Source organism: Podarcis cretensis, assembly GCF_951804945.1.
Source record: "Podarcis cretensis genome assembly, chromosome: 11".
Classification (NCBI taxonomy): Eukaryota; Metazoa; Chordata; class Lepidosauria; order Squamata; family Lacertidae; genus Podarcis; species Podarcis cretensis.
In genome coordinates, this window is record NC_137180.1 from 36,561,287 (window position 1) to 36,786,394 (window position 225,108).

At 41.8% G+C, this 225,108-nt stretch overlaps 4 protein-coding genes and 2 long non-coding RNA genes across 15 annotated transcripts; 3 read left to right on the forward strand and 3 right to left on the reverse strand.

The window, feature by feature from the left end:
- Nucleotides 1-11,116: 11,116 nt before the first annotated feature.
- Nucleotides 11,117-62,279, reverse strand: CERT1 (ceramide transporter 1). Of its 3 annotated transcripts, none has more exons than XM_079995548.1 (18): nt 62,048-62,279; nt 53,311-53,445; nt 41,398-41,514; nt 33,585-33,692; nt 33,209-33,347; nt 31,855-31,938; nt 28,423-28,580; nt 27,507-27,599; nt 25,731-25,817; nt 25,117-25,209; nt 24,506-24,583; nt 20,530-20,625; nt 19,599-19,731; nt 19,426-19,496; nt 17,744-17,872; nt 17,365-17,494; nt 14,928-15,064; nt 11,117-14,164 (listed from the first exon to the last, which is right to left on the reverse strand). In XM_079995548.1, exons 1-17 carry the CDS (start codon nt 62,141-62,143, stop codon nt 14,937-14,939), a joined length of 1,875 nt encoding a protein of 624 aa, XP_079851674.1. In that variant the 5' UTR covers nt 62,144-62,279; the 3' UTR covers nt 11,117-14,164; nt 14,928-14,936. The 3 variants fall into 3 exon arrangements, with proteins under 3 accessions (XP_079851674.1, XP_079851675.1, XP_079851676.1); XM_079995549.1 differs by having other exon boundaries at nt 11,117-14,236; XM_079995550.1 differs by lacking the exon at nt 24,506-24,583.
- Nucleotides 20,959-21,779, reverse strand: LOC307226953. The gene is made up of 2 exons (XR_013843735.1): nt 21,545-21,779; nt 20,959-21,170 (listed from the first exon to the last, which is right to left on the reverse strand). It is a non-coding gene; the product is annotated as an uncharacterized lncRNA (long non-coding RNA).
- LOC307226909 lies at nt 31,945-39,782 on the forward strand. The gene is made up of 3 exons (XR_013843684.1): nt 31,945-33,020; nt 38,096-38,152; nt 39,698-39,782. It is a non-coding gene; the product is annotated as an uncharacterized lncRNA (long non-coding RNA).
- Nucleotides 62,280-62,673: 394 nt separating the features above from the next.
- POLK (DNA polymerase kappa) lies at nt 62,674-94,315 on the forward strand. Of its 3 annotated transcripts, none has more exons than XM_079995443.1 (15): nt 62,674-62,829; nt 72,249-72,418; nt 73,183-73,302; nt 75,181-75,333; nt 76,699-76,830; nt 78,115-78,268; nt 80,114-80,236; nt 81,695-81,819; nt 86,786-86,952; nt 87,917-87,949; nt 89,113-89,206; nt 90,028-90,199; nt 91,454-92,326; nt 92,768-92,819; nt 93,130-94,315. In XM_079995443.1, exons 2-15 carry the CDS (start codon nt 72,284-72,286, stop codon nt 93,212-93,214), a joined length of 2,418 nt encoding a protein of 805 aa, XP_079851569.1. In that variant the 5' UTR covers nt 62,674-62,829; nt 72,249-72,283; the 3' UTR covers nt 93,215-94,315. The 3 variants fall into 3 exon arrangements, with proteins under 3 accessions (XP_079851569.1, XP_079851571.1, XP_079851570.1); XM_079995445.1 differs by having other exon boundaries at nt 76,699-76,818; XM_079995444.1 differs by lacking the exon at nt 62,674-62,829 and adding an exon at nt 66,213-66,235.
- A 1,895-nt stretch (nt 94,316-96,210) lies between these two features.
- Nucleotides 96,211-130,748, forward strand: ANKDD1B (ankyrin repeat and death domain containing 1B). 2 transcript variants are annotated; one of them, XM_079995588.1, is made up of 15 exons: nt 96,211-97,032; nt 101,200-101,303; nt 103,602-103,700; nt 104,743-104,841; nt 104,936-105,040; nt 106,193-106,291; nt 107,414-107,512; nt 107,937-108,035; nt 109,628-109,726; nt 113,132-113,230; nt 114,829-114,927; nt 119,876-119,971; nt 126,408-126,606; nt 128,633-128,764; nt 130,613-130,748. In XM_079995588.1, exons 1-15 carry the CDS (start codon nt 96,849-96,851, stop codon nt 130,669-130,671), a joined length of 1,671 nt encoding a protein of 556 aa, XP_079851714.1. In that variant the 5' UTR covers nt 96,211-96,848; the 3' UTR covers nt 130,672-130,748. The 2 variants fall into 2 exon arrangements, with proteins under 2 accessions (XP_079851714.1, XP_079851715.1); XM_079995589.1 differs by lacking the exon at nt 96,211-97,032 and adding an exon at nt 97,541-97,712.
- POC5 (POC5 centriolar protein) lies at nt 123,848-158,740 on the reverse strand. Of its 5 annotated transcripts, none has more exons than XM_079995575.1 (14): nt 158,288-158,609; nt 156,173-156,273; nt 152,638-152,740; nt 149,136-149,246; nt 148,212-148,408; nt 145,876-146,052; nt 143,940-144,056; nt 143,140-143,319; nt 142,106-142,268; nt 137,990-138,198; nt 137,243-137,356; nt 136,405-136,581; nt 132,765-132,899; nt 123,848-123,877 (listed from the first exon to the last, which is right to left on the reverse strand). In XM_079995575.1, exons 2-14 carry the CDS (start codon nt 156,254-156,256, stop codon nt 123,863-123,865), a joined length of 1,782 nt encoding a protein of 593 aa, XP_079851701.1. In that variant the 5' UTR covers nt 156,257-156,273; nt 158,288-158,609; the 3' UTR covers nt 123,848-123,862. The 5 variants fall into 5 exon arrangements, with proteins under 5 accessions (XP_079851701.1, XP_079851699.1, XP_079851700.1 ...); XM_079995573.1 differs by lacking the exons at nt 123,848-123,877; nt 158,288-158,609 and adding exons at nt 130,445-130,810; nt 158,624-158,740; XM_079995574.1 differs by lacking the exons at nt 123,848-123,877; nt 158,288-158,609 and adding exons at nt 130,445-130,810; nt 158,649-158,667.
- Nucleotides 158,741-225,108: the final 66,368 nt, after the last annotated feature.

Below are 225,108 nucleotides of genomic sequence, written 5' to 3' on the forward strand. Positions count from 1 at the left end.
ATTCTCTGAGATGATCCATTAGCATTGGATTTATGATGAATTTACCTTTCTTTGAACAGATAGATAGATAACCTCCCAGCCCTGACTCTCACATTTCCTTGACAATATTGCTCATATTTTACAAGGATACAATCTAGTCATCCTTATTTGAGGAAAAAATAATGGGTTTTCTACCTAGGTGGCCATGTAATATTCAGCGTCAGAAAAATGATCTCAATAATCTAGTGCTTTAGTCTAGGCAGGCGTTCTGATGAAACTCAGGTAACCTGTTTTGTATTTCATAAACTTAAACCATTTTATCTGAAGCTTTATCTCTTTTACGTAGAAAGAAGAGACAGCATGTTGGTTTTATCAGTGTGTATATCACATAGGCGTGTATAGGTTCTGTGTCCTTCCCAAATTACAAAGCCAGTGTGGTGTGGTGTAATGTAATGGCTACAGAATCAGACTAAGATTTGGGAGACCAAGGTTCAGATCTCCATTTGGCCTTGAAGCTTGCTGGGTGACCTTAATCCAGTTAAGGACTCTCAGCCTAATCTGCCTCACAATGTTGTTGGGATTAGATGAGGAAACCAGGCACTCCACCTTGAAATCATTGGAGAGATAATGCAATGAATAATTTTTAAAAAGTGAATAAGAGTGCCTCAGGAAAGGTTTTAATGTGGCTGAGTTTTCTGACCTGCAAACAAGGTGATTTGAGTTGAATCACAGATTACCTGGGATGCGGGTGGCACTGTGGGTTAAACCACAGAGCCTAGGACTTGCCAATCAGAAGGTTGGTGGTTCAAATCCCCGTGACGGGGTGAGCTCCCGTTGCTCGGTCCCTGCTCCTGCCAACCTAGCAGTTCAAAAGCACGAAGTGCAAGTAGATAAATAGGTACTGCTCTGGCGGGAAGGTAAACGGTGTTTCCGTGTGCTGCTCTGTTCGCCAGAAACGGCTTAGCCATGGTGGCCACATGACCTGGAAGCTGTACGCCGGCTCCCTTGGCCAATAAAGCAAGATGAGCGCCGCAAGCCCAGAGTTGGTCACGACTGGACCTAGTGGTCAGGGGTACCTTTACCTTACAGATTACCTAAAGTTCTCACTGTGGACTTGGGGCCCTCAAAATGTGAGTGTGCGTGTGTGTTTAGAGTGAAATGAAGCTGACCAAGGAAACCCTTTGAACTTTAGTGTGTAGGGCATGATCTTTCAATTCAGTTCAGTGTTTCTCAAGTAGTGGGCCTTGGACCTCACTGTCACAGCCAGTGCCTTTTCCCTTGCTGAAGCTGCCAAAGCCTTTTGAGTGGACAAGGCCAGGAGCAGCAGTTCCTTGTCTGCTGAGTAAGAGGGGTTGGGGAGACAGATAAATTTGGGTTTGGGGTGAAAAGGAGGAAGGCTGGAAAGTGGTGGAAGGACCAAAAGGGGTGTTGAAGAAAATGGGAAGGTGAGATAAAAGGTGAATATATATTATATTGCTGTTTTATTTATTAATTGGTTAATAAACTGGAACAGAAAGGAAGGGGATGAGATAGGAAGAAACACAAACTACAAGGTGTATTTTTAAGCTAGAGTTTGAGACATTTCAGTGAGTCCCTTTAAGGTGCTTTGCTGTTTTCAGGCTGCACCCAGGCCTCTTGGGAAGGCCTGAGACGCATAATGGCTGATCCACCATCTTTGCAAATACAACAACCAGCTTTTACTCAGTTCTGCCTCCAATCTTAGGTGATATGCGCAGGTTCCCTTGTTAGGTGGAGAACAGGAATAAAAGAAACTAGGTAGTCCATATATAAACATTTGTTGTTGTTTAGTCGTTTAGTTGTGTCCGACTCTTTGTGACCCCATAGACCAGAGCACGCCAGGTAGAGATTAACTTAACTGACTACCCTAGCCTGTTTCTGTGTCTCCTCCGAATTGCCTTCTCCTACCCACTGGCGTAGGGATATGGGGATATGGGGGGGTGGAAGGGCACCCTGCTCCGGGTGTCATGCCTAAGGAGAGTGACAAGATCATGGCAGATCTACTCAAGTAGCAGTCTTCTCACCCCCTGGCGGATTTCCAACATGTCAGTCTGTTTGGGGGGGGCCACACGAGGCTTATGGGCAGCAGCCCCATGGGAGGGTCTCCCCGCCCCTGCCGCACCGGGTACCAGAGGAACTAGCTACGCCCCTGCTCCTACCTCCCCCAAGGGCTGCTGAGACAGAACTGTTGTCATAATGGCACATGGGGTACAGAACGAAGACTCACCCCTTAAGGTCTTGAATGCCAAAGTTAACAGCTAAAATAAGATAACTTAATGATTATTGCTTTAGGGAATAATGGAAGCTTTTTTTAGACTATTTAAAGAAATATTATAGTATGATGAATTCGTGATCAGGAATTGAACTATGAGGAACAGAAGAAATTAGAGATTATTGTATTATGATATAAAAGAGGGAAGGTAGGGTGCAGCAAAGGGATGGAATAAAAAACACCATGGGAAATGGGATGGGAAGTTGGCAAAACAAAAGGGGGGGAGATGTATTGGAATGCCTATGTGAACTTTTTGGAAATCTCTTTTTAAAAAAGAGCAAAGGACTGAGCAGTAACTAAAGGCTGGTTCCGCTGCGGAAGAAAGTGCATGGTTGGTTGCGTAATACAAAACACAGGGTAACTCCCAACATGAGTCTGTAATATAAATACAGGACAACTTGTACTATATAGAAATAAGGTTGAGGAGTTTGACATAATTTGGAAACTTAGGCTCAAGGGCAGCTCACTTAATCTCTGATAAATTGCTGTACGTGTCCCTTCCTACTCAAAGTATTTCATTTCCATGAAGGATTAGCACTCCCTCTCGCCTAAGGCAATTGTACCAGCTCTGCTCCCTTCAAAGCAAGATGAATCATGATGTTTGTAAAGATTATGTCTAATTTTGACAATTCTTTGATCATCTTACCATTTTTCACCCTTTCAAATAAGAGGAATTCAAGCATCAGGATTCTTGTTTCCCAAAAGTAACAACTTTTCTTGGCACTTTGAGAGGTGCAGACCTCATCTTGACTAGAACAGGAGCAGATTAATGTTCAGGCTTTCCAAAATAAGGTGTGCAGCAATTCCCCACACTCGCTTGTCGTGTCATCAGCTGTTTTCCTAGAAATAGGAAGCTTGTCGTGTCATCAGCTGTTTTCCCTTACTCGTGGAAGTATGTGAAATGGATATCCATAGAATAAGAGCACTGTCTTTCCTGTCAACAGTAACCCTGACATGACTGTCCTTTCTAAGCAAGACCATCCTTCTTATTCTCCTTGCGTCCGTTTAGTAAGGTTTTTAGAGCCCCCCCCCCATAATATTCAATGGAATGCTCACATCGAGAATAGAGTGTTTGTCTTTAAAAGTGAGAGGAACAACATAAATAAAACAAAACAAAAATTCACATAAAAAAAGTTCTAGGACTTAATAATAATTTTAAAAAGGAAAAAGTCCAATATGGTTGTGTGATATGCAGAACCAATTCTGTTCTATAATAAGGTTAATGAGTTTGACGTAACTTGGAAATAGGCTCAAGGGCAGCTCATTTATTCTCTGCATGTTCCTTCCTACCCAAAAATTCCATTTCCATGAAAGATTAGCAGCCTCTCTCATCTAAGGCAATTGTACTGATGTTTGTAAAGGTTATTTCTAATTTTGAGAATTCTTTGATCTTACCCTTTCAGGTAAGAGAAATTCATAAAATCAGGATGAGTGTTCTCTACCCATAGTCACCCTGACATGACCATCCTTTACCAGCAGAACCATCCTGGTTATTCTCCTTGCATCTGTTAGTAAGGCTTTTAGAGGGGTTTGATCATGTTGTTCTTTGGAAGGCTCGTGTTTAGAATGTCATCAGTGGAACGCTCCTTCTGACTGGGAGTTTTCCAGTGAGTGGTGTTGCAGCTTGTCTTCCCTCTGGGGTGGAGGATATAAACATCAAAACATTGCAGAATGCTCCTTCTCTCACCGAACTTAGCGAGGGGGCACGTTCTGTTGCACCACTTTGACACTTGTCTTCCCCTCTGCTGAGGCGGGCGAGGCGAGCACCAAAGCATTGTGGAACGCTGCCCTTTTTGCTGAGTTCATGCAATAAAAGTGGGGTGTGGGAGGCAGTGGGCAAGTGCCCATTCCCATTTAGCCTCAGGTGGCAAAATGGGATGGGCCACCCTTGACTGGGAGCATATACATCATTTATTTTAAAACTCAATACAATAGTACCTTGGGTTAAGAACTTAATTCGTTCCGGAGGTCCGTTCTTAACCTGAAACTGTTTTAACCTCAAGCACCACTTTAGCTAATGGGGCCTCCCGCTGCTGCCACGCCGCTGCCGTGCGATTTCTGTTCTCATCCTGAAGCAAAGTTCTTAACCTGAGGTACTATTTCTAGGTTAGCGGAGTCTGTAACCTGAAGCGTCTGTAACCTGTAATGGTTGTAAGGGGTTACTTGTGCGTAAATTGCCTTCAGTTTAGTCAGTTTGTTTGCTCAACCATATTCAGGGTTAGAGCTCGCCCTCCGTGACCTGTTAGTCACTTGCAGAATCCATCAGTGGGCGTTTCTTGAACCTCTTCCAGCATAAAAGATGTTTGACCCCAAGTCTCCTCCTATGTTTTCTGCGCGGAACGCGTCTGCGCAAGTGAGGGGAAGGCAGGGGCGTGCCAGCGTTCTCCCCACTAGATTCGGGTGAAGGGTCTTGGAGCCCTGTCACCAATTCCTCCATCTCCCTCTCATCTCTATTGGTGTTACGCTGAATTCCTTCCCCCCCCCCCGGCTGATCCCCTCTCCGGCATCGCCCTGGAGCCCTGCCTCCGCCTCTCGCTCTGCTCGCTCTGATGTCAGTTCCCTGACAGTAACCCAAGGTACTACTGTAGCTGCCTTAGACGGCTGAAGGATGTTTCCTCCATTCACCCTACATTACAAGTAGCTTGTGGTCTGGTTCCTAGGGCCTTTGACATGGTGCTGATGGTTTCATATGGTAGCAGATCAGTTCATAAGAAGACCACAGTCACCTGTGACAAGAACATAAGGGCATACGGAGAGCCTGCAGGGTCAGGCCAAAGGCCCATCTAGTCCAGCATCCTGTTCTCACAGTGACCAGGCAGATGTCTGTGGAAAATCCACAAGCAGAATTTGAGCACAATAGCACCCTCCCTTCCTGTGGTTTCCAGCAACTGGTATTCAGAAGCATTGATTGAGGGTGAGAGAACGGATGTAGTCTGTATTCATGAGGCCTGTTGGGCAAGTTGGGTTGAGTGAATCTGACTCACTTTTACTCACCCAGGTACCTGGCACAGCATTAACTTCCCTTTGGAGGGGTGGGAAGTCACTGTAGTCCATAAAATTCCAACTTGCCCACCAGGAAATCTCTCTATTCTTGGGTGAGCCTTAAACACTTGGACCTTGTGTTGGGCCAGTGGGCAGACTGAGGGTGCTGTTGGTGTACTGCCCATCTTTGCGGGATGGGGGTGGCGCTGTGGTCTAAACCACTGAGCCTCTTGGGCTTGCTGATCAGAAGGTCGGCGGTTTGAATCTGTGTGACGGGGTGAGCTCCCATTGCTCCTCAGCTTCTGCCAACCTAGCAGTTCAAAAGTATGCCAGTGCAAGTAGATAAATAGGTACCACTGTGACGGGATAGTAAATGGCATTTCCGTGGTTTCTGTCACGGTGTTTCGTTGCGCCAGAAGCTGTTTAGTCATGCTGGCCACATGACCCGGAAAGCTGTCTGTGGACAAATGCCGGCTCCCTCAGCCTGAAGCGTACCGCAACCCCATAGTCGTCTTTGACTGGACTTAACAGTCATGGGGTGCTTTACCTCTTTTTTACCTTACTGCCCAACAGCATACATGACTGAGCTGGCAAAGGTGATATTGTTTGGGTGTGATGTTGAAGAACCTCAGGGCACTGGTACTTAGAGATTTCACTATCCATGCTGAGGCTACCTTGACTGGGCCAGCTCAGAACTTCATGGTCTCCATGGCAACCATGGAGCTGCCTCAAGTTGTCTGCAGGTCAGGTCAGACCTAGGGGAAGGCCGCAGCTCAGTGAGAGAGCATCTGCCTTCTGACACAGAAGGTCTCGAGTCCAAGTCCTGGCATCTCCAGGTGGGGCTAGGAATGTCCCCTGCCTAAAACCCTGGAAAGCTGCTGCCAGAAGTGCAATTCTGAGCTCAATGGGCCAATGGTTTACCTCACTATTAGGCAGCTTCCTAGGTCTATTTTCTTAAGCTCCCTGAAGGAAGTGTGGGGAAAATGTACTAGAGTGTTGCTAGAGTTGTTACAACAACAAAAGCAGCAGACCCTGCTTGGGATGGTCATGGGTTAGCAGGCCCTTGATCCCTAGTAAGGGACTGATTGCTCCCTAGGCAGTCCATTGGGGCTAGGGGTTATCCTTTGATTTTGCCCTAGGTGTTGGAGACAGTTTTTGGGGATCATGAAAGGGCAGCAAATTATGAGTTACTGAATTTGGTCTTGCATTTTTACTGCCAGGGGAGAGGTGAGGAATTTTCTGCCACGGGTGCTAAAATAACTTGAAGAGTGTTAAATACCGGTACTTGTCTATGCTGAATTAATGGTGGGCTGTGTGTGTGTGTGTGTGTGTGTGTGTGTGTGTGTGTGTGTACACATGTCATTTGCTGCTCTACCTCAGGCAGAAAATTCACCCGCCAGTTGTCTAAATAATCCTCACATTGGTCCATGCAGAGAAGGATGGAATATTTGTATTGGCTCAAATCTGCAACAGGATGGGATTTTTTTTTGGGGGGGGAGAGGTGAACATACCAACGAAACAACTTTATTGCATATATTTTTTTTCTAATGCTCCAGCTGGAGCCACTGCAAAAGAAACTCGCACCTTAATATTATGTGAACAAGTCCAGTTGCTTTAAAAGCAACAAAACACGAAGCAAAGAAAGCTCAGCAAAATGTACCCTGTATCTTATCGTACAGTGAAATTTTCAGACCAACCCAAGCCCCTGTCTCTGCAGTAACCATGGCATAGTCTCACCAGTGCCAGGAGAGCCAATCAGCTGCCTTTTCATCACATCACACCAGCTCAGGCACAAGCTGCTCCACTTCACTGGACGCTCAGGCAGCTCCTGATTTCTAGGGCCAATGCTCATTGAGTTCCCTGCTACAGACCATGAACTGCAGATGAGAGAGACAGCTGAAGAATCGCTGACTCCTTGGCTGGCTCTGATAAGAAAGTGTAGAAGCACCTTAAGTCACAGTAGCAGTGCAATCCTATGCATGCCTACTCAGGCAAGGGTGTAAAAGGATTGCAACCAGAGAGTACATTTTAGACTTGCCTGCCCCCTTGTGCACACTTCTGGAGCTTTATATACTTAAGAATGTAGTGGGGCTGTTTATGGTTAGTTATTATTACTTCTTAAATTTGTATACTTCGTAACAGAAAAATGTAAAATGAGAATCCAAAGTAGGTAATAAAACAAAAGCAAATCAATCGTTTGCTTTTGCAGGACGTAAAAGTGCAGTTGAAAGGCAAACTTGCTGAACAGGAAAAGGCAGGAGTCCTGAGCGTATTGTTATAGAAGTTTGTGGTATTATAGTCCTAAGACAGAGATGGGGGTTCACAATTGTTTCGGGTGGTTAAAATTAAGTTTTAGGCTCTCAGTAGAAACAAAGGATTTAAATGTAACTAGTTTGGAAATCTGGGCCTAATAACCATTAATATGCACAATACATGAAAATCATGTTGCCATAAATTAAATAAAAAGGTAAAGGGACCCCTGACCATTAGGTCCAGTTGTGACCGACTCTGGGGTTGCGGTGCTCATCTCGCTTTATTGGCCGAGGGAGCCGGCGTACAGCTTCCGGGTCATGTGGCCAGCAAGACTAAGCCGCTTCTGGCAAACCAGAGCAGTGCACAGAAACGCCATTTACCTTCCCGCTGGAGCGGTACCTATTTATCTACTTGCAACTTGACGTGCTTTCAAACTGCTAGATTGGCAGGAGCTGGGACCGAGCAATGGGAGCTCACCCCGTCGCGGGGATTTGAACCACCAACCTTCTGATCGGCAAGTCCTAGGCTCTGTGGTTTAACCCACAGCGCCAGTCTAGCTTTTTTTGTATTATTCTACCTTGGGGAAGGGCTGTAGCTCAGAGACAGAGCATTAGGTTTGCACACAGAAAGTCCCAGGTTCAGTCCCCAACATCTCTAGCTGGGCTGGAGGAGAATCCTGTTTGAAATCCTGGAGTGCCGCTCTGGATCAGAGCAGATAATACTGAGCTGACTTAGCAGCATGAGGCAATTTTCCTCCATTCCTAGCTACCAGTTCCTCCTGTTTCGCTTTTTTTATGGAGAAGGTCTCAAACTGTAATTATTTAAACATATTTTTGCAGCATACTGGAGAGAGTGCAAGGTAATGGACACGATTTTCCATATGTGGTGGACATGTGAATTAGTGCATTTTGCAAAAGGGTATTTACAGAAATAAGCAAAATTACGAATCAGGATGTACAATGCAACCCATGCCTAGGTTTATTAACATTTAAAAATATATTCAGCTTAAATTATTGCACAAGGAACTTATCACTTTTCTTCCTGTAGCAGCACAATTTCTCACACCAAAAAATAAATAAAAATGGAAAAGACTTGGTCATCTACATATGACATAGTGGAAACAGAGGTATATTTCACATTATCTGTGAAACAAAGAGAATACACACCCTGAATTGATGCAACTGATATGGACAATTCTGCTAAAACATGGCACCCCTTTATAAAGTATTCAGATGATCTGATGTCTGGCACCCACACATACAGATTTATGGGAAATCTGTTACATTAGTTTTCTTTTCTAGGGGAGGGGTAGAAGGTGGGGAACCAATTGTTTTGAGAATGTTGTGCTTATGATTATATTGTTTCTTGAAAAAGTAATAAAATAAAATAAAATATTTTCAGGCTGTCCTTCACCACAAGTAATCCCAGGACAGGCTAAAAAGCTCAATTTTTAAAAACAGCACAATAATTTAAAAACGAGCCCTTTAAACATCCACAGGCTTTCAGATGGGAGTTCCTTGAAGACAAAGACAAATTTTTACTTGGACGACAGTGCAATGCTAAGCACATGTACTCAGATGTAAATCCCTGTGTTCAGAGGGACTGAAAAGTTCAGTCCAAAAGCTCACAGGTTTTCAGTCCAAAAGATCCTCTTTACATTTCAATCTTTGTGTCTGGTTTTTGTGCCACCTGTTGGTATCAAGTGGTATATACATTAATACATAATAATTAAAATAATGTGCTGGAGGCAACCAGAGATTTGAAGATGACCTTTGGCAATTTCCTTCCCATTTCTGTGTGCCTTGGCATGTTTATTAGATGGTGGTGGCAAAGGCAAGCAGCAGCAGTGTGCTCTGGTGAGCACTGGGCAGCTAGGAGCCGCAATTTAAATTTCTCCACAATATGCTGGAGTAACTCAGGCCCATTGTGGGCAAATTGAAAGTAGTGGCTAGACCTGGAAATGACCAGTCCTGGATTCCACCCCCTCCCAGTTTTCTTTAGCTAATTTGCACCCCTTTGTAGATAAAGCAGACCTCGTCAGAGTTACTCATTCTCTAGTTATAGATTGTCTTTAGGGTTGCCATGTGTCTGGGTTTTCCCAGACACGTCCGGGAATTGGGCATCAAAAAGGTGTCCAGGGGGATTTTAGCTAAATCGGCAAAATGTCCAGAAAACCCGGATGTATGGCAAGGGGTAGTGGTTTTTGTTTTTAAATTGTACAACAATCCCCCCCAAAAATATTTTGGAAATATGGCAACCTTAGCTAGATTACTGCAATGTAATCTAAGTGCAGCTACCATTGAAGATGGTTCAAAAGCTACTGGTGTGGGTCAAATATATCAGTCATACTGGTTACCAATGCATTTCTGGGCCCAAAGGTTTGAAACCTGACTGCCTGAACCCATACAAAAATCCCACTTGGTTACAGAGGCCCTGCTTGAAGGTCTACGATTAAGGCTGGTCATAACAGTCACAAGACAGGGCCTTTTCAGTGGTGGCCCAGTCACTGTGCAACTTGTTCTTATATGGCATACATTTGGCTGCCTTTAGTCACTTTTAAATGGGCCTGAAAAAAACTCAGTTTTCAATTGCTGATGTTGGTCTAGAGTTGTTGTTTTTTTTAAAATGTGTATTTTAAGGAAATGCTAATTCATCTTCCGATATAGTCCTCTGAATATATCTCATCCAGTTTTATGTGGAACACTTGAAGTCTGTTTTGAAGAAGAACCTCAAAGAAATGAATAATGTTCTTTATTAAGGAAGAACCCTGTAGCTGAAAGTTTGCAGTCCCTATCATGTTAGATCAAAGCAGCACACACAAAGCTGTCTTGTACCAGATCAGACTATTTATTCATTTAGCTAGTAATCTAGTCTGAACCTGGGACCTTGTGCATACAAGACATGTGCTCTATGACTGAACTACAGACCTCTCCCCATCCCTCAACTTTATTCTTTCCAATAGGTTGTAAATGCCACCCACTACCAGCAACCAGCTATCAACTACCTGTGTGAAGGCAGGAGGTATGGAACATATCTCTGTGGTAGAGGAAGTGGCTTTTGGTTGTGTTGTCTAGTTCACGCTGAGGATTTGCAGAGCCATTCTAAAACTGGAAGTGGCAATAAACTGCCATCTCATTGGTGTGAATTGGCTCAAAATCAATAGTACCAAAGTGTGTGGTCATGAAATAAATGTTCTTAGCCTTATCTTCAGAATATATGTCAGATCAAGGGATACTTTTCAGTCTCTCTCTATAAAGATGCAAAAAAAAGGGTTCATTTCAACACATGCCCCCTCCCAACCATGTGACTCTCATTGTACACATGCTCCATGTACCCAATATCTGGTTGGATTGTGTATGCACTTGTTGATCACTCATACTAAAATCTCACCATATTCAGAGTTTGCCACTGCATGTGGAGTGTCAACTGAGCTCTATGGAAGTTGCTAACTTTATTTGTCAACCTAAACTCTATACCACCGTCATCAGTGCAGAGAGACAAATAGTTACTGATGTATATCAAGCTATTTTTAGATCCATTCATTATATTTTTAAAAACAAAACCATTTCACTTGAGCACTTCCAAGTATTAAAAATAACTACAAAACAGAAATTTGTTTGTAATATCTTTTAATACTTTTCACTTTTAAATACTGGTTTTTAAATTTGTGATTGTAACATGGAAGAGCCAACTCAGTTTAGCTGTTGTTGTTTTTTTAAGGTTAACAGAATCATAAAGCTATCATAGAACAGTCACACTCTACACACTCAAGATACTCTTTAAAATGATTCATGTTTTGAGTATGTAGATGAACAGTGGCAACTCAAATACAGCTTCATATACAACAGTGGACAGAAAGATCAGTGAAAAGTTTGACTTGACAATTTGATTAAGGAGAACCAGTACAACTTTATTATGAGCCAGCTCAGCCCAATAAGATAAATGTTAACTTCTTTTAAGGTCAAATAACGCACCCACCCACCCCAATAAATTTGTAAGATTTAGACAGAGTGGAAAAGAAAATATTAAAAGGGTCTAAAAATCAGGGAGAAATGAGCAGTGCTTGTTTCCTGATCTTCTTTTCCATCTTCTAGCCCATCCATCGCAACAGCTAAATACATGGAGCGAGGTCCATCATTTAACAGAAATCAATTTATGTGGTGGCAAAGTCAGGCTTTCAGTACAACAAACAGGCACTGAGCAGGCAGAGCCACCTTTGAGGAAGGCTCCACATACATAGAGGGCAACTGTATTGTCAAGTTCGTGCAGAAGTCAAGGAAAAGGGACTGAAGCGTGTGTTCACCAGCTATTGCCAATGACAAAGGAGGTTATGGATAGGCAGAATGAGGGTTTTGATGGAATGACTCATTTGGAAGGGTCAGAGATGGGGAAGAAAAGAGTTCTCTGCTGGGGGAAAGGTTCTTTGCATGGGCTGACTGAGCCTGTCAGTTTCTTAGGAGAACTTCTATATCATCATTGGGGTTTTTTAAAAATCTCTTGCCATATATCCCAGGAAGCCTCCAGTTATCAGTTGGGCAGGGCTAGCTCTAATAAAGTGATTCCGCTTGTCTAAAAGTAAAATGTATTCTTTACAAATAGTATATTTAGTGTAATTTTTATTTACAGAATTGCAAAATACATCACATTTAGTGCAAATGCAACTAATGATATTAAGATTTATATACTGCTTTGTAAACTTTCCATCTCTTTGTATAATAAAGCTATCCAATTAAATTAGAGTTACTTGCATGTCTTCCATGATCATTACCAGAAATGGCAAATTGTTAAATCTGCATTTGGGGTCTAAGCATTGTTGAAGTTCCCATCAGTGGCTATGGTGAATGAACAATTTTATCCTTCAGTTGATTGTAAAAAGATTAAACGTATCTGAGGTATAAGAAACTGTATATAAAATGCTTACTGGTGATATAGTAAACAGATCAAATTTCTCAACTTACTTGCCTTACTGGCATTACCCCATAGGCACTTCTCTTCTACATTTTCAAATCATGATCAGAATTATTCTGTAATAAGGCATATTCCATGCACATTATTTAGAGAAAGGCAAATAAAGGAGACTAAAAAACATGGAATCTGTGTGCATGTGTATAAATCAACCATAGTGTGTCTACCTTAGCATATCTACGACACACCAGCCATAATCAAGAAAACTTGCTTCCAACCTCAACGATTTTCATCAGCTGTATCTTCATTAAAAAGTACTGTCTTTGTTTTCAGGCATCAGTTACTCTATACGAAATAAGACTTTCTGCTTTCTTTTCAAAAATATATCCAAATCTCGTCTCTCTCTCTTTATATATACACAAGTTGATCTAACAGCTAAAAAAACAAAACAAATCCTCTGAATGATCTCCATTTAAAAGCACAACCACCAAGTGAGACATTTCCTCAAAAGGACGACCAGTCTTTTGTCACAGTTCTTTTTTCATGTTATTTGTTGGCATCACAGACAGGCATATCCTTGAAAGTTAAGTTCTCACAGCAACTAAGGGGAACTTTGCTTTTTTGCTTTTATGGATTTTTACATTTTACAATGCAGATGGGGGGGGAGGAAATATTACATGTGTGAAAGGTTGTATGTATGAACTTCATAACACAGCTTTATTGAACAGAAAACAAACAAACATGCAGGACCAGAAAACAGCATATTTGCTCTTTCTTTGTGACTGGGAATGTTATATTATGTATTCCAATTTACTTTAATAAATATTACACAGTGTTAACTTCTTGCAGCTTCAGGAAATCAGATTGCAAGAAAGCAAGGCCATCACACACAACCTGGGCAAGACACTTCTCTAGCTTTTTCGGGTGCTCACACCTTCTTGTTCACGTACTCTACCTATTTAGAAATTCTGGATCATGTTCAATAACTAAATTTCTGTAGCACATTTTACACAACTAAAAAATACAATAGAAATATAAAGATATCTGGGGGAGGGGAAAATAAAGCTTTTCACACTTACTCCATCAGAACCCTGAAGATCTTCATAGGAGCAAGACCATAGAAAAGGCAGTCATAAGGATCTCGACAACCCTCTCATATTAAGAGATGTCTTACATAACAATATGATTTATCATAGAAACCAGCAGCAATGAACTATGATTATACAAAGCAAACAAAAAATCCCCCCCGAAAGACACAGAGTTTACTGAAAACCTGAAGGAAAAAAAGTTACAACACACAGGTTTTTGTGTATATAAAGCACATACAGTATGTTATATGTGCATTTGTCCTTTGTGCTTTTTTTAGACATACACAAAATGGAAGCTGTGCAAGTGTCTTATGATGAAGATCCACAGTAAACAAAAGCTTTTCAAATTATTCAAAAGTTAAAGCAATAAACCAAGTTGGTGACCCAAAAGCTGTATTTTTCTTCTCTAAAGCAAGCAAATAAAGTAGAGCCACATACATGTATCAACACATGTATTTTGTGTTTTGTTTATAATTACACACCAATTCAGCAAGGTGAGCTAGCAAAAGACAGTGAAAGATCAGCGTCATGGCATTGCAGTATTTCTTCAGTTGAGTACAGAATCCAGGACTTGGGTCATAAGACTGTAGATCCTACGTTCCAGCTTGGAGCATTCATTTTGGTTCATTTCTCCATGTGGAATGTTCACACAGCCTTGTTCCGATCACTGGGGATGGAGGAGGGAGGGGAATGGATGAAAGCTTCAGTTCTGATTACCACCAACAAAGCTAAGACGGTGCTATGAAACATGAAAATGTGGAAAGCACAATGATGTCTTTATTATATATTCCCCATTCATGGTTTCATTTGACAGTTCAGAAGGAAGAGAGTCTGTTGAGTATTATATAACAATAAGTGACACCCACAGAAAAGATAGAGGGGGGGCCTTAATTTGAGGGCTTAATAATGAAAGCACCACCTGCCATTTTATTTATTGTTCCTTCTGCATTTACTAGCAGACAGATTGCCAGCAAGGTTACGTTACCCATTCCTACTGTTTCCTAGCTACATGATTTCTTAACTGATCATTCTAGGCAGCTGAAGAAACCCACCCCACAGCCTTATAAGGGGCAAAAACAAATATGTGCCCCTAATGTTTCTTTTATATGAAACACAAGGAATCAAACTATACCAAACTTCAGATATGCTTCAAGGCAGCAACACTGCAATTTCAGTTTTCACAGTATCTCAGTGACAAAAGCAATCCCCCCAAAGTATAATGTTGATTCTCAAATTTTACCCTGCAACAAATAAACATCTTCCTTGCCTCCCACTACAGGAAGATTTCAAACTTACTGCACCATTTTAAAATTAAGCTCCAAATAATATTGTATTCCCAGAATCTCAGTATCTCTTAATTATGCAATGGCTGTCTCTAATGGCAATAATGTTGCAGCAAATGTTAATTTTGACTTAACATACTGCATTACCTGTTAACACTAGAACAAAATAGGCTTTCCTGACGTTTTCTCTTGCACATACGATGTGAACCGCTTCAAGAATTTTGGGTACTCTCGCTTTGCTACTGCCCGTAACACAGATGCTGGTGCCCAACCTCCAGGGTTCACTACAAATAAAGATGAGAGTGATGTATACACTGAAAAGTGACATCACATATATAAAAATGCAACTAGAACAATATACCAGTTTTTATGCAGAACACATGATTTTATTAAGAAGGCCTGCTTTTCATCAGTTTGCCTCAGTCTTTGGGCATATCTGAATACTGCACTTGAACTTATAGGCACAGAGGTTGAGAGCAGCAATTAACAAAAACAACAACCCAGCAAAGTTTTCTTCTGACACCTGATGAAAGTGGCAGATGTCTTAGTCCCTGGTTGGGTTTGCACAGAACCGCGTCCAAATGTAGAGTTTATTAGCTATGTGAAGCAAAGATTTCCCTTGCATAGGGTTGATCCACTCTGTCTTGTGTACTCTGCAGGGGGCGGGGGGAATCTAAGGAAGCAACAATGTGGGGTTTCAGGGGTCCTTGAGCAAAAACTACCCTTGATGCCTGAGTAGCTTCACCTTTAGGTGGTGCAGGACCAGAAGAAAGTGTTTTTGTGGCCTTAGCCAAAAGGGCACGAAAATATTATAAGAAGAAAAGTCAGTCTTGAGATGTGGATCCTCCTCCAGCAATTACTCATCCTCCCATACTTCAGATTCAATGGACACTTCAGACCTGATCAGAGAGCCCTTGTATGGCTAAAACGTGTGTGTGTGTGTGTGTGTGTGTGTGTGAGAGAGAGAGAGAGAGAGAGAGAGAGAGAAATAGCATGAAATTATGTGAGTGTGTGCTGCATACATTCATGTGAGAGTATGTGTCCTGTATGTATGTGTGGTTTGTGTAGGGAGCTGGACATATATTTGCAGCTAGATGAGGTGTGGAAGTGAGAGCTGGACCATAAAGAAGGCTGATCGCCAAAGAATTGATGCTTTTGAATTATGGTTCTGGAGGAGCCTCTTGAGAGTCCCATGGACTGCAAGAAGATCAAACCTATCCATTCTTAAGGAAATCAGCCCTGAGTGCTCACTGGAAGGACAGATCCTGAAGCTGAGGCTCCACTACTTTGGCCACCTCATGAGAAGAGAAGGCTCCCTGGAAAAGACCCTGATGTTGGGAAAGATGGAGGGCACAAGGAGAAGAGGACGACAGAGGACGAGATGGTTGGGCAGTGTTCTCGAAGCTACCAGCATGAGTTTGACCAAACTGCGGGAGGCAGTGGAAGACAGGAGTGCCTGGTGTGCTCTGGTCCATGGGGTCACGAAGAGTCGGACACGACTAAACGACTAAACAACAACAACAACAGATGAAGTGTAACTGGTGCCCACAATTCATTACATGTGTTCGGAGGTCCAAAAGGGTTCATGATCCCTGGCTGCAGCATGAGAAGCAATATCAATGTAAGAACAAAATATTGCATGGTGGAGCAAAGGCAACTATGTACAAATATAAGAGCAGCAAAAAATTAAAAAAACCTAGACAGAAATACATGTATCATTTTTTGTAAATTTAAAGTATAGTATTTATAGGGAAAAGAGGTTAAATATATGTATGACATTTGGTAGCGACTAGGCTATGAAACCTAAGAGCTACTTCATCCATTGCACCCAAGATATTAAGTGCAAAAAAAGTAAAGTGTAAATGCATCGAACACACCTATCAGAGAGAAGATCTGAATGTGGCTTCACTGTTCATTGTCTGAAACCTAGTCTTGTTGATATGTGAAGTGGACAGAAGGCATTTAGTCAAGTGTACTTACTGGTCCTCAATGGGTGGGTTGAAACCCACTAGTGGATGGTGGCCTGATCCAAGGTGGGTTGCAACAGGAGCACTACCACCATGCAAATATAAGGTAAAAGATTAATGGCCTCCAAATGCATGTGAGTCCTATGTCTGAAAAGGTTGAAAATACCTGTTCTAGTGTCTCGCCTGCCTGCCTTATCTCAAAATAAGGAAGTGGACATTTAAAATTTCAGTACCACTTGGATTTAACTTCAGTTTCAACTAGGGTTGCCATACGTCTGGGAAAATCCGGATCGATGGCAGCCCATGACGGCAGTGCCTTTTTTGCCGATTTCCCATAAAAATAGCTCAAAAATGGCATGGTTGTTCAACAACTTTTGGCAAAACTAAGAAAAGCTCACCCCCCCCCCAAAAGCGCTCAACCCTAGTTTCAACAGTCCTTAAAAAAAACCTTTGACTAGATTGGCTCAAAGTTGCCTCATTTATATAAACGAAATAGCGTTCCTATTTTTAAGTTCCCAGTTTATTATATAGTGCCTACAACTAGGTGCTTTATTAAGAAAAGGAGTGGGGCTTTTGCATAAACTCAGTTTGCAACGAAATGTGTAGACATGCCTTACCATTTGCTACATAGGTAATCTTGCATAGGATGTTGTCTCTGCTTATCTCCTTGTTCCCTTCTGGTGGGCTTACCAGCGTCTGACATATCATAGCAACATTTATTTTGGCACGAACACATCGATTGTTCAACTGTCAAGAAATACAAACATTTAAGACTGTTATATTGCTAAAATACGAATTAGGATGAAATATTACAACAAACACAGTCCCTCCATTTTCACTACAATTCATTCAGTCTGCATTTTTAATTATCCTTTCTCTTAGCTCCCTTTTGCCCGTACACTGTTAAAAAAAAAAAGCATTCTATGGTAATCTGGAGAGAAGCCTGATTACATGGTTAAAGCAAGAAACACCCTCAGAACTGGAATATACACTTACAGGAGCACTATCATGATCCACAGAGAAGTTGCAGACAATCCATGTTTCACTGTCATTTTCATTGAAAGCTGGTATTTTTCTAATAGCAGACAAATACAGCACATCACGTTGAGAAGCAGGCCACACTCTCTAGAAGAAAAGAAAATTGTAAGCATATTTATAGTACTTCAGAGCACTTAAATCACTCCACACACATTACCTTATTGCAATCTTACAACAACCCTATAACAATTCTCAGAGCGGTAAGCAGTGTTAGCCTGTTGCAGCAAACACAACTAACATTTATTTATTATGACATGAGCTTTGATAGGTCTGATTTACACATCATGTTAATGGAATCATGGGTTATGGCAAATGTTCAAGCTCCTTTGCTTCTTTCTCCCTGTTCTGTAATCTTACTGAAGACTTGCCAAGCTTGTGCTCTATCACTGGACTATTGTCTCTCTCCTAAGTATGACACACCATTATTGAAGATCAAAAGGAAAACAGATTTAAATACCTAAAGGGAGCCAATCTAACCATTCTTGGGAGGGAATTCCACAATATGGCAGCAGCTGCCGGACAAAAGGTTCTCTCTTGTGTCTAATGCTGATTGGACCAAGAGAAGTTGCTCAGCCAAGGATCTTAGCATCTGAGCAGGTTTGCATTGGGAGATATGAGATTCCAGGTATCCTGGGCCCAAGCCAGATATAGAGCTTTATAGGGCATAACCATCACTTTGAATTGTGTCTGGAAATGAACCGGTAGCCAGTGAAGTTGCTTTATCAGGGAAGTAACATGTTAACTGGCCCCAGTCATCAGTCTGGTCAGAGCATTTTGGACTAGTTGAAGCTGCTAAACACTTTTCAAAGGCAGCCACATGTACAGTGTGTTACAGTGGTCCAACTGGGGTGTAACTGAGGCATGTGTGCATCACTGTGGCAAGATCTGACATTTCAATAAACGGGTACAGTTGGCACATGGACACTCTCATCCTGTCCAGTTCCCAGCATAGATCATCCACCAAGGTGACCAAAGCTGTCTCCTTTCTATAATGAGGCCTAAAGCCTGACTGGAATGGAGCTAGAGAATTGGTTTCATCCTGGAGCTGAGAGGCTGCCACACGCCCTAACACCTTGCTAAGGAATGCAAGATTGGTGACTGGTTGACAATTATACCGTGGGATTCAGAGAGAGTTGTTGGTATTTTTTGAAAAAGAAGAGGTCTAACCAATGCCTCTTTCAGGCATGGTGGGACTCTGTCTTGATTTAAACAGGCATTCACCCCCCGCCCTTATCCACACCACCAGTCCCCCTCACAACTTCTTTTATAAGCCAGGACAGGCAAGGGTCAGAAACACATGCGATAGGCCTCAGCTCTCCACAACTTCAGGTTCTGCAAGTTGAAAGGTGTCCATTGTGACTGGACAAATGGGGGCCAAAGGAAAGGGAATAAAAAAAAAATCCTTGCCACTAAGGAGCAACAGCAGACACAGAATTTTTCACTGTCTGATCTGGCCTGCTATGAAGAGTTCGGCAATGCTTCAGTAGGCTAAACCACACCAGAAAGGACTGATTTTTTAAAAAACAGCTAGACTGCTTGTTTCCTTTCTTTATAGCGTACATCATTCTTCATAGCATACATGGTACTGTGCAGTCCTATGAAAAAGCTACCATGTATAAATGCAAAGCCTTAAGCCTTACCTTATGCGTCTGGTAGATTATGATGGCATTATCTGCTAAAGTTTCTACTACATGGAAATTCTCAATGGTTGCTGGAAAGGAAGGAAAAATATAATCAAAACAAACAATTAAACAAACAGCTAAGATTTCTGTACGCTATCCAGATCAACAGACGCACTAGCAGGGTGACTTACTTTCCCAATCGTTACGAACATCAACGTTCCAGAAGTAGTGGCAGACCTCATGCCCTGTGACGCCTTTGACTGCATGTGTGGCCTTCAAAGGATCGAGAACAATGCCGTTTTCTTCCACTTCCCTCCTGTACACCTTTGAATAAATGTAAAATGTTTGAGAACATTTGCTTGGTTTCATCCTGGAAACTAAAGGCAGCGATATGAATAATTTTATGTCCAGGAAGGGTCTGAATTATTTAAATATAAATATCCTGTAATGCTACCTCTAAATATTAATATTAAAAAAGGAACCTGAAGCACAACACAGTGGAGCCTTCCAACCTGCCACCCTCCAGATGTTTAAGACTACATCAGTCCTAGCCAGCACAGCTGTGGAGAGGCAGAACACCAAAAAGAATCAGCAGGATGCCTGTGCTCAAATCCAAACCCTGCTTTCAAATTAGCAGGCAGCCTAAGGCATGTTAGCAAACAGGAAGGCAGTAAGACATACACAAGAGTACTGGGATCCGGTATTATTTGAAATATTCAGTTGAAAATAAAGACTTTGATTACATGTATGGAGGGGGAATCCAAATGAAGAATGAAATGGTGGTGAGTAGACAACTTTCTCAAAAAGGAACAAAACTTGTAACCTGTCATTTGCAGAAATATCTAGTTCACATACTGTTTGCTGTTAAGGAACTGTACCAACTGTAGCCATCTTATAACATTATCTTTACTAATTTTTTTCCCCTATACTGCACTTTGATACAAGAAAAATTTCAATCTACTGCATCACCAACTGTAGCCATCTTATAACGTTATCTTTACTTAATTTTTTCCCCTATACTGCACTTTGATACAAGAAAAAATTCAATCTACTGCATTAGTGCAATAAAACAAATGTTAGTTTACATTTCCAAAATATAAAGCGTTGCAATGTTCTACAAACCTTCATTTCACCTTCTTCAACCACCAGCTGCCAATTAGCATCTCCCCCCACATCCTGTAATGAATAGGTCATGTGGTTCTGCACCATTTCTTCCACCTTCAGAAGAAAAAGAAGAAAAAGAAAAAGCACATTTATGAAAAAATATCAGTCACTGTGGGGATTTGTGGGGGGTACTCAATGAGGCATCAATAGCTGAACGTCTGAAAGAGATGGATTTGGACCAAGGAACTTCTGAAAGCAAGCAAGCACATGCCACAAAGGATTCAGACAAAGGTGGATCTCCTTCCAAAAGTAAGATATGAAGATTTATTTATATCTCACTGTTTCACCTAATGATCTTAGAGTGGGTTACACTTGGGCAAGATATAAGGCAGTAACAGAACAGAAGCAAGCAATACAAAAAAATACAAAAAAATTACAAAAAATACAAAAAAAATCATTACCAGCTATCTCCCTCAATCTGAAATGTATAAAATCACCACTGTTAAGGAAAGGCACATTAACCACCTCCCAGTGTCTATACCTGTCTAATCTCAGGGGGGAGGGCATTCCAGAACTGGGGCGTCACTACTGAGAAGGCCCTGCTACAGATACCAGCCAATCAGACCTACACCAGTGATGGGGCTTCTAATAAGGATTCCCTAACAGATTTGATGCTTTTGAATTATGGTGCTGGAGGAGACTCTTGAGAGTCCCATGGACTGAAAGAAGATCAAACGTATCCATTCTTAAGGAAATCAGCCCTGAGTGCTCACTGGAAGGACAGATCCTGAAGCTGAGGCTCCACTACTTTGGCCACCTCATGAGAAGAGAAGACTCCCTGGAGAAGACCCTGATGTTGGGAAAGATGGAGGGCACAAGGAGAAGGGGACGACAGAGGACAAGATGGTTGGATAGCGTATTCGAAGCTACAAACATGAGTCTGACCAAACTGCGGGAGGCAGTGGAAGATAGGAGTGCCTGGTGTGCTCTGGTCCATGGGGTCACGAAGAGTTGGACACGACTAAACGACAACAACAACAGATTTGAATAAACAGGCTGGCTAGTATTGGGATGGACACTCTTTCAGGTAGTTGGGGCCCAAAGCAGCTAGGTTTTTATATGTCAAAGTCAACACCTTAAATTGGGTTCAGTGAGATAAAGGCATCAAATGCAGATGCTTTAGAATTGTTGCTCACAGGCCACATTGACACCTGTGCAGCTGCAGTCCCTGGAGCATCTTTATTGTTGTTAGCTGCCCTGAGCCCGGCTTCGGCTGGGGAGGGCGGGATATAAATAAAAAATTATTATTATTATTATTGTTGTTGTTGTTGTTGTTGTTGTTGTTATTAGACAGACCCAGACAGAGCATAGTGAATTTCTATCTCATACTTCTTGTTCTCTCTTTTAGAGTGCCCTGTTTCATACATAAAGCTAACTCATTGTCCCCCAGATTTATGAAACTAGATTCTGTAAGCCAACAACAAACAATTGTTTCAGATTCTAGTCAGCTGGCAGTAAATAAGCTAAGCCACTGGGTCTGGATGATCACACAAAGCATTATGTGCAAACCAAGCCAGTCAGTAGTAATGACTCCTAGCCAGGGAGGTTCTCAGCCAGCCCAGTTTGAGTGCAGTGCGTGCCCAACTTCCGGCACAACAATGAAAACTCAATTTTGAAGCCCCTACAAATTATGCAGGTTGAACAAATATGAATTATGCAAGTTGAATTCTTTTTCATGCAGAATTCATTCACAATGTTTACTATTTTGCATTTTTTAAATTTTTATTTTTGCTGGGCAAAAATTCATGCAGAATACTGAATCCCTTTCTACAAATACCACCACTCTGGTTTGTGAGATCCTTTGCAGGCATCTTCCACATGATTTCAAATATATCCTTGTGGCTGTAAGGGTTAAACATTTTTTTTAAACAATCAGCCAAGATTCCTGTGAATTATGTGCCTTTTCTGGGCTCATCCAGAATCACAAAAAAGGACACAGCATTGTCCACAGCAGTATTCAAAACTCTTTAGCACCCTGGTCAGTAACCATATATTCTACTAGTTAACCATCACATATCTTTAGCCTGATTTGGGGAAGATGAAGTTTGCTTCGTCAGGCAGAAGTAAAATGAATAAATAATGGAAGGGGGCCACCCACTTCCTAGAGAGCTTTTCACTCCTGCCTTTCCCACCAGGTAGAGAAGTATCACAACCAGTGACTGCATGATGACTGTAATAAATTTATGCTGGGTTGTATATTACTTGTCTATATAGTGACAGCTATATAGAGACAACTAAACTTCCATGATACTCTTTCTGGAATGTCAATCTAGTCTTGAAAGCAGATACTAGTCTACTTCTAAATTTTATCCTTTGCTGCATAGCACCTAGAAATTTAGAGGTCACATTCACCAGTTATGTCAAGTGTGACAGCAATAATTCTAGAGACACAGTAAGTAAGAAACAAAGGTAGCTCTGCCTATTGAAACAGCCATCAAATTCCAACAATTTATTATTATGTGCAACAGACCAAGCAGAATGACTTTTCCTTACCTCTGCACACTTCAAATGTCCCTCTCAAACTAGTGCATGTTCGTGTGAAGATATCACTACATCACACCGCTTTAAGATATTTTCAATATATTAAGCAGTATAAAATTTAAATAATCTAATCTAATCACTATGTAGCTTACACATTGCATTAACATCTACAAACTGAAGATGTCAAGCAAGATAAAGCAGCCAACTCCCAAAATGACAAAGTCTGAAAACAAGGGTTCACAGAGCGAGGTATGTGCATTTTTTCAGTCCAATTTAACAGTATGTAAGCAATGTGATCCTCCATTCACACACGTAACAGATATTCTGGATCAGTGTTTCTCAAACACTAGTTTGGGCCACTTTGTGGTGGGCTTCAGTGTCTAGTGCCTCTGGCTGTATAAGTGGAAGTCCAATGGATAGCGCTGTTTTAGTCTACACAGAACACCCAAAATACTTTCCATAGGCATTGGTCTAAGAAGGTACATCATCAACAGTTAACAGAGATTTGGTTTGGTTTCCCATATGGCTTGGTTTCTAATATGGAACATGTGGTGCATAATTCTCAATTGAATTCTAACTACAAACCAACAGGCTATCTAAAAAGAACAGTGAAAGATCTTCAGACATAGAATTTAATAAACATTTTACAGCCGTATTCCTTTCTAACTGATCGGAGAAGTCTTCTGCAATTTGGAGCACCTAAAGAAAACTCATTTGCAAGGAAAAGAGCAAGGTTGGACAAGACAGAGGAAGTCAGTGTCTTTAAGCCTGCTACAAATATAGTTTGTGTTGATATCCCATTTTAAAGTCAACTGAGCACTAGTATATCTCCAACATGAGGTACTACTTAAGAGATTGAAAATATTCAGTGTTCTGATGTTTCCAAACAAGGGAGAAGATACTAACTGCAGACCTCCCATGGTAAATTTCATTAGGACAGTTTAGGCTTAAGTTTAACTAAATTTACGAATTTAACAATTAGGATTTTCTGAGCACAGATGCTTGGGAAAAGTGGTGCTGTTTAACTTAGAAGCACTGAATTGTTGCAAATGGAGAATTTAAATACATTTGGGAACATCTTTGGTTTATATACAACAGAAGCTATTTTGAAACCAAATTCCTCTGCATCCTACACAGACCAGGTGTCCTGCTGCTTTAATGGTAAGTTATTCATATCCAGAAAGCAGGATATGAAAAAGCTAACATGTTTAATTTATGTTCCATAAATTAATACTGCTTTGTTTTCCAGAAGAGGACCTTGGCATGGAGTGCTAAGTGTAGAAACAATGAAACAATATAAAGTTTTGGAATATGCACTTCCTTTTTATGGGTTCATTTGCAACTTGTTTAAAACAAGTACAAATGGGCAATATAACAGGGGAAACAGAGGCAATAAAGAAGATGAAATACAGCATAAAGATATGTAAAGCCACTCTGTGTAATCATACAGTACCTGGCAGCTGAATCTGTGAACATCATCAGAGGCACTGACTAGATCAATGGAAGACATGGAGGAAGAGCGACTATAGGGCTAACAGGGACAGACAAAGAAAAAACCAAGTAATCAGAACAAAAGCACAACAGAGCATTCAGTACCAACTTCCAAGCACAGGATAATGAAGAAAAGGAAGAACAAAAGCATCGTAAGCAGGGAGTACAGCAGCAAATGCTGACTTCATGCACCTATTATGTATTATGCTCCCAACACTGCCCTGTACATAATTCTCTCTCCCTGATGCTAAATGATGATGGTTAGATTTGATGCACAATAAATTTTCACTGGCTCAAAATGCACCATCATCAACAGGGTGCAAAATAAGGGCTTGTGGAAATCTGAAAAAAGAAACTTTCTCCCCAAGTTGTGAATTTTTAAAGCTTAATTTCTAAGCACAAAAGTTTAACAGAAGTGTTTCAAGGTCAAGCCAGCTTCCTTCCCCAAAGTTAAAAGCAATCTCAAGGACCTATTAGGAACAGCAATGGATTACATCACAAGCATTTAATTCTAGTTACATTGAAATACAACAAAATGATTTCCCATCAAGGAGAGCCTTGGAAGCATCTTACCTTTGGGACAAATCTGTGAGTCCCCACACCAGAAAATGCATCACCAGGTGGCAATGCTGATGGCCAGTGTAATCTGACCTTTTCACTCTGGGACTAAAATAACAAGGTATAATTGTTAGTTTGTCATTTTGGACGTATCGTGAACAATTACCACAGAAATGCTAAAAATAATTATCTATCTATGGCAGGCACGACAAGGCACTCCAGCCCGTAAGTTAAGAATGCAAAGCCTTAAAGATAATGGCCGTGCTGCAAACAGACAGCAATTGTCTCTTGTCTGTAATATTAACAAAACAGAAAAGTTACAATGCAGGGAGCTTAGCAAACTGACCTAAGTTCACTCTGCTCATAATAAAAGTATTGCAGCACATTCACATGTATAGCACTCTGCCAAGCTACAGCAGAATACTACTCTGAATATTTGCACTGAACACATATTTTTACATAATAAAGTGAGGTTCTAAAATAAATGAACTGAAATGTTATATTGGCTGCATGAACCCACAGACAAGGTTATACTTCTGACAAGAGCTTAATATGTGACCTTAAAGGGGCTTAATTAAACTCCACTGTGGCATACATGCTCTTCACTTAATTAGAAAAACATCCATTACCTGTTCTTCGATTTTGTCTTGCCTATCAAGAGCAGCTTCTACAGCATCAAAGAATTCTTCTTCATTAATCAGACTGTTGGGACCTTCCTATAACAAACACGAGTAAAGGTTGATAGCAGGTACAAAATGACATTTTTTAATAAACCAAATGCACTCCAAGTTCTTCATTAAGGGGAAAATATTTCATTAAAAATGCTTATGTAAAAAGCTGTTTAGGCAATTAAAAATAAGAATAAAGCAATTGGGTCAATTTTCTACAGATCTGTTTAAATTTTAAGCATAAAAGGTAATGATATATAGTATAGACCTTTTACGTATTTATAATAAGGTGGCGAGAACATGGGATTCTATTACTGTCTTCCCATATTAAGGTAGTAGTTCAAGCTGCTTGTTAAGCAAGAGAGCTACCATACAGGGATCACAAGACTAGATCTAGGTGAGCACTGACAATCACAATTTTAAGAGGACACAGACCTAAGAGTAAAGGACAAGGACCAGAAAACATCAAGGATACTGGAAGGGAGAAAATGCCACTAAGCAAGCAAATACCAAATGCAAACTGGTGGTGATGTGTTAGAAATACTGAAGTCCAGAACTTTTGTTTCTCAGCTGGCATTATTTGATATCAATTCACGCTGTGCATCTTGTATAGACAAGTGTCACAGGAGTTAATGCTAAAATCTCCACTACTGAAATAAATGGTTCTTAAAGAGCTCAGCCTTGACTGGATTGCCCCAAGGGCACTTTGAGGGGCCATATCTCATTTCTGAGCAATGTCCTCCTACTCCCACAAAGTTTTGGAGTGCCTGTATCTGCTGCAGTCTCTGCTACCATCTTTAGTCACATAACTGCTGGGGAACAAAGTTCATAAAGCAGCATGAAGCAGTTGGGCTAGTTTTGCATCTCTTACTCCCCATGCATTTTTATACAATATATGTCTGGCACTACCCACACTCTGGAGTTTGACACACACATTCCCCAGTCCTCTTTCTTACATAGCAGCATAATAAACTGAAGGAGTTGCAGTACCAAGAGCAAATCTGAATAATGCTTAAGCACATACATGGAAAGCTGGGCTGTTCATAAGAGTACATGTCCTAAGTAATGAGAACAGAATCCTGATTTAAGATGGACAATCCTAAGCTCTCTTACTATTCTAGCTAAGGGTTTATATTCAAGATTTTAGTTGGAAAAACCTTCACACTATAACAAAGGTTCTTCAAACTCTCTGGAGTCGACTTTTTAGTCGTATTTGTTACCACCACATGACTGGGAAGTATTGGTTCATCTGCATAGTATAAATGAATAACTACAATGCTTTCAACTGCCGCCACTTCTTTCAAACAAGCTTTTTAGTTTATACATGTCTCATAAAATGGACAGCTGGGGTCTTTTGCATTCCACATTCTTTCAAACTGGGTCCATAATCTGGAAAAGCTACAAATGTTTCAGTCTCCTTATATTTAATGAGACTTAGCATGAGATATAGAACAATGGATACGCCCTTACGATTATTCACCGATTAAAAAGTAAGGGAAAGGTTTTAGCAAGAAGTGTATTTAAGCTACTGTGCTTTCAAATCTACTAAGTCACAACCCTTTCTTGATGCGCAGGAAGTCTGCACTGAAGCCTTGCTTCCAGGTATTCATGGTCCAGGGTAAATATTGAAAGAAGATAAATATTTGAACTTCATTGCCTGGTATTCTAAGATTTCCCTCAGGACTACCTTATGCTTATGACCTAGGGACAGAGCTACCACGTATCACCAGTTCCTACCTCATAATCTGGCCCACCGAAATGAGACTTTTTTTTAAGTTCTGTCATAGCATTTTTGTAGGCTTCTTCTATTCTCCTCCTTTTTTCAATTTCCTGTAAGAATACACACAAGGGCAAAAGTTTATTTCTAATTTCATATTAGAACAAGAATTGAACACTGTGATAGCATCTTCATAATTTGCTATATTGCATCACAAGATGCAGAGGCATAACAAACTGTTGCGTTATTGCAAATGATAAGAGGAATAGACAACAAAAAAAGTTCTCAAGATGAAAGCTATTGGAGCAACTGGAATTTTAGCCTTTAACTAAAATATAGCAATTGAAAACAAAACAGATTTTGAGAGGCTACCTTGATGAACTTCCACCCGGAAACCTATGTCTCCACTGTGGAAGGATGTGTGGATCCAGAATTCGCCTCCACAGTCACTTACGGACTCATTGTTAATAACTGTGTTTATGGAAGACAATCTTACTCGGCTACGAGTGATCGCCAAAGAAGAAGACTCTCACCCCAGGACATAGAGTTAAAACATACTGCAGAGTTATGTAGCGCTACTCACAAACAAGCAATATGGCTAACACAGGGCATGAGGAAAATTAGCACAAATATTAATATTTTTTTTTAAAAAAAAGCTTAATCCTGTTTAAAGCTTCTTAAACACCAAATTGTAAGAAGCACACTTCAAACATACAACACTAACAGATTGCAATCAGGTCTGCGGATGGGGAACCAACAAGCAACATGTGATATTTGCTAAATAACATGCCTACAATAGATGGAAGTGCTGGCATTTTAAACCATTATGTCGAAAACAACCTTAAGGTACATAACTGCATGTAAACACAAGTTACCACCCTTAATTTACCTGAAGCCAAAGCCATGCCATTTAACCAAAAGGCAGTGAAATCTTACCTTATCCAATCTTTTCTGCCAGCTTTCTTCACGTTTTACCATTAGCTCAATGCAATGGGAAAGCGTAGCAAGGATTCCAGCAGTTGTTGCCTTGAAAGTTATAGCTTCCCCTTTAAAGTCAATGCCATTTATTCCTTTGGGCGTTACATGTGGAAATACTAAAACAAACAGATTAGAGATTTATCAGTACAAACCGTGCTTTGCTCAAATGCATGTTACCTCATAAAGCATTTACTGCATGCTTGGCTTGTGCACAGTTTAAACCATTAGAGTTCATCTATTTGGAAAGCACAGAGGAAACTCAACAGGAGATATGTCCTTCTTCAGCTACATCTTTAGTGTACTGTATTCTCTCAGTTCTTCTGTGCCGTATAGCAGCATTGAAAGGAAAAAAAGCCATGTGGGTGGCAGAAGTGGTAATACTCTTGTAACAATACCACCAATTTGACAGCTTGATTAAAACAGAACTACCTTAAAGCCTAGCAGATGTAGCATTTAAAAACCAATAATTAACGTGAACTCGAATCTTGTCATGAACTGTGAAAAATGCCCTCAGAAAAAGTGTTCAGGTTTCTAATGATGTCCTCTGAAGTGGAAGGACACTTTCTGAATATACCTCAACAAATGAATTCTCCTTAGTTACAGTGATTTTGAATACCGCATCAGCCATCTGTTGCTAAGCTTGTTTAAATAAAAAAAGTGATCTATTTAAAAGTATACGAGAGAGAATGTTATAAAAATACATCAACATATATTAACAGTGGCAAAACATATTGTTCAGTCATGTGTTGACACACTAAGACTGGAGCTGGCTGCTTGCTAGGAGCCTGCATTTAGGAATGGCATGGTCCAATATATGGCGTACTCACGAGCATCTACCACATCCAAATCAGATGTACAATCTAAATCAGTAATTTAATTGGTAACTGAAGCTAGCCCCTTTCAGGGCTGGAGTTCAGCATTTAAAAGGGTTGCGCCAAAGGCTTCACATACATTTGCAGTGATTACCAGAGCTACTTGGTTGTTGCCAGCATTATCAGAAACAGTGGGGAGGCGGGGAGTGGAGGCTGAAAGATAAGGTCATCTAGCAAGTTTATGGCTGAGACAAGGTCTGAAGCAGAGATTTTTCCAGCCCATGCTCTAAGAGCTATCATAGGGTGAACTGCTAATGGCAGCTTATGAAATTTAGTAGATAGACCTTGGGTCAAAAGAATCTACTCCGATAAAAGCTGACGCATTAAGCCTTTCCCCTGCCCAGGGATCAAGGTAACATTCCAGACTTGCCATTACTTGACAAAGAGAAGTGGTGGCATTGACAATTTCAGCTCAGTCTGTTCTATTCAAGGAATGTACATGAAACAGCCAAAATGTCCGCTCCCCTACTGTCACTTTTGAAGTCATCTTAAGTGATCAAAACCATTTTAAAAATGAAAAGAGATACAAAAAAAGCATAATCTTTCAGAGGATGCTGCTTCAAGTCCTCTTGCAGCTTATATTTTTTCAGACACATTACTGAAAGTTTTTGCGTTATACAAGAGGCTTAAATAAATATTACCAACCAGAAATAATAATAATAATAATAATAATAATAATAATAATAATAATAAAGCTACAGAAAGTGCCACACAAGAAGAATCAAGACGACTATGCACAGAATGGTCGTGTCTTCATAATCACTCAATCTTCCAAAGCTAAAGTGAAGGATAGCAGTTCACAAACCTCATCATTCCAACCCCCCCTCCCCCACTAGTCAAGTACACTTCTACAGCTCTGGATATATTTTTTTTAAATGGGAAAGAGATTAAAAATTAGTCATTACTCTGTTTTTTTATTTATCTATTTAATTATGTGTACACAGAAGTAATATTAGTTTTTTCTGTGACCATATGCTGGTAAAATTTGTCCTGGGTCGCAAGATCCCTTTGTGCCCACATACAGAACGGGTTCCCTGCCCTTTGGTATTTCTCCTGTTTAGCTGTGATTCCTGTATTGTGGGGGGTTGGACTAGATGACCCTCTGGTCCCCTTCCAACTCTACAGTTCTGGGATTCTATGTGAAGTTGCCTCTGAAAAACCACTGAACAGGGAAGCCATGGCAAAGTGGCAGCTCCATGGTAACATTCTGCATCAGAGTCTTCATATGAAGATCCATGAAGGGCAGGCATGTTTTGGGACTACAGCTCCCATCATCCCTAGCTAACAGGACCAGGATGATGCGAGTTGTAGTCCCAAAACATTTGGACGGCTGAGTTTGCCTATGCCTGATGAAGAGGGACTCCAGAGAAATTGCTCTCCAGGTATAAATTTAGAAAACCTGTTTTCAGCTTGGCTCCAGTGAAAACCTGCAGCCCAACACCTGGTTGGCCTCCAATCCCATAATCACAGACTACTGGAATGCTGGCTTGGTCTGATGGGAGTTAAAGCCCATCAGCATCTGAAGGGCCACACTTCCCTCATCTGTACAATTCCGTGGGCAGCCTAGCTCTTGCCCCTCTTTTAGAACAGAAGACAGTAGCTCAGTTGGTTAGAGCATGGTGCTGATAATGCCAAGGTTGTAGGTTTGATTCCCACATGGGACAGCTGCATGTTTCTGCATTACAGGGGGGTTGGATCCTCAGGGTCCCTTCCAACCCTACAATTATCGGATTCTATACATGTTTGCATAAATTCTCAACACATCATCTTACGGTGGAAGTAGTAAAATAAAGGTTTCTATGTCTTTTCAGGCAAGGAAACACAACCAAGTACAAGATCAATAGTCAGAAAGAAAGCAAACCAACCCCCCCCCCCGAACACGTGGCTGAGTGGTTTAAAATACCTGTGTCATATTTCATGACAAGATGTACGTGTAGTTTACAATGCTAATGAAAAGAAAAAAGGAGAGTTCAAAGTGACAGCTGAAGATGCCCACCTAAACATAATTGTGCATAATCAGCTGGGATGAGGTAGCTTTTATTTAAATCTGATCACATGGGAATTAGTCACTATCTATTTTCAAATTAAAGAGATTCAGCCAATGGGGAGGTATTTCAAGTTAGAAATAAAACTTTGTTATTGTTAACTAGTTTTATAGAGAAGATCCTTTCCCCGCAGTTCCGTAGAAGGCTAACCTAGGAGATGCAATAATTCTCAGCGACTGAAGGTTGGTTAAACTACAAATCAGTACATATAATTTATTAGTGAAACACATAATTTATTACCAGAGCACATTTATTGAAACCCTGAAGAATTTTTGAACTCTGTAGCGGCAATATGTGCCAACTTATCTGGGTGTAAGTGCCAGTGAACTTACTAAGATTTACTTCTAAGAAGACATGCATAGGGTTCCATTGTAAGTCTCTGAAGAACGGTTATTTTGTGGCTAATTAGCTTCAGGATCACTGTTCTTACATCTTTAGAACATTTTGACAACCATACATTTAAGCGTACTCACATTTTTCCTTACTTCCATTACTATTGTGCAAAAAATCCCCATCAGAGCGTGTTGTAGGGAAATCATCTTCATCATCTTCTACCACTACAACAAAGAGAAGCACTGATTACTACTGGGCCTTGGAGGAAACTGAAAGAGCAGTAGAAAAATAATTTGCCAGTGCAGTCGTATCTGGAGAGTCAACAAGACATACTCTACTACTACTCTTACGTGTGTGTAATTTCAGTGTATAATTTCAGTGTACACTGCAACATGGTCATAAATTATTATTTTTTTATCATGTACAAGCAACAGAAAGTTAAGGCTAGCAGGGATCCAAATGCTGGGGGTAGTGGTGGTTCAGCCACGCTGAGGGCTATTCTGACACACCTGTTCAGCAAAACAATTGAGGTGATATTTCATCATGTGCTCTGTGACATCACTCAAAGTAACTTTGTAGCTTTGGATTCTTGATGGAAACAAAAGAACCCTTGGCTACCCTCGTTGCTACATTTCTATTAAATTTTGCTGTGAAATATGAAAACACAGAGTGAACATTTGGCCAGGTACAGCAAAATGTGCATCAAAGCAAGTAGTGACATTTCCTTCCAACTTGAGACATTTTAGCACTGCTTTCACTAAAGTGGCATCTAATCCACACTTACTGGCAGCCCTGTTTAGGGAAGCTTTTCATGTTTAACAGACTATTGTATTTTAATATTTTGTTGGAAGCCACCCAGAGTGGCTGGGGAAACCCAGCCAGATGGGCGGGGTATAAACAATAAATTATTACTATTATTACTACTACTACTACTACTTTGGAGCAAGCCTGCCCGACAAAGGGTCTCACTTCAGAGCAGCAATGCACAAGTTTCTGCTTTCGTGAATATGACTGTATTAGCATTTTACTGCAGGGTTACTTCTGAATGTAACCCTATTATGATGGAATGTGAATAGTCACAGGGAACTTGTATTACATCAGTGTAGGAAGGCCTTACATCCTGCACCAGTAACCCAAGTCCATTATGTATGTGCACGCAGCATAAATGCTCATCTACAAATGACTCTGCGGTAACCCTATGCATCCCATGTATGACTGGTAAAGTGAAAGAGCAATTATTAAAAACACACATATCAACAGCATTAGAGGAAGAGAAGATGGGGATCTGAAGAGAGCAGAAGGAAGTGTATGGGAAGCAAGTATACAATTATCTCTAATGAAGGAGGTTGGGCAGTGCTGTGCTAGACAGCTGAAAGACTTGTCAATTTTTTTAAACCAAAGTTACAAATATGACAGTTTGTAATGCTTGTTACTTTCCTATCAGACCCTAGAATGCGATGCCTTTTGTTTAAATAACTAACTTAAGCTGAATACCTTTATCTCTCTGAAGTTCATCCTTGGAGACAGCGTCAGCACAGGCATCAAAGTATTTCTGTAGCGTATCAACCTGTCTACACAATATGTCTCTGAAGGTTTCCATTTCAGCAAGCTTCTCACGCAAACTGTGGCCCTTCTGAAAACCCAGAAGTTAAAACCATTCAGCTGTTATTTATTTTTATTTACTATATTACTTTCTATATCAAAAGAAATACCAAGGCAGTTCACAAGGCAATAATGTAACAACAACAAAAATCAATAAAAAGTTAAGTAGACAAAAATACATCATTATGAGGTTATCACAGGAGATGCATGCAACTTGGGGTATGGATGAGGAATCATTTCTAAGACCTTTACGTTCTTTGTCACTAACCTTGAATGAGGAGGTCGATGTTGCCGAATACCCACTCGCTCCAGACACAAGGGAGACCATAGAGCCATGGCGCCGTAAGCTCGTCTCTGATCCATAGCCAGATTCAGTCTGAAGAAAGAGGAACACATACATTAATTATGAAATGTAAAGAGGCAAATCCCCATCAAAGAGATTTTTCAAAAATGATATTCTTTAAACAGGATTGTGCTTAGAGAAATGCAGCCAAGTTAATATATACTACTACAACTTCAAGCATGCAAGACTTGATTTGGTGTAGTAGAAAAAGGAGAGCCGAAGAGGACGAAAGAGTGGAGGTGATCCAGTATATGTATCAATATATGGCATGATGTGCCAAGACCTCATGTAAATTCAACACAAGAGTAAGCGTATTTCATTGGAGCAGCCTATTAAGAAGTCTTCTGTTCCCTACCTGTATCTTGTGGATCCCCAGGATTTTAACTAGTCACTGTCATTAAGAGTTTGCCAGAAGTCAAGAGTATGCATACATCTATTAACCCTCCCTGACCTTCCAAAACAGTAAAATACTCAATACACAAATAGTAAAATACATTAAAATACATTTTAAAGAAACAAGAGTTCACAGATAAAAATGCCTACCACAGATGAAGTTTAGCAGGGAAGAACCTGCCAGAATGAAAATGTCTTTGTCAGCATGAGAGACAGCCAGAGAAGGGATTATTTGCTTTACAAAGACAGGGCAGAGTATTGCTACAGTCACTGAAAAGGCCTTAACTCTTGTGGACATCAATCATGCTCCCACCTTTGACTTTGATTTGTGTCCAGAAGCAAATTAGAAGTTAATGCAGACACTGTAGGATAAGAGTAACATGATCCCATGGGTGTGTGCCCAATAACATCCTTGCTGCTGCATTATGAACCAAATGCAGCTTCCCAAAACTTTTCAGTGATAACCCAGTGCAGAGTGCACTGCAGTAATTCATTCTTGATGTGCAACTGAGGTGTGTGTCATTGTAGTCAGGTTTTGCTAATTGTACTTAAGACTTACAATATGTGCACTCCTTGTACAATTTTATCTGCTACAACAACTACGGACAAGAGAGTAATGTGCAGTGTCAACATCTGCATATTTTGAGACTATTAATGACAATTACAAAAACAATTATTTTTAGTTACCACGGTGGGGTAGGGGGATGATAAAGCTAAATATGGGGGGGAAATTGCAGTGTGGCTTCAGAAAAGGAAGGAATATTAATAGTGCATAGAGATATATGTGTAGAAGTTAGTGGCACATGCAAAAAGCATAAGAAGAAAAACAAAGCAAGCATCATGCAAAGCCCCACCATTCTATGACTGCAGCATCTAAGGCGGAGCAGTTCAATGCTGAACTTTTTATGTCTTGCAGAGCAGATCATTAGTAATTCACTGTAGGAATAACTCCGTTATAATCAAGATGAAAAATGTTGATAAAAGCGTCTTCCACCCTAAGTATGAATAATCCACGTTGCTAAAACAGAGGCCGCCAAAGTCTACTCAACAGAAAAGCTGACAGTCACTACCTTGAAATTAAAGGAATTGCTCATTCTTATTGTAGCAATCAATGCACAATATTAAACCCTAACGCCAATTACCATGCTGAACATCCAGAAGCCATTTTGTCAAATATCCATGCATGGGTGTAGCCTCAGAACTAACAAAGCACACTGCAACATCTTCACCAGATTTTTGCATCTCTGAATAGACTCCATTATTCCTTTCAGAAAGCTCTTTCATAGGTTGACAGTCGAGGAGGGGAACGCCACATGATCCTAAAGCCTTGTGTAATATTCTGTTGGTGCAGGCAGTAGCAGCAAAGCACACCATCAGTGAAACAGCATCCAGCAACACAATAGCTTAAGTATTCAGTCACATCAGACCTTCACTGCTGACTCAATCATCCGACAGGGATTTCCTTAAGTGGGTCAGTAATGCTTCAGAGAGAAAAAGCACAGACTCATAGGAAGCATCACTGGTCCCACGCCCTGATTTCTCATATTTAGATAAATTTACTTTAACCCCTCATGAAGCTTAATGTATTCACCCACTGACTTCTTTTTAGCCTGGCCTACATATTGCATAACAGCTACACACAAATAGCTATTCTTCTCCAATTAGAAACCCACACCTAGGAACTGGGAAGTAGCAGGATAAAACACTACAGATGCTTGACACTAATTCTATGCAACACTCTTTACATGTGAAATACCACTTTGCTCGACCTGTACTTTATTAATCAAGTTATAAAAGGAGATAGAAAGTTAAGCAGCATCAAAGTGAAATAATATATTGAAGTAGGTAAGAGGAAGATATATGTGAATGAAAACAGAATAAAAACAGGCAGGCATAGGAAAATAAGACTGGTGAAAGCTGTTATTCTCACAGAATGCACACACATATCACCAAAGACACTGCTGAATGATTTAAAGGAGAGGTGCTTTAAAACACAAGTTCACCAATAGTATTTCATACACCTAGAATCTGATGGAACTCAGAACAAGAGGGTGAAGAGGAATTGGGCAAAATGTTAGACAACATAAAGGGGTAGTTCACTAGGGGGAACTGTTCCACCCAAAATGGCAGAGACAGGAATCGAACAGAGGACATCCTTTGGCACTGCTCAAGAAGGGTGAGAAGAAGGCTGAGAAGGGACTGATGGCACTAAAGAGCAGCCATACTCCTTAGAACAAATCCACAAACAGATCTCAATGGGATGTTGAGGAGACACATATGGGTGAGGAAGCTGGTAGTAAATGGAAACTGTTCAAAGAATTGTAAAGAAAAAATTCATTTCATAACCACAAAAACTGGGCACCTGCTTTCTCAAAAGAGGCATGGGGAATACTTTGAAATAAATGTATTTTGTTGTTCACATATGACCACATTCAGATAGAGTTTTGACATACGGCTGGTACAATTATCAAATACCAAGGCTGCAGGAATACTTTATGAGACCAGATTAGAAACAGTTTCTTAAGCAAACTGGATGGATATATCAGGAAAATGTCTTTAGGTTTAATGATAAGATACTGGCTTCAGGAAAGCAATTCACCTACACATGATCTAACTATGCATATCTACATGTGAGCACATATCCACATGAATCACATGAGACTTCTGAATTTCATGTGGCCAGGGCAACCCAGCCAGATGGGCAGAGTATAAATAATAAAATTACTGTTATTATTTTCTTTCCTCATATTGAAACAGAAAATCATAACTATTCCATTTAGATGAAGTGACTACACCAGATTACAAACTAAAATCTTGGGAAGAAAATAATGACTAAGAATGACATATCATGAACAATAGTGGCCACTAGATGGAAGCAATAAAAAGAAGATGAAGACTTTGCTTAAGGTTACTATTGGTCAAAGTCCAACAGTAACCTTTATCATGCTTTTATTATATTCCGGTTACTCTACATTTAAAAATGTTTTCAAAACAGCCTAATTTTAAATGATTAAAGGTTCATACATGTCTGGCTTTAGCTGAAAAAGCCTGTACAGCTTCAGGTTTCTTAAATTAAAATCAAGGTTAGATTTTATTTTTATAGAGAGTTCAGACCTAGCTACTTCAGAGTAAAACCTGAATACAAGGCAGACCTCAGGGTTCTGGACACATTGTAAAAGATAATGCTTAACCCCCTCCTGCCAATTCTATTGTTCTGAAACACTCGCTATTGAATTTATTGCATCTCTTTATGGAATATAATAAGGGCACACTCATTATTTGTGTTGTGACAACTGCACCATACAGTTTTTCACCAGGCACAGAATTCTGCATCCTAAATCTCAGCTTGCTCTACATATAAACAAAGCTTGCATAAAAGTTTGCTTTTAAAAATTGCTATGGATCAAATAGTAAGAGGAGCCCTGCTGGATCAAACCAAAAGTCCAGCAAGTCCAGCATCCCCTTTCGGACAGTAGCCAGCTGCCTATGGAAAGCCCCAAAGCAGTGGCTGGTGGAAAATGTATTCCAACAACCTTGAAGGCACCAGTTGCCTACCCCAGATTTAGTCTTGAAAGTTGTACTGCCTAGCAAAGTATCAGATCCCAGAGTCAGAAGCAAATGGGCTTCTATACCCTCCGTGGCACTTTGCCCCATACAAGCATAGGTAATAGGAATATAGGCAGCTGCTTACACCAAGTGAGACTATTGGGGCCAGATAGACTGGAAATGCTTCTCCAGCATTTCAGACAGGGAGCAAAACTGGCACATTTTGGTTTGCAATCAAAACATGTGCTCTACTACTAAGCTCTGTACTGAAATAGGCATATGAAAATAAGTTTGCTTGCTTACTTGTTTTTTAACAAGAGTTGCATATAGCCATACATTTTCAGATATCTAAAAAACTTGAATAGTGTATAAAGAAATAGAACAGACTATCTTTAAGCCGACATAGAACAATCACCTTAAATCAATATATAAATGTGAAAGTAGAAAAGGTATATGTAACTTAAATATAATTATGTATAAATAGATATGTTTTACAGCAGGAAGAAATTTCTACATTGATCAATTTTTCCAGGCTGCATCAGGATTTTATACAGGTACTAAATGGGAATCAATGTTTAATTCAATTTTTTTCTCTGTCTTCTATCTCTCCAAAGTACGTATTCTTTCAGAATCTCTGCTATATCCCAAATTCTAGCTAGCTATTGCCAAGCTGTGGTGGTGAAGCTCACCTCCATTTCTGAGTTGCTAGAATTCTAGATACACTTGGAAGATTCTGTATTAACTCTAATTGCCATCCACACAACCTAGTAGTATTGTCAAAGGCTCTAAAGGTATAATCTGATTAATCATGAAGGATATCATATATTACATTTCTTCTTGCAGAGCAATCTAATTTCAGGTAGTCACATCAGATAGGTTTGAAATTAGCCCTTTGTGTTTTCTATCTCCATTGTCTACACGCATTTTACTTGAAACCTTTTGGGGAATCTTAGCAGAAAAGCAGCCAATAAAATAAAATAAAGTGCTTGATTTTCTAAGTGCTGCTTTGTGGATTTACTTTTTTAAAAAATGATATGAGAGAGCAAAGTACAGTACACAAAGTCCTGAATACAGTATTTCTAGAAAGTTATCTGCCTCAACTCAAAGTCCAAGGAGAAGCAAAGATAGTATCTCACTGGTCTGACTCCTTCAACATAGCTAAGATTTCAGCCCATGTTACAGGGCTCAATTGCAAAAACACATTTATTTCAACATCAGTTAGGAATTTCTCTACTGGACCAGTAGAGAAAAGTAGTTCTTCAATCACATAATAAAGGGTTAATGTCGCTTGCCCACTAGTTACCAAACAGTTAGGGCAGAAGTCTTTGGGCTGTAACCTCATGGGATAGTTAAGCTAATACATTCAATTTTTGATTGAATGTATGTGGAGTTCAAAACACCCATTTGAGAGAACAGATACTCATTTGAAAGCCCATGGAATAGTGAAGCAGTTTAGAATGGGGACAAGGATGACCACTTTCTCTGTATTATGTTGCTTCCTTGTGTTATATTCCCACATCCAAAGCAACTTTATTTTTATTTTAAAAAGTGCAATGAGATTCTGGCATATGATATGTAGTTTGCCCCCTCAGGAAAATGCAGGTGTGCTTGCTGGAGGTGCCCAACTCTGGTGTTTGGGCCCTGGATATCCTGTGCCTTTCCCTGTTTTAAACATAACTGAAAACTTGTTTTAAGCTTTGCTTATAGGATAGTTGGGCACACTGCAAAGTACAATGCCAAAAAGACTATAACAACTCACCACCTTAATTTAACTGGAGCCATTTTAGTGCTGTGTGAGCTATTTTGGTAGTGTTTTTTTGGCTCGCTACATAAATTCATATATGCTTAATTCTTTGATATAATGCTTGACCAGTTTTGAGTTTTCTCCTCGCTGCATTTTCCTGGCCCTGCACCCTGATTTTGTTCAACATTTTATTTTATTGAATTTCATATACTTTATTTAAGATTCAACAATAACAATAAAAACCACAGTAACTACATCAGTTTGTTATAATTGCCCATCTTTAACAATAATTGACAAGTTACTGAATATCACTTTAACTTACTCAAATTTTCATATTTAACTTTTATCTCTTTAGCTCTTTCTTAGCAGATCAAAAGGAAAAGGACCAAAGAAAAAGGGTATGGAGGGGAAAAAAGAAATAGAAGAAAAGAAAAAGAAAAAGAAAAGAAAAAGGGTAAAAGAAAAAAAAGAAAAAAAAAAGAAAAAAGGGTTAAAGGAAGGGTTTAAAGAGAAAAAAAATAAACACATTTGACTTCTGATTAGACTCATTGTATTATTGTTTCTGCTTGGGACGCAGGTGGCGCTGTGGGTTAAAGCCTCAGCGTCTAGGACTTGCCGATCGAAAGGTCGGCGGTTCGAATCCCTGCGGCGGGGTGCGCTCCCGCTGCTCGGTCCCAGCGCCTGCCAACCTAGCAGTTCGAAAGCACCTCCGGGTGCAAGTAGATAAATAGGGACCGCTTACCAGCGGGAAGGTAAACAGCGTTTCCGTGTGCAGCTCTGGCTCGCCAGATGCAGCTTTGTCACGCTGGCCACGTGACCCGGAAGTGTCTCCGGACAGCGCTGGCCCCTGGCCTCTTAAGTGAGATGGGCGCACAACCCCAGAGTCTGTCAAGACTGGCCCGTACGGGCAGGGGTACCTTTACCTTTACCTTTATTATTGTTTCTATTATTTTTTCACACACAGTTCTGGATTATTGTATTACTTCCTTTGTTTTCATCAGATACCAAAAACACTATGATTTTGTTTTACATTTTAAACATCCAACACCATTAATCATGTTGACTGAGGGTGATGGGAGTTGAAGTCTACCATCTGAAGGGCCACAGGCATATCCCAACCACACCGGCAGCCTGGTCACATGCATTTCCCCCCATTTCTCCAAGTTCAGTTGCTGAGGCTCTTTTAGAGGTTGCTATGTGAGTTTTTGGCTTTCTTGACTTTATAGCCTTTTGAAATAATGTATTTAGTGTTTCCATTCTATTGTATATTATTTAACATTGGCTTGAGTGCAAAATATGCATCCTATAAATGTTCTGAATAAAGAAAAGCACATTTGATTTTCCAGGAAAGATGTTTAATGGAAAATTTGCTCCTTCTGTAACTTCATAATACCCTTTGAAAAATCAACAGCTGGTTGCTTATACTGCCACATGAGCACCAGATCAGTTATTCAGACCCAAATCAGAATATTAAATGTTTTAACCGCGTGACTTTAATTTGATTAGGAACTTTATCTTTATGCCTAACCACTATACAAGAACACAAAAAACTAAATCACAGTTCAGTTTTAGTTTCAAAAACCTTTGAAAACTAACATCACATCCAGTCATTATCTTCAAGATCAATCCAACAGCATCTTTTACCATTGTATTTTTAACAACCACTACAAGTTCTTCCTACTTTAATCCTTGTAACAATCTATTTTTAAACTTTACCATTAGCATATGATAGCTTGCTCAAAATGGTTTAAACTCTTATTTGCTGGATATAACTGATGTTGCTTATTTTCTGTATTGCCACGCATTGATTCCAAGTATCACCAAGCCTTTCATTACTGCTACATTTGTCAAGTGCAAAGTCTTACATAATTGTCATTTCACTCATTATACCCATTCTTATATCGCAGGTTACAATACTTAAATACGATTTTCAGTTCTTGAGGACATCAGCATCTGTTTTGCCATAGAAATGTCACTGAAGTGTTTAAGCAAAGCCCCTGGAGGCTTATCCATAACCACACACCATTATTAACTGCTAAGGAACAGAAACCATACCTTGTGCTGTTCAATTGCATCTATCCATTGTTGTCTATGATCTGGATCCTGAGCCCGTAGATACCAAACGCTATCATTCACGCTAATATCAAATCTGCACTCATCAAAATCATGGGGCTGTGGAATGAAAAATGGAAGGTCATTATAACAATAAGAATTATACATAAAGAAGGTAACTTGTGGCACCCTGTCGTTTGCCATGTTTCGGGGGGACGGACCTCATTGTTTCCCAACCAAGTTCATACCTGCTTAGTTTTGGGAATGCTGCCGCTCCAGATACAGTGGTGCCCCGCAAGACGAACGCCTCGCAAGACGGAAAACCCGCTAGACGAAAGGGTTTTCCGTTTTGGAGGCGCTTCGCAAAACGAATTTCCCTATGGGCTTGCTTCGCAAGACGAAATGTCTTGCGAGTTTTCCCGACTTTTTTTCCTCCCCCCCTTTTTCTAAGCCGCTAAGCCGCTTATCAGCTGATCCGCTAAGCCGATAAGCCGCTAAAAGCCGCTAAAAGCCGCTAAAAGCCGCTAAAAGCCGCTAATCCGTCAATGGGCTTGCTTCGCAAGACGAAAAAACCGCTAGACGAAGAGAATCGCGGAACGGATTATTTCCGTCTTGCGAGGCACCACTGTACTCCCAGACCATTCACTGGGCCCAAATCATGTTAGTTAAACCTGATTTCACCAGCTTCATTTTCTTTGACAGTCTTAACAGTCCTTTAACAAGCTACCATATAACAAATTAGACCATCAGTTTATCTACCCCTGTACTGACTACTGTGACATGCAGTGGCTTTCTACAATCTCAGATAAGGTCTTTTCCATAATTTGCTACTTTAACCTTTAAAAACAAAACAAAATATGACACAGGTATTTTCATTTATTCATATTTATATCCAGCCTTTATCACAGATACCACAGCAGATGACAATTCACATTTAAAGACCCAATAAAAGTTAATCATTTTGTTTCATATCAGTTGCTATATTCAGCCAAACTGAGATAATCATGACTATTAATGCTGCACTGTCAGGATCCAACCAAGAAAAATCAGAATATAGTACCTTTATGAAATAGAAAGGTTAATGAAGCAAACTCTGAACATTAATGAAGATCTACAAAATAAGTTAACTGCATTAGTAGAATTACTACTGAAAATGCAGTAAAAATTATTGACACATTTAATATCCTGTATTTTTGAATGAGACACCAATCTCTAAGGCAGCAACAATTCAATAAAAATCAGAATACAATTAAAAACCAGTGCATAGAAACATACAACACCAAACCAATGAAAGCAGCAGAAACCAATTACATTAGATGTTTCCCTTTAAAATGGTATTTCTTGATTATGATGAAAGCAGATGGACTTCAGCATACAGCAGATTCACGCGGAACACTCCTTCAGCCCCAAAGCTTAAAATGATCCCTTCAGACCATCATGGGAAGGGAAGTATTAAATCAGTGGTATGCAACTTTTCATTAGAGCAGACCCTTGTGTTCTCCAGATGTTTTGAACTCCAATTCCCATCAGCCCCAGCCAGCATCACCAGGGTCAGGGGATGATTTGAGTTGCTATATGAAATATATGGAGAGGACCAGGCAATGGGAAGGCTGCACTAGAGTGAGCAGGAACATAATAATTATGCCTTGCAGTGATGTTTGTTCTGATGATTATTTAATTTCTATACTGTTTAATGTATTAACTATATCTCTTAACTGAAGCAACAACAGATATCTTAAACAAAAATAGTTACCGTATTTTTCGCTCTATAAGACGCACCAGACTACAAGACTCACCTAGTTTTTGGAGGAGGAAAACAAGAAATTTTTTTTTCTGAATCTCAGAAGCCAGAACAGCAAGAGGGATCGCTGCGCAGTGAAAGCAGCAATCCCTCTTGCTGTTGTGGCTTCTGGGATAGCTGTGCAGCCTACATTCGCTCCATAAGACGCACAAACATTTCCCCTTACTTTTTAGGAGGGAAAAAGTGAGTCTTATAGAGCAAAAAATACGGTACATATAAAAATGTTACATTAACACAAAGTTACTACTATATATAAATCAGTATTAATTGACTTTTCCTTCTGACACACCCTCACTCTCAGCCTCCAGGTTCTCACTCAGGGTCCAGACCCTTGAGGGTAAGCAGCAGTAGCATGATTAATTATAGCTAGCGTATTATACAAATTGGCATGCCACACAATACAAAAGATTCATGTTTCATGTACGAGCCAATGGTGCAACAGCCCCCTCCCACCTCCTTTTACATAATTGCATCACACGTCAGTTGTGATCAGTTTGTGGACCAGGAAAGAATGTCCTCCTCAATGGTAGTTTCTCTATAAGGTTATTTCCCATATTTCACCTAACCCACTACTTCCTTAAGAGCTTTTACTTATACGTGCCCTGAAGTCCATGATTATTCAAGACTCACCAGTGAAGATTTCTATAAAAAAAAACAACTTGTGAGGAGGGGGAACAACCCAGTATAATTAGATACAGTAGCACTGTGGTAAGAGAGGTACAGAGGACACCAGATCTCAGAAGATTGCATAGTAGCAGCACAGATTGCTCCTGATTCATGAAAACCTCAGGAAGTGTTGTAAGCCAGGAGAGGTTCTCAGATGCAGACTTTCATGCAAGCTTAAATGTGGCTGCTTGGAAGATGACACTCACATGCCATAGTTCGCATTTCCATACAATTGGCCAATACTTATTTTGAAAGATGAAGCCTCAGCACTACAAAATCTCTTGTATGTTTGTCAGAGATGAAATGCCATCCCAACTACTTTGCAAACTGTCTACTTGCCTGAGCACCATAATATGGAAGCCAGAAGCCGAGTGATATTCCAATTCCCCTTCCATGAAAAGAAAATCTGAAAGCATTTTTGGCAGTTCACTTACAAATCATTATTGGAATGAAGTCTCATTCAAACCTCATGAAACTAATAATGCAGTTGTTTCTTTGACAGGTTCATAACAATGAGCACTGCTTATTTAGAATTTCAACATCACAATAGACATTTGCCACAGGTCATGTAACAGAATGAGGAACAGCCTCAGAGTTGAAGATTCTGCCTTCCCTCAACTGAAGGAGAATTGAAGTGAATCATTAATAGATTTATTAATGTAATTTTTACAATGGAACTTTCACAAGGGAACAGGGTTAGTGATTGCTTCCAACTAGGGATGGCTAGGATTGTGCTGTATGACTATCTTTACCCAAATCTTTGGCTGCAAAGACTTGTCTATCTGTAGACTGCTCTAGGCCTTCCAGGATGCCTCTCTAAAGGACGAGTTGTTAGTTTGCAAAAGCAGGATGTATCTTTGTAAATCTTAATCTAGACAAACAGAGGAGAGGGAGCATTTAGATCAACAAATAATTTGAAACTGCCTGTGAATGACTATCAAAGCCAAGCAGAAAACAAAATATCAGTGCACCACATGGCATTATTTTTTACAAGCTCAACTTGCAATAAAGCCTACCATTACATGCTACTTGTAATTCACAATTTAGCATCAGCCCTATTTGAAGGGCCAGTGAACTTGCTAATTCATGCAGCCTTTCTTCCTCCTTTTCCAGAAGTTAAAGTATGTTTATGACACCACTGTCAGTTACTGCAGAATCATGACTAGACTACAAGAAACACCCAGCTCAAGTCGCCAGTAGGGCTGGGCGATACCAGCTTTTCAACATCGCAGTGTATCACTAGCCAAACATTGCGGTTTGGCGATATATCACAATGTTGAAAAAACCAAAATGCATTGGTCTCTGCCCACAAGACACTGGGTGAAACTGCCCCAGCTCTGGTGGTTTCACTCAGGCACTTGTGGGCTGGTACAATGAAGCTTGTTTGCACTGCTCAGCTGCGGATCAGGAACATTCCCCTTCCCCAGCTGAGACAGCCTCGGTGCTAACTATTGGTTGCGGGGAGCAGCAACCACGCTCCCCTCAGCTGAGCAGTTTCACTGAGCCCCCACCCTGCCACTGGCTGGCCTGGGGCTCTTTTAGCTGCTCGACTGAGGTAAGGGCAGCTGCCCACTCCTCAGCTGAGCAGTTTAAAGATGCAGAGGGAGGAACAAGTTGTATTGGAGCCTTGCTGATACAGCTTGTTTCTACCTTTGCATTGTATGAGGGCAGAGTGGGATGGCGGTTTCACTCAGCGATATATGGCTGGTGAAACCGTCGCCGCTACTGAGTCCCTCTGCTAGCAGTGCCCGCTGGAGGAAGGAACTCTAGCCAACGCTGCGAACATAGGGACTCAGGAGCAGTGGCTGTTTCCCCAGCAATATACCACTGAGTGAAGCTGTCTTCATGGCCTGCTCCTCATACCGGTCCTGGGTGATATACTGATATACTGCCCAGGCTTATTGCCCAGTGGAGTATTATTGCTCAAACTTCCTAGTTTGAGAGGCAACTGTCTGTTAAATTCACCAGTTGAAGGCTCTGAGACCATGTCCTACCCAAGGGATATATAATTCCATCACTTTTTGTCTAGCAGTCCTGCCACTTCCGATATTGTATTCTTTGGAAGCTAGTAGCTTTGTATGGTGGATTACCAATGCTGTTGGGAAATGATTCTGCCAGGCAGATTAATCACTGATTTCCTGTTCAACCAGCAATAAACACAGCAGGCATACTGTCAAAATTTTACTTCATATTCAAACACAATCACTGCTGCTCTTCAGAGCTTATTTTACAGACCCCTGCACATAGCTTAGTTGTTTAACTTTACTTTTCTGTCTGAAAAATGGTCCCCAAAAAATACCCTTTCTTCTTTCTATCTTTTAAAAAGGTCTGTTTCAGAGTCTGGAAACCCTATAGGTGACAGAATATTTAAGAGTCTATAAAACACAGCTCCATCTACATTAAATATTAAAAATAGATGATACAAAGTTAGTCAGGTCTAGGAACACAAAATATATTAGTAAAACTAATATTTTACAACTGGATTTTAGACTTTGGCTGCATTCACATGTCATGCAGAGCCATTTTATAAAAGACAAAGGTGTGTGATTCAATTTGTTAAGAAGTTGCATGGAGTTGTACCCAATGTTAGTCATGCTCAGAGTAGACCAAATGAAATTAGTTCTTCTGAGCATCTGACCTAGCGGAGTGTGTAGAAAAATGGATGAATGCAGAACCTTTTCTTCTTTCCTCTTTCCTCCTCTCCTCAAGCTTCATCTGCTCCAGAGAAATTGGCCCTTTTGCACCTCTGCTCAGTGACCAGTTGGCCTCTGCTGTTTAGGAAGCACATATTTTCCTCATGTTAGTGTTCTTTTTCTTTCTTTCTCTTTTCCTTCCATAGAGCTCTGGCACTTGAGCAAACTCAAGAAGGCACTACAAGTCTTGGATTGAAATTAACGCGTTAATTTTGTTTCCTGAATTTCCATATTGAGAACTATTTTAGCTGGCAACACTGCTTGGTATTTAATGTGCTCCCTAGGTGGTTGTTTTTTTGTAACTAGTAGAGATTTAGGGTTGTTTTCAATATTAGTTCCTTTGAATAGTTATTAAAGCTTACTACCAATATAACCAATAAGGACGCAGGTGGCGCTGTGGGTTAAAGCCTCAGCGCCTAGGGCTTGCCGATCGAAAGGTCGGCGGTTCGAATCCCTGCGGCGGGGTGCGCTCCCGCTGCTCGGTCCCAGCGCCTGCCAACCTAGCAGTTCGAAAGCACCTCCGGGTGCAAGTAGATAAATAGGGACCGCTTACCAGCGGGAAGGTAAACGGCGTTTCCGTGTGCGGCTCTGGCTCTGGCCAGAGCAGCGATGTCACGCTGGCCACGTGACCCGGAAGTGTCTCCGGACAGCGCTGGCCCCTGGCCTCTTAAGTGAGATGGGCGCACAACCCCAGAGTCTGTCAAGACTGGCCCGTACGGGCAGGGGTACCTTTACCTTACCTTTACCAATATAACCAATTCATAAACACCCCACCTTTTGTAATTGGACCTAAACTAAAGTACCTAATGAACTGCACCTAATTTCCTCTTCCTTTAGTATTTAAATATTTAATGGATGCACAAAGCACACCACAGGTTATAAAAGTTCAATTTTTGCTAATACTCTTATTAGCTCTATTAATCAGGTCAAACACACTACAGGAACAAAGAAATTCAAAGGATAAAAATTAATTATGAACTAAGAACCTTATTAATATCACAATCACGGCTTTCACGAGGTACATACAGCTCATTTGGGTGACACGGGATGACATTTCATTGCTATTATTTTCAGTTCATTACAATGTCTATCACTGCAACTATTGGTCACATTTACATGCAACATTTCTTAAACACAGCGTAAAGTGACATACATTGAGGTTCCGAGGTGTCCCATCCAAGCACTGATAAGATGCAAACCTAGTTAGCTACAGAAAATACTGCTGAGCAACTTGGCGCCATGGCGTTGCTTGCACCCCCACCGGTTGCCATGGCCATAGCCTCCCCACACCATGGAGGAGATTTTGCACTGATTCCATAATTCTGGCCCACTTATAACCACATAGGTATATGCAATACTGAGAAGCATTCTTAACAACATTGCTTTCTTTATCAGATATACAAACAAAGATCTCAATTCTGAGTGGCAGTCCTTACGTAGCAAAAGCAGACCCATGCATGCACAAGAGGGAGATATCAGTAGGGGGACTCAAACAGCCCACTAAGAATGCTCAGTGTGCATTGAATCCTGGCTTGAACAACAGCATTCCACACCACAACATTTTGTTGTGTGTGACACTTGTAGCAAGTTTTAGATAGCTTCCAGTCTACTTAATGATCAGATAATCTTGCACTAAAGTCCAGTGCATTGGCCAAAATGTTGTCATTCTTCCAATAAAGTTTTCAGTTTGCTTATTGGAATCCCTTCTTCATTCAAAACATTGGTCAGAGATCCAGAGAGGTTTCTTTACAAATAACTTATTACAAACTCCGTGTTTGTTGCTGCTTCAGTCAATTTCCCTTTCCAACCACAGCCCCTAGGTGCAATATTGCTCTGGAGAGTCCCCTAAGTTGTAAGGGCAGCTTTTGTGAGATGCATGAGCAGGAAGCGATTGGCTGTAAAGTCCTGGTGCAGACAAAGAAGACAGTCTATATCTTCTTTGTACCATGGAATGGTCAAAAGACTGAACTTTGCATCAGAAGGTACCTGGTTCAAATCTTGTCTCTACCATGAACTTCTAGGTGACCTTACTAAAGCTCCCCCACCCCCAACCTCAGACACTGCCACCTGCAATACGACTTAAATATGACCTGGCTTACAGAAGGGGTGGGAAAACATTTGGCTCCATGGACCAGGTTCTTATTAGGTTTAGACAAAACCTGACAGGTGGGTAGGGCTATCCACTTATCAATCACCTGAGGTCACTATGGCAGCACTTCAAAGCTCTTTGCTAAAACAGAAGACAAAAGCTCAATTTAAGTAGGCAGTTAAAGGCAAACCCCTTCCTGATGACAAGCGGTGTGTACTGAACACCTTGCTAAAACGAAGGGTTGCCCCTCCATTTTAGTATAGGTTTCAATGCAAACCCCTGTCATCAAGAAGGGGACTTGTATTGAATCCTGTCCAACTGAGCAGAATGTAAGTCTCCTCTCAACAGCTGATGAGCGGGAGATTAAATCCTGCTGCCATGACTACACATGCCAGTTCCCTGAGGAATTGAAACTCCCACCCCAGCTAATTGGAGTGCTGTCAGCTGATGGACAAGTGGGTGTGCTTAAAAAAAGAAACCAGCCTCAAGGACAAAACTAGAACCCACAGCAAACCAAGATTGGCCCATGGGCCAGAGGTTCCCTACCACTGCCTCACAGCACTGTTGTAAGAACTGCAGCTACATAATGTATGTGAGACATTTTGAGCACTTGAAGGCATTATACAATTGTTAAGTATTATCATAGTTGTTTTGAAGTATGTGATTTTTCTTATTCCAATAAGCCTTAAATACTGAACCTTGCACCTTCCCATTCTCATTCTGCACATGTGACTAAAAAACAGTTGTAACATTAAACAACAAATACTCAGCGAGGCAACATTTTGCAACCATGGATTTATTTTTCAATGCTTCCTATCAATATGTTATTTTGGTTTTTTTAAATAAAACAACAACTACTACTGGAAGAAAACATTTTTTGGCTGTATTGCAATGGCAAACATACAAAGGACTCCCCCCACCCTTCTATTTTACAACCCAGCAACCATTTTCACTCAACCCAAGCAAATTTTTGTAAAAACACCACAGTGCTTTTAGGGCCAAATGCAGCTGTAACACTGTGCTTGTGTCAGGAGTTTCAAAGTGAGGTTTCCACAGTGTTGTTTGCCACGGAGAGTGAGCCTTGTACTCAATCTGGAAATGACAGAGTGGGTGGAAACCACCCTGGCAATTGTGCAATGATCCCTGCCCCTCCCTGGCTCCAAAGTGGGGAGGAAGGATGGAGGTGATTTGTCTACTATAATCAGAATGCCTTGACCATGAAGGCCTAACCAACTGGAAAGATTTCCAGAGATGAAAGGGAAACAGAGAGGGGGAGTCTCCTTGGTGCCTCTCAGTTAAGGTGACTGGAGTATCATGACCAAGCGGCAGCCTGATTGGCAACTGCTGCACAAAATAAGGAATGGGAGATTGGATGCTTCTTGACTAAGGTGTCTGTAAATGCAACAGCCAGACAGGGAGGAATGCTATTTGTGGGGGATGGGGAGGCACTAGATTCATGCTCCAAGGTGTGCATCACCTGACCCTTCTCCCCTTTTAAATAAACTTTCCCCCCAAATCTTAATTTACAGGGCAACTGAAGGCACTCCAACCTATAGCAATCTATGGTATATCCCAATATCCTCCCAATACTCAAGAAAGTTTTTCAGGGGCTGCATTGAGTAGGAGGGATCAGTAATAAATAGGTGTCCTGCCTTTCACAAGTGGAGACGCTTCTACTAGTGCCAAGTCACCACTGGGGACAATCTTAATTGGGCTGTTACACTCTGCTTTGTACCATTCACTCATGAGCAGGAGGGTCCCTATTTTCACATTTGAAATGTTAGAGGGCATATCACTGCCAACAGGTTATCTTCAGAGATTCAGTTGCCACACGAAGTTGGTTTGCATTTGGCATCTACATCTTAGTAGAACAGATGCAGTTTAAAAGGGTATTTTTCTTTTTTTTTGGGGGGGGGAGGTGAGTTTAAAATTATAAATTACATTTTTGCTTTAAAAACTTTCAAAGCAATTGCTTCACAGCTATTTCCCCAGCCTATAAAGGAAGCAAACCTGTGTCTCTGCTGTAAAGAAATGTGCAGTGCAACATCTACTGTGTTTATACAGAAGATTTACTGCTTCCACTACACTTCCTCTCAGGTTCCACAGCAATTCCTAAACAATAGTTGCCAAGCCTTCTCTAAATAATCAGAAAACAATCAGGTCAAGGAAAGAGAATCAGAAACCGTACATCTGTTCACAATTGTGAACAACTGTTGTGAAGGGGCATGTTCCACCAGTGAGGTAGTTTCACAACTTGCTTCAATGTTACAGGGATTGGAGCATTTTTAAGTAATAATCTAAGAAGATGAGGGCTTCTGATTTTTAAAAGATGTAGTTGCAATGTTACCAGATTATATGTTCTTGCAAAATCATAAAATTTGGTAGTGTGTACTTAACGAAAATACAACAGCAAACACTGCTATATGCGACTATGGCTCAATACTAACCAATTTATGACACAAATATTACATTTTATTATAAACAGCAGATAAAGATCTGTGAAAAAAATTCTTTCAGAATCAGGAAGAGGGATGGTGTAACTCTAGCATATAAATCTGAGGTCTTTAAAATGTAATCTTAACCTAAAACATTTTCTTCATGTCTGGACAGTGAATCTGCAGCAATATGGTTTTCTAAATCCTATGCTACAATAATTTTCTCACTTAACATTCTAAATGACAAATCTGAACAGTACAGATTGGTATCATATACAGTTGTTATGGTACTAATGGAGGAACAGCTGAAGCTAATTATTAACTAGCAGTGCATATAATCAAATATGGGATCCACCTGCTTTCAAAGACATAGAAACCAAAGAGATAAACTGACAAGAACCTCTTTATTGGGTTTTTGTCCTAAACGATATGTGGGAACAGGGTGCACAACCAATGCAGGATTGAACCCTGCCCTCCTGCCCATCAGCTGAAGTCATTAGTTATATCATCTATATAATCCCAGGGATTATTCAGGAAAGAAGAGGGTTACTATTAAACTGCTTTAAATTACTGCCATGCTACAGGAAGCTGTTGTTGCAACTTTACACTACCTACCGAATATATTTTAGGACACAAACTCCATGACTGTTTTTGCAAAATCATAAAATTTGGTAGTGTGTAGTTAATGAAACCACAACAGCAAACACTGTTATATCAAGTGACTACGGTTCAATACTAACCAACTTTGAGACATTGCCCATCTCTCAACCATGCGAAATCATAATTATGTTGTTTCATGGCCACCCACCTGCCAATTTAGGCTGGTCACAGTAAGGATCTGGTCTGTGGAGTTTAAAAATGTTCCCCACCCCTGATGTAAAAGAAGACCCCAATAAATGGGGCAACAAGACATTTTTAAAGTGTTTTTGTTAACACAAATATTTACAAATTAATGAATGGCAAAATCTTCTTAGAAAACATCTTTCCCACTTTTAAAAGAGAGAAGCTGCTGTTTCAAAAGTGGCTTGTCTCCTTGGCAGCAGAAACACTGCACTAAAAAACAAACAAGCTCCAGCTGTACATGTGGTTCTTACACATGCGATTCAGGTCTCTTGAGCCTGGCCTGGACAAGGCTTTTTTTTTTTTTTTTTAAGCCCCATGATACACTTTAAGAAACATGTGATGAAGCCACCTGAAGACTGACTCACACATTAATACCAAGAGTACGAGAGCTGCTAGAGCATGGGGGCTTCCATGCAGATCTGCTGATGAATCAGGAAACAGTCATGTGGTCACTTGATATGCTGGTCTTAATATGGTTTCAGAATTATTGCAATATTGCTCTTAGGTGTGTACACTGGTCACAAGATTCAGTTCAGACCATAATTTGGTGCTCTAGAAAACAGTGCATTAGCATCCAAGGCACTATATTGCCTAATTCACTTTGCAGTCCAACCAGGTCTACTTTGTTCTCCCCACCCTTCACTATTGGAAATGGGGGGTGGGGAGGTGGAGTTTAGCATTTCTCCCTCCAAGATAAATGGATGAATTCTGAAAGCATACTAGCCCCAACAGAATGGATAAAGCTTGCCAAATAATAGGCAAATATGTCCAGGGGCTTTTGTGCTAGACATATTTAAATTTGATTTGGGAGTCACAAATAACTAAAATGGATTTATTTTGGGGGTAATATCATTCCCACTGATTGTAAGCTTGAACTGTCAGTGGTGTCTGCTCTCTCTTCCTCATCAACCCACCCCAGTATTATTCCTTGTATGGTAAGCTTAAAGATGCTACTTTAATTTTTGACAGATACAGGTAAGCAGAAATTGTTCTGGTGTCTGGATTGCTGAGGCACCGTAAAGTGCTTCAGTGTCCCTGCTTTTGTCTCTTGCTTCCTCATATACTTCCCATTTCAATTCTAACAGATCCCAAAAACCCTATGAGGCACCCCACTTAGAATTGGGATTCACCTGAATCCAAGGCACACGCTTGATTGCTGTGCATCTCAGAATTTTATACTGTAAAAAAAATTATTGCAAAGATTTTCTATTCTTCCTATAGCTAACTAAAAAATATTGACAGCTCTTATGCAAGTATTTCTAAACCATATTGCTCTGACAGAAGATTACACTAAAAATTATTCTTTTTTTACCATATTCGCTTGTATTTATTATTGTCTGGAAATGTACATAAAGCACGGGCACAAAGAAACTTTAAAACAACACTTACTGTAATGACAGCCTTACTCAAACAGATTGAGCCTCTGCAGCCATACTCAGTTTCATCTTCAGACTTGTAGTAACTTAGAGTATTGTTCTTCAAGACCACCCACCGGTCCTGCCACCCATGGATGTAGTTGGTCCACTAAAGAAAACAAACACATACATTTTTTAATCAAACAAAGCTCCATACCATTTGTGCATAATTTTCTTACGAGTGAAACCCAACCAAGTCATACTCAGAAAATAGACCCAGCGAAATCAAAGTTACTTAAATTCATGGACTTCAATAGCTATACATACTCTAAGTATGACTAACATCAAACACCACCCATAGTTTTTCCAAATCTTGTTTTAAAAATTTCCCCCATTAAAATAAACGAACTGTTACAACACAGAGTAAAAAATGGTTCTGATGCAGACAATCTGAAAATGAAATGCCAATTCCTTAGAAAATAAGTGTCCAAAATAAACAAGATCAGATGTAGTAAGGACAATCATAACAATACCATTTCAGAAGCAGCAGATCTGCCACAATTCACAATAAACATTAGGTGGTTATGTCTTATCACCAACTATAAACTCTATATATGGTTTGTATTCCTGTAAATCTGGGCTGCCTTTTAAGAATAGGCTAGTCTACAGTCCTCATCATGAAGAAACTGATTGTTCTGAATAAATATGTCGCAGGCTCAGATACAAAAACTGGACACAGATTTTAAATGTTTATGTCCGCTAGCCTAGACTTAACTATTTTTTTCCACACATATATTAGACTCCTTCCTCTCTCATCTCTTTGTCAAAACAGTCATCACTGTGAAATGAGAGTAGCACAATAAAACAGTACATATAACTAAAATGTACACTGATGCACATAGTTTATTCAGAAGAGCTATCGTGTTTCACCTGGGCAGAAAGCTCAATGAGTAGATCACTATGTGATCTCCATGTACTTGAAAGGAACATTTAATAAATACAAAACTCCACAATAAACAAAAGTATAAAAAAATGACATTTGAATATACATTTAATATTTGGCATTAACACCCCGTCAGCATTGTGCAATGGATTTTGGGTTCCTACAATAAATACTACTGGTGATACTTCATTAACATCTATGAAAACAGATTCATACAATCAATCATAAGTACAGAAGGATTCACTAGCTTCATCAGACTTTAGCTTCAGGCGATCTGTAACCTCTGCAAGGGTAGAGCACCAAATCTGAGTATGGCCCACAGAATGATGAGTACTAATGGTTTCCTGAAATGACTTAGGAAAGGGATATTGCTGGTGAAACTGCCAGCACTGGCTTCCACTGGGAACGAGGTGAGGTGGAATAGCACTACCTCAAGAGCTGTCTACTTTTTCTTGGGTGGTTCCCTGCATGTATATAAATATATTCATCTGTAAGTTAAGTTTTTTCCCCACATCCAAAACCTGACAAGCATCTGTTAGCTTCCAGACAGAATGCTGTTGAGGTGCTAGTTTGGCATGGGGTGTATTTACAATGGGGGTGGGGAGGTAATTAGCCAGCTCAAACACCTATCAGCTTAGAAAAAGCATTCTGGAAGCAGGTGTTGTGATGTGTTCTTCAAAAAAATAAAAAGCCCTTTATTCCCTAGACTACACAGTGGTGTTTGAGGTGAAAAGAAAATGAATAAAGTTGATTTTTCCATTTACTACTCTCCAGAATTCTCATCCAAGCTTAATAGCTAAAAAATGCCTGTGTTTTTTAATGTTAGATTGCTTTCACAGGAAGCAATTCATAAATGGAATGAAATAAATGCTTTTATTTATCTTTTTCTAGTACCTGCCACCCAATTCTTTAGCACAGTAGATACTGCCTCAAAGATGGATCAGAAAGAAAGAGGGTTCATTCTTTACCATCCTCCTGATCCCTGCCTAAAGACTAAAAAGAACAGGAGCTGAGTATACTGCAACATTTTGCTGCAGATAATACTTGTATCAAAATAGGAATCTACAGATACTAGCTGCTTGAGTTCTAAAATACCTGGCATACAGTAGTGGGGTATGGGGAAAAGCTGACCAAAAATATTCCTGGCTTTTAAAACTGCCAATTCATTCCTATGTGCTTGATATCCCTAGGTTTTAGTTCTATATAAAATATTTTATTTAAACAATCTGCTTTTCTGTCCAACAGATGCCGAAGGCAGTTAACATTTAAACTAAGCACAATTTAAGAAACATAATGTTAAAAGCCAACTGAATACTAAAACATAAACACAGCAGTAGATAAAATGTACATAAAAACTAACCAGATTAATGCCTGCCAAAATAAATATAAAGTTCTATAAACTTTCACTGGTTCAACACTGAACCTTAGAGGTCCTTTTCAGAGGTCAAACAATGAACTCCAACTTTTATGTTAAATTAAGGAAGAATAATCAAGCACAAATAGTCACATATAAGCTTCATGGGTTAGCACTTTAGTTTTTGAACCAAAGAGACTGAACTGAAGTAAGCAACCATTTTTGTGAATTCTAAGCAGACACCCAAATAAGACACCCATCTGAGAATTCAATAGCTAATTCAACTGAAGTACCAGAGGACTGCAAGTTAATTGACAGCAAGCTGAGGAAAATATTTTAGATCTACAACAGGCAGTCCTATTTAGGTATGGGGTACTGTCAGAATTCTTAGGGACCACTAGCAGTCAGTTTTAAGGGCCTGGGCAACACTCAATGCCTTGTGCTTTTCCATCTAACAAGGGTTCTTCTTTTGTTTTATAAAAGGGCAGAGTTTCAGAAATCATTTTGAAGTAAAACCTTGACTTAGCATTGGAATAAAACCAGGAAAGGAGCAATGTGACCACAAGTTTCTCTTTGGAATCCCACACAATCCTGGCAAGTCATAGTTTGTCTTACCATGATTTCTGAACCAGGCCATTGTGTCCTCATAGGATTGTCATAGTGAATGAAAATGGTAATTACAGAAGCATGCCTTTGTGCCTGTATAGTTGCATTTTTAAACAATTCAAATTGGCAAGTACAATATGTTAATCATTAGAAACAAACACAAAGTTTTATACATACTGTACACTCGAAATAAAAAGTATTCATTTCTTATTTTTTTAAAAAGTTTTCATTTCTTTTAACTTAAGTAAACATTATAATTGAGAAAAGCCACTAGGATTTATTTCCAATAATACAATAATCAGTTCCACACATTTCACTGCTCAAAAGGCAAACAGAACTACTCATCACAGCATAAAAAACAACATGAATAGACAAAGCCATAGTGCAATTCTTGGAATACAGAGTTCAATTCTTGCCATCTGCAGTCAAGCAAGAGCAGGTACAAAGAGCAACCAAGATTTAGGCATATTTGAAAGGAACCCCTATCAGTAGGCCAATGCAATTATTAGAATCATCTAAAGTGTCACAAAGTATTGAGGAGAGTTTTGATATTTCATTACTTTGTGACATCTGAGATAGCCCTAATAAGTCACCAATTTATTATGAATAAAATTCAATGGTATTCATCTACTGGCAGAATGGACACTGATGGTGGAATAGATTTCCTCTTCCAATCATCTGGAATAGATTGTGTGGGTGTACAGTCGTTACAGAGGAAGGAGGTGTCAGCTTAAGAGTCAATGGATAGCAATTGTATAAGACGCCCCCTATTTTGGGGGACTCAGATTTGAGAAAGTGGGGGAAGATGTATGCGTGTAAAACACGTCCTCTGATTTTTGACATTATTTTTAGGGGAAAAACCTAGTCTTATACACGGAAAAATACGGTAATTGGTCAGTGAATTTACTGCAGCATAACATGAATTATACTTTTTATATAGACAGATGTTTGCAGATAGTAATGATGTGAGTGAGACAGCAGATTTGCCACTACAATTGGTGGCATTCAAGTCAGAGTTGACTAACTGAGATAAATGTTTTCATTGTTTTCAGTAGGTCTACTTGTAGTATGCCTACTGTTTGGTATTATCCTTTTCTGCAGTTGATTTTGTTTTAAAAGTACATTGTTACCTAAATTTTATTTGCAACATCATGAATGGATACAGCATCAAAACAGGCAATTTCAAAGCTGCAACTAACCTTTTCAGACTACTATCCCTTAGACACCGAGCCAACTATACAATCTAAGCATGCTAAATTAGCATGCTAACAAGCTGATATAGGGTAAACAATTTTTCCACTCAAACTTTTCCAGAAAATCCATACCACTGTCCCAGATTAAATTCATCAAAATGTAAAGATGCCCTGGTTAGACTCATAGAATTGCCGAGTTGGAAGGACCACAAGGATCACCTAGTCCAAACCCCTGCAATGCAGGAATCTTTTGCCCTTGGGACTTGAACCCATGTCCTTGAGATTAAGTCTCTCATGCTCTACCAACTCAGCTGGAACTCTTCAAATTATTCTTAACTTGTAACAAAATACTAGGAATAACCCAAAGAGAATTAGTTACTTCAGGTAACTAAGTAAACATAATATAAAAATATTAAATAAAAGAAACTTAAATAGCAATAAAGTTTCCACCACTGATAAGCAAGGTCATAATAGAGCATTCACTGGTTAACCCTTCCTTAATGGATCACCTACAATCTAGTTTTAATTAATATTCAGTAGAAGTACTGAACTGAGGAGTTCACTTTTAATGCTATTTGTATCTTAATAATATAATCCATATCTTAAAATATATATGCAATGGGCAATAACCTTCTAGAGCGGCATTTGATCAAGAGTGAAAGAAATTTTTGCAAGTTCTTCCAGCTGCAGTCCCCTGAACTTTTCATGTCATCTTCCACATTCTTCTGAAGGGTCCTCCAAACTTCTGGAACTTATTTTTGCGAGGTTCAGGGGCTGCAGCAGGAGGAGGGGATCAGCAAAAATAATCTCCCATTCCCTTATGTTAATGACATCTCTTAGATCAAAAGCCATTCCGCAACAATGAGTTTCATTCTATAAGTTAAAATATATAGAAAGTCTTAAATTAGAATTGTATAAAGAGAAAAAGATTGTACTAAAGATAGAAGCAAGCTTAGCAGTTTGACAAGCTAACATACAGAAATTATTCTTTGTATAGAATTCTACAGCGATAACATATGTGCATGCATAATATGCACTTGCATAAGTTGCCATTCAAGTGGGCATTCTATAAGAAAACAAATGGTGGTTTTTTTGTTCCTGTACCTTGTATTTAGCAGAAGACTGTATTGTTGCTTTTTAAATCCTTGCAAATCTACTAATTTCAATTTATTTCATTTAATTAATGAAGACACAAATCACAAAGTTCTAAAAACTGTGCAATAATGTAGCTCAGCTTTTTAATATGCAACAGGTTAGAGACATTTTGCAATTTAGATTTCCTTTCATTTATTCCTGTATAGATGAGAACAGGAAAGGCATCCTGGCTAACATCAGGGGTGGGCAGACTGTAAAAGCAACATACATTTCAACCTTGAGATTTAACATTTGGAAGTCACATAGAATCATAGAGTTGGAAGAGACCACAAGGGCCATGGAGTCCAACTCCCTGCCAAGCAGGAAACACCATCAGAGCACTCCTGACATATGGTTGTCAAGCCTCTGCTTAAAGACCTCCAAAGAAGGAGACTCCACCACACTCCTTGGCAGCAAATTCCACTGTCGAACAGCTCTTACTGTCAGGAAGTTCTTCTTAATGTTTAGGTGGAATCTTCTTTCTTGTAGTTTGGAACCATTGCTCCGTGTCCGCTTCTCTGGAGCAGCAGAAAACAACCTTTCTCCCTCCTCTATGTGACATCCTTTTATATATTTGAACATGGGTATCATATCACCCCTTAACCCCCTCTTCTCCAGGCTAAACATGCCCAGCTCCCTTAGCTGTTCCTCATAAGGCATCGTTTCCAGGCCTTTGACCATTTTGGTTGCCCTCCTCTGGACACGTTCCAGTTTGTCAGTGTCCTTCTTGAACTGTGGTGCCCAGAACTGGACACAGTACTCCAGGTGAGGTCTGACCAGAGCAGAATACAGTGGCACTATTACTTCCCTTGATCTAGATGCTATACTCCTATTGATGCAGCCCAGAATTGCATTGGCTTTTTTAGCTGCCGCGTCACACTGTTGGCTCATGTCAAGTTTGTGGTCAACCAAGACTCCTAGATCCTTTTCACATGTACTGCTCTCAAGCCAGGTGTCACCCATCTTGTATTTGTGCCTCTCATTTTTTTTGCCCAAGTGCAATACTTTACATTTCTCCCTGTTAAAATTCATCTTGTTTGTTTTGGCCCAGTTCTCTAATCTGTCAAGGTCGTTTTGAAGTGTGATCCTGTCCTCTGGGGTGTTAGCCACCCCTCCCAGTTTGGTGTCATCTGCAAATTTGATCAGGATGCCCCTGAGTCTATCATCCAAGTCGTTGATAAAGATGTTGAATAAGACCGGGCCCAAGACAGAACCCTGTGGCACCCCACTAGTCACTCTTCTCCAGGATGAAGAGGAACCATGATGACAAGGAGCTGAAATAATGTTGGTATAAATTGTACAATGGCTAATAATAAAAGTTGCAGTAAGTTGCAGGTTGAGTTTAAAACAAAAACTAAAACTAAACAGTTGACAAGAAAAGAAAGTTGTCAAGGATGCTGAATAATTGCCACATTACATACTGTACACAACCGTCAGTACCTGCACCTGGCAACAGTCTAAATCCACACTGGTTGTGAGCATTACAATTCTGTTCAAAAATGAGTGCAGGTGAGCATTCTGTGCTTATGCTTTAGAGCAAAAATCATGCCATGTAGCTAAAGCCAGTAGGATTAGTCAGTGTGGAAGAAAGCTGCACTAGACTCAACCCCAGAAGTCTCCATTCCTACTGAAAAATGGCAGAGAGTTGCTCCATATCTTTGCTGTAACAAAGATGCCTAAACTCCTTCTAGCAGCTAACTATCATCTAAAGTCATACTGGGCTAAAGGGCTGCATGTGTTTCCAATCTCTGAGATCTGGACAGCATGCCATGTGTCATATTCTTGTTACCTGATCCAGAGTCCCCATTTGCAGCACTTGATCTACCTTCTACCGGGACACGGGTGGCACTGTGGGTTAAACCACAGAGCCTAGGACTTGCCGATCAGAAGGTCACACGGCGGTGTGAGCTCCCGTTGCTCGGTCCCTGCTCCTGCCAACCTAGCAGTTTGAAAGCACATCAAAGTGCAAGTAGATAAATAGGTACCACTCTGGTGGGAAGGTAAACAGTGTTTCTGTGCGCTGCTCTGGTTCGTCAGAAGTGGCTTAGTCATACTGGCCACATGACCCGGAAGCTGTACACCAGCCAATAAAGCGAGATGAGCGCCGCAACCCTCGAGTCGGTCACAAGTGGACCTAATGGTCAGGTGTCCCTTTAGCCTTATCTACCTTCTAATTCAGAAATGGCAATACTTGGGAATTTATGTTTAGTTTCCCTATAAATACATGAAAACTAACTGGACTGCAAAAGCTTTTTCAGCAATAACGTTTTCCAACTTGAGCATCTCACAGCTTGTGCTTTCACTGCTTGCTTCAGTACACAAAACAGGGTCAAAAACATCGTGCAAGTGAAACTGCTTCAAAAAGCAAAATTAGCATTTAGTTTCTGAAGGACTTAATCATATTGCTAAAACTTGATGTCTTGCTTAAAAACTTAGCTTTCTGTCTGAATATTGACTCCTTTGCAAGTTTCTAAATAGCAAAACTGCAAAGGATTCATGCTAAAAATTAGAAATAATACAGGGACTGAAGCCTTAAAGTCCTCCAGTTGTGTATACAGCTGCTTCCTCCTAAACTCCCTATACTGTCCCTCCAGTCAGTCTATTTTACTGCACTGTTTAGAGCAAAGGTCACACCACTCTTCTCTATGGTACAATTGTGCGTTATGTGTTCATGCATATCACATGATTTTGTTTCCTTCGTTTTTTTAAAAGAGGGAGAAAACCGTGTAAGGTTTCGATTCGCAGGCCCAAGAAGTTAGCTTTTCCAGCCGTGCAGAATCAACGAGTGGAAGCGCCCTGAGCGATTCCCTATACAGGCTGCCTCGGCAGCATTACTCAGCCAAGCTGTGGCTACAAGTGAAATCTAGTCAGGATTACCAGGCTCTTGAGAAGAACCTGATGGAACGGATTGATCTTTTTCCCTTCTCCGCTGCATCACATGCACACACACACACACACACAGAGAGAGAAATTCAATAATAAAAAGTCCCACTCCAATGAGCACGAATATTATTTTACCAAGTCACCCTTCCTCAAACCAAGACTCATACTTTGATCATCAAGGAAAGGTAGCAGCGGCGGGTGGGCTCCTGGGGAATAGAGAAAGTGACATTCACAGACATTTTCCACCTAGAAAGGGCGAAGGCTTCTCTCTGAAACTAAGCAATCCGCCCCGCAACCCGGATAAAAGGTTTCCAAGACTGCGGAGGTAAAGCCTTTTTTTAACACACCACCACCAAACCGGAAAAATAACAAAAACAGAAGCCACAACACCCAGTGGGAGGCGGGGAAGGAGATGTGCGGAGACCTCCCTCTAAGCTGGGGAAGAGGGCAGGAGGCTCCTAGGCCGCCACCCTCCCAGGCGAGGTGGCCAGTTATTGCGGGGAGAGGGGGGACTCGGCGCCAGGCTCCCCTACCGCAGGGGGCGCCCCCCGCATGTCCCCCGTCGACCACGAAGGGGGGGGGGAGGCTCAGGAGCTCAGGTGAAAAGCCAAGCCTAGCACGACCGCTCCGTGGCGGCGAGAGGAAGGAAGCTCCTTACCTTGCTGAGGACTCCGCAGAGCTCAACAGGCGGCCCGGATTCGGTCTCGGGATCCTCTTCGGAGCCCGAGGAATTCCAGCTTTGGTTGTCCGACATGGAGGCGCCTCCCTCACAGCCGTTTTCAGCGGGCAGCGAAGCGACGAGGCCGCCGCGGGAGCTCGCTCTACCTGCCTGGCGCCTCTCTCCGCGAGGCTCCGCTGTTGCTCCTGCCGCTGCTCTCGCTCTCGCTGCTGCTGTCGCCGACGCCGCCCCAGCCCTTCTGCTTGTCCCCTTCTGGCCACCGCCGGGACCGCAGCGCCCGACTTAACCCCCAACCCCGCTCAGCGCACGCTGGTAGATAATAGTGCCGACCATCTGAGGCAGCCACGCCGCGGAGCGAGCGCTCGCCTCTCTCTCTCTCTCTCTCTCCTCTTTCCTCAAAGCGACGCTGCTGCTGCTGCCGCCGCCACAGCTCCCGCCGCCATCTTACTCGAGAAACTCGCTCTCAGCCACTATAATTCTCCAAGCCCTACCCGCCCTGGCTTTTGGGTCAACGGCATGCTGGGAGGTGTAGTCCGCTGAGGGGGTTGGTTTCTGGCGGCGCGCTGCCCTCTGGGAAACGGGGCGGGGTCGATGGAACCAGCGAGTCGCCGCGTTCCTCGGGGCTTCTTGGGTGCTGTAGTTCTTGGGCGCGGGATTCTCAAGACGCCGGTCGTCGTCCGTTCTCTTTTCTAAAGCCTCGGGTGGTCGCCATCTTGGCGCGGCTTAATTGTTGCGGAAGCGGGGGCTGGTGAGAGACTGAGGTGTGTCTACCTGAGCTTTGCTTTCCCTCCGCCTGGTATATTGCTCTTCTCGCCTCCCCTGAAAGGGAACTTTTCTCTCCCCACCTCGTTTAGGAACAGCTATGGGAAGGGAAGCGAAGGAGTTCCTTCTCAGCAATGGGGCAGCTGCCTGTGTAGTCACATATAGGCAGATAAAAACATATAGAGGGTTTTTAGTGGCTCCGGGCAGCCGTGCATATGTAGTGTGTTAACCAACGCTTAAACCGAAGGAAGGGGAAACTGCAGTCCTTTGCAATAGTTACTTCTGAGGAAACATGCACAGCAGGCTCGCTCCGTAAGAGACAGGCAGCGACGCCTCTGTTGCCATGGTTCGTTCCCAAGTGACAGAAGCCGATTTCAGATTTTTATTTATTTTACCATGGCATTTTGTGGTGCTGCTAATTGTGGTGGGATGAGAAACGTGCTTGGTTTTGGACTAGGCTAGAGCAGGGAAAAGCAATTTCTCATTTTGGGGGGAGCATGCAAAATCATCCAGCCTTAAGGAACTAAAATGCATCTTGCAGTATACGCTGCCCTCTTCACAGGTAGCCAATGACACGAAGTTGTTTATTAGACTTATTATAGCCACCTATCGATAAACACGCTTGGGGTGGCTGACAGCAAACATACTAGAATCACAAGACCGTATGCAGTAATAATTAAAGCTTAAAGGTAAAGGTACCCCTGCCCGTACGGGCCAGTCTTGACAGACTCTGGGGTTGTGCGCCCATCTCACTTAAGAGGCCAGGGGCCAGCGCTGTCCGGAGACACTTCCGGGTCACGTGGCCAGCGTGACATCGCTGCTCTGGCGTGCCAGAGCCGCACACGGAAACGCCGTTTACCTTCCCGCTGGTAAGCGGTCCCTATTTATCTACTTGCACCCGGAGGTGCTTTCGAACTGCTAGGTTGGCAGGCGCTGGGACCGAGCAGCGGGAGCGCACCCCGCCGCAGGGATTCGAACCGCCGACTTTTCGATCGGCAAGCCCTAGCCGCTGAGGCTTTAACCCACAGCGCCACCTGCGTCCCATAATTAAAGCTTAGCAATCAACAATAAAAGGCAGCAACCCCCTGCCCCAAAATAACTACCTGCATATTTGATATAATCCAGCTAGTTTCCCATTTTCCATCATATCTTAATCTACATTCAACAGTATAATGTAGTTTAAGATATAAAGGAAAGGAGGGCAGGGGTGTAGCAAGGGGGTGCGGTAGGTGTGATCTGCCCTGGGTGTCCCTACTGAGGGGGTGACAAAATGGCAGGCGGCACTCACTATGGGGCCTGCAGCGCGCTAGAGCCACACATCTCCGACGCCCATAGGCTCCACGCTGTCCACCCACTGCCTCCCCCCCCAGCTGTAGGGCGGCTGAGGCCCTGTGGCATGCCCTGTCCTGTCCCTCTTTAAGAGTGGCGTGCCCCCCATCCCTATGGGCGCTACACCCTCTGCCCCTATGGGCGGTTTGCCCTGCCCCTGGGCGCTCTGCCCCAGGCGCCCGAGAGGCTTCCACCACCGCTGAAGGAGGGAACTAGATGGAGGAAATAGACTATGCAGTTACTTTTGGAAGTATAGTGGTACCTCTGGTTACGAACGCTTCAGGTTACGAGTGCCACTAACCCGGAAGTAGCTGCTCCTGGTTGCGAACTTTGCCCCAGGCTGCAAACGGAAATCACGTGCCGGAGGTGCACGTGCAGCGGGAGGCTCCATTAGTGAAAGCACGCCTCAGGATAAGAGCAGTTTCAGTTTAAGAACAGACCTCCAGAACGAATTAAGTTTGTAACCAGAGGTACCACTGTACAAGGAACCATGGAAGGAGAAGAAGGGAAGTCATTGGATGTACTGTTGTGTATTTAATGATGGAAAATGTATATCTGGAAATTTAATGCATACATTTAAAAAACAAAATAACTACCTAGAAAAAGCATAAAATAGTTTGCAGTCTGGTGTTAAGAAACTGCTTAAAAACCTCAGAAAATCTTCCCCTGTTGCCAAAAAGGCTGTAAAAAAGGGACTGGAGAGGCATCTTTGCAGAGGTTGTTTTGCGACTCTGATGCCACTGTGGTAGGCTCTGTGGTAGCCCCAAGGTTCACTAGTTAAGGATATAGCAGCAGAACATATGTACCTACGTATAGCAGTAGTTCAGGCATTCCATATACAGTGGTACCTTGGGTTAAGTACTTAATTTGTTCCGGAGGTCCGTTCTTAACCTGAAACTGTTCTTAACCTGAAGTGCCACTTTAGCTAATGGGACCTCCTGCTGCCGCTATGCCACTGCTTCACGATTTCGGTTCTCATCCTGAAGCAAAGTTCTTAACCTGAGGTACTATTTCTGGGTTAGTGGAGTCTGTAACCTGAAGCGTATGTAACCTGAACCATATGTAACCTGAGGTACCACTGTACAGTAAAACCTCCCACAAAGAGACCACTTTACAGAATCTGAGCAAACACTCCATACCTTGCATTTAAAATATGCCAGGGAGCAAATATAATTGATTTGGGGATCTGTATGCAGTTTATGGGTTTGTAGTTGCCAACTTGGTTCTACAACAGGTCCCCAACTTTTGAGACCTGAGAGCACATTTAGAAATCTAAAAAATTGTGGCCATCACAAAATACCCATTTCACAAGATATTTTTTTTATGCTGAGACCCACCGACTCCTGTCGAACAAGAGGCAAATTTATTATGCACAACTCAAATAAAACAGACAAAAAAGTAGGCCACCCCCTGCCAAACAAATAACACCTCCTAAAAACTTCATTTTTTGTTTTTGTAATCTAATGGTACACCACTTTGAAACTTGGTGTTAAACGGTATGTAAGTTGTTGAAATAAATAAGTTTTGGTTTTTTTAAGAAGGGAAGGACAGGAGTTCCATCATGCCCATAGACACCTACTTGGGAGTCCCATTTTCAAATGATACTTTTATGTGGGCACAGTTGTACTCAGCCAGTGGTTTTTTTAGCAAACAGGCATGGTCATGATGATCTGGCTGGCTACAACTGAAGGTTGAATTATTGGGCAACATGTAGGCTTTGATATCAGCCAGGAATGCAGTTCTTACATTTTCAAGGTACATGTCAAAGGAGCAAATATAAACATCTCATTGACTTGCACAGAAAAAGAGTCTGCAAACAAATCAAATAATGTGTGATGGCCCCTTCACAGGATATTGGACAGTAGCTCTCTTTGATACTTTTGCTCCATCTGTAACCATCTTCCATTTTTCCTGCCCCCTTGCAACATTCTACCACTTTGCTACTCCTGATTTTTTCCTATTATGACACACTTCTTCAGAATCTGTATTCCTTATGTAAATTAGGCTAGATTCCAAACTCTGCTTACCTGGGAGTAAGTCACTGAATTCAGTATAAATTATTTCTGTGTAGATATGGTAGGATTGCTTTGTAGTTGTTGTTTTAGATGTTCATTACTACTGTTTCAGGGAGTTAGCCAGAGGGGTTGGGGAGTGGACACACTTGATGTGCTAGATTACAATTTTAGGAGCTGTTGGGGTTCTGTCCCCTAATTTCTCCAACATTCATCATGTAACATCACTGCAGTAGTTGTAGGCTAGGAGGGCAAAAAAAAAAGTCAACAGCAGGAATACCATTTAGATCGGTGATGCTGGGTTAGCAGTACACAGTTTAGTTAAGCATGCATTTAAGATTGTGCAAGATTAAAACTTCATGTCTCTTTTCACAATACCAACCTTTTGCATCAAAATTTAATTGGAGTATTTTCAGTGTCACTGAATATGAATTGTTAAAATATTTTGAATTTTGATGGATAAAGTATTTTGTTTTAAAAATCCCAATCATTTAGAATATATTGTTTCCAACAACTCAGCCTGGTAGCTGCTGTGTCAAATCAATAGCCTATCTAGCCCCGCATTTTGTTCTCACAGTGGCCAGCCAGATACCTGTAGGAAGCCCACTATTGCAGATAAATGTTACAGTTCTCCCCTATTTATCGTCCCCAACAACTGGTATTCAGAGACAAACTACCTCTGGTATTAAAGATAATGAATAGCCTTGCCAAGAATCTGCTTCAGGAATTCCATGCAGATGAGTGAGTGACCTGGTAGAATTGTGATATATTTATTTGGTCTCCATACTAGCCATGGAGCAGGAAAGCCCCTTTATGCACATCTAGCACAGGAACTAAATAGGCTGGTGCAAGACTTTTCTGATAGAAGTTCTTTTTATTTTATTTGTAACTATCCTGTGGTTAAGAGGGCTGGTAAATATGTTTGTAGGCTACTAACTTTTGTGGGCTTCTTTGCAAGATTGCATTAGAACAAGTCTTTGTAGAAGAGGAAACAGTATTACTCAAAGAAACAGGAAGATCTGGTGGCAGGGATCTTGTTGCAGAAAGTAGGAATTTTGGGAATTATTTATTAAGCTTGATCTAGGGTAGATGAAGATTTGATATTATATCAAGCCTATTTTTAAATGACAGTAAAAAAAAACAACCATAGCAAACTAATAGCCTGATCTATTGTTTTAGACATAAAATACTGTTTTGAGTTGCATTAATAGAAACACAGCATCCACCACTTAGGGAGTAACCGTCTTCGGCTTGGCTTTGATCATGCTTTTGCTGGAACGATTTTTGTCTTGTGTTGATAGCCACACCTAAGGAGGATGCAGACAAACTGGCGACAGTTCAGAGGAGAGTAGAAATAGATAAGAATGTGAGAAATTGGCTGTAAGAAATAGGAAAGGAAGAATTGTCTGCCTTGTGAAAATAGTATTAATGACAAGGTATTTTAGAAAGGTTGCCATAAGGAAGTGAAGAACAATTGTTCTCCTTTTTGCTGCCCTTTGCCTTGTTAGAAATCTTAGGATAATTTCCAGTGCAAAGCCAACAAACCAAGAATAACGTTTTGCCTAGAAATGTTGCTAAATTTCTATTTTGGAGAGATTGGAAAAGCATCTTTTAGGGAATATGTTTCCTGTTGCAGTATGTAACCTGACACTTGAATTCCCAATTTAATGTAAATAAAGTTGCTATTTACAGTCATACATTGGGTTACAGAGGCTTCACGTTGCATTTTTTTGGGTTGCGGACAGCTGAAACCTGGAAGTACCAGAACTGGTTACTTCCAGGTTTCGGTGGTTGAGCTTGTGCAGAAGTGCTAAATCACACTTTGCGCACATGCAGAAGCGCCAGATTGCAACCCGTGCATGTGCAAATGCACCACTGTGGGTTGCGGATGCTGCGGGTTGATCCCGCACAGATCGTGTTCGCAACCCGAGCGTCCACTGTATTTATTTTTTAAACAAACCTTTGGCTGCTTACAGGACACAGGTGATACTGTGGTCTAAACCACAGAGCCTAGGGCTTGCCGATCAGAAGGTCGGTGGTTTGAATCCCCGCCACGGGGTGAGCTCCCGTTGCTAGGTCCCTGCTCCTGCCAACCTAGAAGTTTGAAAGCACATCAAAGTACAAATAGATAAATAGGTACCGTTCTGGCGGGAAGGTAAATGGTGTTTCTGTGCGCTGCTCTGGTTTGCCAGAAGCAGCTTAGTCATGCTGGCCACATGATCTGGAAGCTGTAAGCCGGCTGCCTCAGCCAGTAAAGTGAGATGAGCGCCGCAACCCCAGAGTCGGCCACGACTGGACCTAATGGTCAGGGGTTCCTTTACCTTTACCTTGGCTGCTTACAGATAAAGAGCTGTGGGGATAATTTCCCCTTTAGCACTATAGTGGTACGTTGGTTTAAGAACAGCTTAGTTTATGAACAAGTTGGATTAAGAACACTACAAACCTGGAAGTAGGTGTTTTGGTTTGTGAACTTTGCCTTGGAAGCAGAACATATTGAGTGTGTTCCATTTGTAAATTGAGTCGTTCCCCCCCCCCCCAACTATGGGAAAGCACACCTTGGTTTAAGAACGCTTTGATTTAAGAACGGACTTCCATAATGGATTAAGTTTGTAAACCAAGGTACCACTGTATTGTGACACACATCCAGCATGATAACTGTAATGGGTGATGAGCAAGAGATTTGTAGTTGTGGGAGGATTACTGTTCACCCTCTGCTTCTAACTGTAGAAGCTTTCCGTGTATAGGTGGTAGCCTAGGCCTGATACCCAACAGTTTCTGATCTAGGCAAATTAATCTCTTTTAATAAATAAATAAATAGATATAAGATAAGATAAGATAAGATAAGATAAGATAAGATAATTTTTTAAAGAAGCCTTGCCCAGTTCGATTGGGCCAGGTTTTCAGAAATACATACATGACCATTTATAGGCAAATGTAGATGGAAATAATAGAATTGTTGAGTTGGAAAGAGACTACAGGGGCCATCTAGTCCAACCATTTGGCATCTTTGCTGCTGAAAACAAAGGTGTGTTTCCCACAGTAATAGTAATTTGCAACACTGTCCTGGGTATATAGCTAATTACAGGTTGGATTTACAATTTTACCCTTGACAGTTAACTGAGCAAATTACATAATTGCTTATCTTGAAGGTGTGCACTTAGAGGGCTTTCTCTGTTCCCTCCACATCCTATACATGGTACTGAGTTGTCTGAAATTATGACAGCCAGGAAGAGCAAGTATATTGGAGGGGCTGCTGGGAAAGGGGTAGTGTATCTCTTACATTCCTCCCTCTTTCAGTTTCTTTCCTTCCCAATGTGCCTCACCTCAGGTCTACAGTATTTTGTTTTTGCAGTAAGAATGAATAGTCCCCATTAAATTGATTGGTGTAAAATAAACTCTCCATTAACTTCTGTGGAACAAAGCTACTGGCTGGACTGCAGTAGCTCAGTGGCAAAGGGCTTTCAGTTCCATGACTTCACAAATTCAAACTATGCAGATACTTTGGATACTTTTATATCTTAAGGAGAAGAGGAGGTATACAGGCCATTGTCTGTGGATGTTACTACCATTTAGAAAACACATGAAAAACCTATATTACATTTTGGCACATTTCTTTGTCTCATAAATTAAAGGTAAAGGTAAAGGTACCCCTGCCCGTACGGGCCAGTCTTGACAGACTCTGGGGTTGTGCGCCCATCTCACTTAAGAGGCCAGGGGCCAGCGCTGTCCGGAGACACTTCCGGGTCACGTGGCCAGCGTGACATTGCTGCTCTGGCGAGCCAGAGCCGCACACAGAAACGCCGTTTACCTTCCCGCTGGTAAGCGGTCCCTATTTATCTACTTGCACCCGGAGGTGCTTTCGAACTGCTAGGTTGGCAGGCGCTGGGACCGAGCAGCGGGAGCGCACCCCGCCGCAGGGATTCGAACCGCCGACCTTTCGATCGGCAAGCCCTAGGTGCTGAGGCTTTAACCCACAGCGCCACCTGCGTCTCATAAATTACAGTTGCCCTATTTGTTGATGCTTCAACATAATCTTATTTCTAAAGCATTTTAAGCCTTGCTTTCCCTATAGCTTCAAGCTAAGATTTTCTCCATCCACATTTGTATATGCCAAATGGTACATTAGCCTGCTTTTTGTGTGGGTGCGGGGGGGAAGCCTAAAGGATTTGTATTCAAGTTCTTGTCAGCTCTGATGGAACCAAAATAATCTGAATAACCTGTCATAATTGAAAAATGCTAGCTTAGATTAATGTTATCAAAAGATCACTCTGAACTACAACCATTTGAAGGAAATTATGCCTAGAATTTCAGTTTTACTAGTCTATGATTAAAAATATTCAGTTGTACACTATAATATATTGTGCATTACAAGCTGTGCTTAAGATGCTTACGCTTGCTCTCATTGCTAAATGAAGGCTATAACAATGCTGTAGTTTTAACCATTCATCTGAAAGAGCCTAAGGCAAACCAAACATCCTAAGCTCCTGAGCACATGCAAGCTAATCACACTTTCTCCTTGACATTATTACTATTCTTGAAACTGACAAGAATCTTGTGTTCCACCAGGGCTCTTAAAAATTGCAAAAGCTCTGTTGAGTGGAAAGAATGCTCCTGATTGTTCCAAAGGATTTTATGAGTGGATACAAACAGTGCCTCTCTAGGATTCTTGTATTTAGGAGCCCAGATATGGGTGGAGGTGGTTTGATGATCCTTAAGCTTTGGTGAATGCCTTTTGCTGAATTGAGTTTCACTTTAATAGTTAGCTAAAAATCTGCTTTAAGGATACCTCTTTATAAAATAAAGATTAGTACTCCACTTGAAGAAAAGTCAAAGAATTAGAATTCAGTAGAATGAAGAATTTGAAAGGATAGACATTTAGTATAAACATTCTTAAATAACATAATCATAACTGAACTTTACCAACTTTGGTAGTATAGAAAATATTCCTGTGCTCTGTGTTGTTACCATAGAAATTTAGCAGATCGAAATTCATGTACTGAAAATCTTCCAATGCAATTGATTTATTTTTCCTATTTTTATTTTTATCTTTTGGGCTATGGTTCTAAAGGTGTGTACAATCCATTCAAAAAGTAAAATAAATCTATAATAATATGAAGTACAGTTATTTACATTATATTCTGTAAAGGGAAATCTTGGCAGCACCCTGAGATACGAGACACGCTTCTTCTGCTTCATAATTGGGTAGAAGGTGAAAAGGGTGCTTAGTAGCTGCATTGAGTGACAGGAGGATGTTGTAGGAGGTTACCACGGGGTGGTTTGTGTGCAGGGGATTGCACAAAAGGAGTGGGGAAGCATGAAGATGGGGGCTGAAGGTGAAAAGGAGTGCAAAGCAGGGCTGCAGAATAGAAGAGAAGTGGCTTCAGATATGGAACTGGGAAGTTGAAAAGCAAGCTTGGTGGTTGCATGGAGTGGGAAGGGGAAACTCTAGGAGAATAGGAGAATAGCAGGGGGCTGGCAAATGGAATGAGCAGGAGTCCAGCCCCTAATGTGTGCTGTGGAACCGAACCATTACAGCACTGAGTACACTTTTGAGCATTCATAGAGCAGCAGTAGTCACTACTGTATTTCACACCCACAATTCTTTGTAGCGAGGCTGTTGTCTCCTGATGTTACCACCACAGCTGAATAGTAGGGAAGAAAGGGCCAGACTTCAGAGCACTGATAGCTCTGCTGACACTGCCACAGTAGCAGAGGAGTTGCCACAACCAACAGGGAGGGCATTCACGGGCCACATAAAAAGGTTCCCCTCTCTTGTACTGTAGCATTATGATGTGATAATGTCAGTACAGTGGTACCTCGGGTTAAGTCCTTAATTTATTCTGGAGGTCCATTCTTAACCTGAAACTGTTCTTAATCTGATGCACCACTCCTGCTGCCGCTGCGCGATTTCTGTTCTCATCCTGAAGCAAAGTTCTTAACCCGAGGTAGTATTTCTGGGTTAGCGGAGTCTGTAACCTGAAGCGCATGTAACCTGAAGCATATGTAACCTGAAGTGTATGTAACCTGAGGCACCACTGTAGTACATCTAGCAAAATTATGCAGTTTGTTTTTTTCAGGGCAAGAACTGAGAATCTGTTCAGTTGGTTGTGCAATGGAAAATGCAGATAAAGGCAATGCTTCTTCCAGAGAGGGACTTCTGCTTAGACTGGGCCTCAATGATAACAAAGCTGGAATGCAGGGGCTGGATAAGGAGAAGATCAACAAAATCATAATGGAAGCTTCCAAGGTTTGTTTGTATAAACTCTCACAAATGCTTTAGCTATTCACAGGTATTGATTACATTCAATAAAAACTGTAGGGTTTTTACTAGCATTCTTTATTGTTTAGTGAAGAAGGCAAGGTATCCTCCACATCCATTTTTTGGGGGGGGGATGTGTATCTGTGTTAAGAGAATATGTCTGCAGGCAAGTACTGACTCATCTTTAATCTCTGTGCAGTGTTTATCAAATTTTAGGCACGCTGTAAATTAAAATGAAGCTGAATTATTATTTCTAATCAGTGTGAGATGCCAAATAATTGATTGCTTTTTAAAATTGCTGCCTTCTGTGCAAATTTTGAATACTGTGCATGTAACACAGATGTAATGTTGCAATGCCTATGAAATGTTGTGTTTGGTAACATTATGCTAGCCTAGTGCAATATTTATAACATTTTACCATGTTGCTCAGTAGCTTATCAAAAATAACACATCATCACACAAACAAAATGTGTGTGCAAATTATTATTCATGCAGCGTCTTTTGCTGGTGCTCTGTGTATCTTCATATAATTTTTATTGAGTGACTCCACTTCCACCTTCATTTGCTGCTAACTGCAGTGATGTCTGGCATCCTGAAAGCTGGTGTAACAAATACTGGGGCTGACTAAATTTTTAAAATGTGTTTTTAATGTTCTCTATAACTTAAAAATAATTATGTAATAATTATATCAAACTGCACTAGACTAGATAAGGCTAATGATGGATATTAAATAATTTAAATCTATTTTGCAGGGTTCTAAATTTTATGAAAATGAGCTGAAGAAGGATCAACAAGTTAATGAGCGAATTGAAAAAATCCTGAAATTAAAAAGTAAAGTAACCGACCAACAGCTTATGAAAGCACAGATAAAGGTAATATATATAAACTTGATTCATTTAGGAGAGGAAAGTATTTTTAGGCAACCCATGGTATTAGCCTCTTATGTAAACATGAAGTTAAGATTATTTTTGACAAAGCATTACCACTTAAATAAATAAAAGCTTGTTTGATAAACCTGAATGATATGTGAAGCAATCTCTTGGCCAAACTCAATGTGCATACTTCTGAAGTGCCTCAACTCGTCTTTCAAGTCTGCTAACCTTCAGCTTTAATGCTCTCAGAAGCTATTGTTGAATTTCTATTCTTGTCATGGTGGGAGTGAGGAGTGAGGTCAGTGCATACCTTCCCAGCAATCTTGACCATTATGACTGAGGAAAAAAATCTGTAAACACCAGTGGTTTAGATACAGAAAAAATAGATTCAAATTTAGGTTCTTTAATTTTATTTATTATGCAGTTCTGGGAGCACTTTGGAATTGGATTTAATATAATGATTTGGTAGTTCAAAAGGAAAACAGAATAGAAAAACTGTGGGAGAAATTTATATTATTGTTCCTCCTTACTTCAAAAGCTATTCCGTACCTGTGATTACATTCAAGATCTTATGCTCATATTCATATTGTTGGTTTTTAAATATATGTTATAAGGTATATTATCAACAAGTAGATTTATGTATAAATCTTCCAATCACCCAAAGTCCATGATAGGAAAAGGAGGGTTCCCGCCCCTTAGCTGAGCAAGCCCCAAGGTCCCTGCTGCTCATCCGCAGGACCTCGGAGCTTCTTTGTAAGGTTCTTTTGGGGGGCAGGAAGGCTCCCACCCCCCAGCTGGGCAAGACCCATACCTCTCCAGCTTGCACTTGAGGCATTGGGGTTCGCTCAGCTGGGTGTTTGGGAGCTGTTTAAAGATCGCGGGTAAAACCACCACTGCTCCTGAGTCCCTCTGCTACCAGCGGCCCAATGTTGAAAGTGGCACTGGTAGCAGAGGGACTCAGAAGCGGCGTCGGTTTCACCCCCAATATACCGTAAGGTGGAGCCACCATCATGGTCTGCCCCTCATACTGGTCCTGGATGTTGTATCAATACACCGCCAAGGCCTAATTCAGATGCATGGCTCATATTCACAGGGAGCCATGCATGTAGTATTGTGGGCCCAATGTTGTGGAACTCCCTTCGCATTCAGGTCAGACAGGTCCTCTTCCTGTTGAAATTCTGCCACCTACTGCAGCCTTCTTTGTTTCTGCAGGCATTTTAGATGAAGTTTTAACCACCACCACCACCCCGTTCTGTACTGTATTTCTTGTACACTGCTTAGAGACTATTGTAGTTAAGCATTACATAAATTGCTTAAATAAATAAAATAGTCATACTAAGTTTATATTAGAGCTTCATATGAGTTACTCTGAGCCCTTCTTTTCCCCATACACAGAGTGCAAGATTGGTACCACAATTATCATATGTATGTGCACCATTTTCCCATGCCACGATAAACGAACAAAAAGTAGCATAGAAGCCACGTGGTGGTTGCTTCGTAAGACAAACCTCAGTGACTTGGGACATTGATTAGAAGCTGTAATGTCATTTATTCCACATCATTGCAAACTGAATGATTTGTAATGGCATGGGGAGGTCATGAAGCAAGGCCCATTATGTCTTTACATTGTTTATCTTTGTGTGTAAAGCTGTAAAGCACTCCTAAAATAGTTAACGTCTAAAGTGCCAAAGCTATTCTTATAGTCTTGGCCAAATCAGATACTGTTTTCCCGCACAGCAAGATTACCGAAATATCTTTTCCATTTGTCTCTGTATATTATATTACTTTCCTTTAGAGTGTTATATTGGTAAGAATCATTGTATGCCACAAGAAAATTTATCTAATTCTATCTAATGGTATATATTTACTTATGTGCAGATGGATAAGCTTGCAATGAAGTTAGATCAGAGCCGTGATCTTAGCTGTACCATTGTACACATTGATATGGATGCCTTTTATGCAGCTGTTGAACTGAGAGACAATCCTGAATTGAGGGACAAGCCCATAGCAGTGGGGTCAATGAGTATGCTGGTAAGGTGGAATATAACATTTGCTACAATTCTCTCCCCACACCGCCCGATATTTCCAAGTAACTTGTTTCTAAACTTGTGGTAAAGAGATATTCAAGCTATAGAGTTAGTTCAGAAAACTATGTTTGTTTGTTTATTACATTTTAATCTCACATTTTCCCTCAGTAAGTTTAAGGCATCATGCATGGTTCTCTCACCACCATTTATTTTCATGAAAACCCAGTAGAGTAAGTTAGGCAAGAGATAGTGACTGGCCTAAGGACACCCAGTGAGATTCATGGCGGGTGGGGATTTGAACCTGGCATTGTACATAATACTGGCTTAAAACATAGCTAGGTAAGTCACTCTTTTTCTCAATTTGGACTGCAGCTAGTTTGGGGGGAAAACACATCCAAACACAGTGTTTCCTAAGGAACGAAAAGACAGATACAGGATAGGTGTGGATTTTGGCAGATTTTGGCAAACCGGTGGTAGGAGTACGCTGAATGCATAATAAACAAGAGTGTGTATATAGCCATAGTCAAACAGTCTAACTGCATCAGGGGAACCCTTTTTCAGCCTGAGTACTACAAATCTTTCTGGGTAACCTTCCAAAGGCCACAAGACATTTGTGGGTGGGGCCAGCAGCAAAAGTGGGCAAAGCAACAAATGTCACTTTTACCTTTATATGGTGGGCTAGTTTCTATACAAAGCCACATGCCCCTGTTGGTCCTCCAGCTGAACAAGCAAGAGGCATGTTCAAGGGCACATTTTATCCAGACCAAAATACTAAAGGTGCAAAATAGATTCTGTGAGGAATGTGGCTGGGGAGTAGTCTGAGAGCCAAACAGAGCGGCATGGAGGACCACATTTGGCACTCAGGAATGAGGTTTCCCATACTGACTCAATATATTGGTATCTGTAGGTAAACTCGCCTCCTTTGAGCTTATATTGAACTACTGGTTGAAACTGTTGCATTTATGGAGTTGAACTTACCTAGGCCAGATCCTAAGATACTAACAGAATATTTCTAAAAATGCTTAGTTAGATCTCCAGGTCAGCTGCAACTGGCCATCTTTTTTCTTTTGCACTGATTTTGGTGATTCTACATTTGCCCAGGGACTCAGCTATACAGCTGCAAATAAGACGTTTTAAATGTGTGGTAAAGTGCAGTATATTAATGTCACACTAGATGGTGAAAGTGAGCTATGAAAAAATCAATGAATTTTTCAAAACATTTTTAAAAAATATATTTTCACAGCTTTTTAAAAATATATGTGTAGATTCCACCCAGCATACCTAATTAGTTACTGTATTTGACCGCAATGTACAAGCCATTTAAAGTGGCTACAGTGCATGATTTTAACGTATGTCTTGTCTTTTTAAGTCCACTTCAAATTATCATGCCAGAAGATTTGGGGTACGTGCAGCCATGCCTGGGTTTATTGCCAAGAAACTCTGCCCACATCTTACTATAGTGCCATTAAACTTTAAGAAATATGAAGAAGTAAGTAAAGAGGTACGTAATTTCTTCCCACAGCAGAATGCACATAGATTTAGAGTGCAATCCTAACCCCACTTACCCAGGAATAAGCCCCATTCAATTCAGTGGGACTTGCTTCTGAGTAGACATGGTTAGGATATCAGCCTTGCTGATTTTATTTTGTTACACATATTCCTTGAACTGCAAATGGTGATTGTTAAGCTTCATGTTTTAATTTATTAAGTTTGTTCTGAAAAAGTAAAGTGTTAAAAATGCCTTTATAGTTTGGTGGGGCACATGTGGGTGTTGCTGTGATCTAAACTACTGAGCCTCTTGGGCTTGCCAATCGGAAGGCCAGAGGTTCAAATCCACATGATGGTAGTGAGCTCCCGTTGCTCCGTCCCAGCTTCTATCATTGAAGGTCGAAAGCATACCAGTGCAAGTAGATAAATAGGTACTGCTGTGGCGGGAAGATAAATGGCGTTTCTGTGCTGTCACTCATCATTGTGTCCCATTGCACAAGAAGCAGTTTTGTCATGCTGGCCACATGACCTGGAAAGCTGTCTGTGGACAAACACCAGCTCCCTTGACCTGAAGTGAGATGAGCGCCACACCTCATGGTCTCCGTTGACTGGAGTTAACCATCCAGGGGTCCTTTACCTACCCTTTACCTTATAGTTTGGTGGGAAGGAGGAGGAAAGGTACTTCTTCCCTCTTCATGATTGGATGAATTCCTTCTAACAGACCTAGCCTTAAGATAAGAAAATTTATTTCCTCAATTAGCACCTCCTAATAATGTTGTATTGAATAGCATTCTCATTTGAGATTAGCATTCTTTTCTGTCAACCTATATAAAATCTGAGAAGAAATGGATGCTTACTTAACATACCCCTATTCTCTCTTTAAATGTGAGGAAACCATTTTCTTCCTTTAAATTTGAAGAAAAATTGTTTTGATTTTGCAAGTAGCAAAGATCAACCAGTATCTGTCACTTTATCTTTGGTATATAAATCTCATCTTAAAAAGAGGTTCACACACAGTAAAATAATTACATTCACACATCTGAGTAAATAACTTTACATTTATTTCTAGCGAGGTTGCTCTAACTGTGAACCATATGCAGTACAAATTTGGAAAGTCAATAAATTATTTATGATTTAAAATTCTTCTAGTATTGATCAATCATAATGGAATTTTAAAAGAATGAATGATACAGTGTTGGTATTGACTGAATGCATGGTACTTCAAATGATTTTTTAAAAATTTGTTTTTTGCTATAGCAGCACAACTTTACATTTTTTTTAAATTATATTTACCAAGGTTAGGGAAATACTTGCTGAATATGATTCCCACTTTATGCCCATGGGGCTTGATGAAGCCTACTTGAACATAACAGAGTACTTAGAAGAAAGAAAGAACTGGCCTGAAGACAAAAGGCAGCATTTCATCAAAACATACAACTCTGCTCTAAATGGTAAGCAATTATCTGGAACTGCCAGACCAAAAGAACATTTTACCTTGCTTTTATATATTATGACTTGCTAAGTCAGGAAATCATGTGGCTAAATATTAGTTGTAATTATTAGCTGCTTGCATGTAATGCTAATCTCAAAGCAATTTAGTTGAAACACTTTAGGAAATCACTAGTGAAGTTTTTAATATTGCAATTGTAATTAAACTTAGTGGAATTAATGTTTTCAGAAGTGGGGAGTTGCAGCCATCGTTAAAAGAGCAATAGTTTGCCGACAAGTCTCATGGTGCTAATTTTCAGGGTATCACTTTTTCAAAACAGTGTTGGCACCCAAGTGAACACTGCATAGAAGCAAATGTCACAACCCCCATCCAGAGCAGCTGCCTAGGCTCTGACTTCTGTTCAGATGTGGAAGGCCTGGCCAGATTAATAAGACCAGCAGCAGCAGGAGGAGGAGATGCTGGAAACTGATACAGACCCCAGCACCATGACCAGACCTGGGAGTATTGGACTGTGATACTTTGAGTCACAGCCCTTTGAACTGGAATTTCCAGAGTCTGTACCCTTGAAGCTTTTGTTCCTTAGGAAACATCCATCTCCACACTAGGGACTTTGCACATCCCCATTTTGACCTGTCAACACAGTCATTGAACCTGTAGGGAATTGGCTGAGAGAATGGGAAATATTAGGCTATGGACCAAAGGTCTTCTCCTTCAAGATATTACATTCCTCAACGAAGGAGCAGAGTCTGGGAGAGGTAAACCTGGCACTGGAGGAATACAAAGCTTCAGTCCAGTCCTAGATTTCATTGGAGCAAGTTGCTCACATGCTTCTCTTCACAGTGCTGCAGCTGTCAGGCCCCACATTGCCCTATGAACTTCTTATCAAAGTTGAGACAAGTAGTAAGCTATGGATCATGATGTCACAGTCTGGAATTCCAGACTGCTATTCTGCGCAAGATTCCCTATTTCATTTCAGTTGGTGGCATAATTCATTCAGAATAGGTTATTTCCTCACTGCATTCTTGCTTATGCTAAGCAGCTGATGAGCATCAACCAAGTGTTTAATAATTACCAGGGTGACACTCCAACTGTATACAGTGTATCATGTTGCCCAACAGCTTCAGTTATAACTGATGAGCAGGGACTCAAATCAATTCTTTGCAAAGTTTTTTTACAACAGGTAAACTGGTCAAAACAGTTGAGAAGCATGTTATTATGTAAACCATTCCAGTGTTTTTGTGAGCCACTGTGAGCATGGATTTCCTAGAGAAAGCACCATACAGATGCATGATGATGCTTTTTGATATGTGGGCTTAGAGTGAATCCCATTGTGAACCTGAACTGAAAGTGACTAATACCATATAAGAAGTAAATGCTGAAAGGGTTTGTTTTTTTTTTAAATCTAAAGAAGTATTATCTATGTAAATGTACACAGTTTTAATCCATGCAATTTTTTATGTTGCTCATTTAAATGCAGTAAACATACAGTACTCCTTTGTTTGGGCAGTAGCAGGACTTGGTTTTTCCAGCCTTGGGGTAATTAGCAGTACAGTAATAACAATGAGAATTTTTTGTCCTGTTTGTAAAAAATATTTACAAGAGCTTGGAAAATGGAGGGAAAAGGAAGGTGGCATTTACTTTTTGTGTAAGGGAACTAGCAAATGAGATTAGTTTTCCTTATAGAATTCTGATAGCTTCTGACCCTTTTTATTCTGAGGCAAGCAGAATATAGCAACACGTGATTAATCAAATTTGAGTGAAGATACACATGACTGTTCACCAGTCTTGTTTGATGTTGATACTCTGATGTATAAGCAGATTGTTCACCCTTCTCTCCTGCACCTAGAACATCAACACCAACAGTCAACAACTCAGATAAAGCCAGTTGTCTTTGGAGCATCAGCTGAGGAAGTGGTGGAGGAAATTCGCTTTAGGATTGAACAAAAAACAAGACTTACTGCCAGTGCTGGTAAACAAATTTATATTTATATTATTAGAAATATTTTAAAGTTCTGTAATACTTCTCCAGTACATCTCAAGAGTTTAAAAGTAGATTCACAAGATCCTTGTTATGTGAAGAAATGCACAGGTTCTTTTTACAGAAAAAATTAACTGACCTAAACATAATAACTTGCTAAAACTGCTGTATCAGAGTCATGTGCTCAACCTCAATAAATGAAAGTTCTGAACTCTTCAAGCTTTAACCAACAACATAAAAGCCTTGATATTAAACTTGGTCTACTCTGTAATGGAGGGACGCGGGTGGCGCTGTGGGTTAAACCACAGAGGCTAGGACTTGCCGATCGGAAGGTCAGTGGTTCGAATCCCCGCGACGGGGTGAGCTCCCGTTGCTCGGTCCCAGCTCCTGCCAACCTAGAAGTTTGAAAGGACGTCAAAGTGCAAGTAGATAAATAGGTACCTCTCCGGCAGGAAGGTAAACAGCGTTTCCGTGCGCTGCTCTGGTTCGCCAGAAGCGGCTTAGTCATGCTGGCCACATGACCTTGAAGCTGTACACCGGCTCCCTCGGCCAATAAAGCGAGATGAGCGCCACAACCCCAGAGTCAGCCACGACTGGACCTAATGGTCAGGGGTCCCTTTACCTTTACCTTTACTATGTAATGGCATACAAAGTGGTATAGTGGAGTGGTTGGGGAGGCCACGGCCCGGGGCACATTTTTTTGAGGGGCCATGACCAGGCACAACCATGACAGGTTTGTGCATCATAGCGAGGGAGTTGTAGAGGCGGCTTCCTCGCATAATGACCCAACGCTGTCAGCCAGCCGCAGCTCCATTCCCAGGTCAGGCTGGACCCAGGAGCGAAGAAGATGAGAATTGGTGGCAGCTTTGCCCCCCGTCCTCGCGTGGCTGGGCTACAACATGCAAGTGCACCCTCTGCGCTACTTTGCAAGGTGAGCCACAGCAGGCTCCCTCTCCACCCTGGTCTCTCAGGGGCATGCACTGTGCGCCTGCCCCGAGTGGTGGTAGCATATGCTGCACCTCTGACACACACTTCAACAACCTATTAACACTGTTCAAGGCCAGATTAAGGTGGTTGGGAGCCATATATTAATGTTCTTCTTCCTGTTCCTTTCACATTCTTGTGTGTTGCTGGGTGTGGGTAGGAAAGTTTTAGTCCAGAGACTTTACAATGACAGCAGAAAAAAATTGCAGTTATGTTTTCTTACGTTGTGAACTGCTCAATAGTCTTTGGATGAATGGCAGCATACATATTTAATTCCATAGGACCTGTTACAGTCAAACTTGTTAGGATCTGCATATATATTTAAAAACAAATTCAACCGAAAACAAAATGAATATTGTTTACTACACAAACCTCATCATAACTATTTCTAAAAGCATTAGGAGCAGAAGTAGCAGGTTGGCGTTTCATATTTGTTTGACGTTTGTTGTTTGTTTGCTTGCTTAGGCATTGCTCCAAATACTATGTTAGCAAAAATGTGCAGTGATAAAAATAAACCGAATGGTCAATATAGAATCCCCCCAGAAAGAGAAGCTGTGATGAACTTCATCAAAGATTTAGCCATTAGAAAGGTGAGCTGATTTATTTATTATTCAGTGTTCCTTATTACTGCTGGTAGACTTGTTTACTGTCTTAAACCCTCTTTGCATCTAAATTTAACCATTTACTATTTTATACTTTAATGAAGTATGAACTCCCATATAAAACTGTGTGCATTTTGTTGTAAAATTGAATGCTTTCTGGGAGTAGGGAATGGATGCTCCCAAAATACACTGATAACATTTAATTTTTGTATCCCTTTCCGTTTGTTGTATTGGACTTGAGCAAGTGAAGGTTTAGGCCAAAGTTTGAGTGAACACACAAAACTTCTCAGTTTCTATGGGGCATGTGTGCCATCCATGGCTTCTTGTTAGATCTTTTTTGGCTGAGGACTTCACACATCAGGAATATACTGAAGATGCCTGTGTAGATCCTGCTGGGAAAATGTGACGAACACCCGTAGTGTTTTCTGTTACTATTTGGTGAACAATATAGTAAATGCCTTGGGAAACTCTTGGTCCTCATAACATCACTGGAGATGAAGAACACAGTATACTGGGTCTGAAATTTAAGTAATAATTTACACTTGGACACTGAAATGCTATGCTGTAACATCACAGTGTGACTAATACTCTTATATCTTCCAAAGAGTAAGATTCATCTTACTTGCTGTGATGTTGACCTGTGATTTTGAGGACCCTTTTTTAATTTAATAATTTGATCTGTATGTTATATTCTTTTCTCTATTGAGAGCATGAACCAAGAAAAACAGAGCTGTTAATATTTTTATTTTGTTGTTTCATGATGGTTCTATTGTTTATGAATTTAGACTTTTCAAAAACTGCATTGAGTATTTTGCTAGGAAGTGCTATAAAAATCTGAGAAATATGAAATAAGACAAACATTTGGGGTAGCTCAAAACAACAAGAATCAGGTATGGCTAGTTATAATACCTTTTATGTGATCAGCCAAAAAGTTACAAAGTGATCAAGCTGTGAAATAACTTTGCATATAGGTGAAATTTATTAAATATGCTTTCTGCCAGCATGTAATACTATCTAGTTTGGCTTCTGGTTATTCTATCCCAATGTGCTATATTAAACTTTGATTTTGCTAATATAAAGATTACCACTTTTTCTTTGCCTTTGCTCTCTACCTTACAAAGGACTTTTGTGTTCCGATTAGTTTTAGAGTAACTGCTGACAAAGAGAGAGCTGCATTATTGTTGTTTTTTGCCCCAGTAGTTTTGATGTAACCTCAGATCCTTTTCTGCACTTGGCACATATACAAAAATGTTAAAATGTGAGTGGGAGGTACTCGTGTTGTCATTCTTCATTCTTTAGCTCCCTCCCCCAAGTCTCTAGAAGTTAAATCCCCAAAATTGGGAATAGATATTTTTAAGGGCACAGAAAGCATACACATGGAATACTAAAATATTATGCAGTGCAGTGCTTTTGCTAATGTATTAGGTTGGCTCCAGAGAAATAAATGCCCATGTCTTTTTCTGCACCTCTTTCTGTTCCAGCCACCAACACCCTGTCCCAACACCCCTGAAAAGCTGTTTTCAGGGGCTGTAACACAAGTGGCCTGGGGGAATCACTGAAAAATGAGATGAACAAATATTTAGTGAATGTGCTGCAAGGCTTTGGAGGACTGCTTGAGAGGAAGGACAGGAAAATCACCTGCTCTCCTCCTTCCAAATGTGTTTCTCTGTTTCCAACCCATTATGTTTTCCTAGTACAACTGTAACCAAAGTAACAATCATCCTCTTGTCTTCAGTGGAGGATAAAAATGTGCAGAGCAAATGAACACTGCAAGCATTTAAGAGCCTTCTGCAATGTGCTCATAACAGAGGGATGCAGCTTGCAAAATAAACCTTGCATGTGGAATGCATCTGTTTTCATCTGAAATGTAGGAGGGTATGCTAACAGATTTGAGAGGGCTCTAGGCAGACTGAGTTGTGGACTCCCTCGTGCCTACCCCCTCCCCAACAGCAGTGGGCAAGGCCCTTTTCCTTATTCTTTATATGGAAGTGTGCTGCAAAGCACAGGCTGAGCCTGCAGCCACCCATCATAATCTTCCCTATAACATCCCTGAAAAAAAGAAAAAGTGATGTCAGTGGGCTTTGGTGGGCCCTAGAATTTGCATGACCATGCTGGGAGCCGTCATCAGATATATGCACAGTAGTACCTTGGTTCTCAAACTTAATCTGTTCCGGAAGTCCATTCCAAAACCAAAGTGCTCCGAAACCAAGGCACACTTTCCCAAAGAACGTAATGCAAAATGGATTAATACATTCCAGACTTTTAAAAACAACCTCTAAAACAGCAATTTAACATTAATTTTACTATCTAACATGACCATTGATCCATAAAATGAAAGCTATAATCAATGTACTGCACTATAAAATAAACAAGACAGTATTGTAGATGATAAAAATTATTATTATTATTATTATTATTATTATTATTATTATTTACCTGCACTGATGATAGTCATTGTTTTGATGGGGGGCTTTTATCCATTTCCACAGTCACATAATCAATCAATCAATCAATCAATCAGTAGCTGAACTGGGTTCCACACAGTCACAAAAACAAATTAACCGACAAAAACGCAAAATAAATAGCAAAAACAAAAGCGCCAAACTAAATCCATTCCGGAAGTCCGTTTGACTTCCGAAATGTTCGAAAACCAAGGTGCAGCTTCTGATTGGTACAGGAGCCCCGGAAACAACAGCCGACAGCCTCATCGGACGTTTGGCTTCTGAAAAATGTTCGAAAACCGGAACACTTCTGGGCTTTTGCCATTTGAGAACCATGGTGTTTGAGTACCAAGGTGTTTGAGAACCAAGGTACCACTGTACTAGCATAGTCTACTAAAATCTGAAGTTTGGGCTATTATCATTAAGCTCAACAGCATTGTGTGTATGTCTCCCCCAAGCTGTCTGTTCATTTGTTTTGCTTAATGTTCAGTCTGAAGAAGCTGGCCCCAATAAAGGTACAGAGACCAAGGGCTTCTATAAAATATTCAGCTTCCAGAAAGCTGTAGCCCTGAAACCTCTTTTTTTTCCTTTCAATTGAAGCACTGATATTAATATTGCTCTTGGAATTATGCTGGAGTTGGAACACAGTAGAATATATGCATTTTATAAAGCATAAAATTTCTTAACTATCTGAATGCACATGTTTAGCTCAGGGGTCACCAATGCAGGATATTTGAAGGCCTTTTTAGGGTCTCTGAAGCAACCTGGGGTGTCTGTAAATTAAATTGCTTCTCTTTGTTTCAGTCTGTGGAGTGGCTTTATTGATTGTGGGAGGGAGGGAGGGAGTGGTGGCAGAAGAAACAATGGCCATTTGTGGAGCAGGCAGAGAGCTTTTTCCCCCTCAAAGTTTGGGAGCAGTAACAGGGATTGCTCTATTTGCTCAGTGACTTTTTGCCTGCTAGCCACATCAAGGTTGCAGTGTGCAGTTGCTTTAGCCCCACAGAGATTCCCTCTGCAAAGTCTTGGGGTGAGGAGAGAAGGAGCAATGAGCATCACCCTGTTTGCTCAAGGAATGTTATCTCACCAGCCAAGTGGAGCAGGCAGTTGCTTAGCCCCCAGAGGGTTTTTCAACAAGGGGTGAGGGGAGAAAAGGAATGGCGGGGATTCCTCATCAGCAGTTTCTTTCCCACCAGCCACATGGAGCTGGTAACAGGCAGTTGCTTATCCCTGCAGAGTGGCTTAAAATTTTTAATTTAAGTGGCGGGTAGGAGTGATAGAAATTGTCCTGTCCACTGAGTAGATGGGCATTCCTCAATGTGTGTGTGTGTGTGTGTGTGAGAGAGAGAGAGAGAGAGAGAGAGAGAGAGAGAGAGAAGGCAAGTATGTAAATAACATGTGTGTATATCTGTAGTCTGTACATGTGTGATACTAAGGAGGTAGTTTGTGATGTGTGCTCTGTGTGTGAGAGAGAAAGGGGATGAGGTCTGCATATACATGGGCGTAGCCAGGATTTATATGGGTTATATGGGGTGGGCAGGACACCCACCTGTCATCATCCTCTGTCTGGCTCTGTCTAGCAGATTCAGAATGAGATGTCTCAACAACAGTTTTTAAAAATTAATTTCTTTTAACCACAAGTGCTCAGAAAGATCTATCAAAATCTTTCTACAATTTTATACTTTTAGTTGAGTATTTTTATTTATTTACTTGATTTGGGGGGGGGAGCTGCACCCCCCCCGGCTATGCCCATGTTCATATATGTTCAGTCTGTATGTGTGTGTTGTCTCTGTGTCTCTGTGAGTGTAAGAGGGAGGGAGGGAGGGAGAGTGGTGTCTGCATGTATGTGTGAGAGACAGGCGGATGTATGTATTTGTGGTCTGTGTGTCAGTGTGAGAGGAAGTTAGTTTGGTGTGGCCACCTTGTATATCTTTTCTGGTACTTGGGAATGTTGTTAGCAGCAAAAGTGTGTGTGTGTGTGTGTGTGTGAAATCCATATTGTGTAATCAGAACAAACTTACTGTGTGCAGGCGGTTGTTCGGGGGGGGGGCATGAAGCAACAATGAGTGTGCTTGCTAGTTTTATGTTATGCCACACCCCATGGCAACCATGTTGTGACTGGTACCTACACTATCTTCTTAAAATGCAAAATGTGCCAATGGATCCGAAAAGGTTGGTAGCCGCTCTTCTAATTGTTTGAATATTGGTGATTGTCCAAATGTCAATGCAGAAGAATGTAATAGGTTCGCCACCCATGGACAGAACTCAACAGGGCCATATAATTATTCATTATTAATTTTTTAATGTTACGTTTTAAGTTAGTGAATTAAGCACATGTTGCCCTTTTCTAATTTATGTTAAGTGCTCCAAATCTCAGAACCTTGTCCACCTTTAATCACTGAAAATAATTATGACTGATGAATATTCTCACTTCCAGAGCAAATGTTTGTAAACTATGGTTTCATTGTTTTCCTGGAAGTTCATTGTTTTATTAGTGTGCATTAACTCTCTTCCAGGTGCCTGGCATAGGAAAAGTAACAGAAAAAATGCTTAAAGCTCTGAACATTGTGACTTGTTCAGAACTTTACCAGCAGAGGGCACTAATTTCTCTTCTCTTCTCTGAAACATCTTGGCGTAATTTCTTGGAAATCTCCCTTGGTTTGGGTTCCACCCATTTAGAAAGGTACTTTATGTGAATGGGTTGTGTTCATTTTAGATGCTTTCTAAATCTTTTCTTAGCTTATAACATTGTTACATAAAAGGAACAAAGCCAATAATATGTTTCCTCTATCCGTTCCCACAGTATTCTTGAGCTTGAAGTCTTTCACAGCCCTGCTTAAGATCCTTAACTGTAAAATAGCAACATACATTTATATCTTTTTAAAATAGTGGGTTGTGTCCAATGCTGTCCATGCACAAGCAAAACAGATTTCCACTTGTTCAGTGGGACTCTCCCTCTCCTCCTCCCTGCTCCCCTGCAGCCACAAAATCTGCTCCAGAGGGTTGGGGGACCCTCTGGAACAGGAGTCAGCAAACTTTTTCAGCAGGGGGCCGGTCCACTGTCCCTCAGACCTTGTGGGGGGCCGGACTATATTGGGGGGGGGGGGAAATGAATGAATTCCTATGCGCCACAAATAACCCAGAGGTGCATTTTAAATAAAAAGGCACATTCTACTCATGTAAAAACACAACGATTCCCGGACCATCTGCGGGCCAGATTTAGAAGACGATTGTACTGGACCTTAGTTTGCCCACCCATGCTCTGGAGCAAATATTGGGTATGTGCAAGGGGCTGCAGAGTAGGGGAGAGGATGGTGATTTCTGCTTACACAGTGTTGAATTCTGCCCAGCATCTTTCAATGAATGAAACTTAGTTGGTGAGTCTTCGTATGTTTTCAATTTTATTGTGCTCTTCTAAGTGCATTTTCAAGAGCACTATGAAACTGACAACTTACCAAAACTGGTGAAACTTAAATTACAGATGTTTTTATTCCTGTTGGATCATATCCAGCTATAGTGATTAGAATTTGGGGGGGGAGGGGCGATGTGGGGTTCTGTATATTTGTATTTGTAATAATGGTGATAAATCATTATATATAAATGTTAAACACACCTGGACACTCACACTTCTTTTTTTCTTTTTAAAGGGATGGAGAAAGAAAAAGCATGAGCACTGAAAGGTATGTGCTCAATTGGCTTTTAGAACCTTTGTATTGATTTCACTGTTTTGTTGTTTGCCATGCCAAGCTCCTTTTGGGAGGAAGAGCAGGATTAAAAACCCACTAGGGTATATAGAACTAACATGCTTACCACACAAAATGTGGAGCTTCTTCTGCTTGAGGAAAAATAATTTTCGGTTTATTTGGCGATAAAAATGTGATTCTAGCATAAACAAGTCTTTTTCAATTAGGGAATCTGAGAACTGTACTGAAAGCTATCTTCTTTTGAAGATTAGTAATGCCACATAAAATGCTCATTACTGTTCCAAGAAAACTTATTGAGCTGTTTTCCCTCTATTTTATTGAAACAGTAACGAGCATTTGGTTTGCAGTTCTAATCTGGTAGAAAGAACAGTCTTCCAGAAGAATGCCTAGGTCTCCAATAGATAAATGCTCAATTATGTTAGAATCACATTTTAATAATAATAATAAAAACTCTCAGAAGTTTAGTTTTCCTTAAGCTGTTCAAGCATTTATAAAACATGATTCATAAGGCCTTATGAGAATAATTGAGCAAAATCTCTAAGATTAAAAAAAAAATCAAGAGAAAATTACCCTAATGGGTTGGATCCAGGCCAATGGAGTTGTACTTGGGTCCCACTGAAATCATTGTAAACTGTTAAGTCATTATTAACTTGATTCCCACTAATTTCAGAGGAGACTGAGAGCAACCTAGGGTTGTCTTCAGAGCTGCAGAAGCAATGTTCTGTTCACACAACAGCACGCCGCTTCCTCTCCTTTCCCTGCACAGTGCCAACATCTGCTCCAGGGGGTCCTCTAACCCTTTGGAGCAGATTTTGTGGGTGCAGGGGAGAAAAAGTGGGGAAGTTCCACTGCAAAAAACAGAAGTCTGTTGCATGAGCAGTATGGCAGTCCCAGATGCAACCCTTAGTCAGGATCCAACCCAACATCATTTCTGACACTCCATTCGTTCTTAAGCCTTTATTATTCAGTAGGTGTTTATATGTTTGTTTGTGCAATTTTCTGCAGCTTAGCTTAAACCTTAATATTTTTATTACATGGATCAGTAAAAAAAGGCCAAGTTTCTCTATGCTATTTGAGGATAGACTATTACTAGTCATTGCTATGATTATGATTATGATTACTTTTCTTTTGGCACACAGGACATTTAATGAAATAAGTGCTGCAGAACAATACAGCTTATGTCAAGAACTTTGCAGTGACCTTGCTCAGGATTTGAAAAAGGAAGGACTTAAAGTGGGTAAATTTCTATAAAATGTCAGCACTCAGATCTTCTGCATCCCTTGTTACAGTATTTACACGGGATGTATTTTTGTTTTAGCTTTTTCTGGTAATATGAATTATTTATGCAAGAATTTGTTTAGCCTAAAGTAATCTTGTGTCTCTTAAAATCAATTCACCAAGTAATTTTGCATAGAACAGATATTATAGTAAAAGCTGTTAATTAGCAGAAGAAGGAACAGTAATGGATTGCCTGTGGTTTTGCTCTGGCCAAGCATATAATGTTCAAACATTTGAAGGGTATACCATTATTCCTCCTCATCTAATTCATAATAGATGCTGCCCAAGGCAAACATTGTCGTTGAAGAGACTGGTATACTGTATGAACTTCAGTTACCCTGCCTAATCTTGACATTTATGGCACCACAAGGAGAAACATTCAGAGGCGTCTAGTAAAAGTGAATTGTCGTAGTGGTACTATATGCTTAAAGGAATGAAAACCCTACTTGAGCCCACTAGGAATCGAGCCTACTTCTGTTTGTACAGCCCTTCCCTAGCTTCTATTCCTTGGTCATATTAGAATGTGGCAAATAGAGGAATGCAGATAGTTCTTTTTATTTCTATGATTGAACAAAATTAAGACAGTTGAATGATCAGTTGCTTGGCAGCCCCAAATAAGATGAAAAAGATCATGAAATGTCTGTGAAAAGTTAATTATATATAATTGTGAAAAGTTCACTGCAACGGCTTAGATTGCCTTATTGTTAAGCTAGATCTATAATTTCAGGGTATGTCCATTTCAGAAAGAAGTCCTAAAATCTTGTTGGTTTTAATAGGCTAGAACTGTAACTTTAAAGTTGAAGAATGTAAACTTTGAAGTAAAAACAAGAGCTACTACAGTAATGTCGGCAGTTTCTACTGAAGAAGAAATATTTGCTGTTGCTAAAGACTTGCTTCAGTCAGAAACGGAGGCTGTGGCCCCACAACCTTTGCGTCTGCGACTGATGGGTAAGTATCACTTTAATTTTTTTACTGATGGTTAGAATTCTATGTGCAACACAGGTATTGGATTGAAAAGGCTGTGCTGCACCTCTCTTCTTAATGTTGTTGTTGGAAAACATCAAGTATCAATATTGTAGTAAAATGAATTGTTAGAACGTTTTCTTAAAATATATAACATTGTATATTTTCTTTAAATATACATCATCTTCCTTTCAAACAACATTGGCAACAGATTTACTTGGTTTTCTAAAAGGGAGAAGTGTGGTGCTACAATGGGTATGAATTGAATCAACCAATGTATGCAAGGGGATTTTTATGCAGAATTTGATTTCCCTGAACCTCAGCTTTCACTTAAAAAAAATAGAAAGTATACCATCATGTTTAAGGAGATGCCACTGAAAACCTTCAGGCAGTGTCAGAAAAAGGCTACAAAATTCAAGAGATGAGGAAATTGTATAGGTTCATGTCTATTGTTCATGGCCTTTGTTATAATACTTTTCTTCTTCCTTTTACCATGTAACTTGTTCTGCTGTCACTTGCCAAAATTTCCCAATAACACATAAATGCAAACACTAGATTTCCAAATAAGGCATGCTAACTTACCAGACTCTATTAATTTTTGCTGCATAAGACTTTCCTAATTGTGGGCACCAGGAACACTTTGACTTTTAATCTTTTGTTCATAAATATTGATTAATATTTAAAAATCAAAGATCCCAAGAGAACCTTCTTACTTGATAAGAAATATTCCTTTGGCATCATATATGTTGAAGTGCAGCAATGTTTCAAAAACTCTAAAATTATGATTTTGAATAGCATGTAGATTTTAGGCTTTCATGGTGAGGGTTATTAAAATGATCTATTTGCAATAGTTTTTTTCCAATTTATATAGCGGATCAAGACTGTAATTCTGGTCCAAATTGCATATACAGTGGTACCTTGGTTTAAGAACAGCTTAGGTTATTAACAACTTGGATTAAGAACGCTGCAAACCTGGAAGTAGGTATTTTGGTTTGTGAACTTTGCCTTGGAAGCAGAACATGCTCCGTTTCCTGTTGAGTGTGCTCCATTTGTAAATTGAGTCCTCCGCTGCTATGGGAAAGCACGCCTTGGTTTAAGAACGCTTTGGTTTAAGAACGGACTTCCGGAACAGATTAAGTTTGTAAACCAAGGTACCACTGTACTTAAGTTCTATTCATTTTGATGAGATTTTAAACTCTGTTGCCATTAAACTATATGCTGCATATTTATCATATTCAGGTATACGGGTATCAGGTTTTCTAAATGAAGAAGAAAAGAAATATCAACAAAAGAGCATTGTTAATTTCCTAGAGCCTGGAAAACATATCAGTACTACCAGGCTCTTTCCTAGGAAATCGGAAGAGGAAATTTTTCCAAATGCTTCTGAGAAGGAGAGTTTTTTCAGTAAAAAGCGAGCTACAAGACAGCAAACTAATCAAGCAGCTTCTTTAAACATGTCTCCAAACAAGCAGAACCTACAAGATATGAAGTCATCAATGAAGTCAGTTGAACCAGCAGAGAATAATGGTGAACATCAGATCTTCATTTGTCCTGTTTGCTTTGAAGAACATCAAGATAGCACGTTAGAGGCATTTAACAGGCATATTGACAGGTGCCTTAGTGGAACCTTGGAAGAAGATATTACAGATAACAGCAAATCATGGGAGAATTCAAATGAGTTGTCTGTAAACATGAAAAAGAAAGAATGTCAGAAAGATAAAACAAGTAAGCCACAGACTGAAGTACAGTCAGCAGATATAGTTGATAATGCTACAAACAGAAGCACAGACATTTTTCCTAAGTTGCAAGATGATGAACACAGTAGGGAGAGTGAGTGTAGCCTTTCTAGTAACTTTGGATTTGATACATGTGCAAAACAGGATTTTTCCTCTAATGTCTTATCTGTGGAAAAAGAAGAATATTTTGAAGAACCCAGTTCTTCGGAAATTAAGTTGCCATGTTTTCTTGATGCTACTGAAAACAAGGTTTTAGTTTGCCCAGTCTGCAATTTAGAACAAAAAACAACAGACCTTGCTCTGTTTAACAGGCATGTGGATGTTTGTTTGAACAAAGGAATTATCAAGCAGTTGACAGAAGGGTCAAAAAGCCTCGGTGAGTATTCTGTTTATCACTCATTTTTTGAACACATTAGTACCATAAATATGGTGCAGCAAACTAATTCACATAGGTGTTTGCAAAGGAGTTGGCCATGTCCTGTTTTATGAAGAAACAGGCTTATTTTTCTTCAGAAAAAAAAAAGCTACTTCATGAACTCTGATGAACTTAGGATATATAAAGATATAAAATAAATTATGCCAGGTTATTGATTTGCCCATGTCCCCTGGAAGTTATATGATACATCAATCCTACCTTGGGTGAGGACCACCTAGAATGGGAACCTTCCTTCCCATTCATTATGAATAACCCTTAAGACTACCTAGTAAAGTAGTTCCCCTCCCCAAACCCCGGGTTCCCACTTATCATACAAACCTCCTGCAGAATCTATTATTGTTTTCAATTAAAACATTGTGAATGTTTCTCATTTTTCTTCAGGAATCTTGGACAGAGGACAGAATAGTACAAATTCCACAGTAGGAAAAAAACGGTAAGCTCTGTGTAAACATTTCTTAAAGTATTTAGAACAGGGGTGGGGACCCTTTTTGATGCCACTGACCAAATCCTTATCAGGTTTGGCTTCACAGACCAAATTTAACAGGTGAGCTGAGATGTTCACCTGCCAATCGCATTACATCTCTATGGTGTCACATGCTTGACTGGTGGGTTGTCAAAAACTCTTGCACAACTTTGCAAGTCTCCCCACTCTCTCCCTTTAAACTCCTGAACTCAGAGGTTTAAAGCAGGAGCATGGCGAGACTTTAATTAATTTAATGGTATGTGTTTTTCTTTCATTTCAGGTCTGGAACACTGGTTCCCCAGTCGACATCTAAAAAAGCCAAGTCAAATAATTCTAAGTGTACTATAGAAAGTTTTTTCAAATGAATACTATTTATTTTAAGGAAATTTTCATCACTGTTAAAATACAATACTTTACATATGAAGTACATTGCTCAGGATTATGCAGGCTTAAATTTGTGTAAAAAAAATTATAGAAACTTTTACACTATTCAGATCACTATTTTATTATCAACTATTTGCCTTACAATAACACTTCATATTCTGACTTCTTTAAAAGTCATTTTCATAGCTCTTTGATAGAAAAGAAAAAATGAAGGATTGAGCTATACAAAAAGTTTATTGCAGGCAGTGATGAAGTTGTAGTATATTTAGCACCCTACATTCAAACACTTGAAGTATCAACTACACACACCAAAATCCTAACTCCTGTTAATTTAAACAGGAGATCTGCTCTCTCCCCGTAGGCAGTCAGTACTTCATGTACCATTTAGACTAGACTAAATTATCTTAATACTAACTCTGTACCTTGGATATGGGGCAACTACTATGCCTCATTTGAATGAGAAGAAAAAGATTTTTTAAACTTGTTTATGGTTATCAATATCCAAGAGCCCTTGGACAGACCTAAATTGTACTGATGGAACATTTTCTGTTCTGTGCCTTTGTAGAAACTGTTTTCAGCGCAATTGTCCAAAAGGCTCTGCCTTCCCGAATTAATGATTAAGAAGGCAATGCACTTAGTGAAGTCAACTAGACTAATTCAGTAAGACTAGAGCAGTGTAACAGATTCACTGTAATAAAAACAGGGTAGGAAGTTGTATAATCAAATAAATCCAGCCTGTGTGTCTAATTCTCCAATAACTGATCTCATAAAGATATGATAAATTATATTTAGCTCTTAAGTGAAGGAATTTTACCAATCAAATATTAAAGATTATGAAGAGAAATGTTAATTTCATTTGTTTACATTTTCCAAACATTATAAATGGTATATATGTTTGTGTTTATATAAATTATCAAATGTTTTAAAATAATTTTATACATAGTATATTAACAATGTAATATATCTTCCAAAATAAATCTAATATAGAATATATTTTCCAAAACAATTTGGTCAGACTTCTATCAAGTTTATCATAAAGTTGCTACTCTCACTGTAATGCAAAATAAAGTGGCTTTGTAAAATGTATGTTCATTATTAGAACTACACTTTTAACTTCTCTGCTTTAGCAGTAAATACTGGTCTCAGCTTCTCCAGTTCTACATAGCCAACCTGTGCCTTAATCTTAAGAGCTCAGTCCTGTGGAATAGATTTGGTCATTTTGATGCAAACTGCGGTGAAATTGCCATCCATTATTTGATAGTTGGAAAAAGCTCTGCCTTCCCCTTCCAAACAATCTGGGGGGCGGGGATATAGTTTACTGTCCCACCATAAAAAATGATGGGGAAATGGCATTCTATTGCTTAATTACAGAGTCGGGATCAACACAGGTTAGTGCAAGACCTTTTTATATTGAGAGTGACATTCTCTTTAAGGCAAGCACACGATAGTGGCAGGCGGGGCCAAAGGCAAAGGTGGGTGGGGCAACAAATGTAAATTTTACCTTGGTACAGTAGCCTTGTTTATACACATGCACCTCTATTCTCCATCCAGGCAAACAAGAATCATCATAGAATCATATAATTGTAGAGCTGAAAGGGATCCTGAGGATCATCTAGTCCAACCCCCTGCAATGCAGGAATGTGCAGCTGTCCCATATGGGGATCGAACCTGCAACCTTGGCGTTGTCCTCACCATGCTCTAACTAACTGAGCTTCAGCGACATGTTACAAGGAGTTCAAGGATACAATTCCAGCCAGGAAAAACACTCCAGGAGGGTGTGAAGTAAGGCCAGTGATAGATGTGGGTGGGGAGGTGTTGTGACCTAGGGACGATGTCAAGGAGTAGATAGAGAGGTCTGGAAGGTCACATTTGACCCTCAGGCCTAGGGTTCCTCACCCCAGCCCTAGTGCCTGGCTTGACAACTCAACTCAGGCCAGTGCTAGGATGACTTTTTTACTCTTGCACTGTCTTAGAATACATAGGGCTGATCATTTGAACCACATGACTCCACACAGAAGATAAATGAAGTTTTAATCCAAGATCTGATATTTCCCATATGGCAGGGGGTTCACAGTGGTGTACATGGTTCTCCAATTCTCCAATGTATCCTCACAATAACCCTTTGAGGTAGGTCAGGCTGAGAGGCAGTGACTGTCCCAAGGTCACCCAGTGAGTTTCATGGTGGAGTGGGGATTCAAACCCTGGTCTCCCAGGGCCTAGTCCAACACTCCAACCACACTGGCTTGTAAAAAACACAACACAGAGTACAATAGAAAATTGCTCTTCATCACTTGCAGTGCAATCCGATGCATTTTTTACTTAGAACATAAGTTAAGTTTCACTGTGTCCAACCCTGTGTGTTTCCTAGGAAGTGTGTTTAGGACTCTTCTCCTTGTCAAAAATACATATATACTCAAGAACACAGTTACAAAACACCTTGCTGGATTACTGGAGTGTTTAAGTCCAACATGTGACCCCCTTTTTAGCAATGTAATGTCAGGAACTACAAGGAACTTTTTCTGCAGATCTAGCTTGGTAAACAGGCCACCCTAATCTCTGCTGAGCAGTAGTGAGATTGCAGGGGTTTTGGCACTTAAGCAGGGTTTGTGTTCCTTGGAAATGAGACAGGGTGGAGACTGTCGTGTATTTATGAAGTACAGTATAGTTTACATGTTTACAACCTGAGTTTTGATGGAAGGAGTGCAGAACATTACACCCCAAGAGTGCCTCTGATGACTTCTCTCATTGTTTCAGCAAGCTTGGCTCCAAAGCAGCAGCCAGCCCGCTTCCCAAGTCTCTGCATGCTGTCTCCTCCAGTCAAGAGCCTGTGGAGATCTGGCCCCTCCCACCTCCTCCCACAACCCTGCTTCAAAACCTGTTTTAAAAGGACACCTTTTTTCTTTGTTGACATCACACCCCGTTAACCCTAGCAACCTCCCCACCTCGATTCTTTTGTTTTTGTCCACTTCTTGTGGGCAGAGAAAGTCAGCACCTCCATGGTCAATTGTTCTTACTTGGCTCTTTTTGTGTTCTTAATGCCATCACTATCAGTGATCTTCTGAACAGGAGAACTGGCCCAGCCTGTATTTTTCACTGCCCTGACAAATACTAGCTAAATTCTACCTTTTACTAAACTTAGAATGTGGAGTCTGCGCCCCGCCCCCACCCCCCACCCCAAATTCCTAACAATATTATATATGCCACATTTCCCAATGCAAAACAAGCAGCGCGCCTTTGGTGGTCCTGAGCAAAAAAATAAATGTTTCTAATTACATCTCTCAGGACTCTTTGTCCGACCAGAACTGATTCCTCCTGCCTTTGGATTTCAGTGGATGCGCCTACCTCTCATTAGCATCTAGGTGTATGAATCTTGCCACTTTACAGTATTGTTTCAGTTGGCAACACTCGTGTCTCACTTCAAAGTCTGCCCGTCCTCCGACCACGACAACTGGCTGCAGGCAGGCAATGTAAGGGCAGGAACAAACTTTCTACGAACCTGACCAGCTTAGTCACCCTCGTCACCTACTTCTCAGGTCCTCCTTTGTTTGCCAGCTCCTAGGACTGACGGCAGCCCATATTTCTTATCTAGTTGACGGAGAAAAGCACACACAGCTGATGCTTGTGGACAGGGAGTCGCCCCTAGAAAGCGACACACACTCGCCCAGCGCCATGGAGGAAAACTGGAACCGCGCAGTGAAAGGCCTGACTGACTTTATGGGCTTTCTGAACCGGAGTCCCAAAGAAGAAAGCAGCAGCCCGAAGGCGACGGCGGCAGCGGAGGCGGCGAACGCGGGGACCTGTGAGTGCTGCTGTTCTGTGGCGGGTGGCTCAGGAGGTGCCCCGCCGGGGAAGGGCGAGGGCGTAGCTCGGCACCGCGCCGACAAGCCCCTGGCGTTATTATTATGACTGGAAGCCGAGCAGCCGGCCCCGCGAAGATGGCGGCCCTTCCCACCCCGCGGAAGGCGGGAAAAGGCAGACCAGAGGCGCAGACGGGCCCTTTGGTTCCTTGCGCTTTTCCCGGGCGTCGAGGCGCTCTTGGCTGAGAAAGCGCGCTTCTTTTTGTCAGCAGCAGCAGCAGCAGCAGCTCGCGAGGGCTTGTTTTTAGACAAACAAAAACCGTAATTTCTCCTGAGCGCCAGGAGAGGATTAGTTTCATGTTGGTAAATTCTCTCTCAGGGCCCCGTGTGTCTCTAAACAACTTAAAACCGGCAGCAGCAATTCCTTCCCCGACTGCATTGTGCGCTTTTACGCATCTACGTGGTTGAACGACATAAATCAATTCCAGCTGGAGCGGGAAGGAATGGTAGCTCCTCCCTCCTTCCCATTTCAGAAATTCCCTTCTGTAGGGTATAAAAAGCAGGAGTCGAGTCCTGAAAAGTTTTTCAGTAACAGGGATCAGTCCTGGCACACCGGAAGAGCAGAGGAAAGGTCAGCATATTCTGGGATGCGTTCTCTCCACCACTTTCCCGCTGAAAATTGGTAATAATTCCGCTTTCATATAGTTCAAAGTGCTCCACTGACATTATTTCAGTAATATTTATAATAATCCTATAAGGCAGATAAATAGATATTGCAAGCAGCCGAAAAGTGGCTGACCATTTCTGATGCCCACTGGTCACGCAGGAACAGAACTTTCACCAGATGGAGGCAGTTTGGCACAATCAGGCAGCCATTACATTATTTTCTACTGATAACCTAATTCATCTTTGGAAATTGCTAAATTCTTTGGTGCAGCGTTTCCCTTGTGGCAAGGAGTTCCATAGCTCACTTTTCCTTAAGCCAAATACAGGCGGAGATGGTTGTTGGTTGTATATTTCCCCCTTTCAACGCCTACTCTGGCCCTTTCCCCTCTGAGGAGGAAGACTTGGTCTCTCTTCCCAAATTTCTCCATTTCTCAGCCATCTGTACTCAGCGCTGGCATGAAGTCCAACCAAAAGGCACTATGGCATAGCTAAGGGGCAGGGTAGGCAACTGAGTTGGCACTGGGCAGACTGGCACTGAGGCCCACATGAAAGGGGTCTGAGCCAGCTGTTTGAAAAATACTGGGCTAGGGTTTATCATTTTTCATAAAAAGTGAAAATGGAAACAGTGCACATATTATCTCAGCAAGAGGAACATGAAATTGAATTGTTTTTTTATCAAAACAAACCAATGTTTTACAAATGTGGAATTACTTTTGAGAATTTTAATCTTTCAACTTTTAAAAAATGTATACCTTACCCTATCAGCTTAGAACACCCTACAGCAGTGGGAAAGTATAATGCTCCAGTCCTGAAAGCCACGTTGAACTGAATGAGATTGACTTTTGAGTCAATGTGGATATTTTGTGCTGTAAATATCTAAAATAAAAAATGAACATCTACTGTGGCAGTTATTCTCACTGTGGTTACAGTTAGCTTCAATCACATTCCTTTCTATGCTTCATTAATAGTACAGTCCTTTGCATATTTACTAGGGGTACTTCCATGCTGGTGTTTATTATGGGATGGGAGCTTGTCAAGTATTCATTATTATTATTTTGCAGCACCCCACATGGCATTGTAGACAAAGACATTTCCCATTTAATTCAGATTTCCTTTTTAACATGGAAAATCTGATATATATTTTTTTAATTAAGTTGCCAACTTGTTGCCTATTTGTGTTATCTTAATGACCCATTTGCAGTATTAAGATGGGGTTCTGAATGCACCCTCTGAAGTCCGTGTCCTGTGGGGCTTATTCCTAGTTGTTAAGTAAGCATATTATTGTCCTGGAAGGCTATTTTTAATTTTTTTAAAAGTTTCCAGTCTGAATACTTCAAACTGCTTTGACTCCCTCTTAATGAACCCCAGTCCTCCCTGATATCTCCTATGCCTCAATCAAATAATTTAAACAATTCAGAGCAATACATTTGTTTTTCTTACAAGGCTCCTTTAGGGCTGTATTCATTGATATCAGAGCTGGGTGGAAACCTTATTAGGACCTTTAGTCCTACATTCTGCTTGATGCAGGAAACCCAGGATGCAGGAAACACTGATGTGGAATTCAGCCATTCCTCCAAAACAAATACATCCTCATAAAGGTAAAGGTAAAGGTACTCCTGTCCGTTAGGTCCAGTTGCGGATGACTCTGGGGTTGCGGCGCTCATCTTGCTCTATAGGCTGAGGGAGTCGGCGTTTGTCCCCAGTTTCTGGGTCATATGACCAGCATGACTAAGCCACTTCTGGCGAACCAGAGCAGCGCACAGAAATGCCATTTACCTTACCACCTGAGTGGTACCTGTTTATCTACTTGCACTTTGATGTGCTTTCAAACTGCTAGGTGGGCAATAGCTGGGACTGAGCAACGGGAGCTCACCCAGTCATGGGGATTAGAACCACCGACCTTCTGATCGGCAAGTCCTAGGCTCTGTGGTTTAGACCACAACCCAGGATGCAGGAAACACTGATGTGGCATTCAGCCATTCCTCCAAAACAAATACATCCTCATAGTAGTAAGCAAATTATACTTTAATCTCACAGCTTTTGGAATATTTCCTCTTAGGAGCACTTTTTCTGTCCAAGCCAGAGTACTTATTATTCATCTGCCTCTGCAGTAATGAAACCTCAAATATAAACAATTCCCATAGAATATTTTAAATTACCTGTGCCTACTTATTCTTTCCTCTGGCTTATTTCTGCGAATAGGAGACGGGGCTGAAAGCAGGGAATGTAGGCCAAGGTGCACTGTCAAATTCATCATGAAAGGGAGAATGCTGAAGTACCAGTCTGTCTGGTCTATTTGCCTTTCTGCTCCTTGACCAAAATCAAGCAAACACCCGTTTTTCTTTTCTTTCATGTGTGCAATATCAATAGAATATGAAGTGCTCTCTTGCACTCTCTGCATTAATGAAACACGTCAAATAAATGTGATAAAACAGAGCATTAAACTGAGGTCCTTGTAAAGTCACAACCATTGTTTTCCTAACTATTTGATTCTGGTTGCTGTTAGTGAGGGTGAAAATGAATGTTTTTACAGGCTAGTAACAGAAGCACTGCTGTGCCAGTAGAACCCACCTCTGTGACTGCGGTCCAGCCTTAACTCTCTTGTTCTTTCTCTTATAGGAACATTTTTTAATAAAAGTGTATGTGCTGTTTTGTTTTCTGTACAGTGGTACCTCAGGTTACATACGCTTCAGGTTACAGACTCCGCTAACCCAGAAATAGTGCTTCAGGTTAAGGACTTTGCTTCAGGATGAGAACAGAAATTGTGCTCCAGTGGCGCGGCAGCAGCAGGAGGCCCCATTAGCTAAAGTGGTGCTTCAGGTTAAGAACAGTTTCAGGTTAAGAACGGACCTCCAGAACGAATTAAGTACTTAACCCGAGGTACCACTGTACTGTGGTCAGATTTAACAGGTCCACTCTGGCTTTTAAAACCTCTTTTCTTTTGAATCTCATTTTTACTTATTTATCATAGAGTATTTATTATATACTAAATACGTAATTGTTATATATTTAATTATTACTGCATGAAATATACACATAAAACAGTGGTATGTGGCATGAGCACTAGCATGTTGGGTTAGGATCAGGGAGACCTGAGTTCAAATCACCATTCCACCATTATGCTCACTAGATATCCTTGCATCAGTCATTCTTGCTCACCTCACAGATTTATGATAAACATAATGCACTATCTTATACCGAGCGAGACCATCAGTCCATCTGGCTTGGTATTGCCAACACTGACTGGCAGCACCCCAAGGTTTCAGGCAGGGGTTTCTCAATGCTGCTCCTGGAGAAGATGGGCATTGATCCCAGGAACATTTGTGTTCAAACCAAATATTTTTCCACTGAGCTATGGCCCTTCCCATTATATAATGGGAAGAAGGAAAGAAGGACCACTGTCCACCACTCTGTGGAAAGGTGGGATAAAAACGTAGCACATAAATTTAACTTTGTGATCATTTCTTTTATATTACAAAAGTCCCATGCTTTTTGTTTTGCAGTGCTACCAGACGAAGAAGAATTTCAGCATGCTGCTAAAACTAATAATCTGGACACGATGGAAAGACTCTTTAAGAAAAGAATTAATATTAATGCTGTAAATAGTGTAAGTATAATGCACATTACCATCTGAACAGGGAACCCCCACAACACCATCATTTCCAAATATAATAATAATAATAATAATAATAATAATAATAATAATTTATTATTTGTACCCCGCCCATCTGGCTGGGTTTCCCCAGCCACTCTGGGCGGCTTCCAACAAAGATGAAAAATACACTAAAATGTCACAGATTAAAAACTTCCTTGAACAGGGCTGCCTTCAGATGTCTTCTGAATGTCAGGTAGCTGTTTATGGCTTTGACATCTGATGGGAGGGCGTTCCACAAGCGGGCGCCACTACCGAGAAGGCCCTCTGCCTGGTTCCCTGCAACTTGGCCTCTCGCAGTGAGGGAACCGCCAGAAGGCCCTCAGAGCTGGCCTTCCAAAGCCTAAAATTACCTAACTGCAACACACTGCTCTTAAAGGGAATGTTTCAAATATGTGTTTTGGAGATCACAAGAGGGGAGCAGGAGAGTCTAGTGGTTAGAAACTGTGAAAACAGAAAGTTGGACTAGATTAGCTTTTGATATGATCCAGTAAGGATATTCTTATTTCCTTAAACAACTTTTATTTCAAGAGACTGCAAAAGTGCATTGCCATATTGACTACTAAGAATTCAGGCCGTACTCAAATTCATGTCAAATTCCATGGACCTCATTGATCAAAGCATTCTGCTTGCTCTATAAAAGTGATCCTGCCCAGTATATGCCACTTGGATATTCCTAAATTTAAATGAGACATTAAATTTTATTCTTGTCCAATTCACATGAGGGCTTATTGGATTTCTGACATCTAGATAAACTAATTTAGACTCTGATTATGCATCATGGCAGCCATGAAGTCCTGAGCCACCCCATAGCCAGTCGCTTTGGCATGGATGCATGGGCGTAGCCGGGGGGGGGGAGCTGCCCCCCCCCAGATCAAGTTAAACAATAGAAAGAACTAACTGACCAATCTCGTCGGTTCTGCCACCCCAACAAAAGTTCTGCCCCCCCCCCAACAAAGTCCTTCTCCCCCTAACAAAAATCCTGGCTATGCCCATGCATGGATGTTGAGGTCCTCCAGACCCAGCAGTCTGGGAGTCCTCAGTACCACCTCTGAGAACAGATCTGTCAACTCAGGCTGGGAAACCTCTGAGCAGTGAGGCAGGTGGTAAACCAGCAGAATCCCTAATCTGTCCTGATTCCCCAATGCCAGAAACACACAATTTTTTCTTCATTCTAGTGTTAAAAGTGGGGGTTAATCTTTGTGATCTTGATTATCCTCAGTTTCGGGAGGGGGGGGGAACCCCCTAAGGGTGGGATCATAAATTAACTAAGAGTAGAGAGGTAAAAAAAAACAGCATAGGACACCTGCACCTTTAATACTCATGTACAACATGGAATTTGAGCAAGAATTTGAGCATCATCCACAATGGTCTATTCCTATTTGTTTCTAATTTCTTTTTGCTTTTAACTTATTTTTAACTTCTTCTGATTTTATTCTTCGGATTTGGATTTTTTTAGATTGTTGTAAACTGCTGTGATGTTGTTGTATGATACAGCGGAATAAAAATATTGAAAAGAAAGAGAGGAGGAGGAGGAGTTTGTTGCCCAAGCTGCACCAGCTGAAATTCCCTCTTCCATACAGCTGTTAAAGGCGCTGGGTTATAAGAGCAGCTTGGGCTAAGAGCAATGTCATAAACACACAATGCAATGTCAACACTTACGCGGAAATGGTAGCACAGCACTTAAGAAGGTTTGCTGGTACCTCTATTTTTATCTGGGCATCTGGCAGTGGAGCCTGTGAAAACAATGTTATTTGCATATATTAATTAGCGTCCTTATGAACAAATATTTCACTTTTCCACAGACTGTTATCTACAAATATTTACCTGCTTGGCAGAGCCCATTGAGTTTATTGTACTTACTCTTTATATTTAAAGGTACAGTGGTGCCTCGGGTTACAGACGCATCAGGTTACAGATTCCGCTAACCCATAAATAGTACCTCGATTAAGAACTTTGCTTCAGGATGAGAACAGAAATCGCATGGCGGTGGTGCAGTGGCAGCGGGAGGCCCTATTAGCTAAAGTGGTACCTCAGGTTAAGAACAGTTTCAGGTTAAGAACAGACCTCCAGAACTAATTAAGTTCTTAACCTGAGGTAGCACTGTATCATCGTTCACATATATTTGTTGACCAGTAGTAAAAGGAATTGAAATTTGGGATTGTCTAGATGCTGACCATTTTGCTTTTATTACTGACCAGAAGATTTAAAGCTCTTCAGTGTTATTCTGTCACTTTTATTTTCTGATTTTAGCTGAAGCGCACAGCACTCCATTTTGCTGTTGCAGGAAATCATGTATCTGCAGTAGACTTTCTCCTCCATCACAAAGCCAGAGTTGATGTAGCAGATAAGGTATGCAAAAAAAAAATGTTCTTTTTTATTGTTGACACAGACAAATAGGAATATTTTGTAGGAACACTGGCATTGATAGATTGTCCTTTTTTGCTCACAGTATTTGAAGGGGGAAAGAGACATTTTTAAAAATAGAAACATATTGAAATGTTAATATCTTCCTCAGAAAAATCTTCCTTAAAAATGAGAAATAAAAATAATTATTTAACTTTTTTGTTTCAGGTGTTCTGCATATATTTGCTAGTTTAAACACACTCAAGCAAGAAAAAAAAGCACAAAATGTCAAAGGTTGCTTTATATCAGGCAAAATCAAGAGCTGTCTCAGTTTTAAATGGGAAACCTAGATGTGCAGTGAAATTACCATACTAGTTTTTTTTTAAATTGTCCCACTTACATTTACATTTTGAAAGATGCTTTGCAAATGATTTATATATATATATATTTTTGAGAGAGAGAGAACAAGATGGATTTGACTTTTAACCTATAATGTCTTTAGAAGTAGCTATTTTTTAATAGTAGTATCGGGAGAATTAGGAAAAAAATGCACTCATTGCTACATCATTGCTATTAGATACTTTTCTGTGGTTGAATTAAGTAAGCAGACTATTGTTGGGATCAGTGAGTGCTTTTTAAGGGTAGCTCTACAAATAATATATGAACTTAAAAAATGGTTTGTGCAATAAAAATTGTTAAGTATTTGATTCAAATGTCACCTCGCACATGAACTCCCTACATGGAGAGGCCTCCATCTCTTAGCCTCAGCTTCCTATGCCAAACAATGCTGACCTACTGTACAGCTTTATTAAAATGATTATGAAATACTTAAAAAGAGCTACATACACGCTGTCAAAAGAACCCACACACTGCTCCCAGCCTCACAGGTTTAAGTGTCATGGTCCGAATTCCGTAGAATTTACGAGCTAATCCCCATTTATCATGTCTGTTAACTATATAATGCCGCAAAGTATAAATTGAAAAGAGCAGTTTGGAATTGCATTGCAACTTAACTGCATTTTAATTGTTCTTTTTTTAAAATTTGGAGCATGGACTTACTGCAATTCATCTTGCTGCGTGGTCTGGAAATCTGGACATAATGCTGATGTTGATTAAAGCAGGCGCTGATCAAAAAGCTAAGAACAAGGTTTGTTAGTGGTGGGTATAAAACAGCATTAAGATTTTTCACAACAGAAGAATGTTTTATTCCATTTTACTAATCTGTTCTGTCTTTTCCGTAGGAGGGAATGAATGTCCTGCACTTTGCAGCCCGGAACAATAATGTTAGAATAGTGGATTATTTTATCCGAGATCTTCACTTGATGGATCTTAATAAGCCTGATGAGGTACCATGCATATACTATACTATGGGTTATTTGCTAGTGGATATTTCTGGATAGCATTAGTAAATTTTGTGAATATTTTTTTTAAAAAAACATCTAGGATAACTATGCATATACTGTATTTTTCGCCCTATAGGACGCACTTTTCCCCCTCCAAAAAGGAAGGGGAAATGTGTGTGCGTCCTATGGGGCGAATTCAGGAGAGCCCCAGCGCCAGCCCCACAAGGTTGGGGGACAGCGGGGAGGCAGAACGCCGCCATCCCTCTGTCTCCCAATGTGGTTTGGAGGCTGACGGCGGGGAGACGCGTGCTTCTCCCCGCCGCCAGTCCCGCAAGCTCCGGGGACAGCGGGGAGGTGCAGCGCATCTTCCCGCTGTCCCTGGACCTGGTCTGAAGGCTGGCAGCGGGGAGAAGAGCGCTTCTCCCCGCTGCCGCCCCGCAAGCTCCGGGGACAGCTGGGTGGTGCAGCGCGTCTTCCCACTGTCCCCGGACCTGGTCTGAAGGCGGGCGGCGGGGAGAAGAGCGCTTCTCCCTGCTGCCAGCCCCACAAGCGCCTGAGGGGGAAATATTTTTTTTTTCTTTATTTCCCCCCCAAAAAACCTGGTGCGTCCTATGGGCCGGTGCGTCCTATGGGGCGAAAAATATGGTAGTCACAGTAAAATTTCCTTTGTGGTGCTTGTCACAGGGCTGCCTGCAGATGTCTTCTAAATGTTATGTAGTTCTTTATCTCCTTGGCATCTGAAGGGCGGGTGTTCCACAGGATGCCACTACTGAGAAGGCCCTCTGCCTGGTTCCTGTAACTTCGCTTCTTGGAGGACCTCAGTGTCCAGGCTTAAGAATGGGGGTGGAGACAGTCCTTTAGGTATACTGGGTCGAGGCTGCTCTTTTTATCCTTTTCTCCTAACATCATGATGATGTTGCCCATCTTCTTAAGTCTCTCTACGGGCACCGTATCATGTTCTATATCAATTATGGGCTTCTGGTAATCAATACTTAAAGTTCTCTTTACCTCTTTGCCTATGGTGAGGTGGTGAATCTGTGGCCCTTTAGATGTTGTTTGAATACAACTCCCTTCATCCTTGACCACTGTCCATGGCAGGGCTGTCTTAAGCTTTTTACTTCCACACTGACATCTTAATTATTTAATGTTTCCTAGAAAGGTAGGAAGCCATTCCTTGTCGCAGCTGAAATGGGCCATGTAGAAATGACCAACGAGTTGATTTCCCTTAACTTATCCACCTCAGAAAAGGACAATGTAAGTTTATCACAAGAATTCCAATAAATACTTATTGCCTTTGGGTATTTTGCAATGAGTGGCATTTCCAACTAAAAGCTGTACTTTCTTACCCATGTTAAATGCTGTATTAAAACACTGTGAGTTCTGGCAATTAAGAGGGGGAAAGGATAGATTGAACAGTGCTTAATTTCACTTTGCCACTTAATATACCATGCTGCTACATTTATCCATCTGTTTAGAATATTTGTATGCCACTGTTCCTTTTTACAATTTTCACACCAAACTTAAGTTTATTAGTAGCCGCGCTTATGTAAGAAAACATTGTATCTGTATCAACTTAGTTCTAAATTATCTTGCTCAGAATTAGTGCTTGATAAGCACTGGACCAAATAATTAAAGGTAAAAGGCTCTGCTTGGTGAAATATACTTAATTAACATGATTAGTATTTTGTATATTATAGTACACAAGATTAATGTTGGTTAAAATATGTGTTTTTACCCTTTTTCCAACTTTGGTAGGACAGGGGGGAAAACATATGGTAGATTGGCATCCGCTGGCAGATCTCTAGCTGATTTGCAATACAGCAGCAGGCGTTTCTAACTTCCAATTGTTTAACAAGAGCAACAGCAAAACAACAATTACTATATAAATTGGACTGCTGAAATGAATAAAGCTAGCCAGGAGTGGACTCTTGTGTGAAAGCTCAGTTCACTTCTCGTACTGAAAACAAATTCCTATCCTTGGAATATGGAACACCATGTTCTGTAACTCAAAACAGTATTTTTTTTCCCACCTGGATTTTTTATATATATAAAAGAAAATATATCTAACTAGCTTGGATTCTGCCTGCCCCTGTTAGCTAGGGCATTTGATTCTTGCTTCACACTCTTCCTTCCATGATCCCTAAATCTTTCCAGTCCTTTAGAGACACAGGAATAGATAAAAGGAGGGTGGGAAAATTGAGATTAACTTTTATAACCTGCACTCAAAATGCTGTGTTCTATTCCAGATTGCATAGTGCCCATATAGACTTGTGAGCAGTGCTCTAGAGTTTCTGTTTACTCCAAGGATATCTGCTTTAAGTGGTGATAATGAATATTATATGTGTATAATTTATTTCTGTATGTTTTATTTTACAGGAAGGAAACACTGCATTGCACTTGGCTGCTAAAAATGGTCACAGTGAGGTGGTAGAAGTTCTTCTTCAAGAGTGGAAAGAAATAAATGAGTTAAATGAGGTAAACATAAAGATGTAAAAGCAAAGCACGTGGCCACAATTTGCAAGATTTGTTCATGTATCTGTACACACATTGATGTCAACCTGTAACATCCTTCATGTATGTTCATGGAAGTATCACTTTGGGAATCTTACCTGGAGACAATTGTGTGCCGCAGAGGTTTTTACCTAAAAAATAATAGCCTTATTTTACTTACTGGGAGAAATTTGCCTGGAGGCGAGGTGAACACCACTGTCCACCATGTCATCTATTTCTGGTGTCTAATTTGGTTTTACTCTGGGCAATGAGCATGGTGCCATTTGCAAAGGAACTGGAGGAAACCATTGTGGCTCAAATCAAGCATTTCCCCCTCAGCCATGTCTGAGATTGAACCATTGCATTGTCTATAATACAAGTTCAAACCTTATGTATTGTTTTGTTATAGAATGGTGAAACCCCGTTTTACCTAGCTGTGGAAGGAGGCCACGAAGGGTGTGCCGATCTGTTATTGGAAGCCGGAAGTGACATCAATATTTCCAACAAAGTATGTTGATATTCTTAGACTGCTATCCTATATCATCAATCTTAGAGTAAGCCTCACCAAATACAATGAGACTTTTAAAATATATAAACAGATTGCTTAAATAATCTATAACTGAAGAAACTTTAGTCTTTTTAATCTCTCATCTTGTGGAAGCTCAAGAAAACATGCCAGGCTTTCTTTTGGCAGAAACAGAAAGGAAACTCCTCCCACCCACCCGGTCTAGTAAGATTTAAAAAGCATGTAAACTGGAATGCCCAGTTATTTGCTAATGGTGTCTCTTAGTTATAAGCATTCACATTCTAATTGAAATCAGTGGTGTGGAATAGCTGCCAAGGGGAGAAGCAATGGCTGTCTTTCTTGAATCATGATTTTTCTGCTTTCCACGTCATAGAGCATAATCCTATGCATGTTCATGCATCTTCATTCAAGCCAGATGCACAAGGGGAGGAGAAAGAAGGGAGCCTGTGAGCATATGGCTTATTCTTGGTCCATGGTTTCTTGAGCCAAGCTTGTGATACCTTAACTGGACCATAGCGAACCACAGGCCAAATCCATTCCACCACCTTAGACATCCATAAGTCTCATGGACTTCATTCTACCAATTAGCCTTCTGTTATAAGAAAGTGGTACGGGCTTCGTGAAGTATTACATCATGTTAATATGGTGAGGCGTTTGTATGAAGTAGCCACAACAGGAAATAATATTATGTCAGGCCATTAAGAAGTTAAAAAGAGCCACTGGTTAATCAAACTAAAGGCCCATCAAGTCCAGCATCCTGTTCTCACAGTGGCCAATCAAATGCCTATGGGAAGCCCATAAGCAGGACCTGAGTACATTCTGCTTACTTGTGATTCCCAGCAGCTACCGTATTTTTTGCCCCATAGGACGCACCAAGTTTTTTTGGGGGGAAATAAAGGAAAAAAAAATTATTTCCCCCCCCCCCGGCGCTTGTGGGGCCGGCAGCAGGGAGAAGCGCTCTTCTCCCCGCCGCCCGCCTGCAGATCAGGTCCGGGGACAGCGGGAGGACGCGCTGCGCCTCTCAACTGTCCCCGGAGCTTGTGGGGCCGGCAGCGGGGAGAAGCGCTCTTCTCCCTGCCGCCCGCCTGCAGATCAGGTCCGGGGACAGCGGGAGGACGTGCTCCGCCTCCCAGCTGTCCCCGGAGCTTGCGGGGCTGGCGGCCAGGAGAAGCACGCGTCTCCCCGCCGTCAGCCTCCAAACCATATCGGGAGACAGCGGGATGGCAGCGTTGTAGGACTGGCGCTGCGGCTCTCCTGAAGCGCACCGACCCCTCTCACTCTCCAGGCTTCAGCGAAAGCCTGCATTCGCCCCATAGGACGCACACGCATTTTCCCTTCATTTTTGGAGGGGAAAAAGTACGTCCTATAGGGTGAAAAATACGGTAGTTTTCAGAGGCTTACTTCCTCTGCCAATGGAGGTAGAGCTTTGTGGATTGTAGCCAGAGAACATGTTCTCTGAATGGTGGCAAACTGGTTTCCTTAATAATTTCACCTGCTTCTTGAAATATCTTCAGAGAACATTATTTTTTTAATTACTTTGAAATAGAAACTGCTCTCCATTGTCTTTCCTTTAGCACGATACCAGTGCATTGCAAATAGCAACCCAGAATGGACATACAGCTTTGGTCACATTTCTTATCAATAAAAATATAGATCTGGGAGTGCATCCTCAGGTGAGTACTTTTAAAAAAAAATCAGGTTATGCCCTTTATTTTGCAGGCACCTCTTGATATTTATTGACAAGATTCTCTGAAAGTAGTGGTAGCTAGCTATGTCTAAACCAGCATACAAAACAAGGTGAGCCCATAGCCAGTATAGATAAAGACGTTAAAGACGTACAAGCTTGCTTTGGCACAAACCTCTCTGTGTTAGAAGTCTACTTCATCCAATGATTAAGTGTTATCCCGAGCTACAGGATATTCTGAGTTAACCCTAACTTTAACTACATGTGTGGTGGTGCATTTTCAACAATAAGGTCATGAAATGAAATGCAGAAAGTTCAGGCAGCCTCACATCAAATCTTCCACAGCTTCCAGACTGCCAGCCCACACACCCCAGGGTCCAGCTGCAACTTCTTAGAGGTTTCTGCAGAGAGAGTCCTTACGAGAATGGCCCTACTCCTGATTAGTCCTTTACTCACAAGGAGTCCTCATCTGCAACAAAGCACTCATCCTGACTGGTCTCGTTTGGGGCTCAGGGGTCATTTTGCCTCTGTTTCAGATGTTGAGCTGTCTTTCTGCAAGGAGGGATCCCTGTCAGCCCCTCCACCCGACAGTTCTAGATCCTCCATACCTGTTATTCTGGGCTGTTCTTGGGGCTCCAGATCATTTACAGCCAAATCCTATATAAACAAGTTTATAAACTTTAGTTAATTTTAACTATAGCTTAGCATTATGTGCCAATCTGGTTAAGGAACTGTCATTGCCCCAAAGCTACAAAGCCACAGGTGAGGAGCGATGGAAAATTTAAAGGCATGACTGTTCTTGCTAGTGATTTTAACTGTTTTGTGACTTAATACACCAAGGTTTAAGTGGACATCTGCCAGATACATCAGCCTTAAATATTTGGTTTATTAACTATGGTTAATGTCAACTGTGCCTTAGGGTTAGGTGCAAACTAGGCCATAATGTGATAAGTCACAGTTGACAACATCAAGGCTGTTGATGAATTGTACTTCAATGGTTTCAAACTGCAGTCTCCCTTTGAAGTTTATTTTTTCTCCTGAAAATCCTATGAATAATGAGAACTAGCCAATTAAAGTTAAAACGTCTTAGGCTTTGTTGGTTTCAGTGGGAATGAGTTTAGCATGTGTCTGACTCTTTCATGGAAATCAATGAAAATTAAATGTGTCAGGATTGTGTCTAATAGCATCAACATTTTTTTAATAAAAAAAATCAGAACACATACATTTCCAAATGAAATACCTACGCAGAGCTTCCTGCAGGAGAGTGATACTGTTATGCAAAGGACCGTATGTTGCTGTCCTGTTGCTACCAGTTGTATATGTACGATCAACATGTTTATTATCAACGAAAGAGAAATATGTTTGTATTCCAACACATTTGGAGCTGAGATTATATACAAAGTCATCAGCATTAGATTCAACTCTCATACAGTTCTTGTGGTTAAACATTTAGTTCTTGCTGGTATCATCTGAGAAACATATTTTGTTTGCTATTAAAAGCTTTTCGTCACATTTTAAAATCTTGGCTAGCCCCGATGTACAATTTTATTTACTTAATTTCCCACCAGCTGTTAATGGTAGATAAAATTCATCCAGGTTTCATTCCTAGAGGGAATATGTTGAGACTGAATCTAAAATTGTTGTACTGTATGTATCACTGACATGAAAACATATTTTTATTAAATTGAGGAAAGGCTCAGGAGTGTGTTAAAACTTGGAAACTTTAGTGAAAAAACTGAAGATAACTTAGTTTATGTAGCTAATTAACATTTTACCTAATTTATCCCCCCCCCCCCATTTTAGGCTACATGAAAATGTCTATATTTTGCTGATAGATCATTATTACATTTATATCCTGTCCTTTATCATATTTGCATCCTTAGCAGAGAGTTTTTCTTATTGTATTGTCAGGGGATAGAACAAGTAAAAAAGGAACATTGCAAACCCTGCTTTAAGTATGTATATGAATGTATGAATGTACATACAAGGGGCTGCACCCCTGTTTTCTTCTCTCATATTTTGCAGCTCCTCTTTGATGACGCACCTCATTATTACATTCACCCCCTTTTCCCTATCTCTTTCTTCCTTTTTCCAACTCCCCATTACACCTATTTTCATGCATCCTCCTCCCTCCTGTTCTAATTCTGCAAATACATTTGCACACAACCCCCATGCTGGTATATGTTACTGTGTTTTTTAGATCAATAGAATCTTAAGAGCAAGCCTGTCAGCCTGTTCAGCTGGAGACTGAGTGGATGGATGTTGGAGCTTCTTGTTGATTAACAACACATAACACCAGGAATTAAATACATTATGTGAAAGTACTATGGAATATTTGAGGGCTCTGCATCCTTTAACTCTTTCACCAAGCTGAGAAAAAAAGAAGGCAGGCAAGGAAAGAGGGAGAAGATTGAGTACAGCAAGAAGGGAGGTACAGTGAGAGGAAAATGGCATTTAAAACAATGGCAGAAATTTGAGCAGAGGAGGCAGAGGGTGTCAGTGAGAGAAAAACAGCGGTTTAAAACAATGGCAGAAGTTTAAGTAGAGCAAGCAGTTCAGACCCCATGATAAAAAAAATGATATTAATATATATTTTGTTATTTTGCCCCAACATGCATCACTTTATATTGGGTTACATTAAATTGCGTTTGCCATTTTACTGCCCATTCACTCCTTTTGGAGTTCTGCACTCTACATCCCTCCTGCTACTTACTGTACTTTTCCATGTATAAGACAAGGTTTCCCCCCATTAAAAAATTTTTTAAAAATTGGGGTCGTCTTATACATGGGTAGCCCCCCAAAAACTTGGCAATCCTCCCCCCCAAAAGCTCAACAACTCTGGGCAATCTCCCCCCATTTTCTTAATTTTGAGTCCCCCAAAATAGGGGGCATCTTATACAAGGGGTGTGTTATACACGGAAAAGTACGGTAATCAGTTCCTGATCTGCAAGAGGACCTCTCCCCATATCTTATTCTATAAGCTGCTAAGCTTACTTAGGAGTCTTTGGTGAGGTACTTTGTCAAAAGCTCTTTGAAAGAACCAATTGGCCAGCCACTATTTAAAAAACCTTTAGGTAAAAACACTTAAATCAGGATTTGAAGAGTTCAGTTTTTAATTGGGCCTTCCTTTTGACATACATACATACATACATACATTTATCATCACATTTATCACCTTGTTACATTGCAGTTCATTATAAATAACACCTTTTTATTGCCAGCACACTTGGCAAACATAATTCTCTTGGCAGAAATAATTTGGCTTCCTTCTACTCAAAGGATTATTTTTTCCTGAAGTGTGGACACGTGGTCAAGCAATATCTCTTCTGAACAAGAATACTTGGGTTTGACATTTTCATCATGCTGTTGTAACAAACTTTTCCTCTCTCTACAGCAAAAGAGTCCTCCACTCCATTTGGCTATCTTAAAAAATAACCTACCTGTGGTAAATAGTTTAATAGAAGCTAACCATGATATAAACTCGCTCGATCAGGTGAGAACTTGTGCTTACAAGATGAAATCTCGTATTTTCTTACCTGCGTTACGTTCTTATCTTTGTAATAAGATGGGGAAGGTATCAGTTGGCTTGATACATGCCAAGTGACTACTCTGTACAGTTACTATTTTGATAATGTCAAAGAATGCACTTAGATTCTGTATTCTCACCACATTTGCCTGTTTTAATAGCATAGACCTTGACTGTCTAAAACAGCTTTTGTCACCCTGGTGCCCCCAGATATTTTGGACTATATTCGTCCCAGCCAACAAATATTTGTATGCAGTATATATGCAAGGCTGTATCTTACCTTTCCTTAGAAATCTTCCCCTCCCTCCTCCAGCTGCCATTGTTGGAAATTTCTCCAGCCTGTTTTATTGTGAAGATGGCAGGATTTATTGCCTACCTTCCTCATAAGTTTCTACCTTACAGGTGCACCATCTTCTCTTTGTGCATCAATTAAGTATAATTACATTTGCCAGGGGAAAGCTAGGTTCCCCTCCCCAAATTATTTGCTGTTTCTGGAAATCCCCTTGTTTCTTTTGAAACCCTGTGCTTTGATGCACAATTTGTATTTAAAACAATGGGTCAGCATCACATTTATCATTTTAAATTGAGATCAAGAACTTATTTTAGACATATTCCTAGACCCCAGATAGAAAATATATCAAAATATCCACTGGATCATTGGTGTGGGGAAGAGATGTTCTTGCAAGAACCCAAAGGGATTAGAACATTTGAGTAGACCATTCATAGGATTGCATTATAAAATGAATAATGGAGTAATTTTGGGGGAACCCAATTTACACCATATAAAACTAACATTCAGGCAAGGCCTCTTTGCTGTGAGGAATTCAATACACATTTAAAGCAAAATGTATCAGATTTGCACTTTCTGAAAGAACATGGGAACCAAAACAGAGCCATCCTTTGAAATTTGCACTTATCTGAATATTGCAGTCCGGTTCTCCAAACAAACTATGTTTACAAGAATGCAAAAAGAATTGAGGGGAAAGTGTGCATAAAAACGAAGATATCAGTGAAAATCAACATACAAAAATCCGTTCTATTGGAACAAATTGCTTGCAAAAATGTATACATTAGTCAAAATTGTGTGTGTTAGGAGAAATTCACACAAAAATGTTCATGAATTTTCATAAGGTTTTATTTAAAAAAATAAATCACAAATTGCTGCAGGATGTGGAGAACTAAATTTAAAAGTGAGAAAGTGAGACAAGTGGAATTGACAGGTCCTTCCATTCTTAGCACTCGCATGAAGAATAGCGCTAGTGAAATAGGCTTTCCCACCCTGTGTGTCCTATGCCATCCCCAAGTCTACCTAGAACAGATTTAGGGAATCATGGGGGGAGGAGAGCAGGGAGGACATTCCATTGATGTTGCAACATTCTCTTTAGCACTATGTTGAATACAACCCACTGAAGGCAACGGACATTACTAATATGGGTCCATTCATTTAAATGGGTCTGCTCTGAGTTGAACTTAGCTTTGTACAACCAACTGACTTTTTTGCCATGTTTTTGTTAGTGGAGGACGTTCCTTAATAACATTCTTCTGCTTTGTCTTATTTCTGCAAGAGACATCAAACACCTTTACACCTGGCAGCAGACCTTGGAAATGTGGAAGTAATTGAAATGCTGCTAAAGGCAGGTTGTGACTTGAAAATTGTGGACAAGGTACTTTCTGTTCGTGTTTCTGTGAAAATGCAATTGCTCCACATGTCCTGTTCTGTAGAACAGGCTGCTCTTTTCAAATATTACCCACTGATATATATAACTCTTGATTTAACTTCTCTCTTAAAACCTACAAGTGCATGGCAATAGTAAGCAATCTGTGAGATCAAACATACAGTACTTACTGTTCTTTCTTTTTGAAAGGCTGAGCGAGATATAAAATACTCCTTTTCAGAGAAACACTTTCCCATTCTGATTCATTGGGTTCCATTTAGCAGCCATTTTGAAGCCTCTCATCCAATTGTGCGTTGATGCATCTAAACTTTTCCTTTCTATTGGGACATGCATTCCCCAAATATAAAAAAATACAAAGCAATGTAAGTCACACTGGCCCAGTTCACATGTCATGGTAATCTATAGTTAATGGGTTTTCTCCTCAGAATCACATGGGGAGGAAAAAACCATGGTCCCTGGCTTTGCGTTATGTCAAGGAGACAAACAAATCATGATCAGTAAACTAAGAACAAGTCTTAGCTACAGATTGTGGCTTCCTGGGAGCAAAATAATCCATGATCCCTGAATCATACATAACACCTAGAGATTTTTGAAATATTATAAATGCTATAAAATAAAATAACCCAGATCAATGTCTGCATGGATGAAGCCACGTAATTCATTCTATGCATAGATGACTGAGCCAATTTGAATGCTTCTATGGGGGCCAAGGCCCAGGCTATCAAAAGCTGCATTAGTCAAGTTCTATTGTGGAAGTTAAACCTATCCATTCACATTTAAGTTACTGACCTAAAAGGCAGGCCCAAGAGGAGTAATTTGGTGGAGTGTCTGAGAAGAGAATGTTACTTGAATTTATTATGCAGTGCCTTAAGTAAAAAATCTGGAGTAGCCCAACCTGCTTGGCAGGGGGTTGGACTCGATGGCCCTTGTGGTCTCTTCCAACTCTATGATTCTATAACCAAGACTCGGCAATAACTCTCTTGGCCCACAATTAATGCTTTTGTGCATTGTGCTTTCTGTGACATAGATCCAGCAAGCTGAACATTATCTAGGTACCAAAGGAATGAGTCCCTGTCAGAGAAAAAGGTGGGATAGAAATAAACATATGATGATGATTTTTCAAAAATAAGAGATTGGAATGACCTAATGTAAAACTAGGGACCAATCCAAGATATGAAATGGTGAAATGTCATTCAGGCACACTTTCAAAGAGTGAGTCCCACTGATTGCAATGGGATTTGCTTCCAAGCAAATATGCCTAAGTTTCTTTTGCTTATCAGTGTGACCCTCATTCTGTGGAGCAAAGGCTTCAGTTGCAGCATGTCTCTGAGTACCATTTGCTAGGAATTGCCAGTGGGCAAAGTGCAGCTATGCTCCCATCCAGCTTGCAGGCTTCCTAGAGGTGTTTGGCTGGGCAATGTGAGAACAGAATGCTCTCACAGATGGGAGTAGATGGAGCATTGGCCTGATCCAACAGGCTCGTCTTCATTCTTATGTTGCTGCGCTTGAAGCATGCTTCTGTCCCTTTGTGAGGCATACACCTGCCTTCTCTCTGCCCCCGGCACCGCTGTCGTAAGTCTAGGTTAGATTACACCTAACGCAATGGAATGAATTTCCCTCTCACACGGCTTTAGCTCTTTAGCACATGGAAACTCTGGAAAATTTATGTTGTGGACAGCTGTTTTCAGTGTATTTTGATCTATTTTATCTGTTTGTTCATCCGCTTTCTTGTCCAGAGATTCTACTCTTTTATCCAAGGATTCCAATTTTTCATAAATTTTCTCTAGGATTGAAGCAGTTGCTCCTGAGGCCATATCTTCCAACTGTAACTGCTCAATTTCTTCTTCTCCCCCTGCCAGCGGCAGAGTAGATACAATTTCTTCCTCCCCTGCTACCGGCAGAGTAGGTACAGATGATCTACATGTCTGTAATGCTGAGGTTAAAGTTGTTTGTCTAGTTCTTACTCCCTTTTTTCTTGTGCCACTCATTCCAACTTTATCTAACAGTCAAGGTCAAGCTGAGTTGTTCCCATGAGAATTCCACAGCCCAAGAGTAAACAATCGTATAGGAGGAAAGGAAAGAGAAAGTAAAATAATGTCACTGCTGTAAGTCCAGAATCCTTTAGAGGGAGCTTGCAATGTCTTGAGAGAAGAAGTCAAATCAAATAAAATCAATAAAGTCAAATTTAATGTCCATAGACCTTCAGTAGTTAATGCTTAGCAGAGTTAGAATTGACAGCAAAACATTGTTTCTGACAAGTGTCAACTGGTGTTTCAAAGTAGCAAGTCTTAAAATGCTCTAAATGTTGCAAGTCCAAATACACAATAGCCAAGTCTGCAAACTGACAGTTCTGCTGTTCAGGCAGCCCAAGTACCTGGGCTTCTCAATCACAATTGTAGTTCCCAAAGAAGAAGATTAACACAGTCCAGGTAGAAGATAAATCCAATAGATAAATTAAGTCTAAAAGCAGCTTCAATGGGTGCTCAAATCAGATAGTTTAAAAAGCCTCTACAATGGCTCCACTCCTCCAGCTCCTTTTGCTTTGAAATTTAAATAGCAGCGGAAGACGGACTTCCTTTTAACATCTCTCCGCTTTCAGCCAAATTTCCATTAATTTAGACTCCAATTGTGAAAAGTCCCTCCTTACTCACGGGTTGTTGCTTTTCTATTCCGAGTATTTGAGGAAAAAAGGTCAGCGCTCACCGACAGCAGCTGCGCGGCTTCACTCTACAGAGTAGTGATCGACTCACAGTGCCGCAACCCCTCCACGATCCGAGGCTCCTTACGGGGTCTCTTCAACGCTTTAAGGGTCGCTTCTGGCACCCGCCGAGTCCCACGTCCCCAGGCTCTTGCTGCCTGGGGTTTTCCAGCACGGGTCTCCGCTTTGCCGTAGCGGACGACCCGATTCCGTAGAGCTTCCTTCTCACAGTGCGAGAAGGACCACCATTGTCGTTCGCGCCGCCTCCGGAAGTCCCCTTCAGTGTAAATCCACTCACATAAAAGGATTACTGAGATAACCCGGTAAAGTCACAGAATTATGTGTGGCCTTGAACTGTCAGTAGCTGGGATGTACTTGGATTACAGAGCAGCCAGTGGCTGGCTGAGGAGAGATGGAGGTGCAGCACTGTGAAAGCAGCCGTTGTTAGTGAAGAATTTAACTTTTTTACGAACTTGCTTTATCAGGGCTGTTAAGCAAAGTCAAGTGATTTGGGGCAGGATTCAGCTAATGCAAGGGTCAGGAACCTTTTTCAGCCATGGGGCGGTCCACTGTCCCTCAGACCATGAGGTGGGCCGGACTATATTTTGGGGGAAGAAATATTCCTATGCCCTACAAATAACCCAGAGATGCATTTTAAATAAAAGCACACATTCTACTCATGTAAAAACATGCTGATTCCTGGACCGTCCGCGGGCTGGATTTAGAAGGCAATTGGGCCGGATCTGGCCTGCGGACCTTAGGTTGCCTACCCCTGAGCTAATAAGTCCTATCAGCAGGGGCCCTGCACAAGGACTTCCACTTGCGTAATGGGGCTTTCCTACTCTTCTCACCCCTCTGCCCCCACCTCCCACAATTGGCTGGGGGAGGGGAGAACCCCTGGAACACGGAGGAAGGGGAGAGGAGGGGGAGATCATCCTGTCTGGCTAGCTGAAATGCTTGCTCTGACAGAACAATCACCTTACCATGATATTGGTTTAGAGCCTGATATAAGACAGGAGAATATGGCCATACTCACACATTGTGCTAAACCATGACTTGGAATAATGTTAGCAGAGAGTGCTGGTGCTCCCTGGGAAGTCAAAGGACCCCCAAAAATGTGCTTTTAAAAAGGATTGTGAGTTTGGGAGCTGTGCAGATGCACATGCCTATAGACCCCCCCCCCACATCCCAGGGCTCCAACCTAAGCCGGGGAGCACTTGACCCTGAATTATATTGCTTTTTGATGGAAGGGAGGAGATAGCATTTAATTAGGGTTAATTTGGTCCACCAACTTGATTCAAAATGGCACCTGGCATCCAAATGTAAACGAAGTCTGCTGCCTCCACCTTCGGAACCCTCATGCTGAGTTTGGTTTCTCAAGAGGCATCCAGATTGATGCAGGTTGGAACTGTCATGCCGGATTTGGCAAAGACCCACCAAATGCAGCAACAATATCTTCAGAGGGAACCAAACCACCATAGTTTGTACCTGTTATGCCAAAAAATAGGTGAAGCCATGGCAAAAGGGAATTGGAGAACTTAATGGAAGATAAGCCATCATGCTCCTGAATGTTAGTTGCTGGGGATCACAAGCAGGACTATGCTATTGTACTCGTGTCCTGATTGTGGGTTTGCACGTAGTCATTGTGCGAACAATTCCTTATGTTTATGTGTGTTTTTTCTTACTGTGATTAATTTCTATAGCGGAAACTGCTGTATGAGAGCTAGACCCCACATGGCAGCCTACAAATACTTTAAATAATTTTAATTTTTACGAATTTGAAATACCCATTATATTGAGCTCTTCCCTACGCCTAGATACTGTGTTTCATGCTTTGGGATAGTTGTTATACACATAATTATAGAACCTGCTAACTGTTAGCAGCTAACAGTTTGTTCTTGTTGCTTTGATTTTCCACTATCCATATCCTGTGACACTGACAGTAAACAAGTTAATGTAATAAGCGAAACAGTGCACCGTTAATGGAAAAGTGTATTATAATTTGCCTGGTATTAGTACACCATTAGTTCCCGATATTGAAGAGAGATTTTTTTTGGGATGAGCTCTTAGATCCTAATGACTACTACTTACTTTAGTTTTAGTATGCGTTTCCCCTTTTTGTGTTTGTTAATATTTCAAAATTCAGTTTTTAAAAAATTGAAAAAAGATGAAGCTGCTAACCTCTTTTAGATTGGCCTTTTTCAAGCTTTAATTGATTCACACTGTTTGCCTTTTCAGCAAGGAAAAACTGCACTAGCTGTAGCTTCCAGGAGCAATCATGCCTTGATTGTAGATATGATTATAAAAGCAGAAAGGTATTACACCTGGAAACAGGTAAGAAAAAACTCTGGTTTATTTATCCTTTTGCTAACACATATTTATCCAATAAGTGAAACCATTTCCCCAAAATATGTTAATCTAATGGCTTTGGATACCCAAACTCTAAGGTGGGCTTCCTTGTAAAGGGGCTAGAAAATGCTAGAGAGAAAGTGGGCATTTCTTTTTCTTATTCCCATTGCATCTTTTGTTTATGTCTTCACTGTTATCCAACAGCATGTTGAGTTAGATGCTGAGCTATCTTCCAGAAGTTTCTTGGCATCTTGATGAACTTGGTGTTTCCCATTCTTAACGGACTGTATGGGAAATGGCGGAAAAAATCAGTATGTTCTGCCTACCCAAAGATCCTTTCCATACAGCACAATCTGGTGCATATTTACTTAAAAGTTAGTACTGCCGTGTTTGTTGGGGTTTATTCCCTTGTAAATATGTTTAAGATTGCAGCTTTGGAGACTTCTCTATTTTAAGTCAGTCTACCTTCTGCTGTGGCTGGGTTTAAAGGTGGGGGGAGGTTTTCCCCACTGGGGAAATTATTTGCCTACTCATGCACCTTTTATTGCCCAAATTGCATTATGTTACAGTCTGATTGTATGAATGGTTCATTAAGGTGAGCACACACTCATGTTTTGGCATTGTCACAGCACATGTTTAGAACATTTGCAGTGGCATTCTTGGCAGCGACTACAGTGAACATATGGGACGCGGGTGGCGCTGTGGTCTAAACCACAGAGCCTAGCAATTGCCGATCAGAAGGTTGGCGGTTCGAATCCCCATGACGGGGTGAGCTCCCGTTGCTCGGTCCCTGCTCCTGCCAACCTAAGCAGTTTGAAAGCACATCAAAGTGCAAGTAGATAAAGTGCAAGGTACCGCTCCGGTGGGAAGGTAAACGGCGTTTCCGTGCGCTGCTCTGGTTTGCCAGAAGCGGCTTAGTCATGCTGGCCACATGACCCAGAAGCTGTATGCTGGCTCCCTCGGCCAATAAAGCAAGATGAGCACCACAACCCCAGAGTCATCCACGACTGGACCTAATGGACAGGGGTCCCTTTACCTTTTAAAGTGAACATGGTGTGTTGGCTGGCCACACAATGAAATTGTGGGGTTTTTGTGTGTGGGTGATTGGGCTCCATTTGTTTATTTCATGTCTGAGGCTAGCCACATAATATGGATTATGTTCAACCCTCCCATTGCCCCCGTGGAACCACATGGGCCCAATGAAAACAGTTTGGCCTGCAGCAAGCTCAGAGATCCCGCAGGACAGATCACATGCCTCTTGGAAACTACAACTTCCATGATGCCACAGGACTTTGGAAATACTGTGCATGAATGGGCACATTCAGGTCCTCCTTGTGCAGCTTATGAAACAGAAGTAGAAGATAGTGATAAAATATGAAGCTCCAACTGGGATACAGATCCTAAAAATCAGGGTATTGTTGGTGTGCTCCTTTTTACAGAACTAGGAATAATAATAATAATAATAATAATAATAATAATAATAATAATTTATTATTTATATCCCGCCCATCTGGCTGGGCCTTCCCAGCCACTCTGGGCGGCTTCCATAAAAACCAAAAATACAGTAAAATCACACGTTAAAAACTTCCCTGAACAGGGCTGCCTTAAGATGTCTTCTGAATGTCAGGTAGTTGTTTATCGCTTTGACATCTGCTGGAAGGGCGTTCCACAGGGTGGGCGCCACTACCGAGAAGGCCCTCTGCCTGGTTCCCTGTAGCTTTGCTTCTCGCAATGAGGGAACCGCCAGAAGGCCCTCGGCGCTGGACCTCAGCGTCCGGGCAGAATGATGGGGGTGGAGACGCTCCTTCAGGTATACTGGACCGAGGCCGTTTAGGGCTTTAAAGGTCAGCACCAACACTTTGAATTGTGCTCGGAAACATACTGGAAGCCAATGTAGGTCTTTCAAGACCGGTGTTATATGGTCTCGGCGGCCGCTCCCAGTCACCAGTCTAGCTGCCGCATTCTGGATTAGTTGTAGTTTCCGAGTCACCTTCAAAGGTAGCCCCACGTAGAGTGCATTGTAGTAGTCCAAGCGGGAGATAACCAGAGCATGCACCACTCTGGCGAGACAGTCCGCAGGCAGATAGGGTCTCAGCCTACGTACCAGATGGAGCTGGTAAACAGCTGCCCTGGACACAGATTTGACCTGTGCCTCCATGGACAGCTGTGAGTCCAAAATGACTCCCAGGCTGCGCACCTGGTCCTTCAGGGGCACAGTTACCCCATTCAGGACCAGGGAATCCTCCACACCTGCCCGCCTCCTGTCCCCCAGAAACAGTACTTCTGTCTTGTCAGGATTCAACCTCAATCTGTTAGCCGCCATCCATCCTCCAACCGCCTCCAGACACTCACACAGGACCTTCACTGCCCTCACTGGTTCTGATTTAAAAGAGAGGTAGAGCTGGGTATCATCTGCATACTGATGAACACCCAGCCCAAACCTCCTGATGATCTCTCCCAGCGGCTGCATGTAGATGTTGAAAAGCATGGGGGAGAGGACAGAACCCTGAGGCACCCCACAAATGAGAGCCCAGGGGTCTGAACAGTCATCCCCCACCACCACTTTCTGAACACGGCCCAGGAGGAAGGAGCGGAACCACTGTAGGACAGTGCCCCCAGCTCCCAGCCCCTCAAGACGGTCCAGAAGGATGTTATGGTCGATGGTATCAAACGCCGCTGAGAGATCCAGCAGAACTAGGAAACAGCTCTCACCTTTGTCCCTAGCCTGCCGGAGATCATCAACCAGTGCGACCAAGGCAGTTTCAGTCCCATGATGAGGCCTGAATCCCGACTGGAAGGGATCCAAATGGTCTGCTTCTTCCAGGCGTGCCTGGAGTTGTTCGGCAACCGCTCGCTCTATCACCTTGCCCAAGAATGGAAGATTTGAGACTGGGCGATAGTTGGCCATTGTGGCCGCATCTAAAGATGGTTTTTTAAGAAGCGGTTTAATAACTGCCTCTTTCAGCGGGTCTGGGAAGGCTCCCTCACGGAGGGAAGCATTCACCACCCCACGAAGCCCATCGCCCAGTCCTTCCCGGCTAGCTTTTATAAGCCAGGATGGGCAAGGATCCAGGAGACAGGTTGTTGGTTTCACTCGTCCAAGCAGCCTGTCCACATCCTCGGAGGTAACAGATTGGAATTGATCCCACTCAACTTGACTAGACAGAACTCTAGCACTCTCCCGCCCTGGCCCTGCTCCCACGGTGGAGTTTACTTCTTCCCGAATCTGAGCGATTTTATCTGCAAAAAACTTTGCAAAATCATTGCAGGAGAACATGTGGCCCGTACTGGGCCCCGATGTTACAGGTGGTTCCGCTAAATTGTGAACCACCTGAAAAAGTCTCCTGCTGCTGTTTTCTGCAGATGCAATAGAGGCGGTGAAGAAATTCTTCTTCGCCGTCGCTATCGCCACTTGGTAGGCTCGACATTGAGCTCTAACCTGTGTCCGGTCAGATTCGGAATGAGTTATCCGCCACCGGCGCTCTAGCCGTCTCAAAGATTGTTTCATTGCCCTCAGATCCGTGGAAAACCACGGGGCTCTCCGGGCTCCATGCAATCGGAGAGGGCGCTTCGGAGCCAAACAGTCAATAGCCCTGGTTAACTCCGCATTCCAGCGGGCCACCAGGGAATCAGCTGAAAGGCCATCAACATGGGATAAAGCATCCCCTACCACTCTCTGGAAACCATTTGGATCCATTAAGTGGCGGGGGCGGACCATCCGAATTGGTCCCACCTCCCTGCAGAGGGGATGGGTCGCAGAGAAGTGTGCTGCAGTGGCTAAAATGTAGGCGTTGGCAACTCATTCGGCCATGAAACTCACTGATGTCCTTCAGCAAGGCACTGTCCTGTACCACGCAGCGGTTGTTGAGGATAAAATCAAGCTGCCAAGCTCTGTGAAAGGACATGAGAAAAAGAAATATGGGAAATAAGCAAACATATTGATTTAGGGAAAAGGAATGCCAGCAGAATGCACACTTTTACTTCAGAAACAAAGAGCTCTCCATTATGGAGTTGGTGTACTTGAAGCTCTTGTTTTCTGTTCCATTAAATAAAACAGAGAATGGAGGAAAGGGCAGGAAGGGAACACAAAGTACAGATTCAGCTTAGATTAGTTTGGAGTTAGCTGGCTTTCATAATGTGTTGCAAGGTTAATTACATGCTTATTTAAGTGCAGGTCTTCACAGTTCTCTTCCATATGGGGAAACAGGGTTCAGCTGGGAGGAGGAGGAGGCTGTGTTCTTTACCAGAGAGAATGGCTTTGGAGTCTGGTGATAATCAGATGGATATTTGTCTGCAGACGTTTGCAACAGAAATGGGCAAAGGAGGGCAGAAGAACATTTCACAGCAAACAGCTGCTGGTCAAGGGAAGCAGAGCAATGTCTGGGTTTCTGAATAAATCCATAATGGCATCTCTTGTAACATCCATTCAACATAGGCAAGCTGGGATTCTGTGTGCTCCATCTCAGCCAAATATACAGATGGGTCTGGTGAGGTCTTTTTTTGGCCAAAATTCTGTTCTGTTCTGTTTTTGTTCAAATTCTGTCCTTTATGATGTGAAGGTGCAGTGAGATACCCTTATGCAGAAGGGCAGGAGGGGAAAATGAACTATTACTGCTCGGTTTTTTTAGTATCTCAAGCTTTGTTGTTGTTGTTTAGTCGTCTCCAACTCTTCGTGACCCCATGGACCAGAGCACGCCAGGCACTCCTGTCTTCCACTGCCTCCCGCAGTTTGGTCAAACTCATGTTTGTAGCTTCGAGAATACTGTCCAACCATCTTGTCCTCTGTCGTCCCCTTCTCCTTGTGCCCTCCATCTTTCCCAACATCAGGGTCTTTTCCAGGGAGTCTTCTCTTCTCATGAGGTGGCCAAAGTACTGGAGCCTCAGCTTCACAATCTGTCCTTCCAGTGAGCACTCAGGGCTGATTTCCTTAAGAATGGAGAGGTTTGATCTTCTTGCAGTCCATGAGACTCTCAAGAGTCTCCTCTAGCATCTCAAGCTTAGTCCAGTCCTTTACAGTTTCCTAAACTGCAGCATGTTATTTCTAGTTGCATCTGTTTGCCTTTGAGGGAGCTATTGAAAACTGGACCTGGAAATTGACTGGGGCTGCATTAGGTATACCAGCAGGTTTTTCTACTGTGGGGTGAATTCTGCTTCCCCCACCTTCACACCTCAAAGCACGGCCTCCAACGTGAACACAGATTGTGTCTTCCTCTTTGCCCCTCCTCTAATGCTTCAAGCACTCTGCCTGCATTGGGCTGGTTAAAAACCAACAACAAAAACCATTGTATATATGTCTGATGAAATGCTTGTTCCTAGAAGAAGTAATAAGTTTTTATCTTGAAGTGGCTTCAAGATTGAAACAAGGGCCAGCCATTCAGTGCTGTGCAGAGGTGGAGCAGAAATGTGTTTTGTCTTTAATCAGAACAAGGGTCTCTCACTTGCCAAGATGCAGAGATGTGTGAATGTAGAAACCTCTCAACTTTTTGTGCGGCCCTTCTGTACAAGACGACAAACCCAGAATGTTGCCTGAAAGGGAATGCGATTCTCAGGCTGAAAAGGGTTTCCCAGCCCTGATTTAAAATGTCAAGGCTATCCGCGTGAATCTCTAAGGTCATTAATATTCTAGAAGTGTGATACTGAAATTGTTTATTAATTTAGTATCTAATGAACCATGCAACATGGTCCAGCACCTGTGAACTCAGAATAGGCTATAATCTAATCTAGGTCTGCAAGATCTGGTGCATGGAAACTTTTGGCCATGCTCAGGAATGCATAAATTAAGGTGTGCTATTGGGCATGAGGCCTCACACAATCTTGAAGAGTCTACACCATATATTTTATGTGTAGTGTATGTTTGGCAGTATCTTGCCTCTAGCAATGTGTTTTGATTTCTGCCCATTCCTTGAGAATATAAATAGATGAGAGGGGTTTGGATTGCCTACCTAGTTGCTATATGTGAGAGTGACTCTCTGATGTTCTTCTTTGCTTCACCTCTGCTATCACTGTCAAAGCTGTAGCATTTATGAATGTCTCACTTGTTTGCTTCCTGGAAACAAATGCCTTAGGGGGATAGCAGTATAAAGTAAGTTGGGGGCTAATCATGTCTGTAATTCTGTATAGGCAGAGCAGAGGTAGAAGTGTTTGCTATGAGAAATGCTGGAAACAGGAGCCTAGTATCCTGTTTCCCTGTATCAGCGAACCCTGGTTATTGGTTGATTTGTTTTTACAATCTGTTGTTGTGTCCTCCTCCAATTCTTTCCCTTTGGGGGTGTAGTATGTCATGCTTCTTGATGCAATCAATATCAGGGCTAGCCTAGGAAAATCATTAAGATTCAAAGCCAGGGATATTTTTAATAATTGGGGGGAGGGGAGCCCTATTATTGGAAGAACCACATGGCTTCATCTTTAACTTTCATTCCAGGAGCATCTTCAAAGTGGTGATGATCCGCAAAATGATATCCTGTCTTTTAAACAAGATCACAGTGTGCAGACCAAACAGATTCGCTCCTCCCTTTGGAATCTCGCTTACAACCAGTTAAAAATGCGTGAGTGGACAAAACTGGCACAATTTTGGAAGTTTACAGATGAGCAAGTCAAAGCTATTGAAGAACAGTGGACAGGTAAATATACTACATGAAATGGCAGTGTCCTAATTCCAGACATAGGAAAGTCCACATAAGCCTGAGCTACGGGTTTTGAGTTATGGAGAAATTTCTATTTCTCTGGCTCTAAGCATTTAAAATTAAATGTAGCTGTATGGTTGTTGATTTTTAAATGCAGGATACAATCAATAGCTGCTACCTATCTTGCCAACTTTGGATAGTTGTTTCCAAAGCGAGCATAGAAAATGTAATCATATGGTTCTTCTGTACATAATAAAATACAGAATGTACTTTTGTTGTTGTGCTATATATGTTCTCCTGGCATAGACTAGGTCTTAAAATGGATTCTATAAATGCCCCTCTTTCAAATTTTGTAGGTGTATTTGTTTAAAGCAAGACTCTGTCTTTAGACATTGAATTACAAGTCGTCGTCTCATAAGTCAACATACATATTCTCATACCTGTCAATGTTTGAAAGGGGTGTGTGTGAGAGAATTTGATTTTGGCCCCACCCACTGAGCACTGTTTCATGCTCAGTCACCAGCACATTGTGTAGTATGTTACTATTTCAATATTTACATTTATAAGTAAATGGTGTGTTAAAAACAGATAAGGATCCCTTGTTGGTTCAGCCAACTGGGACCAAGTGAACTCTTTGATTACAAGCTGTGCTCTTCCACACAGCCATAATGTGGAGCCCTCTGATGTTTTCTCTAGCATGCCCAAGGTCACCTTATGCAGTTTATCTACTACTTAACACCCGTCAGTCTGGCAAAAGGGTAGACAATTGTGAAGCCATGTTCCTAATGCAATTACGTGATGATTCTCCACTTAAACATGTAGTAGGATCTCTGTTCAATTTCCATGAGTGGGAAAAGTTATTCTTTAACCATTTCAACTATGAGCAGGAAAGGGAGCACTCTTCCTCCTAGCATGTGAACCCTGCAACCTCTGCAATCAAGATGGGAAAATGAAAATACAAACACACACTTAAGCTGCATTTTCCTCTCACCGCTGAGTAATGTCTAAATTGTAACTAACAAGGAAAGGTTAGCCCCGTAAGTCATTTAGCACCTAGTCTAATAAACTTGGGAAGAGATAGGGAATAAAACAGAATGTTGGTAGCTTACAAAAATCCCTAGTGGAAATGGGATGGGCAGAAGATGCTCTTATTTGTGGCAAGAAAGTTGCTTTCAAGTTGTGGAAGCAAGTATGCAAAAAGGTTCCGTTCCCAGAGCCAAACTGGATGTTACATGAGATTTGTGTTTGCATCTCTGAGAAGAACAATAAGGGGGAGGGAATACCTAACCATTTTCATTCCATTTTGGGGGTGGGCACCCCACCACACAAATTGAAGCTGCTCTCTCTCCCACATGGGAGAAGATACAGGATCCCCATACAGACAGTGAAGCAGTTTGGGGAGAGCAAATTTAGGTGGATAAATGGTGGACGAAAGAGTCAGGCAGTACCTTCCTTTTAGTCTCCACGGCTACTTTTCAGTTAAAAAGAAGAGCAAGGGTTTTCTGTTCTCACATCTCCCACGTAATGTCCACCTTAACTCTCAGTCCTCCCACACAGCAAATTGGTGATTCCATATTCAGTGCAAATTTTCTGGCCTTTGGGGTGTTGGTGTTGAGTTTTTATTTTTATCTGCTGGTTAGGGGGTGGAAGTATTGCTTGCTTCATTGTTTGGCAGCATGCTATCATTGTTACGGGAGTGTATTTTCCCCTAATTGTTGTATGGAATATCAATCCCTTTCTTCCCTATGGCATAGTACATTTATATACATCTTTTCCAGTGCATGGAGAATCTTTGGCTGACAAGAGACTAATGATAACTCCCTCTAAGAATTGCAAGTTTGAAACAGAGACCCTTTATACAACCCCTGCTCCTAACAGAGCCTCTTCTTTCCCTGTGAACAGAGGGGCTTGGAGTATCAAGCTCATCCAAGCAAGCATCCCTACACCAGTGGGAGATAACATCCCATGTGAAAACATTTTTCCTTCTAAAACTATGGGTAACATTACATATGTTGTTGCCTAGGAAAAAAGAGCTACAAGGAACATGGACACAGAATGCTTCTTATCTGGTTGCATGGCGTCCTAATGGCTGGCCAGAATCCAGTTAAATATTTGTATGAAGATCTGGTAAAAGGAGGATTCAGAGATTTAGCTGGTGAGCAATCAAATTAAGATATTCTATCTGGTCTTTGAAGAGCAAAGACTTTGGGTGGGATTTACCTAACAAGTCCTGTAGCAGGAACCTTGTGCAAGGTCTTCTGCATGCACCATGGAGATTTCCCCCATCTCCTCCTCCACACACACCCCAAAAATGGCTAAGGGTGTGTCACAAGAACCCCGAAAACTGTGTGTAGGGGGAGGAGAGGGTCAGTCATTCCATCTGGCAAAGTGAAATGCTTGAGCTGACAACATGAATGCCTCTCTGATTCTGTATTAATCTCTAAAGAGAAGAAGGTTGTTACTTGGGGAGAAAACAAAACAAAAATATTGGCTCATCCAGACTTCTGCTTGTCCAACTGCTTTCCCCCAGGAAAACCCATTATTAACTGCTGAATCAGAGCAAACATCAATTGGGTTTTTCATGGATTGACATTTGCTCTGATTGAGCACTATTAAGAGTGGCTTTTCCCTGGGGAAAGCAAAGGGGCAAACAGAAAACCACTTGGACCCTTGCTTTCTAGGCAGAAAACAAGCAGCCGTGTGGATGAGCCCTGAATGCTTCAGTGTTGGAGGGAAAGAGCTTGCAGTCGTGAGCAAAAAAAATTAAGAATGAAATGATAGGATATATTGGAGCCTGGGCTGTGAGAAAAAGATGAAAAATTCCCATGCAGCATCAATTTCTTAAAATTAAAAAGGTTAATACCCATGGTGTGGCTATAGCTACATCATCAGTACTGTCAGAGCTGCCCAAGGTCCCAGCTCACAAAGGACCAACGCCAGTTCTTGCTATATACAAAAGTATTTATTAAGGTTCAGTTTCCATTTCAAAGCCGCGGCGCGCAGCTCTATGTCTCCACCCTAGACTGCTGAAGCTCCATCTGAATCTCCTTCCCCTCGACACCAGTTCAAGACCCTAGCCTTGCTCCACCACCTCCTTTGCTCCTTTCTCCTCTGGGTCCTTCTGCCCGCTGGGGTGTCGCCCTTTCTGGACTCTTCTGATGCTGATTCCCCGGATTCTTCCCCCTGCTTCCGGCGTGCTTTAGGACCTGGCTCCCAATCCGACCTCCCTGCTGTCCCGCGCTCCTGTACATTTGAACTTGGCGCGCGCGCCCAGCCGGCAACCTTCCTCCTGACCGTTACACTGCTCCTGTCACTGCTTCCCCCTTCGGGGGGGTTAGCTGGGTCTGACTTCCCCTCCGTTCCCTCACTCAGCGATAGAGGCGTGGTCAGCCCTGCCTCATCTTCTCTCCCCACTGGAGTGGAAGCCGGCCCTGATACATGGGACTCTTCCCCCCCCGCTACGCCCTGGTGGGGAAGCTGGTCCCGATCTCCAGCTGCTGCTTTGGGAGTCGCCGCTGGCCCCTTGCTTCTGGTGCGTCCTTCCCGGGACCCCCCTTGCCCTGGCCATCGGTGCCCCCTTCTGGGAATCTTCCGAATCGCTGGAGAAGCTCATGGAATCTCTCGGCCCACTGTCATACTCCCCTACGCTGCCCTCGGATTGTTCCCCTTCGCTCTCCGCTTCCTCTCTCCCCTGTGCCTCTGCTCCTGAACCCCTGACAAGTACATATAAGACAAGTAGAGGAAACAAGATGGCAGGAAGCTGGTATACAAATCATACTGAAAGCATTTTAAATAAAAGAAAGCAAGCCAAACAACTTTCTTTTGGGGGTGCCTGTTTCTATTTCAGAAGTTCTTTAATTGCCTCTGGTTTCACTTTAACAGCAGATGGTTGGGTGGCTACTGAATATTGTGTGTTGTGCAGAAACGAACATGAATCGTTCACATCTGACATATTATAGGCATGCCATGTTTTCTGGAGTCTCACAAGTATTTCCTCTTACAGAGAAGATCAGAGCAGAAAATAATGCTGGCACAGAATCCAAGAAATGTGCAATTTCATGAACTCATCCACTCATCATGAACTTTCCAAGAGCTGGAAACTACATACATGCTGGAATTTACAGGTGCCATTTTTATTTTTCAATAGAAGATGCTACTTCAAAAGCAGCCAGTTTGTTCCCCAAACTTCTATTTCAGTGCACTGAAACATATTTGTACGACAGAAGGTTTTTGGTTTTTTGGCAAGACAATATGATGTATTTTTCTTACGGCAAACAATTCTATAGTGGACATGTGAATTAAAACTTTGCGCTAGATACTTAACAGAATCTTGAGACTTAATGCCATGAATTTTATCTAAACTTCATAATCTGAAGGTTTTAACATGAGGTTACCATACAGTACACAACTGATGTTCCTTCAGTATAAAGTGTTTTTCAGTATAATTTTTTCCTCCTAAAGTTTAAAGTTTCCTCCCTCTTATTTTTGCAAGTAGACACTTGGAAACCAAATTTTTTTCCCCCCAGAATGGCGTGATGGTACAAAATTATACAAATTGCGTATTAGGGCTGAAAGAGCTGTACATACCCAAGCTTTTGCAACCATCTATGTCTCAATGCAACTTCCTGTGGTTTTTCAAAATGCTGCTGCTTGAAGTGGCAGTCAGCTTTGGGAAGGGAAATTGGCAGGGCCTCTGCATGCAGTGCCTTAGATGTCCACAAAAGCCTCTTTGGATCCTGGGCCAAGAATATCCCAGCCTGACCAGAGATCACCTGGAGGAGAACAATTTCTTGTCCTCCTAGAAGTCTGGCATTTGGTGTCGCCAGTCCACTTTTGTGAAATACTCTCAGCTACTAATTTTCAGGTGTTTCTTGAAAATGTTTTTATGGCAACAGGCCTATTTAGCTGTCCAACCATTTTTCTTTCAAGATGAGACCATTTTATTAATATTTTGTATTGCTTTCAAGGTATTTTCTATTTTATTGAACCTGTAAACTTTTTTGTATACCATATGTCTATTTTATATGCAAGGGTGGTGTCTAAATAAATAACGATGGTCAAACTAGGTTATAGTCACATGGGTGGCATAAATTATTATTATTACTATTATTGAATCTAGCTCCTATCTGCCGTGCCAAAAGTCAGGACTGATGGAAGCTGGTGTTCAACAACGGGAGATGTTCCATTTTGTGTCTTTATCATAAAAGTGTGAAACTGAGTACACATACAGGGAAGAATGTATCACCAGAGTGGTGCATGCTCTAGTTATCTCCCGCTTGGACTACTGCAATGCAGTCTACGTGGGGCTACCTTTGAAGGTGACTCAGAAACTGCAATTAATCCAGAATGCGGCAGCTAGACTGGTGACTGGGAGTGGCTGCCGGGACCATATAACCCCGGTCGTGAGAGATCTGCATTGGCTCCCAGTACGTTTCTGAGCACAATTGAAAGTGTTGGTGTTGACCTTTAAAACCCTAAACGGCCTCGGCCCAGTAGAACTGCTAAAACTCAAATTCATCATGAAGGCGTGCATTATGAGACCTTTAAAAGTGGGAGGAACCAAAACGTTGCTATCATGAAAACAAAGGACTGGGACATTACTTCTCTCTTACTACTTTATAAAAGCCTTCATTTTCACTCAAATTACGTATATAAATGTACTACTACTCATGGCTGTATTTTGACCTGTTTTCTCATTTGGTGACAGCAAAAATTATGGAGGAACATCCCCCCCACCTCGAATTTCAAGACTGATTGGTACATCAACAGTTTAGGGCTTCAGAATAATAAAAGATATACGTAAGGCACTATTCATGTTTATGTAGTAGAAATACTCATGCTTCTTAAAATATACAGAGTTCAGTTTATCCTTTTTATTAAAAACATTAAATAATCATTAAGAAAATAGTTAAGAAAATAAGAATTTCAAGTAGACCTTATTTGCAGTTACAAAGAACTACATTGCACTAACTCAGGCACTTTATATTTAAGCCTCAAAACATTTTTACATATTATTATTATTAGTGAAAGGAAAAACATGATGCATCCTTGGGGTATGAACATCAGGGAGCATTTTAAACTGTAACCTAGAATATTTGCCTCCATGTTTTCAAGGTAAAATACAAGCATTTTAACCTGTAAACCTAGTCAACCACCTTTATTGACTGGACGTTGCTGTGGGTCTGGGAGTGAGATTTCGCACTGTGTCCTGAAGGCCTTGCGCTGATAGCATTAGAAAATTGGTGCAAAGTTCGAGGATATTTAGCAGCAGTAGCTTGAGGTATGGTTTGCTGAAACATACAAGAAAGAAGCAGTTATTTTTCCTGTCCCATCTCATGATCTCAAACAAGTCCATAACATTAGCAAGGTAAACCAGATACTCAAAGAGACTTCTTAAAAATACTTCCACTTTAAAAAATGTTTCCAGTAGATCATCAAATAAAAAGTAAAGCAACTGCTCAACTAGTAACTTTTCTATTTGTTCTCTGTAAATTGGAAAGTCAAATGTCCTACCTAGCAACTTAAAAGCTTTAAGAATGAAGAAGAGCCCTGCTGGATCAGACTGCAGAAGCCTATTTAGTCCCGTGTTCCATTCTCAGTGGCCAACCAGATGCCTGAGGGAAACTCATATGCAGGGCATGAACTCAGCAGCAATTTTCTCACTCCACAGCAACTGGCATTTAGAAGTATACTGCCTCTGATCCTGGCCCATGCCTGTTATTATTATTATTGTTATTGTTATTGTTATTGTTATTGTTATTGTTATTATTATTATTATTGATGTAAGTCACTTTGGGAGAATGTGGATTCTCTAAGCTCTCTGCAGAAACGGTTACTGTGGCGGCAGGAACCTTTTACACATTAGATGGATGGCAACTCCATTGTATTTTCAGTGCCTCCTGAAGATCTTCCTCTTTCCATATGCTTTTAAAGTGGATTATTTTTATCCCAGTCTGCATCTGTATTGGAGCGATTTTTAACTATTTTAACATATGGAATTGTTTTCGATTGTTTCAAAAATGGAGCTGTTTTAATTGCTTTTATCCCCTTCTTGTTTTATGGCTGTAGCTGTTTTCATAATTGTGTATTCCATAATGTGGGACATTATGAGAAAAGGTAAGAAATCTAATAAATGGACAAATTAATAATAACACTACCCGGAGAGCACACAGTCAAGAAGAAATTCAAGCCAGGAATTTTCTGATTTGCGGCTGCACAGATGATGCATCACACCTGTTCACAAACTCCCCATCAAAAAGCACTGTAAACTTTTGAACTCTCAATTTCAAGTCAAATATCCCTCCTCATGTATTCTGCAGTAGGTAAGCTAGGTTCCCTCACCCCTCACATATTCTTTCTTTGTATTCAAGCTGTACAGTCTCTTCAGTGAAAAAGTTGCAAAAAAAGTAATGATTCCAGCAGAAATGGGAGTATGTTCCTCTCCTGCTGTCTTCTCAGACAAGCAGCCTGACTGACAGATTATCATTAGGAAAAGTAGCACCATAGTACAGCCAAGCCTGTTCTTATAGCCTTTGGTCCTGCCTATATGTGTCCACTTAAACGCAAAAACATACATAGTGATTGACAAGATACATTGCTTTCAAAAAGCTTTAGATGACCTTTGTTACAAGCTGTAGTTTAAGGAAACTGGCAGGAGAAAAAAACATGAGTCCAAATGGCATCTTGACCTTTCGATGTACTGAAAGGTAAGGAGTAGGGTGAAAAGGATAGAGAACAAACATGAAGCTCCAAAAGGAATTAAGAATCACCTTTGAAAACTTCAGAGTTTATACCAAGTCTCTTATCAGTTACGGCAAAAAAGGCATTCGGTATCTCAGAACCAACAAACTTTGTCAAGGTTTCCTACAGTTTCAAGGCCTTACATTTAATATCTTTCTCATTTGGACTTCCTCCTCCATTTTCCCCCAATTTTCTGCTTGTTCTGCTATAAAGCATAACCCAAAGGCCTGGTTTATACATACTGCTAAACTATGGTCCAATGGTATATGCACAAGCTTCAGGCTTATGGACTTCCTTGCGCCCCAAACATCTTGTGGCTATGTTGGGGGTGTTATTCTAAAGCAGCAATGCTGCAGCAAGCAAAGGCTCCAGCAGCTCAGTCAGCTGCTTGCGGCTGCAAAGCCAGACAGGATGTATGTGACTGTTGCCATGGAAACAAAGGGGCAGTCCATTCTCCTTACTGAGCACCGGATGTTAGCTCAGTGTGTGTGTCATATGACCTGTACAGGATGTACATGGGTGGAGTTTTTGAGTTTCTCTCTGTTTGTTGAAGAGAGCAGACATGTTTTCTCTGTACTGAGATGAAAGACAGGAATAAAAGCAATGTAGATACATTTCTGTCTGTGTCTGATTCCCCTCCCTGGGGATATGCTGGAGAGCAGGGAGGAGGAAAAGCAGTTGGTGTGTTTTTCTCACAGCCTGAGGAAAATCGCCGGAACGGACCTCGTGTGTTTTTCCTGCCGGGAGTCGCCGGAGGGAGGTCGAAAGAATTCAGCCGGTGCCTGGAGAGATAGGCACATACCTCTGACCGAGCCTGAATTCCAACAGGGGGGGGGGGGAGACAACGGCACACAAGCCTAAGAACTTTGCATGTAACACAGAACCATAGTTTAGTCCTACTGCAAAAAGGCCCCTGTAGAGTGATACACTTGCAAGATGCAACAAAAACTCAGTCTTTAGTTCAGCAGCAAATGGTATGAGAAACCTCTTTCTGGGCTCTAACAGCTTCAGATGCAGGAGTGGGCTCATGTAACTGCTCATTCTCCTATAAAACAAGAATTCCCTGGGCATAGCAAACAAGATATAAAGAGAATAGTCCTAGCCTTCTTGACATACTAGCATTATAAACGCTAGTTTTGTGGAGCATTCCAACATGCAAGCCCCCACCTGCAGTTTGGAAGAGGCTTCCCACGTTCTTGCTGCTTGTGGAAACAAGGCTTAAGATGTTCACCAGAACCATTATGGATCACCTCTTGATCATGCAAGAACATGACTGACTGATTGCTGTCCATGGTGAAGGATTAAAATATAGTAAAAACACAGCTGGTTTAATGGGAGTATGTATGAGTTCAACAAGATTTCAGGACAGGTATGGAGGGACTGCCATGTCCCAAGACAATTGCTCATAGTACTGCTAGTGTACTAATCAGACCAGACACCAAACAAACATATGGTCACCTCTAGCAGTTAACAATCAGATTCTAGTCCTGCCTCTAGCTTTTAGTAGAGACAGGAAACAGCTACTTCGAATTACCACAAATATAAGAGGAATAGTTCTCAAAACCAGCATCTGGTGTGGGGGGCAGGGAAGGCACTAGATGCAAAGTATAGCTTAGATTGGAATGGGCGGATCATGCCACTCTTGACAGAAGGGTTAGAAGTAAATTACACCGAGATCAGAAATGCCATCTACTTGAAGAGCATTGAAAAAACAATTGTTCATTGTGAGCATTACCAGTTTTTTTTTAATCCCCACCTTTACTTTTAATATGCAGAATCATACTTCCAGTACCTGGGGTATTCCCCGAATTATGTAACAAACCATTATTTGAAAGTGGTCCCTTTTGCTTCCAAATCAAGAAAACTCAGGTGTCTACAAACAGAGGGATATTATTGCTTCCCATACAAAATTTAAAATAATCTATGCTTGTGTACTGGATCACTCTAGCTACATTTTGTACTTGATCTTTCAAACCAACACAGGAAATCCAAACTTAAATCACAGAAGAAAAAAAAGGAAAAAGGCACACATTACTTAAACTTTACATGACTTACTTTAGTGACTGGATGATGTTTTTCCACAACAACAGAATTCATGGGAGGAGAAACGCCCAACACGTCTAGGTTACTACAAATCCGATTCTTTAGTGCAAAATCAGACCGGCCGAAGATTCTAGCAGTGATTGTCCTTCCAGCCTTCTGTTGTGCTGAAGTTACAACTCGACCCGAGGACTATGACAGACAACACACAAATCCTAATTACACAGGGAATAGTGCACAGTGCTTTTTACAGTCAGATACTATTTACCAGCTATGTGCATCAAAAAAGCACTATTACCCTGCAGCTTGGTCCCCAGAATATCTGATCTCATGTAGGAAGCATGATGCCATAGTGTGGCAAAGCCAACCAGAGTTGATTACCTCATGACCTCAATGTTTCACTGTCAGTTTACATGAGTCTGGGGCCAAATTTATTTCCAAGGCAGCCATGCTGCCTCAACAGGGCACATACTGTTTTGCTGTGTGGCAGACACTACACAGGACTAAAAAGAGGGCTGGGCATTGCCCTAGCAATAGGGCACACCTCTCTTGCCTGCCACTGGGTATTTTAATATTCCTGAATTTCACCCCCCAGTTCCACTGAACTCAATGGAACTCACTTCCGAGTTGGCATATCTAGTGATAATAAATAATAATAAAACAATTCATTTCATTTCTATACCACTTTGTACTTTTAAGAAAAAAATCTCAAAGCAGTTAACAACCTACCTTAAAACATCAAATTAAACAATCCAAAATAAAATATTACTTAAGAAAGTCAAATATAAAACATACAAACATAAAGCTTACATTCAAAGTGTACATTCTGTTGTTAATAATGTGGTTTGTTTACCAGTTTTGGAATGGACAACACGCCTGACCCTGTAGCAGCACCAGAGGCCAATACCATAGCAGCGGAGTCTAATCTGGTTTGGGAGGTGACTGCATGACCGTGGTGAGAAGAAAACTGCAAAGCAATGGGAGAAAGTTGCAACCGTCCAATTAAAAGTTCTGTATCTCCAATTTCCTAGCCCGAAATATCTCCACAATGTATTAATCTGTTTTGTAGGAGACTAGCCCTGTATCGGAACATGGGTGGCGCTGTGGGTTAAACCACAGAGCCTAGGACTTGCTGATCAGAAGGTTGGCGGATCGAATCCCCGCAACAGGGTGAGCTCCCGTTGTTTGGTCCCAGCTCCTGTCAACCTAGCAGTTCGAAAGCACGTCAAGGTGCAAGTAGATAAAGAGGTACCACTCTGGCAGGAAGGTAAACGGCGTTTCCGTGCGCTGTTCTGGTTCACCAGAAGCGGCATAGTCATGCTGGCCACATGACCCGGAAGCTGTACACCGGCTCCCTCGGCCAATAAAGTGAGATGAGCACCGCAACCCCAGAGTCGGTCACGACTGGACCTAATGGTCAGGGGTCCCTTTACCTTTACCTAGCCCTGTATCACCAGCATAACCTTAGCATAACCCATCCTGACTGATTCTTTTCCTGATCTTTTTCCTATATTGTCCACCAAATTTTAAACATGTCTAAAATTACTGAAACTGGGAGTTTGCTCCTGCGCAAAGTTATAGATTGCATTTCCTTACTTACCAGATCCTCTACAGGAGCAGAGCCTGGAGCTGCAGTTAGAGGACGAGGAGTGGAAGGAGGAGGAGGAGGAGGTGGTGGTGGTGGTGGCGGCGGCAAGGAGGAGGATGGGGGTAAATGCCGATCAAAGTGAGATGTAGGAAGCTTTGCTGTAGGACCACCAGAACTACCAGTGCCAGCACCAGGTTCTGTTCTATCTGATAGCTCAACCACTATAAACAAATTGCATGCAAACATTCAGAACTGAATTGCATAGAAAGAGTTAAATCACAAATTGTGATTTATTTATTTTTGCATTTTGTACTGAATTCAACAGAAGCCATATAGCTGTATGAAGATTTCAAAAACTAAATACACTGCTTAATATGTGCTATTCAATTTAGAGACACAGCAAAAAGAGATCAGCATATTTACTTCAGTTTAGCACCCATTGTCAACAAAATTGTATGATGAAGGATCTTCTAAGACAGAGGCTGATCATTTGTTATCTATATAAATATGGCAATTTACCAAGCAACTTCAATACATTAAAAAACCCAGATCCTTTCCCCGTGATAGTTGAATGAATGAAATCTTTATTGCTAAAAGCTATAAGCCGTCACAATTGGTAAATGCTTTTCTAAGTGGTCCCCATGACAGTTGCAGACCAGCTGAACAAAGGGGAAAGTACAGAAGTAAGCAAAGGGAAAGAAAATGTGCAAGCCTTCCTTGGTACCATCCCCACCAGGTTGGCAAAAATCACAGGGCAGTGCCTTTTCAATTGTGGCACCCCGATTATAGAACTCCCTCAACAACCAAGCTGTAACTTTTTTTGGCATATCAAACTGACATTTTAATTTCCCCTACCTTTCCCTTCTGCTACCAAGTATATTGTTTGCTCATTCCCCTTTGTAGAACTGCTTTTATATTCTGAAGTACATTTTGTATTTCTTTAATACAGTAGTTAATTGTTTTTAAGAACTGTAAAAATGCCTTCAGAACAGATTTGCCCAAAAGGTGGAATATTTATTTTTAGATAAATATGAAGTTGAAATAAAATTTTAAAAAATTGTCCAGTAGCACCTTATATACCAACTAAGTTTGTTCTGGTATAAGCTTTTGTGTGCATGGTTAGTTGGTCTATAAGGTGCTACTGGACAATTTTTTTATTTCAACTGCATCAGACCAACACGGCTACCTACCTGAATCTAGATAAAAATGTAGTTATACATAGTTAGGCTTAGTTTCAGGGGTGTGTGTGTGAAGAATTAAGAGCAAGGGCTCTGTGGCACAATGGGCTTGGGTGTTTGGTTAACCAGAAGGTTGGTGGTTCGAGCCCACCCAGGGACAGCAGTGGGCAGAATTCCTGCATTGTCGGGGGTTGGACTAGATAAGGTCCCTTCAAACTCTATAGTTCTATGATGATCTCACATGGTAGATGCTTCAAATATGAGGAAGGTTTTGCGATGAGGGTTTCAACAAAGAGAGAGGCAGTGGTATGCAAGAATTATTGAGAGACTTCCCAACAAAAGGGGCAAGCAAGGAACCTTTTGACTGTTAAGCTAGGTTTATTTTCTTTTACCTGTGATCTCTAAGTGGTGCATGGGCACTAGAAGGGAGGGACAGAAACTATTCTTTAAATTTAAGGAAGTAAAAGAGTTTTGCTCAGTGACACACACATTAATCCAAGAGCCGTCATACCTATTGGAAATATACTTTACAGACTAACTTATTCCAGAACCCAGCAGGATCAAAAGGCCATCAGTTGTTCCCAACTATGCCTTTAATCACTGGAAATGGAACTAAGATATTATGGAAGATTAAATACAGTTGCTCTTGTTCAAGGACGTGCAACCAGCTATTCTTCCTGAGAAATATTTCCACAAACAGCGACACCTTGTGTTATGTTGTGCCTTCTATTTAGAAGTTCAGTTCCAAACCATACTACCCAGGGAAATTAAGTTCCACCCCCATTCCTCATAATATCTGGAATATGAGAAAGCATTGTCCTCTTCAAGCTTCACCAATGAAGTGTCAAACTTGCATGCCTTCCCACAAGTAAGTTCATTTGCAAGTAGTATGAGCTGTTGGGATTTCCTGCTTGCTGTATACACTTGCCAATATCAACAGAGGGAAAACAGATGTGGCAAGAAACAAAGTCACTCTATGGCCAATGCTAATATATAAAAGCAGTCATGAGACAAAGGGACACATAAAAATGAAACAGCACTGGTGAGGACCTTGGAAAGTGTCCGCAGACACACGCAATGTTTCTGGTAACTCTTGCCATAAAGCTTTTTCTAGGACTAGAGTGACACCCTGTGGCAAGCTAGGTACATCAGATTTAAAAATAATTACGGTATTTCAATTATTTAGCCATTTGTACTACAGTCGTACCTCAGAAGCCGAACGGAATTTGTTCCGGAAGTTTGTTCGACTTCCAAAACATTTGGAAGTTTGGAACATTTGATGATTGTAAATTTCAATAAAAATCTTTTTTTTTTTTTTTTAAAAAAAAAGGAAACCAAGGTGCGGCTTCCAATTGGTTTCCAGTTGTACAGGCAAGTCGGAAACAACAGCGGAAGCCGCGCTGGATGCTTGGCTTCCAAAAAAAGGTTCGAAAACCGGAACACTCACTTCCGGTTTTTATCATTCGGGGAGCCAAGATATGACTGTATTCTGATGGTGGTCCTTGAGAAGAAAAGGAAAACGGCAACCTCCTTTATTTAAGGAAATCTAGCAAGAAGAAGTAGCAGGAGGAGGAATATATATCCGTCATGTGAAGAGAGAGACGTTACCCAACCCATTTGGGTCATCAGCAACCGTCTCAAATTGGACAAGAAGCTGTCAGATGACACAGGAACGGATGAGCCTTGCCTCTTTTACATTAACATTGTAATCAGGGGTTGTGTATATGCTCTGTTAAACCAAGGAAAGGAGAAGCTGACACATTTTGAGAATCTGAGTATTAACATTAGGAACCAACACTAGGCTCGTGATTAGTCTGTTCGTAATTCATTTGGGGAAAGTGGGTGGCAAAACAGTCTTTAGACCCGGGGGCCAAATCTGGCCCTCTAAGCTTCTGCATCAGGCCCTCAGGACTCTCAGTAGTTCCTTCTCCAGGACACACTCCCCACTGTTCCTGCTGCAAGGCCTCCTTGAGAGGTTTTGCCTGGCTAGAATGTGTCTTTGAACGGTGATGATGCCTCTTGGCAGCCTAGATGGACAGCGGGAGATGTGTGTGGGTGGAAACCTCTGACTTTTCCATAGCTAGAATGTAGCCTAATGGAAATAAGTTAAGAGAGACAGTTATCGATCCATCTGCTTATGCCTCTGTCTACCACTGCCATGTGACCCACCCCTCTCCAAAAGGTTTCCTGTGTGGGAACGTGGCCCTTGACCGAAAAAGAGATTTTCCATACCTGCTCCAGATCCTTCAATGCACCCAGCCACTGGTCACTCTTTCAAAGGTGTGTCTCAGGCCCTACCTCCCTCAAATCATCATTTTCCTTGCCAATGGCAGGTGGAATAACAGAAAGGGCTTGATTCAGTGGCTGCAGGCTTTTTGAAGGCCCTAGATATCATTGTGTCCCATGACAATACTTTTTTATATCCACACTACCAGGTTAAGAGGATTTAAACATGCAAACACTGCATCTTAACACTTGTTTCTTCTAGAAGCACAGCTAAGTCTTTTACAAACAGTAATTCCTTTGGAATAACCAGGGGTGGGCGAGAGGGAAGCAAGAGAGTAACTGCTTTTTGCAAATGCATTTCAAGGAGGCAAGAAGGAAGTGGTCATATAGTGGAAAGGAAAGCAGAAAACATAAATTATGGGCTGTTAAGACAGGATCATTTTGTTAGAGAACTGATTCTTTAAGGACTAAACTGTTTACACATTTATAATCAAATATAAACATGGAGCTTCTCTGCATGGGCTTTCCCATTCCCTTCACTGCCCTCCAATAGTAAATAACTGAACTGATGCAGTGTTGCAGTTTTGATTCAACCATTTATCCTCCAGTATGACTGGATAATCAACTTAATTTTCCTGAGAAATTGAAATCAGAACAAATGCACAAGTTATCCATAGGCATGCTGATGCTAGCTGGTAGTATTTGCTTTCCTTGTTATACTCACCATGGTCAAATTTGAACTCTTTGCCCTGAAATATGGTCATTGCTTCCAGATTCAATGCACAGACTCCACGCATGAAGGCCTTCTTCATAGCATCTTCATAATCATGTCTTTTGTTCTGCATTTCCATGAGCTCAGATTTCGACTTCTCCAGTGCAATATTTAACTAGCAAGGAAACAAAAGATGTCTAACAAGTGTATTTTGGGGCCATTTCTCTTACAGAAAGTCTTGAGAGATATTGAGATTAGGTACATATACTGCAGGGTACTGGCCCCTTTGTGGCAAAAAGGAGATGGGAGAACTATATCACCACCACCATTAGAGACTTAAAATAGGCTAATGCTCGGAAACTGCAGTGAGGACTGGAGTGCAACTCACATTGCCAGGTGCAGCTTTAAATAGCTGGAAGAGGCAACTCGATAGCACAGAAGTGGCATGGAGACAGGGGTGGGAGAGATGGCTATAGGCAATCAACATAGGAGCAGACCACCTTGCTCTGAATTGTCATTTCAAGGCTGGTGTTAAAAGCTGTGAAATGACACTGCCTGGAATGACTAACAACATTTCAACACAGCAAATAGCTGTTTATTTTGAGCATTTGACCACAAACACTACAGTGAACTCCCTGAATATATGCTTCTGTGGTAGCAAAGTCTCTCTTACATTCCTTATAGCCTCTCTGATTTTCAGCCTGATCACTCAACTTTTCCTTCACTACTTGGATGTTATGAAATCTCAGCACACTTAATTACTACAACTCACTTGAAGCTAAATTCCTCAGTCTCATCAGATCTGCTTTTGAACAAAATAAAGCACCAGAAGCCATAACAAAATCCAAAGCTAGGACCAATTTCTGTTTGACTTTATTATGGCCTCAATACTGCTTACTATAACAAAGGCTTAAAAATAAATAGTAAACCCTCATAGTTAAAATACTTTCACTGTATGGGCAAACACTGCTTCCTGCTCCACTGGAGAAATGATGCCTTTTTTAGATTGGTTCATCAGGAAAATAGTCCTTTAGAAATTTCCTTACCTCTTGAAGTTGACTTTCATAGGTATTGGATAGCGAAACACGTACAGATTCAGCACTTGATTGACAAGCCCTTTCCACAGTTTCTTTCCATTTTACATGGATGCGAGAGCGCCAAGTTGCCCAAGCTTTCTTCAATAAACCCATTTCATATAACCGATCAGCCAGTCTATTTGTGTACATCTAGAGAAGGAGTGAAAATCAGTGTCAGGTCTGAAATTCCTATTCATTAGTCAGCTGCCTTATGTCAACAGGGCACAAAACAGGTTTTCATCTGCTCTGGCTAAGCTGTGATTAAATCACTCCAGCATTCTTCTAGTGCAGTAAAAGCAAGATAGAGGTTTTTGGGATACATATTGCCATATTTAACCCACAGCGTTGCCTAACAAGTGCTGGGCTAGTGGATGTGCTGGTGTTAAGTCATGTTAGAATTCAGACAAAGATGCTTAGTTGCTACTGAGTAGCAAAAAGGGTTAATGAAATACCTTTTAATTTTTCCATGCATATTGTCTCATGGGAACAAGATCCAAGCATAATCTTTTCAGTGCAAGATGTTACCTTTGCATTGCCCCACCTGTCGATAGCTCAGTTAGTTGCTTCAAGGAAAAGAGGGCACCAGTTTCCAAGAAGACAGACTGAAAACTGCAGATTTGTTCAGTTTTTTTATTCATCTTACTTTAAAGGAAGGATTTTGTTTGTTTGTTTGTTTGTTTGTTTGTTTAAAAGAATCAAGACATTCTTCATCGACAGGCCCTGCAGGAGTTCTAATCCTTAGAAATTCAACTATCAACATTCATGTTTACCTCATGTCTGGCATCTTGTTTGCCCATGAAATGCTGAAGGCGCCACTTTGAGAATTTCTTCATTAGCTCTATTCTGTCCTTTTGTTTCTCAATTGCATGTGTCAAATTGGCAATTATCTAAACAAAGCAAAGTGAAGAAAATGGGGAAAATGCATAGAGGACATTTATCAGCTGCTACACAGTAATTTTTAGGGACGCGGGTGGCGCTGTGGGTTAAACCACAGAGCCTAGGATTTGCCGATGAGAAGGTCGGCGGTTCGAATCCCCGCAATGGGGTGAGCTCCCGTTGCTCGGTCCCTGCTCCTGCCAACCTAGCAGTTCGAAAGCACGTCAAGTGCAAGTAGATAAATAGGTACTGCTCCAGCGGGAAGGTAAACGGCGTTTCCTTGCGCTGCTCTGGTTTGCCAGAAGCGGCTTAGTCATGCTGGCCACATGACCCGGAAGCTGTACGCCGGCTCCCTCAGACAGTAAAGCGAGATGAGTGCTGCAACCCCAGAGTCGGCCATGACTGGACCTAATGGTCAGGGGTCCCTTTACCTTTACCTTACACAGTAATTTATTTAAATTGATCCAAAAAAAATCTGACAGACAGTGCCATTAAAGCACTACCTGCAGTTCCCTTTCATAGCAGGCATCTCACCCAATGCCAATCCACCATTCAATGGTGGCATAAGCAAATAGTAAGAAAATGGCTTTTCAACCCACAAATACATTAACTGAACAAGACATAATGGTTTGGTGTTAGGAATCATCTCAGCAGCCAAGGAGGAAAAAGGGATTCAGCCTGCAGGTAAACCTTTCCTTGTTAATTAAATTTCTACTCTACTCTTCTTCCCAAAGGAGGCCAGGGTGTCAAACAATTGATAAAACATCTTAAAATCAATTCCAATATCGAGGCAGACCAAGAAAGATCTCAGCTCAAAAGGCTGGTTGAAAGAGGAAGGTCTTCAGTAGGGGCTGAGACTGTGCCTGTATAATATTGAAGGGGAGGTGCCACAACACTAAAGGGCTGATTCCTGCATTGGGCGGAACAGACCTGATAGAAGCACACAACTCCCTTGTTGCAACAACTCCAATGGCTACCAGTCTGTTTCTGGGCACAATTCAAAGTGCTGCTTATCACCTATAAAGCCCTATATGGCTCAGGTCCAGGCAATCTGAAGGACCATATTCTCTCACATGAATCTGCCCACAGGCATGTTTGGTGGGAACGTGGGAGAGGGCCTTCTCAGTGGCTGCTCCCAGGCCTTGAACTCCCTTCCTAGAGAAGCTAGACCTCTCCTTGTTGTCCTTCCGCTGGCTGGTGAAGACTGTTTTATTCCAGCAGGTTTTGGGGAACCAATTGCTCTTAAGGAAAGAACTCTTGATAGTGTGCTGTACTGTTGCTGTTTCAGTGTGAGTATGCATGTTTTCTATCTGCATTTTAAAAGGGGTTTTTCACATAGTTTCTTTTTAATGATAACCTTTTACTGTATGTTTTTAGCTATGTGTGTTTTATCTGTACAGTTGTACCTTGGAAGTCAAACAGCTTAGTTCCCGTTTTGGCTCCCGAACGTTGCAAACCTGAAAGTGATTATTCCAGTTTGCAAACTATTTTTTGAAGCTGAACGTCTGACAGGGCTTCCGCGGCTTCCGATTGGCTGCAGGAGCTTCCAAGGTACGACTGTATTTGTTTTAGTGTTTGTGAGCTGTCTTGAGTCCTAGTTCTGGGGAAAAGGCAGGATATGAAGGAATGAAGGAATGAATAAAGATAAAGGATGGTGTCCACAGGAGACCCTCACCTACAGAGTGATTGACTGGGTATATAAGGGGCAATGCGATCTTTCAGGTTCCTAGTTCCAAGCTGTATGCACCCAAACCAGCACCTTGAACTTAGCCCAGCAGCTAATTTGCAACACTGTAGGAATTGTTACAATAAATTAGCAAAAAGTGTTACCTCATCTTTTCTCCCTATTGAAATTTCATATGTATGCAGCAGTTCCTTCAGGTTCTCCATCTGATTGGTCAATTGTCTCACATGGGCTGCATGTTTCTCTCTTTCTTGTCTCAATTCTAGCGTGTGATGTTCAATGAAATGAAGCTTCCATTTCCTCAGTTCAGTCAGAACATTGGTCTGAAGAATTAAAGGGGGAAGTTTAGTGAAGAAATTGAACTAACCCTAGCCCATCAAACACATACAATGAAGTGTAACACTGCTATTATAGAAAGTAGTTCCACATTCCACAGAAAAGTTAAACGATAATGCTGCATTAAGTATGTACGAGCAGAAAGAGGACAGCATATCTTTTTCACATGCCACAACACACATTCAGGCTCTTTGGTACATGACATTTATTTATTGTTTATGAAAGTATCTATATACTGCCTTTCCGCAAAATATCAGGGTGATGCACAGCAATATAAAAGCAGTATGGAACAATCATTCAAATGACTGGCTCACATTTAGGTGTCAGCTTTGAACATCTAAATTCATGAACCCATAGAACCTATGCAGGGCCTTCTCTGAAGAGCAGTTAAATTAGAACATTGGACCACAAGAGCCCAGTATCACAGAAACACAAAGCAGATGGTTTTGTTTTTTTACTTGCTTTGATATGCGAGTCCAATGCAAATGGCTCATTCAAATGCCAATTTTTTCATATACGTTTCACTCAGGTAATCCAATCTTAAGAAAGCAGGAGTGTAATTATATTTTGACAGCTGTTGTTCAGAGTTCCAAGTGGAGGGAATTTGGTTTCTAATCTGCAGTTCAGGCTGTTTTCTGTTCAGAGGGACTTGGAGCCTTAGGCTCTATTCTCAGCGGACATCAATGTGTGCCATTTGGGAATACCACTCCCATCAGCCCCAGCTGGCTGGCCAGTGATCAAGTGGATGATGGGAACTGTAGCCCACAACATCAGGAGGATATCATATTGACTAACCTTCCTCTAACTAGACACGATGCACAGCCACTGAGACTACAGCACTTCAAAAAAAGAAGTGGTAGCAGAAAAGCAATATTAGAAGAAGAATTTAGAGCAGCAGAGTCCTCTTGTCTATTTGCATGTGAAGCTCCACTGGGGAAGAACAGCTGGGGCTGGGTGTCTTAGAACAGCGAAACAATGGCTAGGCAAAAAGCCCTGCCCCCACCTACTCCTACAGTCTAAATTTGCTGCTTCTGAAGCGGTTTTGCTATTAAAAAAAACAGCACAGCATATCTTTCGTTGGGGTTTATTACACACAGATTCTCAGTTGCTTTCCTTTTGGAACAACCTTTCTGACATGACTAACGTTTGAGATCAAAAGATCTTTTTTTTACACACGAAAGATGTGTTCAAATGCCACTCAATCAAGGTTGGTTCTTTAATCTCATAAAACCCAGCAGAAGCAGTGATAAAAGGAAACATTTCTAGAACAGGGGATTTTGTTCCGAGGGCTGGTGCAAGAGGTTGCACAAGCTGACGTGGGCAGACCGCACCATCTCTTCTTGCTTCCAGCTTACCTTGCATTGCCACTGTGTTAGTGGTAGCAGGATGTCATGGTATTGACGGAGAATGAAGGGGAGGAGGAGAGACAGGCAGAGGAAGGGGGGCAGGAAGTGGCGGTGGAGGAAAGAAGGGAAAGCCAGGAGGAGGGACAGCTCACAGATGTTGGAACAGAGCCTCAACACCGCACAGGAAGTTCTGGCACAGACAGTGAAGCAATGCCTGTTCCGTCTGCCCAGGAAAGGAGAGTGTTAAAGAGGAGGGGACAGAGACATCACATGAAAATTCCACGTCTTTTCTGTTGGAGAAGGGGCGGGCGTAAGGCACTCCAAGAATCTGAGCAGGAGGATTCGGATGCATGATTGTAACGTGCTGCTTGTACATATGTAAAATAAAGACTGTATATATGTATCTCTGAGTGAGCAGAGGCATTTCTTGCGGAGAGTGTTCACAAGCCATCACACAGGACTGGCAAGATCAATGCCATGAAGAGGGGCTTGGGTGGATAGGCAGCAGTGGTGGCCAGTGGGGAGGAGTAGCCATGGTAGTAGCATATGGGGAGGAACATGAGCCACACCCCTCCCAATCTGCCACCTGAGCCATGTGGCTCAGTACTGCTCAGGTAGGTCAAGGCCCTGCAAACAGTACAGGATTTGACTTAGAGCCTCTTGAAAACAACACTTAGTTTTACTTGGCCAAAGCACTCAACATGCATTTCCCATGCACATTTTGTCACTAAATATTCAAAATGTTGCAAAAGACAAAGCTATCTGCAAGATGATTTTATAATTAATGCAAAGTTAAATACCTTAAGACTTCCACTCCAGAGATCAAGTATGCTCTCTATTTGGGTCACTCTTTCATCCGAAAGGCTTAAATCAGTCACATTTGACTCTTGAATATCTCTTTGACTAGATGAGGACCCTTCTGAAGAGCTGTCTTCTGAACGGACTGGGCAAAGACCCCCCACGTTCGTACGAGCCGGCTCCTTTATTGCTGTTGAAACTGAAAAAATGAAAAAATGAAAAGGGCATTTAGATTTTCCACATCCTATCACTGAACTTAATTGGTGCAAGTCAAACAAAAGGTTTACAAAGCCAGTGTTGGCTTTTTTCAACACAGCAAAAAGTACTGTGGCATCTTAATTGGAAAACAAATTTATTACAGGGTATGCTTTCCTGGACTAGAGTTGACTTCATTAGATGCCTTAGTACCTTCTGTTGCAGCAACAGACTAGCACAGTTGTTGCTTGGAAAGCTTTCGCTGGTCACTGTAAGCAAGCTATTTGACCTTAAGAGACTGATACCTTAAGCCCACCCCGGGAAGTCGCCATTTGCTAAACCATAGTTAATGGCTTCCTGCTATGTCCTAACACGGAAGGGATATTTATCATGGGGTGGTGGTGGAAGAGGCAATGCTCCATTCCATGTAAGGATCACCCCTCATGCTTCTCTACATAGTAGCTATTCTAGAAATACATACACTCGACAGACCATAGGCTGGACACTGAGCAAACTTGCTGGTAAAATTGTGTGTTAACCGTCAGTTCAAACCCCTAGGCACCCATCAAGTTAGCCTGGGCCAGACACTATTTCAGCATAACCACAGCATTTATTTGAAAAAGAAAAGCATGAAACCCCTATGTGCCATATCTGTAAACTGAACCTTAATGAGTTTTTAAGCAGTAGATACACGAGTCAACATTTTATTTCTCACCCCAGTTAAGTTATACCTTCTATCCTTGTTGTCCGAGTAGATGTAGCAAAATCAGAAGGTCTCCCTTGTTTCCTCCGTCTCACTGCTGCAGTTTCATGTCTGCGCTCATCCATTACTGGACTTATTCCTGTTTCAAATATGAGGATTGACCAGATTTGCATAGGCTGGTATAGGGCACTTCAGAACACCACTAATGAAAATAATCTTATGCTGGAAGCTGAAACTAGGATTGCAACACTAACAAAATGGTCCCAATATGCTCTCTGAGGACTGTTAGAATGGAAGCAAGCAGTAGCAGGACTGCAGTCTTGGTGTAACTAACTATGCGCTAGAGCTCCCCAAAGCCTTTGAGTTGAGGAAGAAGAACAAGCAATTTATTTGTGTGTGTTCCAAAGTCTGTTACTTCCCGCTGAAAGGGAAATTTCACTAAATGCTAGATTTACTGAGTGAAAAATAAAATAAATGCCAAGCATCAGAAAATCACAAGGGGCTGCTAACAACACAGTAGAAAGTTTGGCAATATATCTTCAAAGACAAGAGATAAAGTCAGCTTTAACACAGATCCACTGAAGTGCAACAGTTCAATACTGGAGGACCAGCACCTTAGGAGAAACCAGCACTTAACCGCCTGGAGATGAGTCACTGCTGCTCAGTAATTTATTGCATCAGTCTTACAAGTTTTCAGATTTAATTAACTAAGCAGATAACACAGGACAGGAAATTAAATTTTAGTGTTAAAACCATTCAAATGCTAGATTTAACAATGCAGCCTGTTTTATTCTGATATTTCTTCTTTATAGGACAGGAAGCTTCTTTGAAGATAATTGTTATCCTTAGATCTATCATTTCAAAGGAAGGCTTGTTATTAGTAATTGGAGTTCTCCCACCAAAGCATGCTAGATTTAATCCACAAAACAGGTTTTTCAGTTCAAAATTTTTGCAAAAGCATCAACTCTTCTGGATGCTCACAGTACTAAAATTCTACAGCTTATGAGACGATGGCAATCCCAAATGCAGAGTTCATAATTCTAATGAAAAGCAGATGTGTACTGGGTAAAACCAGGCAGATAAAAAATAAGAGGTCAATATTTCCCAGAACGTTTCTACATACTTGCTGCTTTGGATGACCAGGCTCCATAAAGCTGGAAATATGCCAGTCCAGGTTGCAGTATCCATACCTACATGCCCAAATCCCTGGGAATTCATGCCCCTTTTCTATGCATTTATTTGTGGGAGTTCACAAAAGCACTCCACCTACAGTCATCCCATGATGAGGGAATATGACCATCCTTTTCAAGACTGGTTTTATGCTTGATACTCATGCCTTTGTTAAACACTCTCAGACACAAGGGCCCTTGAAACAGGAGAGGACTGCAGAAGTGACTTTCAGGTGGTTGAATCTAACCGAGTCATTGTATGAGTAGAAGAACTTGCAAGAAGAGAAGAAGAGGAGTATGGATTTGATATTCCGCTTTATCACTACCCAAAGGAGTCTCAAAGTGGCTAACATTCTCCTTTCCCTTCCTCCCCCACAACAAACACCCAATGAGGTGAGTGGGGCTGAGAGACTTCAGAGAAGTGTGACTAGCCCAAGGTCACCAGCAGCTGCATGTGGAGGAGCGGAGACGCAAACCAGGTTTACCAGATTACGAATCTACCGCTCTTAACTACTACACCATACTGGTTCCCCAATGTGTTGGGGAACCCTGATCAGATTTTGGGGGATGCAGTGGGTGAGGGGAAATTCTGCTGTGCAAGCTGAAGTTGTTCACTCCCTCAGTGACTTCACTGGATCCAACCCAGGGTTTTCTTCTACATATTTTAGAAGGGGCCATTTTGCATACACATTCAAGAATGTACTTCAGCCACAAAATTAAACTCCACCTGTGAACTAGATGGCTATGATAAACTCTTGTCAGTTCTTTCTTCAATGAACATGATCTAATGTGAAGGCTGCCTGCTTGGTAATTGTCTTGCTGGCAAAAACTAGAAATTTCATCACCTACTAGACACACTCACTAGAGAAGAATGAGCTGGGCTCATGCAAGACGCTGTTAGGCTCCAATGTCAGCTCAGCAGTAGGAAAGCCACTGTGATCTCCAGATGGTTTGAGGAGGAGGAGAAATTCCTAACGGTGTTTTGTCATACAGGTTGGGCTTACTACAACTGCAGCTAATCTGATATTAGCTTGCAAAAGTGTTCCCTCCCCATTAAGGATGTGAGTACATATCCAGTAGCAGACCATCTTACAACTGCTCTTAGAACTACTGTAGAATTCTAGAGTCTTGCAATAATTTGAATTCTAGCAGTTTTGCTGCTGTACATAATTTGTTGTTTAAAGGTCTATTTTGTGCAAGGTCTTCAGACTCATGCTTGCTCAGTGACAAAAGGACCAATTTACCCTCAAGTGTTTGTCCCTCACTTGGCATACAAGGCTAGTAAAATATGTTTGCACGTGCAGACCCTGCAGTAAAAACTCAAGACGGCATCATTATCTAAACCTTTTATTTTGTTGTCTATGAAATGAAACTGTGGAACTTCAGGAACCTGCCTCAGCTTAGAGGGGGCAGGGTCCACCCCCTATTTTTCCAGTTTTTCCCCAGACCTTCATATCACTAGTCAAGCTGATAGTGAAGCAGAACTGCATCCATTTGAAGACGTAAGAATCATAAGAGGTCCTGAAGCCACTGTATATATGAATAAAACCAAGTCCTAGTAAGAACTGCTGCATCTCTTAAGATTCTATAAATCTTGCCACTTCAAACTGTCCTAGTTTGTTTTTCTTGCAAAGTAAATAAACAAACTTTTGTAATTTTGAATAAATGCCTGTAAAAATTGGAACTATAGGGATGTCATACTTTCTGAATGCCTTGAAAGATTAAAGGCATTAACATGAATTAAAACTATTTCACATTTTCAAAAGGAAACAATATTAATGCAAATATTACTTTTCAAAATGCCTCAGGATATATATTGTTAACTAAAAACAATGTCTGAAGCAAATCATTAAAAGTCAATCACTCCTGTCTTCCAAGAAAGAAAAATACCACAAGGCGCCAGATTATAGGAACATAATGATTAGATAGGAAGAATTAAATGTTCAGCTTGGCCAGAACTAGTCTACTCTGCTTAGCAAACGTATAAAAATATAGCACATATATAAACTGACCAATGAATATGTGCTATGAAATCTCCTTGAAGTAAATCATATTATGAGTTAACATGTTACCATGAATTAGATATCATGCCAATGGGAAACTCTGAATAATTTTAGAATGCTTCGTTGAAGATCAGGTAAAGTACGAGTATATTTCATGTGGGACAACACAAAGTCATCCTCATCTGGGTTATGAGGTTTCCATTTCAAAATATAAGGCATGGGAGGGCCTTCATTCTAATCACTAGTAACACCCTTTCCTGCACCGGCATTTCAGAGAGTTGGAGATAACTTCCTTTCATAAAAAAAAACAAATCTCCCCTTATCTCCTGATAAATATCCATTTTCTATCACAAGTTACCTGCAGACTGCTGGCGAACCTCTATGCGATCCGACTGCCGTAATACACTTGGTTCAAACTTTGGGGTAACTACAGCATAACGAAGCAGCTCTTCATATTCATCCTGTCATAAAAGGACCACAAGACTGAATGTCAAAGGGAGTGACTTGGTTGAGTGCGACAGTTTGTGCCAGTTTACTGTGTAGGAAAAGGCATTCTGCTTTTGCTATCTCATATTGTTTGGGAAATTGTCTTAATGTATTCATTGTACTTTTATTGTATCTTTCTATGCATTAATATTTTGTTTACCACTTAGGGGGCCGTAACGTAACGCAAATAATTGCAAAATTTGATGCCAAATCAAAAGTTCAAAATGCGGGAAGTTTAACTTGCTCTCTTTCTATTTCCATCCTTGCTCATTGCTTTTCCCATACAAAGCAGGCTACTGGTCTCAAGGTTTCCCTGCTTGTCAAATCTTAGTTGCTGAATGGAAAAAGACATGGCTTCTGGGATCCTGCCACCGCTCAGCCCTCCTATTCCCCCCCCCCAACTGTGATAGCTTGTTGGTTTTTCAAACATTCCCAATATTTAAATTGAGTTACTGTATTAACACATATTATGCTCAAGACTACAACAAAACTGACAAAATCATATAAAAAAAAAAACACCACAGCACCACCAAACACACAAACAAATTCAAAATTAGGTACTACTTTAAGGCATTACATGGTAACAGCCCATTAAACAATTCATCAAAATGTAACTGATGAAAAACCAATCTCAAAACAAATAGGTTCATAATTACCACATCATAAGAGTATTTTGAAAGTAAAAACTTAGTCCTGAACTAATTACCGTATTTTTTGCTCTATAACATGCACCTAACCATAACATGCACATCGTTTTTAGAGGAGGAAAACAAGGGGGAAAAAAATTCTGAATGAAACAGTGGATGTATCATTTTTGTGCTTCATGCTGTGGCCACAGACATGTGATCTGATGGTGAATTTGGGGTGACCCAATGCAAAAATCCTGAGAATCCCCGTGGATCTGTGCTTTGTAACCACGTTTTTGCACCATTGTGGCCCCAGGCAACAGTGGGTGCGTGGTTTTTTTGGTGCAGGCTGTAGCCATGGACATGCTATGTGATCTGATGGTGAATTTGGGGTGACCCAATGCAAAGATTCTGAGGATCCATATGGATCCGTGCTTTGTAACCACGTTTTAAGTGGGGAGGGAAGGAAAAACACAGAAGGAACAAGGAGCACGAGAGGGGTGTGCGGAAAAGCAGCTGGCTAAGAATGCAGGGGAGCAGTTTAATGGGAGGGAGGAAAGGAAGGCAAAAGTTTCCACCCACCCACCCAAGCCAGCCCGCCCCCTCTCTCTTCCACCTGCATGTTTTCCGGCCAGCGGCGTAGCGTGGATTGTCAGCACCCGGGGCAAGGCAAGTAATTTGCGCCCCCTAACCCGTGGATTTGCGCCCCCTAACCCTAACCCCCAGATGTTGCGCCTGGTGCGGCCGGCCCCCCCTGCACCCCCCACACTACGCCACTGTTTCCGGCTGCCTGTGAGTCCCTAGAAAGCATTAGAGCACGGAGAGGAATTAGAAGGAAGGAAGCGATCTTTTCCTTTCCCCTCTGCTTGCCTGGAGGGCAGAGGATTTCCCTGCTCTTTGTTCCGTTTGAGCAAACACAGCAACGAAACAGAAGAGTGTGGGCAGTAAGACCCTGAGGCAGAATGCAGGAATCCTCCTTGACGTGTGATTTGATTTTTGCCTGATTTTTGCCCCTGCACTCGCGCCAGTCGGCTCCAGGGACCACACATTCGCTCAATCATACGCACAGATATTTCCCCTTACTTTTTAGGAGAAAAAATCTGTGTGTTATAGAGAGAAAAATACGGTAAAACACATATCCCACCTAACACAAAAAATAATACTGTGACCATAAGACACTTACTATGTATCAAGCACCAGAAAAGCAGCACATTTAAAAAGGACAGAATATAGTTGCCAAGAAATTCATATGACGTAAGAAGTATGCAGTGCACTTGTGGGGCCAGCATCTCAACCTCCTCTCTTACCTGGGCCAACCCAAGTCCTTTCTTAGCTATCCCCAAAGTGAGTGCTCTGGGATCTGATGACAAGGATCAGAATACAAAGCCTCACCTTCATTCAACCACCAAGGAAAGAACCCGCCACCTGCAGTGGCTTCATGGAAAATACCCATGCAATGGACATCACTGCTGGTTTTGCACCCAACAGTGGATGTTGACAATAATATCTAATAGTAGGAGTAATAATTGTAATAATAATACCTAGGGGGAGGGTTGGATTCACAGGGCTTCTGTCTCTTTGGTGGTGGCAACTGGTAAGCAGATGGTAAGAAGTGTCTCACAAGTCTTCTAAATTGTTGCTGCTGAGCTTAGTCCTTGATAGCAAAGCTACTGAGAGAAGGCAACACTATTGCGGTAACTACTTCAACCACCTCAGGGCCTATGATCAGCAGGGGAAACCTTGTTGGTGCTGCTGCCTCTGGCTGCTGCCTGGTTGGAATTGGCCTGTGACAGGGCATTCTCAGTGGTGGTTCCTCATTTGTGGAATGTGCTCCCTGGTGAGGTGTACCCACCTCCCTAATTACTGACTTTCAGAAGAAATTTTAGAACATTCCTGTTTATTACCAACATTTGATGGCTAAAAGATACTGGCCAGGGCAACCTTGACATTAGGAACTGTGAGATACAATAGCTTTTAAATGTTTTAGATGTTCTAAATATTTTTAAATGTTTCTTATTTATTTATTTTTAAATTGTATTGTTCAGTCATTTTGATGTTTGCCACCCTGGGTTCTTTTGGGAAGAAGGGTGGGACAGAAATTTAATAATATTACTTACGACACAGCTTCTACAATATTGCCACTCAGAAGCCACTTCAGCAATCATCCTGAAACAGACAACCTTTTCACCCAAGTACTCACACTCAGAGTCAACAAGGTGGCTCTCCCTCTCTGAAGGGCTGACACCCAAACGCCCACTCATGACTGAGAAAGTGTGCCTTCTTGATGGGCTAAGGATCTGGTTTCCTCGGAAGAGCTACGGTCAGGGAGCAAACAGCATTCAAATTATGCTTGGGCCTGTGCATAGCCATCAGGAGGATTAGACCCACTGATCTGTAGTCCAAATGTGCAAACATTCCTGGTTCCTAACAGCACGCTTTGAACAAACATGTGCAGAGTGCCACTCAGAGCCCTGGCTGCTGGTCCACCTGCCAGCCTTACCTAAGCCTAGTGTGGCAGCGTTGTGCCCACCCTTAGATGAAAATACATAGCAGAAGATTAGAAATTTGAACATCCGATTGTGGCCGTTATAAAAGGTCAACATGCTGCATTTATTTACGGAGATGTACATTGTACTACACTTACTCTTCTCTGCAGACATTTTGTACTGTTTCATTCTGCTAGATTTACAGGTTAACAGGATCTAAATGAAAGTTAACAGTTCTTAAGACATGCACTTTTAAAAAACATTGCACAATTTTCGAAAACTATTTCTAGCCTACCTGAAGTTCTGAAGAAACAGAGCTCCCTTGATCAGAGTCTTTTGGTAAAACTGGACTTGTGCTGTTCTCTTCAGATGATGACATCCCACACTAAGGTATACCTATTTTTTAAAAAAAAAAAAATCCAGAGGGTGAACTTCATTTTTTATCCAAATCACTTTTCTTCATATTGGCCAAATGTTCTTCTAAATCATTAATGGGCTCCAAACTTGAGGCAGGTAATCTTACGGGGTCACAAACTTTTCCATAACCAGTTCTAGTTCAATATTTGTGGTTCATTTAGGCCAGGAAGCAGAGTACTTCCTTACTTGCCAGTCTCTTCCAAAAAAGTGTAATAAGGCTGGTTTTCTCAGAAGAATCTGCACCTCCTATTTACACTAACTAGAATATTATATTGAATTAAATCATAAGGGATTTTGTTGCTTTCCCTGCTTTTGGGGAGTGATATTGCTGTTTTGTTATTATTGATTTACTGTTCATAGGCTTTGATATTGTTTTTAATTATTCGTTTGGTAACGACTTGGAGTTTTGTTCAAAAGAAAAGTGGGATTATTCAATAAAATATAAATAAGCACCAGAAATATTGCTTAAAACACAGAGTAAAACAAAAAGAGGTAAAAATCTAAAACATGGCCTGACACCTTGTCTCTATACCATTCTTTTTCTTTTTCTTTTTCAATTCAATGTACAAGTTAAGACCGACAATCATAAAACATTCTAACACATATTCACAGATTAACTAGAAGCAAGTTAGCTTGCACTGCAGAATAACCTAATTTGGTCTATATAATCACCTTCTTTATACCATACATTAAGCTTCCACCCTCCAAATATGGAGCCTGCTAGAAATTCTTTCAAGTTATAAGACAGATCCAGCCTATATGGCAAGAACCTGTTTTGAATAACTGTAAAGAGTCTTCTAAGGTCACATAAGCAGAATCTGCAGGTCTTGATTAAGACAAATGGAGCAGTTCACTGCTTTGGGGGAAGCATTACTCAAGTAAAGGTACCAACAGCATGCAGAAATACTCTTTCAGCTCCTATTTCAATCAAGCTTTTATCTTAATCAGCTCTAAAGTGTTGCTTAAGGCTAATGCACAACAGATGCAGACACAGGAGGTTAAGGCGGACATATTTCAATTTTATCCAGCTGTCCTGAAAATGTGCAAAGTAGCCAATTTATAGCACTTTAAAGAGTGTTTAAAGCATATCACGCACAGTAACAAGAAGGCTGCAAAGAAGCTCATCTCCAAATTTCAAATAAGGGCATAAGAGAGGGAGACAGCAACTTTTCTATAGTCACTAAGACAGCTCATATGGCTTAGGTTGGGAGTAAGAAACGACTGAGCTACCATGAGGGAAAAGTAGGTAACCAGGTTGCTTAGGCAACCCAACAGACTTAAAACACACACATGCACCTTCAAGCATGGGTCTGCTCAAGTTCACGGAATGTGAATTAAAGTGCTGTGAAAAAACATATGTTGTGCACATTAACAACAGTAGTGTAAAAGGCATGTTAGCAAGCATTTTGTAGCAGTAAGGCTACTGGACTGACAATCACACCCATATGTTTTTTCTTCTTTTTATTGTATTGGTCTTCAGTCAGCGGCAACATTATTTTTGATTACTTATTTATTTCTCACTACATTCACACCCCGCCATTCCCCCCCAAAGAGATCCAATCAGCCTGCATGGTTCTCCCCATCCTCATTTCATCCTCTTAACAATCCTGTGAGGCAAGTTAGGCTGAGAGAGTGAGTGACTGGACCAGGCATAGGGAAACTCTACTGTGGGAGCCATGAAGCCATGACAGAGGCTTAGATGTTTTCGGACTACAACTCCCATGATCCCTAGCTAACAGGACCAGTGGTCAGGGATGATGGGACTTGTAGTCCCAAAACATCTGGAGGGCCGAGTTTGCCTATGCCTGGACCAAGGCCACCCATCGAGTCGGGATCATGAAGCCTGCTCTCCTGTACAGCCCAGCCCTCTAACCACACGGGCTCAATTCTCACGCTCACCATCTCCTTTAACTCCTGCTTTCCTCTAGGCAACCCAAAAGAGAGCGTCGCTAGGTACACTAGTACAGGAAAGCCGCAGTTCTTACAGACCTACCTGGGAGTAAAGTCCCACTGTACTCAATGGGGCTTACTTCTGAGTAGGCACAAACAAGTGCATGCACTGAGAGTCGGAAAGGGGCCAACAGGCCTTAGAAGGCGCCAGGCAGAAGCGTGCAATTAGAAGGAAGTGCTGCGAAGGGTGCATTGCACGGAGAGAAGGGAAGAGACGCTTTCGCCCCTCTAGGCAACGGGCAGATGCAGAATTTAGAATGGAGCCTATTGCGCGTCAGGACGCGAGGAAAGTGACGCGCCTCCGCGACCCGGTGCTTCTCCAGCCTGCCCCTGGCTCGAGGTCCCCGCAGCCCCTTCCCCCGAAAGCCGCCTCCCTCACCTGAGCAGCCTCCTCCGCTCCTCACCTCCCCAGCAAGAGAAGCCTGACAGTTTCAAACTGCCAGCCCGAAAAGAAAGGGCGCCTGTGATTGGTCCCCGTCCTCTTGTTAAAGACCCGCTGACAGGTCAGTGTCGAGCAGCCCGCTTGATCGCCAATCGGCACTCCGGACACGCATTCGGAGGCGGGGCTTTGCCGGTGACGAAGGCCAATTAAAACCCCAGAAGCAAGGGCAGTTCGGCTAGGCTAGGGATTTTTATTTTTTTTAAGGGCTTCCAGAGCGTGGGTTCTGACGTAACAGAACGGGCCGTCTCCCGCGTGCTGATTGGTTCGTTGATGGGAGCCCGGGCCCGAGAGGCGGGTAGCGAGGAGGCAGTTGAGGGGTAAGGAGGCCACGTGACAAGGGCGGGAGAAGGCGTCTGAGGGACGAAGCTTGGGCGGGGCGGAGCTGGAGGGTTTGTTGTGGTTACTCAGAAGCACCGCGCGAGCCCCCTTTAAGCGCAGTGGGGATTGTACCGAATTGAGGGTGCACAGGATTGCAGTCTAAATGATAAGAGGGAATTGGAGGTGCTTGAGTTGATCAAGATTCCGCCTGGTCTAGGGGAAGGCAGAAAGATCTTCTGGAAGATCCCTTGATTATTTGCATTAGTTCTTAAGGGTTTCTCGTTCCCAGCTGCTTAACAGCAGCAGCAACGAAAATACTTTCCCTGACAAAATTAGGCTGAAGAAAGCCAAGCTGTGGGATTGAAAAATTATTATTATAAAACAACTACCTGACATTCAGAAGACATCTTAAGGCAGCCCTGTTCAGGGAAGTTTATAATGTATGGCATTTTAGTGTATTTTTGGTCTCTGTGGAAGCTGCCCAGAGTGGCTGGGGAAACCCAGCCAGATGGGCAGGGTACAAATAATAAATTATTATTATTGAAAACAAAATCCTAGGAAGACAGGAAGGCACCTGCATTCTCTGAATTCTCCTGCTTTGCATAATGACCAAGAGTCGCTCCTGTACTGCGGAGGTTTAGCAGATTATTTCACTAAAATTTAAGCTACGTTTGCCTTTCCTCTCCTCACAAATAATGGAGTTTCCTATAGTAAAGGCACTGGGGAATACTTAAAATGCCAGCGAGGCTGAAGTACTTGCTAAGAGTTAGTTGTATTTTAATATTTTGTTGGAAGCCGCCCAGAGTGGCTGGGGAAACCCAGCCAGATGGGTGGGGTATAAATAATTAATAATTAATAATGATAATAATAATTAGGAGTGCAGTTGAGAGATTCCCATAGGTGCCTGGTGGTTGGTCACTATCAGAACAGGATGCTGGACTAAATGGGCTGCTGGTCTGATCCATCAGTCTCTTACATTCTTACGGTGTACAAATCAACACATTTTGAGGATGCATGGACAGTTCCAGGGGAGTGTAGAGGAAGGTGAATTCCCATTCTGTGACATTAGCCCAGTGGAAAGCCCATGTGAATAACTTAAACCTCCAAAATGGAAAGCCACTAAGATTTGCTTTAAACAAATCTTAAAAGCATTTATGACAAATTAGGACATTGGTCTTCAGCCTTCAGTCCCCATATGCACAAAATATGAGGACTTGCGAACAACACTGCATTTGACAGTAAGAGTATCAGTTTCAATACTAATTTCCAAAGAACAGTTCCAACTTAAATTACTCACATTTACAAAAATAAAGATGCTAATGTTTAATCTTAAAGGGATTTTTTAAAAAAAGATTTACAATAATAGCATACTTGGTTTTTTTAAAAAAGGTGAACAACCCCAGGACGATTAAGTCCAGTCAAAGGTGACTGGGGTGCAGCACTCATCTCGCCTCAGGCTGAGGGAGCTGGCGTTTGTCCACAGACAGCTTTACAGGCCATGTGGGCAGCATGACTAAACCACTTCTGGCACAACGGATCACCATGACGGAAGCCAGAGCTCACGGAAACGCCATTTACCTTCCTGCCACAGTGGTACCTATTTATCTACTTGCACTGGTATGCTTTCATACTGCTAGGTTGGCGGAAGCTAAGGCAGAGTAATGGGAGCTCACCCTGTCACGTGGATTCGAACTGCCGACCTTCCAGTCAGCAAGCCCAAGAGGCTCAGTGGTTTAGACCACAGCGTCACCCACATCCCTGTACATATTAACAGCCATCATTATACACGTTTGGCTTTTTGTGCAGCCAAAACTGCATAATTTTTACACACAAGAGGGGAGGTGTCAAAAGGCCTGGGGAATCTTCCTGCAGGTCCTACTTAGTTAGAAAGAAGACTTCCCTGCCTCTCCACCCCCTTGTTTAACCTTCTCAATAAAAGATCATTGTGGAATATCTCTGATCAGCTGACAAATGACTAATACTGTACTAAGGTAAAAGTAATGCTGTCAAAATGAAAGAGATCAGGTAATCAGCTAAGCCTCCTGAAATGAGTTCAAAAGATCAGCATTTCTAGAGATCTCTTAATGGCAATGTGTACACCAATAACGTATTTGTGATGACATATTTTGCCTCCAGCACTATGAATTTCCACTGCATCCAGAGGTAAAGAACAATAAAGTGCACATTATCCGGCATCTCTCATGCTAGAACTGAGGATTCTGCTGAAATCTATTATTCAAAATTGTGAGGAATGAAGCCTTTTATTTTCCCATTCTTGCTTGCAGCAGTCTATTATGTACCATTTTAAAGGCAGCCTACGGACAATTCCACAATGCAACTTACAGAACTACTATGAAGCTTATCCTTATAAATAACTACTAAGCGCGCAGAACTGAGTCTCCACTAGAAAGTGCACTTATTAGACAGTGGAGCTGCCAGATGGAAATCACATCTTGCTCCAAAGAGATGGATGTTGACAGATGATGACTGGCTTCAGGTTTCATGGGTCCCCTGGCAAAGTGCTCTCTGATTGGACTCTTCCTATGATAGTAGCCCCTCCCATTTGGAATTCACACATGAGTAAGTGGAGACACCATATAGGTGGGGGCATGGGGCCAAGACCCCACCCCCCAAAATTTTCAAGCAGGGGGCCAGGCCCCCTCAATATTCTGCAGCGGCAGCGGGCCTCCCCGTGGCAACGGTGGGCCCCAACAGGCCCCCTCCCATTGTGTGACATCACACATGCACACTGCCCCCCCCATTGGGCAGAACCCAACACATGTGTGAGTAAGTATGGCTATTTTAATTTATGTAGGCAGTGAAGCTACTGGGATACGGCCCTCACACTGAAAATCTCTTTTCATCACTTCTCTGATAAAAATAGGGATGTCCTACCACACCCTCCAATATTTCTCAGATGAAAATAGGCACGTCCTAAGGAAAAGCGATACATCCCGGGATCAAATCAGAAACTGGGGTGACTTCTGTAAATCAGGGACTGTCCCTGGAAAATAGGGATACTTGGAGTGTCTGCAAAAGGAGCACAGAGAGTTCTTTATAGGAGAATTTTAAAAAGCAAGTGGCCCTTACTGACCTGGTGTAAAAAGATCTTGTCAACCGGAGGAGCCTTGGCTGCCTAGATAAAACACTATAGCCCCACACACCTTTACCTGGGAGTAAGGCCCACTGAACTCAGTGCAGCTTTCGACAGAGTAGACAGTTATTTACTAGATGCAAGTCAGCAGCTCCAGACACCCCTGCTCGGCCAGGCACTTGGGAGCCTCAGCAATCGCTCTCTCCACCTGCAAATAAACTAGGACTGCTCAAAGAAAATGAACGTGCCAAAAATAAGCACTGGGCTGCCCCCTTACCTGCTTGTGATTGCCCAATCAGATAGCCAGCCAATCAGGATTTTGTTAAAAAGATTTTTTTTCTTCTCACTTCCCTCTGTGGCCCCCTAGCATCATGTTGTGCCCCCCCCCCCATTTACGTAACTTTCACCTGTGCCCCCCTTGGAGTATCCCAGTTGGGAAACACTGATTTAGTCACTGCCTGAGCTGGACATACACCACTGTGTTACTTTTCTTTCTCTGAAGAAATTTCCATCACTTCTACAGCAGGTGGCAACGTATAATACTGTTCAGGCACCACTGAACTGACAGATGATCACTTGTGAAGACTGGAGGAGTGACTGGAATACATATGACATTGTGAGGGGAAACAGCTATAAACTGGATTTTACTAGGAGGTAATAAAGATTCCTTAGTAGTGTCAAACAGACTTTGTTCTTATAAGGGATGTGAATCAGTGTAAAGATCCAGAACATGATAAAGAGCAAGCAGGGGGAAAGCTAAATGGATGGCAGTAAAAAGCTTCTCAGTCTATAACGCCATGAATGCTACACACAATAAAAACAGACCACAAGCCCTCTTTGTTTGGAAGGCTGTGGCCAAATCGGTACATTGCAGTAGCTGTAGCACAAATTATAAAATGCAGAGGAGATCCCCAAATGCTAAATGAATCAGGCCTTTGGTTTCCAGGTTGCTCCTAGGGAGGCAGTGGGAGAATACACAACTTCGAATTCTCCCATTTGCCTAACTCTCCCACTTGCTTCCTGTCCTTCTCCACACAGCTAGGTGAAAAAGAGGATTGGACACCCACACATTTAACAGTTGTGTCATGCAAGCTGTGCCTACTGAAGGTTCCGCTTCTGCAGAACTAAAAGATGCAGCAGTCCTGTCCACTTTTGGATCTGGCCAGCAGGTGGGGGAGGAGAACAGCTTTCCAAGAGAATCGGGAGGAACATTGCAAAAGAAGCCACCCTCTCTCACCTTATCATCAGGCTAACTAGCTTAGACAGGGGCAGATCTCCTATGAAAGTAGTGAAGCTTAAGCTTCAGGGCCCCTAATCCAAGAGGGGCCTCAGAAGCGACTTTATTCCACATTGCATCCCTGACTCTTAACGTCAGGCCGACAGCTTTCCTGTACTCTTCTTGGCATCCACTTAAGTCACACTTAAGGGATGTGGGTGGCGCTGTGGGTTAAACCACAGAGCCTAGGGCTTGCCGATCAGAAGGTTGGCGATTCATCCAATAACGGGGTGAGCTCCTGTTGCTCAGTCCCTGCTCCTGCCAACCTAGCAGTTCGAAAGCACGTCAAAGTGCAAGTAGATAAATAGGTACTGCTCCGGTGGGAAGGTAAACGGCATTTCCGTGCACTGCTCTGGTTTGCTGCTCTGGTTTGCCAGAAGCGGCTTAGTCATGCTGGCCACATGAGAAGCAAATTTATTCTTTGCTTTGCACACTATCAAAGTGCTACCTCTTATAGCAGTTCTGTAACTCCTCCTGCAACAGTGGCTCACTGTGCTAATGCTTTGATAAAGATAAGTAGCTAATGTTCCTTGCCGAGAAACTAATTGATATTAAAAGTTCTGATTTGTGGACTGATTATTTTAGCTAATGTAGTTGTAAAGCACTTGTAAGGTCTTGTCAGCAGGAGATCTAACAGAGTTCTGGTGCAATTTTATTAGGAACACCAGAAGCTGCTTCATACTGAGTCAGGCCACTGGTCCATGTAACCCAGTGTTGTCTGCACTGACTGGCAGCAGCCCTCCAGGGAGCCCAGATGTTGTTGGACTACAACTCCTACCATCTGTAGTGATTGGCTAAGCTGCTTTGGGATAATGGAAGTTTTTGGTCCTTGCAACATCCGCAGATCAAGTGATAAACCCAATAAAATTTCTGGATCAGGCTTGCTTGGTTGCTTGTCTGAGTATCTAGGGGCATAGGTGCCAACTGTTTTTATTTTATATTCTTTATTGAAAAATAAAAAGTACATAATTACAAGGGCACAGAGTAAGATAAGAAAGAAAAAGAAGAAAAGAAAAGAAATAGTAGAAAACAAAGCAGAACCAAGAAAGAAATTGTATACATCACAAAAGAAAAAATAAAATGTTATTGTAGGTCTGGTTAACTACAATAATGACATAGGCACCAACTTAGACAAAATATTGGGCCCCCCCACCCCCACTTCTCCCCCCACTCCCTGCACCTTTCTCTGCCCCACACAACTGGACACGGGCCTCCCCTTCCCCCTGCCCCGCTCACCTCTCACCCCCCCACTCCCACAAAATGATTTTCACTAATATTTGTAGATCTAGGGGGAGCTGCCCCCCTGGCTATGGCCATGTGCTTGCCTACCTCCTGCCCCCCTACAATTCACCTCTCCTAACTGCCTGCCTCCCCCAGAAATGGTGCTGAAATTCAGGACGTAAGCCAGGAAAAGCGGGGGGGGGGGGTGCTTGACTTTTGGGAAGGTGGCTGCCCTAGGGAGGGAGGCACCAACTTGCAGAAAATATTTTTAGGGGGACGAAGGGGCCAGGGCTCCATCGAGTTGGCATCTATGCTAGGGGAACTTCTGTTGTTGATCACAGTGCTTCATGGGAGTTGAGTTTAAAAACACTGGGATTAGCGTATCCTTGCAATGGCACTCTTAATTTTTTCTTAGGATGGTGCTTCTTTGATGCCAATTGTGACATGTGAAGGCAAAGACCCTTTTTGTCCCCTCTCAACTTTCCCCTGCTCATTCAGAATCCGTGCCCAAAAGGCTGCCCAAAGAACTTGATTTCATTTATATAATTAATATTTGGTTTCAGTTGCGCAGACAATTTCATACCCACAGATTAGGAGTGATTTGGGACTTGCTGTTGTTAATCAGCAGCTTTTATTTTTCCTGGGCACCACGGTGGGTATACACACAAATTCTATTACGGACGCACAGTGAACAGTGCAATTGGCGGTTGGGCAACGCTGATTAGGCAGTGCGGTATTCTGGCTCTAAATTGTAGACTGCCATCCATTGTTTGTGAGGCTGTAGTTCTCTTTCTCCAGTCTGATTCATTCTGAGTCATACCGAACATATCCTTGCTGAAATGGGGCACGCAGCAGAGAGGGCTGTCGTGCTTGTTCTGCACCATTAGGTAATTGTATGAGTCTTTCTACGAGAAATGTCTGTTAGGCTGGCAGAGTACAAAAAAAAAGAATAATCTAAGGGAGTGTAGGCGTCAGTGAAAGAGCATGCAGACTCAAGGGAAAAGGAGATACACCTAGTCCAGTTGTAAGAGAAAAATGTTAACGTGACAACGAGTATGACAAATTCACCATCATTTGGGTTGTCACGTTTTATTAACACATGAAGCTATGAAAAACTACAGCTGCTTTTTACAGATACGGTTTTTCATCTTGTGCAGCATTAAAAAAAAAAGCCTTGTGCTGAATTATTTACATATATGATATTGAGATATTATAGCATGGCCAGGGTATATGACATTTTATACCGTACACAGGCAAAAGGCAGATCTCTGCCCTGAGACACTTGCAATCCAGAGTTCCTGATTGTAGGGAGAAAGGAAGCAGGGAGAAGGGAGGGGAAAGAAGTGAAAATAGTGAAGGATAAATGTGTGCAAAAATACATGTGTAGAAGTGCAATTATAAGAACTTTGGTTTTGTTTATGTTGGGGACGCTGATTGAAGGGCCGATGGTTTATCCTTCTTTGTTATGTAGATATAAATGTTAACTCGCCTTTGTCGGTCATGCTGTAACTATTCCCCATATTCAAAGCTGTGCAGAAAGAGAGACCAAGTTCTTCACAATTATCCTGAATCTGGTGGGTTAAACTGATCAAGCCATTCATGAACACAGTCACAGAGTGACTGCTCCAGAACCATTTGCCACGAACAGCTTCTGTCAATAAGATACCATTACAGAGATATTGTGGTGTGGTCTCTACTGGGAGTCATCAGCTCACCAAGCAGCCTGCTTCAGCACAGAGTGGTTAATTAATTTGTTTATAGTAATTGACTGAAACACAGATGGCTACTCAGGAAATAGTAAAATACCATAGTTCTATTTTAGTCAGAAAACGCCCAGCTTAGCAACAATAATATCACAATAAGAAAAACGTACGTGTGATTTATATAGGAGAGACATTTGGTAGATACCATAGCCTGAAATAGTTTATCTTCTGCCTCTTTCCTACTCAATCTATCAATAAGCACAATCCATCAGAAAGATCTCTTGTGCAAACCCCATAGTGCTCCTGTGCGGTTTATCTGTGCTTAGGGGAATATGTATCTTTCTACTTCAAAAACAACCTTTGAAGACAACCAAAGCAGTCTTCAGTAATAATCATACCTCAAGGTATCATGGGCAGGAGAATATTCAAACGTTGTTGTCCACATCTTGAAAGTTCTGTAAAATCCTAGTGCTTGGAGCCAGGTTACCTGAAGGATCACCTCATTTCACGTATATGTTCAGAGCAGCAATGGCAATAAAGGAGAGTGCAGAGAGATTCAGCGGTGGCAGCGGTGGCATTTGTCAAGACAGGCTGGTGGAAAGGTAGGGAAGAGTCCCAGATTAGTGGCGTGGGCATCCTGCAGATGTATGCATGCCTACAGGAAACCAAGGCAGCCAACCGGGAGCTCCCCTGACCTTGCCACTGCCATGCTCCACCCAAACTCAGCACTGCTGGGGGGCTGCCACTGCTGCTGCTCTTCTCCTACACAGAGCTACTGCTTCTTCTAAGACTCTTCTCTGGGTACCCTGCCAAATGAGGTTGAAGAACTGGCTACTAGAGACACGGCCTTTTTAGAGTTGGCACCCAGGTCCTGGAATATCCTTCCCATAGAGGCTCACCCGATCTTCCTTAAATATTTTCAGATTTTCAATCTTAAATATTTTTAGTACTTTGTTAAAGCTGTTATTCTTTGCTGCTGCTTTTTATTTTGGTTTTATTTGACTGCAAAAATTGTTGTTTTAGATTTCCCCCCCTTTCGTCACATTTTTATAATTTGTTGTTTTTCTGTTCTTTTTTCATGCAAACCTTCTGCTACAGCATGGTATATGAATATTGAAAATAAGTAGGCATGTTTACATGATGCATTGTTAGAGCACCAGGGGAGTCCTGAAGGATCAGGCCAGTGGGCCTTTCAACCCAGCATGTTTTCTGCCCGCCCTCAGGGAGGTCAGGGAGGCAATAAGGCAATCATGTTTTCTTTCATCATCACCCTGTTGATTAGAGAAGAACATAATGCCTGAACATTTGATTTGGAGTGAGGTGAAAAATAACAGGATGGAGAGGGAACACAGATTAAGCCTCTTCTTTAAATCATTGGCCGAGGTACAATTGATTTGCCTTATTATGAAATAGGAAGGTGTGTAGAGGAAGGAAGAGCAGCAACTTCAGTGAACAAGATGAAATTAAATTAACATCAAATAATCCAAACCTAACAATGTTCACCGAAATAGGAAGGTAACCAGCATTTCTTACACAGGAGGAAGATAAAAAACAACAAGAAATGGAAATACATATCCCTGTATTTTTCCAAACAGCACTGCTCTTATTTTAAACATATATATTTTTTTAAAAAAACTTCAGGCTCTGTTAACAGAAAGAGATAAAGAGATTATGAGAACATCTTTTTTAAAAACAAAAAACAAAAAACCAACACCATGTAGCATGCAGTAAAATCCATTATCAGTCCTTTGTTTGAATTCAGTTCACATCATCTTCTCATGGGCTATAAAGAGGTTCACTCTGTTCCAGAACAGTAATCACAATCCATTAAATTCTGTTCCCTGTAGTCTTTGTTCCCAGTTACATTTGATACTGTAGGGGTGTGTGTGTGTGTGTGTGTGTGTGTGAGAGAGAGAGAGAGAGAGAGAGAGAGAGATTTCATCTTAAATGTCCATTTAAGCAGCTTCACATAAATATGAATTTTTACTATCCAGTGCTGTTGCCTATTTGCTTAGTTTAATCATGGTATTTATAATAGGTAAAACTTGTTCACCAGGAAAAAGCAAGCTGAGAAACATATAAATATTAAACTTTATAAGAGTAGTTCCTTAAGGTCTTGCAGATTTCCCCTGTAGCATTGGAGGGGCTCACAGAAGGCAAACCTGACAAAGTCACTCCTTCACAAATCCATCTCATCATGGGATTTTAGTCATGGGTAGTGGTTTGTGGAAAATTATCATGTGGGAGACAAGCCTGAGGCACAGTCATAAAAGAACCAATCATCCAACTTTTGTCTACAACTGTCTTTGATGCTTCAGCGTAGCCAGAATTGAAGATGGGAAGTATCTTCACATCACAAACACTGACTCTCAAATCTGTTGAACGCCAGTTTTATATTGGCTGGGTTGTTTACTCAGCTGTCTGTTCAAGAGAGTGTTTTTAAAATTTGACTCCAAATATGTGCCAAATATATGTACAAGTGGGGTACCCCATGGTAGCAAAGGAGATATCCAAATTAAGGTAATTTGGACTTTATCCTGTTCTGATCTCAGAATTGGTGCATGTAGTCCTTAAATTTGATGGATGTGCTGCCATTTCATTGGGTTGAGGGTTTCCTGCTTGGCCCTGGTATAAACATGGGATTAGAATTTGAGTTGGACGACTTCCTGGGGCTCCTTCGAGTCCAGTGACTATGACTGAACATATGTATTTTATCACCAGAAAGCAGTAACAGAATAATACCTAGTTTATGGTTATTATATATAAATAGATTTCAATTTCTGACTTTAATTCGCCACTTCTGAACAAAAGGGAGCAAAAAACATTTTGCAAATAATATTCTGACTATGTCTACTTAAGTGAAGACTTTAACCACAAGGCATTTAATATACAATACTACCTTACCGTGAACCTGAATAAATGCTTTCTCAGTCCTGGTTCTGTTTGTTCTCTGTGTTCTTATTTTTTATTTTACTGCATTGAATCTATTCAGCCTTGAGGTAGGTAATGACAAAAAACGACGACACAAACAATCCATTCACTAGACCTTTGCTGCACCAACTGTTTCTGGGGCTTGGGGAGGAAAATAAAAGGCTCTTGGAACTTTGCCTGGTCTGAGATGCATTACTCTATCAACTGGAGGCAAGAAACTACGAGCTAAATTTAGTTCAGTGTGCATTATCTACCAAGGTATTTAAGGTGTTATTAGAATATCAGATGTTCTTGCATGTCCCAGCCAAGATGAATGGATGTAAAAATGTGCTAATAACATTTATGTGAGTGAAGTACACATCTTGGTTGCTACATCGTTAAAGTTCATGTGCTTTTCCATGCAACAGTCGGAAAACACAGGCTTTGTTACAGTGGTGAAAATTCCTAAATTATTGATATGGAACCAAATAATGGCTTTTAAGAGCCATGCGGTCTGAGCTTGGAGCAACCAGCTCAGACCTCACATATTGAACTTCTCGGGAAGACTGAAAGGGGAACAAAGGCCTGATTGCCTAGTCAGAGGTGTCCAAACTTTTTTCAAAGAGGGCTAGATTTGATGAAGTGAACATGCGTGAGGGCCTACCTTTTTTTAGGATTGAAGTTGTTTAGCTTTTTTTAGGATTTTACCCCAGGAAATAATAAACTGCCACAGGGGCAGGATTAAACCAGCCGGTGAGCCAATATGACCCCCAAAGTGGACTTTGGACATGCCTGGCCTAGTCCATCCCAATATGGGCTAAACCTGGCAGGATAGCTTACTCTATGGTCTTAACTCCTTCAGGAATTATTTAGATAGAAGCATGTTGGCGATATGAGGCTGGTTATTCCACACATAATAGCAATTGTTCTATTAATTGATACTCTCATTGTCATTTTTTTTATGACAGTCAGCTATTTAGAATATTAAATATATTATGCCCTCAGTGATACAAGTCTCCAAAGGTGCGGGGTACCTGACTAACCCTTGGGATCAGAACAGCACTACATTCTGATGGAGGAATGAGTAGCCAATTGGCGCCTCAGGCATTACAGCCCACAACTTACTGAGACAATAGGGTAGCCTTGGAACGCAGAAGCTGAGATCTGGAAGACCACTTTGAAGGCTCACTATTCACCCTAAGCTAGGAGTGGGGAACCTCAGACTCACCTCTAGACCTCTCTGTTTGGCCTCTGGACTGTTCCCAGGCCACATCCTCTTCTCAGCCGCACACCCTCAACCAGGCCACACCTCTTACCAGTCCTCCTCTCCTGGCTGGAATGTGTCATTGAACTCTGACAATGTCCCTTGGTTGTCTGGATGGAGAATAGAGAGCGGGGTGTGAGTATGTGTCGAAACCAGCCTACTGCAAAATTCACATTTGATTTTCCTTACACCACCCTGTAAGGTTTTCCAGAAGGGAATGCAGCCTTTCATCTGAACAATGTTTCCCACCTCTACTTTAAGCTGTGGGACCAATACAGAATGGTTGGTTGGGTGGAAAGGGGCAGGGGGCCACAAAATGCGGTGTGGTGGGGAGAAGCTCTCTGTGGTGCCAAATGCTTGAGGCATTGGTGGTAGCTCAACCTTTTGCCATGGTTTGAGCCTAGCAGACAATGGTTCATTTACCTTGACCATTAACTGCCATTGTGGCTGAATGATAAAGAACAAAGAATGACTGTTAACTCTCAAACAAACATTTCATCTCCAACAAGTTTGATCGGCTCCTTACTCATATTAGACTGTTAAGTGCTTTTCTTGCAGCAGTGATTGTGTGTGTGTGTACAATGAATGCCGGCACTGATTGAAACAGCATGAGCCAACTTGAAGGAACAAAAGCTGTCTTCCCCACTCTGTGTCATTCCCTGTTCTCGATATGAATTTTGCATGCATACATCTACACATATGTAGAGGGTCTTAAATCCATCTTTATCTCTTCCGCATGATACACTTATCTCTAAAATAGTCCCACAGATGAAATAAGAATAATATTTGCACATTGTCTTTCTTCATTAGGGCTTCCCAGTCTAGTTTAAGCATGCTATATATACACAGTAGAGCCTCACAAGCATCTGAGAAATCCTTTGTTCCTGCTGCTAGTTTTATCACCCAGCAGAAAGCAGTAGTTCTACAAGATAGCTTGCTGCAACACCGGGCTTCCTGAACCCACATTGATGATTCCCCTGGGCTCAGAGCCAACCCAATACATTTTGGCACCTGAGGCGAATGACAAAATGCTCCCCCCACCTCCAACAGAGAAGAAGGTGTAGGTGAAGATCTACATCAGGAACAAGAGAGGAGGCAAGATCTACATCGGGAACAGGGAGTGGTGGAAATCAAACCAAACTTGCCCAGCAGTTGAATTGGGAATCAAAGGCTGTTGGAGGGAAAGGGGCCTGCTCTGAATCATCACACCAGGCAGGTGCAGAACCCAGGAGACCTCAGAAGGCAGCCACCGCCATTTCCTCCCTAGGGGTGTGAGGAGACCAGCAGCACTTCCTATTTGCTGTGAGGCCACTGTGGGGAACTGCCAAGCAGGTGGCAGTTCTGGCCTCCAAGGAGTGCACTACAGCCACCGCACCGCAGCAACAGGCAATGCATTCCTTGGAGGCCAGATCTGCTGCCCTTGTGGATCCTGAGATGGTCGCCTCACCTTGCCTCTTGGGTTGGCCAGCCCTACCTGGGCTGGTGACAGGGTAGTTTAATAGGACCCGGTCTACCACTGGGCAGTGTCAGAACAACACAGTGAACACATGCTGGAGGGTGGGGGGGGGTGCTGACCTACCACTTTCCAGCGCAGTGGAGGTAATCCCTGCTGAAGTAAGATGCAACTTCTGAACCATGTGGTCCTCTTTGACTCCTTTTTTTTCTCTTACGCCAACTACTGCAATTATTACTCACTTCCAACTTTTAAATATTGCTAAAAAGAAAAACCTATCCATTCTTGAGGAAATCAGCCCTGAGTGCTCACTGGAAGGACAGATCCTGAAGCTGAGGCTCCAATACTTTGGCCATCTCATGATAAGAGAAGACTCCCTGGAAAAGACCCTGATGTTGGGAAAGATGGAGGGCACAAGGAGAAGGGGACGACAGAGGACAAGATGGTTGGACAGTATTCTCGAAGCTACCAACCTGATTCTGACCAAACTACGGAAGGCAGTGGAAGACAGGAGTGCCTGGGGTGCTCTGGTCCATGGGGTCACAAAGAGTCGGACACGACTAAACAACTAAACAACAGCAACAAAAAGAAAAGAAGAAAAAGAAAAAGAAAAAATACAAATTGAGATGATAAGAACTCACATATTCAACATGACTTACATGCTAAGGATCCCAGAGCTGTAGTCATATTCTTAATTGGAATATAGGAGGTAAAATAAAGGAGGTAAAAACTTAAAAGGGAGATTAAAACCAACAGGAAAAAATATTTTTTAAAAAAATTAATGTTAAATTAAAGCGTACAACTTCAACTGGAATTAAACATAAAAATTACAACAAAATTTCATGTGTTGGCTAATATCTTCCAACACCAGCATCAAGGGTATTACGGATTAGTCGTGAATATAAATCCCAGCCCTTTTCATCATCTGCATTCAGGCACATGAAATTTATTTATTAACTTCATGAAGTGTGAGAGCTGGCATTTCTGACATCTTTATTTTCTTGATGGAAAGCCTCCTTTTCAGCTTCTGGCACAAAATATGTACTAGTAATGGTGGAGATGGGTGGGGGCAGAAAAGGTAAGGAGGAAACATCATAAAGAAGTCAGCCAAATATACCGTATTCCTGCTTTGAACGAAAGGAGAAACTCTTTTCTATTGCAGTTATAGCATTCAAAGTGCGAATGCCTTTAGTTCGTCATAGGATATTATTTGAGTTTGAAATAGAGCTCGCAATCTGATTTATGTGTACAGCACAAGCATAAAGAAAACTATATTTCTTCCTCAGGATGGCTGCATGGAAACTAAGGGAAACCCTGGCATCCCTGCTGAAAAATAAAGCTTCACAGTGAGACGGGCTATGCATTAATATGTGTCAGATTCTGCAGATAAGTGTCATCTGTTTCTGAGGGAAAGCAGGCTCATAGCTCTGGATTCTCTTGTACTTAGCAAAAAAGTGTACAAGGCATTGGTAAAGAATCATCAACATTCTTCAACACCTGAACCTTAAAAATCGTATATACTTTTGCCATTGCCAGAATTTTCCAAACTGACAGCCGATTTGATAAGTAACTGAGGAGGAGACAGGGTGTGACAGAGCATGACAAAAGGCTTTGAGGCACTGGCCATGTTCACATGTCACACTAAGTCAAGCTCTGGTTTAGTGTGAATATGCAAGCATGTGGACTTCAGGAGAGGAGCCGACAGCTGCTTTGGTCCTTTCGGATGCCACACTTCACTGATATAATCCAAACCATGGCTTAGTGTCTCAGCCATGCCTAGGTCCATGATTAAGCTCTCTCCAGACTAACCATGAGCTGCAACTAATAACTCCTCAGGCCATGCCCCCCACTGGCTCTGCCCTGTGCTCACTTGGTGCTTTTGTCTGGCTGACCTGTGACAATGCTGCTTGCTTGTCTGGATGGCGAATGGGGATGTGTATGAGGAAACCTCTGGCTTTTGTGTAGCTGCAACGTAGCCTACTGTACCACTCACTTTTGCCCATGGCCACACCCACTGCTAGGATGCAACCCACAGAAGGTTGCCTCTAAGGGAATTTGGTCTTTGACCTGGAAAAGGCTCCTCACCTCCGCTATAGACAATCATATGATAATACCTATTTACCTGGGCAGAGGCTCTGAATGGGGCACCAGATCACGGGTGTCCAGCAGCTCCAAGGTAGCATGACGTCACCCCCAGAAGTGGTGTCAGAGGCCCTGAGAGGCCTAGGACACCATTTCCAAGCCCCCCTGATACCTTGGATGCTACATCAAAGGCCCCGTGAGGCTCCAGGCAGGACCTCTGGGACCTGGCAAGGAACTGGAGGTCCTATCCGAGGCCTTGCAGGGCCTTGAAAGCAGTGTCCTAGGACCTGTGTGGCCTTGAAAGTAGCACCCAAGGCCTTCCAGGGCATTGAAAGTGGCATCCTAGGCCTCACAGGGTCTCCGACAGCACTTCTGGTTCCTGGTGAGGAACCAGAAGTGGCATTGGAGGCCTTGCAGAGCTTAGGATGCTGCTTCCAAGGCCCCCCAAAGCTTCGGACAGGGCCCAGAAGATTTTTTGTGGGTGCCCAGGCAGCCAAGGCCCCTTGGAGTTGGCACCAGTGTATCTGGGTAAAACTCCCATTGGCAAAAGAATACTTCCAATAAGAGATGTATAGGATTATATAATCATTTACAATATCATTTGATAGTATTGTCATGGTTGGGCTCTATAATGCTGGATCAGTTCATTTTTATCTCTGGTCTTTACCCCCATCTTTTGTTTCTGTGGCATCATTCCCACGACACTTCTCTATTATTGGCTGGGCTCTGTATTGACACTTGAGTACAAAATAACAGCTTTGGAGAAGGTTAACATGACATTTATTTTCTTAATCAATTTTGCCATCTTATTGTATGGTACCATTTCATTTTCCTTTTGTCAAGTGAATTGTTTTCATGATCAGTTACTTCCCAAGGACTAGAAAGGGCATTAATCCTCTCTTTTGTGTATACATTAGGTGACACTCTGCTCAGGAAGGGTATGAATCATCCAACTTTAAATGTAGCAGGCTTCTTCTTATTGTCTGCTCAGCAGAAGGAGAATGCACAAGGTGAAATATTTTGGACAACACAAAAGTATAACATAATTCCATTTGATGAAAGAATGAGCCAAGATTTGAAGAGCTGGCCTTCAGGCTGAAGTGGGTACAATTTACAGAGGTACGTAGTTAGATCCGTATTATTGGAACTTCTTTGCATGGCTAGGTCCCAAACCTACCAGGGAAGTGGAATAAAGACACATGAAACAGTATTTTAGGTTAATGGGTGAAAAAGGCCACAACTTTATTGGTTACAGAATGTAATATTGGCTTAGGCTTTGGAAACCACATGACTGTATCTGATTCCTGCCCGTCTGCAGGAGTCTTGGAAGGGTTAACCACCAGAAGGGGGAGCCCTGCTGATGCACATCAACTAGGAACTCCCCCAGGGTCACCACTAGGGGTCGTGCCATGGCCCTAGCCCCCCGTCTGGGGCTTTGGACAGAGACCACGCCCCTTGGATTCCTTTAATGGAATGCCCTTGAAATAGGAGGGGTAGGTGATGGCCACTACCTCCCCTCACCTCCAGCCAAATACTCCAATGCCTAACTGCCAAACCTCACAAAGTTGTGATGATTTGCTACAAGGTAGGTGAAAAACCAAATGGCCAGTGCCAATTTGCCAAGTGGAAAAAATCCCTACCAGGCCCAAGTTAAAAAACAGGTGACCAACCAAAGTCCATAGCAAGGTCAGCGGGGAAAGAGCCTAACCTAAGGGAGGGAGGGCAGGAGAACTGACTGAGCAGGGAGAAAAGGAACATGTCCTCAGCCATGAGCAGTTTAAATAGCCCGCACCACGCCCCCGGACTGTCCGGATTGGATAGCCTTGGGATGACGTGGCTAAGGACCAACCAATGGCACAGGGGCTATCCTACCCCATGCGCGTGGGAAGGGCTTGCTCCTAGCCTGCAACATCATTTCCCTGGGGATGGGAAATGGCTTTCACAGAATTATGCAGAAACATGGGAATATAGTGGGCCATTAGGGAGCACCAACATCTGCTCTCCCACCATGGTGTGGCCCAACTGAAAAGACATGTGAGTTCTGGCATCCTCAGATGATGTCGCACATGGGCACCATGAACTTGTCAACTTGCCTAACTGCTGGCTGAAGCCACAAGAGTAGCAAGCTTGGGGAGAGGTGGGGTGACTCTTCTCAGCCCTAAAATGTTCAGCGGCCCACAGAGATCCACCACCATATTATATATGATTTGTTAACAATTGAGTAAGTCATGTTACCTTCTGCAGGTCTTGCAATTTTGCCCAGGTGCCTCCACACTATTTTTGGATGGTGTTCTTTAAGTTCCACCCCACCGCCATCTTCTCTGCTCACAAGTGGGAAATGTCCATTTCCATAGGCTTTGTGTACACAACATCTTCTTATTTTTCAATCTTTTGCTGACCAGTCTTCTCCCTGCATAGCTTGTTTTAGGGCCTAACATTCAAAGATATCATCTTGCACCATCCGCTCAGCTCCTTGCCCTAAAAATATTTCAGGATAGTTTTCTATCAACTGTTTCCACCGTGGATGCCACACATTTCTTTATTCCCTACTGCACCTACACACAATAACAATTTATGCGTACAGTAAGTAGAGCAAAACAATTAATGTGGGTAGACTTGAAGGGTTGCAAACATCTAGGCATTGCATTCAAATTAAAAAGAAAATGGGCTTATTGCAAAGGAAATCAGAGGTCACATGAGAGTTAAAAGAAATTAAAGTAGTTTAAAATTTGTCTCAAATGCATACATGAATGCCCAAGGACATTAAATATACACACACCAGCAGGCAAGTTTCTTAAAGTCGGACTTGGGGGACTTTTGAAAACTGGAAACTGGTATAGTTAAATTGGCCTAACTTCAAAATCAGTGTGGATCACATTCATTGCAATTGGTTCCAGAGATTATTCAAGTTGGTACCCCTGCAAATTTCTATGTGGTGACTGAATTTATCCTCTGAAAAACAATCACATCTAAGTTATGGACAATAAAATAATTGAAATAAGAGGACTACAGCAGGTGTTTCAATGTCATGCTCCAACAATGTATTATTGTAAGTTTTGGGTGTTAGTAGAGGACCTCTTTGGTCTCTTTCCGCTCAGTAATTCTTCACTGTAAAATTTCCAAGAATTGTATGATTAGCTGCAATCCTAACAATGCAATCCTAGGCATGGCTAAGACGGCAGCCTTAAACATTTGCTCCTAGCCCACAAATGTTTTAAATCTAAGATCCTAACCATATCCATTCAGAAGAATGTTCCTTTGGATTCAATGATCAGTGTCAGGGCTAACATTACACATGAATAAGCAAAGGACAGTTTCACTTTCTACATCTAAATCCAAACCATAGACAGAAAGGGGGAGGGGGCATCCGAAACAAGGAAGGCTGTTCTGGGAAGCATGTTTCTTCTTGCTGCACAGTCATTAATAAAAAACAAGAAAAAAGCTTTCTGTAGCAGCTGCTATTGATGCACACCGCTAACTTGCACATAATGAGGAGAAAAGGCTTTCTCCGTAATTGAAAATCTGCAGCAACTTTTAAAAAGAAAAGATCAGCACTGACTGAACAAAAGGCTCATTCAGTGTGTGCTATCTGCTCTCTATGAGCTAAGGAATTTTTGGAAAATATTACTCTTCTTCAGCTGTTTTATTGTTGGGGTGCCCCCTGTTCATTTTTTTACATGGACAGTATAGGAACTGAGAGCTGTGCTTGGTCATTTTTGATCTTCATCTTGGTATGACTGGGGAAGGCAGTAGATTGGGCTAGGCTTAGCTAGGGCAATATTTTCAGCTCTCTGTAACAGCCCCCTTTTCCCTGGGACTTACTTAGGGTCATCGGAAACCATTTAAAAAAAAGATTTTGGCAAAAGCAGCTCAACAACTTTGTCCCCCCCCAAAAAAAAAGCTTTCTGTCCATATTTTCACTTTTTGAAATATGGCAACCCTACTTAGTTCGGAGAACAGAGTGAGATGGGGAGGGGGAATTTGTTTGGAGCAATGAGCTCAAGGAGGCATCTGAAAGAGGGAACACCAATTGTAATAGGTAACTTTGACTACTCTCCCTGTCCTGGCTCCCATCCCAAACCAGATGACAGGGGCATTTACTTTTGTAAACTTTTGCTTTGGCAGTCTAATAGCACAAACACAGCTGCTAGGAAAGAGCATAATCTAGTCCTGGTGGTTTTACAGGACAGAGGAATAGCAACAATAAATCCAGCCCAAGAGTCCAAGATTAGCCTAAGACTGCATTGGAGCTGCAACATTGTCCCAGCAAGTTTCCCTGCCTTCTTGCAAAGCTCTTAAACAGAGATTAGAAGGTTCAGCTAGTGATGTGAGTCCCTGTGAGCATTCCTAACTTGGAAGCATGCACTTTTCTTAGGGGGAGGGGGAGTCTCCTCCCTTCTCTTCAGCTCTGTTACAACAGGCTGTGCCCCTGAGCCCCACTCAACCTCTACAGCAGAGCTTTCCAAACTGTGTGTTGTGACACATTAGTGTGCATTGGCTGAAGTGTGTAGGTGTGCCGCACGAACGTTCCCCACGCTCCTCCCGGGGCTGGGAAGGGGTTAAATTAACCTCTGGTTTGCTAGTAAAACAGAATTACTGTGTCACAAAATGATGCATGTCTAAGAAGTGTCTCACCAACACGGAAAGTTTGGAAAGCTCTGTTCTGCAGGCTGGAGGTGAGCAGTGAACTAGCCCAATTTCCTGATGATACTAAATTGCTTAGGGTAGTTGAAACGAAAGGGATTGCAAAGAGCTGCAAAAGGAACTCTCTATATGGCAAATGTAATTTGATGTCAGCAAGTGTGAAGCATTGCACGTTGGAGCAAAAGAATCCTAATCCCACATGTAAACTTATCAGGGTCTGAACCAGCAGAGACTGACCACGAATAAGACACCGAGGTCTCAGGGTATAGTTCAGTGAAGATGCTGTGAAACAGATGAAGGATACATGCCAGGGATCATTAGGAAAGGGGTTGGAAATAATATATATACAGTGGTACCTCGGGTTACAGACGCTTCAGGTTACAGACTCCGCTAACCCAGAAATAGTACCTTGAGTTAAGAACTTTGCTTCAGGATAAGAACAGAAATCGGGCTCCGGCGGCATGGCGGCAGTGGGAGGCCCCATTAGCTAAAGTGGTACCTCAGGTTAAGAACAGTTTCAGGTTAAGAACGGACCTCTGGAACGAATTAAGTACTTAACCTGAGGTACCACTGTATATATAAGAGATGAAAAAGATGCTGAATAGGACAACTAAAATGATGAAGGGGCTGAAACAACTTCCTTCTGAGAAAAGGTTTTGAAAAAAGTTGAGTATAAAGGCCATGACAGAGGTGTCTAAATTATACCTGGTGTGAAGAAAGTGAATAGTCGTTGTCCCCGTCATAGTACTAGAATTTTGGGGCATGCAATGAAGGGTGTACTTCTTCACACATCACATAGTTAAACTTTGGAATCTGCTGCCACAGGGCATAGTGAGGACCACCAGCTTGGACCATTTTAAAAAGTATTAGACAAATTTATGGAGGATAGGACTATCAATGGCTCTTATTCAGGATGGCTGTGTATTCCTTCCTGTACCAGAGGGGGTCTCGCTCTGAGCAGCACCTTCTGGAGACCACAGAAAGGGAGAGAGCTCTTGTGCTCAGGTCCAGCTTGTGTCCTTCCCACAGACATCTGGTTGGCCACTGTGAGAACAGGATGCTGCCGAACTCTTCATATGTTCTTGTGGAGCAGTGGGCATGCTTGTGCAGAGAGTATGTTCTCTCTCTCCGTATTTTATTTGACAAAAGCTGCAGATAACAATGGCACATAGCTAGGTAACCTTGGCCCTCTTTAAAAAAAAAATACTATTTGAAAAAACTGGCAGGCCTAAACTGCTTCAGCCCTAGGTTTTTCTGTAATTATTGAACTGCTATATTATATCTAAAATGATGATTACAGGGTTCATTGACTGCACCACCATGTTATAAGCAGCTATATGGGGTGGTGCAGTCAATGAACACTGCAATCATCACCCTAGATTGCATACAATTACTTTTTACATGATACTGCAGGATTTGTAAGAGAGTTTAACAGTACACAGACAAGCTCTTGTTGCCCCAGGTACCAGTTAAGGACATCATTGTAAAAAAAGGTGGACTGTTTTAGCTGTTTTGTATGGAATGACGTTCAGCTCATGCCTTCATTATACATCTTTAGGGGCCAGGCGAAAACGTTCCTTTTTAACCAGGCTATTGGCTGATTGATATCAATGCCCTTTTAAATGTGTTGTGGAAGGTAGGGTTATTGGGTTGTCCTTGTTTTAGTTTTCATTATGGTTTGTTTGTTTTTTTAAATGTAATTTTATGTTGTGAACTGCCCTGAGATGTATGGGTACAGGGTGGTATACAATTCTAAATAAATAAATAAATAAATACATAAATGACAGAACACTGTGCAATTAGTTGTGTATATTAATGTGTGCAGGCTTGTAGTTTCTGGAACAACTGTTTTGTTCCGGAAGTTTGTAAGATGGTAGTGCATTCTGCACTAAATTCCATGATAAGAAAATGAGAAAAGTCCTGTTGGGTAAGACAAAAGGCCTATCTATTCTGGCATCCTACAAGCAAGATGTGAAGTCAATTCTCCTTTCCTGCTGTTGCTTCCAGCAATTGGTATTTAGAGCATGTAGAGTCTAGAGAGCCATCACTACTAGTAGCCACTGACAGCCATTCTTTAAGCCAATCCCTTTTCTAAACCATCTAGTTCCATTTTATATCTATCCATAACTTTCTCTAATTTGTTTTTGAAGCCATCTCTGTTAGTGGTCTCTCCTCCACTTATGCCAGCAACATGACAGCTTAACTATGCAGTGTCTGAAGCAAGATTTATCAATCTTGCCTTCCCCAACCTATCAGCTTTGATGGGTGAGACCAGATTTTGGTGTTATGAGAAAGGAGGGGAAGGGAAATTATCTCATCACTTTCTGCACACAACGCACAACTTTATAAACCCTAAATAAGGTGGCCAGGCACAAGAGAAGGCAGGGTCCCTGTACTTTTTATAGTTTGTAGAAAAGGGGAGTTCAGCAGCAGCTTGAATAACAAGTTACACCTGCTGAAATTCCCTTTTCTGCCCAAGTTTATTTATTTGGAAGGGCAGCACCAATCATGAGCCCCACAGCACTGTTGGGATTGGGTGTGGATTGATGCACGAGGAAGAAGAAACAGTGAGGGATTGTGTTGGAGATTCATTCCCCATGTCTGCAGTCATGGGATTGTTGTCTATCACACGACGGTGTATGTTTTCATTCCACAGTGCGGGAAGTGATGGAGACAGGATGTTTTGGTATTACTGTGTTCCGTGAAGTGGGACTATTGTCCTTTGTTCTTTCTCTCTTTGCTGTCTGATGAGAAAGAGGAAGGAGCTAAGTCAGAATGCTCCGAGTGTTTTATATGTAAATAAAGTAGATTAGCCAAAATGCTGAGTTGCGGAGGTCTGTTACGCAAGCTGCGAAGACTCTGTGGATCTCTAAGTGTGCTGATGTTTGTTGGCATCAATCACTGTGATGTTTGTTGGCATCAATCACTGTGATGTTCGGGCAGAAGAAAGCTTTTGAAGCTCCCGAACGATCGACCAGGAGGGAGAGAACATGCCAGTCGGGCATGTGTCTCTACCAGGGTCCTACTCAAGAGTAGGATGACTCCTGACGGTGGTTAGAGGAGGGGGCTCTCCCTGGTGTACCTCAACTCCAGCCACTTTGGAAGGTGGAACAAGAATGCCAGCCCCTCCCCACAACCTCCCAGTAGAGCAGAGGTTGCATTGCAACAGTCTAGGCTGGTTGTAGCCAAGGCATAGATCACTAGCAGAATCTGCCATCTCCTGAAAGGGTCACAGCGGGCATATCAGCCTAAGCTGTTGAAGACTGTTCCATTTAGAACAGTGTATCCCAATCTTGGACCTCCAGCTGTTTTTGTACTACAGTTCCCATCATCCCTGACCACTGGTCTGGCTAGCTAGGGATGATGGGAGTTGTAGTCCAAAATCAGCTGGAGGCCCAAGGTTGGGAAATACTGGTCTAGAAAGACTTCCAAGCTACAGACTTGGTCTTTCAGAGGGAATATTTGGCTTAGCATGTTGCAGGCATCCTTAGCTTATTTTACTAGTGAAAGCCACCCTTGAGACATTGTGCCACCAAAATAACACAGGAAGTGAAAGTGTTGTACTGATACTGGCTATTTTCTTCAGAGCTTTTCTCCACTGTTCATGCTTTTGTCTCGGACACCCTAACATTTTATACTTACTGTAGTATTTAACCTAACCATTATATGGAGGATCTTTTGCCTGCAGGAGGAACACAGACTAGGACTAGAACAGAGACATGTTATAATTCCATGTGTCTCCATTGCACTGTGACAGCCTGTCATTTTCTGTTCTTTTCGAGAGATTGTGAATAGACAATACACGTAGGCTGGATACAGTTGCTTGGTAACCAGATTTTAAAACTTTCTTAAATGTAATTGCCTCTTTGCAAAAGAAACATCGATTAGTTAAATTTCCCTGAATGTTAAGGCAACAAATTTGGTTTGAACTTTTATAGCATCTCAATAAATCAAATTGAGAGTGCCTCCTTCAACGTTATTTCATTTTCAGGGCATTTTGAACCATCCTACCTAATATTCAATGGTGTGGAAAGAGTGTGGGATGCTATTATACCTTGGCTTTGGGGGCGATTTCTAAGAGATAATTATATTCAGTTCAAATTAGCTTTCCAAAATAACTTTGCAGTTTGGATCCTTCACAATATGCAGTAAAATGTACTTGTGTACTTCTATTTGAAAAAATTCCCATTTCTCATTGCCTGGCAAGGCTAGTTGGGAAGAATCTATAAAAATATGCCACCTGGGGTGTAAATTTACATAACTCATCTCATTTGATAAATTTTACACTGCTGAATCCAAATTTTGTTGTTAATCAGCCATCTGAGCCTGCATTAGTGGCCACATTTGCAGAGAGAAAAACATGGCAATGGGTCATTTGGATTATACATATGTGTACTGTATATCACTTGTGGGTTATAGATTTTGGAGTATGAAATCAGAATTTCAACATCCGTCCAAGTAATGCTTAGCATTTGTAAAGCGCTTTCAGAGCACAAAGAGTCAGAGCTGCTACTTGGATAGATACAGCAACAGTGAATTTCATTCATATAACATGTTAGTAGGGTGTATGAGGTCCTAGGGGAGGGGTAGTACCTCTAACAGGGGACACATCATGTTTCTTCTGGTTTAGTTTGTCCACCTTTGGGGAGAGAACTTTTACATATTGTGCAATATTGTGTTTCTGAATATTAATGTTGTGTTTTAATGGTTGAAACCTGCCCTGGGACCTTAGTGTGAAGGCGGGTAATAAATTGAGGTGGGGGACAGGGAGAAACAGCCTATTAGTTGACTTGGATGAGAACTGACAGTAAGAGGTGGGTAAAGACAGAAAACAGATTAAATCTCCACTCATACTTCCATCACCTCAAGAGTAGGGAACCTTTTTTGGGCCAGCGAGCCAGATCTTTATCTCCCTGCCCACCTCCATGGGCCAACTTTAACAGGTGGACCTGACCACCCAACTGTCAATCATATGCTGACTGATAGGTGGGTGCTCCCGCCCACCTGTCAAACTTGACTTATGTGATTGGGTGGGAATGCTTTGCCAGAATATTCCCTGCAGGGAATGTACAATGGTACCTTGGTTCTCAAATGCCTTGGAACCCAAACACTGCAAACCCAGAAGTAAGTGTTTTGGTTTTGCAATTTTTTTTTGGAAACCGAACGTGCTCCGTTTTGAGTATTATGCTCCCAATTTGAGTGCCACATTTCTGTTTTGAGTGCCACACTTCCATTTTAAGTGCTACGCTGATGTCTGTCTGTTTTTGCTATTTATTTTGCGTTTTTGTTTTTGCAGTTCTTTTTTGTGTGTGTCACTGTGTGGAACCCAGTTCAGCTACAGATTGATTGATGGTGTGACTGCAGTACATTATTTATTGCTTTCATTTTATGGATCAATGGTTCCATTAGATAGTAAAATTCATGTTAAATTGCTGTTTTACGGGTTGTTTTTTAAAGTCTGGAACGGATTAATCCATTTTGCATTACTTTCTTTGAGAAAGAGCGCCTTGGCTTTGGAATGCTTTGGTTTTGGAATGGATTTCCGGAACAGATTAAGTTTGAGAACCAAGGTACCACTGTACTAGCAAAGCAGCACCCAGCTGGGTGAAACACTGTGCTCACCAACTGATGAGTGGATGATTCAATCCTGCTAAGCTGCAAGTGTCTGCTTCACCAGTGAGTTCCCGGCAGAATTGGCTGATGGGCCAGAGATTCCTCTCTGTATTAGCTTGAGCCTGTCATTCTTCATCACCCTGCCTTAACTTCAGGGCTTGCCTGCCAATGAGTTGCCCCAGGAAGGCAGCCTCCCATGATTTGCTACCACTGCATGCCTGCTATGTATCTATCACACAGTGCCAATTGAAGAAGAAGAAGAAGAAGAGGAGGAGGAGGAGGAGGAGGAGGAGGAGGTGGAGGAGGAGTTGTTGTTGTTTGGATTTGATCTCCTGCTTTATCACTACCCTAAGGAGTCGGTTAACAATCTCCTTTCCCTTCCTCCCCCACAACAAACACTCTGTGAGGTGAGTGGGGCTGAGAGACTTCAGAGAAATGTGACTAGCCCAAGGTCACCCAGCAGCTGCATGTGGAGGAGCGGGGAAGCGAACCCGGTTCACCAGATTACGAGTCCACCACTCTTAATCACTACACTGCACTGGCTCTCCAGTTGCTTGCCCCCACCAGATATTTGCTGCTGTAGCCACCACACCCACAGCTCTTTCCCCTTTGCCGGGAAGCCCCATTTCACTGGTGGCAGTGAAAGAATGGATACAGAGGGGGAGCAGTAAGTGGTGGTGGGGAACAGTGTGGGGTGGTGCTCACTGTTGCCAGGCACTCGCAGTGGCTGGATGCTTGCTGCCTCATCCTCCTGCTCCTCTGCACTGCAGCCGGGCTCCCCGCCTTGGGGGTTGTGGCTGTGGTGGTGGGGGTCACAGCCATGGAGAAGGCTGTGAAGGTGGCAGCAGGCATTTCCCCTCAAGCGGCAAAATGTCTTGCACTGGCCCTGCTTACCTTACTACCTATTCTTTATGCAAGGGGGAGAAGAGATTTCAGAGATGAATCATGGCTTAAGTTATACATACTGTTGTAGAAATACCTATGAATTAAAGTGGGCCATATTCAGAGCTGATTAACTGTGATTCCCTACTGGCGCTAAACAAACAGAATGCATTTTATAATTTTCTGCTTGATAACTCAAGGCAGAGCTTTTGTGCCACCAGCATATTCCGGATAAAGCTTGACAGTATGATGAATGCTTTTCCCTCCTTGCTCATATTTTTAGCTTTTAGCTTTTTTTAAAAAAAGGGGGGTGTCTTTTTCTGTGCTTTTCTTTTTAAAAAAAGTAGGTTTAGATTAACATTTTGTTATGAATTAATTAATTAAGTTTAGTAGTAGTAGAAGTACGAATGTATTTTCTGCCCTTTAGAGGATGGTGCAGGACATAAAATTAAATCTACTACTGCTACTACTAGTACTACTATTACTACTAGTACTACTACTAGTAGTAGATTTAAGTTTAAGTAGTATTTAAGTAGTATTTAAGTAGATTTAAGTACTACTACTAGTAGTAGTAGTAGTAGAAGAAGTAGTAGTTAAACACAAGCTTCTAAATCAGGGGGTCCCAAATTTTGTTCTGTGGACCACCTGCAGTCTGCAACCTCTATGCTGTTGGTCCACAGTGTGCTTTTGAAGAAGAGCAGAAGCATAAGTACATAAGCGGCGTTGGATCAGGATGGGTAAAAGATAGGGGAAGAGACAAGGAGAATGCTGATTGATTTGCTAGTCACCCTGGAGTAGTTATAAAACACCCATTAACTCCAATAGGACTTACATCTGAGTTGACATGTTTAGGAGAGCTGCACAGTAGACCATTTTATTCTCTCTGTTTTCTTAATTGGAGGAAGAGTCAGGTTTGACTTTGCAGCAGCATTGCAATTCTGTTATTCTGGACAACATGAATGATAATTGCATGATGGGGACATGTGAGTCTTAAAACTGATTTCATTTATGTATATTAACTTATCATTATTACTCATTTTATTACCTGCTCTTCATCAGCAGGTTCCAGGGTGGGTGGCAATGAATTAAAATTCAATATTAAAAACAGTTAAAATAAAGTATGATCACAGGAATATTGTACCCTGCTTCTCAAAGTACATATGGAGACATATCAAGAAGGCTCTAATGCATATAAACCATGATATCCTCTTATCCCATGAAGATCAGTCTAGAATCCTTCCCTTTGATTGACTAGTTTACTACTGTGGGCAGAATTATTAATCTGAAGGAGTATGAAAATATGGCACATAGGAAGCTGTCTTATACAGATACATATCTGTGGTCCATCTGATCCAGTATTGTCTGCACTGACTGGCAACAGCTCTCTGAGGTTCCACACAGAAATATTTCCCAGTCATGCTCAGAAATGCATGCAAAGCAGGTCCTCTGCCATACTGATTTACTGCCCTTCGCTACCCCTGCAGTGGAGTCCACAAAAGCAGCTCTACATGATTACTCTGTGTCTGTTTTCTGGTCCCTGTTTCCATATTGAGTTCAGAAATTACTGGTAGACAAATCCTGAAGAAGCTTTGGCATACGCCATAAAACCGGCTGAGCTTGAAGAAGGCTTGTTGTTGTTTCAATTACATTTTCCCTCCATGAAGAACAGTTCAATATGTCAAACTCAACCAAACAACTAGCTAAAGACTCTCCTCCCTGAAAGAGAGGGGAGTGGTTGTGGGCGGGAGCCTGAACACCGCCCCTAGCAGGGGGCGTAGCCCCCTGCCTCTAGCTCACCTGGCTGACGCTCACACCCCCCCGGTGGCCGTCCAACCAGGTGCCGTGGGGGGGGCGTGTCCAGCAGCCTTGATGCTGCAGCGTCAGCCTCTCCCCGGCCTCATTTCTCTTCGTCGTCCTGTGCGAGTCACCCACCCTCCGCTCCCATTGAGTTAGGGCTTAGGTCATTGGCCTTGCTATGGACCTTAGGTTGGTCGCCCCGGTTGCACGGGGGGCCTGGTAGGAGTTTTTCCATTTGGCATTAGGCTTTTTGGTTTTTTCGCCTACCTCGTAGCAATCGTCACAACTTTTGTGGTATTGGTGGGTAGGTTAGGCATTGGAATAATGTGCCGTGGTGTGTCGAAGTGCTAGGTGTGGCCATCGCCTATGCCTTCAATGTTTAGGGGTATTCCGTTAAAGGAATCTGGCGGTCGTGTATTCTGTCCGATGCCTGCTTGGCGGGAGGCCATGGCACGACCCTCGGTGACAGCAGGGGTGAGCCTATAGTTGGATTAGCATCAACAGGTGATGAACCCCTGGTGAATAAACCCACTTGTTTCGCGATCCAGTGCCTAAGCCAATACCTTTTCATTGCTGTAATCAATAAAGTTGTGGCCTTTTCTAGCCCATTAACCTTATATCACGTGTCCCTGTGTCTTCTTTTCACATCGCGGTGGTCGGGTCCTCGAACCACAACCTGGTATTACGATTCTAGGCACTGATACGTGCTACTGAACCAACACCATCGAAGGAACAAAGTCTAAAGCAAGTAACCCATATGAGTATCTCAGAGTGTTTTTTTTTGCTGTGCTCATAAGGCCAGCTAGTCCCTGAGAGGCACTTTCAGCCCTGGGCCAGTCAATGCTCCCTGACCCCATTCCTTCACATAACTGCCCTCTGAAAGTTTATGCAGATGTTCTGTTATAGGCTCAGCTCTCCTGTCTTACACTGAACTGAAAACAGACCAAGGAGTAGACACTTGGCTGCACCCCAAAATCCTTTATTCCACTTTGCAGTGTATTTATGCAGTTGCTCCCATTTCCACCGGCAGGACATACAAAACAGAACAATGTCAGTCCACACACCTCCTGTGTGCTTCATTTGCAGTGATCAGCTGCCTCGTGATGCAGTCTACTGGGAAATTTTCTGAGCTTTACATTCTCCACAAAATTCTTTTTAGAGCCGCCAACTTTCATTTGGAAAGTGCTGCAAAGATTCTGCATTAGGTGGGTGGACATTTTGCAGAAACAAACCCCAGTTGGAAACTGATTGCATTTGCGATAACAACACAAAGAGATCCTCCCCAGAGGTCCTTTGTGGGTGGAATTAGCAACCATTAAACAGAGTTTAATTATATGTACCATTTTTCTGCTCTGTACTCTTGACAGACACTGCAGCATATCACCAAAACTTCTCTTCTGTTATTTGAAAGTTTGGTCTCCTAGCAGAAAGACAACCATGAGAGAGAAATCGTAAATCAAGGTGGGGGTGGGATGGGATTTTATTATGCATCCTCCAAGTTGTACATGGGGATGATGCAATGTCAGTTTTTGTTCTCTCTGTTACTTAGTTTTCCAGTCTAAAATTAATTTATTTCCATTCCTACAGTGCTACCTCTGGTTAAGAACTTAATTTGTTCTGGAGGTCTGTTCTTTAGCTAATGGGGCCTCCCGCTGCTGCAGTGCCGCCAGAGCACGATTTCTGTTCTCATCCTGAAGCAAAGTTATTAACCTGAGGTACTATTTCTGGGTCAGAAGAGTCTGTAACCTGAAGCGTCTGTAACCTGAGGTACCACTGTACAGCACTTTGTGCATTTTTGAGGAGGGGGGGAATCCTCATAGAAAGTTAGCAGTGAAGATCGTGCTGAATCTCTGCTGCGGCCAATGATGCTAAACATCCTGCTTCAGTTGAGCTTCTGAACCTTAAAGGTAAAGGGGCCCCTAACCATTAGGTCCCGTCATGGCCGACTCTGGGGTTGCGGTGCTCATCTCGCTTTATTGGCCGAGGGAGCCGGCGTTCAGCTTCCAGGTCATGTGGCCAGCATGACTAAGCCGCTTCTGGCAAACCAGAGCAGTGCATGGAAACGCCGTTTACGAAAACGCTGTTATGAACCTTAGGAGAAAACTAATAGTTCTGCTCTGAATTATCTCAGTGATCAAACTGGGATATTAAGGGCTCAGGCTCTCCTTAAAGTATCCTGAACACATGTTGTTTTGTGCATTATGTGTGTTGTGGTGCAGGAATGGGTGACGGTGACATGTCTCTCTTCCTGGGAATACATTGGCCACATTCACACCTTACATTTAAAGCACTATGCCACTTTATACAGCCATGGCTTCCCCAAAGAATTCTGGGAGTTGAGAGTTGTGGGGAAACCTCTTTCCCCTCACAGAGCTATGGATTTCATAGTCATTTAACAATCAATCCCTCTTCACAGGGAACTCTGGGAATTGTATCTCTGTGAGGGGAACACTGACCTCTTGATAACTTTCAGCACCCTTAACAAACTACATCTCCCATAATTCTTTGGGGAAAGCCATGGCTGTTTAAAGTGGTACAGGAAAGCTTCAAATGTATTGTGTGTGGGCAGCCTCCTCAGCACAGTTCCTGATTGGTGGGCTTTGGCAGTGTTTCTATGTAAAAAGGAGGCCCATCAACCATTTTTCCACCATTGGGGTTTTTTCCAAGCTGTGTGTTTTTCCCTCCCAGGCTGGCTGATTATACAATGCAGCAGCCATTCCATTGGCCATTGTGGCAGCATATATCTTCTTCCAGCATAATTGGTGTATAGGATTGCTCCATAAGAGAACTTTTTTTTATTTTAGCCAAGGTAGCTCATGCAACTCCATGATTATGGTGAACTAATATTATGGTCAATTATTACTAACACGAGTATGTTAGCTTTATACCACGTTGTGTTAGCAAAGCAATAATGCATTATTTGTTATTATGAGAATTAAAGCAATCATGCACAGCTTGATCTCAATAGCTTAAAAGCAATTGTAGTGCAATCAAACAAACAAACTGTGAGCAGCCACTTATCATTTCCAAAATTACCACTTTCTCAAAAGTCAAGCATTTATTAATGGTGCCATAAAGCCAATGAAATACTACCTTCTCATTATTTCTTTTAGTGAATCCAAAATACATGTTTAAAAGTGGGGAATTGTCTGATAATTGCAACGTTTGCTCCCTTTGGTCATTTTATATAGCCAAATTATCATGAGAATACATAGTTTAATATTTGAAAACCTAATTAACACAGGCTTTGTTTTTGTTAATCACATTTAAGATTTATTACTATTTAGCAATCTTTTCATCTGAAAAGCAAGATAAAAATTATGTTGATTAAAAACTGTTGTTGGTTTTTCTTGCTGTCACTGTCATAAAGGACAATCCATGGCATACTTCTTCTGTGAAACCTCTGCTTCTTTCAAGGTTTCCATGATTTAAGAGCACTGATGGAGTCTGCCTCTGCAGTGCACAGCTGATCAGGTGAACTGGGAAGGGATGCCTAGCAAAAGTCTCACCACAAAAGAGCAAAATGTTTTTTAAAAAACAAAAACTTGTCATATAGGCTCACACTTGTCATACAGACTCATACAGTAAACTCACATCCATGAACCCATATTTATTAAACTACATTTGCGACTCTTAAGGAACCACGTGCTAAGGGCCATGTTGCAGTCTGAATCAGGCCTCTGGGTGGGGTGGGGACACCTCCTGGTGGAGAGAATGAAAGTTCTTTTTCCAATACAACAACATGCACGGGTCTCCCAGTCTGAGTCAGGACTGCAGTGGAGAGCAAAGGGTTAAACCCTCCTCCCACTTGCAATTTACTTTTAGAAAGTCACTAAAACAGAGGTGGCAGCTTGCGATTGGGAGGGGGCCAACATCACCCGTGTGATGTCAGGGTGCTGGGAGGAGCTGGGGGCGGAGCCAAACGTGGTGGCTGCATGGCTTCAATGGCCAGTGGCTCCTCCTCTGTTTCCTCCTGGCAGCGCCACTGGTGGGAGACTGCTTCTAACCTCCTTCATCTCCACAGCAGCAGGATGAGAAGGAGCCAGCCATGGGAGCTGTGCCCCACTCAGGAACATGCTCAGCTCCATGCTCAGCCGCCTCCACTCCCTTTGCATTGGGATGCCCCGGTCCCTTCCCAAAAAATATTGAGGGGCCCCAAAACAGCTCAGTCACAGGAACTGGTGCTCCAGCACTCAAAAGTTATCAATGCAGTTGCTCATTGCACAAATGGTGTCTCATCTACACTCACACAAACTTTTTAAATCGCGTCATATAAAAGCTGAATTCTATAGCCATTATTAAAACCTCACAAGTTACCTATTCTTCAGTGACAGTAGCAGTTCTATCTGTTCTTGTTAGGCTGGCAGCTGAACCCCAGTAAAGGTAAAAAAGTAAAGGACCCCTGGATGGTTATGTCCAGTCAAAGATGACTATGGGATGTGGCGCTCATCTCACTTCAGGCCGAGGGAGTTAGCGTTTGTCCAGACAGGTTCTGGGTCACGTGGCCAGCATGACTAAACCACTTCTGGCGCAATGGGGCACCATGATGGAAGCCAGAACTCAGGGGAACGCCGTTTACCTTCCCATTGCAGCGGAACCTATTTATCTACTTGCACTGGTATGCTTTTGAACTGCTGGGTTGGCAGAAGCTGGGACAGAGCAACAAGAGCTCTCCCCGTCACCCGGATTCAAAACGTCAGCCTTCCGACTGGCAAGCCCAATAGGCTCTGTGGTTTAGACCACAGCGCCACCCACTCTATTCTGATTCAGTAAGAGTGAGGTTAACTATTAGAAGAGAACAGTTCCTATATTTAAATTTCTTCTAATAAAGATACAGTTTCTTCTATGTTTTAAAATATGGCAAGACAGGAGAATCATGAAGCCTGATCTACTATTTTTTATGTTGTGAACTGCCTTGAGATCTATGGACAAAGGGCAGCTAATAATAATAATAATAATCACCAGGAACCAACATGGACCATTTAGCTGCCTGTGGCTTTTGTCTTCCAACCAAGGGAGCAGGTGCCCATTGGTTGTAGTGGGAAGTGGTATGCTGGGATGTCAGATATGCACTGAATGGTAAGTTTATAACATTTCCATGAACCATGAACCAACAAATAGAATGGAAGATAAAGCAAATGAGACAAAGAACTTTTGAATCAGCGGATAAATGTGGGAAACTTCTGTCATGGCAACTGAAAAAAAGGCAGAGAATGAACACTGTAACAAGTCTAGAAATGGATGGAAAAATTATCCACAAACCCAATGAGATAAACAATTGTTTTCAAAGTTTTTTTAAGAAATTGTATGCACAAGGGCCAATCAATGAACAAGAAATAGAAGAATTCATCAGAAAATACGGTCTACCAAAAATTCCAGAACAAAGTAAAAGGATCTTAAATGAGGAAATAACAGACCAAGAAATAGAGGGTGCCATCCAAAATATGAAATTGGGAAAATCACCAGGACCAGATGGCCTGACGGCCAAATACTACAAAATGCTGAAAGAATGGCTGATACAACCATTGAAGGAAGTTTGCAATGAAATTTTGAAGGGGAAAAAGGCACCTGAATCGTGGAAAGAGGCTTTCATCTCACTTATACCGAAAACAGAGACTGAGAAGAATCAGGTTAAAAACTACCGCCCTATATCTTTACTCAATGTGGATTACAAAATTTTTGCAGACATTTTGGCAAAAAGATTGAAAAGAGTGTTGATAGAAGAGATTCATAAGGACCAAACAGGCTTTCTCCCAGGTAGACATATGTCAGACAATGTGAGGAACATTATAGACATTTTGGAGTTGTTAGATGTTGACATTAACAGGAAAGCAGTTTTGATTTTTGTGGATGCGGAGAAAGCCTTTGACAATATCTGTTGGACTTTTATGAAAAAGAATCTCCAAGGGATGGGGGTAGGTCAAGGTTTTGAAAACGGTATAGGTGCAATATATTCCCAACAAAAGGCCAAGTTAATTGTAAACAATGTGGTAATAGAAGAAATACCCATAGAAAAAGGTACACGGCAGGGATGCCCAATATCCCCCTTGCTTTTTATATCAGTCCTGGAGGTTTTGTTAAACATGATTAGAAAGGACCAGTTGGTTAAAGGAGTTCAGGTCGGAGTTAGACATTACAAATTAAGAGCATTTGCAGACGACCTAGTATTGACCTTGCAACAGCCAGACACTAGTACTAAAAGAGTATTAGAACTAATTGAAATATTTGGTCGAGTAGCAGGTTTTAAATTGAATAAACAAAAAACGAAAGTGTTGGAAAAAAATTTAACAATGGAAGAAAGAGAGAGTTTTCAGAATGAAACAGGCTTGGAAATAACAAAAAGGGTAAAATACCTGGGGGTAAATTTAACATCCAAGAATGTGAACTTATTTAAGGATAATTATGAAAAATGTTGGTCAGATGTTAAAAAGGATCTGGAAATATGGTCAAGGTTGAAACTTTCCTTGTTAGGCCGAATTGCTACTATTAAGATGAATGTATTGCCTAGAATGCTGTTTTTATTCCAGACGTTGCAGATTATGGACAAGATGGACTGTTTCAAGAAGTGGCAGAAAGACATATCAAAATTTGTCTGGCAGGGCAAAAAGCCCAGAATTAAATTTAAGATTTTAACTGATGCAAAGGATAGAGGGGGGTTTGCCCTGCCGGACTTAAGACTTTATTATGAATCAGCAGCTTTCTGCTGGTTGAAACACTGGCTACTTCTTGAGAACACCGACATTTTGGATCTGGAAGGGTACGACAATAGTTTTGGTTGGCATGCATACTTATGGTATGACAAGGTAAAGGTGTATAAAAGCTTCAAAAACCATATTGTAAGGAAAGCATTGTATAACGTTTGGATTAGATACAAAGATTTGTTGGAAAGTAAAACCCCTAGGTGGGTGTCACCAATGGAAGCTAGGGAAGTAAAAAAGCTTAATATGGATTCTAAATGGCCAAAATATCATGAGATTTTAGAATATGATGGCGAAAGGGTGAAACTTCAGAGTTATGAGAAACTAAAGCCTAAGGTTAGAGATTGGTTGCATTACCATCAGATAAATGAGACGTTTAAACAGGACAGGAAAATAGGATTTCAGAAAGAGAAGTCAAAACTAGAAACAGAATTGTTGGAACCCAATACTAAGAACTTATCAAAAATGTATAACTTGCTGTTAAAATGGAATACACAGGATGAAACGGTGAAATCAGCTATGATTAAATGGGCACAAGATATCGGTCATGATATTATGTTTGCTGACTGGGAACAGTTATGGACCACCGGTATTAAATTTACTGCATGTAATGCCTTAAAAGAAAATATTATGAAAATGATCTACCGGTGGTACATGACCCCAGTCAAGCTTGCAAAAATTTATCATTTGCCTAATAATAAGTGTTGGAAATGTAATGAGACTGAAGGCACTTTCTACCACCTTTGGTGGACCTGCCCAAAGGTTAAAGCTTTCTGGGAAATGATCTATAATGAAATTAAGAAGGTCCTTAAGTGGACTTTTCCTAAGAAACCAGAGGCTTTCCTCTTGGGCATGGTGGGCCAAGTGGTGCCGAGGAAGGATAGGATTTTCTTTATGTATGCCACTACAGCAGCAAGAATTCTACTGGCAAAGTATTGGAAGACGCAAGAACTACCTACTCTGGAAGAATGGCAAACAAAGGTGATTGACTTTATGGGACTGGCCGAGATGACGGGCAGAATCCGGGACCAGGGGAAAGAGACAGTGGAAGAGGACTGGAAGAAATTCAAAATATATCTTAAAAATAATTGCAAAATTGAGGAATGTTAAGATGTCAGGGGGTAAGAAGTAAAGAATTGCAGCAGTAAACAAAAAAACTTAAGAAATTTTTATGAAAGGGAATTAAGACAATGGACCTAAGGGTTGCTAAAGAATTATTAAACAAGGATGCAGGGATGGGGAGGTATGGGGGAGTCAAAGAAAGAAGGGTATGAACTGATGAGCTTGAAGTTATACTGTTCTATACTGTTCTTATTATTTGTTTGGAAAATTAATAAAAATTATTATAAAAAAAAAAAAACCATTTCCAGTTAAGTTGGCTCATTCTTCACAGGCTCCCGAGTGACACAATTGATGGGATGCAATTATAATCATTATTGTAGCTGGCTGTAATTTATCAAAATACAATGTTGTAATTTACTGGCTGTCATTTTGTTGAGTTATTAAAAAAACAATGGCAAAATTGCAAATGTCACTTTTGGACACACACACACACACAAATGGATGTGAATTCTTTTGTAGCTGGACTTCCCTGGTAATTTCTAAATTGTGGTTAATTATCACTGAGCCATCTTTGCATGGGCTCCCAGTATGCGCCGCTGTTCAATACAGTATTCTACCGTTATCTCATGCCTTGACATTTTGTTCACCTACTCCAACCGAGTAGGCAGAATTAATAATTCAATAGAAAGTTAGTGTGGCCAAGCTTAATCCTTTATGCTCATTTGAAAGCAAGGGGGGAGGCGGGGAGGGAGAGGAGAAAATTGACCTCGATTTGCTTCTGTGAGTCCCATTGACCCAACATAATGGATTTATAATGCCCTGCTGTATTCCCAACTTCATATCAATACAAATGCACAGAAGAAGTGATCTGTGTTAATACAAGACTTCATTGCACAAGTAGCTCTTTCAAGTGGAAGTAACCTTGCCACCATGAACTTAAGCACATTTTCAAAAGGACTTACTTGTGCAGTGAATGCAATGTATTTCCATATATTGTCTGAGATCTGTGGTGCTAAAGCTGCAATCCCATACCAGAAAGCAAGTCTTACGCAGGCCCAGCCCACTAATGAGGCAACGTGAGATGCCCGCCTCAAGCGGCAGAACCCCAAGAGATGGTATGCACCTTGCCTTGACCATCAGTGGACAAGCAGCACCGATGGCAGCACTGGTTTCTGGCAAGATCTTGCTCATGTAAGAGAGGCCTCAAGCAGCGAAAGGGGATGCACTACCCTCACTTGAGACATGCAGGCTTCCCTTAGACATCTGCTTGGCCACTGTGAGAAGAGGATGCTGGACGAGGTGGATCTTTGACCTGATCCAGCTGAGCTCTTCTTGTGTTCTTATTGGAGCTTACTTCTTAGTAGAGCAAGAAGAAGAAGAAGAAGAAGAGTTTGGATTTGATATCCCGCTTTATCACTACTCGAAGGAGTCTCAAAGCGGCTAACATTCTCCTTTCCCTTCCTCCCCCACAACAAACACTCTGTGAGGTGAGTGGGGCTGGGAGACTTCAAAGAAGTATGACTAGCCCAAGGTCACCCAGCAGCTGCATGTGGAGGAGCAGAGAAGCGAACCCAGTTCCCCAGATTACGAGTCTATCACTCCTAACCACTACACCACACTGGCTCCCAGGTAGGACTGCACTGTAATATTCCTGGAGCTTTGCTATGGCACTAGAATTTAGAAGACTGTCCTAATGGACTTAAGGTATGAGTTGATTACTTGACCATGTTTTGCATTCTGAATTGCTTGCTAATGGTCAGTGATTAGCACTGACTATGGCAGCTCTCCTCTCAGAATGTGCAGCAGCTGGGGTCAGGTGGGGAAGTGATTTTCATCAGAACTGCAGTGCATAGACCTCTATATGTCTCAGATTTCACAAAAGCTGGAACCCTGCACAATCAAGGTTCCAGCTCCCTTGGAAGCCTATGCATGTACAGGGTGAGTCCTTTAAAAGAGGCCCCGTGGATACAGAGTACACATGTTCCACGGGGCCTCTTTTAAAAGACTCACCCTGTAGTGATCAATGAAAGCTTCTGCTGCTTAGACACCCATGCCCAATGCAGGGATACAAGAGAATGGAGATGGGAACTGGAGAGGGGCTCATGGAATGGTACTGCTCCCCCTTTCAATGAATGGACTTCCTTCGTGTATATAACAGAGGAAGAGATTGTTGTCTGAAATAAGCCCAGTGTCCATATGTAGTAAAGGTAAAGGTAAAGGGACCCCTGACCATTAGGTCCAGTCGCAGACGACTCGGGGATTGCGGCGCTCATCTCGCTTTATTGGCCGAGGGAGCCGGCGTACAGCTTCCGGGGCATGTGGCCAGCATGACTAAGCCGCTTCTGGCGAACCAGAGCAGCGCACGGAAATGCCGTTTACCTTCCCACTGGAGTGGTACCTATTTATCTACTTGCACTTTGACGTGCTTTCGAACTGCTAGGTTGGCAGGAGCAGGGACCGAGCAACGGGAGCTCACCCCATCGCGGGGATTCGAACTGCTGACCTTCTGATCGGCAAGTCCTAGGCTCTGTGGTTTAACCCACAGCGCCACCCACGTCCCTTCCATATGCATTGGGTTATGCCAAAGCACGTTTTCATGCCCATGCTCGCATCACATTTTGTTGTGACATTTTGTTGCTTCTTTTGGAGCAGGTAGCTACAGTCTTTTTCTACAGTATCCATTGATCCACTAAATGAAACAATCTGAAGGTCAAACAATATGTGCTGCAACTGAGTCTATTGAAAGACTGCTCTCTTGATACCTTGTTCTCTATTGTTGCTTGTTGGAAGTTTCTTTGACCTACAATAAATTGTCTTGATTGTTTTCATCCATTCCATCCTCCTGGTAATTCACCCATTCTCTTTTGTCCTCTTAATTCTCTTTGTTCAAAGTTTCTGATGCATTTTAAAATTTGAAATAGTTATTTTTCTTTTGCAGGTTTTTTTTTTACAAATCCACAAAAGATTAGAGGAGTGAGAGTCAGATGTTTTGCAGGAATCCAGGTCTGTGTGGAACAGTTATAAAGACATTAGTAAACGCTAATTTGATTCCAGAGTCCTTGTCTGCAGTGCCTTAATGGAAGAATATATAATGGAAGAAGCTATAAAGGTCTTCTAGAATCACCTTTAACAACTAAAGGTTGACCTGCTCATCATGGAAAAAGTAGCAGCTGCTACCATTAATTATGGACCCTCTTATTGTTATAAGACAGAGCCTCCTAGACTGTAATTTATCTTTGCCCAATTCTGCAAAATAGAGAGAGATTTCAGTTCTTTCCTGGAATATTCTGCAGTGGCAGTTTTAGAGTATAGCTGGTGAATTCCTTGACTTACTGCTGAAATATTTAAATTTCCTATTTATGAGAAACTTGGCCTGCAGAACCTGAAATTGCCAAGATTTTATTCAAAGTGGTTTCAGAATGTAAGTGCTTCCTTCCTTTAGGAAAAAGGACAGAGGCTGACCAGCTGGAGGGGTGGCTGTTTTCATTAACCTAAAATTAACAATCAGTTGCGCACAGATAAACCTTGAAAATCATTTCCACTGCTTTTATTTCCACTGCTTTTCCACTGCTTTGTCACAAACTCCAGCTAACTTTAGCTGGCAGGCTATGCAGTCCCTGCTGCATGAAAGTTGAGAGAGACCAGAAAGTTCAGAAAAGAGTTTTAGTTTAGAGGAGGCCAATGTTTTACAAGAGACCCTTCCCACCCCTCTATATAACAGTAGAGATGGATAAATCTGCCAGTTTCAGTTCCTCATTTTCCCCAACATAAGTTCAATTTTCCCCATTTCTGCATCACCTTGTAAGAGTCCTCGCAAAAAGATTGCACACATTTTCATGCACATTTGCAAGCAAATTCCACTAATATTGCATGTTTGAATGCCATTTTCACCAGTAAATTTTTTGTGTGTGCACACTTTCCCTGAAAATATACCTTTTTGCATGCATAGAATTTTGAAGAATACCTTCGTCATGGTCCACACATTGGTTTGGGAAGTGAAAATTAGGTAAGTTTACATTAAGCTGTAGGGTGTATGGGGTGTTAGGGGTGGGGGACCTCTGGGGGGGGGACATGCCATTCCCCTTCTGGGGTACTTTGTCCAGCTTTGCACAAGGCTCTCACAGGTGGCTCCTAGAAGCTGTCAGCATGTGACAGTGGCCACATTACAAGAACAGCTTTGACTGGCCTGCTAAACTGGGTGAGGGTAGCAGTTTGACTTCATCCCCAGAGGCACACCTCCATTGTCTCTTGAGACAGACGGATGCTGACAAGATTAAAATTCAAAACAAACTAGTTTCTCTCTCTTCTCTGCCTACCAGGTGTGCCAACCTCAGAATCAAACTTTTATTATTAAGATTCTACACTATATGTGAATAATGAATAACTTAATTGTGACAATTGATCAGTTCCATTGTTACCTAGCTCTCACTGGCAAGCTCTATCTTTTCTTATCCTTTCTGAAAAGGATAAGAATTGGAATGGTAAAGAGTGAGGAAACTTCATTTTAGGGGGAGTCGAAGTACACTATTCAACACGCCATTGTAGCTAACTGCCAGAAGTGTATGGATATGTGTGTGATCTTCATCTCTCGCTCTAGGAGTGCATTGTGAGCATTGGCTTTTAAGAAAGTAGTAGTAGTATCTGTGGCTGTCAATTAAAAGCAAAGGCACAAATTCGTCATATTTCAGTGATTCTAAGCCATAGTATGAATAACAGGTACATGATTTGGGCTCAGCGAGATGTATTTCATCAAAGCATAGCATTATAGCAGCAGTGCGAGAGCTATTGGTTACAAGGTGCTTTTTATATTCAACTCTTTGGCTTTGAATAGTTTTTCATGCCTATCCCCAGTTCACATGGGATTGTAATGGAAGTTCTAAATGGACTCACTTAGCTTTTTGTCTGCATGCACTTGGTTCAGAATAGAGAAGGTTTTTCAGTTCAGAATAGAGAAGGTTTTCTTTCTTCCTTCAGTTATAATAACGTAAGAGCAGCACAACTGAACCTTACTGCATCACTTCAAAAGTCCATGTGGCCCATGTGACAGCAGTCCTGAAAGCACTCCACTGGCTGACAGTGTGCTACTGGGCCAAAATAAAGGTGTTAGCTCTAGCATATAATAATAATAATAATAATAATAATAATAATAATAATAATAATAATAATATATTATTTATACCCCGCCCATCTGGCTGGGTTTAGAGATATAAATCTCTAAATTGCTTGGGACCAAGTATCTAAAAAGGTGCCTTTCCCAGTACCAAGTATCTTGGAGCCTATGATTGGCAGGTGAGGCCTTGTTGGTGGTGGTGCCACCAGGTTAGTGCTGACTCATGATAGGGCCTTTTCAGTGGTGGTTCCTTGGTTGTGAAATGCCCTCCTTAGTGACGTGCACCTGCCTCCATTGTGATTAATTTTCAGGTTGAATTTGGAAACATTCCTGTTTATCCAAGCATTTTTGTTGCTGAAGAATACCATTTCTGGCAACCTCAAGATCACTGGGGAGAAGTGTGATTTTAATTGTAATAGTTTTAAAAATGTTTTCATCTATATCTGCTTTTGTTTTTTAATTGTTTGCCAGCCTGAGTCCCTTTTGGAGGAAGGGCAGAAGCTGAATTCAAATAAATGTTATTGTGAGTTTAGGGGTGCAGGGTTAGGCTGTCTTGCCTGAGTCCCTTCTAATTCCTGGATCCAGCATGGATTCAATTGTTAGATTAGCCAGGCAAGTACCATAATGCCCCCCCCCCCCAAGTATGGGTCGTTAAGGTAAGAAAGGAAGTGGCTCTGCACGGAATGGACAGTAAGGACTGACATAACCCGAGACCAGGAAGAAGAGACGTTGGATGAAGATTGGAAGAAAGTTTTTAAAATTTATTTTGGGAATTAGTGTAAAATTAACGAGTATTAGGGAAACTATTTGGCTTTAGTAGAAATGATATAAGGAGTTATGTATAAATAAGTATTAAGTTTTAAGCTTTAAGGTATTTTATGGTAAGATAAGGTTAAAATAAATTAAGGTAAACTGAACGACAGAATATAGTGAAAGATGGAAAGGATTTGTTGAGTTAATTAATAGGTTAGACTGTTAAGATAAATTACCCAATAAAAATTGAGAAAGATGGAAAGAATTTGCTAAAACAAATAACTAAACTAGAATACAAAAAGGGAGGTGTGAGGAGGTCGATGAAACAAGTAAATGGAAGATAAAGATATGGAATATTGGATGTGTGTTTTTTTATTGTTATTGTTGTATTGGTTTTTATGTTTATTCTTCTTTTTATGTATTGTATTATATGTTTTGTTAATTTTTTTGTTGTTTTCTTTTTTTCTTTTCTCTGTAATTTTTAAACTTCTAATAAATATCATTTTTTTAAAAAAGGAAGTGGCTCTGCACAACAGGACAAAAAAGTGCCCCCCCAACTGTCTGGTAGTTAGAAAGTCAAAAGGTGAGAGTGGGATATGTGAGCTAGGAAGCTAGAAGCAGGCTGCAGGCTGGGCAGCTGAGAGACAGAGCCATGCCTGATTTCTGCTGGAATCCAAGGCTGGCTATGGGAGAAGCAAGACTTCTTGGGGTGTTAATGCTGTAGGCTCAGGTTGCATATATGTGTAAACAAACCATATATCATAAAAACACCACAATCTCTGAACTGTGGGTAAGTGCCTGGAACCTCTGGAATCTCACAGTGCTTGGAGATTGGAGTGGCATGCAAAAATATTATAGTATCCACCCTATTCTCTCCACTGTCATTTGTTTCAATTGGTTTTAAAGTATTTTAAAACCAGCCCTGGGACCTTATGATGAACAGGTAATAAATCTAATAAATAATAATATTACTGGCCCAGGAAGGCAGTGACAGTAGACATTTGGAAATATAGACTTGTAGGGGAATGGCTGGAGGAGAGTTGAAGGAATGGGGAAATGAATAGTTAAAGTTCATCCCTATCTAATACTAAGCACCAGCTCTACGGTAAGGGTGGGTATATCTGAATCATACTTTTTCAGTGGTTTAGACCACAGCACCACAGTGGTCTAAACCACTGAGCCTCTTGGGCTTGCCAGTCATGATGGGGTGAGCTCCCATTGCTCTTTCCCAGATTATCCCAACCTAGCAGTTTGAAAGCATACCGGAGCAAGTAGATGAATGGGTACCGATGTGGTGGGAAGGCAAATGGTGTTCCTATGCGCTCTGGCTTCTATCACAGAAGAAGCAGTTTAGTCATGCTGGCCATATGACCCAGAAGCTGTCTGCAGACAAACGCCGGCTCCCTCAGCCTCAAAAGTGAGATGAGCGCTGCAGGTCATAGTTGCCTTTGAATGGCCTTAACTGTCCAGTCCTTTACCATTACCTTTACCTTTTTCAGAAACCTGGAGGAAGTATAATAGAACTATTGTGGTCATCTCTGGCTAAACAGCTTTTGTAGACTTTTCTAGTTCTGAGACAATCATAGGACAAGAAAATAAATGAAAGTGAATATTCACAATTAACATTAGCTCAGTCATCACTCCTTCGCATTTCTGAAAAACAATAATCTTGACACAGCTGTTGTCTGGTAGGGAGTCTCTAAACACAAAAGCTTTCTCAAATACATCTTCACTTCATTGTCATAAATGGAACATGAGCACTTTGGCCTTGACGCTGCAAACTGAGCCCAGTTTAGAAACAAAACCCAAACAAAGCTTGAGTGGCATCCATCTCCAGTGAAACCACTTGTTTTGAGGAAGCAAAAGCATTGTATTGGCTAAGGATGCTTCTTTGAGTTACAAACAGCAAAATAATCTTGGAGACGTGTATATACAAAATCCATATTAGGAATTTCACAATAAATATTTCAGATTAGTCAAGAATGAAATTCTTCAACATTCAGGGGGCTTCTGTAAGATTCACCCAGGTATGACAGTACAAGTAGGTATTTTTTACAGAACCTTTTGTGATGTGTATTATGTGAAGAGGACACAACAACCCTGTCCCCCATTTCTGTATGAATTTTTTATGTTAGAAAGAATTCAACAACAAAGCAGTCTGGCAGCCATGATAATATACATATATTAAAAAATATAATATAGAGGGACAATGAAGTTCACTGCTTCAACCAACAGAACAACCAATAATATTTGGATATCATCATTCTTGGCTTTTTGATGGTGAGTTCAAGAACAGTCTTCATAATATCAGCATGAAAATCTACCATGTTTTAGTAGATTTGCATTGAGGTTGCTTTCAGTTTAGATGGTGCTTAGCATCCATTTCCCCCCGCTGTTGCAAGTATAGGCAGAAACCCAGAGAAGCACTTGTGTTTCCCTTCCAAATGTCTATTAAGCTTTCTATAGCTGTTGTACTTCAGCCACACCATGCAATCTTGCTTCAGTGTATTTTGTTAGTAAACTCTTTTCCGAAATTGTAAAACCATGGCGGCTCATTACCAGCCAGGATGTCCCATTGCTTGTGTCAAGTGAATCTCAAAGGCCTGTGCCTGATTTGACATTATTAATGATTCCCGTGGATTTTCTGCTGAATCAATGATTTCCCTAATTAGTTCTGTGATGTAGATAGATTCTCACGGACTGCACCATGGGCTGCATGGAAAATGATTAAATATATTTTAGACAAGAAATTTCAAATTAACCTATTAGTCAGTCATTGTTCAATGATCACTTCATTTTCCGTTTTCAGAATTAAGAAGTGCATTGGAAAGAGGAGCGGAGAGGGGCAATTGAAGGAACAATGTTTTCTGCTGGCTGCAGTTTCTGAATAATGTTCAGGAGGAACCCACTATGCAGCATATTGCATCATGAGTTCCCCCAAAGAGTCCTAGGAACTGTGGTTTGTTAAGAGCACTGATCTCACAGCAACAATTCCCAGCACCCTTAACAAACTACTTGTGGAAGTCAGTTGGTAGTTCACCGCACCTCAGCTAGTGTGATGTATCAGCAGAATATGCAGAGCCCCAACCGAGTCTTCCACCAGATGGGTGGGGTATACATAATAAAATTATTACTATAATTCAGAGATATCCTGCTCCCAGTCAAGAAGTGAGACCAGGCATTGTGTAATTTAACCCATTGTTCACATTACACCAACACAGTATATCCCTTGGAAAGGCATTTCATAGATCTGGAGTCACCATATAGACCCCAATATGCTATTTTCTCCAACCGTATCAGGTGAAAGACCTATCTAGTCAAGCATCCTGTTCTCACAGTGGCCAGCCATATAGGAGCATAGGAAGCTGACTTATAGTGAGTCAGGCCATTGGTCCATCTAGTTCAGTAAAGTCTACTCTGACTCTCCAAGGTTTCAGACAGAAGATTTCCCTAGTGCTACCTAGAGACACCAAGGATTCGAACCAGGAAGAGTCTGTTTGCAAGACAGAAGCTCTACCACTGGGCCTATAGTCCTTCCTTATGCCTCAGTCCTTTCCATACAATGTCTTTGGGAAACCTGCAAGCAGGACCTGAGTGTAGCAGCACTCTCTCCACTTGCGATTCCCGGAAACTGTTAATCAGAGGCAGACTGCTTCTGACAGTGAATCATAGAATTATAGAGTTGGAAGGAACCCAGAGGATCATCTAGTCCAGCCTTTCTCAACCTGTGGGTCCCCAGATGTTGTTGAACTACAACTCCCATCACCCCTAGCTAGCAAGGCCAGAGCTCAGGGATGATGGGAGTTGTAGTCCAACAACATCTGGGGACCCACAGGTTGAGAACCACTGATCTAGTCCAAGCCCCTGCAATGCAGGAATCTCAAGTGGATCATCCATGACAAATGGCTCTCCAACCTCTGCTTAAAAACCTCCAAGGAAGGAGAGTCCACCACTTCTCATGGGAGGTAATAATATGTTAAATACGTTTATATATTTAAAAAAATTAAACATTCACAGAACTGAACTCCTGATGGCATTTATTCACTCCACTGGAGACAGATATTAGAGCAATATGTTGCTTTCTCCCTATCTGTATCCCTTGTTTTAAACTAGATTACAAGACTGTCCCATGCAGTCTCCTCCATTATGCCGTAATGTCTGGGAGGTCAGGAGTTGGTTCTAAGGGTGCATGTCAAGTAATCACAACACATTTTTGTATTGATTCCCTTTTTCACTTCATCAATTCAGCCCTGGAAACCTCTGCATTGGGCTAATCCAAGACAACCCTAAGAAGTATAAGCAGAGGAATGGGTCTCATCAAAGCATTCACAACTTTATGCACCATTGCTAGTGTCAGCAAGTAGCTTTAATGGTGTCAAAATAGCAATAAAGGCTCAGCAAATGTCTATCATTTAACAGCCCACAATTTACACTACTAAAAGAAGGTCTGCTGCATATTACTGCCCCCCCCCCAAGTAAATATGAGCATTAATAGACTAGCATTGTACTTCTATTTTCACCAGCATGTTTATTGGAATTTGTAACCTACCCTACGTGAGAGGTACAGTGAAGGTCACAGCTTTTTTAAACAGTCAGAAATTATATTGATACATAAAAGTACTCAGCTAATTCAAGGAATAGCTTTCCCCCAGGCTCAGCTGTAACTCACTGAGTAACAGCCCAAATTGTTCTTCCTACTTACATCCTTTCTGATGGTGGAATCATAGAATTTTAGAGTTGGAAGGGTCTCTCAAGTTCAACCCCCTACAATGCAGGGATCTCAACATGCAGTTCCCCATTGAATTTGAAACCATACTGGACCCTGCTTAGCTTTGCAAATGTGCTAGCAGATTTATTGCTGTTGCTTAAGGGGATGGGTCAGCCCAAACTCCCATGGAGCACCTGTGTGCGCACATCACAGCCTCATGCTATAGAGCTCTCAATCATAGTGTTGGCCATTAATTTAGTTCCCATAATGACTGCTTTGAGTGTCAGCCAGCTAGAGCCCAAGGAGGACTTCACCGTTAATCAAACTGCACTGTAAAACTATATAAATCTTTAAGGCAGCTGCAGAATTCTCTCACATTTTCCCTCTGTTATCTCTTAAAAGACTTTTGGTTTGGTGGTTAATCCAGTGAAAACTAAAGTGATGCCCCTGCAGTGATAGCTTGCCATTTGAACTATGTGATATACAAATGACATGAGAAGACTTGGTCTCTTTATTTGTATCATTTATGATTCTTATGTTCCTTATTTCTAAAACCCAACAAAATTATTGTTATTCAAAGTGGCATGATCTTTGTCTATTATTTGGTACATGGTTAGATAGGTGTCAAGTCCAAATGAAGTACAGCTAAATGAAGTCAGCATAACTGAAGTCTGGAGAAAAAACCTGCCTTTGTATAATAATACGAGGAGTTTCAGTGTAAAAATCTATCTCCATCTGATGCTTTGAGCACCATAAACTCCAGGAAATAACCTTTAGCTAGATCTACTGCTCATGAATCATATTTGGCAACAAGTATGTCAAATGAAATGATCTGGAGTACAGCTCTGCTGGAATGAGAAAGGAAAGTCCCCAAAGGTATTTCAGTTTGCAAAATATACAGTACTATCTCTCCTGGTCCAAGAAATTATGAAGTCATTAATCACTGAACTCTTGGAGCGTTTCCACAAAAGATTATATTCTCCTACCACACTTAAGAAGGCAGTGCATTGATACCATCACCCTAACAATCTTTTCTTGGAAGCATGTTATGCCCTCCCCATTGGAAATGACTGCTAAGTTGATGCTCACTAATAATTACATATGTTTTGTATAAAGTCTCAATTTCAGTGGGTAAAACTGATTTGCATGCAGATAAGACTGCAATCCTAAATTCCACTGAAGTCTTACTAAACCTATTTAGGAGCAGACTCAACATGTGCTATATATTGGAACCTAACAGTGCAAGCCTATGCATATTTACTTGGAAGTAAGCCCCACTGTTTTCAATATGGATTGTGTCCAGGTAACTAAATAGGATTGGTACCTTAATCAGGGGCGACCTGTCCTGTTTTGTCACCAGAGGGGAAAAACAGAATTGCAGCCTTCTGGTCCCCCCACTGCCCTGCAATTCTGCTACAGTGGTACCTCTGGTTACGTACTTAATTCGTTCCGGAGGTCCGTTCTTAACCTGAAACTGTTCTTAACCTGAGGTACCACTTTTAGCTAATGGGGCCTCCTGCTGCCACTGTGCCGCCGCTACACGATTTCTGTTTTCATCCTGAAGCAAAGTTCTTAACCCAAGGTAATATTTCTGGGTTAGTGGAGTCTGAAGCGTATGTAACCCGAGGTACCACTGTACTGATGTACCCTAACTCTTAGCAAACTTAGCAGGAGCTAGGACACTCCTCCAAGTCTTGCCACTCGGCTTCTCCAGCTGGAGGCAGGGAAGGCCAGTGGCACTGGCACCCACTGGAACACCCCCCCTCTCGGTGGCGGCAGCAGTGGGGCAGGTGGGCAGAGCACTGCCTCTTGCACTTCCATTGCCTAAGGTGGGCACTTCATCCTACATCGGGGTTGGGGGTGGCTCTGGCCTTAATGATACTGATGTAAGTCCAGCATAGTTACCGGTAAATGCTTTGGAGACAATTTTCTATAATCTAGGCTACTCACTGCCTATTCAATTGTTTTAATCTTGCTGCTGAAATCATAAGAAAAATCTATTGAAGACTGGCTATGAACCTATTGTACAATACCAGGGATCTATTAAGCCGAATCTATTAAATGCCAAACAATATGAGGAACAAAAGGCAACCATTCTTTGAAATTCACACCAAGCTGAATTTTGCATTGCAGTTCTCCAACCAGCTTTTCAAAAAACAAGTGAAAGTGTGCATTAAAATGAGCATATTAGTGAACATAGGATACAAAAATGCATTACATTAGGAGAAATGGCTTGCAAAATTTTGTGCATTAGTCAAAACTGCATGCAAAAATGTATTAGGAGGAATTTGCACATTAGAATGCTGCAGAATTGTCACGAGTGTTGTTGTTTTTTAATTGCAAAGCATTGTAGAAATGTGAAGAACTGACTTTTTGATTTGAAAAATGAGAAGCAGGGAACTGATATGGACAGATCCTCCCATCCTTATAAAGGATTCTTCCATTTGATTGGAAGTGATGTTCTCACTAGCAGAGGGTTCACCTTTCATTCTGGACTAGCTACTGTACTTGGTGTTGATGTCCTCTTGGAATGGGGTTTGCCATAGCACAGAATATACTCTACATCAATACAATTGAGCTTGTACTAGTGCTACACATGAAACTTTTGCTGAAGAGTGGGTAGTTGTCTTAAGCACCAGCAACAAATATGGTTTCTTTTGCACAGCATCTCCTAATTGGATTTCCACCAGTGATTTTGATGTGCCAGCTTGCAATCCAAAGGAGTGCCTCTTACTCCTTGGTTGGACCTCAAAGTAGAACCGAAAAGGACATACAATAAAAGATTATGCTGCACAGGTTAACTTCACATTTTTAGAAGTGCCACACTGTAATTTTTCACAAATGTGTCCACACTACGTGTTTCGCTCATTTATTCATCCAAGAGAAAGAAAATGCACAGAGATACTGAAATTCACCCCTTAACTACAGAATGATAATAATGAAAAAATAATAATCAATGAACCTTCTTTGAATTACATTAAAAGATGGTGGAGCCATTCCAGGATAAATGTCTACTCTGTTGGGTTATTATAATACATATTGATTTCAAAGAAAGTCTAGTATTGATTTCTGGACAGCATGCAGTAGAGAGAAATACTATTTTTCAATACATTTGGCTAAACTTACACCAAATGTGTATACTCATTTACAATTGCATTTTTAAGTAGAGGTGGTGGTTGTTTTTTTGGGGGGGGATCTCAGTAAAAGTTTTATTCATTCTTAAAGTTTGGATTATCTACAGTTCAGTCAAATCGGATCTTCACATTTCTTTGATTAGAAGCTATGCAATGCAAGCAATGGTCCTTCCTCCCAAACATAGGCATAGAATTATAGAGTCACAGAACTGCAGAGTTGGAAGAGACCCCAAAGGCCATCTAAGTCCAACCTTCTACAATGCAGAAATCCTGCTCCCAGCCATTCCTGGGTGGGCTCGAACCAACAACTTTTTGATTAAACACACTGACCCATTGTGCCACACACCACTGTTTGTTCCCATTTATTTTCACATCTTTCTGATGTTCAGTTTTAGAACATGAAGGCATGGTCATCTAATTGGGTAAAGTTCTTTTAGAACATAACACAAGAAGATAATGTCACAGCCCCAGTCACAAGCTTGAAGGAGGAGGAGGAGGAGGCCTGGACAGGCTCAGCCTGAAGCTGTTGTGCTGTTAGCTGAAGAGCTGGGCCAGGGCTCATGATGCCAAACCAGAGCCTGCCAAACCTATGCAAAGATCCTCATGAGTGCCTTCACCTGCAATGAAGAAACCCAATTCCTCTCTCCAGTTGTGCTGGGACATGCCAGCTGGGAGCTGTGGAGTGAAGTGCCCATCTTCAGACCAGGCGGTTGACACATTAAGGGTCTGTTCTTTGAGCAAAGGGGTTAGACTGTGGGATGAGTTGACTGGAGACCCAAAGTTATAAGTTTCAGGTGAGTCTTTGTCAGAACAAGTTGCTCACTAGGAACTATCCCACTGTGTTGCTTTATGGCCCCTTGTTGGGACCAGGAGAAGACAGATCCTTGCTGACTCAGATTAACTCTCCAGCAATGTTAGTCTTTTTGTAAGATAGCTACTATAAATACAAAGGGTATAGACTGCTAATAGGAACGCAGGTGGCGCTGTGGGTTAAAGCCTCAGTGCCTAGGACTTGCCGATCGAAAGGTCGGCGGTTCGAATCCCTGCGGCGGGGTGCGCTCCCGCTGCTCGGTCCCAGCGCCTGCCAACCTAGCAGTTCGAAAGCACCTCCGGGTGCAAGTAGATAAATAGGGACCGCTTACCAGTGGGAAGGTAAACGGCGTTTCCGTGTGCGGCTCTGGCTCGCCAGAGCAGCGATGTCACGCTGGCCACGTGACCCGGAAGTGTCTCCGGACAGCGCTGGCCCCTGGCCTCTTGAGTGAGATGGGCGCACAACCCCAGAGTCTGTCAAGACTGGCCCGTACGGGCAGGGGTACCTTTACCTTTTTATAGACTGCTAATATAGGGATGCGGGTGGCGCTGTGGGTAAAACCTCAGCGCCTAGGACTTGCTGATCGCATGGTCGGCGGTTTGAATCCCCGCGGCGGGGTGCGCTCCCGTTGTTCGGTCCCAGCGCCTGCCAACCTAGCAGTTCGAAAGCACCCCCGGGTGCAAGTAGATAAATAGGGACCGCTTACCAGCAGGAAGGTAAACAGCGTTCCGTGTGCTGCGCTGGCTCGCCAGATGCAGCTTGTCACGCTGGCCACGTGACCCAGAAGTGTCTGCGGACAGTGCTGGCTCCCGGCCTATAGAGTGAGATGAGTGCACAACCCTAGAGTCTGGCAAGACTGGCCCAAACGGGCAGGGGTACCTTTACCTTTTATAGACTGCTAATACATCCATAGTTTGGAGGGCAGCCCCAGCTCCTGCTAGGGGGTGAACAAGATGTTGTTCATGCGATTGCAACTGTGTGCATGATTTAAAATTTGGGGTGGGGTGAAGTCAGTGCCTCAGTGGAACTTGATCTGTATTTGGGATGTATGGGGGAAAGTGTTAAATCCTTTGCTCCACCCCAACTGCTGCTTAAAGAAACATTCAAACAATTCATAATTGTGCAAATTATGCCATGTTTAGCTTGACCCTCAAACACATGGAGCAGAAAAAAATTTAGCTAGGCAATTTCACTTAGAGATTAAATATATTTAAAGGGACACTGGAGATGATATATAATCTATCTATTTATCTATTGCACAGCTACCATTACTGAAATGAACATGGACAACTGGATACCTTTCAATTGGGAAAGCAGTTGCTGGGAGAATGAGGGAGACTTGAACATTATTTTGGGCAGCAAATTGGATGAGAAAGGATAGCCACAATCATCCACCTCACTCCTTGCAGTTCTTCCAAATCCTGGGCAAATACTGTTTTCTTGATGCCTAGAGATTCTTTACTTCTGAAGTACAGGGCTTTATGTTCCACCCAGCTGGGTCTGGCACATGCTTTCCGAAAAGATTACATCTGACATTGTACACCTTGTCCAAGATTATAATGGACTCAAACACTGGCTTGATTACTGTTTCAGATCATTCACCTAAAAATCACGATCCCTAACCTGCCACCTTTATTTGGAGATTGAATTCTCCTCTGTTATACAGGCAGGTGGTGGTAGACAAGAAATCCAGGACTGTTTTAATGTGGACAATTGTTCCACTTTATTGCATGCCTTAATTTAGGATGCTATGAAGATAATCCTAAGAGGTGATTGCATAAACGAGTCAAGTGCTGTTATAAAATACAAACATACAGCAGCAAGGGAAACATTCAAAAATGATATTGCCAGGCTAGAATCCAGGCACAAAAGGGCTGAGTGTGCCAGGGTTTACAGAGTTCCTTTGGGGCAGCAGTGAGTATTGGAGGTACAGATGTTACCAAATGCATAGGTCCATGGTGTTGTTTAATCATATTTTTTTTTGTTTGAATTTGGAAACAAACATTCCAGCATTTGATAAATTGAAATGGCCATTTTAGCTGATGTGATTACAAAAAATTGAGATAACTCTAGATTCCTAAATTTGGTTTTTCATTTTTATAATTCTCTAAGCTTATACATGGGACACGGGTGGCGCTGTGGGTTAAACCACAGAGCCTAGGACTTGCCGATCAGAAGGTTGGCGGTTCGAATCCCCACAACGGGGTGAGCTCCTGTTGCTCGGTCCCTGCTCCTGCCAACCTAGCAGTTTGAAAGCACGTTAAAGTGCAAGTAGATAAATAGGTACCGCTCCAGCAGGAAGGTAAACGGTGTTTCTGTGCACTGCTCTGGTTCGCCAGAAGCGGCTTAGTCAAGCTGGCCACATGACCCGGAAGCTGTATGCTGGCTCCCTCGGCCAGTAAAGCGAGATGAGCACTGCAACTCCAGAGTCGGCCATGACTGGACCTAATGGTCAGGGGTACCTTTACCTTTACCTTAAGCTTATACATAGGATGTTCTGAGGCACCAAGCATTGATGCCTTTTTCACTGCTCCTGTTTGCAGTCTCTGTTGAATCACTGGCAATAGCCATTAGGGATAATATGAGGGTCATCACTGTGAATAAAATGCTTTTGCATCTTCACAGGCACAATATGGAACTCAAGTTCTGCATTGTGGGTGGTCTCCTGCAACTTGTGATTAGACACCCACTCACTGTGGCCCAAATTCTGGAAAAGTCTATCAGACACAGCATGAATTGGTTTTAGATACACATAATCAGGCACCTTATGACAAACCAGACTATACTACAGCAAGCACTTTAACTTCAAATAAATCTAAAGTCCAGTTTAGCAACCTACACGGTGGTGGGAGAATATCCAGCCTATGCGCCAACCCACCTGCTGGTCTCTCTTATGGAAGCAAGTATTCAGCTCCATTTCCACAGGTATTAAGAGAATCACCTTAAGCCATGTAAGCACAATGTCATTCCTACTGTGTTGGTGGGTACCATGATGAACAGGCTTCCAGCAGTGACTTAGATGGTGACTCAGAGGGAGAGGGGGCCACCAAGTCAGAAGACCCAGCAGCTCAACCTACAGAGAGGCTGGTTTTTGATCCTGATAATAACCTTGAGTCTAGCACCCTCAAGCAAGACCTCAGACACTGAACTCCCAGCTTCTGCAGCCTCTGAACCAGACACCATCAAGGGACCAGCATCCTCAACTCCAATGATCTCATGTCCCACTGAATTTGTTCACCAGCTGGTGGTGTGCCCAGCAAGAGATAACTGAAAGGTGATGGATCACCAGGCTCTAGGTCAGAGGACCTAACTCTTTAAGGAGCTCCGATGTCCAGCAAGGGGACAGGGCCTGAAAGCCTAGTCAACGCAAGGGACTGTGTAAGGACTTACCGGTAGTTACTGCACTCAACACTTTTGGAGTACCGTATTGGCCTGAATATAAGCCACACTCCCCCCCCCCAAATTCCGACCGTGAAAAGTTAAAGTGCGGCTTAAATTTGTTACCTTACAAAAATTGGCTTTTGCGATATCACTGCTGAAACAGACATACAGTAAAACGGAACAGGTGTGAGTGCCTGTGGAATTTCAAGGGAGTGGCTTATATTCAGGTATTGTCTTTCTCTCTCCCCCCCCCCCCCCCGTATTTTAAAGGTGTGGCTTATATCAGACCAATACGGTAAGTCAGCTCCTCCCTGGGACCACTCCATATCCTCCAACAGTTCTCTGATGAAAATAGGATGTCCCATTCCATAATGATAATATTACTATTTATACCCCCCCACATCTTACTGTGTTGCCCCAGCCACTCTAAGCAGCTTCCAACATATATAAAAACATAATAAAACACTAAACATAAAAACTTCTCTAAACAGGATTGCCTTCAGATGGCTCGGGGGTCAGATAACTCCATAACCTCCAACAATTCTCTGGTGAAAATAGGGACATCCTAAGGAAAAGAGGGACATTCCAGGATCAAATCAGAAACCTGGATGGCTTCTCTAAATCAGGAACGTCCCTGGAAAATAGGGACACTTAGAGGGTTTGCTACTCTAGTTTTCTGAAGGACTTGATTGCTCTTGCTTTCTAACCCTGTTTTTTGACCTTTGCATGAATACTGTCTCTGCTTGTCAGTCTCTGCTCTGTTTGCCTGACCTGCTTCCTGCAGACTCGTGTGGCTCATCCTTCCCAGGACTTAACAGAGGGTTTTTTTTAATGGCAGAGGCTTCTATTTGTACATGTTGTAGAGGTACAAAGCAGTTTCAAATTTTCAGAATCAGCATTATCGGTAAGTATTTAAAATGATTCAACAAATCATTATACCCATTCCAAAATCCATGCTCCTGTGAATTTTTGGTGAACAAAATGGTTCTATGTGAGGATTTTATAATTTTCCCTCTTGGTTGCTGCATGCTTGGAAGAAGAGAGTTTGGATTTGATATCCCGCTTTATCACTACCAGAAGGAGTCTTAAAGCGGCTAACATCCTCCTTTCCCTTCCTCCCCCACAACAAACACTCTGTGAGGTGAGTGGGGCTGGGAGACTTCAGAGAAGTGTGACAGGCCCAAGGTCACCCAGCAGCTGCATGTGGAGGAGCGGGGAATCGAACCCGGTTCACCAGATTACGAGACTACCGCTTTTAACCACTACACCACACTGGCTCTGCACAACCACTACACCACACTGGAAACTGCACAGCTTTGAAAGTGACAAATTCATGCAACTTATAGGTACGGCTCCCCCCCCCCCCCCGACGGAGCTCACTGGAGCTCAGCTCCAGCACCTCTCATGTGGGTGCCATTGCCATCCTAAGAGAACAAGGGAGAAGTTCACAGTGAGCTCCAGCAGCTCTTTGTCTAGAAAAAGAGCACTGCTTAAAGGGTTGGTATCCTGGTCACATCCACACCATGCATTTAAAGAACCCTGGGAGCTGAACTCACAGTGTGTGGCATCTGGTCCTGCTAGAGAAACTGACCCACCAATGTTAACTGTCAAGAGATTTGGTTAAACCTTATTTTTTGTACACAGTTGTGGCCATCTATTGCCTAACCTGCCTATATTTTACCAATCAGATTGGTTTACATTGCTCCTCCATCTTTTTACATTTTAATTATTTTATTTTGGTAGGAGGCTCATAATTAGATAATTATTAATGAGTTAAATTGTTTTAACATGGTTTTCTCCTCTTTTACTATCTGTATCACATACACTCCCGCTTCCACAAGGAAGGTTCAGAATATCCCTTTTGACCCATGGCATTCCTTCCCCTTAAATCTTTATATTTTCTGGATATGGTCTCTGATTGCTATTGTGCATTTATTCGATTTTTTTTTTATTATGTCCAACACAAAAAATTAATTAGAATAAACAGGCCAGAAAAGAAACGGTTCATTTTGAAGTTACTCCCCAGAACTTTTAGAATCCATATTTATTTTGGGTCTCCCTTTTGTTAAGGCCTATGCACCCTACTTTTTTATATGGGAAGAGAAAAGAAAACAATTCTACTCTGCTCAAAGCATCCATAGCTGCCAGTATTCCAAGCATGCAGAAAGAATATTAAACCACAAATGTCAAAAAGCTCTTCCTTCTTGTTGGCTTCAGGCAATATTGCTTATTTCTCAACCAGAGAACCTGTTCTGTGGCTGTTACCTCTCCTTTTCCCCCGTATGTTAATTTATTCCTTGAGATAATTGAGTATAAATGAGACTTCTTGATGGAAGAAAATTCCTGTCTAATTGCAAAAATGGCCACATAACGACATTTTAATGGGAATATCAACATTCCGTGAAAATATGCAAAACATAACAACAAGCTTCCTACCCTTCCTCCATGCTGTAATGAGTTGACGGGCAAGATATCTGCACTGGGCATTGCTGAGCTGCTGAGGCCTTGGTAGCCGCCCCAGGATGCTATGTGGTGACTTCAGATGGATGAACCTGTCAATTTCAGTTTCTAATTTTTCCTGTCTTCAGTTCTCCACCTTTCCACATTGGTTTGCATTAAAAGTCCTTCGGAAAAAATTATTAATATTTTAGTGTGACTTTCTCCTAATATATAAATACCTGTATGCAGATTTTCCCAATATACACATTTTTTTTGCAACACTTATTTCCCCTAATATTTATGTTTTCCCTAATATGATACATTTCTAATGTCATTTTCACTAATATGCTGTTGTTGTTGTTGTTGTTGAGTCATTTAGTCGTGTCTGACTCTTCGTGACCCCATGGACCAGAGCACGCCAGGCACTCCTGTCTTCCACTGCCTCCTGCAGTTTGGTCAAACTCATGTTGGTAGCTTCAAGAACAGTGTCCAACCATCTCATCCTCTGTCGTCCCCTTCTCCTTGTGCCCTCCATCTTTCCCAACACCAGGGTCTTTTCCAGGGAGTCTTCTCTTCTCGTGAGGTGGCCAAAGTATTGGAGCCTCAGCTTCAGGATCTGTCCTTCCAGTGAGCACTCAGGGCTGATTTCCTTCAGAATGGAGAGGTTTGATCTTCTTGCAATCCATGGGACTCTCAAGAGTCTCCTCTGGCAACATAATTCAAAAGCATCCATTCTTCGGTGATCAGCCTTCTTTATGGTCCAGCTCTCACTTCCATACATCACTACTGGGAAAACCATAGCTTTAACTATACGGACCTTTGTTGGCAAGGTGATGTCTCTGCTTTTTAAGATGCTGTCTAGGTTTGTCATTGCTTTTCTCCCAAGAAGCAGGCGTCTTTTAATTTCGTGACTGCTGTCACCATCTGCAGTGATCACTAATATACTGTATGCATTTTTATGCACACTTTAGTATATGCATTCTTATACACAACCTTGCTGGAAAACGGCATTGCCCAGTTCAGAGAAGTGCAAGTTCCAAAGGATGACTGTCAGTTTGCATATTATTTTGGAAATCACCTTTAAGTGTACATAAACTGAACAGAATTTCTCCCCAATCCCTCGTGGTGACAGCTACGTATGCATATCATGTGTTACACCTCTATGTCAAACTTGAATAGAGTATTATTCACCAGCAGCTGTCATGACATCACCAAATAGGTTATGCATGGAGTCTCAGTTTGATAGATTTGAAGAGTGTACCTCCTGTTCTCTCTCCTGAGGTGGCGCACGGTTCGAATGATTTGCTGAACTCCTTCACCTCCTTCCTGTGTTTGCTATATTGTAGGGCCGACTCACCAATACTTTTCCCTTTGGGAAATATGTGACCCATTTGGGTTCCACTGAACTCTGATGCAGAGGACTGAACTTGTGTTGCTAAGGATACAAAGAGTGGAACATTCGGTCTCTGCTGCGCTTGGAAGATTACCTTTGCGATTATACAAGGGAAACAAGAATAATCTATTTTGCTGCACTGTTTCAAAAGACTAGCTGTCAAATTGCTCACTGCAAAGTGAGACGGAAGATTGATGTCCACACTGTATCTTCTATGGATTGCATATGGCTGACATACAGAACTAAACAGAGGGGAAACATTACATTTTCATAGCTTTAAGTCAACTGAATTGATTAGTACTGTACAATAAATGTTTCTAATTGTTGCTCATGGTCTCAGTAACAGCAAACCATCACAGAACCAGTTAAATAGATTGTATTTGCAGGAAGGGTGTTATTATCAGGTTCAAATTTTAGTGATTTTTTTTTCTTACAGGATAGTTGAAACCAAAACCTGTTCTCCATGATTCCTCTGTCAAATATCAATAGATATGTCCAACATATAGAGGTGCCAGATCATTTCAGCAAAACATTTTTAATGTTTCAGGTCAAATAAGATTGTTTTATTTTGTCTTGTTATTACTAAAGCATTCCCCCCCAAGTGAATATATATCACATCCAAACACATGGGTCCCAATCCTCACATCTGTGCAAACATCAGTCGGTTGTGCCCATTGATACACACAGCCAGCTTTAGCAGCAGCCATTATCCCCCAAACCATTACAGAGCAATTCCTAAGTATAGGAAACTGGTATAAGTTATCCTTATTTCCAAGCTCCATTCAGGAGCAGGGCTACTACCCACTGAATCAGCCTCAGCCTGATAGAGGGTCCTGAACTACAGGGTACCTGGCAGCAACTCTTGCTGGAGTGCACGATCCCACAGCAGATGCTAGCATGCAGTCTGGCAGGCCAATAGATCCAAAGTCTTGCCAGGGTTAGGTTCCCATCTCTGCTGCTGATCCAGAAGTCAACCTCATATATGCACAGTCCCAAAAAGCTCCCTGGAACATCCAGGCTGTGGTCCAACCAACATGGGCAGTTGAGCAGACACAGCACCTCAGCTCTGCTTCCCTTTTATCATATCTTGCATGTTGATTGCAGCATCTGGGCTTGACGTAGCAAGGTGACCCTCACCTGTTCTGAGCCTCCTACAGCTGAGGAATCACACACCTCCTGCTGGAAGTAATGAGCCCCATCTGGCCAGCTAATGAGCAGGGTTGTGGCCCTCAGCCTCCCAGAGCCTTGCCCTCTCCCCCCGCTGCTCCTTACACCTCAGAGCTTGCTGTGTTTGGGGAGAGGGGGCCCCTCTGGCTCTGGTGAGGGGTCCTGTTGCTCTGCTTCCTGTGTGTGCACTGACCCACATCATCCTCCATCACCCTGCAAGTACTTTCTACACCAATCTCTCCTTCTCTATCCCCAACTGGTGTGCCTCAGTCATGGCTACAGCCCTCACCAGAATCCTCTTCCTCCTCCCCGCTATCCTGCCAGTTCATGACACAGAGGGAAAACAAACCTTTAAAATAGAATTTGACTTGCAGCCCTTGTTATGCTGGCATAAGTTCCACTGTGTTGTTAGGTCACATGCCGGAGCTGAAATAGGTTTTGTGTAAGGCTCTCTTGGCCCTGCACTGCCCACAGGACCTCTGGACTTATGCCTCAGACAGGTTGAAGGAGTCATCGTGGTGTAGGCCTGGCTAAGCCCCAGCTCAGCTGGGACAGCCCCAAATCCACTTGTTCTAATCTTGATCATCCTGGTGGATCTTGGGTTTGGACTGCACAGATAGTAAGTGCTGTCAAAACCTGACTAATATGTACTAAGCTTGGATCCTAGAACAATAGGCAAGTAGGATCTTAGAATGCAACAACTGATTGGCTTGCAGGAAAAGACAAATCAGGCTCCAGAAGGAAGTTAATCAGCCTATTAGGCTGGTAGGATCGTAGAATGCAACAACTGATTGGCCTGCAGGAAAAGACCAATCAGGCTCCAGGAGGGAAGCAGAATCAGCCAATCAGACAGGACTCATTGTGTAAATAATGTATATAAAAGCCTGAGGTTTTTTTTTGGGGGGGGGGGGAAATTCATTCACTGTTTTACAAGCTGCAATTAAGCGCATGAAATCACTACAGGAATCCAAGTATATTTCACTTACCATGCAAAGGGACTGTGGGTGCAAGCCCAATAAAGCTCTGGTAGTGCCACAAATGTTTACCTGTTGCACATGGAGTTTTTATTTTAAGCAACAACTTCCTCCCTATGCTACCCAAATGATCAATGAGGTCTGCATGTAGAAGCCTGCTTCTAAAGTCCACAGACAATCCTGTCTGGAAGAAAGCACTGATACAAACATTTTCCATATAAACCACCATCTCCCACCTTATTGTTTGGAAGCAAGTTCCACCGAGATCAATGGAGTTTATTCCGCAGCAGTGCATGGAAGATCACAGAGCGCAGCAATGGATGAGGGCCAAATGACACGTCAGAATAGCTGCATAGTAGAGAGTAGGGTTGACACAAATTGCCAGCGCATGGAACAGAGGAAGCTACCTTATACTGAGTTTGATGAATGAGCCATTGAGCTCTGGATTGTCTACACTGATTAGTGGTTGCTACTGGGGATTTGGGAAAGGAGGCCCTTCCAGCCCTAACTGGAGCTGCTGGGGATTGGACCTTGGGTCTTAAGTATATCACAGAGCTATGGACCTCCTCCTCTAGATCAGAACCCTAAAGTGGAGGGTAAAGGGCATTTAGCACTTGACCCCCATAATCTGCGTTCAAATTAAGGGCACCATGACTGCAATTTGCATAGAGAAAAAAGTTCCTGTTAAAGTGAATGGGAGTTTCCACCTCCCCCAGTGCTAGTAAAACGTTAAGTAATGCAGCTGATAGATGGCACCATAAGATATGGAGATCATTAGTTTTATTCAGCATGTCAGCTGCTTTTATGCAGGCAGATATTTTTACTGGAATGCGTCCAACGTGACTGAAACAAAGCTGGGGAAACTGCATTGCTATTTATTCCATTATTCTGAGCAAAGAGGTCTTCAGCAGTCAACTCTAAAGTCTCCTTTTAAATAAATCTTAGAGCTTTCATGTCTCATTATTGTCTCCTAGGAAGCTTGCCAGGGCTGAGTGTTAAAAGCTTCCATTAGCAGCTAATACTTTAGCTGAGAAACATTTTTAACTCTGTAATGGAAAAGGGGGGAAAAAACAGCTTCTACAAAATAAAATTATTTCATTTTTACATCTACCATATTGAGAGGAAAAGTGAAATGAGTTCTGAGTACTCGTTTCTCACTGCTGTGTGCTTTTTGGTAAGTTAACAAGTGCCTACTTAAAACATAGAATTGTTTTGGGGGGCTAAAATATAATGCAGTTGTTTTAAAAGAAGGAAACTTATCAGTTTTATGGACTGTCTCACCCAGCAATATTTTTTTCCAGTAGGAGCCAACAGATGGTGACTTTGAGTGTCCCGTGGCAATAAATTCAACTGCATACGACTGTTTGTTTCGGGCAACACTAAGAATTGATTTTAACATCTACTTGACACTTCAGATTCATCATTGTCTTCCCTCATGGCTGATGTTGAATAATAAGTATCAACTCTTTGAGTTTATTAGGTGCATGTCTGTTAAAGGTTCCAAGTCTCTATCTTGGTAGTAAATGTCTTTTCCCATAAGCAATGCGTTGACTCCTTGGGCATTTCTTTATGTTGAAGGGTGGTACAAGGGGGCAATCTCCAATGGCAATAAGATTTATTGAGAAGTGTTGCAGCATCAGGTCTTAGAGCAGATGATGGGAGATAGTGGTATTTAGAATTTAATCCATGCATTGCCCCAGAGTTTACAAAATGCAGTGCATGTGCAGTAGTTAATATATTGTTAATTTGCCTTTTTATCTTTTGCTCACTCATCCTCTGGGACAAGAAAGGAACAGTACACTGAATGGATTAGTGCTTTCTCTATCCCCCCCCCTTTGAAAATCAAATACATCCTTGTTGCTTTTTAATTTCAAAAGAAAAGGCTTTTGCATTGTTCCAGTTGTGGATACTGGTTTGTTGAACCATTATTGTATCACAACAACGGGATATTGCTCTCATCTGTGAATTACATCCCACAACCAGTAATCAGCCCTTTATACCAATATGCTTTGCAATACTAATTTTCCCTCTTTAGCTTGAAGTCAGCCATGCTAACTTAATCAGATACACAATGAGAACCTCTCTGCCTAATGCACTGGAGCACATGTTTCCTTGGCTAGTAGCCAGGACCTGATGGTTGGTTTCTTAGATTTCTGCTTCAGCCATTTTCCAGTGAGGATTTGTGTTAGGTAAAACATTTCATCGTTACAGGAAGACAGAATTATCTCCTCCAAAAACAAAACAGGGCTGCCCACAGTCAGAACAAGACTTAGCTGTATAAGGGGGAAAAAAATAAGCATAAGGCAATAATAATCTTCCCCTACTGATTTAAAATGTCCATGTCAGTGGTAGGAGAGAGAGAAAACGTTCCCTTTGTTTACAGCAGGAACACAAGAATCCTGACTCAAGTGGAGTGTTAGATGGGAAGAGATTAATACACACAGTTGGTTGAGTATCCATGAGGAATGAAGCCTACAATGGGTCTTAAAACTACATACGGAACAAGCTGAACCCATCATAATTCAAAATGAGTTACAAATTTAATGCTATAATTGTGAATGAAAGAAATCATGAGTTTTTGAAATACTTTCGCATTTTTGCACATAGCTCTCTAAAGTGGGACCTGGGTAGCGCTGTGGGTTAAACCACAGAGCCAAGGGCTTGCCGATCAGATGGTCGGTGGTTCGAATCCCCACGACGGGGTGAGCTCCCGTTGCTCGGTCCCTGCTCCTGCCAACTTAGCAGTTCGAAAGCACGCAGTGCATGTAGATAAATAGGTACCACTCCAGCGGGAAGGTAAACGACGTTTCCGTGCACTGGTCTGGTTTGCCAAAAGCAGCTTAGTCATGCTGGCCACATGACCCGGAAGCTGTACGCTGGCTCCCTCGGCCAGTAAAGCAAGATGAGCACTGCAACCCCAGAGTCGTCTGCAACTGGTCCTAATGGTCAGGGGTCCTTATCTCTAAAGTGCATCTTGGAAATGCGACGGACCTAATAAGGTTTTTTTTTTCCACTGTGCATCACAGTGCCTTGCATCACAACATTATGTGCATTGCAAATGGGACATTTAAATGTCTTTGGAAAGTAAAGGGTTATAGCAACTAACAGCAGTGGTCAGTGGGGGTGGAGTGACAGCCTTTACCTGGCCTCCCATGATGGCGTTGCTGCATATTACTAGGAGAGAGAGGGGTGAGGCAACAGCAAGGACTGTTAGTGGTTTCCTGGATGGGATGACCTGGGTTCAAGATGGATGGGACCACCCTCCGTTTAGGAACAGGTGTGCAGCTTAAGGATACTTCTATATTCACTACTGTGGTAGTGGCCTATTTGGATGGAGAAGGCTTAGTTTCAGTTGTCTGTGGTCTGGTAAACTCTAGGTTAGTTTACTGCAATGCATTATACATAGGACTACCTTTGAAGATGGTTCGGAAACTGCAGCTAAAGCAGAATTCAGCAGCCAGATTGTTGACTGGGACTAGGTAGTCTGAGTAAAGGTAAAGGTAAAGGGACCCCTGACCATTAGGTTCAGTTGCGGACAACTCTGGGGTTGCAGCGCTCATCTCGCTTTATTGACTGAGGGAGCCGGCATAAAGCTTCTGGATCATGTGGCCAGCATGACTAAGGGGTTTCTGGCGAACCAGAGCAGCGCACGGAAACGCCGTTTACCTTCCCGCTGGAGGGGTACCTATTTCTTACACCAATTCCGGCCCAGCTGCCAGCTGGCTTCCAGACCCAATTCAGGGTGCTAGTTTTGACCTATGCAGCCTGGCACCCAATTACCTCAAGGAACATCTCTCCCATGTGAATCTAACCAAAACTCTGTCATCGGAAGTACTTTTGCATGTGTCCACTCAAAATGAAGTGTGGAGGATGACAACAAAATAGCAGACCTTTTCAGTGGTATCTCTCCCCACACCCCACACACCCCACAGTGCATGATTGTGGACTGAGCATCAAAACAACAATTTTGCCAGACCACAACTCTCATCATACCTGGTCACTGGCCATGCTGGCTGAGCTGATGAGAGTTGGAGTTTAATAACATCTAGAGGGCAACAGTCTTCCTAGCCTTGTCCATTACAGTATACTGTACTGCGTGGTAAGCAGTTTTTTACTTCAACATTGACTAAATGCCACAGTGCATCTGCAGCAGCACAAGTAGACTCCCTCATCTGCCCCAGCTGCAACAAAACATGTCTCTCCCGTATCAGTCTCTACAGACACAGCAGGCGCTGCAGCCTTCCAATAGTTTGACCTAACCCCCAAAGGCATACTCCTCCATTGTCTCCCAAGACTGAAATATGCCAATAACAATTGACTTACGGAACATTTGAAAAAAAAGGGTGGCCACCACTGTTTAAAACTTACATTGTTAGACTTCAGTGATGTACCGTATATATCTTGGCTTTTCTGAATACAGTGCATCTGGGAACAGATGGGAAGAGTGAAAGAAATGCAAGCAGCAGCAAAATCTTTTTTTAAACAAAAGAGGTGGAAAAAACTGATGGAGAATTGAAGAAAATCGCAGAATAACTATTGGGAGAATATATATATATATATATATATATATATATATATATATATATATGGAATTAAGGGGGAGGGATACTTACACATTGCCAAAAAGATGATATAAACTATTGAAAAAGAGGACAAAAACTAAAGCTGTTGTTCTTTTTCTACAATTCCCAGAGTAGTTTATCAGTTGGTCCTCCTTCCTAGGAAACTCTGGAAATTGGAGCTGTGTGAGAGGAATAGGGGTCTCATAACAACTCTCTAACAGCACCTTTAACAAACTGCAACTCCAAGGATTCTTTCAGGGAAGCCATGACTGCTTAACTGTATTGTGTAGGCCTAGGATAGTTTTTGGAAGTGTTCCAAGTGCAAAGAGTGAAATAATCGGAGGCATATAGTTTTAGGTCATACAAGGTCCCAATGCTCCCTTCCTCACCATCTACCAGCTTGATAATGACCCAGGTACTGTTCTGTATTGTGTTTTCAAATAATACCTTTGAAACTTAATTAAATGCTTCACAGTTAAATATTTTTTAATCCATAGTCATGGCAAATAAGAAAGACTCAGACTAGGAGTGTACACAGTTCCTTTTTCATTAGCTGTGAAACAGTGTGTGCTGTTTTTGAGGCAGTTCAATGAAATGATTATGCTCTTAAACAATTCTCATCAAACTGATTCACAGTGCAAATGGAAAGCAGCTACAGATAATTAGAGATCTCTGCTCTGCTTTAAAATGTAGCAGGAATGGGGAAAATCAGAAACTTGGCAAAACATCATGCTGTAGTGTGTTTTCTTGCCCCCACAATGGGATCTGAAGAATAATTTTGCTATCAAGAAGATATAACATTTTTCCCCACTGGAAATTTATTTATGTCTCTTAACTTTATCTCAGTTCTATAAGGTATACATTATTCATTACAGTATTGTTCTGTTCTGACCTCATTGAGTAGAGTGGCCACTTATGTACTACCAAAACAAAGGGAGAAAATTCGTACCTTAAAAAAATGAAAACAAAAGAGGACACAAATTTACTTATGCTGATTGACACATGTGTGGATGCACATTTAGAAACAATTACTATAATTTAAATAGAAATACAATATATCTCACAATAGCGATGTGACCAGGAGAACTGTATTCCTGCTCAGTCTGTTTCCCAGGTGCAAGCTTTCAATGGGCAGCTCGGAGCATCTTGCTCTTCCTTCCTAGGTTCTATATCTTTAAACTGGACTTGGATCAGTCAGCATTTAAAATAAAGGACCCTTTCAAACAGAAAAGTACACTCTTTAAAATAGGACACATGGCCACCCAAACAATGAGATATGTGTCGAAGACCTCAGATACCTTCAAATGAGCAGCTTGCTCCAACAGGATTTGCAGATGACGTGAGGCATATTAACCAAATCAACTCTCCCAACAGGTGGTGCACCCTGTTTTGCTACTTGAGGTGAAACAGGAAGGTGCTGTCCCACCCTACCCTGACCCTGCTGAAGCCTCCATTACCTGGGTTGTGTGGCAGTACCCGTGAAGCAGCAGTGATGGCAGCAGGTTCTGGCAAGATCTTACGGAAATATTGTGAACTCTGCAATATTTCATGAGATCTCACTGGGAATTGCCACCGCTTCTCCACTGGCAGAGGGGGTGGGGTCATCATGGGGGTGCTTCTTCTTGGGGTTCTGCCACCTGAGGCAGCTATCTCAGCCTGTCTCATGGGCAGGCCGGCCCTGCCTCCCAAACTCCACCTCTTCCCTGAGGAAGCCGCAAAGCAGCCTAGTCCTTCACCTCCTTTTTCTTAATTCATTCCAGGATTGTTGCCTACATTAACAGGCAGACATGGGGGAAGGGTAAGCCTGGTGTGGAGGAGGCTAGTTCCTAAGGGGTTAGGGGAATCACTAGAGGTTTCACTGTAGAGAATTTTGGCTTAGGGCCCCTGATTGACAGGTCCAGGTTGGGGAAGTCAGAGAATTCGACACTAAGTGGACAAGCAAGTGGGAAGTGCAGCAGCTTGCATACTTATCT

Bases quoted from the DNA above. Each gene is read 5' to 3' on its own strand.
- CERT1 (XM_079995548.1), bottom strand. From the start codon at position 62,143: ATGTCGGACAACCAAAGCTGGAATTCCTCGGGCTCCGAAGAGGATCCC. The intron at 27,600-28,422 runs GTAAGATTTCAC...GTATTCTTACAG, and splicing joins GGCAGAAAAGATTGGATAAG to GAAATTGAAAAAAGGAGGAG. The intron at 19,497-19,598 runs GTAAGTCACCCT...CTTCCTTTCCAG, and splicing joins TGTTCGTAACGATTGGGAAA to CAACCATTGAGAATTTCCAT.
- POLK (XM_079995443.1), top strand. From the start codon at position 72,284: ATGGAAAATGCAGATAAAGGCAATGCTTCTTCCAGAGAGGGACTTCTG. The intron at 72,419-73,182 runs GTTTGTTTGTAT...TCTATTTTGCAG, and splicing joins TCATAATGGAAGCTTCCAAG to GGTTCTAAATTTTATGAAAA. The intron at 92,820-93,129 runs GTAAGCTCTGTG...CTTTCATTTCAG, and splicing joins TCCACAGTAGGAAAAAAACG to GTCTGGAACACTGGTTCCCC.
- ANKDD1B (XM_079995588.1), top strand. From the start codon at position 96,849: ATGCTTGTGGACAGGGAGTCGCCCCTAGAAAGCGACACACACTCGCCC. The intron at 105,041-106,192 runs GTACCATGCATA...AATGTTTCCTAG, and splicing joins ATCTTAATAAGCCTGATGAG to AAAGGTAGGAAGCCATTCCT. The intron at 107,513-107,936 runs GTAAACATAAAG...GTTTTGTTATAG, and splicing joins AAATAAATGAGTTAAATGAG to AATGGTGAAACCCCGTTTTA.
- POC5 (XM_079995573.1), bottom strand. From the start codon at position 156,256: ATGTCATCATCTGAAGAGAACAGCACAAGTCCAGTTTTACCAAAAGAC. The intron at 149,247-152,637 runs GTAACTTGTGAT...TATTTGAAACAG, and splicing joins GGTTCGCCAGCAGTCTGCAG to GAATAAGTCCAGTAATGGAT. The intron at 146,053-148,211 runs GTATTTAACTTT...TTAATTCTTCAG, and splicing joins TCTGGAGTGGAAGTCTTAAG to ACCAATGTTCTGACTGAACT.